General features: G+C 40.8%; 2 protein-coding genes across 4 annotated transcripts; one reads left to right on the forward strand and one right to left on the reverse strand.

Annotated features, from left to right (window-relative positions):
- Positions 1 to 17,031: 17,031 nt before the first annotated feature.
- ALDH1A2 (aldehyde dehydrogenase 1 family member A2) lies at positions 17,032 to 120,521 on the reverse strand. Of its 2 annotated transcripts, XM_010969452.2 has the most exons (13): positions 120,136 to 120,515; positions 80,424 to 80,528; positions 80,104 to 80,244; positions 77,152 to 77,281; positions 66,576 to 66,637; positions 64,467 to 64,595; positions 64,228 to 64,341; positions 30,459 to 30,561; positions 27,933 to 28,117; positions 26,600 to 26,764; positions 25,768 to 25,925; positions 25,383 to 25,457; positions 17,032 to 18,861 (listed from the first exon to the last, which is right to left on the reverse strand). In XM_010969452.2, exons 1-13 carry the CDS (start codon positions 120,250 to 120,252, stop codon positions 18,789 to 18,791), a joined length of 1,557 nt encoding a protein of 518 aa, XP_010967754.1. In that variant the 5' UTR covers positions 120,253 to 120,515; the 3' UTR covers positions 17,032 to 18,788. The 2 variants fall into 2 exon arrangements, with proteins under 2 accessions (XP_010967754.1, XP_074222299.1); XM_074366198.1 differs by lacking the exons at positions 80,104 to 80,244; positions 80,424 to 80,528 and having other exon boundaries at positions 120,136 to 120,521.
- Positions 120,522 to 165,319: 44,798 nt separating this feature from the next.
- On the forward strand, positions 165,320 to 201,474 carry AQP9 (aquaporin 9). Of its 2 annotated transcripts, XM_010969453.3 has the most exons (6): positions 165,322 to 165,676; positions 186,982 to 187,108; positions 191,872 to 192,009; positions 193,393 to 193,511; positions 195,292 to 195,509; positions 200,453 to 201,474. In XM_010969453.3, the coding sequence occupies exons 1-6, from the start codon at positions 165,566 to 165,568 to the stop codon at positions 200,625 to 200,627; spliced, it is 888 nt and encodes a 295-aa protein (XP_010967755.1). In that variant the 5' UTR covers positions 165,322 to 165,565; the 3' UTR covers positions 200,628 to 201,474. The 2 variants fall into 2 exon arrangements, with proteins under 2 accessions (XP_045362257.1, XP_010967755.1); XM_045506301.2 differs by lacking the exon at positions 195,292 to 195,509 and having other exon boundaries at positions 165,320 to 165,676.
- Positions 201,475 to 288,358: the final 86,884 nt, after the last annotated feature.

A 288,358-nucleotide genomic window follows, 5' to 3' on the forward strand; every position in this document is an offset into this window, starting at 1 on the left:
CTGTTCTCAGATCCCCTCAGAGAGATGCTTATCTGGTGTGTCTGAGTTGGGGGTCGGGGGGAGCCTGGAAACCTATTTGCAGAGCCCCAACTAATTTTGATGCGAAGCTGGGCTTGGGATCCACTCCCATCCCCGCCTTTACCCAGTGGCAGCTCTGTCCAGGGACCTAAAATGTGTGTGGCAGTGCCCTGCAAGCTGGTGTTCTATAGTGAGAGCCACAGGAAAAGAAAATGTGTTTGCCACTCAGAGAGCCAGAGTTTGGTGTTCCTGGGCAGTCAACAGCCTCTTCATCTGTAAGTGATTTGTCACAGATTATTCCGGAGTTATTCTATTGTGCAAGAGAAGGGGAATGGCCAAAGTAAAACCACTCCTCAGCAGCCTCTGCTCTCACGAATTCTGAAGTATTTCTCAGATCAGGGTGGGAAGGACCCAGTCTTTCAAGCTAGACTGTCCTCTTCATCTGGTAGAGACCTGGTCTGTGCATCGAAAGGCAAGGGCCTTTTTCATGAGGTCAGCAGGAACTGGATACCTCAGCCTGTTGTCCAAGCTGTAGATCAGAGGCCTGACTGAGGGATAAACGTTCTGGGGAAGCCCCTTCAGAGTGAATGGGGGTGTAGCCCCCTTAGAACACCCAGTAAAGGCCAGACTCGTTCATTCTGAAAGTTGGGTCAGGCAGAAACATAGTGAGTTATTGGAAGATGACTCATGTCCAAGGCAGCAGGTGATCACTGGACACCAAACCATTTCCTTTAATATGAACTAGATATGTATAATAGACTTTAAAGAAAATTTTAAGTATTTGAATTATTTTGCCCACAAAAATGGGAAAAAATACTTTAAAAAAATCACTCCAGCTGATTGTACTATTTCCATCTAGGCAAAGAAAACAATTTAAGTTTGGAAAAAGTAGCTGAAATCTTTTTCTTTATTTTAGTAAAAAATTGGAATGAATAAAGATTTGTATTTCTTAGTTTGCTTTTTCTTAGTGCCTCTATTTCTCATTCTAAAATGAATTTCCCCAAAGGAAAGACAATTAACTAGGCAACAGCAGACAAAACTAGTGCTACTGAGAGAGAGAGAGAACCAAGAAGCGTTGAGTCCAAGCGTGCAGATTACCACTGGAAGCAGAGGTCATTTCAAAACCTCAACACGTTTTAAATGTTTTGCCCTTAACCCAGATACTTATTATCTCTAAGACTGTGTAGAGATGAATCCCAGAATCCACTATCAAGGCCCTTATCCAGTCCTGTGTTTACAGATGAGACACCAAAAGCCCAGATCAACTGTGCCCCATCTCATCACCTGCTCTGAAAACGTGAGCGGCTCTGAAAACTGGGATCATGAGAACACACCCAGGACACAGCCCTTCCTTTTTCAACCGTGAACTGTCAACCCTGGAACGAGGGATTAAGACCCTTGACCAAAGGCAACAGTCGTGCTGCTAACACCGGTTTCCTTAATTCCCGACAATTGACCCTGTCATTGCACATTCCTGTTTACAGGATCTGCAGGTCCTCCCCCTTCTCAAAAAGTCAGCAATGTTAAAAGGAGCCCTTTCCCGGTACTATGTTCATGTATCTGAAGGACCAGCACACGCTCCGCCTTTCTCTTTGGGAGATGTCAAGAAGGGTGCCGACGAGGATGCACTCCCTCTGACTAGCCACCACCTTGTGCTCACCTGGTCCCGTAGATCAGACCAGTTCCTCTGCAGCAGAGAACAGCTCATAACTCTACTGCTTCGCTCTGAGGAGACCCAGGGACTCTGGCAAAGAGCGGCTGCAACAAAGTGTATGCAGGCAATGTCTTGCATTTCTTCTTCCCTCCCTCCCTCCCCTCTTTCTTTCTTATAATTTACCCCAGTCCAGAAATCTGACACCTAGGGTGTATTGAATGGGTCCCACACCACATGTTAGGAGCAGGAGGCTTCCCTCACATTCCTCTTTACTTCACCCCATCTCGGGTATATTTGTACGTTGTCTGCCTACCACCAACAGCAGACCTTGCCATCTGAGTTTCTTTTCAGTTTCAGTGTCTTTCACTGCTAATTTGGTAATCATTCTGCTAACAGTGTACTTCCTATTTCCTTAAGGAAATAGGAGACTTATAAGCACATTTCCCCTCAAAGCTATTGGTATATCATCTTTCCTTTTCTTTCTGAGCAATTTATCTGTGATCATTGCTGTGGTGGACAGACATTATCTTCGTATCAGGGTCCCAGCCATGACAACAATGTATGAGTTCTTCATCAACCCTAAAGAGAAGTTCCTTCATGAACAAGCTCCTAAAAGATTTAATCTTGTTGATGGCACTCACTGGTCATTATTACAAACTTATCCGAGTTATTTCCTATGATGGAGATTTTTAAAAAAATCTTTTGGCATACACACAGAGATGTTCACTGACATCCCCTGGCTTCATCCACAAGCTCTGAAGTTAGGGGAGGGATGATGGAAGTAAGCCTGTGTATTGAGGAGTGTGCTCAGAAATTGCTAAAGACTCTCACACACTGGGAAAGAAAAATATGCCACTAACACTCTCCTGGCTGCATGTAAAAGATGGTAGATCCGTACCAAAATAACAAGAATGCTCAGATGCTACTGTGAGAACTCCATCACCCAGAGTGGTCCAGGAGCCAGTGGGAGTCTGAAAGCTGGCTAGACGGAGGAGCCCATGCTCCATCCATCACCTTCAAAGCAGCAGCCTGGGTGGGAGTGCTTCCCGGGTGGGCTCTGCCACAGGCGTTTCATTTGCATTTCTTTGTTGCACTGTTTGCATTTTGCACTTTACCACCTGTCAGCGCCCAAAGGTAGAAGTTCATTAAAATATACTCTGGGCTGCACAATCCTGCTGCTCACAGATAGGGTTTCCTTTGCCCACAGGACTCCTCCAGGCCCAGGTTTTACTTCAGGGAAGTCCAAGGCAGCCCTTTTTCTTCAAGACAAAGGAATTTGGTGCTCAGAAACTTCTCCTTTTGTTTTTCGAGCCCCATCCTCTTCTCATTTATATCAACAGTTCATGCCTCCTTGGACACCCCTATCCCACTTAAATAAGCCTGCCTTGATTAACTTTGTGGGTTAGAGAGAGTTAAGCACTTGGCTCTATTCACATCAAAGTCTAGGCGGACAGTGGGCCTGACCAGATGCAGTGAAACCAACCAGCACGTATCTGCAGACACACACCCCGCTTTTGGGAGCTGAGCGTCTTCATTCCCAGAGGCATCTTTCTGAAGGTGATGAGCAATGACTCCTACGTAAAGGACTATTTCTCTTTAATATTTCAGTGTCATCTCCAGCTACTTCTGGACCTATCGACAGTCTGTAGCCCATGAAAGGGGGCCCCTCACATGGTTCACAGAACGTTTGGATGAGTTTTTGACTTTCCTTAAAAGGTTGCTTGGCTGTTTAGCCACTTATTTGCACCCAAAACTAAGATACAAGTATAACAGTTAGAAATTATGACCACTATTTCCCAATGATACTACTGACCTTTAATAAATCTTGAATGAAAACATTTTTTATAGAAATGATAACGACATTTTCTTAAATAGACATCAGTACTCACATCCTGTCAATATTTGAAATGGTTCTGTTAGGAAATATCTACACAAATGTATATTCTCACAGAGGATGTTTTACCGCATCTCTGTCCCAACTTCGTAAAAACAACAAAAACAATATTCCAAATACTATTCATTGCTTATTTTTTAAAGGTTAATTTTAAAGTTGTCATTTAACTTAGTAAAACGTTAAACCCTCTCCAAAACTCCTTGGCAAACTACTGAAACTCTGAGTCTCCGTTCCCCACTCTGTAATTTGGGGATAATAACAATACCTGCCTCCCCGAATCTTAGGGACCAAATGAGATGGTAGGTGACAGTGCTTTGAAATACAAAAGTTAATTTTTAGTAACTTATTTCCTTGGAGCACTGACTGGGAACAAGAGAATCACCGTAAGCAAGATGCATTTTGCCTCTGCCCTCGAGCAAAATATTCACGTCAAGAGTTCGGCTTTTACTGGAGCTGCACTCTTCCTAAGGAAGCCTGGTGAGACGTGTGTAAAGAAAAGGACATTAACATTTTAAAGGCACAGGAATGAAGCTGAGCCTGAGTGTCTTCATGCCTTGGGGAATCTGATTTTGTATTAATAGAGCACTAATTCTTGGGAGCCAGAATCCGAACTGGGAATGTAACGCTTACTGCATCACTTGGACAAGCTGTTTAATCTCTGGTCTTCATTTCCTTCTCTGCAGAACAGCACTGGGCTACACGTGGACCTTCGCAGCCCCCACATGGGATGATTTTTGCTGCCCCATTGCAGGAAGGATGGTAATGACAGTAAAAGCTACATTACTGAGCTCTTTCTACATGCCAGGCACCAAGCTGTTCACATGTATTGTCTCACCTACCCATACAACAGCCCTTGGCAAGAACTACAATTATGTTTATATCAAGAAAAGAGGAAACTAAGGCAGGAGAGGTTAGATGACTTGGCTAACCTCAGGCAGAGTTAAGTGGTGGAGCCCAGTTTCACACGATGCAGTCCAGGTTCAGAGATGGAAGTGTTAACCATACTCCACGCTGAGATAAATTCTTATATACGTTAAATTTTCATTCACTTAACGTACCCACTTAAAACTAATCTATAAACACATTCTTAGAAGAAACGGAAACTTTCCTAGTAGAGTCAAAGGGCCGTCTGACAATTCTTCCATACTGACCCATGTTGGGCCCCTCCCTGGAGGCAACCACCGATAAACATTTGGTGTGACTCTTTCTCAGTCCTTTTCTAGATATTAATAAGAATACATGTGCACTACGGACACATACAGTACGCTTGTGTGTGGTTTAACCTACATGGTATCATGCTTTATGAATTGTTCTGCCATAAGGTTTCTTCACCTAATATTGTATTTAAAAACATACTATTTTCCCTCTTCCTGGCATGCAGAGTCAGTAAGTGTATTTATTTTACAGTAGAGCTACATGAAAGTATATTTAACCAATTCTGATGGCATCTCATCATTGTGAATCTGCAGTGCTGTGATTACTGTAAGAATGAGAATCTTTTCATATGCTAACTGAACTTACCTTTGTGGGGTTTTTTTTTTCCTATTATTCTTCTATTGAAGAATAGGTTTATTCTGTTCGCTTGTCTTTTTCTTATTGATTTCCAGGAGCTCTTTACATATTCTGGATACTGATAATTTGTCTGTTACACATATTGAAAATATTTTCTAGTTTGTTGGGTGTATACTTTGAATCTTCATAGCACTACAAACTATATGTTACTCTCACTGTGGTTTTATAGGAGAGGAACATGAGATGCAGAGAATAAGCATCTTGCCTCAAGTCACACATAAATTGCAGAGCCAGAATTTGAAGCCTACCTGTCTGATTCCAGACTCAGTTTTACTACCACTCTTGACTTTGTCTATTCTAACAGTCCCACTTGGTCAAATGCAAGGATTCTTATCATAGACAATGAATATAAACTCTATTATCCAACTAGTGAGTTCTCACCCATTTTCCACTAATGTTCTTTGGTTTGACAATGTGCAAGCAGGTCCAGGAAGTATAAATCAAACCACAAGCCCCTGGAAGGCAGGAGCCAAGTCTTGTACATGGTGATACACCAGGGACCCTATTGCAACGTATGGCATGAGGTGGTGCTGGGACTCCATGAGGTGAAAGGTTCTGTCTCTAGCAGGCAGAGTTCTACTTGCCTAGTGTTGCACCCATGGAAGGATTTATGTTCTTCAGTATCTATGGGAATGTCTTTCAACCAAAGCACTCCTATCCTGGACCCTGGGCTGAGAGCGTGTGACTAGATCTTGCCCTGTAATAGGTTCCCTCTTCCTGATCATTCACTGCTCCTCCTGGATTCCAGCAGAGCAGCTTTCAGTCCACTTGCCAGCCTGGTCACTAGAGGAGCCTTGGTCAAAATCAGGCTCTTAAGATCACAGAACACAAGAGAAGTGAACCTTGAAACCGTGCTTATCTTCAAGAGCCCCTCTTCCAGAACATGTCCCATCCACCTCCTTGCAAGGTCTGTTTAGAATTTCAGAGAAGTGGGCGCAGTCATCACTTCCATTTGTTGCCATCAATTTGTGGTCCCCGTCCCCTCCCTTTCTGAATCGGTCTTCAAGGCCCTGGCAGCACCTCACTATTTGGCTTACGCACACTTAGGATCTACCTCTGCTGGACAGATATTTTCCCCTTGAAGTTGATGCCATGTGTTTTGTGTTTTCTTTTGTTGCTTATACGTGCATTCTTTTTTCCCTAGAAGTTACTGTCCTGAAGGGAGTCAGTGTGAGGTTAAGAGTCTGGGCTTTGGATATGCTTCTGAATCTCCTAGCTGTGTGCCACTGGGCAAGTAAAAAATTCCTGATATATAGTTGGCTACATGATACCCGAAATTCATCCCTCTAAAATCTTTTTGGGAGCCGAGAGGTATTTAAAGAACTCAAATGTCACCGTCTCTACAAAATGTTCCCCCAAACTCACCCTATCTCCTGCTCAAACCAAAATTCATTACTTCCTTCGCCTTCCCATTGCAAATTCTCTTTTTCCTAGTACAGCACTTATGACATGATAGTGCTTTATTTCTCTGCCTCTTATATTAGGCTGTGAGCTTCAGATGACCAACTCTTCTCACTTCCTAGGTCTTCCTAGCACCTAGAATATGCCTGACACCAAGCATAAGGCAATCATTCTGCTGAAAGACAGAAGGAAAGGGGAAGTCAAGGGAAGTGGGGATGGGCTCTGGGGAGAGGAAGCACGTGTCAGTGAGCAGAAAGTGGAAACAGTAACAAATGGATGAGCTGGGTTGGAGGAGGAGATGAGTTGGGGGATGTGGTAATGGAGATGTGTGGCTGGGTAGAGGCTGGGGCTTGGGGTCCCATCACCTCTCCTGATGCTCCACCCCAAGGCCAGGAAGAAGATCGGACTCTAGTTCATACACAGCTGCTCCTGAGTTCCTCTCAAGGCTCATTGCTATCAGTGAAACAGGACTCACGGACCTCCCTCCCAGGGTAATGGTGAAACTGAAGTGGAACAATTCGATGAAGAAATTGCACAGACGAGAGGCTCCAGCATGTGCAGAGGAGGAAGCTGGCTCCGCGGGTGTGGAGTCAGCACACAGCTGGGACCAGAACCCAGGTGCCTGGACTGCTGGTCAAGGGCCCTCCCAACACATGGGGCTGCCCCATGGGAGCTCTAGAGTGAGGAGTGCTGGATTTTAAGTAACGCCAAGGAACTGTTTGTGTGCTTGCACACAAAGCCCAAGCTCAGGGCCAGCTCCAGGGCGCGCCAACTGGATGCTGAGAAACAGGAAACAACCAAGCTATGAAGTAAACTGATTCAAGTGTTGAAAAGATAATTTGTCCAAAAACAGACCCCTGGTGAAGCTTCACTGTGTTATTTATTAGCTAAGGGCAGGAGCATGTGGAAATGAAAGGTTGCTAGAACCATGACTGGAGATCCTTGAGGCCATTACTGACTCAAGCATCAGGAACGAAGGCTCTTTACTCTCTAGAATATCCAGCTCCTTTTCTGGGAAGATTTTTTTCAGATATGGAATCAGTCCACTTTGGGAAACAATTTCTGCATTTAAATTTTTGATACCACCAAAGACAGAGAGAGGAGGGAAGGAGGCCTGCCCACGGCGGAGCTCGTATCTTCTCAGGGGCCTGGAGAGATTCACTTTTTCACCTGGCCAGGCTTTCTTCTGAGGCAGCACCTGCTGGTCCCACAATCAGTCCTCCAGCAATCCTGAAACCCTGCCAGGTGTTTGGTTCTGAGAGCAGGAGACCCTTCCTGGCACAGTTTCATGCTGGTGGCAGAAGTCAGCCCTCCCGGCTGAGGGAGGACACACCACAGCCCTTCAGCCCTGGACTGCGGTGGCCTTCAGCAAGGCAATGACAACAGCAAGCAGAGGCCTAACAACACGCCGACCACAGACCCAAGAGCCCCGATACCAGCACTGCTGTCAGTTCCCAAACGCTCCATGAGAAGGGATGTTTTGATGTCTCTAAGCTTTAGTTCCCTCATTGGCAGGACAGGGACACTCTAGAGCAGACACCCCAAATGTCTGCCTTCAAGCCAGCTGTACCACAATCACTTGCGCTATATGTAGAAAGCACTGATGACATATTTGGAAAGATACCAAGAAACCAGTATCAGGTCTGCTTCTGGGAAGAGGGCTGGGGGGACAAGGGCAAGGCAGTGGCAGGAAGTCTTCCAATACACAAATACTTTTTTTTTTTTTTTTGATTTTTGAGTTTTGATCCTACAGCATTTAACTATTCAACAATAATTAAAATAATCCACATTTAAAATAAGATGAACCAAAAATATAGATTATTAGGCCCTACCTGAGTCCAGCTGCATCAAAATATCCAGAGAGGAAATCGGGCAGTGCTTTTAACTAATTCTCCAAAATGACTCTGAGGCCAAATTCAAGGACTCCTGTCCTCAAGGACGACTCTTCTCTTCCCACGAAGGACCCTATTTTACAGATAAAACTGAGTTCTGAGAAGGGTAGGGATGAGGCCAAGTCACACTGTTGCTTAGACAGAACGGTAAGTAAAATCTGGGTTTCCAGTGCCCAGGTCTTCAAACATGCTGTCCCTTACCTTCACCCACTGTGGCCCCCAGCATCTCCTCCCCTCCATTCCACTTCTCTGCTCAAGAAAGACTTTTCTTGCCTCAGATCCCTTGCCCTTCAAACTCTGCTTCCTTCAAGCTAGTCTGGTAAACTGAGTGATGATGTGTTTAGTGGGTACTAATGGGCTAACGCACTCTATTAAAAGACACTCATGAATTCTTCTGGAAACATTTGCAATCAGTGACTGTGTTTCACTTCTGTAAAGTAATATGGGGGATTTAGTCTAACATTTTTTCTAAAATTCTAACCCAGGAGGCAGGGGAGGGAAAAAAAAAAACAAAAATAAAAACCCACTGGACTTAATTCCCAAGACCTGGGTTGAAATGTTTACTGTGTGGAAGTCATCTCTCTTTTTGGCTCATTTTCTACATCCCTAAAATGAGGGCATTAGACTTAATAATCTCAAAAGTCCCCCTTAATGCTTAAAATTCTATTATATAATCCCTGCCTAAATCTGTCTTCTCTGTTCAAATCTTTTTTTTCAAACACAGGCACTGGAAAATATAGCTGTCCTTTTGGAAAACAGTTCTCAGTAACTGCATATTCTGTAGCTCTGAGTGCAAGTAGCATGATGGATTTAGCCATTTCAGGATTAGGTGGGTGGCAAAGGGGACCAGTCAGAGGAAATTTGGTCTTGATCATGAGAAAGAAGAATAGCTTGGGATTTACTAAAAGAAACTGAAACCAAACAAAAGTTAAAGATGGAAAATAGCCTATTAGAACTGGAGAAGACCCAGCACAGGACGCTGTGTGTCAGCACGGACATGCCTGATCTCTAGTGATTTCTACTCTGAGGGAGGAAAGCCAGGTAGATGTCTGAGAAAGGATGGTCAAGAAGAGACACTTTATTTTTCATTTTCTTGTAGGCCCCCCTGGACCAGCTGGGGTAAGGAGCCTTGATCTAAGGCTTCTCTCTTGCTAAAATGCAAGTATCCTAAGAGGCAATATTCTGTCTTATCAGCCACATACCCACCCAGAGTGTATACATTTATTAAATTTTTTTTATGAGCAGGGTTTTTTGATTGTGGTAAAATATATATAACATAAAATGTATTATTTTAACCATTTTAAGCTGTATAGTTCTGTGGCAATAAATATATTCATAATTGTGCAACTAATGCCACCATCCATCTCTAGAACTTTTTCATCCTTTCCAGTTGAAACTCTGAACCTGTTAAACAATAACCACCATTTCCTTCTCCTTCACCGCCAGCAGCCACTATTCTACTTTCCATCTCCATGGGCTTGACTATTCTGGCACCTGATGTAAGTGGAAACACACATTTATCCTTTTGCAACTGGCTTATTTCACTTAGCATCGTGTCTTTAAGGTTCATCCATGTTGTAGCAGGTGTCAGAACGCCGTTCCTTCTTAAGACTGAGTAACACTCCACTGTAAGCGTATAGCACGTTTTGTTTATCCATTCATAGACCCTTCCGTCTTTATGTGAATAATGCTGCTGTGAACATGGGTGTACAAATATCCATTCGAGTCCCTGTTACGATAGGTTCTGGGAGAGCGGCAAGACCAACTCTTCACCTCAGGGGTTTTCCCAGCCTCCTCCTGGAAGATGTCCCTCACCCTCACTGCTGTAGGTCTGCTCACACCCTGGCAGCCACCACAGCAGATGGAGCCCCACTCACCCACCCGTGAGCCACCCCCCGAGCTGTCCAACACCCCCAGGCTCTCCTTCCCGACCAGGGAGGGCCTGGCACAGCACAGCTCCGTGCCTCTGAGGAACATTTTCCTCACAAGTGTGGACCTTCCTGCCTCCTCCGCTGAGGACACAGATTCGTGACTCAAACTCACGTATAAGCTTATCTCCCAAAGTCTTAATGACATTCAAAATAGGAAAAAATTTAATTGAAGGGTATGGGAACCTCTCTCCTGGAGAAGGAATTTAAAGGTTACCAAAACATTTCTGAACAATGTGTTGAATAGACAAGACGAAAATTGTGGTTGAGTTTCCTGAAGAGAATTCCTGACAAGCTTATTTATTACAAAGCCCTTGATATCGCTGAGGGTAAGTGGAAAAGAAAAAAAAAAGAAAGACAAGTGGTGAGTGGAAAAAAAAAAAGCCAAGTGTTTCTAATATGGACGTGGCTTTGTGTATTAATTTGTTATCTTTGAGAAGGAAAAGAAAAAACAAAAAAAAGCCAATCAAAATCCTGGGTCATCACGTCCCAAGCCAAGCCCTTGGGATTGAGTTTCCAGGGTGGTTTTATTTTCCCTCGGTTTTTTAAGGTTATCAGTCCTTATTCTGGGCAAGCTTTGTAACCAGTTTGCAAGAATAACAGTTTCTTGTGGGAAGGAAACAGAATAAACAGGCTGCACAAGAATGCGCCCTGGGCATTTTTCAGGTTTGTTTTCTGTGGTCCTTCAGGCTTAGCTGATTTGATGTAGGCCCCTGCTTGGGAGAGGGTTCCTGTTTCCAACATCTGGGCCAGAGCTCCTCTGATGGGGCCCAGAGCTTGCCGGGCATCATACTGTGTAGCTTCAGGGACAGGAGAAGCCTTTTCAGAATGATGCCGTTCCAGAGGTGTTACCGTCCCCTTTCTGAGGCTCTCAGCTGAGCTTCAATTTAAATATTCAAACCAGACAAGTGGTTCCCTCCTGCCCCCAGAGGAGAAAAAAGCTACCATGTTTCCTGAGTTAAAGAACAATGATAACACCAGCAATAATATAATATTCTATTATTTTCCATTATTATATGTTTAATAGAATAATAACCCCCTCATGGCTAATGTTTATTCAGCACGTGGAAAAACCCTCTTCTAAGTTAACGCTGGCCTCCCTCACCCACGTGCCCCTTCTTCCTACCTGTTCTTTTAAACAAATGGGAGCCAGGACAGCATCTTCTGTGTTAAGAAATGTCTAGATCTCAATGACTCAGCAAAACTGACTGGGCCCAGACATGTGATTTTTAATGGTCATTATCCTGCCAACGTCCCAGGATTGACCAAGTCTCCTGGTTCCAACCCCACCATCTAAGGCCACTCTAATGCAGGCGTCCACCTGCCTGGCTTTTGCGTAGGAACCCAAAGCCATGATGTGCTAGACGACGGCCAAAGCAACAGGAGATTTACAGCTTCTATGGGACTATAGCGCTAGTGAACACTGACATTTATTCATTTTTATTAGTTGCTACCATTTTTTTTTTTTGAGGTCTTACAACGGGAACTATTAAGCACTTTACACGCATTTTTCTTGTTCCAATCTTAAGACAACTGTGTGAGGTAGGTAATCTTATCACCCCATTTTCCAGGTGAGGAAACTGGGAGTTCAGAAGGCTAAATGATTCTCCAAGGGCACGTACCTAAGTGAGGAGTGGAACACTTTAGAATTCTGCTCCTTTGTCCACTGCAGAAGCTCTTTGTTACTAACAAGCTTCCCTTTCCAGAATTAGTGTGTCAATTCTGAATTTAAAAGACTAGACACGTGACAGATGGACAATTGTCTACACACATACACACACACACACACACACACACACACACACACAAACACGCTCCTTGTCCCTAGCCCTTGCCTGACAAGCTCCCATCGCCACCTCCCCTTGGCATTTCTTTTAGCACACACAATTAGGGGCTGGGAGTGGACATTGCTCTAGGCTCTGAGAGTGTTTGGGGGCATTACACCGCCCTCTGGGCCACTAGAGAACATGAGCTAATTGTATTAACAAGTGGCATCTGGAATTTATTCAATTTTACATGAACCCTGTGTTGTTTATGAATGAACCCAACTTGGGAAATGGAGACTGGGATCCCAGCTGTTTAACAACCAGACTCTTCCCTTGGGTTTCCCAAGCTCTGGCAGACTCCAGAAACACTATGGGCTCATGTTCACCACTATCGGCGGCCCCGTGGAAGTCCTCAGAGTTCTTATTCTAGGTTACCAACCAAGAGGACCTGGGCAAAGGTCCTACATTAGCCTTCCATAAATTGGATGCATCTGCCTGGAACTGGAAAAAGCAAGGTCTTCCCAGGGTCCTGCAATCCCCATGTTTGTATCCAGAAGGGGTATGGGTTAGAGGGGTCTCTATTTCTTGCAGCTCAGGAGTTGGTGAACTTTTTATCCTGCTCAGAATGTAAAATATGAAGCCAGCTGCACATTTCTGAAAAACATACTGGGGAGACTGTCACTGGCAAAGCCCACTGGGGTCCCCGGGAAAAATAAGATGAAATCTAGATGACAAGATAAAGTCTACCATTAATCTCTTGCTATCTGAAATTGTCTGGGCTGTCTCCAAGAGGTTAGACAAATGGGGGTCACTCAGGGCTACGAAGTCAGGGCTGGAGCCTGAGGAAAGTTAAACGCATCTAAAGGCAGCTGGGGAGAAGTCCTGCTCCTCCACCCGGGGATGTGACGATTCCCAAACTGAGCAGGAAGCAGTTACAAAAGACGGACCAGCGCCCCTCAGCGCCCCTCGAGACTGAGGAGCAGGACAAGACAAAGAAGAGATTTGTCCCCGGCAAAGCCCACTAACAATTCCCAAGAAATAAAAATAGAGTCTGAGTAATAAAATTAAGTCTAACCTCTTTTCTTTTCCTTTGCGCTTAGTCTAGTTTCACTTGCTCACAGGGTGCTGTGTGCAGAAGCCTTGTACCTGGAGTTTCAGACCAGAGTTCCCGGAGCTAAAGGCCTGTGAGGACACCTCAGCTTCGAGGTCCGACGTGTGTCGACGCTGCACGGGCACCGCGGTCTGGCACGTGAGCCACGCACACGCGCCTGCGCCTGCACGTGAGCCGCGCGCCTGCGCCTGCCCGCGAGAGCCCCGCCCCTCCCCGGACACGAGCGTGGTAAGGCGGCCCCGCCCACGGCCTGCGCGGGAGAGCTGGACTCTAGAGCAGCAACATTGTAAACTGACTATACCTCAACTGAAAAAAAAAAAAAAAAAAAAAAAAGGATAAAGCTCTCCTTTGCTTCTAAACTAAAGTCAGTCTCATTTTATTGGCTCAAATGACACCGGGCAGGAAGATCCTCGTCGGGGACCAGCTTTGAAGGATAGGTAATAAAACGATGTTGTAAAAGGAATTAGTCAACTTGAGCCGACTTGATAAATAGCATGTATTTCATTTTATGAGAATTAGGACAGGGACCCGCTCTTGAGAAGCAAACCAAAAAAGCAGGGCCAAAAGACCTTGAAAACATTCGGAGGCATTCACGCTCCAGCAGGAACGGGGCCCGGGACATGCTGGTTTCAAGTTCCTCCTTGCTACATAAATGGCCAAAGGAAACATTATCCAAGAGTTTCACATCAAAGGCTAAATGGCAAACTGATCTTCCTTTAAATCTGGCCAATAACAGAGTGAGGATTAGACAACGTACATGTTTAGGAAGAGGGCTTCAAGTCGTTCCGGAGTGGACTTTTCCGTATTCTCATTCCCAGATGGTCTCCACTGGGGAGCAGTTGTTGTGTAAACCATTCAGGGTGGCACAGACAGTCCGGCCGGAGCCTGCGGGTCTTGTAATAACCCTGTAGGGGGTCTAAACAATGTGCTGAATACACAGAAGCAAAAGTTGGAGAACAGTCAGAGCTGCATTCACCGTCTTGCCCCCCACTGCCTTGAGGAATTCAGATGAGGTCTACCTCCAATTAAGGAGGCCTCCAGGAAACCCACAGGAAACTTGTCCTGGAGTGTCAGGGTCTATATGAGGGCCTGAGCGCTGGGTGAGAAATGATGGATTCTGAAGTCCCATGGACGGGTCAGCAAAGCAACTGAGAGGCATTTGGTTTGTACTTTTTGCAGTTGTTTAGAGCTGTGTGTGTGCAGTATGATGTCTCAAACTGAAGAGGTATCTCATCCACAATGTTGTTTAATCCTCAGGCAACATTGTGAGGTCAGCAGGGCAGGAATGATCTTCTGGATCCTACGGAGGAGGCGGCTACATGATTTACCCAAAGATACACAACTTGCAAATGGTCAATGAGGGGCTCCAAGTGAGGACTTCTGATCATTTCTCTGACCCTCTGATGCCACGTGCTTTTCGCTCTGCCATGTTGCTAACTGGCTATTTCTGTGTGCAAAGTTGTCACTCTGGATTACCACCCACGGGGACCTGGGAAAGGTTCTACATTATCCTTCCATAAACTGCATGTATGTGCCTGGCAAGGAGTCACAGTGAGATAGTAAAGAAAGCTACCAACTTTTGTCTGTGCGTTACCATATTGTATCGGGAGCTTCACAAGGGCAGGAGCCATTCCTGGCTCGCTCTGTAGCCCAGCACTTGTGCCAGTATCTGGGATAGTAAATGTCTACAGAGGAAGGGAAAGGGAGAGCATGGGAGGGAGGGAGGGAAGGAGGTTAATTTTTTAGGAGCACTGGTCTGCGGTGTTGGCTCTTCTCTCATGAAATATCAGAGACTCTGAAGAAGAGTGATAGGACTTTGAAGAATGTATATTTTCTGGCCCCATTCTGGATGCAGTAGTTTCCCATCTTTGTTTTATTTATTTTTTTACTCCCACTTTTAATTCATGTGATTTTGTTGTTTTCATTGTTCCTGTTATACTTTAAGCATTCTTGTGACCAACTAAATATTTCCAGAACATTAGTAGACCAAAAAACAAACAAACAAACAAAACCCCAAAAAACCCTAGAAAAACGAATAGCTATATAAATACATGTCAGTGGCAGTGAGCATTTCTGATCTGTTTGCACCCCTCCTCCTGCCAAGAATGCAGCCCAGGCAACACTAACAAATCCTGCAGGGAGATCTTCCCCAGCAGTCTTGCTACCTTTCCTCTTCACACCTTCCCGCATTCTACTCACTCTTTAACCCTTTTCCAGGGCCAGTTTCCTCCTCCCTGACCTCAGCCAACTAATCTAGCTCTAGTTTCTCCTAACTGAACGTGGCATGTACTACTTGTGAGCTCTGTGCGCTCTGAGATGGGCAGGAGCATGGGGCAGGCGTGGAGCCGTCTGGCTGACCCCCCGGCCCTCTGCAGTCTGACCAGTTTCCAGCGTGTGGTACCTGCTCTTGCTGGTCCGTCTCTTCACTATCACATAAGCATGCCCTGCCCTCACCTCTGTGCCTCTGTGCCGCTCATTCCTTTGAGCAGGAATGCCTTCTTCTTGCTCCCTTGCCTACTGAATTAAATTCCTTCCTCAAGCCCTGTTCAAAATCTCTTTGTCCTCTTTTCTTGGGTGCCCTCCTGTTTTAACTATACAGCCCAGTAGATTCCCTGTTTCTCTCTGTTCTTTAGTCCTTATATTACATTTTTGTCTTTTATTATCTAACATGTCATGAAAACAAATATTGTCAATGTGAATGCACTAAGGGTGCTTTGGAGGAAAAGTTACAATGGAAAGCTCAGGCGTTAACAGTTTAGATACCGTGATTACATAGTGCGGATGACAAGTGACCAAGGGTTGTCTCTGTGCTGCTTTCATTAATGACATCTGTAATGCCGTCTTCATTTTCCTTTATGTCAGGATCACAAAGGGAAGAGATCTGAGGGACTTCCTGCTCTGAAGAACTATCAAATTGTGTCTCTTATTCTGGATTCTGCTTTCTATAAGCTCTACCTGGCACCTGACACAGCACGTTTCTGTGATCACTGTGTCCATCTTGTTCTCTTTCCTTCCTGAGGACCCATGAGGTAGATGTGCAGAGAGCTTACAGCTCACCCCAGTGCCCAGGGAACAACATTCACCCATGCTCAATTTGTTCCTCCAAGGGACAAGACACTGGCAGTCAGAGCAGTGAATCCCAGTCCAGAGCAACATGTCTCTCCCCAAGTCTCACTTCCTTTGTGTCTAAGTCATCAGTTTTTGTTATTGCTTCACTTGACCAGGACTTGGGTGGGGAAGCAGAGGTGGAAGGGGGAGATGTGCAGGTCTAAGGAGTGGAAACCGCTCCCCAAAAGCACAACCCTGAGAACCCAGAGAAAGCAAACAAGCTCTGGCTGGTCGTACAGGCGCCACTTACAGCTTCCTTTCCACAGCTGCAAAAATATTGCATCAGGTTGTCAGTTTTTGACTTTGTTTCACTTTGGTAAATAAAAATAAAGCTCCTGCTAAATGCCATCAGCAAATGTGAGCTCTCATCACATGGGCCATGCTTGTGAGAACAAGGCTTCTCTACATTTTAGCTCTCACAGAGGCTACTGTGAATGAAAACTGTCACTTCATATGTTTCACACACAGTTATACTTGTTTGCCACACAGAACTGTATGCATACACGGGTTTTAAATAGTGTCAGAAAATAAGGGTCTTGTTTATCTCATTGTAAGAACACCCTCTAGACTCTGCTCAGTAACCAGAGACAACAACACACCTGAAAAACCCAGCAGCCAAGAGAAGGACCCAGATGGACTCAGCAGGACACAAAGACACTGATAAACACAGCCCAGTGATCCCAAGAGTACACAATATAAATGCTTTATTGCTAGCACAGGTTTCTTTTTAAGTAAATTAAAAGAAATAAATCTTCATTTTCACATTCTATATTGCAGTTTGAAGGTAACTAGCTGGTTAATGGGTATGTTCACTTGGACACAGGCTACAGGAGGAGAGCATGACATTCACATGAAAGAACTCAGAAACGTGGCATCTCTCAAGGCGTCCGGCCACTGTCGTTTGTCAGTTACAGCAAGTAGAGGTTTCTTTAGAACATCATGAACAGACGAGGGTTATAAATAGAAAACTGTTATGGTTAGAAAGCAGAAAACCATTAAATACAGAAGGCTACATATGTGCTGCCCATATTTCATATACTCTAGGTTATGTTTGGTACTTTTAAATAAATGATCTTCGTCTAGGTTAGAGAATGGACTGGATTTGGCAGCTGGAAAGAAGGGAAAAGGAAAGGAAGCTGGCACTGCCACATCGAATGGTGCCTTCACTGGAGAGCAGAAGAGGTGAGTGTGGCTGAGAGGAGAGGGGGCAGGAATGCTGTGTGGACGAGCCACGGGCGTGACACGGGGAGCTCTGAGGGAGCGTGGCAATCGTGGCACACTGGAACTCTGCAAATGGAGAAAGAAACCTCCGGGCCTGGCCAGGTTTTTCAAGGTTACTGCCAACAGATTAAGGGCATGATAGACCAAAGTAACACACATAGCACTGGGACTGGCAAGTGTTCTGTGCTGGGGACTGGGGAGCAGAAGAAGCTATCCATTCCAAGTGCAGAGATAATTCACATAAAAGGAATTGTTAGCCAGTACTGGAGACGGAATTATTTCTGCAAGGCACCCAGCATTACCTTTTTCCAAATTCTCGAGCCTACTCATATCATTTTTTTTGGTTGATTTTAAGATAAGCTTTGGGAAAGATCTTATCAACCCATGAAAAACAACCCACCCCCTGCCTTATTCCAGGATAACCAAGAAAGAATTAAATGTCCCCCCTCCGCCCACCACACAGGTACACACACAAGCACACTCTCCAAACCATGCCGTGAGCTCTGAGGCTGAGAACACCACGTTACGCTCCCTGGAGCTCCCTCCTCCTGATCTTTCACTCTGCTATTAGTGGATGTAAGAAAACCAGACCGGGCTGGGAATAGCCCCAGTTCTTACTCTTCAGTACATGTGCAGTGTACCAGCTCCTTGCATTTTCAGTCTGGTCTGGCTCTAACTAAAACCACTTCATGTTTTGCTTTGAAGAAATGGATAACATGAAACGGTAATTTGGCTGCAAAACCTTGGAAAATTGTTCCCGGCCCAAACATCTGCCCCAAATGAGCTCAGCTGAGATCTCTATGGAGGGGCAGGAGGGGTGGGTGAGCAGGGAGGGTCTGGGAGGGGAAATGAAGGCAGTGGAAAGGCTACCTTTCCTCAGGAGGAAAGTCCTTTGTGACAAAAGGCATCAAACAACACAGCTCCCTCACTCAGCCCCTCCCTCACCCAGAAGGAAATACTGGACGTGCCTGATACCACTCCTGGTGCCTTCATCCCACTTCCCCCGTATTTGGTAGCATCAAGGTGACCCCTCACGAGTGCCAAGAAACCACGCCCAGCTGGCTTGCTTTCGTTATGCATGACCGGCCTGGCCTACCTGTTGTCATTAAATCTTTAAATAAGGACTGAGTATCAACTTTGGATTCCTGAGAGCTAGGCCCCACAGGGAAAGCAGGGGGAGAGTGAGTCGTGCAGGCTGGCCGTCACCTTCCTTCTTGGCCATCTTAAGAGTTCTTCTGGGGGATCTTTACCGTCACAGTCTTCACTTCCGAGTACTCTCGCAAACCAAATTCTCCCCTGAAAAACAGGAACAGGCAGGATCAGGTACCAAGAGGCCCAGGCAGCCCAGCATGGGCTTCCCTCTTCAAAACCCCACGTTCTGCCACTGGGCGCCTGGGATGTGCCTGTGCTCTGAGCGCTCTCCCGGAGATCCAGTCTGCTTCAACTGAAAGGGAGCCGTGAGCCTCCCAGGCTAGGGTCCTCTTGGCTTGGTATTCTCAGCTCCTCCCTGATGGTCCTTAGGTTTAACAAGTGGAAACGAATACCCAGAGACCTACCAGGGAAGAGCACGAGTCGTCTGCGATGCCTCACAGACACAATCCTCCATAAACACTGTCTACAGCCCACAGCCAGGGCAGAGCCAGGGAGTCAAAACAACTGAAAAGAACTGGGAGGAGTGAGCAAGCTGTCCCCGGGACTTGCCTTTGGCCACTTCCCCTCCTGGCTTACGGCGCCCTCTGGGATTGGGGTCATGGACCAAGGGCTGTTAAAGCATTTACTGTGCTATTACTATGGGGCAGCACTGTGTTGGGTTGGGTGAAGGAGACTAAATAATTGGTCCCAGCCTCTGAGGGGCCTGCAGGTGGTTGAGCCTGAGAGGGTGAGGCTGGGAGCCAGGTCACATGTCTAGGTGGCCCCAGGAGATGCAGCCCCTCCAACTGCTGCTTTAAGGATTCTGGGGTGTGGCTACACCCTTGCTGCTACAATACCCCTTTTCTATCCCCCTCTTCTCTAGTTCCTCATCTTTACCTTTTTCTAATTGCCTTCCCCCCCTCTATTTCATTGTAATATCTTTTTCTCCTATTTTTTTGGTAAAATACTTGAACTTATTTCTTCTTTTTTTTTTAAAGTCATTCCTCTGTCAAGCGTTTCCTTGAGTTCTCAGCAGAAGGAGCCCCTCCTCCTCCTCTGTATCCAGAGCACCTGTACCCACCTCTACCTCTGACAGCACTGTTACCTTGGGAGGAGAGGGGCTGCTCGAGCAGCTGTCTCCCCCACTGAACTATATCTTACTGATCTTCCTTTCTTTCCTCCCCCAAACCTAGTGTGTGGCCTGTGGCATCAGGCGCAAGGAAGACGCTGGGTAACTGTGGGGGGAAGGATGGGGAGCGGGCTTCTTCCTATCCCCACCACCCCCGTCCACCCTGCTGACAGGCCGTCTCTGCCAGGGAAAACAGAAAACAAAAAACATTTGGAGATATATTTGAGATAAGAAAGGCTGTATTTTAAAAGTCTTATATAAAAGGTACGAAGTGACTGTAAGTGGGCTTTACAGTGAAGACCTGCTGTAGAAGATTCATCCTGCTCCATGGCCCACCATAAGGCTCCCTTCACTTTGCCAGCCGCTCCTCTGAGCACCAGGGGTGCCTGAGTTGACATTCCCCACCAAGGACATCAGGGGCTGGGGCAAGCGCGCTGCTCTGTCATCTGTACTGGCCACTCTGCTCACAGGAATGAGAAGAATAAACGGGACTGCCCCACTCAGTATATGGTTCCCTTGATGGCTCCATCCAGGCTGTCTCTTTATTACCAGCTCAGCTCTGGCTCTCACTGGACTTTTTCCTGCCCTTGGGCAATTGTGCATGTGTCTCTTCATCATGGACATCATCTGCCTCCTGTTTGAAGCATGGTTACTCCCTTCTTGTTCCCTTGCTTGTGCACGCACTTGGGACAAACCCTGAACTACCTTCCTCCCACTCAGACCTCAAACTAGGTTATGACGAATGTAATGAAGTCTACAGAGCCAGAAACCTTGTTTTCGAGTGTTACTGGCAGATCCCAAATCTCTGGGTGCTCAAAGCAACAGAAAATTCTGCTGGACTGGAGGTGCTCCTCTCTCAGGTCCCAGGCAGCCATCAGCTGCGTGGCCCACACAGCCCACTGTCAGACAGAGGAATGGACTCAAATCTGCCATAAAAGCCCATGGCCCGGGCCTCAAGGAAAGCCAGTGAGAGGCCCTAGGGCAGCACACAGAGCAGAATACTGGGGCTGGAGGCCAGCAGATGGGAGTGCTAACTCAACGTTGCATTAAATGGCTGTGTGACTCCAGCCGAGTCACCCTCATCTTCTTGGTGCCCAGGTGTCTCTCCGACATCAGTTCCCTTACCTCATTATACATATCACCCATGAAGCTTGCTTAAATTGTAGGTTCCTCACCAGACCCCACCAAAGATTCTGTTCCAGTTGGTCTAGGGAGGAGCCCAAGAGCCTGAGACGGGTGGTTCCTGGGCCCCTCCTCAGCAGCACTGCTGTAAGGTCTCTGAAAGCCCTGACGTTCAGATTCTTCAGCTATTTCTCCATCTCATTCCAGGGCTTTCTCTCAAATCCACTTAAATTTTTCCTAATCCAGTTAAATTCAGTGGCACATACAGGTCCATAGTTAAGAAGCCCACTACTGCACAAAAAGCATGTATGGTCACCTGCCAGGCTGGACCGTGTCAGGGCACAGTGCACTTAGAAGCCTGTATTCCTGCTGCTGGGCCAGACTGGTTACACTCCCAGAGGTGAACCAAGCTTGGCATACGTGGAGGTAAGACAAGACATTAGATTTTGGTCTCCCTCAGCCAGACGTTTTAGGAAGTCACTCAGACTCACCCATAAAATAAACAGAGTTTTCTGCTTAAGGTGTATATTTCCTGCCCTTTTCTTTGGCTTACAATAGCACTCTGCAAAGCATGGTCCCCAGACCACCTGCATCAGAATCATTCCAGATGCTTGTTAAAAATGCAAATCTTGGGCCCTAGGCCAGATCTACTAAATTACAATTTCTGAGCGTGGTCCCTGGAAAGTCAAGCTTAGCAAGGGCCCCTCCAGATTGCAAGTGACTTTCTGTGTACATGCATGCTGTGTGCGCACATGCGCGCACACACGCACACGCACTGTGTGCACACGTGCAGACTCACAGCATCTGAACAGTGCTTCTCGTCTTCAAAGCCAGTGTCCTTAGTTTTTTAAATGCTGGTTCATAGCTTTCGTTCTATCACCCAGATTTGTGGCACATATTTTACAGCCTGGGCTCTATGACCGCTCGTCTCAGGGGAGCTTAAATGAGAAGATAAAGGATGGGAGGACTGAGACAGATGGAACTAGCAGGACACGAACTGAGAGAAACGCAGTCCAAGTCTCGGGCCCTGGGAATGAGAGGCCAGCCCATCCGGCAACCTGCAGAGGGCAGCCCTCTCCACAGCTCTCTGTGGGGGAGCACACAGGGGCTCCAACAGCCCTCCTTGGAGCTTTTTTCCAGAAAGTGCTATTTCCCTTCTCTGTTCCTCTCGCAGGTGGGCACGAGGATGTCAGGGACCAAAGTGGCATGGAGCCTGCAGGCCGTGAGGTCAACAACTCTGTCCAGGTGGAAGGCTGGGTGGAGTTTCCAGGACAGAAGGAAGAGGAGGGGACCAGCACAAGGCAGGTTCTTTGATTTGAAGCATTTCCTATCACTCAAGGTCATTTAAGGGAGCGAAAACATGTTTGGGGGGCAAACAGGGACAAAAAAACCACATAATTTAACGAAATGAAGTGAGTCTCATCAAAGAGCATTGTTCCTTAGTTATTTTGCAACTGCACCAGGAAGGCCACATCACTAGCGTGCCTATGAGACAAGTCTCCAGGCTCCTGGGCCACTGTTCTGTGTGGTTCTGACAAAGCCAACTGTTTCCTGGACCTTCCTTCTAGACAAGGGCGATGCTTCTGAAAGAGAGAGATTGGACCTGGACAATGTCACAAGACTGAATCCTGGGAGGAGGCTTGTCCATGATGAGGGTCCACGCCAGCCTGGGATTAGAAACCATCAACCAGCGATTGTTTATTACAAGTATATTTTATGCCCATGGTGCACCCTGTTGATGACCTGTGACAGTCAATACGAGCAGCATTCCCAGAGCCAGTCTTGGCCCCACATTTCAGAGACTGAGAGAGCACAAACACAGGGGCAGGAAATGAAGTAAGTTGACTGCATCTTGAAAAGTGGAAGCAGAAAGTTAAGGCCATATGCAAGTTAAGAAGAGATAATAGAGTACATGAAGACTTTATAAAAGCTGAAAGAATACTAGTAACTTAGCAAACAGGATCCAGACTGGGTCTGGGCTCTGGCTGTAAAGCAAGTGGGAGGTACTGAAGGCCAGAAGCAAAGGCTTAAGCAAGAGCAGTTTGTCCCTGGCATCAACAGAAACAGAAAGTAAGTTGGTGATACTGGAATTTAGGAAAAATTCTGCCACATTTCCAAAGTAATACATTTATTAAGAAAAAGGAGGATCACCTACATAACAGTCATCTACTTGATCAGTGATGATGAGAGTAGCTCACATTTTCTGAAGGCTTGCCAGACACCTTGGTGGGTGTTTGGCATATCTGATTCTAACATTTATTCCTCACAGCAATCCTGTGGGGTAAGTACCATAATTACTCCCATTTTGTAGATGAGGAAATTGAGGCTTAGTGACATTAAGTAGTTCCTCCAAGGCTGCATAGGTATTAAACAGTAGAGCCAGGGTATGTATCTGAGCAGTGTGAGTCTAGAAACTCTACTCTTAGCCCCAAAGCTATACCTACTTCATGATTTAATGGGTCGGGGCTAGAAATTTCCAGCTACAGTATCTGAAGTATGTAAATCCTCAGTGCCAGTCTTTCGGGTTCACTGCACTTTCCCCCAAACACCGCACTTATTTCTCCCAATGCCTGTGCTCACTCTTCCCCCACTGCTACCCTGCTTTGGCCACCAACTCTGAGAAAATATTCCTCTTTCTTCATCTACTCAAATATTCTTCTCTTTTCAAGGCCAATTCAAATCCCTATAAAAGATCACATCTAAAGATTTCCTGGACTTCAGCTTACCACAGTCTCTATTACCCTGCATTCCTCTGCCACTTCACAGGTTTTTCTGGAATTCTTTTGATTCTCTCAATGTTGTGTATTTCATTTATCCAACAAGCACTTTAATGAGCTGTATCCTCCCCCAAAGACCAAGCATCGTGCTTTGTACAAAGTATATACTCAGTACTTGTCAGTTTAATTGTGTTCAAGAAAGGATGCATTCAGTAACGGCAAAGGGAATGGGCATGGAAAGTGTTTCCTCTTACGAGTCACAGGATTTAGAAAACGTGGACCAACTCCTTTGAAAGTAAGGGAAGGTGGAAGTTTTTTGGGTAAAGGGAGGTGTTAGCTCAGGAAGGTGTGGACTACAATTCATTCTTCGAAAGCCACTCAAAGAATCCATCTATATATGAAGCTGCAGATACAATCCTTCTAGTTTGCCTCTGCCACACTCCTATTTTCCAGGTCCTTAGCATCACAAGAGGACAGCCCAGCTCTGATCATGATCCAGAGGAGTCCTTACACCTGGTTTCCATGCTTCCTTGGCCAGATATCATGGGAACTAAGTGGATTTGAAGCCACTGCAATTTAGGTTCAAAGCTTAGATCTGCCAGTTACTAGCTGTGGGACTTGGGCAAGCTACTTAACCACTCTAACCCTTAGTTCCTCGTCTGAACCGTCTATGATACAAAGATAAGGGTACTTAGCCCATAGAATCACTATGAAAAACAAGTGAGCTCATGTTAGGTAAAAAGCCAGCATAAAGTTAACACAGGGCAGGCATTTGATTAATACCTATTGCTGTTATTGCAAAATCCTTCTAATGGGTCTTCATCCCATAATCGCTGCCAAAATATCCCTATACGCCAGGAACGTCGGTCTTAAAAACTCTGGTATCTCCTCAGCAACCACTCTGCCCTTTAAGGCCCTTGCGATTGGGTTTGAAGCAATGTTTCCACTTGCATCTTCAGCAAGTCCTCTCCATGCGTCCTACGCCCTAGTCCTGCAGCCCTGGACTCTGAGGTCTCATGCACAGGCAGTGGGCAGGTGACACAGTGAGTGAACTGGGTATGTGTAAAACCAGCAAGCACCAGTATTCAGTTCCCAGAAGCGGCAGGAGTCATGGGGAACAGGGTGAACTGCAGAGACAATTTTGCTATAGGGAATGAAAATAAACGAGAAATCTAGATTGCATGTAAAGCCCCCTCATTTCTGAATGTCAGGTAGAGATTTTAAATATTATGAGGCAAAAACCCCACAAAACATTTCTCTGGGCCAGATTTGTCCCTGCGCTGGCAGTTGGTGCCCTTTGTTTTAAACACAGAGAACTGTTTTGTGCCCAGATTATCCTGTATTTGCTGTACCTTCCTGCCTCTGCTCTTGCTACTCCCTCTGCCTGGAACGCCTGTTCCTAAGAAACTTAAATGTTATTTCCTTTGTGAAGTCTTCTGTGACCCCATTAGGCAAAATTAATTGATTTTTCCTCTGTACTTACAAGATATTTGACATACTTTTGTAATAGCACTTACTACATGGAATTACTGATACATTAATTTTTCTCCATTCCCACTTAAGGTAAGGGTATTGTGCTTTTATTCATCTTTGTAATGTGTGCTTTGCTTATAGACAAAATGTTGTTTGCTGAATGGATGAGAGTAAGAGAACTCAGTGCTGTTCTGCTATTCGCAGTCCCTACTTCTCTGCAGGCACCCACAACTTTGAACACTTACATTTCTCTCCCATTTCCAGACATCTTGAATCCCCCAAAGGGGCTCTGGGCATTTAAGGCATTGTAACAATTAATCCTGAAGGAAGAAAATATGGTACTGTTAGTGTGAATTCTATTTGCACAAAAATAATCCCATTGGTAAGATATTTCTTTTTAAAGTTTTATTTTTTAATTCCTTTTTCCCACATGAAAATTTTATAATTTGAGGTTTACTTTGATTCCCTGATCTAGCCAGTAGGAAGTGCCCCGTCTCAGGGTGAAGTCCTCCATCCCCATTCTTCCAGAGCATGTGTGTTTATTTCATGCTGGCTCTGGAGAATTACAAGGCCCCTCCACCCTCACGGAACGCGTTATGGCCAGAAAAACAAGGCCGACTCTGGTCTTACCAAACCGTCCCGGCTTGCATCGCAGAGGACACTGTGAGGGCCTTGTTGATGTCGTTAGTAAAGACAGCTGCTACAAGTCCAAAGTCTGAGTTATTGGCTCTTTCGATAACTTCATCCATAGTCTTAAACCTCAGAATCTCCTGAACGGGGCCAAAGATCTGCAGCAAAATAGGGTGACCCCACATGGTTGCTTTGCCAACCTTTCACCGTTTTTCCACATTTCAAGGCAAGTTTATTCTGCCTTCATTATTTAAATGATGTTTAAACTTTTTAGCAGCACATAACTGTAAAATAGCCCAAACTTCCCCGGAATAAGATTACATAAGAGTCTGCCCTTAGAGTTTAACGCATCCACTCCCCCACACTGACTGGAATTGCTGGATTCCACTGTGTGCTCTAAAACTGCATTCTCCCTGAGCCCCCAGGCACTGCTCCAGAGCTGAGAACTACTACTGCTCTGGATTGTTGGCTGATCTGCAACTGGTCCTCTCCTGCATCGGCGTAAGGATGCTTGGGTGCTTCCTCCTTCTCGGTGAACAGCCTAGTGACCCACGTCTGGTGGGGCTGAACTGCTGCCGGTGTATTACTGAGACCAGTGATGGGCTATGATGCTTCTGCTGGCTGACAATAACTGCACGTAAAGCACATCACCTGGCCTCCATCTAGCTTGCTTGCCTCTTTAACATTTTTCTTCAAACTGGGATTTCATAGCCATGTTTATGGCTATCGTACAATGTATATAAAATATACAGAGCTCATCCTCTAATACTGTCTACTAGAAATGCCCTAGAAGCCCTAGAAGATGTGGCTGTTGTTAAAATGTATGTGATACCTCCTCCTTGGCGATCCGCATGTCGTCGGTGACGTTGGAAAACACCGTGGGCTCGATGAAAAACCCCTTTCGGCCCAGCCCTTTGCCTCCGCACTCAAGCTTGGCACCCTCAGCCACACCACTCTGGATGAGTTCCAGGATCTTGTTGTACTGTTTCTTATCAATCTACAGAAGAAATTGCCTAATGACTCCAAGTAAAACCTTCTTTGAAAATGGAAATAAACATTTTCTCAAGAATTTCTCATTTGTGATTTTTTTCAAAGCTTCGTTATACTTAGTCAAATCATAGGGAACTGCTGCTAATTAACCATTTTTGACCTACAAAAGAGGGCAATTTTGTGTGGTTCCACCTAATACATCAAGGATCCCAGTAAATGCACTGCTCTGATGATACAGCCAGATCGTAAGTACCACTTCAAGATTTAAGCAATGGTTCTAAATGATGGAGATACTGTCTAATTGATCATTCACTGCCTATATAGGGAAAAATTAACCTTATAACCAAATGAACAGTTTAGCAAGTTGTACTGATACTAAAAAGATGAAAACAACGACAAGCTAACACACAGCCTCTGTACGTGGGGCTACACATCAGACCCTCTTGAGTATATTTTTATGGAACTACTGTTACACCTTCAGAGGAAAGGATTAAGTTTGAAGAGTGAAAGCTAGTGTCCTAGTTCATAAAACAAAGTCAGTCTTGCCCCCCCTTAAAAGTTACAGAGCTATCAATCAATTACTATGGTAAATAAAGTAAAAACCTACATTCACCTGAGTCTGTAGTGTATGAAGCATTCAGAAAAGAGAGAACAGTATGGGCAGAGGGGAAATCAGACAGCTCTTCATTCCTTCCACATTTACAAGCTACAAGTGGTCTCCCCAGAGTAGGTCAGGTTGGTGGAGAGAATCCTTGGCAGCTGGTAAAAGGATAAATGGCTTCTGGGAATGAGAGATACCTGCCCTCCTTGACTGCCATCTGTGGGGATATCTTGAATCCAGCGGTTAGGATGGGGACTGGGCTCTAGTGAAGAGCTGCCTTGCCACGCCTAGGTCTTTCTTGGAGCTGAGATACCCTAGCTTACCCACAAAGGTCCAGGTACCCTTAAGGCGATCCTACTCCCTTAGTTTTTCGGGACAGAACTGAGGGATGGGAAGAGAAGCCTACGTATAAGCAGTGCCTCACTGGCCATGTTTCCAGCCACGAAGCCGAGGAAGAAGGGCAAGGGGGCAGCAGAAAAAGGAAGACGGTGCTTTGTTGCGTCCCACTAGAGGGTCCGGTTTCTGTGCTCACCAGGGATTAAGTAAAGAAAGGAAATGTTTATGATTTCTCTACCTGGGGTCCCTGCTCGGTGGTGGGGTCGAAGGGACTACCCACTATGCGCCTCTTGGCTCGCTCTACGCTTCTTCTCACAAACTCTTCATAGATGGACTCCTCCACAAAGATGCGGGACCCTGCAGTGCAGCACTGGCCTTGGTTGAAGAACACACCCTGGTGAGCCTGCTCCACAGCATAATCCACTACAAGAGGAAAGAGTCATGCTCTCGAAACTGCTCCGCCTGCAGAGCGGCTGTCGGTGGGACCACCTCTCTCCCTCCCCAAAGCCTCGGGTGCAATGTCACGCTCACCACAGAGCATAACCGTGAGCAGCCTAGCAAAAAGCCCTGGACTGAGAACACAAGTTGGTTCTAGCTCTAACCAGACCCTGGTGTTATTTGCTATGTTAACTTCTTGAATCCCTTTCTTCTGTAAAAAGAGGGACCGGACCACGTCATCTATAACAGGAGTCTCAAACCCCAATATTCAAAGAGGCTGGGCAGATCATGTAGTGGTAGTAAAGCGATGTGACAGAGACTCAGAAGGAAAGCACTGCCTTTGGCTGTTGCTATGCATAAACCTAAGCCCAGGGTTGCCAGATTTCCAATTTTAAGAGAAAACAGAAATCAATATTTTGTGTAATATTTAGAACTAAGCACAGCTGTACCCTGCATTTGGCCTGTAGAGTGCGAATTTGTAACCCCTAATCTATAGACCTTGTAGCTACATGTTTGATTAGTATTTTGGTGAATTAAACTATAACAGCAATGGTCATCTTTGAAGACACTAGATTTCTTCTATATTTACATGGGATTGTATAATAGCATATGATAGCTCTCGTCTTCATCTCTAACATCATCTACTTCAAGACAGTATTAAAAATGGGGGGAGTGACACCTGCACCCCAATGTTCATAGCAGCACTATTTACAATAGCCAAAACATGGAAACAGCCTAAATGTCCATCAACAGGTGACTGGATAAAGTAGATGTGGTATATATTTATACAATGGAATACTACTCAGCCATAAAAACCGACAACATAATGCCATTTGCAGCAACATGGATGCTCCTGGAGAATGTCATTCTAAGTGAAGTAAGCCAGAAAGAGAAAGAAAAATACCATATGAGATCGCTCATATGTGGAATCTAAAAAACAAAAACAAAAACAAACAAACAAACAAAAACAAAGCGTAAATAAAGGACAGAAATAGACTCACAGACAGAGAATACAGACTTGTGGTTACCAGGGGGGTGGAGGGTGGGAAGGGATAGACTGGGATTTCAAAATTGTAGAATAGACTACACTGTATAGCACAGGGAAATATACACAAAATGTTATGATAACTCACAGAGAAAAAAATGTGACAATGAGTGTGTATATGTCCATGAATGACTGAAAAATTGTGCTGAACACTGGAATTTGACACAACATTGTAAAATGATTATAAATCAATAAAAAATGTTTAAAAAAATGGGGGGAGCATATAGCTCAGTGGTCGAGTGCATGCTTGGCATGTACAAGGTCCTGGGTTCAATTCTCAGTAGCTCTGTTAATAAATAAATAAAAATATTTTTTAAAAAAACAGTATTAATAATCTGGTGTCTGCTAGTTGCTAAATGACTAACTGACTGAATGAATCAATGTTCCGTCAGTGGGGTGCTTACACCTCAAAAAGGAATTTAGGTATAGAATTCTGATCCTCTTGACAACCACTATAAAGCTGGAGCTGAACTCTCTGCAAATTCCAAGCTGGGGCTGAAATCCAGGCAATTTACTTTGTTTTCTGATCTCTCTAGTGGTGAAACTGAGGAAACAGTGCTGCCTGGAAGGACGTGAAGAAGAAAAAGGATGACTGAAAGAGATTTTCTAATTTCATCCTCGGAAAGACCACACCTGTGCAGAGTGGACTAGAGAGCATCCTTCCTGGAGACGTGGGGATTTGTAGGCTACAGCTCCAAGCCTCCATGTAGTCCTACTGCTAGGGTGTAATCACCTTCAATTCAGGTCTGTTCACACAGAACTGACCACAGTGTGTTGTCATCCCGACTGAGAGCCATGGGAGCAACAGAAAGAGGTGGGGTGGCTAAACTGGGAAGGGGCTGTGGGTTTGGAACAATGTTGGCAGGGCTAGTGAACTAGAATTTTTTTTAATGATCTACAAAGCCACCAAGCATACATGAGAAGTTTCAGATTTCTTGAATCTAGGCAGAAAGGTTGTATTTCAGGTGTTCAGAGGCTTGGACCACTGCTCTTTCCACTACACAACACCCACCTAGCCTTCGCTTCCTCTACCCTATTTTACAAATCACAGAGTCAAAATGGCTTATTATGTCTAGAAAACAAACTCTGATTGTCAGTTGATAAGCAGTCTTTCCCAATGTTAAACTATTTTCTCCTTAGAAGGAAGGGTCAAGATTTTTCTCCTTGAAAGCCACTTAGCTTCAAAGGCCTCTTTCTTGGTGTTCTGTCAAAAGTGACAATACAAGAGACAGCACCGAAGGGCAGCACGCCAGGATGTCAGGAGATCTGTGGTTGACTTACAATCAGCATCTGCAAAGATAATATTGGGACTTTTCCCTCCAAGTTCCAGGGTTACTCGCTTCAAATTACTTCTTCCAGCTGCTTCTTGGATAAGCTTTCCAACCTGTAAGAAAGGAAATGGAGGGAGGTTTTGTACACCTTGCAGTTGAGACCGTTGGTGGCCAGAGACAGCTGTGGGCAGCAGTGTGGCCAGCTGTGGGACACAGCAGTCACGGAGCCTGCAGGGCAAAGCCGCCCACTGGACAACACAGGAATAACCCCTGAGGTCAACTTGTGTGGACAAGATGTAAGTCAGCTGCGATGCAGTTTAAAGTCTGTGCTGAAGTGAGTGGGAAGACTGATTTAGTTTCATGATGGAAGGAGCAAAAAAAGGGGGTTAAACAAGGAATCTTAATCACTGAAAGATTTCTCTAAAGACAACTGGCAAGCAAAATGTAACTAGAGATTTTCTACCACTGCACTGTGGCTTTCAGCTTTAGACTCTGGCCTCTAGAAAAAAAGCCAAATGGCTCCCCTTGAAAGACATGATATGTATAGAACAAACCCTTCACATGTCTCCAAAAATGCCAGGTATGGCTTTAATCACATGGTCCAAATATATACACTGATGTTATACCTTTGCCTCTGCCTCGGGCTATAGTGAAAGGATTCCAGAAAGCTGAGGATCTGTCTTTGTTTGTGCAATGCCCGTTTATCTAGAATCCAAACAAATAACAGGCTAAGTGTGAGGAAAGCATTTCCCACTGTGCAGACTCACACTGCCAGTAAAACTGAAAGTGTCAAGATGGCACCACCTAGAGCCCCTACTCAAGGAAGAATGCGTCGCCTCAGTGACTAGGGCTGCTGTCAGCTCCTTCAGAGTCACCTCAGCTGAAAAGAGCATCCATGCCCAAGGGGTGACCCTCCCACATCCACTGCCTGATGGTGGCACAGGTATAAAGGCCCTGCCCTTTCAGAACACGCGGCAGCTCTGAGGGACCATGTCTGTTCCACCATGCCTATGGGTGTGGCTGAGGCCATCAGGCCTGCGTGGCAGCTCAACTTCCCCCTGTGTGCACCCCCTTCAGCAGGGGACCCCTGATAAATAACCTGCCTGGCAAACTCCATCTCAGCGACGCCTCCCGGAGACCCTGACCTGTGGCAGGGTGCTGCTCTGCTGCGGGCAGAGGCCCCTCCAGGGAAAGTGCTGAGCCCCCATGCAGCCCCCACAGGCAGCCTGCCCTTGTTGAGATGAACAATGCTACTTGTGCCCGGAATCCTACTGAAAATAAAGTATTTTAAAAGCCGTGGGAAAAGAAATGCTACATACGCTTTGGACTCCTCTGGCTCCAGGCTGAGACCCTCGGGCAGGACTAACTCCTCAAGCCGGTAGAGCAGTGGTCAACAGAAAAGGCTCTGGAGCCTGAATGTTTTACTGATTATATCACTTAGTGACTGTTTGACCTTGGGAAAATTTTTATCTTCTCTGAACCTCTGTTCCCTCCTCTGTAAATGGAGCTAAAAGCAGTACCTACAACAGAATTTAGCTGTCCTGAGAACGAAGTGATTTGATAGCTGGCCCCCAGAACCCAGGCTGCACGCAGCGTGAGCCACGTGCAGGGGGAGAAGCCAGGGCCCCTCTTCTTCCAGGTCCTGCGTGGAGAAACGGAGCCGGCTGTAAGCTGGTTGTACTAGACCTTCCAAAGCAGGTCTCCTCCCATGACTCCCAAATTGTCTATGCACATCAATTACTTCAGGAAATCACTGGGGAAACTGTCTGACTTGCCACCAGTCTCCAATATTACTCATTAGCTGGATTAAAGGCTTTTATGTTTTTATTATTACTCTACCTCACAGCAAAAACTTTTAGGAAATACACTCTCATTCTGAGGAAATCTAACCTTGGGGAAAATATAGTGATGTCTCTGAAAGAGGTCAAATTAGAGTCTCTTAGATGCACAACACTGTTTCCACCAACGGGTTAAGAAGCACCAGCACCCGCCCATGGCCAGAGCGCCTTCCCTTACTCTCCAGCTTGAGTCTCTTCCACCTCCAGGTCAAGCCCCTAGGAAGATGGGCTAATAAAGGGCTGGTTCTCAGGCAAACCTGCTCTCTCTCCTTCAAGAAAATAGTATGCATACACAAAGGAAAGGAGAATCTGGCCCTTCATCCAGCAAGAGAAGAGTGGTCAGGTGAGGTTACGATGGAAGCCCGAGACCCCAGCAAGACGGAAGCCGCACGAGGGCAGCTGGGCAGCGGCACCGGGGCATCCCCGGGAGGCTGTGCGACTGCCCGTCCTTCCGAGCAGTTTTAGTGTGCTTTGCTCTCCCTGCCCTGAGGAATCCATGTTAACTGATGGGGACTCATCTTAAAGTCCAGGAAGATAAACAGACAAGTGCTTTCTCAAGGAAGACAATCACTGGAAGTCATGAACATTATTATTACATTTATTAAAAAACTGGCTTATTGTGTCATTCTGTATCAGACATTTACATGTATTTATGCATTTAAGCCTCTCAAAACCCCTACAAGGTATCATTTGAAAGAACAGCAATCCAAGAGTTAAAGTCAGTGGATGCTACCATGTCACCTGACTGGTTACTGGCAGAGCCTGCTGGACCCCGTGCAGGCAGACTCCAGGGCCTGAGTACAGGTCACTCCCTCCCCTCCCCTTAACCTCTTCCCAGCACTCTGCCTTCGTTTATATATTTACTGAGCACCCAGTGTGTGCCACATACCATCCAAACTCTAGCCTTGAACTCCAAGTTCATTTAAAAGTGAGCAAAAACAACATTTTTTAAGCACAAATAATGGCCACAATTCATCAGTTACAAAACTTATGCTCTGCCTTCAGATTGACATTTGAAAAACAAGCAAAAGCAATGAGAAATTATGGATTTTACACATAGTAAGACACTGAATAAATGTTTGGAGTTGGTAGAGAGACTGCTGGCCCGCTGGCATTACATTTCTGTTAGCCCTACTCCCTGACTTTCATCAAAGTGCTCTGTGGGCTGGTATCTGCTGCACTAGGAATGTTGTCCAATGATTAGTATTTTCATGGCTACAGTAACCATACAAAAATCTTGCTCAGTCTACGGTCATAAGAGAATAATACCTCAGAATAATTTTTCCTGCATCAATGCTTTGCCAGCCTTTCCTTAGAAACCAAATTTGTGCTAAACACTGCAAGGCAAGTCTCAGATGAATAATGCTTTTCCTTTTCATCTTTGGAAGAAAGCCAAGTTGCAGCCGAGCCTCACAAAAGAACTGGCTGTTAGGTTACAGGAGAACCACTTCTATCTGAATCTGCCTCAGGACAGGATACCCTGAAAACCCCCAGTTTTTCACCAATTCCCCTTCATTCAACACGTATTCCCAGTTCTCCTCCTATGTGCCAGGTGCAAAGCTGGCCACAGTTCCTTACCAACAACGAATTCACAGATAAGAGGATTCCCATGTATACCTAACAGGTGTTCAGTAAGTGCAGAAAATCCTGGGCCTGATTCACTATTAGATCTGAACAGTGAAGTGATGGTTGTGCAGCACTTTCTGGGTTATTTCCTAGAGTCAGGATCCTCTACGCTTTACCCAGAAAGGTGAGCTGGGATGCAGCAACCTTCACTAATTACGGGATTGGGCATCATACACCTCCCCTATCATGACACTCTCAGTTTCCAGGTCAGACTCTCTCTGGAGAATACACTACTACTCATGAACTCTCCCTGCAAGTGGAATGAGGGTAAGTGACCCTGAAGGGAGGCACTCCTCGCTGTCATTACCATGAGGAGGAAATAGACAAGAGGAAGAACAGACGCCACTCCAAAGCAGGGGATTCTCCACAGGAAAGAGGAATGTTCAAAAACAAGAAGCTCACATGAGAGCTGACTCTTACAAAATATGACAGGTCCTGCGCAAACCAACCTAAAATATTACTTGCTCAAATCACATGCAAAGGTTTCCAAAGTTAAAAATCTATGAGGCAGGAAAGTCTCGGAAAGAACAAAACACAGACATCAAAGGCCTGGGATGAACTGGCCATCTAAGACAGAAAAGCAGTAAGCAGGACTCCACAGGGACGTGTGTGTGCTGCACCAGGCACATTTACACACGGCCAGAAGGCGGGAGCACACAGTGAGATGAGTAGGGCTGCCAGGACGCACAGGTCTCCTGAGTGGTTAAAGCCAAGTCAACAGGGATGGGCTTCATAACACTAAAGCCCTACTCTGATAAACAGGCAACCTGTGAGATGAAACACAGAAATATGCAGTTTGAGAAACTGCATCCTGTATGTGAATACATATTAAATAGAATTAAGAAAGGCATAGAGACCAAATTTTGAGTTCATCATTATCTGTTTTTTTCCCCAAATCAGGAAAGCTTTCACAATATACTCTTATTACACATCCTGTCCTATCTCTGACAACCTAGTTAACTATAACCATAACCAGGTTCATGGACTACAATTTAGCCCATAGGAGTGAGAAGACCTAGTTACTACAAGCTCTGGCTTGGCTCCTAACTTTGATTTGGGGAAGCCACTTAACCTCTGTGGGACTCAGTTTCTTCATCTGATGAAGAAGATGCACGCCAAGCCATCTGCCCCTTAGTACTCCACTTAGCTGGAGGAGTTAAAAAAGACTCAGGGCCCTGGGATCCCTGCTCGCTCTGAGAGTCCATCCACAATTCTTCTGGATGTTTCTTGTCTTACTGAGCAGAACTAGCTTTTCAGAGGCACCACAGCTGCACTGAATGGTGGAAAAACCTGATCGTTTTAGTTTCCCACAGCTCATTACGGAAGAGTAAGTGATGGCGCTCCTATCATGTGCCGTCTTAACTTGATGCTCCCTGCAGTCTCTCAGCTGTATCCGTGCACCCCAAACAGGCAAGGGCGGGGAACCGCGGGCTCGCCCACACATAATGGAACTGGGCTAATTCTCAGCAGGAATGCTGGCACAGATCAACTCTGACTCCCATCCTCATTCTGCCTAGTCTTCAAGATTGATATCAGGAGTATCCCTGGAAGAGCCACAATGCACCAGAATCGTGCTCTCAGCACTGCGGCAGGGTAGGAAATGCAATTTGGAGCTTCGAATGGAAAATAATTTGTTTCACAGGACAAAAAGACTGTGGAAGGCTTTCTATGCCCTCTTTATCCAAGGCTTTTGCTCCCTGAATCAAGTTTCTAAAGTTGGGTAAAATTTTTCTTTTTATTCATTAATTACCCATATGTCTAGGACGGGCTTCTTCTCAGAGATACTTCTTTTTCTTGTTTAGTTAATTACACATATTAGGGTGGATTTCTTCTCACAGATATGCCACCTTTTTTTTAAAATGGAAAAATCTCTAGGAGAGAGTTCAATAAACTGGTTGAAGATGCCTGCTTTCTGCAATATATTTTCATTTCTTAAAACCCAAAGAGATTGATTCTATGCTTCTTCCCTCTTCTCCTTTATAGATTTTTATTCTGCTACTGGTTCTGACTATGACAGAAATAGAAATGCTTCAAATATGTATAATTGGGTATTTCTTGTCTTTCTGAAATATCCAGAAATAACAGACAAAATCAATCTGTTCAGTTGCACCAGAAAGTTAACCAGACCAAGGCATGTAAGTAGTTAACCTAAGTGGTGGCAGCCAATTTCAAAACTTTATTCTGAAATTCAGGTGAAAACCAGTGCTGCCGCTAACTGCGTTTCCAGCCCCTCTTCTTACATTCGCACCGCCACACACTCATCCCTTTAGCACATGAAACCACCTGCCCTTCCTGGAATATCACTGTGCCTTTATATTGGCTATTTCCTCTGCCTGAAATGCCTTTCCTCTCCCTGCCTACTCATTTTTCCCGCTCTACCTCTGCCTTAGTCTCTGAGAAGCTAGCTTTGTGGATCCACCCTCCCTACAGGCTTTGGTGTTCCCCCTTCTCTGATCCCACATAACTCATCCTGTTCTTGTTTAATAGCTGTCTTCCTTACTAGACTGACTGACTAGACTGACTAGTCCCCCTTACAGAGGGACTCCTGTATACATACACACACACACACACTCTCACACACACAGATTTTCAGCAACATTTGATGAGTTAATGGGCCAGAACGTGACAGCTGCTCTTGAGATCTCTGGAAATCAGAGAATATTAAGTCTTTCATGAAACAGAGGTGAGAGATTGGAACACAGAAGCCTATGTCCAAGGCTTTGTTTGCCACAACTAGCAGTATGATCTTGAACCTTCCTCTTCTTACTTATCTTTGGCTGAAATTTCTACATGTTTAATGAAGGGAATGGCTTCATGGTTCTAACACTGACTGCATGTCGAAGTTCCCAGAGCACTTAAAAACTTTTTCTATGCCTGGGCTCTACCTCCAGAGATTCTGATCATCTTCGTCTGGAGTGGAGCCCACAGGCATGGGTGTCTTAACATGCTGCCAGGGTAAAAAACCATGGGATTAAAGAACCTTTAGAGGGCATTTCTCTCACACTGTCACTAACCTTTCATTGTTGGCTCTGCTTTCCAATTGTTTATTATCATTTTTTGGGCACCTTCTATGCCACTTGTTCTCACAAACATTATTTCATCCTCATGACAATCCAGTGAGGCAAGAATTATTTCGGAGTTGAAAAAAAAATATGACTCAGGTCAAGAAATGACTTGCTGACAGGCACCCACTGAGCGGCAGAGCCAGGGCTGGACTCAGATTGCTCACACCAAGCCCAGGGCTCTCTTCACTCCACTACGGGTGCTCTCTGTGGTTCCTGCTTCTCTTTTCCAGATGTTTTCCTGGGATTAGATGCCCTCTGCTATGAGCAGAATTCTGCTGGCTAAACACACTATCCACAACTAACGTGCATTCTAGATCAACTGTCCTGTACACTTAGCCTCCTTCTGTTACATAAAGCCTCTTAAGACCTGTTCAAACTCAGTCTGAACTCTGAGGAGAGAAATCTACTGCAGACTAAATCAAGGAGTCTCAGGTAGCAGGCAGAAGCTACAGCATGTTCTTTCTTTTGCTTCAGTATTCAAGTTTTTATTTAAGTACTAGAGAGGAAAAGGAAGAAAGTTAGTAATTTACAACCTGCATATCCAAAGGTTTTGACACAACAAACTGGTATTTTTGATTCAAATGCTGGGATAGTTCACTAATGGACTCATATAACCTGAGAAAGAGTCTCATAAGCTGTTTTTAAAGAATAACTAAAACTGTAGCAGGCCACTTCCCACCCCCGCTACATAGAGGGGTGAGGCTACCCAGAGGGGAGAGCTGACCAGATTCATTACTCAAGCAGCAGAGAGGTTGTCTGTATCATATAAGATGACATTCATCTCACGTAGGAAATGAAAGGAGAACCCCGGCTGCGTAAATTAGAATCAGTGATAATACAGCTGTTAGCTACAAACATTTGTTTGGCACGAATCAATCTGGACTCTCCTGTAGTTTGCTTTGATGGTCTCTCTCCTATCCTGTTGACTGATGATGAAATCATGGTTTGTTCATCTAACTGAATAAAGAAAACATCATACCAAGCAAAACGCAAACTGTTTTCCTGAACTTTATTGAGGTTGTTTATTGACTCTGTGTTTATAAGAGCCCTTTTATATTCACTTATTAAATATTTACACTTATTACTTATGTATTTAGCTGCATAAGGAGAAATTAATCCTATCTTTAATCTGAGTAACTCTGTTTGCTTTTTAAAGGCCTTTTGCTGAAGTAAAATGGAAAAAGGCCACTTCAAATAAGCTTCTTGTTGCTGCTGCTCCAGACATTTTGTGATGCACCAACAGGTCCCCCTTCTAGGGTAATCGTAACAGAAGCCACAGTCAAATCCATATTCAAGTGACATGTACCCTCTGGCAGACTCTCTACAATTTCCCAAGTAGCCTACAAATCTAACAGAGGGTAGATGGATAAAGACGTAAAAAACTACAGCTGTAAAGGGGTCTCGGGATTTACGTGGTCACTAGACTTGCTGTGACAGTTCTCTACCTGCCACCATTAATGTGATCATAACAAGCTGACTTTCGTATTCTAGTCAAATGCTTCTTCCTCAGGATCCTCCATTACCTGTCAATGATATCATTCCAGAGAAGAAACTAGAAGATCCTCCAGAGACCACAGGATTGGTTTCCCTCTAAGTGCAGGGAGGGGGAGGGCTAGAGGGAAAGATGGGAGAGGGATTACAAAGAGGCAGTAGGAAACGTCTGAGGGTGATGACCATGTGCACTGCGTGAACTGTGGTGATGGTTTCACAGGTGAATAAATTTGTCAAGACTTACCAAATTGTACACTTCAAATATGTGAAATTTACTGTATATTAGTTATACTTCAACAAAGCTGTTTAATAAAGATATATTAAGCAAAAAATTATTTTATTAGAGTAATTATGCCATACAACTCTTTGTTGTCCTCTGTGGACTGTTGATGGGGAAACGATACTGAATTGACATGACTATTTAGATGATGACTTAATAGTTTTAATTAAAGTCAAATGCATTAGAATAAATTAATTAAACTTAAAATAAATAAAGACTGAAAGGGAAAGAGAACAAGTGAAGAGGGAAAAAAGTAAAGGAAACCAAAAAGTGGTGAAAATAAAGAATAGATTAGAGACCAATAAAAGAAATTATTGCAAGTAAAAGGATGGCAATATTTGAGATTATGAATCTGAATAAGAAAAAAAAAAGCATCATACTCATAGAAGCTGACCAGTTCTCATTTATCTGTACAGATGGTGGAACAAAATCACTGTGCTAAGAACTCACCAGGTAGATAAGGAAGGGTGATCATTTTTGGCAGAAGAAACAGCATGTGCAAAGTCAGAACAGTGAAAGGCGTGTCCCATTGGGGGGTTGCAAGAGCAGCCTGGTAAGGCTAGAGAGCATGGAAGGTGCAGGGGTCAGGTCAACCTGTTACCTAAGGAGTTTAAATATCCAGGTAGAGATGTCCACTCTACACTTACAAATGCAGCAAGTATGGAGCTCAAAAGAGAGGTTCATAGCTATAAATGTGCTATTTCAGGGAAATATCCTAAATGGAATTTCTAGATGAAATACTACATTGACTGACTCATTTGATTATTTTCACGTTGGTAAATAATTTAACAGACCAATTAGGTAACTACAGGCAATAAATGTTTTAAACTGATGGCCTTATATGGAAGGAGGAGAGCTCGAGTGAGAAATGGTTAATTTCCATGTTCAGAAACCAATAATTATGACTGAAATAAAACTTGGATCTTCTCTTAGGAATATTGCTTTTATGGAGATAAGGGCTAAATCAACCAAAATTCCTTAAGAAGAAAATCTTATCAGCTAAGCCTAGAAGGTGAAGTTTTCTACAAATCCATCAGCTGATTCCTCTAGCTCCTGTGAGCAACCTACGCAGAGGGGCCCACAATAATCCTGGGGCATAATGTCGCCACACTGGAGCTTTGCCAAACCTACAAAATCCCCTGGGGAACAGGCGTGGAGCACAGGAGAAACAGAAGACAAGGAGGATTAAGTTTGTGAAGAACTCAGGTCATTTTACCAAGAATCAGTTCCATGTTCTGTAGGACAGGTGAACCCAAGTTCCTTCATTCATAAAATAAGGAGTGACTTAAGGGCATCTTTCCCAGTACCTGGAACACAGGAGAGACTCAAAATGCTTCTTGGATGAACAAGGAATCTTAGTTCTAAGATTATCAAAGTCATCTTTCTTTTGCCCATTACTGCCCTTCTGTGATCTCTGATGGCTCCAGTGTGGGAGCAACAGGGATGAGGGAAAATGTCATTAATTACAAACAGACAGAAAAGGGGCATAGGAATAGCTATGCTTCTTGTTTATGAAGTATAGCTTATGGAAATAAGTCTTAGCAATTTACCGTGACACTGTATGAGTTACAGCTTCTTTCTGAGGAATATAATCAGAGAAGAACTCTTCTCACATGGAAACTAGATCTCCTGCCTTCAGTCAGCTGTTTTCCCAGATCGCCAAAACTGTACAGTTTTGTAGTATGCATGCACTTTTAGAAATATTTGCAAATGTCTAATAAAATACTCGCATTTTTTGTTTGTTTGTTTTGTTGTTGAATAACTGACGTGTACAGGGGTGGCTATGGACCAAACACTTGCTCTGCTAAACAAACTGTGAACTCATTTTTTTCTCTTCCGGTACTTAGGATGGACACTATCGCTGGAATGAAACTACAGACATGGCAGACCATGTAGCAGCACCTGTCAGCTCACACAAATGCTTTATTTTAGCACCGAGTAACAAACTCACAACTGTAGATTTTTCTTCAAATGGGCCTGGGAACATGTTCTAGTGTTATGACCCAGCAATTCAAATTATGTGTAAACTAGTGATTTGTGAATGTTAATGAACATAAATAAGAATCACTAGGAAAATTAATTAAAATAAGAATTCCTGGAGCCCAGTTGCAACTGTTCTAATTTAGAAGATCTTGGGTGGTGCTCAGGAATCTGCATTTAAACAAGTCACTCCTGTCCCCCCTGCTCCACCTCCTCCGTTACTGGAGGAAAGGCAGAAGTACTACTGAAAACACTCCTAACTACGTGACGCTGGCAAACAATGGTAACTACGTTATACTATGCTGCAAAGACATTTCTCCCTACACCAGAGTTCTATTCTGGCAAACTTTGGTTGAAAGAGTGGCCACTGATCTAGCCTATGCAGAATCATAAGTGAGTTCCTTAACAGGTACCAAGAGACTTCTTACAGCACTACTCCCTAAATGGAGTACACTACTCCACTTAAAAAAAAAAAAATTCAAAATCAATTTATTTGAGCAAGCACCCAGGCAATCTTCCAAAAAATTAAAATAGAACAGCAAAAACAAACCAAAAAAAACATTTATTAGAAGACAAAACATTTTGTAAAATATTTATAAAAATCATAGAACAAACAAAAGGAAAGTAAAACTTCCAGAAAAAAGCAGGAATTCATTTTTGACAGATAACATTCTTTGCAAATGGATTCAACTAGAATCAATCAGATGCAACTAATATTTACTGAATTTTTACAGTGGCAGGCAAAAGGACTAGAACTTTCAAATACACTGTCTTGATTAATCCACAAATAAACACGTAAGGAGTGCTTCGTAACACCTCTTAATAGATGAAGAAATGAGAGATCAGAAGGACAAAATAATTTGCCAAAGATCTCACTGCACGAGAGCTGGGATTTGATCCAAGGTCGCTTGAATCCAGCCCTCCTCTATAATACACCACATTTTCCTGAGCATATATTGTTATATAAATCTTCATTTTAAAATAAATAGAAAACAATGACATCTAATATTTACCGACAGCTTACTAAGAGCCAGGCCCTGTGTTAAACCCTTTAAATATCCTAAATTATTTCATCCTCATAATCCATGAATTAGGTACAATCATCTATCTGCAGACAGGAATCTGAGGTGGGAAAGGTCAAATATTAACATGTACCATGAACAAATCCACACCATCATTGTAGAGATTTAAATTATGTCTACTTTTCTGATATGGATCTGATATATTTAATCTCGATTGCCTTTAGTATGATTTGAAGATTATGTTTGGAATTTCTTATTGAAAAAGTGATATTTTCCTCTAATTATTTTAGAGGCAAAGTGTGGTGTTGTGACGAAGCATTCTTTCAAGCTTTCATTTTAGCAAAGCCATGAGGAGTACTTTATTTTTCTTTAAGAGACTCTAAATAAAGGATTGAAAGAAAGAAACTCAAGCTGAACTACATCAAAGCTCTAAACTCCCTTAACGAATGTAAAATTCCATAAGGAGGTCTTTGCTGATCATTAGATTGATCAGATTGATTATTAACCCTTCAGCTCAGTTATTACCTTTGCTTTTCATAAATCACTGGTTAGTTTTGTAGGTGGAAATTAACTTAGCCTGACACAGGTGAGAGTAATATAATCTGAGAATTAGAAAGATAATTTATGGAAAGTGGCTATGGGGAAAAACCTAATATTTTACTTAACTTTTACACACTTCTGTGCCCCATAAATATAAAAATACTTCCACTGAAACACTGGAAGTATGTTTAGCGGCCACTGAGCATCTGGGGCCCAGCACTGGCTCACTCTACTAAGTGTTCGGAGCACAAGGAAACCAGACACACACTAACTCCTCAACAAGCCCATCTGCCGTGATTTAGACTCTAAGGGCTGTTTTTTACCCCCCTATTTCTATCAGGCTTTTCACTTCTAGAAGAGATTTTTAGGGATACACAATGAATTAGTACAAAATCTGCAGCTCCGTAATATAAATGCCTGTTAAAAGCAGAGCCGCCTAACATGCAAAAAACAAAAATAGCATTAGTTATTGAGAGACAACAGTGGAACTTAACGTCCCATTTTACATTCTGCAAAACATGTGTCGAGCTTTTTGAAAGTGCTGGTCCTTAATATCGGGCACAGCAAATGATTCTGAGAATTGAATTATACCAGTATTTGTTGATTATCTGCCAATATCAAGCAACATGTTACTCACAAAGGTCTCCACAGCAGGAGTTCCTTTCCTCCAAGTCCTTTTTGTACTTTTGTTCCCATACCATACCACTATAATCTCATTTTCTCCAAAGAGAAAAGGAAGATAGACTTACATTTTCCTCATTTGTGAATATTAACAACTGTGGAATTAAGACGTAGAATTATCTTTTTCTTACATAGTGTTATCTTTGAGTGAAGTAGCCTTTCATTTCAATTTAAATATCTCAAACTAATGATGTTTCTCCCTAATGCACAGATAGACACATTTGAAAACCATGTTGAGCAAAAGAATTTTAGGTCTAGCCTTGATCTCAGAAAGCATCTTCAAACTCAGGAAATTTTAAGTAAAATGGTACAGAATTATTCTTTTCTTCCTCCATGCTCCCATACACACCACAATACATTAGATACATTTTCAAAGACTATCACTGGGTTAGACAGAATTGCACAATTTCTCTAAGGTCTAACAGAGTACTTGACATTTAGCAAGTGCTCAATAAATGCTTCCAGAGTGGACAAGATAGCTTAGGTTTAAAATTTTAAGTCCTGTGCCAGAAAGTATCTGATGAAAGCCATATAATATATCAAACAAGATTTAAAGAGGCAATTAAAAAGTAAGTCTTAGAAAAAAAGGAAATAAACTGAGTTAGAATAGTGTCTATGACCTTTCAGAATCAGACACTTTTGACCATGCTTTGAACAAAATATGTTCCACTGAGACTACCCTTCCTACGTACCCCCTCTGATATGGCATTCCTGATTTTAATGGTTCCCTCCTCTTATGATACCATGTCTGGCCCCTTAGCCAGCGAGGCAGCATAGCACTGTGATCTGAAGTATAAGCTCTGGATAGGATTCTCAGACCCACAGCTTACTAGCACATGGCCATGGGCAAGTAATTTATCCTCTTCTAGTCACACTTTGCTCATCTATGTCTCCCAGAGCTGCTGGAAAGATGTAGTGAGATGATACATGCAAAGCACTCAGCAGGTACCTGGACATCGTAAGTGCTCAATCGAAGTTGGCTATTAATATCTATAATTTTAAGTCATCAATACTTCTTAAAAATCATCTATTTAAACAGCTTTATTGAAATATAATTCACATACCATAAAATCTACCTTTTGAAACGTACAACTCAATTTTAGGACATTCAGACAGTTGTGCAATCATCACAATGATCACTACCATTGAATTCCTGAATATTTCATCACCCCCAAAGAAACTCTACATCCATTAGTAGTCATTCTCCCTTCCTTCCAGCCCCTGGAAACCAATAACCTACTTTCGGTTTATACATTTGCCTATTCTTGACATTTCATACAAATAGGATCACACAATATGTGGCTTTTTGTGACTGGCTTCTTTCATTTAGCATGTTTTTGAGGTTCACCCATGTCATAGCATGTATTGGTACTTCCTTCTTTTTGTGACTGAATAATATTCCATTTTATGGATATGGATATACTACATTTTGTTTATCAACTCATCATTTTATGGACATTTGGACTGTTTCCACTTTTCAAAAATTAGGAATAACATTTCTGTATGTTTCTATATTGTTTTAGATTTTGTCAAATGCTTTTTTCTGTGTCTATGGAAATGACTGTGTGGTTTTGTCCTTTATTCTATCAATATGGAATATTACATTGACAGATTTTTTGGATATTAAACCAATCTTGCATTCCTGGATAAATTCCACTTGGTCCTGGTATAAAATCCTTTAAGTCACTGATTCCTGTTTGCTAGTATTTTATTGAGGATTCTTGTGTCCATATTCATAAAGGACATTGGTGTTTAGCTTTCATATGATGCCTTTGTCTGAAAGGTCTTCTACACTCTGGTCTCAATTTTTTAACTGAGAATTATTTTCAATGGTTTGATCTGCAGAATATTACTTTCTAGTCCATCTGCCCGCCAGCCTTTCTCCCTAACCCCTTCCTAATCCCTAATCTACTCCGCTAAGACTTTCTGTATTCTCCAGCCTCTAGCTGCTGACTAATGCTCCTACTTCTCAATTTACTCCACTTATCCATATCCTACAAGACCTATATCAAACCCTTTTTCCTCTTAAAGCTTGACAGACTATCCAACCCACAGAGCTCTCAGCTTTTTCAGGATGCTAATGACATATTACAAACTAACATCTGCTTATTGCCTACAACTTACAAACTCATTTTTCATTTGATTCTCACAACCCTGAGAAATGTGTGCCAATGTATTAAGCCAATTTTGTACAGAATTAAGTGGTCCATAATTATACAGCTAAAAGTAAAAGATATTGAACCCTAAGCTATTGGTGGCATTTTAAAGAAAGAAAGTGTTCCATTGATACAAAACCTTCTAGCTCTGAGATTAAGCTTTTATTTCTCAAATTTAGTCTCTCCTCCTTTGTGTACATAACAAATATTTATAATGCATGCTGACTATACATCAGATGCCTACTTTGGGTAGTGAGAAGAATCACTAAAGGGTAGGCTACAAAGAGAATGCAACCCCTACAAATCTACATACATGATCAGAAACTGTTACCTAAAATTAAAGCTAAAAAATCAACACTAAGCTGATAAGCAAATTACCTTATCCAAAGAGATTAGAAATTAGTGATTTATGGGATTAAAGTACTTCTAAAATATTATATACCAAACAACCAGGACTTTCTAAATCCAAACATCATTAGGGTTGTATTCTTAAGACTCTAGTTACATCAACAGAAGTATATAAATTTGTAATCTCATTGAATATAACATATCCAATTTGAGGCAATAATAAACTATGAGAATAGGTAAGTGCCTGAAACCTACCTTTATCAAAGGCAATTTAGAATGCCAATGGCCACTATGGGGAACTTCTGAAATCCCCAAACTTACATTTCTTAAAACTGAACTGGACATAGCTCTAAAATTTTACAAACTGAATAGAACACTTAATTTTTATTGGTGTTTTGAGGTTTCCAAACATTATCAGGAGCCTAAAATTGCCTCTCTGCAAAATAAGATTTTAAGATTAATTGACACAAACAATCAAAGAACAATAAAATAGGAGGAGTGGCCACGATGGCAGAGTGTGAAGACCTGAACTCACCTCCTCCCGTGGGCACCCCAAAATTACAACTATTTACAGAGTAACTATCAGTGAAAATGACCTGAAGACTAGCAGAAAAGATCTTCTACAACTAAAGATATAAAGAAGGAATCACAATGAGATGGATAGGAGAGGCGGAGATGCAATATAGTCAGTATTCATACTCTTGGATAGGTGACTCACAAACAGAGGATCATTAAATTGCAGAGATGCTCCCTGAGAAGCCGGAAGTCTGAGCCCCATATCAGGCTTCCCAGCCCAGCGGCTCTGCACCACGAAGACACGCTCCTAGAACATTTAGCTTTGAAGGCAGCAGGGCTTACTTTCAGGATACCCAGAGAACTGTGGGGAACAGAGACTCCACTCTCAAAGGGCAGATACAACACATGTTCTGGGACCTGATACAGAAGTAGTAATTTGAAAGAAGCCTGGGTCATACCCACCTACTGATCTTAGAGAACCTCCTTGAGAGGCAGGAGGCAGTTGGGACTCACCCTAGGGACACAGATACTGGTAGCAGCCATTTTGGTGAGTGCATTCTAACATAAGGACACTGCTGCTGGCAAATGCCACTTTGTAATTCTTGCTCTAGCTTATTAGCGCCAAGACCTGGCCCTGCCCACTAGCCAGTCGGCACCAGTCCTGGAACACCCCAGGTCAAGCAGCTAGTGGAACAGGGACACAGTCCCGCCCACTAGCAGGGCTGCTGCCAAAGAACATCCTGAACTCCCAGTTGCTCTTGGACTGGCCCTGCCCAGTCACCAGCCCCAGGAACCCCAGGTCCTGCAGCCAGAGACCCCAGGACCTGGCTCTACCCACCAGTGGGCTGGCACTAGCCCTGACCCAGCCTCACTTGCCAGTGGGTGGGCATCACCCTGAGATCCCCTGGGCCCCAGTCCTGTCCAGCACTGGTCAGGACCCAGACCACCTACCAGCAGGCCAACACTAGCTCCAAGACTCCTTGCCCTGCAGCTAGCCACCCCAGGATGCAGTTCCAGCCACCAGAGGGCCAACACTAGCCCCAAGACCCCTGTAGCTCTGTAACTAGGTGCTTTGTGACCCATCCCTGCCCGCCAATGGGTCAGCACCAGGACCAGGACTCCCAGACCCTATGCAGCCACCTGTGCCAGGACCTGACCCTGTCCACCAGAAGAGAGCAGCCTCCATACAGGTCAGCACCTAGCAATCAAGTGGGCTGGGGACAGCCATGTCTACAAGTAGGTCCACAGTAGTCAGCCTGCCACAGTGGAAGGGCCCACAAAGCACACATAGAGGGCCCCTAGTAGAGACAGCTCTGGTGAACAAAGGAGAGTGTGCTGCTGGGTCCCATAGGACGTCTCCTACATAAGGCCACTTCTCTAAGACCAGGAAACATAACCAATATCCCAAATACATAAAGTAAAAACAGGAAATTAGGCAAAATGAGGTGACAAAGGTACATGTTCCAAACGAAAGAAAAAGATAAAATGTCAGAAGAACTAAGTGAACTGGAGGTAAGCAATCTACCCAACAAAGAATTCAAAGTAATAATCATAAAGATGCTAAGAGAACTTGAGAGACGAGCAGATGAACACAATGAGAATTTTAACAGTTACAAATATAAAGAAGATACAAACAGAGCTGAAGAATATGACAACTAAAATTAAAAAATACACAGGAAGGCATCAATAGTACATTGGATGATACAGAGGAACAGATCAGTGAACTAGAAAACAGAGTAGGGGGAGTCACTCAAGCTGAACAAAAAAAAGAAGAAAGGATTTTTTAAAATAAGGACAGTTTAAGAAACCTCTGAGACAACATCAAGCATACTAACGTTCACATCATAGGAGTCCCAGAAGAAGAGAGAGAGCAAAAGAGGCAGAGAACATATTTGAAGACATAATAGCTGAAAACTTCCCTAACCTGGGAAAGGGAACAGATACCCAGGTCCAGGAATCACACAGAGTCCCAAATGATATCAGCCCAAAGAGGAACACACCAAGGCACACTGTAATTAAAATGGCAAAAATTAAATATAAAGACAATATTAAAAACAGCAAAGGAAAAGCAACTAGTGACATACAAGAGAACTCCCATAAGACTATGAACTGACTTTTTAGCAGAAATTCTGCAGGCCAGAAGGGAGTGACACAATATATTTAAAATGATGAAAAGAAAAAACCTACAACCAAGAATACTCTCCCCAGCAAGACTACCTTTCAGATTTGAATGAGAGATTATGAGTTTTACAGACAAGCAAAAGCTAAAAGAGTTCACTGTCATGAAAAACCTCAAAAGAAATGTTGAAGAAACTTCTCTAAGCAGAAAAGAAAATGCTACAACTAGAAATATGAAAATCACAAAAGGGAAAATCTCATGGGTAAAGGCAAATATACAATAGAGAGAGTAACCTAAATCACCCACTTATAAAGCTAGTAGGAAGGTTAAAAGATAAACGTAGTAAATCATCTATATCCACAACAAGCAGTTACGGGTTCCACAAAATAAACTTATCAGCCTGGTTTCTCTGACTTACATCTGCTAGTTCATATGCTTGCTGGCAGAGGGTAGGCTCAGCATTGGATGAAAACTGCTAACTGGGAAAATTCTGAAAGATCTCTAGAATTAAAGCTGGGGGACCAGCTTACTAACCTGTATGATCAGGCTTGGGCTATTGCTAGGCCACTTCATTGGGCTTTTCCAAAGCGTGTTGATCAGAACAAAATTCAAGCCTGCATACAAAAATCTGATGAACCTGTTCATAATTATTATAATCAACTTCAGATTCTTAAGGAAAATTCTGGTCTTCCTTCAAATGTGGATTCCACTTGGGGAGTTTTTTATTTTATGTTTATTTATGGGTTGAACTGGGACCTTCCTCTTCTAGTACAAAGGACCGGGGTAGAATGGGAAACTATGCCCACTCCAGATTTAGTTACTCTGGCAAACCAGCCTTCTCGCACTCTAGAGGAGTCACATAAAAGGATAGTGACTAAAATTCTCAATCTTCAACTCCAGCGAATGAAGGCCCCTCAATGAAACCAAAACCCTCTTAGTTTCTGCTATGTTTGCAAAAAGCCAGGATATTGGAAAAAAGATAGCTACAAATTCAAGCACTTTGGGGGCCTTCAGTCCTTTAACTAGTCCTTTAACATCATCCTTCCAATTTCCAATCAAGTGGCTCTGAGGAACTATGGGGGTTCTTCCCAATCCAACCTCTTAATCATCTTAGAGAAGTATTTTTCCAGATTGGGGATGAATCTTCTCCAGCCCTAACTGGTATCAGAGCCACATTTCTGGTGTTCAACTCCACTACTATAAAGCAGCCCCTGCCTCAGAGTGCTAAAACATTTCAAACAGTGGGGATCTGTAATGAACCTTGAGAGGTTCCTGTCTCTGAACTTATTTCCTTTTGTTTAGACCCTTTGCAAGACACACACCCCTTTCTCCTTAGTTCCTCTGCCCCTGTTCATTTTTAGCTGAGACTTCTTAAGAGAAGCATCATGCCAGAATTTCTTTCTCCCAAAAGAGGGGAAAAATTCAAGAAACTGACAGTAGTCATCAAAGCAGCCAAATAGGTGAATTAAACGACACTTGACATACATCTTTTGTTGGCTTCTTCTCTGATGGTACTAGAGCTGATTCTGGAAATGGAAACACTGATCATTTGTTCCTTTTGAATCATCTGCCACCTCCTCATAGGCAAAATGTCCAACTGATGTTGGCAAAATTCCCAGTGCACCTGCCATCAAGTTTCAAATAGATCCCTTAAAACCTCTCCCCAGAATTAATCAGTATCCTGCAAGTAAAGAAGCCCTTCAAGGCACAAAGCCCATAATAAAAGATTACAAGGTTCAAGGCCTCATTATCCCTTGTAGTAGGCCCTGCAATACTCCTATTTTTACTGGTGAGAAAACCAAGGGCCAAGGGTGGAGGTCTGTCCAGGGCCTCTGAGCAATAAACAACATTATTATCCCTCAACACCCCACGTTCCTAAACTTCATATGCTACTAACATCCATTCCCACCGGAAGTAAATTATTTACTGTAACCAACAACAGCCAAACCTCTGTCATGGTCCAAAGGGATATTTCCCCAAATGATAACTGAAAAACTGGTTGAAGAAGCCCAACACAACTGACATCAGAGGAGGAAAACCAAGATTGGAGATTCAACAACTGTTGGTTTGATAAAAAGAGAAAGCTCTGGTTTGGACCAAATAACAACTCAGTCCTAGACTAGACTCTAAAATCCCCACTCCTCAGCACCGCACAAGCATTAAGCCATTGGTCTACTGACAGAATGACAGCATTCATGACTCAGTACTGGGGGGAACATTCAGAAGGCTGCAAGCAGTGCCTCCCTCACTTAGCCCACCTGTCTGAAGTACAACCCAGGAAGCCTGCTTGTACTGCTTCCAGGCATTTCAAACTGCCTAATGACCATTCAAGGTCTGGCAAATGGATTTCATATAACTTCCTCCGACACATGAATAAAAATATAATTTAGTCCTGGTCTATATGTTTTCACACTGGACTGAAGCCATCTCTTGCATACAGGCTACTGCCTCTTCTATGGCTAAAGTCCCTTTGAAAAAGATTATCCCTACCAGGAGAGACCAATGTAGAACATGGTGCTTTCACTGAATTCATGAAATAAGATCAGAGTTTAGAAAGGCTGAGGGGACTAAAATGTAAAGGACTTAGTATCAAGAGGGAGAAAAACCAGTCCAGAAATCTGGTGGGGGTCCTACTGAGTCTTTGGCTGATGGCCAGTTGGATATACATATGGTGAGACTTCACAAGCCTGGATGAAGAACAAAGACTAGGTAATCTGTATGCTGAACAGTCCCCAGAGCTCATACAGGGCTGGGGACATGAGCGTTCTGACCAGCCAGAATGGAAACACCTACTTGAACACTAAGAACATTCAGTAGAAACTCCAGAAGGATCCCAATTTAATAATCTTAGTTTAGTAGCTTAGTAAAAGATAAATGAGTCCTTAACAAAGCTTAAAATTAAGTGTCGAAAGGGTCAAGTTGTACTGCAACTGACTTAACCACCTGCAGAAAAAAAAGCCCAGCACTCTTTAAAGAAACAAAATCACGTGTTCAATAATGTAATGGTCATAATGTTCAGAGTCCTTTCAAAAATTAATAGACATGGAAAAAGCAAGTATGTATATATATATACACACACACATATTTGAAAAATAATGGACAAAGTTTTCCAAATTTGATGAAAACATACTATAAACTCACAGATCCAAGAATTTCCAATGAACTTCAAATGGAAAAACAACAACAAAAAACTACACAGAAGCACATCATAATCAAATTGTTGAAAACCAGTAAAAAGAAATATTTTTAAAGGAGCCAGAGAAAAAAAAACCATTATGTTCAATAAAACAAAGGTAAGAATGATTGCTAACTTCTTATCAGAAACAGTGCAAGTCAAAAAAAACCAGAATATCTTTAAAGTGTTGAAAGTAAAAGAAAACTAAGTAAAATCTGTTGAATCAGAATTTTATATTCAGAAGAAAAGTCAATAAAAAGAAAACAAAGACACTTTCAGACATATAGAAATTGAGAGAATTTGTCACAAACAGACCTGCACTATAAGAAATGTTAAAGATCTTTGTACAGAAGGAAAATTATATCAGAAAGAAACCGACTCAAAGAACAGGACAGTCAAAAATGGCAAATATGTGAGGAAAAAATAATTGTTTTCTCATTTTAAAAAACTTTCAGGAAGGTAGTTGAATTTTTAAAACAAAATGCATAGAAATGTACTATGTATATAACATACATAATAGTGAATTATAAAACAACAACACACAAAGGATGGGATGAGAAATACAATTCTGATGTACAATTGTTACATTTTATATGAAGAAATGCAATACTTTTAAATGGTAAGCTGTGATTAAGATATACACTGTAATTACTAAAGCAAGCACTTAAAAATAATCCAAATAAATAATCCAAAATAAAAGACAAAATGGAGTACCCAATTCATCCAAAATAAGGCAGAAAAAGAGGGAAAAAGGAACAAAAAACAGATGGGAGAAGTAGAAAACAAAAATCAAGATGGGAGATTCAAACCAACCATATTAATAATTTATTAAATACTGAACAAACTGCCCACAACCCTGACCGAAAAAAAAAAAGGCACGAGAATACATATTATATTATTCCACTTGTCTGAACTAATAGAATAAGAAAAATTAATAAAAAGGATCAGTGATTGCCTGGGGCCGGCAGTTTTAGAGGCATGAGAAATCTTTTCAGGATACAGAAATACTCTATATCTTGATTTGGATAACGGTTACATGAGTGTATACATTTGGTACTTAAATGAGTGCATTTTATTGTATGTAAATTATACTTCAATAAAGTTTTTTAAAAGTTGAAAAAAAATTTTTAAGTGGGCAGGCTGGACAAAGCATTTATGGTCTTACTGATTCATTTTTGTCTGGCCTGAAAAATTAGGTTGTCCTTTCAATATAACTTTCCAATACACAATATTGTGGCTTAAAAAAAAAAAGCGCTCTGTTTTTAAACTAAGATATCCTTTGAAGAAAAAGTTAAACCCCTGGAAATTAATTTATCAAGAAAAGTCTAAGACCTAAATGATGACATCAGGGACGAACATTATAAGACAAATAAATTAATAGATTTATATCATGTTTCTAGAGAAGCCAATCCTGCAGAGAATGCAGTTACCCCCAATTTAATATAGACAGGTAATGTAACGCCAATCAAAATGCCAATGAGAGTTTTGAGGAGGAAGGCAAGGTACTTAGGAAATCAATTTAAAATTTTATCTGAAAGAATGGGCAAGAATAGCCAAAGGGTTTTGGAAAAAAACAGTAAGAGGGTATCTTGCCTACCATATTACAACACATCTTTTAAAATCCAATAATTAAAGCAATCTGGTACTAGTGAAAAAACTGACGAGTGATGTCACCAAGTTGGCAACTTTGCTCCCCTTCACAAGAACAACTATTAAAGAATAAGACATCAGTGAGAGAATCCTAGAACACAAGGATAAGCCTAAACCACCATCCGTACCACGGAAACCCAGAAAGATGCCATTAGAAGGGTTAAGAAAAGTGACCACATTGTCCTTCCCCAAGGCCAGTGCAGCACCACGTGAAGAGATTTCTCCTGAGTCTCTGGTTCCTCCAGTGGGAAAAGAGAATCCAGCATTATGGGTTGATTTGTGGGAGCCCCTACTCTGATCTGGCACCATGGGAATAGCAGGGGAATCTGCAGGGCTCAACCACTGGGAATTTGACTACGACAGAGAAGTGGGTAGGGGCTTGCAATACACAGATCTTGGCAGACCGATCATACCTGCAGTCCCCAAGCAGTAATCCCAATCAGTGGTTTTGCTCATCTGCAGAACCAAACTGGGCACATGCTGACCAGAGAACACAGAGGGGTGCAGATCTGCCTGGTTCAGCTCCTCAAAGACTTTTGCCAGCCCTTGAGCCCGGTTTCCGCATGCCCAGACAAGGAGCTGAATCATGGCACCATCCATTTTAGGGCATCCTCCAACCCCATCTGACTAGAAAGGCTGATAACAACTCCTGCAAGCCGTGTGGCCCAGTACTGTCTGAGCCCAGAGCTGGGCAGGCAGAGCTGACTGCCCCTGGAGCAAAGCCAGTACAGGACATGGAGTGCTCCCATTCTATGCACAAGCAGGGGGATTACTTCATAGTTAAGTCTGAGGGCAGCTCCCAGCCCCTACCAACTGAAGAGGCTGTCTGGGAAACAGAACAGTCTAGAGTGTCCCCCTACTCCTACCCAGGCAAAGGCCCCCACACCCACCCTACTGGGGAGTGTGTCTTCTGGCATCCCATCTGACCAGAAGGGCTGGTGACAACTCCTTAAAGCTGTGTGTCCCAGCAGCACTCAAGATGAGAGGTGGGCAGGCAGAGCTGATAGTTTTCAGGGTAAAACCAGTGGCCCTGTTCAGTCAAGGAACTTGGGGTGCAGGTTGGCTTGAGTTATGACAACAAACAAAGAGCTTTACTGGCTTTCGAGTTGCTTTTCCAGCTGTGCTTTGGCAGAAAATCCAGTTTGCAGCCTCATGCATTGCTGAACACAGACTTTAGCCTGTCGACCGGGGAATCTAACCAGAGCACATGGGAAGCTGCACGGTCCATTCAACAGCCCTACCTGTGCTTGAACAGAGAACACAGCCTGTGACTTCCCCCTTCTATAGAGACAAATCGGTGGCCTCATCTGACCAGGGAATTCAGTGCACACTCTGGACTAATTTGGTTGCCCAAAGAATGAGCTGCACAGGCCCTGGGGGCCTGTCCTGCTGTCCTAATTCATATCTGCATCTACTATGAAGACAATACCCAGTCCTAACCATCTAGGAAGCCAGACCAGAGAGTCCAGGCAACTGCAGAGCCCAGTCTACAGCCTCACTTACGCAGGGAACCAAGCTAACAGTAGCACACCCCCTATCTCCATTCTCAGAGCTCAGATAGTTGCCTCACCCCAAAAATAAACCATAATAGCAGGCCATGTCTGCCTAAGGACATTACCAGCAGACACACCCAGAAACCCAAACTGAGCAGACTGGTAAAGAACTGTCTCTGCCAAAGCAAACAGAATGTCTGGAAGAGGAGCCCAATTAATCAGATGCCCAGATACCAATGTAAGGAACCAACAATCATGAAAAATCATGTAAATATTACACCAACAAAGAAAACTAATAAACCTCCAATACTTGACTCTTAAAAAAAATGGGTATCTATGAACTGCCAAAGAATTCAGAATAATCCTAAGTAAGTTTAGTGAACTAAAAGAAAATACAAATAACAAAATTAAGAAAACAATGCACGAACAAAGCAAGAGGTTTGCAAGGGTGCAAGGAGACAGCAATTGTAAAAAAAATAAACAGAAATCTTAGAGTTGAAAAATATAACAACTGAATTGAAGAATTCAATAGAGTTTTGAAAGCAGACTCATCCATGCAGGAGAAAGAATCAGCAATATGGAGGATAGGACACTGGAAAACACCCAATCAAGAGGAAAAAAAAGAAAAGAAAAAGAGTGAAGAAAGTCTATAGGAATTATGGGACACAGTGAAAAGAAACAATGTTTGCATTATGGAAATTTAAGAAGAAGAGAAAGAGAAAGGAAGTGAAAGTATATTTAAAGCAACAACAGCTAAAAACTTCCCAAACATGAGGAGAAAAACAGATAACCAGATTCACGAGGCCCAAAGGTTACCAAATAATATGAAACCAAATAGAGCTATACTGAGACATATTATAATTAAATGACCAAAAGTAAAAGACAAAAAAAAAAAAAGGATCTTAAGAGTAGCAAGAAAAAGAAAAAAATTACATACAAGGGAACCCTCATAAGACTACTTAAGGATTTTTCAACAGAAACTTTTCAGGCCAGGAGTGAATGGGACAATGTATTCAAAATAATGAAAGAAAACAATTCTCTCTATACTCAGTGAAGCTGTCCTAAGAAACCGCAAGAAAAATCCTGTAGTAAATATACAAAATAACATGATAAAGGAGTCAAAGCAGACTGGTTTCAAAAGACATCAAAACACAATAAAAGATATTAGGATAAGAAACAAGGAACAACAGATCAACAAAACTACCAGAAACAACAAATGGCAATAGTAAATCCTTACCTATCAATAATTACTTTAAATGTAAATAAATTAAACTCTTCAGCTAAAAGACGTACAAAGACTGAATAGATTAAAAAAAAAAAAAAACCCCAAAACACCAAGATCCAATAATAAGCTACCTACAAGAGACTCACTTTAGCCTTAAAAACACATACAGACTGAGGGTGAAAGGATGGAAAAAGACATTTCAAACAAGTGGTAACCAAAAAAAAAAAAAAAAAAAAAAAAAAAAAAAAAGCAGGGGTAGCCATACTTATATACAAAGCAAAAACTAAGAGCTAAAAGGAAAAATAGATGGTAATATACAGATAACTGTATATTACAGTTATAAAATAAATAGTATAAATAAACAGTAACTGTTAGGGACTTTAATAACACACTTTCAAAAATGGACAGATCATCCAGACAGAGAATCAGTAAGGAAACAGCAGATTTGAACACTATAAACCAAAGTTACCTAACTGACACATACAGAATATTCTATCCAAAAACAGATTACATATTCTTCTCATGTGCACATGAAACATTTTCTAGAATAGGCCATCTGTAGGCTACAAAACAAGAGGACTGAAATCATACCAAGTATCTTCTCTGATCATAATGTCATAAATTAGAAATCAGTTATAGAAAGAAAAGTGGAAAATTCATGAACACATGAAATTACACAATGGAATTTAAACACAATGGAAATTAAACAACCCTCTCCTGAATGACCAATGGATTAAGAAAGAAATTATAGGAGAAATTTAAAAGTTTCTTACAACAAATGGAAATGGAAACACAACATACCAGAACTCATGAGATGCAACAAAAGCACTTCTAACAGGACATTCACAGCAATAAACATCTACATTAAAAAGCAAGGAAAATCCCAAATAAACCTAACTCTATGCTTCAGAGAACTAGAAAAAGAAAAAAAAAACCTGAGCCCAAAGTTAGCAAAAGAAAGGAAATCATAAAGATTAGAGAAGAAATAAATGAAATAAAGAATAGAAAAACAGCGAAAAGATTAACCAAAATAAGAGCTAATTCTCTAAAAGTATAAATAAAATTGACAAATCTTTAGCTAAACAAGGAAAAAAGAGAAAGGACCCAAATCAATACAATTATAAATGAAAAAGGAAAATATTACAAGAGATACCACAGAAATTCAAAGAATCACAAGAGGCTATTATGAACAACTATTTACCAACACACTGGACAACCAAGAAGAAATTTTAAAAATTCTTAGAAACATTTAACTTACCAAGACTGAATCAGGAAGAAACAGAAAATCTGAATAGAGTAATTACTAATAAGTAAACAGAATTAATAATAAAAAAAAAATCTCCCAGTGAAGAAAATACCAGGATCAGATGGCTTTACTGATGGATTTTACCAAAGATGTAAAGAAGAATTAACATCAATCCTCAAATTCCTCCAAAAACCTGAAGAAACACTCACAAACTTATTTCATAAGGCCAGCATTATTCTGACATCAAAACCTGAAAAGGATATTACTAGAAAAGAAAACAACAGAACAATATCCCTGTTGAATATAGATACAAAATTCTCAATTAAACACTAGCAAAACAAAGTCAGCAGCACACCAAAAAAGATTACTCATCATGATAAAGCAGGATTTATCCCTGGAATGCAAGGATAATTCAATGTACACAAATCAAAGCTATCAATCATCACATTAATAGAATGAAAGAAAAGAATCAAATAATCACCTCAATAGATGCAGAAAAAGCATTTGACAAAATTCAACATCCATTCATGATAAAAACTCTTAACAACTTAGGCACAGAAGAAATATATCTCAACATAATAAAGGTCATTTATGACAAGCCCACAGCTATCATCATACTCAATGGTGAAAGGTTGAAAGATTTCCTGTAAGATTAGTAACAATATGAGGGTGACCACTCTCACCACTCTTACTCAACATAGTACTGGAACTCTTAGGTAGAGTAATCAGGCAAGAAAAAGAAATTAAAGGTATCATAATTGGAAAAAAAAAAAAAGGAAGAAAAACTGTCTCTATTTGAAGAAGACATGATTTCATATACAGAAAATCCTAAAGACTCAACCAAAAAGTTGTTAGATCTAATCAATAAACTCAGTAAAGTTGCAGGATACAAAATTAATACAAAACTCAGTAGCATTGCTGCACACTAATAACAAATTCACTGAAAAAGAAATATAGAACTAGATTCCATTCACAATAGAATCACAAACAATAAAACACTTAGGAATAAATTTAACTCTAAATATCTCTACTCTGAAAACTACAAGATACTGATGAGAGAAATCAAAAAAGATAAATAAATGAAAAGGTATCCCATGTTCAAGGATTAAAAGAATTAACATTGTTAAAATGTTAACACTATAAAAAGCCATCTATAGATTCAATGCAATCTCTATCAAACTTCCAAAGACATCTTTTACAGAAGAAAAACACTCCTAAAATGTATATAAAAGTCAAAAGACCCCACATATTCAAAGAAATTCTGAGAAAGAATAAAGCATGAGGCATCACACTTCCTGATTTCAAACTATACCATAAAGCTATGGTCTTCAAAACAGTATGATACTGGCATAAAAACAGATAAACAGACTAGTGGGAACAGAATAGAGAACCCATAAATAAACTCAAGCATATACAGTCAACTAATATTTGACAAAGGAACCAAGAATACTCAATGGATAAAAGATAGTCTCTTCAATAAATGGTGCTGGATAACTGGATATTCACATGTAAAAGAATTAAAATGATCCATAATTTACACCATTCACAAAAGTTAATTCAAACGAATTAAAGACTTTAATGTAAGACCTGAAACCATGAAAATTTTAGAAGAACACATAGAAATAAAGTTCCTTGACATGGGTCTTGGCAATGATTTTTTGGAAATGACACTTAAAGCACAAGCAATAAAATAAAACCTAAACAAACAGAACAACATCAAACTAAAAAGCTTCTGCAAGCGAAAGAAATCATCAACAAAGTGAAAAGAAAACCTACAGGATGGGAAAAAATATTTGCAAACCATACATCTGAAAAGTGGTTGATATCCAAAACATATAAGGAATTCATACAATTCAAAAGGAAAAAACCAACCCAACTGAAAAATTTATCACTGAAAAATGGGAAAAGGACCTGAATAGACATTTGTCCAAAGAATATATACAATAGGCAACAGGTACATAAAAAAAGATGCTCAACATCACTAGTCATTAGGAAAATGCAATTTAAAATCACAAAGAGATATCACCCCACACCTGTTAGAAAGCTCACCATCAAATAAAACAAGAGATAACAAAGGCTAGCATGGCTGTGGAGAAAAGGGACCCCTCGTGCTCTGCTGATGAGACTATAAATCATATAGCCACTATGCAAAACAATATAGAAGATCCTCAAAAAATTAAAAACAGAACCATGATATGATCCAGCAATCCAAATTCTGGGAATATAGCCAAAGGAAACAAAAATACTAACTCAAAAAGAAATCTGCATCCCATGTTCACAGCAGCATTTTATTTTTATTTTTAACTTTTTTACGATAGCCAAGACATGGAAACAACATAAGTGTCCATGACAGATGAATGGATAAAAAACAAGTGTGTATATACACACAATAGAATATTATTCAGTCATTAAAAATGAGGAAATCCTAACCAGATTATACTGTATAGCACAGGGAAATATATACAAGATCTTATGGTAGCTCACAGCGAAAAAAAATGTGACAATGAATATATGTATGTTCATGTATAACTGAAAAATTGTGCTCTACACTGGAATTTGACACAACATTGTAAAATGACTGTAACTCAATCAACAAAATGTTAAAAATAGAAAAAAATGAGGAAATCCTATCATTTGCAACTACAAGGATGGACGATGAAGGCATATGCTAAGTGAAATTAGTTAGGCAGAAAGATAAATATTCTATGATCTCATTTACACATGGAATATTTTTTAGAACATCCAACAAATTCATAGAAAAAGAGTTTAGACTTGTGGTTACCAGAGGTGGAGAGGGTAGGATAAGAGGAAGGAGCATAGGAGGAAAGTGGGCAAAGGTACAGACTTCCAGTTATAAGATAAATGAGTACTAGGTATGTGATGTACAATATGATGTCTAGTGCTACTCTATGAGATATATATACACACACACACACACATATATATATATACTGTGGTGATCATTTCACAATATATGTAAGTCAAACCATCGTGGTGTATCTCTTAAACTTATTCAGTGATGTATGTCAATTATTTCTCAATAAAACTGGGGTGGGGGAGGATAGACAAAATACTGAGTCCTAAAACAGAAACATGTATATATACAGAAATTTATCATATAATGTGGACGTTGTATTCAAGTGAGCTGCAAAAGGGTGAACTGTTTAACAAAGGGTGTAGAAGTAACTGAACACTCACTTATTAAAAAAGTAAACTTAGGCCTCACCTTTCATTATACATGAAAATAAGTTCCAATGGGATTAAAGATCTCAACAAAAACAAAACTAAAAAGATACCAAAATAAAAAGCTAAGGACCATTTGTATAATCTTGAAGGAGTTTCTTTAAAGATGACAGAAAACTCAGAAGCCATTAAGAGAAAGACTGAGAGCTATAACTACAAACAAATTCAAAGCTTGTACATGACAACTGAGAATATCTGCAAATTCTACAAGAGAAAGAAGATGAACATATTTAATACATATAGAGATCTTATAAATGAAATCATCACTCTAATGCATTCTTGGTAATAGGCAAGTTAAAGTATAAGTATCCTTTTACTTTGCAATTTCACTTCTAAAACATAGCCAACAGGATATCTTATATGTATATGCATGTGTGTGTGTGTACACACACAAAATTTGTCTTGAGTCTCCAAGGACTTTTATTTTAGTACTCTATATAATAGGAAAAAATTTTTTTAAATCTGGTGTATATTAATGAGGATTAATTGAACTATTTTACATTGATACAAGAGTATTCTACTCAGTTATTAAAAAGAATGAAGAAGATCTATAGGTTCTGACATACAAGGTGTTATACCTCATTTTATACATTATGACCTCATTTTTACTAAAACAAATTATACAGCAGAAGCCTCTTAACTCAATCAGGAGCAGTGGTTGCTTAACTGAAAAAACATTAAAGCAGGGAAAGATACTTTTAAATATTTCCTTTTCATTTAAAAAAATATGTACAATAATTCTCCTATCTTTGGATATAGGACCCCAAATTTTAATTATGAGTCCACCTGTCCTTTCTGATTAAACCATATCCCTAAAATACTGTTTAAGATTTCTGGTTGATTTTTTTAAAGCGGAGTGAGGATTTTAAAGCACTTGCAAAGCAATCTAAATACACACTCCAACTAGATTTGTATTTTCCCCCAATCTTTCACAATTGTCTTGCCCACGCCTAGATTACTGCAGTTGTTCTTAGCATGAGCCCTTAGCAAAACTTTTCAAAGCATTAGACTTAGATAGGAAGAATAATTCCCTTTTATACATTTTGGTTTAAACATTTCATTAAAATTGCAAAATTACTATAACAAACAGAATAAAAGGTTTAGAAACAAACAAGATTACTCTTGACAAACGTAAGACTCAATAATCTCTAACTGTAAATTAACACTTAGGTTTATTAGTCAATCTCTTATGAAATTTTTCAACATGAGTCAGTTTAACCAAGTACCATTAACTGATATAATCAAGACCCTAGACCAGTGCTGTCCAATATGGGAGTTACCAGCCACTCATGGCTATAGAACACTTGAAAAGTGGCTAGTCTGAATTGAGATGTGATGTAAATGTAAAAAAATTCCAGATTTCTAAGACTTCATACTGAAGAGAATGCAAAACACTGTGACAATGATTTTTAATACTGATCATAAGTTAAAGTGATAATATTTTGGAAATACCAGATTAAATAAAATATATTTTTTAAATTAATTTCACTTTAAAAAAATTTTAATGTTGTTAATAGTACATTTTAAATTACAAATGCTGTTTTCATTTTATTTCTATTAGGTAGCACGGTTCTAGGCCTGCAAACATCCTTTGTTCAACGGTGATGCCATGAAGTTCTACTTGAAACAATCAATCCCTCTTTTTTATCATCTCTGTTATCTGAATCCAAGACATTCTGTAGTAATATTTTAAAAGAAATCCCTCTAAGGAGACTCATGATTCTATGTCAGGAGTCAATAAACTATGGCCCCTTGGCCAAATTTAGCCTACTGACTATTTTAGTACCATCTGTGAGCAAAGAACAGCTTTCGTATTTTTAAATGGTTTAAAAAACTCTGTACAAAGTGGGTACAGAGGGAACATACCTCAACTTAACAAAGGCCATGATACTGCAAAGTTGCAGGATACAAAATTAATATACAGAAGTCTGTTGCATTTCTATATACTAACAATGAACCATCAGAAAAAGAAATTAAAGAAACAACTGCATTTACAATCACATCAAAAAGAATAAAATACCTAATAAACCTAACCAAGGAGATAAAAGACCTGAATTCGGAAAACTATAAGACAGTGATGAAAGAAATTGAAGATGACACAAATGGATGGAAAGATAGATTGTATTCATGGATTGGAAGAATTAATATTGTTAAAATGACCATACTACCAAGGGAATTTACAAAGTCAGTGCAATTCATATCAAAATACCAATGGCATTTTTCACAGAACAAGAACAAATAATTTTAAAATTTGTATGGAAACACAAAAGACCCCACAGAGCCAAAACAATCTTAAGAAAGAAGAACAGAGCTGGAGGTAGCATGTTCCCTGACTTCAGACTATACTACAAAGCCACCATCATCAAAACAGTATGATACTGGCACAAAAACAGGTAGATCAATGCAACAGAGCAGACAACCCAGAAATAAACCCATACATTTATGGTCAATTAATCTATGACAAAGGAGGTAAGAATATACAATGGGGAAAAGACAGTCTGTTTAATAAGTGGTGGTGGAAAAACTGGACAGCTACATGTAAAAGAATAAAACTAGAACATTTTCTCACCCCCACATAAAAAAACAAACTCAAAATGAATTAAAGTCCTAAATGTAAGACCAGAAACCATAAAACTCCTAGAAGAAAATATAGGCAGGACACTCTTTGACATAAATCATAGTAATTTGGAGGGGGGGGGTGTCTCCCAAGGCAAAGAAAACAAAAACAAAAATAAACAAATGGGGCTTAATTAAGCTTAAAAGCTTTTGCACAGCAAAGGAAACCATCAACAAAATGAAAAGACAATCGACTGAATGGGAGAAAATATTTGTAAATTATGTGACCAATAAAGGATTAATACCCAAAATATATAAACAGCTCATATAACTCAATATCAAAAAATACAACAACCTGATTAAAAAATGAGTGGAAGACTTGAATAGACATTTTCCCAAAGAAAACACACAGGTGGCCAACAGATGCATGAAAAATGCTCAACATTGCTAATTATCAGAGAAATGGAAATCAAAATCACAATGAGTTATCACCTCATACTGTCAGAATAGCTACTGTCAAAAGGACCACAAATAATAAATGTTGGACAGGATGTGGAGAAAAGAGAACCCTCATACACTGCTGCTGGGAGTGTAAATTGGTGCAGCCACCTTGGAAAACAGTATGAAGGTTCCTCAAAAAATCAAAAATGGAAATACCATATGATCCAGCAATTCCACCCCTGGGTACATATCCAAAGAAAATGAAAACGCTAATTTGAAAAGATACATGCACCCCAATGTTCACAGCAGCATAATTTACAATACACAAGGTAAGGAAGCAATCTAAGTGTGTTCATCAATAGATGAATGCATAAAGAATATGTGATATATACACACAATAGAATATTATGCAGCAATAAAACATGAAGTTTTCCCATTTGCAACAACATAGATGGACCTGGAGGGTATTATGTTTAGTGAAACGAGCCAGAAAGAGAAAAACTAAATACTTTGTGTTATCACTTATATATGGAATCTAAAAAATAAAACAAACTAATGAATATAACAAAAAAGAAATGGTTCGTGGGCATAGTTAGCTGCAAATTGCACCTACAGGATTTGGTGATATAATGAGAAGAGAAAGCTGTGTTTCCATTTTAATCTCTATCAGGGATTAATTTAGATTTCTAGCTTCTTAATTTGCTTCTGCCATTATTGTTCTTGATTCAAGAAAGTGTTCAGAACCCCAGCTTCAGGACAGTCTCTTCTAGGAGAGTGAGTTTGTTTTTGCCTCTGATATGTGTTCCTTTTATTTTAAAATATAATAGGGTTTTGTTTGTTTTCCTGGGACAGGGTTTACAAAATGGCATACAAAAAGGCTCAGAGATTTGTGGCATCAAATGGTCAATGTACACCTTGACTTTGACATTCATCAGTGTTCTAGCTATGATACCAACACTACCCTTTGAGACCTTGGGTACTCACTACTCTTCTAGTGCTCAGCCTATGGGTAACATTTCCAATTTTCTCTTAAACCCTCTACTCATTTACAGGACTCTTCGTCAAGCCATGGTTTCTCAGGCACCTACCTCAGTAGACCCTGTGAACGCAATCTTGTCTATGCCAACGTGAGAAGCTATTGCTGCCCCGGCCGTTGGCCCGTATCCTGGCAAAATATTGATGACTCCCGGTGGAAAGCCAGCCTAACAAAACAGAATTGGAGGAAACGTGGCTTGTGAAAGCTGATGAAGCACGTTAAATCGGATATGCTCCAGTAGGCCCCAACCGTGAAGGGAGTGGGAGACCCCCTGAAGTTGGCTTCACTTACCTCCTTGATGAGGGCTCCCATGTAGAGTGCGCTGAGTGGTGTTTGTTCTGCTGGCTTAATAACTACTGTATTGCCACAGCACAGAGCTGGAGCAATTTTCCAGGCAAACATCAGCAGGGGGAAGTTCCACTGAAAGTGAAAAACTCAGGGTTGATAGATGGAAAAATATTTCTCTATTACTTTGTTTTCAACCTGTGACTTCTCAGATTTCTCAGACTTGTCCTCAACATAAATCTTGTCCCACCACAGAGTATAGATGTTTGGATTTTTTAAATTACTTCATTAAGAATAGAATAGAATCGACCATGAAAATCTCTCCTTTTCTCTCTGGTTAGCAAATTACTATTTCCCAGCTACCCACCAAAAGAAATCTCATGGTGAAAAGGGAGTCTGTTTTTCTTTGTTTTGTTTAGGTTTTTCATTGTTGTTATTTTATATGTTTTTAAAATTAGACTTTGGTTCCAGTAAATTCTGTGCATGGAAATTTTTTGTTGCATTTGTGATTTTTAAACCAGGATATCAGACTGGTATGAAAGCTCTTCAGTGTGGAAGAACTAGAAGTCAGTGTATACTTAAAGGTAGTACCTTTTCTTTACGTACAAACATACATGTGTTGTCACGAGACACATGATTACAAAAATAAAGTGCATATCTACTGATGAGTACACAAAAATTTTAGTTGGCCTTCTTGCCATTGCAAAAAAATATATGTGAGTATCTGAATTGGGGCCTAAAATGGTTTAAATGGATTTTAAAAGGATATTAAGCTTGTATTGTCATAAGTGCAGGCATGAGCCTTAGTACTATCAGGTGTCGTTGATAATTTCATTAAGACAGAAAACAGAAATACTGGTCCCCTGGCTTCAGCCCCCGACCACAGTGTGTTTCTGCCTGAAGCGTCTCAGCTGCCATCCTTGAAAGATTCTCACTGGCCCTGGCAAGCTTGCAAAAATATACAAGTGTCTTGCCTTCACCAAACACCCAATTTCTTTTCCCCTTAGTTGTTTATAAACTTGGGAGTCCACAGCGATGTTTTAATTCCATCTACAGTATATAAATCTTGGAGCGCAGTAACTGAGCTGGAGCTGGCTGACAAGCGGCTCTTGTCCTGTCAGTGAAAGCTGCAGCTCCCAGAGTCTGGAGAAGGGCAAGAAGAGCAGGTTTGAGTTCCTGCCATTAAGGTGACAGACCTCATCCCCACTCTGATCCAACTGGGATTTCCTCAGGTGGTTTAGGAGCAGAAGAACTTAAACCAAACCTCTCATCTTCCCTTTTCATTCTCTAATAAATTTCACGGTAACCCAGAGCTTGTAGATCATTAAATATAAATGACTACTTCTCAAAAATCTCTGGCTCCCAAAACCAAAGATTAGCTTGAATTATTCTCCTGTATTTTGAGAAGAGAAAACTTCTTGTCCATACTGTAATTCAAATTGAGCCTCCCCTGAAGTCCCTGCCAGAACGATTAGCTAGTACTGTTGGAAGACTCGATGATGTTTTGTGTAGTGCCAAGGCTGTGTATGAGACAGAGGAAAAAGACAATGTTTAATGTTCCAATCCAAACACTAAGCACCACATCTATTTCCCTTTACAAGACACATAACAGCCCGGCATGGTTTCAATTATGACTGTGACGTTAATTGTACTGCTGTGTCTTCTGTAGAGTCTTCTATCTAGATTTTTGTGAAAAGAAACAGTGGGAAAGAATGGGATTAAAAGACCATATAAAACAATATGCCTGGAAAAATGGTGAGTCACAGTTTTAAAAAATAAACAAGCAAATATAACAAAGCATTAATTTTCCATAAGCAGATTGGACATCCATAACCAAGGGCAGGTTATTAATACACTGGGCTTTGCTTTGCTTATTTTAATCATGAGAATTCCATGACTTGAGAACTCAACTCCTGGTAACAGAGCTGAAACCCTATTAACCTGTTCAAATAAGCATTTGCAGGGAGGCTGTTAAAGATATGTCAACAACATGAGCTCAGGGCTTTTTTTCCCCCAGTAATGGAAAACACACATCGCTGAGGTCCATGTTTTATGTATCCTTAAGAGAACTGGTTCAAGAGAAAATAAATACAAGGCGTGAGGAGATACACTTACCGGGATGATCTGTCCACACACTCCAATGGGTTCGTGTCTTGTAAAGGTAAAATAGTCTCCATCTGAAAGAAATGAGCATGTCACTATCAGAGAGTTCAGACAAGAAGAAAAAAATGCAGAAGGAGAACGTGCATGGCAGCAAAAAGCAGAAATAAAGTTGAAAAAAAACTTTATTTTCTTCATGGTTCCTACTCAGCCATGTATGAAAGCTTGTAGGAGAGCTATCACTTGGCAACGGGTTTCTCCAGATATGGTTCCCAGACACCTGAACAGAGTACTGATGAGAGGACCTCGTTTATGATATCAGATGCAGTCCTGCGGTGGAGGGCGAGGCAGGGATGGGACCCAGGAAACCAGGAAGTACTAAATTTTACTTTAAATATTAAAGCGATACTTACATGTAGCACAGTTAACTGAGTTAAAAACTGAGATACCTCAAAATTTTAAACAGCTTTCTGAAGTACTAAAAAAGGAAGTAAGTAAAATGCTATTGGGTACACTGAAAATGCTAGGTGACTGGAAAAGGTGAGGAACAGAAGTAAGACCTATTTCATAACTTAATCCCAGTGTCCAAGTACACTTCCAGGCACTGGGAGAACCCAGGCATGTTTAGGCCTATTTCAAGAAGGCAAAAGTCTACTTCAAAGAAGATTCCATCAATAACCCAAAGCCTCCACCCTCAAGCTAGCCATGGAAATGAAGATGATTTAATAACCTTATGTTCCTTATAGGAGCAACAGGCAATTGGAATAAATACCTAAGAAATCCAAACCTAATTCATTTTTAGGAAAGTACCATTATGTTTACCTGGATTATTTTAGGTGGCTAACTGAACTAACTGAAGAACGTCTAGTTTTTAGCAGACAGCTTTTCGTTTCTGGTACTGGGTCTTTGTTTTTCCCTCAAGTGCCAACCCTTTGATCACTTCACTGGTATTTGTTTTCTCTCTCAAAAGCCGTTCCACAGGGAAAGTGCAGACTCTTTAGTTAATACTCAAGAAGAGCATTACAATTAGGGGTGGGGATCGAAGTGGGCACAGAAGTAACAGCCATCTGTTGCTGATGCATCTTTTCAAAGAACTTTTTCCCCACATACAGTAGTGTGCTTTTATCCCCTCTCTCTTAAGAAAAAAAATGAGATCATATTATCCATTGTCTTCTATACTTTGTTTTTTTCCCCCTCTTTTTTTCCATATAAAGCTTACACATTTTTCGAACTACTGAGTATTATTCCACTGGCTCAATAAATAACAGTACTACTGTAAACTGTCCTGAGGGACACACAAACTGCCTTCAGTTCAGGGTATTATAAATAATGCTGTAACACTATCATTTTATATATCTCTACATATCTGTGGAATTTCATGGTCAAAGTATATAGGCATTTCACATTTGGATAAACATTGCCAAATCAACCTTCAGGAAAATCACACAACTCATAATTCCAACAACATGATTTTTTTCCTACCCTTTAACACTAGAGTTTTTCAATCATTTTAATTTTAGTCAGCCTTACAGGTGAAAACTGGCAACGTGTTTTGATCTCTTTAATGATATACAGGTTTAATATTTTTCATGTTTACTGGCTGTTTAAAATTTTTTCCTCAGGTTTATATCCTTTCCCATTTTTCTACCTGGGTTATTCTTTTTAGCCATTTAGCAAACTCTATGTATATTAAGGAAATTAGGCCTTTGTCATGTGTATAAGTAAAGTTTTTCCCTAATCAGCTACTTGTCTCCCAACTTTGTTTCATGTATATTACTTTAAATGGAAGAATTTAGGAAGTAGGTAGTGCTCAGAAACTGCAGGAAGGAAATTATTTTAGAATGTATCTCCACTACCACAAGAAAACAGCCAGAATGTGGAAACTGTCAATAGAGGGACAAGAAGTTTGAGTAATATTTTAAAATTCAAATTAACTCTTAGGTTTGTATACAGACAACTCAAGAATTTTTATAGATGTCTTTCCTTACAATAGTGCAAATTGCTACCCTTCTTCAATTTATAAATCTCTGTAAAGTTTATTTTCCTATTAATACTTTTTAATGTTTCACATTTTTCCCAGAAGATACAAATGCGATATTAGGCTTCTTCTTGGAAAAGTTTTTTTCATGGGGAGCAAAACTGCTCATCAATTACAAAGGAGCTTCATTTGGAAGGAAATTCTTCCCAAGTAAACTCTGCAATTTGGCTAAGGTGATGGATTCAAGCATTAACCACAGACAACAGAACCAGAATGTAACATTAGGATGGAGTGCAAATGAGCTGAGAGAAAAATGGGAATATGAGCTGAAGAAACAACACAGGTATTTGAGCAGCACGTGTGGGAAACTGCAATGGTTCAGAGAAAGTTCACAGGGCACTGGCGCAAGCACAGCATGGTAATTCGTAAAGCATTTCCCCCTACGCTCTAAATACTGACGAATTCAGTTGTATGACTTATGTAATTCTGAAAGTTACTTAAGAAATGAAACGGAGAAGAAAAAATGTGGGAAAATCTTAAAAAGTTAACTTCAAGAACTGAACTCCACTCCATAATTGTATCTCAAGAGAACTGAGTTATGGGGAATGAAAATTTTCTTGGATAAACTGTTCAAAGACTTGACATTTAGCCAAAGGCTGGCACAAAAAGGAACTGAAGAATCTTCCATCTAAGTTCCTCTAAGCAGTAAATAAAGAAATAAAGGGTATTTTGGTGCTTGAACTCTTCCTAAAAGAGCACTGAGTGAAAGAGATAGAGAGGGTCCCAGACCTTGAGCTCAGTAGTATCGCTCACTCTATTACTTACTTATAATAATATTATTATATTACTTACTTATAATAATAGCTTACTCTCTTACTTACAATTTCTTAAATTAACTCACCTTTAAAAAAAATCTGTAACAGATAGCTATTTGTTAGCCTCACCTTAAGGAAAATCTATGAAATAACAGATTTCCTGAACTAGCAATATTATCTTCTAATATTCTTCAAACTGAATAATTAAAATAAAACATGCTTACTATTTAACGTGTAGAATCAACTTGCATGTACCAGTGCCACATGTATGCCGTATTGTGCTTCTCAAATTTAAATGTGTACACTAAGCACCTGGAGATCTTGTTAAAATGCAGATTCTGAATCCTTAAATCTAGGGTAGGACCTAAGAGTTTGCATTTCTACAAGCTCCCAGGGTGATGTGGGCCTGGTGCTTCTGATCCACAGACCACACTCCAATAGCACGGTTCAGAGGGATCAAGCAGGTAAAGGGGAGTCCACGGGCATCAAGATGACCTACAGTTGCTGAGTTCTATTTATTTACTTTTTGCCTGGAAGGAGTCTGAAGTGTAGGAGAATCTAAACAAAGTGTTTAAACACTTTTAAAATAGTAAAATAAGAACAAAAACATATATACATCTACAGAACCTTACAAAATATTTTCACATTCTTGCCTTGTTACGTGCACACCACCACTATGGAAAATTAGGGCAAGTGTTATTATCACAATTTTATAACTAGAGAAAATATGGCACAGAGATTTTTAAGTCTACAAAGATAAACTGGTTAAGTTGTGGCTCCTACACTTGAATCTGGGTCACCAGATCTCAAGTTCATTTCCTTTAGAAACATATTAAAGGCTCTTTTGTGAATAAGGTGTTGGCGTTAGATGGATATCATGAACTACAGAATCAGAGTATAAGGTCAATGAGTGCAAATAGCAAAAAAAAGACAACCCTTTTGTGAAGAGTGAAGATGACCCTTTGAGGATGTGGGATGTGGACACAGAGAACTCACAGAGTCTCCTGTATCTTAAGTTATAAAGAGAACACAACGGAGCAGCCCTCCCCTCAGGCGGGGGAGCCCAGGGCTGAGTGCCTCTCCTCCCCTAGGATAAGTCGACTCCAACAGGCGGCCAAGTGTTACTTCTCTCTCTTTCCTCCATCCTTAAGATGATATACAACGAGCACTCCTCTCTGCCTAGAAGAAAAATTACAGCCCATTTTCCCATCTTTTATGTTAATAATGTTCTCCAGACATGGCAAGATGATTTAAAAGGCTGTTCTCTTCATTTCTGCAGCTTTGTGCCATAAAGCACGTGAGCTTGACATAGGAAAAAATCTCCAACCAAACTCAAATACTCTATTTTAGGCTACAATGATCTTAGGTCTTCTTATCAAACACAAGGCATTACAGAGAGAGCGCACACTCAGCAACGAAGGACCACATTTGATGAAAATGCCAAATAAATGTTCTGAATATCACATTCTGAGCCAACAAGTCAGAATACAACTATGGTGGAGTAAACTAAAGAAGAGATGAGACACCAAAACACAAATATTTAAATCACATGTGTAGGACTTTTTACCTCTCAGCCTCTTTTCCATTTCACTCAAGAAAGTAAAAAATAGAGAGTAACAGATACTACTCTTAAAAGGGGGTTATTTTAAGGCACATCCAGACACAACTTCTCTGATGTGTTTTTACCTGAGTGATTACAGCCTTATGAAGAATATAAAACTCTTACAACTAAAATCTTTATTTTACTATGAACTTGGTTGAGCTATGGATCAAATTTTACTGAGTATGTACAGATTGAGCCATTTATAGAATTTTACTAAAAAGAAGCTTTGTCCCTAGAGCTGAGTAACAGAAAAATCTCTTCCGTATTTGTGAACGTTGAGCCACAGTTCTATGTCCTCTGATGGGGGCTCATGAAATGACACAGAAGAGACAGTAATTACTTGGTTAATCAGGACAGTTTAATTATTTGGATTATTCCTTCGGGGTAAACATTACTTCCTAAAGCAGATTTTATAGTTGCTTAAAAAATATTTTTGGCAGAATTATTATTCTCATACGAACATCTGGCATTGACACAACCTATACACAAGCTAGAAACCATATGATAAGGTAATATGTATAGTCAATAAAGTCAGAAAAATCTGAACTGTGCCAGAAATTGAGGGGAAATTTATCAAATTTGGATCTCAAGAAATGGCTCCCAATTACAATACTAAGAGTATTTCAAGAACTGTAGCAAATTTTACATACCTGGTAACAGTAAAAATGAGTTTATTTAATAGCATCAGAATCTATAGCATCAGTGAATGGATGGCCATCTTCAAATCTCCAACCTGTGTACAAAATTACCTTTCAAGGAGCTAGTAACCCTTTTGGTGACCCTGGATATTAAACAATTAGACCAACTACATGTTCAACTAGTCCATTATGTCCTCTAGCAGATTCCTATGTATTCTGAGACTGAACAGACCTTACTGAACATTTTACAGCTATACTGACAAACTCTGTAAATGCCCACACCAACACTGGAGACTCTGTATTATATACAGTGGTGTTAACATTATTCCTCCCATGAGTCTGTTGGTAGCCTCTCAGAAGTTGAATTGCATGTTTGAGTCAGTTATGAAGATATCTTAGCTCTACCACTCCTCCATTACACCATCCTAAAAAAAAAAAAAGTCACTTCATCTCTCTGGACCTCAGTTTCTTTGTCTGAAAAATGAGGAGACTGGCCTTAGGGATCCCCGACGTCTTCTTCAGCCTTAATCTCTTGAAGAGGTTACATGTGAAGCAGACCATGTGATCTCCTGTCACCATCAATTCAGGTAACTCCAACTACCCTGGGGTTCTTCTTAGGTGGGCAGAGCAAACAGCTCCTTATTCTCATTCTAAGTGAACAATAAATAAGACCTCACCATATGCGTCCTCTGTTGATAACACTACATTAGATCGAGCTGTTGAAGGCAAAACCTTAGTTAGGATCTGAGACAATTTCTGTACATTTTTAGCCTATTCTTTAGTTTAACAGGTAAAACTGGAAGGGGGTGAAGTGGATAAATAATTACAGATGGCCTGGGTAGTTTTTTCTAACTTTTCCTATATGCTAATGAATCATAAGGCCATTTTTATGTCAGAATTCATCTTAAAGCATGTACTACATTTTCTCTGCTTATATATCAAAAAATAAAATCAGCACTTGTTACAAAGAAAAATCATAAGTAATACAAATCAATTAACCTCCGTTCCTTCTTCAGTAAACTGAAAACAAGCTTTGTTCCTTCCTCTATCACAAGGAGTTTGTGGACATGAGAGGAGCAGAGAATTGGGATATAGATTTAAAATAATCAAAATGGGGAAAATAATACTTCCCCTAGAGCGCTGCTATGAGATTAGAGATAATATAATGGGCACAGAGAAAGCGTACAATAAATCATAGCGATGATTGTTATTTATCATCGTCATTAGGAGATGCTGTAGCAGAAGGGTCAAGCATAGGATTTATGGTCAGAAAGAACGGCTCCTCTGAGTACCACAGCAGGAAATAACAGACACGTTGCACAGGGAAGAACATCAGACCCCTGTGAATCAAAGTGATATTTCATGATTCTGCGATAACACCCAACTGTGGGCCTTGAGTGGGATGCAATGGACAGGGATAGGAGAATCTCTCAATTCAGAGGGAGAAACGGCTGTTTGGGGGACAGCTCCAAAGTGGTCGTGTCACAACTCTTTCCTTCTCCTCCCAAATATTCTAGAGGGAAGCCACTCCTCGGGGGGAGGGGGAAAAGTACATACTTGCTCTCTCCAATTGATTATCCACTATGTAATCAAAGTCTCTTTCTAAAATGCAATTTTGATCAAGGCATTCATTTACTTAAAATAATCCAGTGACTCACCATTACTGTGGAATAAAACTTGTAGCATGGTTTCCCCAGGCCCAGAGCTCCCTGTCTTCTAAACCTGGATATACTTTCAGGTCCATCAGCACATGGTACTCTCCTCCCTCCATGCTTCGCACAGGCTATTACCACCGCTGGTGATGGCCCTGTCTCCATCTCCACTTACCTGCCCTTCAGGTATCATCTGGTACATCCCACTTCCTTCTCCAGGAAGCCTTAATACTGGGTGAGATGCCCTTGCTATGGAGAACCAGCGAACTTCATGCTTCCATATCTGAATAAGCCACACTGCGTTACACTTCCCTGTCTACTTGTTTGTTTTCCTTACTATTCTACAAGCATCTTATTTACTCACCTTTGTATCCCTAGTGCTTAACCAAGGACATGAAACAGCAGGTGCTCTAAACAAAAAAAAATCTGCTGAATGAATGAATATACGGAGGAATGAGTGAATGACTGAGAGACTGAGGATGACACCTGGTAGAGCAGGTGAAGGAAGAGCTCTTCTCATGACAAGGCAGACTCCGCAGGCTTCCTAAGTGGAAAGGAGTCCAAGAGACAAGAGCTTAATTCTTCCCACTCTTTCTGGTTTTTATCCTTTAGTGTTAGAGATACTAAGCTGGATGAACCATGGAGTTATAACTCAATGTAACAAAGCAGTTTTATATTTTAAAATTAAAAAAAAAAACAACACTTCCAGGTTTATTTTTATGGGTGACTAGACAGAACTGTGCTTTTCATCCATGTACTTCCTCTAGGAGCAATGGCTCAGCATTCACTAACTCAGTGTCCACGCCAATTTTACAGAGCATAACTACAATGAATAATGAGAATCCACTGGATGTTAATCTAAAAATCTGCAGAGGGTTAAATGCTTCATCAGGGTGACTGGTGTCTTCCCTTTCCTGCCTTGCTGAACAGGTCTCCACAAGGGGGTCAACAATGGCTTGGGCAGAAAGAGACTTGGGCTTGAATCTCAGGTCTGCCACTTACTCGCATGTGACCTTGTTCAAGACACTAAACCCTTGGTGTTTCATTTTCTTACCTGTAAAATGGGTACAATACCTTTTAAAATCTAACTTGTCACACAGGATCACACACAGAATCACATAAATCTTATATGTGAACAAACATTTTATACTCTCAAGTGTTATGCAAATATAAAGTATATTATTCCTTTATGTTATAATTTCAAACAAATTAGAGTGTTTCACAGGGAAATGCATGTAACATAATAAAGATCCCATGATTAAAGACTAACAACCTTCTTATATTCCAGATTTCATTGGAAAAATGAATACAGACAAAAATACAAAGACAAGACAAAAATGAATACAGACAAGAATACTGACAAAAATCAAACTGATATTAAAATACGAAGTTACAAATGACAAAGCACAAGTAGATTGAACAAATTTGAGAATAAGTAAGTGAATAATAATGACCCTCCCTTTCCCTGATCTTCCACTCTGATCCCCCTGGTTGAGCCAGCTAGATTCCCTAAGCACTAAAGTAGCCAGAGGGGCTGTGAGATGAATTCTCAACAGCCTACAGGCATGCCCAAATGTATCTAAAACTGGAACAGAGAGGAAAGCTGCCAAGTTCACGTTTATCTCCATCCTTCCTTTACCTGCTTCAGGGACCACAAGGAAAGCTCTCCCACCCCAGACCCCCAGCTTCGTAGGAGCTCTGCCTACAGCTCTGACTCCCTGGAGAGTCACTCACCCTGGTATCCTTCTAAATGCACTTTAGGAAAAATCAGGGAAACAAAAATTACTTAGCATTTAAGAGAATTCCTCATTTTTTTTTTTCCCTTGGCTGGACACCAGTTTACGAGCAAAGGTGGGAGAGACTACTGTGAAAGCCCTGTATTTCTAACTCCTAGGTCAACATCCTCAAAATCTCCAAAGAGCATGAGATGAAAAGCTTATGGAAGCTTATGGATCAACCACCTCTCCGGCCAAAGTAACAGCAAAGTGTCAAACAGTATCAGAAATTCCAATAAACCTTTATCTAATCAATCAAGGTCTTCTCTCCTAAGGAGGCAAACGAAAACCAAGACACTGTTGAGCTGAATAGAAATTTATGTGTACAGTCTTTTGTTTCACCTTATTTCTCAGATATCTGTACATTATTTGAAAAGATGTTTAAATACCTGAAACATATTTGTTGTCTTAACAGTGAAATGGCAGGTGCGGTGGGGAGCAAAAGAACCAGGGCCTTTGATTCTGGTAACTTCCTTTCTACACTGAAACAGGAGAGGCCAACCTAAAAAGGTTGACACATGTCCTGTTTTTTTGGTTTTTTTTTACATTTTTTTATTGAGTAATAGTTATTTTACAATGTTGTGTCACACATGTCCTGTTTCTGACAAAGGTTTTAACTCCCAGGCTTATACTAAATAACAGCTCTGCTCACTGAGGCCACTCCCCAATCCTACACACGAGGCCGGAGAACAGCAGCTCTGTGATACCCCAGAGCCAGGACTGAACTAAGACTCTGACATTCCCTAAGAGCAATTATCTCCATCTTTCTGAGTCTGCTGAGCATGGGAACCCTCTGGATGGCAGAGAAGAGTCCCTATAACCAGACAACCATTTTCTAAAGACTAACATTCCACATGTCGCCATCACTCACGGAGATGATTTTAAAATAGTCCTTTGGAGTCTCACTTCTGTCCCTTCTCCACTCTGACTTCTTTTCTTCTTGCCTAAATGAGGCATCACAATGGCCACCTGGTCAGTGCTGGTCTCCGAAGCCTCTCCTCACTACTCAAGGCAGAGAACCAGCAGCACAGACGTCACCTGGCAGCTGGGTAAGAATGCAGAAACTCGGGCCCCACCCTCGATCTGCACTTGAAGATTCCAAGTGATATGCGTGTGCGTTAAAGTTCGAGAAGCACTGCTCTAAGCCATCCACACTATCAACCAACCATCCGCTTTTCTGGCAAACCAATCCTCCTCAGCCTCGGAAGGCCCGAACTGGGCATTCCGTAGTTCCCAGCAGCACTTTCCACTCTTCCTCACGAGCGCACAGAAAGCAAGCTGTTTTCCAGAGAACATGGGTAGAGTACCTGGCACACTCACAAACATGTATTTTCTTTCTCTCTATCTATTCACCACTGCCAATGTCCTCATATCTCTTTCAGGTGGCCCCTGTCCTGTCATAGTACCTCTTCTTCCCAGGATCCTCTAGTGAAGACACACACCAGGCACTGATGTCAAAGTTTTGACTCAACAATTTATTTGGTGGTGAATCAGGAAAACTAACGTCTCTAGCCCTCGGCTTTCTCCTCTGTCATTGAGGATGTTAATAACGGTGCCTGCCCTCGGGGCTGCTGTGAAGGCACTGCATTTGGCATTAGCTACAGCTAGCGTTCATGCTCAGCTCCAGACCTTTCCACTGACCTTGTGTGGATACTTCCCCTTTTCTTTCAAGGGCTACAGCACTGACAGGCCAAGCCACACGACTTAGCACATAAGTGTAACTCTCCTGTGGAGATCTTTGTTTTGTGTTACTGGTTTTGTCTCCTAACCTGGATCTTAAAAGAAAAAAAAAGTGTCAGTGTAACTTCCCCACACTCAACGCCTCTCCACACCCCTAACCCAGCACAGTGCTGAGCACTTTGTAGCTGACAATCGCATACCTGCTCGTCAGCTGACTGGCGTACTGATGTAAGTGTCCTGCCCCCGCACCTATATGTGAACTGTCTACATACTGAAATAGGGATATTTTTAGAATTAGTGGCATATTCTGTCTCATTGGTTGTTTAGTTCAAGCTGTTGCAACTGTGCTCAGATCTGTATTCCATGTGACTGCTATCTGTGTTTGGTGGTGGAACTGTGTTTCTGATGGAGCCTCAGTTTCTCTTTTCAATGTACTTGGATTTCACATACCTACAGGAATGGTCATCCCATGAATTTTATCAGCCCAGCCTGCATAATACCGAAGGGTTTTGATGACGCCTTGCAAATCCACATAGAAAGCTTGCAGGAACGGTTTGCCACCATTTAGGGATTCCATGGTCTGTAGGAAAAGAAATGGAGAGAACGTTCCAGTGATACACTAAATAATTTCCGGAGCAGAAGGCAAAAGGAGAAGTGAGAATACAAATGGATCAGAATAATGATGCATACCTGGTCAACTCTGATTTCCCAAATGAAAAGAGTTTTAGTACCACTCATTTAGTTTAGTTTCCAGTAAAAACCACAACGAATATATATGTGCATGTTCTTGTGTCTGTGTTTCCAGTAACCACCATCCCAAAATATAAACACAACTGGTGATAAAGAAGTGTTCTGCTTGTCAGACCAGCTTCTGTTATATTAATGATCAGAGCTGTATGGGGATTTTTTGGAGTCTACACCAGTAATCTGAATCTATAAAGAGGAGCAGGGACATGGGCTTTTATGCAATTGATGAGAATATAAAATGTTCTCCACAGCTGCCAAGACCCCTGCTGAGAAATGGAATAGCCACAGTGCACAGTGAGTTTATTTATTACCAGCACATAAACAAGGTCTCCTCTCGGGAAGCTCGTACTGTAACAACTTGAGGGCTGGTTTTTTGTAAATATTTATGTTAACGACCATTATCTATTAAGAATGAAGTATCTGGTCCATTTAATAAAAATAGAGTTAGACTTATTAAGCAGTTTAAGATTACAAACATTATTATTTTAACGACATGTTCCTAAATAGGGTAACAGAAAGAATTATAAAAGAACACAATAAAATGAGAAAAGAGAATTTTGACTTGAGAAATATTGAAGGTGCTACAAATTTAACAAATAAAATAAATAAAAACCTATGTTTGTAACCGCATGTCCTTCTCTTCAAAGACATTTTATAACACACATTGGTATGAAAAGTATTTGAGCGACAAAATTAAAACTGAAATATTCTCCATTCAATGACATGAAAATACTGTTACTTACTCTGACTTTATCCACTTACTATGTGTATAAGATGGGACTCTATTTATAATATCATGTGACCTATCACTGTGTATTGGCTCACCATTACAGGGAATCAAATTATTTCCCAGTTCTTTTCAGATTAAATAGTCTAAAAAGTTTAAACTAGTATAAATATACGTCCATGAGATGAGTGTTACATTCTCCACGCAGGTGGCCCAGAGCCAAGGTGTAGGCAGCACAGACTGAAGTGCAGTCAATAACCAGAACCTGGGCTACCTAAATGGTTCATCCCTATGAGCTGTTGACACCAGTGAAACTCACCTTAGAGTCGCCAGCCCGAGGTTTATTTTCAACTGTGTTTACCTGGGTACAGCAGTAACTTCAGTTTTCTGGTCAGAAGCTCCCCTGTATTCCAGAGGATACTCATTAAAACTCACCCTTCTCGTGGCATGACTTGAGAATGTTTAAAAGTAGGGGAAAAGGACTTGACCACAGTGAGACATATGTCAGAAAATGGATGGCATCTGAATTTCATGACATGAAAATGTAACTACAGAAATGAACTACATCATTATCTAGTAAATACTGCTAATCTAATGTTGCAAATATTGTACAGATTTAACTCAATTAAACAGACACTTACAGACCATCAACATGCCCCAATCACCACTTATGTACCAGGAACTGTGCTAGCATTACAAAAAAAAAAAAAAAAAAAAAAAAAGGAGCAAAATACAGTTTTCACTCTCAAAGAAATCATAATCCAGTGAAGAGACAGCATATAGACCAGTATTCCCCCAAGGTATTCCGAAGAATTCTATTTCGCACAATATTGATAGGTTAGCCAGAAAAATAGTGTTGCGGTTCCAAAAGGCTTGAGAAATACTGAGTAGGGCTTTTCAGAGTCTTTAATATGCTCAATGTCTTGTGAATCTCTAAGGAGTTACTTCACCATGAAACACTTTTTCCCAATATGTATAAACACCTCATTGGAAACAGTATTCTTTGAAATACCAAACTAGAAAATGTTTTTATAGGTAAGTTAATGTTATATATGGCAAGAGTTCCAAACCACCTCCATTAATGATTCATTTTGGTTCCCACACTATAAACAGATCCCCAGGGGGGTTGGAGGAGGGAGAGCCATGGTAGAAAAGACACTGAGGAAGGGCCCAAACCGTCCCTTCCCAAAGCAAACCCAACAGCGTCCTGCTTTCCCAACCAGAGAGCAGGACACAGCATCCATGGCTTGAATGCCCTGACTGAACAAAGATGCCCTAGGTCGTAGTTGATCAACTGCTGGTCATGCAGGTGAAGATCCCTGGTTTCTACAAAGTTTGTATTCTCTGAGAAACTGACTTCTACTTTAAAAACAGCAGCAGCGACAACAAACCACTATGAGAGCAGAAGCTCCTTACATGAGAAAATGATCATAATGCTCATTCTGCTAACTAGTTGTAGAAAGTGACAGAAGAACAAAGGGAGCAGAAGTATGCGGGAAGTCCACGCCATGCCCTCTGCTTCTGAAGGCTTCTCTTTAGTCAAGAGGGCTAACTCTGGAGAGGTAAAACTGGTCCTGCTTGCTTGCCAAAAGAGTCATTTGGTATTGGTTTCCTGCAAGCAGCATGATGAGTCTCCTGTTGCTTGACTGTGTTTGTTTTGTTTTGTTTGCTGAGGATGGGAGGAAGGGGGACAAGGAAAGCAGGAAGGTCCTTTCCAGTCATGGGAAGCTATGGTTTTGTCCTTCAAAATTCAGCAAGAAGAGACACTCAGCTGGTCCTCCACTTCCCCATGTGACCCCAAAAGCCAAACCCCGTAGCTTGTTCCCCAGGCTTGCTTCACCTCATATTTTCAGAAAGCCTGAGGAATCTAGATTTCAATGGAATGGTAAGCTAGGGGTAAAGACTCGATGTTTTGTCAGGCTACTTACTGCAAGGACTGCCCTGTCTCGTTCCACCAGGTCTGCAAGCTTATCCAACAGACGTCCTCTTTCTGAAGCGTCCATCCTTCTCCACACTGAACCAAGAGAGAAAGCCAGGCGGGCTGCCTGCACTGCTTTGTCTATGTCTGCCTGTTAGAGAGGAAGAGGCACAAGTGAAGAGAGGCAATGCTGCAAATAAAGCAAGAACCACTTGCTTTCACAAAAAGTGACTAATGACATCAGTGGTGATGTCTGGAGAGCATGTTTAGTGCTTTGCTGTCTCAAGGTACTTATCTCATAGGGAACTTTTTTTTCTAAGACGGACGTACCTTGTCTGCTTCTTGAACTTCACACACCTGCTCTCCTGTGGCTGGATTATAGACAGGGAACACTCTGCCGCTCTCTGAGTTCTGCCACTCGTTGTTAATAAAGATCTAAGGGAGCAGACAACAGAATGGGGTCCGTGAGACAAGTGCAGGAAGCCAGCCAGTGGTGGAGTGTTACACGGAAGCACCATGGTAGTAATACTTTCTCTATCTGCTTGCTGGTATACATATAGTTAAAGTACGGAATTTGAAGAGGTACGAGACCGTTGATTATTGTGCAGTCCAGCCTCACCTCCAATTCAGGAATTTCCTTTATGGTATTTTTACCTCAATATCATCCAGAGATTAAATATAATTCTTATCTTTACTGAACCTGTCAACTAGTGAGAGAGCCAAACAAGGAAGGGAGGACAGAGAGTCTCACATATATATAAACCATACACTGAGGGTAAGAAAGTATTAGAGTCCAACCCCTGACCAATATCTCAAAAAAGTAAATCGTGGATCAAACGGACAATCATCAGGCCTTGGATACTAGTTTCTCTGTCAGAGGCATAAGTGACCTCACAGGGAAACCTGAAGTGTGCTGGAATAAGCATTTGTCTAATTTACAGTCAGATTCCAAACTGAGCAACGACTGACCAAACCAACTGGTGCGTTAAACAAGTTACATGTGTAAATCCAAGTCAGATTTCTTTCCTTTTGCTGGAGAGGCTCTCTGGCTCAGCAAAGGGAAAAGGCCTATAACTTTCAAACTGGTCTCTCTAGAACTTCGTGAGAGCCTTGGTTTCTTTATACAGGAAATGAAGATTATATTAAAATGGCAAGGAGAATAATGGCTTAAGAAATTATTCAAGTCAACTTCTCAGAAGATTTGTAAGATATGGTTTAAAGGAGGAGGGAAAATATAGACAAAGACATTTTTAAAAATTTTATTGAGAAACCCAAACTAATATTTTTGGACAATGAAAGCTCAAAGCATACACAAAGATATTTTACTCTATAAAATTTATGGCACAACCACAAAAATTTCTAAACTTATGAGTCAGTCAGTTTAGAACAAACACAATGATAAACTGGTTTGCTACTGCCTGGCATTTGAATAATCACAGACAAGGTTAAGTGAGTGTAGATCTGCAATTTTAAATATTAAGTTCCAGATTATTTCAAAGCTTTGCTTTTTCCTTGATTTAATAATACAGTGAGCCTGGGCTGAAGGAGTCTTTTCCTGAAGGCTTTTTAAGATAAGGGGAAAAATTACCTTACCTCTGTAAAAGCACTTAATACAAAGGTATTGAGCACAAATATGATGACCTTGAAATTGCACGTTTTACAGTTTTTCATATGTCGTTTGTTAACATAACGTATTCATTTGTATAATGTATTCATTAAATGTGTAGGTATTTCTAGACACAGGAGAGATAAAGATGACTAAGAGTTCTAGCCCTCCAAGTTGAACAGTCTCCAGTAGTTCATTAAATACTTACAACAACCCTAATGACAGGATTTTATTATCTCTACTGAAGATGAAAAAATTGAGGGAGGTTAGAAGTCCAAAGAAGCAGGTTCTCACCATGGCTCTGACGCAGGCTGCTGCTCTTTCCACCACACCATGGCTTCCAGAATTGCTCAGCCCAAAGAAACACAACTGTGCCCAACCCTAAGTTAAGATCTGTAATTCTTGGAGTCCCGGTCTAGTTCTCTTTTCATTCAACTTAACAAATTTCCTAACAATTCACAGCTCTTCAAATCTGCATACTATTTGGAAACACAATAAACCTCCAAGGTGACAAATGGGGAAAAAATTAAGAGGTTAATTTCATTAAAGATTCACTTCTAGCTGTACACCAGAAATTGACACATTGTAACTGACTATACATTAATTAAAAAAAATTCACTTCTAGAGTATTACCAGGTTTAAGGGAGAATGGGTCTTGCCAATATTCCTTACTCCTTTTATTGACTATTTGACTAGAACTTCTTCACCCCTGGAACATAATCAGATCCAATTTAAGTTTATAGGCTTCTTTGTTGAACATTTATAACTATATGTAAGGATTGATATTTCACGACTTTTATTGTATCTTGGAGGTCTTTCAAAGATCAGAGAAAAATTACTTATTTTTAATAGGATAAAATTAATTCTTTTATTGCTATCATTTAGGTCCAGTGATCATTTTATTAATCTAAAATACAAGTAAGCCAGAAAGAGAAAGAAAAATACCATATGATATCACTTATATGTGGAACCTAAAAAAAAAAAAAAGACAAATGAACTTATTTACAAAACAGAAACAGAGTCAAAGACATAGAAAACAAACTTATGGTTACCAGCGGGGGAAGAGGGTGGGAAAGGATAAATTGGGAGTTCAAGATTTGCAGATACTAACTAATATATATAAAATAGATAAACAACAAGTTTATATTGTATAGCACAGGGAACTATATTCAATATCTTATAATAACTTATGGTGAAAAAGAATATGAAAACGAATATATGTATGTTCCTATATGACTGAAGTATTGTTCTGTACACCAGAAATTGACACAACATTGTAAACTGACTGTACTTCAATTAAAAAAAAAAATATATATATATATATACACATTATGGTACTATATAGAAGTTTGGAAAAAATACACTTAAATAGTCTTCTCTATCTATATGTTAAGTTCAATAAAATTTTTACCTTAAAAACATATTTCACTGATGTCTTATTGCCCTGGGATATGAAACTCACATTCCTTGATATCGATACATTTAGTTGCCCACCATAATCTATCCTTACACCCTGCACCAGCCTTTGATCTTTCTGGAAGATTCTTGATTTTGTTTAGTTCAGGGCAGGTCCTACTGACAGGCTAGTATAAGTTACAGATCCCTTTTCAATAATTTTTTTATTGAAGTATAGTTGATTTTATAATCTTTTCTAATATATAAAATATTTCAGGTTACAAAGGAAACAAATCATTTTGAAATACAGTTATCAAAAACAAATTTGTAGAATAGTAATATATGTATGCCTTTATTAACACATCAAATAAGAAGATTATAAACTTAAAATAAAGGCATTAAAATTGTTTAAATTTTTAACAGATCTATCCAGTGTGAAGGTTATTGTTGCTTGGCATAAATAAGAACATTAAATTATGGGGCTGCCTTTGGCTCACCTCCTTCCGTGTGTTGATCAGAAAACAAGCAAAATAGAGAATGCAGGAAAGCAATGTAACTATAACTGTATCGTGGTATGAAAATATTTGTGATTTCTAATGGTGATAAAGTGAAAATACACTATCACTATTGTGGTTTTTTGCCTACTTACATAAATGAAAGAAGTAAGATTTTAGTTAGAGAGTATTGAAAAATAAAGATATAATGTTATCCAATCCCCCCAAAATAATAAAATAAAATAAAGTACATTATCAGATCTTAGTGATCGTTTCCTGTATCTTGAAACACTTTGCTACTTCATCATTAGGAATTATTTCATCATCACTCATCAATTATTTCTAAGTATGCTTTTTAAAAAACCTAAAATAAAAAGGAAACAAAAATTACGGAACTGTTCAGAAATAAATGAATACATCACCATTATTTCATTATCTTTTGGTTTTGTTATTATATTGCCCAAAGTAATGCATCATCTCTCAAAAGAGTATAAAAGAATGGTGGAGACACCATCTCTGTCATCTTCTTTTTAGCTTTTACCGAACATAATTAAGAATTCAGAATTTTTCATTTCTGTCCATAATGAGAAAGAGAAGAAAATTAACAGAGAAAGACATTTCACAATTGTTAGATGAGTCAGAGATGAAGGCAAAGAGACAGAAACATCAGAGAGTCTACTGATGAGGGTGACACTGACTATATAAGCAAAATCTTGGACTATGAGTCTTTAGGATAAATAAATACATTTTCTCTAACAAGAATCAAAGAGCAAACAAGACGCTTAAAAACACAAAAAGGAAATATGACCCAGTTAGTCATTCAATAAGGACTTAATCATTTAGTATTTTGCAACAAGAACTCTGGACCATCTTGTTTTGATAAAAGAATATGTTAACAATTAATTTATCTTTTATATTTGTGGGAAAAATTTTACTTGATATGATTCACAAATGGACAAATACTGAAGACAGGTGTACACACAAAAGGTTATGATTGGAAGGATAGATATTAGGTGGAAATAAAAAATTTCATTGGATTGATCAATCTAATTTACATTTATAAAACTAAAAATGAAAATGTTTTTGTAGTTTACAACAAAAAGATGGCCATGCTCTCTTCTACAAAATTATGAGCCTTCAAATTTTTCAATAGTATTACATAATGATAATGCAAATATGAGGAACCAAAAGTAAAAATAAGTAACAATAAGAGATGTGCTTAAAAGTAACCTATTAGGGATGTGCTTAGAATTTCCAATCACTATTTATAACATAAACATTTCCAGGTTCAAACATGATAACTCATGAGCAGATAACTGCATTCAAAGGCCATGGCTCATTTCATGTACATATACCTCCAACACCCAGAAAATACGGAAGAAAATTTTGGTTTGTTATTTTAAAATTCTTGTTTTGTTGTTTTCACTATCTCTTTACTTTTACTTCTTTAAATTTTTCAAAAAACAACTTAAAGTTTTAAAGCTATATAATCTCCACTGGGCCCAGATGGTAAATGTGATGACTATTTTTCCTGGTATGCTGAAGGTTAAAATATATGATATTTTTATTGCATTACTATTTTCATAGACCTAGCCTTATGACGCTTAAAAAACTTATACTGACAACTCTGTTGGCACACAAGAAAGCAAGTACCTCCAAACTACCTGAAAGTTTTCAGCTTCTCTGAGCAATTTTGAAAGTTTTGAATGCTGTCTAATGTGATCCTCTCTAACCAGGCCTCCTTGAAGAAACAGTTTACCTCAGGGCTGTAGCAGGGAAAGCACAAGATGATCCTGGAATATTGTGGTGCCAGAAATCAAGTACATGCTCAAAAATTGACAGCGATATATCAAAAGAACACAGGAGCCAACGTGAAGGGGCTCCCAATGGGAGCAATACTGGGATAATTTGAGCAGCAAAATAAATAATGGTAGTAATAGATTATTACCTTAAGAACAAAACAGGCATCCAAAAGTCCATAATAATACACATTTTTAATATATAAATAAATAAATGGCAGATAAGGAAAAGCTCTTAACAGCAGAATTCAAACTAATAGTTGTTTGACTACTGACAAGGAATGACAATTAGATTATCATCATTTGTCAAACAGCACGATAATAACTGCTTCAGGCAAATATTGTCAGTGGATGGTAAAATTAGTAGGTAAAAGTATAATGAAAAATTGGATGTTTATGTAATCTCAAAGTATCTCCCCTTAAGATTCTTATTAATTACAAAGAGGAAAAAGGTAACTTCACACTGGAGAAACCTGGCAGACAGCACCTTAATCAAGTGACTAAAGTTCACATCACCAGTAATGGACAAACTGATCTTTACTAACACTTTGTCTGCTTGTCCTACTGACAATTAGACAGCTGTGCTGCAGTCTGCCACTTTGGTGGCAGATTTGTCAATACACCCCTTAGTTCTATCATTTTTTTGGTTTTTTTTTTTAACATTTTTTATTGATTTATAATCATTTTACAATGTTGTGTCAAATTCCAGTGTAGAGCACAATTTTTCAGTTATACATGAACATATATATATTCATTGTCACATTTTTTTCTCTGTGAGCTACGATAAGATCTTGTGTATATTTCCCTGTGCTTCATTTTTATATTTATAAATTTTAGTTTACTTTATTAGTGAATTTTAGTGTAACTATTAGATTCTCTGATAAAATAAAACTATTTACCAATATGAAGTGACCTCCTTTATTACTAAAAAAAGCTTTGTGTCTTAAAGACTATTTTGTTTAATATGCATAAAGCCACCTAAGCTTTTCTTTAGTATTTCCTGACACATTTTTTCCCATCCTATTACTTTCAATTATGACTTTACCATTTTGATGTGTCTCTTTAAATGCTTTACAGCTATATTTTTTCATTCAATATGAAAATCCCTGTCCTTTAACTGGCAAGTTTAATACAATTGTATTTATTGTCATCATATTTTGTGTTAAATTATGTCTTTTGTGATATTTGGACTTAGTGCTATTTGTCTTGTTTTATTTGACTTCCTGTTTTCTCCTTTCTTGCCTCTTTTTAAAACTTAATTAACGTTTGTTCATTTTACAATTTAATTTCCCTCTTTTATTAGTTTGGAAGTTGTATACAGTCTTTCTATTCTTTCATTGGTTATCCATGATATTTTATCACTCATATTTAACAAAGTAAAGTCTAAAGTTAATATATACTTAAAATTCCTCCCAAATAATTACAAAGGACTTAAAACACAAAATTTAATTGCTCTTTTCCAGGGGTTTCTTTGTTATAAAATTATTATTTAATACAGAAAATGATTTCTAATATAGAAGATTTCTTGATTTTTATTTTATTTCTTAGAATTACATTTAGTAAAGATTTATTGGGGGTAAAGTCTCATATCTGAACATAAATTTACTACACCCTCATGCTCAAAAGATACACCTAGAAAGTTATACAATTCTAGCGAGACAATTATTTTCTCACAGAACTTTGAGGATATTATTCCAGTATTTTCTCTCCTGCAATGGTGTTTACAAAATATCTCTGCTGCAAGTCTCTGATGATCATTATTTTGTTGATGATTCACCTTTTGTATCTGGTTGCTTTTCAGATCTTGTCTTTGTCTCGGTATTTTGAGTTTCATCACAATATGTTTACGTATCAATTTCTTTTTTATCTTGATAGTTAAGCATTGTGCTTGCTGCATTTGTGAATTTTGTCTTTTAAGTTCTAGAATGTTCTTTATTATTCTTTAGGTTTTCTCTTTTTTTGTTTTTTTTTGGGGGGGGTGATAAGATTTATTTATTTACTTGCTTATTTATTTTAATGGAGGTATTGGGGATTGAACCCAGGACCTCATGCATGCTAAGTACGCCCTCTACCACTGAGCTGTACCCTTCCCCTTAGAATATTCTTAATGATTATCACCATTTCCCTGAATATCATTCTTTCTATTCTCTGCTCTGGAACTCTGAGTGTTATACCTTTTTAGCCCATCATCAATGTCTTTTAACCACTCATTTTTCATCTCTTTTAAAAAATATTTTATGTAAATATAGCTTTGTTGCTTTTGTAAATGTGCGACAGACTCTTCTGAACAATTCAAACTATACAGGAAAGGAAAGAAAAGGTTACAAAATCACCTCAAATTTCATCATCCAGAAATAATTAAGTTCACATCTTCATGACCATCCTTCTAGACATGTTTCTAGGCCCACAAACATATATGTATATAATTCCACAAAACAAGATAAACTTTACATGAGCTTTAGAACTTGCTTTTTAAAAAATTAACAATATACTGTGGATATTTTTAATGATTTCTTTGGGTTCCAATATGTATTTTATGCACATAAATATATAGGTGTGTGTGTGCACGTGTGGATATGCGTGCATGGGTGTATGTAAATTTATTCAATCAGCCCTCTATTGACAGACATTTGTTTCTATTCTACTCCTTTTTCTCTGTGTTGCAGTTGAATAATTTCTTCAGATCTATCATCCAGTTCCCTTTACTTGGCTCTAATCTGGTAATTTCAATGTTTATATTTTTATGTCTAAAAATTCTGATTTGTTCTTTTTCAAATCTGCCTGGTCATTCTGTCTTGGCTTTTAAAATTAAAGTTTTAGGTTCACAGAAAACAGCACAGAGAGATCCCACATACCCCCTATTCCCCTCCTCAGTTTCTTCTACTTTTAATATCTTGCATTAGTGTTGTACATTTGTTACAACTGATGGACAAGTATTGATAAAGTCCATAGTTTATATTAGGCTTCACTCTTTGTGTTGTACAGTTCTATAGGTTTTGAAAAATGCATAATGTCATGTATCCACCATGACTTAACACAGAATACTTTCTTCACTGCCCAAAATATCCTGTGTTCCACTATTTATCCTTCCCTCTTCCCCCTAAACCCTGACAAATACTGATATTTTTACTGTCTCCTTCACTTTGCCTTTCCCAGAATGTCATATCGCTGGAATCACATAGTAGGTAGCCTTTTCAGACTGGCTGCTTTCACTCAGCAATTTGTACTTAAGGTTCTTCCATGTTTTTTCATGGCTTATTAGCTCATTTTTCGGTTAATGCTGAATAACATTCAATTTATGGATGTACCCCAGTTGGTTTATCCATTCACTTTTAAAAGACATCTTGGTTGCTTCCAGTTTGGAGGATTCATGAATAAAGTTGTTATTAACAGCTGTGTGCAGGTTTTTGTGTGAACATAAATTTTCAATTCATTTGAGTAAATGCCTAGGAGAGTGATTGCTGGATTACATGGAAAGACTAGTCTTAGCTCTGCAAGAAACCGCCAAACTGTCTTCCAAAGTTGAGTTACCATTTTGAATTCCCACCAGCAATGCATGAGAGCTCTTGTTGCTTCACATCCTTGTCAGCATTTGGCATTTTCAGGTTTTCTCTTTTGCTATGTTTTGTTTTGTTTTTTATTTTAGCCGTTCTAATAGGTGTGCAGAGGCATCTTGTTTTCGTCTGAAATTCTCCAATGACATACGGTGTTGAGAATTTTTTATATGCTTATTTGCTGGCTGTGTATTTTCTCTGATGAGGTGTCTTAGATCTTTTGCCTGTTGTTTGAGTTGTTTTCTTAGTGTTGAATTTTAAGAGTTCTTTGTATATTTTGGATACAAGTTCTTCATTGGACATGTGTCTTGTAAATATTTTCTCTCAGTTTGTGGCTTGTCTTTTCATTCACTTTTGCAGATCAGAAGTTTTTTGTTTTAAGGAAGTCCAATATACCAATTTCTCCTTTCATGGTTCATGTTTTTCGTGTTGTATATAAAAATTCACTGCCAAACCCAAGATCATCTGTATTTTCTCCTATGCTACTATTCTATCTTCAAGAAGTTTTATAGTTTTGTGTTTTACATTAAGCCTATGATCCATTTTGAGTTAATTTTTGTGAAAGGTGTAAGGTTGGTGTCCAGATTCATTTTTTTGCATGTGGATGTCTCTTTGTTTGAGCACCATGTTGAAAGGACTATCCTTTCTCAATGATTGCCTTTACTCCTTTGTCAAAGATCAGTTGACTGTATTTGTCTGCATTTATTTCTGAGCTCTCTACTCTATTCCATTGAACTCTCCATCTGTTCTTTCGCCAATAGCACGCTGTCTTGATTATCGTAGCTTCACAGGAAGTCTTGAAGTTGGGTACTGTCAGTCCTACGGCTTTTCTCTTCTTCAATATTACTGGCTCTTCTGCCCTTCGATATAAACCTTAGAATTTGTTTGTTGCTACCTACAAAATAATTTATCAGGATTGTTACTGGGATTGCATTGAATCTACAGATCCAGTTGGAAAGAACTGACATTTCAATAATATTGAGTCTTTCTATCCATGGGATGTATCTCCATTTATCTAGATCTCTTTCGATTAATTTCATCAGAGTTCTATATTCTTTTTCATAAATATCTTGTACATATTTTGTTAGATTCGTACCTAAGTATTTCTCTTTTGTGGGACTGTACGTGGCATAGTGTTCCTTATTTCAAATTCCAATTGTTCAACTGGTGTGTAAGAAAGCAAATGACTTCTGTATTTTAACCATGTGTCATGCAACCTTGCTATAATTACTTATAAGTTCTAGAGGTTTTTTTGTTTTTCTGGGGTTTGGGGAGTCAATTCTAGGGATTTTTCAACATATAAATCATGTCATGAGCAAAGACAGTTTTATTTCTTCCTTCTCAATCTGTATACCTTTTAGTTCTTTTTCTCATTTAGTTCTTTTTCTGTATTATCTAGGACTTCTAGTACAATGTTGAACAGGAATTCAACATTGAAGAAAGAATATTTTGCTTTGTTCCCAATCATAGAGGGAAAGCATCTAGTTCCTCACCATTAGGTATGATATTAGCTATAGGTTTTATACAGATCTTCTTCATCAAGTTGAGGAAGTTTCCTTGTATTCCTAGTTTGCTGAGAGTTTTTACATGAATGGGTGTTGGATTTTGTCAAGTGCTAATTTCTGTACATACACATATTATCACATGATTTTTCTTCATTAGCCTGTGGATGTGACAGGTTACAATAATTGATTTTTGAATGTTGAACCAGTCCTGTATACTTGGACTAAACCCCACTTGGTTGTGGTATATAATACTTTTCACACATTGTTAGATTTTATCTGCTAATATTTTTGAGGGTTTTGCATTAATGTTAATGAGAGAGATCAATCTGTAGTTTTCCCTTCCTGTAGGAAACTGTTCTTTCTGGTAGGAACTGTTCTTTCTAATTTTGTTTTCTGGAAGAGATTGTAGAAAATCGGTGTGTTTGATAGAAGTCACTACTGAAACTATCTGAACTGGTGCATTTTTTATTGAGGAGATTATTCATTACTGATTCAATTTCTTAAACAGATACAGGTCTATCCAGGCTTCGCCAATGTGAGTCTCCATCCTCAGCTCCCACCATCAACTATTCCTTCCTTCTAGGTCTCTTAGGTCGGCCTCAGGAGAAGGGCTTTTGATTGGGTTCCAGTACATCTTTTCAAGCCAGTCTTCAGATGTAAATTAAATGCTCTTAGGTCCAAACATTTGGAACCAGGAAGCAGAAGGTCATGCAGTACAGTTTGAGGCCATTTAAGGGCCAAGTCCTGGGTCAGGATAACTTACGTTCAAAAGAATTGTGAAGGAGCTGGCAAGAAGTGATGACTATCTTAAGACTGGGTACCAATTTAGTAGGTGTTGGGATTTTATATGTGATGTCTTTGGTTTTGGAGTCAGGGTAATACTGGTCTCAAAGCATGAGCTGGGAAGCATTCTGTCTTCTTCAGTTTTCTAGAAGAGTTTGTGTGTAGAAGTGGCATTATTTCTTCCTTAACTATTTGGTAGAATTCACTAGTAAAGGTATCTGGGCCTAGAGTTTTCTTTGTGAGAAAGTTTTTTAGCAACAAATTCAATTTCTTCAATAAAATAAAAGGCTATTCAAATTACCTATTTCTCCTTGGGTGAGTTTTGGCAGACTGTGTCTTTTAAGAAATGTGTCCATTAGTTATCATATTTGTGGGCATAGAGTTGCTCATAATATTCCTTTGTTATTCTTTTAATGTCCATGATGGCTTCTCCCTGTTTCTGATACTAGCAATTTGTGTCTTCTTTCTTTTTCTCTTTGTTAGCCAGGCTAGATGTTTATCAATTTTATTGATCTTTTCAAAGAAACAGCCTATGGTTTCATTGATTTTCTCTATTGTTTTCCTGTCTTTCATTTCATTGATTTCTGCTATAATTTACTATTTTTTATTCTTCTTGATTTAGGTTCATATTACTCTTCTTTTTCTAGTTTCCTAAGGTAGAAGCTTAGACTATCTCTTACCTTCTAACATATGTACTCAATGCTATAAATTTCCCTGTATACTTTTTTTTTAATTGAAGTATAGTCAGTTTACAATGTGTCAATTTCTGGTATACAGCATAGTATTTCAGTTGTATATGTATACATACATATAATCCTTTTCATATTCTTTTTCATTATAGGTTACTACAAGATACTGAATACTGAACATAGTTCCCTGTGCTATACAGACGAAATTTTTTTTTATCTATTTTATATATAGTAGTTAGTATCTGCAAATCTCGAGCTCCCAATTTATCCCTTCATGCCCCTTTTCCCCCTGGCAACCATAAGTTTGTTTACTACATCTGTGAGTCTGTTTCTGTTTTGTAGGTGAGTTCATTAGTGTCTTCTTTTTTCTTTCTTTTTTTTTTTTTTAGATTTCCCCATATTAGTGATATCATATGGTATTTTTCTTTCTCTTTCTGGCTTACTTCACTTAGAATGACAATCCTCAGATCCAGCCATGTTGCTGCAAGTGGCATTATTTTATTCTTTTTTATGGCTAAGTAGTATTCCATTGTATAAATATATACCACAGCTTCTTTATCCAGTCATCTGATGGTGGACATTTAGGTTGTTTCCATGTCTTGGCTATTGTAAACAGTGCTGCTATGAACATTGGGGTACATGTTATCTCTTCAATAAATTTCCTTCTAAATACTGCTTTCACTGCATCCCACAAATTTTGATAAGTTGTATTTTCATTTAGTTCAAAATATTTTAAATTTCTCTTAAGACTTATTCCTTGATCCATGTGTTATTTAGAAATGTGTTGCTCAAGCTCCAAATATTTTGGGATTTTCCACGTTATCTTTCTATTGTTAATTTATGGTTTAATTCCATTGTGTTCTGAGAGTGTATTTTTGGTAAAAATTCTACTCTTTGAATTTTGTCAAAGTGTATTTTATGGCCCAGAATGTGGTCTAACTTGATGAATGCTCCATGTGAACCTGATAATAATGTATATTATATGCTGTTGTTGGGTGGAGGTTTAGCTTAACTATTCCTAGAGCATTTGCTTCTAGAGAAAACCCAGCTTTTGCATTTTCCCTCAGCTCCTTGATCCGTTTTCAGATCACTGTTCTTTTAATTAAGCAATACATTAAAAGTAATATATGCAAGGATAGCTGCTCCTACTATTTCTATTTAATACTGTAATATTATCAGATATTTTTAGGCAAAAAGGTTAAAAATAAGTAATGTTGTCATTATTTTCAGACATCTTGATTGTGTAGAAATTCCTAAAAAAAATCTACCAAAAAATTGCTAGAAGTATAATTTAAGTATAATTTATCAAAGTCCCAGGATACAAGATCAATACATTATCAACAAATTAATGGAAAATGAAGTTTAAGTACATATATTTATACACACACACTAATTCATACAAGATCTAGCTCCACTGTAACAGAAGGACCCTTTAGAGTATATAGTTTACTTTAATGTCAGAAGTATAAATCATGGGCAGCAACTATTAATCTTTTAATTTATATAAATTAAAAATAATAATCTAGAAGAGTCTAAAAAGGAGTTACGGCTCTTAGTTGCAATGCAACCACTTCATAAAATTGAGGGAGCTACAAAACTCTCTCACCCCTCCTCTGTGAAACAGGTTTGAGAGAAGAAAACCAGTGTGAGTTGAAACTAAGAGGGAAAGGAATTATTGAACAGAAATTTGTTTCACAGAAAAACTGCAAAATGCTTATTAAAGGCCTATTCTAAACACGGAGTTTTTTGTAGGTACTACTGAAAATCTACAGAAGACATGTACTCTGCTGTCCTGGAGCTTATAATCATGTTTCAAAGACAAGATTACTTTCAGGAAAGTTAAATAACGTAAGACACTCTATGATTTAGTACCAAGATGAGTGGTAGAGATAAGCACCACAGGAGTTCGCTTCGGAGAAGGGTGACACCAGTGTGGGCTGACATGTTAAAAGAACACTTGAGGGAAACAAGAAATAATGAGGGAGTGTGACCTGGGGCAGGGAAAGGATAAGGCAGAAGAAAGAAACCCTATCCCTAATAAAATTATTCAGCTGGCCTGATCAGCCCCTCTTCCTTGACTTCAGCTCCTCTCAAAGATTATCTGATACCCGGGTTGAAGGAGTGTGATGGAGAAGGAAGAGAGCCAAGTTTAGCTTCTCTCCTTCCCTCCCCGGACTCTACCAGTAGCTCCAGCACTTGAGCGACCCCTGGGGTCTCAGCACTGGCCTCTACCACAGCACTGTCTTCAGAGTAAGCAGCGTGCCTTCAGGCAAGCAGGGCCAAAAATAATCATGAAAATCCATAGAGTCAGAGAAAACAGGTCAGAAATTCATAAAGCTAGTTAAATAGAGTCATATGAAGAAGGAAGACATGAAAAAAGAGAAGAATTTTAAAAATATGTTATAAATTAATCACATTTAGGAAGAGTAGCAACTAAAAGGAGTGAAAAACACTGTACAGGAAACATGGAGAGGAGACTTTTAGAAGATAATGGAAAATGAATATTGAAAATAGAGTTAGAAAAGAAGTATTTATTTTAAAAAATATAGTTCTGTTTAAATACAAGAGGCTGAGAAAAACAAGCCTTACCGACTTCATATTGAGAAACAATGAATTGAGAGAGGAAGCAAGGATACAGGGAGGTGGGGGTGGAGGGGAAGGAGAGGGTACGACAGGGAGAACCAACAGAGGTGGAACTCATCTGCCAGGAAAACTCAGACATGCAATATTTTGAACTATTCAATGCTGAGTGACTAGCTTTCTTTTCTTTTCTTTTTTTGCACCATGGAACTACTGTTAGAAAAAGCATTAAAGCAAGACCAACTAGAAAACACACACAGTCTGCGGCATGAGAACAATTCGGTAGCCATATACTTGTGTCTTCAGAATCATGCTATTTGCACCCAGATACCATGCTCGTGGTGCTGGTCAGTCTCTGCATTTTGCTAGTATCCCACACAATGGAGAAGGAATTATACTGTAGGGGAAGTGTGGTATTCCTTGGGTAGCACAATCCAGATATTCATAAGTATGTGTACTTGGGCCAAAACGTTCTCAGAAGCCATGAAAAGAAACACAGAAATAAAGACAAGGAGTCCCTGGCAATCAGTAGGGACTTTTTTGTTTAAAGAAGTCGAGTCTAAACACAGCTCAACTCATGAGGCTATTTCTCTTAAAATATGGGTTTCCATGCTCCCTTCCTATTAAACACCCTCCCTTTCCTTCTTCCCTTCCTTTCCCTCTCCTTCAACAATTTTTATTGAGTGCCTACTCCCTTCTAGACATTGTGCTCACTAGTGTCTCCTTAGATTTCTATATTTTCTTTCTTTCCCAGGCTGAGAAAATTGTCTTTCAGGCTAAATATATCTGCATGTAGAGGGCTAAAGGGGTTCCTATACCAGTCATCCCAAAAGACAAAGGCCACTGCTTCCACGTAGAGCACCAAAACATAGCCAAATAATTTCTTTAGGAAAAAACAAATGACTCTCATCACTGATTTGCTTGTAGAAAACAGACTTGGCTAAAATAAACTCAATATGTGTAATCAGGGTACCTACTTTCTCTACTGTTCCATGATTCCCATTTCTGAGAATCTGTTTTAGGAAAAATAGTAAGAAAGTCAACTGGTCTGACCAGCCTTATCAGAGCCACCTTGAATTACAGCATTTGTTACTGTGTTACATGTTGAAGCAACTTGACATTAAAGCCACAAACACACCAATGTCAGTTGTGACATTTTCTCAAATTGGAAGAAACTACACTTGCCATCAGTGATGTGGCAGAAGGCAATGGGAGTTGCTACTGGTAATGGTTAATGTTCATTTCTTCCTGTTCCACTTTCTATAAACAAGGTAATGCCTATACAAGCTCATTACTGTAAACTGAGCACATTTAAATTGGCAGTAAAACCAGAGTATTTACTCTAGTGCACATATAAAGTGCCTCATCCAATGTTTTGGAAATGTTTCAAGTTTTGAAACCAAGCAGCTGGCAGCTTTACAAGCCAAACCTTACACTTAAATCACTCACTCTGGAAAGTTTTTTGGTGTCCTGTGTCAGGTAGTACCATTCAGCAGACATTCATTCCTCACCCCTTGGATTCTTTTGCAATAAATTTGCATTCACGGGGCTCTTATAACTGTTCCAGCACCACAGACTCCAATGGCTGTTGATTAAATGTATATATCCTGTGCATTTAATCTGACTTTCATTATGGCCACTTCATAAAAATGCCACAGACTGGACAAGCGATGACACATAGCAAGAACCTGGAATCCCTGCAAAGCCTCAGATTAGGTTTTTTTTTTCTCCTTCTTTATTAATAGTGACCATTTTGTGGCCTAGCTCTAAATCAGCAAAAGTATTTGACAGCAAATGTTCCTATCTATGGATTATATATAACCCGTCCTAAACACCAGATGAAAAAGGGATAACCCCAGGAAAGGAAGGGCTAGCTTCCATGTAAATCATGTTACAAATTGGACAACACCCAGAGAGTTCATTGTTCAGCCTCAATTGTGAAGGCCATTCCCATTTACTATTCCCCTAGAATCGATGTTAATTAAGGCAGACTGAGGCCATAAATCAGCCTGGGAGTTTACAATGTAATTCAGCATTAAGCATATATATTTAAATTAAAAGTAACTGATTAACCAGTAGAGTTTTTCCAGAAGTGGCTGAGGCCATTTCTTTATATGAAGACATGTCACCTTTCATTTTTGTGAAGAGGAGAAATGAAAGAAATATTATCTTCTAAGAAGGTGAATTAAGGCTAGTGACTCACAACACTAGTTACTGGGAGGAAGGGAGGAGCTGTAAAGGGAGGGAAAGAAGAAAAACAAAGGACAATCTTGGTGAAAGGGGAGGTGGTTAGCATCTTTGTTCTATCTCCCTTAAAGTTATTAATTTTTCCATTATTCACAATCATTTATTATGCACCTACTATATGGCAAGCACTGAGGATACAGAAATAAATAAAATCAGCCTCTACCCTTGAAATAAATGCTCAGCTCTGTAGTCGGGAAGACCAACAAAGGAACAGCTCCCATAATATGATGTGGAAACAACATTCAAAAGTATTTACTAAATACCTACGATGAATATGCGTCAAGGACTATATAGTTTACATTCTAATTTTATAAAACATTAGACAAGTAATTTGTGTGCCTCAGATAAATCCAACCAAAGAACCACACCCGCCTGACAGAAGCCAAGAGAACGTCCTTCTGAGGAGGGGACTTGGGCTTCAGAGAAAGCACCACGTCTCTGAACCCACAGGTGGAAAGACAGGATTGTTTTATGAGTAAGTCCTTCTCCAAGGGCTGTGCTAACAGAGCACATCTATCCACACAGGCTCAACTACACCATGCAGACCAAAGCAACCTGCAGAGAGGTCACCCAGGAGAGGAATTCGTTTTAATCCAAAGTACACGGATAACACACATTCAATAAATAATTCAGATTATTAACATTATTAGGTACCTCCCATTTACTTAACATTTAATCTTTATAACGAATATTTCATTTAATCTATATAACGAATCTGTGACGTAGGTATTTCCCTGCAAGATGACTAAACTAAAGTTTATGTTACAAGTGCAAGTTTATACTGCAAATAACTTACACGGCAAAAATGTGAACCTAGGTCTTCTGACGCTGCATACAGAGCTTTTTCATTCCTCTCAAAGTTACTGGTTGCTACCCACCTTCTCTGCTAAACTATAACCTTAAGTTAAATATCTGTGTTCAGTTAGGCCAAAGACAGGAGAAAGAACATAATTAGGAAATTTACTGTTGAGTCAGAATTGAAAACACAAATTGATCAAGAGAATAATAATGAAAGTAACATGAGAGTGCTTACTGTGTTCCAGGCACTGTTCCAGACACGTCACATGTATTAACTCAATTAACCCTTAAAAATTCTGACATACAGTAGGCCCTGTCACCATCCCTGTTTCATAGATGAGGAAGGAAGTGGAAGCTCAGAGAGGTACAGGAACTGGCCATGGCGAGGAATGCAGTGGCGCTGGGATCCAAAACAGCACAGTCTGGTACCTTGGTGTTTGTAACAGACTAGTGCCCTGGTGCAATTTTCTTGTTGCTGCAAAACTGACAAGTGGCCAAGTGAACTGTTTCAAAATAAATTAATTAAACACGTTTCTTCCTAAGGGGCAGTTTCCTTCATAATCTGGTCTCAACCGATCTTTCTAGTCTCACCACTGGCCATTCATCGCCAAGTATCTAAGTTGCAATAACATCTACAGCACAATACCATTTATGTAAATTAAAAACAGACACAAAAACAACACCATTTTCCCATCAAGGATATATCTGTATCTGGGGGGTGGGAAGGGACAGATTGGGATTTCAAAATGTAGAACAAACAAACAAGATTATACTGTATAGCACAGGGAAATATATACAAGATCTTGTCATAGCTCACAGCGAACAAAAAAATGTGACGATGAATATATATATGTTCATGTATAACTGAAAAATTGTGCTCTACACTGGAATTTGACACAACATTGTAAAATGACTATTACTCAATAAAAAAAAAATGTTAAAAAATAAAGGATGTATCTGTATCTTAACACAGACTGGTGTGGGTGCCTGTGGGGAAACCAATGTGTGGACCAGTGTCTTACAGTGTGCCACAAAATGAGGAGATTAGTCATTTAAAATTCGTGGATCTAAGTTCCTCCTTATGACTACCTAGACTAAAACCAGACCAGTTTCCAAATATGCTATGAATTTTTATCAGGATCTTTGAACACAATGTTCTTCCTTTCATTCTTTACCTGACAAAGCATCAGGATCTTTCATCCTTCAAAACTCAGTTCAAATACAATCCCTCGGTAAAGCCTTCCCAAATCCCTTTAGACAGAGCTAACTGTTGGCCCTCTGACTTCTGCCTAGTATCACACTGTCCTGTAATACTTCACCTCTGTCCCCCACTAGACTGTTTGCTCCTTAAGGACAAATACTATGTCACGATGTCATCTTCATTTTTGTATCTCCAGTACCTAGAAAAGGAACAGTGAAGAAGCTGTTGCTCCATAAACGTTTGATATGTATTTGTGTTACATGAGAAGCAAGTTCTTTCTTCAAACAAAAAGAAAAACAATATATATTTTGAATTCCAGGAGTCAAGGTTCTTGGAATGCTACAATCATCTATCTGGGGAAGCTGGCCCCTCAATCTACCCTGAATAGCATCTCACTAATACCATGCTTCTTACTCTTCCTTATTTGAATTGAGGTTAAGACAGTTTTCACCCAGATTATGATTCTGGATACCAGTGTGATCACCAAGACAATGGAGTTATTTACTTAACCTAAAAAAGGCTGCCGTACCACAGTACTCTGCCAAAAACCATTAGAATGAAGGTGGTTCAAAAGGAACTACTTTTCTCTGGGGCACTGGACCAGAACACTGGAATTTTCTTCAGTGACCTGAAACATGTGAAGCCGATCTGGAACTGCAGTCTCCTCCTTCAACCACTACCAGTTATGTAGTGTGGCCACTTTATAGTTGATTATTTAAGCTGACTATGCCTAGGAGCTTATTTATACAAAGATACTACCTTACCAGTTTTATTTCCTTCCAAAGGGAAATAAAGAGGAGGAGATGAAGCACTTGTGTTCTGTTCTTGGTTTCACACTAAATGTTCAGCAAGTCTCCCACCTTCCCCAACCCTCGGTTTCGTCCATGAGAATACTGCACTTGGCAACCAAAGATAGGCTCGTGGATGGCATCTGTGATACAAATCTTCTGTCCAGCTCCTTAACAGACACTGATAATTGATCATGACACTCTGCACTTGAACTTTTGACTACTTTTCAACATGGCACTTTAGAAAGCTACTACCAATTAAATGAAAGATGTCATCTTAGTCTAAGGACTTCCTAGTTCTAATGCTCTGCATATCTGAGGTCCTGGATATAGAACACATGTCACCACCAGTGCGCACTCAATAAGAGAGTTTATCAGAGTTTCTGTGACGTTGTAGGTTTGTCTTGCTCCTTTTCTAAGTGCATGTTGATGTTTCATAACTATTTGAATAATGTATCTTCACGCCCATGGCAGAGTCCATTCTCTGGGGTCAAAAGTTATTGCCTTCTTTTCCAATTATGTATAGTACTTGAACATGCAACTAGTATGCTAGAAAGATACCATTTGAAAAAGTGAAATTTAGCTGGAAAAGAGTCCTATAACAAACATTTAAAAACCTACGCAAAGTTATCACTAAGAACAACAGGAAACGGCCCACCTCCCCGCCAAAACTGGTCTTAGTTTCATATTGTGAAAATATGCAGTATGCCGAGCTCATACTTTTAACAAATAAGTCTTATTAAAACAATAAAACACTATTTTAAAATGCACTAACAAATAAATATCTTATTTCTTGATCTAAATATAGTAGATGCCGCTTTGGTTAGGAAGAGATACATTCAGAGAGCTGGAAAGGGCCGTAGATATAATCTATGCAAATGGAAAGCGTTAGATAAACAAACTTGTGAAAAGAAGTCCAATGACTTGCCCAAGGTCACACAGCCCATTAGTGGCTGAAAAGGGACTGGAACCCCACATCCTGATTCCCATCCCAGGGCTTTTTCTAAATTTAAATTTTGTTGACGTTTCTCTAGAAAGCAGATTTCATAAATAAAAGCATCTCTCACAATGTCTTTTAAAAATTATTCAGCACAAGGAATTTTGCTTGAGTCCTTTTTTTCTTCAGCACAATCAACACAAGTGACAGCAAAATAATTTTTCATTTCCTTTCTCGACAGCAAAATGTGTTGGGAAAACAGCGGTGATTTACATTCCCAATGGATCCCACTCAGAGGTGAGGTTCCAGGACATTTTCTGCCTTCTCCTCACAGGTAGAAGCAGGAACTTCTGCCAGAGGATGGCAGCCATACTATTGTGATCATTAGGTAGAAAATGATTTCCTAGGTGTATTAAAGAACAATTTTGCACTCTTACAACCACAGGCTGGTATCTGAGGGTACAGGAAAGGGACTTCAAAACCAATCCCTCTCCTAATGACTTCTTACAGAAGGGCTGGTTTTTGAATGAGCAGAAGCGCAAGGGAATGGCCAACCCTGATTGATTTAGGAGCTGGTTACAAATACGCTGAAATAAAGTGATTCCTTCGTCATATGTTCCTTTCTCTAGAATCTAGGTATCAATGCAGGCATCAATTGCAGTTTTTATGAAACCATCACAGCCGTCAGGCTCACAGTTACCCACCAAAGGGAATTAAAATTAAAATTCGTAATGGCATTTTATTAGGGAAACACCACACAGGCATTTGGGGAAAAAACCTGTAAGTACAATTTCCTTCTGTAACTATCTCATAGCATCCTAGAATTCTGGGCACCTGGTCAGGAAATGTCATCTATTTCCCCATCTCAGAAACTGTATTCCCTTCCTGGTGGAACGCTTTTAAGAACTCTAACAAGGACAGTCCTCCACTACAACAAAGGCCTTCTGCCAAACAGAAGTGTTCCTTCCCAAACCTGAAAGGAACAGATATCTCATAACATCTGAGAGAGGTACCCTGAGATATGAATAGAGTATTTGGTTGTGTTTTGACTTAGTAAAGATCACAAAGGTGGGTTTTTGAAAGCCAATTCATGATGACTGGGCTGGTTTATACATTTTTTTTTCCTAAAGACACTATTAGGATAAAGTAGCATGCAAGTCTGTTCTCCTCAAGACAAGTGTAGAGACTGAAGTTGCATAATTATTCAATAGTGATGGTTAAATGCCATAAGGGTCATGTCTATGTATGTAAAACAAAGTAGGAAATTCACTGAGGACTGAGGTGATTAGTCTTGCATGTATTTATCTTCCTCATAGAATAAACCCAGAATGGAAGTACTAGAGTTGAAAGACCTCCATTTACATATCAGTCTGCCTTTTACCACTTGTGTAATATTAAGCCATCTTTAAGACAGATTCTCAAACTCTTTGAGCCTTGTCTCCTTTTCTGTAAAAAAGAAATAAAGCCTATTCCTTTCAGGGCTGTTGTACAATTATGTAATAACATAAAATGTAAATGTGTCTAAGGCTTTGCTGGTTAAAATGAAAGTTTCTCCCTTTTCTAAGTTCCTTGAAGGAAGGTCCCACCTTCATTCGGTTTCCCCCACATTCTAACACAGCACTTAACATGCAGTCATTATTCAAAAGATAAAATAAATCATGCTATACTGGGGAAACAAGCAAAGGTGGGCAAAAGGAATTCGGATTGGCTGTCAACAGGTATCTGATTCATCTAAGTCGCTTTAAGTAATTTTATATATCTCAGCAGTTACTCGGGTAAAAATTCAAAACAGAGAAGCTTATCCATGTAAGCCAAGCCACATCACTTGGCCATTTCTGCAGCAGGAAGGCAATCGAGGACAATCAGGCTTGCCACACTGTCAGCCCACAGCAGAGTGGCCGTGACAATACAGAGAGGCCATGAATTTTCTAATTGGAGAATCTAAACCCCTGAGGGGTTCTCAAAGCAGCAGGCATTAATAGGTGTTAGGTGTAAATAATTTCCTACCCTCAATGAATCTTTGACATAAAGCTGCCATGTTTTATTTCAGTAATAAAATGTTTTGTTTTTTTAATAGTAAATGCTTCAAATGATTTGTATTAAATCCTGCAGTAGATTATGCCTTGGAGAGCTGAATTTTCCCCAGCTTGCCACTAAACTGCTTTTGGCTCATCAAAGGAGAGTACCAGATAGCAAATCAATAACCACACTGATCTATTTATAGGAAAAAGTTCAATTACTTTTAATTAAGCAGGGGAAAGAAGCAGTCTGAGGACTTGTCATGTTAGTTATCTCCTTTTACATGACTGCTCCATTGTTTCCACTGATGTACTTTAAAGAGATTTACAGACAACAAAGGACAGCACTATCATTTATTTAAATTTCATTATCATTTATTTAACTTATCATTAAATTTCTATTGTTACAAGAAAAACTGTATTGATGATCACCTCTGTATGCTACCTTGCAAAGCTGGTAGCCTTTGAATATTATAATCAAAGGTAATAAAGATATTTTTAACTTTAATGAAAAAAATCCCCACCTATTTTACTTCTAATTAAGAGGCTACTTATATAAAGTAAAATGACAAAGCAAATGTTCAAATCATTTATGGGGCAGGGGAGAAGCTTCCTGTTGAAATACCTAGGTGGGTAGTTAGAGCAAAAGTGGATCCGCTGCCTTCCAGCCTTCGCTCTGCTTCACGCCAGAACATCTGGCTAAAGAGTGAAGAAACACCCAAATGGCACTGTATAGGAAAACACCATAGATGACTGATTGCATTTTCTGTTTTAAAGTCAATGTTTTGATATTATAGAGACACAGCCTTTGTTCAATAGGTGTAATCTTTTACTGGCAAAAAGCATGGTTTTACAAAGCCTGCTGTGACAAGGACTAGTTTATCAATCTTAACTTTAAATCAATTAACAGATTTACATAATGGACCCAATATCGTATGCCTGAACCTGACTTATCCTGAGTTCTAGGCTGAAAGGCAGGATAAAAGAAAAGCCTTTATTAGAAAAGACTGCAAACTAGACTTTCAAAGTATACAGATAGCACAAGGTCAAAGAAATAAGAAGCCTCTAGTGAAACTTTTAAACAGCTTTAAAATATTAATTTAACATGATTGTGCTAGAGTATTTTAAAATAAATGTCTACCCAACATATTACACTAACATGCAATGATTAAACAAATTGTGTTAATGTTGTAAACAGAAATAAGTTAGGACATTAGCAGTTAGGTAACAAAGATAAATCCAACTTCTCACATACCCATATAACCTCAAAGTCTGTTTCTGAAAGTGAAAGGACATTGATGAGAGCACAGAGACAAAAGGTCATGTTCCCCAGAGGACAGTTCAGTTTGGTCAACCTTCAGAAGACAAGGCTGGATCCAAATGAACTGGAAGGTGAAGTGGGGGCTGCCTTCCCTCCCAAAATGAGGCTGCTGTGATCATTTAGATTAAAGGGCTCCAAGGTAATTCCAGGGACCTGTGATTCAGATTAGGGCAGACCAGGTGTTCTAGCTGATTCAGGATCCCAAGGGTTATGGCAGGAGATCTCTACCATAGACCTAATCTGTCTAATTTTCCCAGCCCTCCTCAGTCATGCCACCAGGTTTGACAAGCACCTATGCTGAAACTCATGGAGGTCTCTCTGGTCTTCTTTAGCTATAAAAATGGACAAAGGTGTCCTAAGATAAAATTCTGCCTTCCTATTGCTCTTAAACTATTTATTTATGGATCAAATTTCTGTGTGTATGAAGATTACTAAATGGTGTGACCTAGGTGTGTGATTTAATCTTACTGTGGCTCAATTTTCTCATTTTTAACAGAGATTAGAAAACCACCTTATCCAGTGATTGTAAGGATCAAATAAGGTATTGGGTTACTGAAAAGCCTGGTGTAGTACACACTCAAACTTTTAACTGATTCTGATTCTGAATGTAAACCATCAAATTCGAGCAATTTATTAGTGCTCTTAAAAAGGCAGTCACTCCTTGTTTGGTGTTTGTTTATTCATTCATATATTCTCTCTATTGCTAGCAAGTAAGACCCCTTTGCCAAACCATGAGAGACACACAGGGCAAAATGAAGGGAGAAGAAGGTAAAGATGAAGGCCATCCAACACATCGAATGGTCTTTTTGAATTTCTGACTGAGACCCTTCTCCGACTCAGCCATGAAGACAGGCTAATGCAGGTGGGGTCAAACACACGAGGGTGGCCTCGTCCTCAGAGGGCCTGAGCAGTGGTGTGGGAAATACACATGAAGAAGAAACTTCAGGAAGGGCTTTAAGGACCTCCTGTCAGTCTTGAGAAAGCAGAATGTGACTTCTTTTTGTCTTCTGCTTGGAAACAAATGTTCCTTTGCCTATCTTCCCTAGGTTTAATTAGTCTTCTGTCTTTCTCAGAATTCACCCTGTTCATTTGCAAATGGAAGACATCAGAAAGGTTAGCGAGTGTGGGTGTGGGTGTTGGGGGGTGAAGGAGGCTGAAGTGTTTATTTTCAAAGCCACGGGGGTCCCCATTTGAAAAAGCACCCAGCTTATCTCAATGTTTTTGTTTGTATGATTTTGAATTAAAAGGCTGGAACAATTCATTTAGGAGATTAGGCTGTCTTACAATGGGCCTAGATGCCCTGTTTACTCACAAACTAGTAATACTAGGGATTAAAAAAAAGTCTTTCTACTACACACCTTTTTATTATTCAAGTACAACAATTTTAAAGGATTCCTTTGGTCTTTGATTTTATTGCCAATTAATTTTACATTAAAATAATGTTTATTTGCTGGTCACAGATAAAACATAAACCATGTGTGTAACAGTTTAGGGTTGCCAGTTTTAGCAAATAAAAATACAGGACGCCTAGTTAAATATAAATTTCAGAAAAACAATGAATTAAATTTCAGTATATGTATGTCCCAAATCACTGGCAAATCATGAGGCATACTTATATTTTAGAAGTATTCATTATTTAACTAAAATTTAAATTTAACTAGACACCCTATATTTTTATCTGCACCCCTCTGAGGTTTTCATGGATGTTGCACACTTTCCAAGGATGCCAAAGATGAGAACTGGAAGTCCATTTTATTATTATATTTAAACTTGCTCCCTGCAGCTTTGAAGTAATTCATAACTCAGAATAATAATCCCCAGTTAATAAACAGATATACTGATACCTTAGGAAATCAAGTGAATTTTAATCAGAGGATGAGACCTACTTCTAACCACCAAAGCCCATTCCATTTATGATTATTTTTCTCATTCAGAAAAAGTGAAACATAAAAGGGACAACTGGTATCTTCAGTAGAATTACGTTAATGTCACAAACTACTACATTTAAAGGACAACATAATCTTTCATTTAAGTTACAAAGTAAACATCCTATGCAAAGAAGGGCTGAAATACCACAGTGCATATCCTGAGACTGAAGAGGCCTTTGAACCAATAAATGAGTGATTTCTCCACAGGAGACTAAGCATTTGCCTGTGACAGTAAACAAAAAACAAGCTGAATTCTGTGTTGAAAAACCATGTTAATTTATCTGTTGACATAAATAGTTAAATGAAGAGAGGGATTATTGAATTCTTTCTTTCAATTAAAATTAGCATTTTTGTCCTTGACTTAAACCCTTGCAAATACTTTCAAACATAATTATACCTATTTCATACTTAAATGATTAAATGCTTCCTCTTTGCTCTTGGCCATTACAAATATACAGAAGGGTATACGTGATGCCTTCCCTACCGCAGGAAGTGGATTGTAATATTTGTAGTAATTCATTCCTAAAACCCTGAGTTAATAAAATGTGATGAACTAATGGGCCTAATTGTGCATAGTTTACAGCTTATAGAGTCAATTTCATTACCTTAAAGTCACATCTAATATTTAGGAAGAAACTTTCTTTTGGAGACCTCAAATCACCTTAATTTTTCTTTTCCTTTCATTCTTTCTTTCTTCTTCTTTTTTTTTAAATAGGTACCATCCCAGAAAAGGAAAAATAAAAAGGAAAGGAGACATCAAATGAGAATCTCAAATTAATCTTCAAATATTTGGTCAAGAAAGCCCTGCCTTCCATTTGCATAAAATATTAGAAAAATCTTGCTAGGACTTGATTTTGAAATAAACCTCATGTTCTAGGTAAGACTTGCTAAGAAATGCCACTGAAAGCTGCCTCTTGACCCGGAATTCCTCTATAAGAAAAACTAACCATAACTACATGTGAGACCTATATGAGAAACTGCTGGAATGTCAACTTCATTTGCAGTGGCCCATATGGCCTGATCACTCTCTCTGGCATGATAAATCACTGGCAGAATCCTTACCTTCCTACGTTTGATCTCTGCTCAGCAAGATGTGGTTTTGATGTGAAGAACTCCAGATCTCCTGGGTCAGAGACAAATAGCAGTGGCACTGACCTGCAAAGTGCTAAGTCTCTATTAGACTCAAGTGAAAAGCTGTAAGCTCCTGACAAGTTCCCTCTCCACAGAGCTTCCCTGACCCGCCGTGGTTTTCATGAGCTTAGGTCGACAGAGAAGCTGCTGAAATGGTCTAGAAGAAAAGTGCCAACAAACCTTTTCTTTCTACCACTATTATCAAGTATTAAAATCAGTGATCCCTAAGATTAAAGGAGGAATTCTCTTGGGAGTCACTGCTCTAATTTCTAGTACTCTAAGTGTTCAGTGAACACAAAAATTTTTACTTCCAGTGGATCTTTATGACACCGCTAAACATTCATTTATATAAGGAGAATCATTAACAGATTTCCGTGGACTGCTTTTTGTTAATTTTAAGTCTACCTTTGGGAAAATATTTTTTAAGAACATTATTCTGAGTGAAAATTAGGGGTACCAGAAAGACTGTAACTAGATATACAAACAAGTTTGGTATTTCCCTCCGGACCTCAAGCCTAGGTTGGGACCCAGGAAATTAAAGAGTTCTGAAGAATCAGGGTGAGGTAAAGAATCTTAGAGCTATTCTAATTCAGCTGTTTTCATAAGTACTAGGTGGGTTAATAAACAAGCATTTCATTCCGTCCTATCAATTTGTAAGTAATAAAAATGATGCTCAGGGAATTTAAATAACTCACTCAGTATCACAAAGCATTTTCATATCCCAAGAGCCTCGTATAAAAGGAAGTACTCAATGAGTGATTGAGTAATTTGTTCATTCGTTAGTTCAGTGAGTATTTATTGTGTGCCTCCATGTACAAGGGACAGCTAGATGAGCATACATCCATGGCAGAGCTGGGACTGTGACATAGGTCTTCGAGTGCCCAGTCTGCTGCCTTGCTCACCACTGCACAATGCACCCTGAGGGGCTTCTATTTCAAAGGAAGGAGTAAGTGAGTGGGAGTGGAGGAGGGGAGTTTTCCATCCTAAAGCGCGGGGGGCGGGGGGGAGGAGAATATGCACACATATGAAAAGAAAGACAGCTATTCATTTCAAAACACTTTACCCTGCAATTCACTTTCTAGTCTTGGCACTCTATTAGTAACTCTACAAATGGAATCAGGCAATATTATTTTCTAGTATTCATCCATTTACTCATTTATTCAAACACAAAGATGTGTGGGCCACATTTTGTGCCAAAGGTGACATGATACCAGCTTTCATGAAAATTCAAATCCAGGAAGGTAAGTAGCCTAGGCATTAAGCAGTATTGGATTCCTTGATGTGACATTATCAAACACACGAGTTATTTATGCAGTAATAATAAAAATAAAGATTTGAAATAAATCTCCCCAAAAACCATGTGAAAGGTTTCTCACAAGAGAGTTGGTGTGTTCAGAAGTCATTTGTGACTATTATTATTTACAGCAGAATCATTCCAAAAATTGTAAGACAAAAAGTGATGTGAAATTTTAGTTGGCTGAAATGATGAGGAGTTCCAACAAAGTAAAAATTGTGCTATCATGTTAACAGCTGCGTTATTTCAATAGCTGTCCCGACTACACCACTCACAATTAGAGACATTCATAAATAAGCCCCTCATTAGCTCTCTGAAGAACTAAGGTACTGACTTTGCTAGAATTCGTTAAAAGCAGAAGCTTGGGGTTTTTTTTTTGTTTTGTTTTGTTTTGTTTTTTTTAGCTAAATGTCGTTTATGTACCCATATTTGCACATAAGCGTCTATACTAAATGTTGAGCAATAATCTCTTTCCTTAATTTGGATCATCCAGAGTTCCAGAAATCACTCTATTTGTGTACTTCTTTTCTAAGCTTTCTCTTTTTCTCTGTTGGAATTCCTGGTAATGATACCAGAATGTGGGCAAACCTCATTAGTCTCCCTGCTGTTTACAAGGCAGGATTTATGCTCAATGTGCTGAACACAATGACACACATCACTAAATGGCCACAACTACCACCCAGGCTCTAATCTGAGAAATTTTTCACCCACTACAAATACCTAACAGCATGGAGAAACATGGAAGAGCAATTACAGTCAACACGTGTCGTCTTTTAAGAGTACCCCTATAAATACCCATTTGTAAAGGTTAATTTAATGCAACCCAGGCTGTTATCTGGAATAGTATATGTCACCAATTGAATCCATTAAGTAATTACTAAATTCTCAAGAGGGCTCACAGAAGTCAAATGTGGTTATTCCAGGTTCGTTGCTTCTGAGCTCCCTAAGGACCATTTAAGCCAACAGCTGGAAGAGCTGACTACAGAGGTTCCCAGGCATAACTAACCATTTTACGAAAACAGGTAAATGAGTCTAACGAAAGACTGAGGGTCATCAAGACCTGCCTGAGAGAAACACTCAGGGAAGCAGACGAGAAGCATAAGTGCGTAAAAACTTAAAAGGAGATGGAAAAGGTGAGAAGAAGGGATTCTGACTCGGGAGCAGAGGAGAAAGAGAAATGAGTTCTCTCTAAAAGTGAAGACAGAAATCTGGAGACTAGAAGATCTGGCTTAAAGGAGACAACCTGCCAACAGTTCCTTAGGTCTGGATTTTTGAGCCATTTACAATGAAACATTAATTGTGCATCCCAATCACCATCACCCTCTGTCACCGAAATTCTGTTAAAGTTTGGATATTGCACATATTTCTGGGGACCACTCTATTCCTCTATTTCATCCCTGCTGAAGTTACATGTACTAGATGGATCTAACAGTAGTTAAGCCTTAGTGAGAAAGGGTTGTTTATAAAATTTAGGCAAGATGGAACACATCTACCCAACTCTTTCTGGCAAGTGCCCCTCCCACATTTATAGTGAAGTAACACAAAATGATGGCCTTTGTGGGGAGAGGAAGCATCAGAAAGAATGTGAAACATATTTGCTTTCAATAATCTCATACATCCTCACTCCCAAGTGAATCTGAATAACCATAACAAAGAAAGCACTTTCTGAATGAAAAACAAACAAGCAGGTGTCATTAAGGGCCATGTGTGGCTACCCAACCAGTGAGAATCCAAAAATACAGTTCTTTCCCACAGCCCAAAGAATCACACCTTCCCAGCTGATTCATACCTAAAGTGCTGATTATATCAACTTTCTTTTTTGAACGCACACTCTCATCTTTATGTCAGGTTGAATTGTTGCTAAGGATAGCTACAATAATACCAACTGGACTTAAGGCAGGATTTGTAGCCAGGAGAACTGGATTTGGCATTATCCTGTAAAACGCTCAGCAGAGCTTTAGGCTAATAGTTCAAATTGTACCGTCTCTGTTGTGGTTTTTGTATTCCTGTTGTTATGAGCAAGGAAGGAGAAGGATTACTTGAGTTCTGGAATTGCCACCAACTAGCTATTGATCCTGGAAAAATTATTTAACTTTAATATGCCTGATTTTCTCACTTATCAAATGGGGATATTAATATAATATTCACATCACAGGACTTCCACAATTATTAAAAGTTATCATATATGAAAAGAACTCTGGAAACTGTAGTATTAATAACAAAGGATAACATGTTAATAATTAAAGTAGTACTACTAATAAAAGGATAATTAATTGCTGTTAGTAGCTATTAACAATAATAAAATATAACAAGTATTCACTCAACACACACTTCCTGAGCATTTACACTGTGAGACACTGAGCTAGATGCTACAGAAATATCAAGATGAATGAGAGTTTATAATCCAGTACAGTTTTGGAGTAGAAGATTAAACAGGAAAATATAACACAAGGCAAAAACTGCACACTTTAGGAGTAGTGCAAACAAGTAACAAGGGCGTTGAGAGAATATGTTCATCCTAAAAAATAAGTGTGGGGCCAACTCTGTCAGGTATTACATAAGCAACATGAACAGAAGGGCTGGATTCACTTTTAAGGCTGGAGAATTTCATTCTTCAGTAGCCTCTTTAGAATCAGAGGCACACATACACAGATCAAGTAACTTATGAAATCCAAACACAAGGGTGAATGTACAACACCAACTTTGAGTTTAAAACACAATGAGTTCAAACACTAATAAAATACAAAGTAATGTTATTTTCAAGCCTGGTGCTAAGGAATAATTTAAATTCTCTAAACTAACAGGATGAGGCACAGTACTGTATTAGTCAAGAAAAAGGTCTGTCTTTACTAGAAGTTCTTTTTCAGATTATATTTATTGTCACCTCTTGATTTTTCTCCAGTCCTATAAAAGAGTACACAGTGAAGAATTCTGGACCTCCTAATCTTATTCCAAAATTGCATAAAATACAATTTTGAAAAATTCTTTACACATTAATATCATTTGACTTTCCCACACATTATATTATTTGTCCTTAAAATTTGTGTCATTATATATAAACAAATACCAATTATAGGTGGATTAAGACACAAGCACAAAAGGTGAAATTTTGAATAGTAAAAATCAACTTTCAGAAGACTATATAGAAGGATATCTTGAAAAACTTGGAATAATAGCAGATTTCTTAAACAAGACACTAAAAGCACTAAACACAAAGGAAAAAAGAAAAATTCCCCTCCATTTCCATTTAAAACTACATGACAGTTATGCCAAAAAAGAAAAAGAAAAAGAAAAGGTACAAGAGGGATGAAAATGAAAATGTTCATACAATAAACAACTATCAAAGGATCATAAGCCTAAATATATAAAAGTTGCTACAAATCAATAAAAACAACCACACACACAAAGAGAAATAAGCAAATGATAGACTACTCAGTTCACAAAGGAGGAAAGCCAAACGACCAATAACCATATGAAAAGCCGTTCGACCTTACAAGAAATCAATGAAATGCAAATTAAAACAGCAATGGGATAACATTTCACACTCATCAGGTTGGCAAAATTTACTAAGTAGGAGAACTCCAAGTATAAGTAAGGATATAGAGCAATGGGGACTTTGACATACTGCTGGTGGCAGAGGACAGAAATTTGGCAGTTGCTAATTAAGTTGCAGACACATTCATGAGCCAACAATATCACTGTAAGTGTATATCCTAGAAGGCCTCTCACCCAGGCAGATAAGGAGATATGCTCAAGGATGTTTAATGCAGCATTACTGTAATAGCAGAATATTGGAAGTATCTTAAATGTCCATAGTAGAATGAATTAAAAATTGTGGTATAGTCAAAGAACAAAATATTATGCAATCAAGACAATGAATGAATTGCAGGTTCATCCAACAACATGGATAAATCTTGAAAATACTATGCTAAGCAAACAAAGCAAATTGCAGAAGGATACGTATGGCATGGTACCATTTATATAAAAAGATTTAGCACATGAGATAATAGCATGTATTATTTATGAATACATACACCAATAGAAAAGATAAATGCAAAATGCCTCTGAGGAAGGAAGGGGAGAAAGAGAAGGGAATGGGAGAAATTCACAGAGGGAGCCTCAACATATTTCTTTAAAAAAAATTAGAAGCACATATTGCAAATGGTTAAGAACAAACAAATCTGGGTGTATGTACACATTTGTTATATTGTCTATACTCTTTGGTATGACTGAAATATTTGATTTCCTCTCAAGGATGTCGAAAAATACAGTGTGCTGTTGAGCTGCTGAGGCTGAAACATCTCTATCTTCTGAATCCTCATTTGCTTTAAGTGAATTCACGTCAAGCATTTAGTATTTTCTATCATGCACCACAGTTACTATGTGCATGTCTTCCTCCCACACCCAAGTGGGAATCCTCTTCCAGCCTTGAACTTCAGGGCAGGGCACACATCTATGTATCTTTTCATGCCAGACAGTGACTAACAATGGACACAGAGGACTTAATAATCATCAGATGAATAAACAAATGAATGAATTCAGGGAAGCAAAAAGGATAGCTCTGATTGAAGTTAAAAATAAAAGTGACCCCAAGATAATACAATTCAATAACCTTCCCCATGAAAATCAAGCCTTAGTGGTATGCTGGTATCAAGCTCTGAAACACAGATAAGGCAGAATTCACTGGTTTCAGGTTCAAACAGTCTAACAGTAATTTTCTGATCTCCTCTAAAAAAGGACTCAGTGAGGGAGTCCAATTTTCACACCTAGGGAAATCAGACTTTAAGTTATCCTCTGTAGATCATAAATTTTGTCTTCCCAGGCACGGTCTTCATATTTACCTTCTTCCTTTCAACCTTAAACCCTCCATCATTACACACACTTTGGCCCATAGATTAAGCGTGTGTCAGTGATGGGGAGTGGGGGAGAAGAGAAATAGGTGATTTTTGCCTGTTAGTGGGTTTACTAAATTCACAATATTTTACCAGATCCACTTAGCTGGAGGTAGGTTCCATAATTACTGTGGGAAAAGTCATATCCTTACTGTGGGAAAACTGAGTCAAAAAATGGTACTATTATACCATTTTTTTCTTTTACTTTTTTTTTTGGTGGGGGGAGGTAATTAGGTCTACTTATTTTTTTTTAGACGAGGTACTGGGTATTGAACCCGGACCTTGTGCATGCTAAGCATGCACTCTACCACTTGAGCTATACCCTCCCCCTATTATAGCATTTTTTGACTCAGTTTAATTTTTTAAAAATTCCTAGAAGTGACCTGGGGCAAAATACCCTAAGAGTCACTAGACTTGAAATCCAAAGACTTAAGCTAGACAAATGAAAATTATGTATGAGAAAATATATAAAAATAAAATCTTCAATTATTTTGAATTTTCCCCCATAGCTTATAATCAATATTGGAAAGTGTTTTAGTACCCACAATATCTTAAATTCTGTCTAAATGAGGTGTTTCCAGTCTCAACCGGACAACAGGTTTTATCTTTCTAGAGATCTAGGGATAAAGAAACTGCTACTTGGGCTCTCCAAAGGTCAGACTGTGGTGAGGAAAGGAAATAGAGCAGATAACTACTTCTGGAGGTAACAGAGCTGAACTAGAGTAAAAGGAAAGCTTCCTTCTATAATAGGAATTAGAATGTTCACTCACAGACATTCTAATTTTTAACCACATTCTACAGAAGTCAATAAACCCCCATGTTTAGCCCCAGGGAAGTTTTGTTGAGAGCCCAGCAAAAGTCTAGATGGTGAAAGCACCCAATTATTATTCCAACTGGAATTTTCAAAGGCTGGAAGTGTTTTCAAATCATGTGACACAATAGAGGCTTGCTGTAAGTAAATTCAGTAAGATTTAAAGGGAAACCATTTAAACATAACTCCATCATCCTACAGACAGAGAAACTAGCAACAGAGAAATGCCAGAGATAAGAAATTCCCAGTTTGGGTAATCTCATATATCTGAAAGGTAAACTGTAATAAAGCTCAAAGATATGTCTGAAAAGGCAATTAAAAATTAACCAAGGTGACATTATGGCAATCACTTCTATGTGCATTGATTCAGTGTTTGAGAGGAAACGACTGGCTTTGAAATTACCTGTCACGGTGAATAAAGAAATTAAAGAAATGCTAGGAGGACTTTCAAAATTGTCGCTGTGTGGTGCTCTTACTTTTTGGATGGTGAAGTGCCCCCAAATTGGGCACTCAAGACCACTAAAATTCTCTTCAGTTTTAAATTATGTAAAGTAAGATACCTTCCTACTTCTGAAAGATATGGACCTTCTGAAAATGTCCTCTCATGCTGTCATAATTCCCAGATCTATGCACCAGTGACGTGGCAACATCCTTGTCCAAACTACTTAAAATTCCAGAAATGGCTCTTTGCCATCTGTCATTTAGGCCCAGCCAACTGGGTATACTGAAGCATATTAATGCAGAATTTTGGCACAAGTGTCAGATATCTAATTTGACTGTTAAAATACTGGCTGGAAAGTTGTTTGATTTAGTGACTTTTAGCAAAGACAAGTCCTTGGTAGGGAAACCTCCAAGGGATCTCATCTGATGAAAATCAAATGTAAACATGTTATAAGGATACCACAGCTACCAAGAATATTAAACTCTTATGACTAATTAAAATAATAAACAATGGCCTGTTTAAGAAAACTTTATTGATTACACAATTCTGATCTTTCTTAAAATGGGCACCCATTAATTTGAAACGACAAATGTAATCATCATTTTACAAAAATGAAATGAAACCAGCCCTTGGCTGACTGTCATTATATGCTGCTTACTTTCACACCCTTGCTCATTTAGTCCAGACAACAACCACGTAAGGTAGGTACTCTTATCTCAACTTTGACAGATGTAGAGACTGACACTACAGAAATTCCCTGAGAGGAGACACCATCCACACCTCGTTTACTGCTGCATCTCCAGAATTCGGAACCATACCTGGCTCTGTGTGGTTAATAAACGTTAACTGCCTGCATAGGCAACAAGTACATATCTGACCAAGATTTGAACAAAGGCCTATTTTAACTCAGATCCTTTCTTTTTCTAAGTCAAGGGCTTGTAAACGCTTTATAAAATATGGGTCATATGGTCCTGCTGTAACTACCTGATTCTGCCACTATAGTCCAAAAACAGCCACAGACAATATGTAAGGAATGGATGTGGCTGTGTTCCAATAAAACTTTATTTGCAAAATCAGGCAGTCTATGGTTTGCTGACCCCTACAAGCCGTCACTAAGATAACTAAAAAGATAAAAATATACATCAGTATTTGCACTTCATTATCCAACTGAGGAAGACTTGAAAGAGAACTATGCATGTTGCTATCTGAAAGGTTTTTGGCTTAGTTGTGGTTTTATCATCACACTAACCATCACTGAATGCAACAAAGAACTTATTATGCATGACTGGCTTCTCTTAAGCTGGGCCACAAAAAAATCAGACCTCATAGAACGGGCTCCTCAGAGAATCTTCTACCCTCCAATAGAAAAACTGTAATTCCTCATCTTAAAGAAACAAAGGACAAAAGCGTGTCAGCAAATGATGACTATATACGATTCCTACATATATAGCGGAAAGCATCAGGTAGGACCCCAGGAGAATTACTCAATTCAAATCCTAGAATGAAGCTGTTTAGCTTTCCTGGGTTAAACAAAGATGACAGAAGCATCAAAAAGCTGTACAATTATGAAAAAATACATTTTTGAAAACCTGAGTTCCCCTATGAACATGGAGTTTGATTAATAACTTATGATCAAGCATACAATCTTGATTAGAGGTTTGGAAGCAACTAAACCTGTGCCATGTTTTAAAAAATAATTCCTGAGATGGGCAAGAATCTTGCCCCAGACCTAAAAAAAAAGGTCTCATAGAAACATCAAGTATGGTAATTTAAAGTTAGGGAATCAGAAGCCACAAAAGGTAGAATCTTCTTAAGAGAAGCAGACAAGTTCATATTCTCTCCATGTTTGCAACAGAAGCAACACACAAAAAATAAAGATTTAAACTCTCTCTCTTAAAAAGAAATACATGACTGCTAGTAACAGCAAAGCGTCTAGTAAGGAAAGCTCTATCAATTTTTTAAAACTTACGACCACGGTTTTCCTTATCAGTTATTCCTACTTCCTACTCTCCTTCAATGGTTTTGCAAGGATCAAATAAGATATTTATGAAAGTGCTAGGTAAGTCATTAGGCCCTATAAACAACATAAATGGCATTATAAGTATTAACATTACTGTTATTATTACATTGATCAACTGAACTACTGCCACGCTGATAACCAATTTTTGGCACTCAGTCTTTTTAATAAGACCCTAAACTCCTAGAAGTCGAATATTTCCATAGCCCAAACAGTGTAATGGAAAGCACTGTTGTTAGGAACACTGCCTCTTAAATATCATTTGAGCTGAATTGAAACTGATCCCAGAAAACAGCAGATGTTCAATAAAAGGTTGTTAAATGAATAAATAAAAGAATAAATAGTAGTTACCCAATGCACATTAGCTCCAATTTTCAGTTGATTGCCTTCTTTTTTTTCTCTTCTAGTTTAGTGGGTCAGTCCTCCATAACTCCCTCCCTCTGTTATAGCTCCCCACAGTCTCAAATACTGGAGGAAAACAGACCCCTTTATGTTACTATTACAGGCATAAATTCTCACTGAAAAAGTGATAAACAGAGAGACAGCACAGCGCTAATGTGTGTGTGCAGGGGGAGGTGAGGCAGAGAGAAACTGGTGGAGCCAGAAGAGGTGATAGAGACAATAGAGAAGGTAGGGGTGGGAAAAAGCGGGTGGGATAAAGGGGGTGGGATTCCCTTCTGGGAATCTGGAAGAGATCTCCCCTGTACTTAGGGGCAGTCAATAAAGTGTAAGCCTTGATATCACAATGTGTGTACTCCTATAACGTATTCCGATATACAAAAATTTAAAAACCAGACTGATAAAACAGGAACAACTCAAAATCTTTAATTCATAAAATTATAGCTAAAAGCAGTCACACTCCCATGTTAACTGGGAAGCAGTCTTCTTAGGATACAAGGAAGAGAGAGTACATTCTCCCAGACCCAAAGTGGTCCCCTCGCTGCTTCATCTTGGTGGAGTTATCAGTCTTTCTTGACTAGTACAGTTTCCAGGTTTTTTTTAAAAAAAAAAACATATTTCTTTAAAAAGAATCCATGTTAAAACTTGGGGTCTAGCTTCCTGTAATAGGAAAATAAAAATAGACATATTCCAAACATGGTATTGCCATTTCATTGATCATTAGTCCTAAATGGGTGTTGGAACTTTAGAGAGGCAGGCTCATTTTAAAAATTAAATGTAATGTAAAAACCACGAATTTAGCCCTTTCAGCTTCCTCGGGGAGTGAACTTTACTTTTGGAGCATTTTCACTGGACCTCTGACAGACAAAAATAGTAACTTTTATTTTTAATGATCTCCCCCACTCCCCTTTTATTAAAAAAAAAGTAAAATACTTTTAAAAGAAAGAGAACGGTGGAAAAATACAGAAAAATACAAGATTCTAAGTGCAAAGTTTTCTAAATGCATGCTACTTGAAACTCTCAAAATATCACCACTTACATATAAGTAGTGACTTTACCCGGGTCCCCAAATCGTATTTTAAAATCCTAACATTATAAATCCTTCACTAAAGATGCATTCGTTTAACACAACAAAAATTATTGAGGATCTATCTGTTTGTCTTGTACCATTTTCTGACACAACTATTGTATTTCTTTCCTATGTGTTATTCAACGAGCCCTCTAGCAAAATAATATTTTAGCCATGACACTTTTAAAAATTCCTAATGAGTGTAGTATCACGGTTCTAAAGGACTAACTGTCCATTCTACCTTGCACATTCTTCTGCTTAAAATTGTTAATATAATCTCCCTCACTTCTGATCATAAGTGAATTTTGGGAAAACTCTCCATTAATCTTATTTTCCTTTCAAGTGAAAATCACTACCCATTACCCTCGGCTCCCAAAAGAGCAACTTCTGCTCTTCGTGTAAAGAAGTTGCTTGCCCATGCCGCCTGTCTCAGAAAATTTAGAAGTCTCACTAAAGAGCTGAGGAGGAAAGCTGCTGGGAATGTTCACAGATACCTTATTTTACAAGGTTTTGTGAAAAGAGCTTGCCTTTAGATTAGTATTACTCAGTGTTTATGAGGGTTGTTTGTCAAGCCTAAAATAAGGTGCCTCCTCCCCACAAATTAAAGAATCAAGTTACAATCCATTATTTCATTTCTGATTGTTTTTCTTTGTAATAAGTGGGAAAGTGGATACTGGATAAAAGTCTCCCCTGAGCTAAAGGACTCCACATTAAAGGCTTCAATTAGCTATAAATCAGTTGTCTTTCCTACTGGGGGAGAACAAGAGAAAAGAGAGGGGGGGGGTTGTCAGAGAAAAAGAGAACTGGAAGAGCTTCCAAATTAAATTCCGAGATACCTACTGCATACCTAAAACCCCTTTCAAAGGGGCTATGAGGAAAACCCAACCTAAAGTAAGACTAAAAATCAAGCCCTCTCAAATCTGAGGTCTACTCTCACACGCAGATCTTGCATCCTAAGACCTTTAAAGAGAGCCTGAGGAGGTTAGGGGCCCGCATAAAGCAAAACTCTTGAGCTGCATGCTTTCCCTGCTTGTTTCTAAACTCCGAAAAGTGCCACACATTGGCACCATTGTTATGCAAACAATGCCTAAATGGTTGTAACCATTAACGACCTCTCATTAAAATGGCTTTCAAAAATTTGTCACACCATCTAAAAAAGCTAACAGGTACATTAAAACCATCTAAATTGGCATTCAAAACTCGAGTCACCCTGATTTCGGTCCTAAAACTCAGCGAGTAAAATTTCAATGTTCTGTCGGGTTTTCAAAAAATTTCTCATTCAACCATTAAGCCAGAACCAAACAATTTATTTCTCGACAAGATTTAGTTTATCTTGTAATAAGCACAATGGAAAACAACTTTAACCATATTGTGTATGCGCAGTGCATGTTTAAGTAATTGGGAGATGTTTGTTGTAGAAATAAACTGAAAGGAATAGAAAAATCAAACAAGACAACTGCAAAGGAACTCCAAGAAACATTACTTTAAATTGCATCTATTTCTCCCCCCAACCCAATGCCATAATATAATCCCCCTTTGCGTGTAATTAATACACTTCTTTCTACGTCAAATTTGTGGAAAGGAAGTGAATTCTCTTTACATCAAGGTAGCGAATGCATATTCCTTTTTACGTTGTGGTGCAACAAAAAATTCCTACTTGGCCACCCCAACATTCGTTATAAAAAATAATTTTTTTCAGTTCAAAAGCGAACCCGTTAATTTGCACAGATTTAAAGACCTCTCGAGTTTTCCAGGAAAACTGCCACTGCCTACAAAATTCTAATGAAACGCTGACATTGGGTCTCCTGCACTCAGCGGCCAGGTTTCCACGAAGCGTGCACAGGCGGCCAGACCGCTGCGTGCCTGGACGATCCGACGCGAACGCCGCTCGCTGCGCACCGTGCGGGCCGCCGAGGACCCGAGCCGGGCCGGCGGCCCAGGAGAAGAGACGGCCAGGCTGCGAGGCCAGCCTGGCGAGGGACCCCTCCTCCCCCTTTGACGGGCCCAAGCGGGGCCGACGCCTTCCCCGCAGCAGTCGGGACCCGGAGAGTCGGACCACAAGGCAGCGGCAGATGCGGTTTGGGAGGGAGCCGTTGACGGCGACCCTCAGCGCCGCGCGGCAGGTTGGGGCGAGTCCCCGACGAGTCCGAAGACCTGGCGGGACTTCAGAAGCCCCAACCCCACGGACGGGGTGTCCCTCTGCTGCGCGGGGACGACAGGCTGGCCCGGAAGACCCTGGCCTCCGACTCTGTCACGCCGCCAGAGCTTTACCCCTACCAGACCACGGAGAGGAAGGAAGGTTCTAGAAAGTCTCCGTGGACTGCAGGCCCTCGCGACGCCTTACCTTGGTGTACTTGATCTCCAGGTTGGGCGTGGGCGACGGCAGGAGGTGCAGGGACGCCATGAGGGCGGCGGGGTCAGCCTTCACCTCGCCGGGCATCTCAATCTCACTGGAAGTCATGGAGGCGGGCGGAGGTCTCGCTCGCCCGCGGCGTGGGCTGTGCGGGCTGTGCGCGCGGTCCGCGGGCCGGGGGCGCGCTCGCCTGTATATAGGCAGGTGTCAAGCTGGGGCTCTTCTTATTGGACGTGAAGGCCGAGGCGCGGGGGGCTGGTCCATCCTACCTAGGACGCCCCGGCGCGGCCCCGATTTACATAAAGCCCGCCGCCTGCGCCGCGCGGCCGGGACGCTCGGGGCCCATGGTCAAGTGCGCCCGGCGCTTCTCCCCACCCTCCGGCCGCGGGGACCAGCCCACGCCCACGCCGCCGCCGCTGTCCTCGACGGCGGGAGCGCAAACCTGAGCCGCGACCGCTCGCGGCTCAGCCGGCGGTACTGGCCTCTCTCTGAAGCGGGCAGTGTCGGCGGGAGGCACACCTTGGCCGATGTCGGGCGCAGGTCGTGGCCCCGGAAGCCTGGCCGGCGGGGACGGGCGGGGTACCCAAGCGGCCCGGCACTGATTAGGCCCCGAGAGTGGGACGCGGTGTCGGCGGGAGAAGCCCCGGGCGCTGAGGGGGCCGGACCGAGAATGGGGCGAGTGACGCTGTAGCGGGAGCGGAGATCCCCTTCGGCACGGGGCCCGCGGAAGCCCGGCTCCCCCTCTCTCCCGAGGACCCGCGGGGCGCCCTCCGCTTTCCTTCTCCGGGCAGGATCGCCGGGCCCTCGGCGGCGACCCCTCCCCACGCACACCCACTCCCCGAAACCGGGCCCAATATGCGCGATAGCCACAGGGTCAGGGACCGGTAGTGATGAGCGAGAGTCCCTCGCCCCACACTTAAAATGAGGATCCCCGGGAGCGGGTCGACGCCGCGCGTCCCTCGCCAGGACTCTCCCGCCCAGCTGCTGCCCTCTGCTGGCCGGGACGGCTCCGGGCGGTCTGGGCTGCGCCGGGAGGATGGGGCCTTGGTCCTCATTCGCTCCAGAGTTGCAAGTTGCATTGGCCCCTCTGGTCTTTCTCGGATCCCTCTTTCCAACCCTTACTCTCTTCGCCCCCAAACACATAGTTTTGCTTTTCTGTTATTCTTCACGCTAACATCTATCATCCTGCCAGACACAGGGCTTTTCACTTAACTGCCCCTTTGTGGTTGAACTCCCATAACTATACCCTGCTAAATTAAGCGTTTCCGTAGCTCCAACAGGTTTTCTTCTTGTTTGTGAGACTCTAGAGGTCAGCATATAGGTCTACATCAAGAACACAGAGACCCCATGTCAGAATGGGCTTTGGGCTCAGTAGGCTAAATCTGAGGTCCAGCTTAAAAAGACCTTTATAGATCACTTCGCCTCCTCACTCCCAATGTAAACCTGGCAGTGGGCTACCGATTCCTACCTTAATTGCCGTTTTCCGAGTCCTTTTCTTCGGATGTTAAGTGTCAGCCAGAAAAGACCCTGCCTTAGATAATTTTAGTAATTAGAACTGTCTAATGCTTAGTGTTTGGATGCTAAACACCAGTGGAAATAAACAAAAATATTTCATTTTAGTATTAGGTCTGAAGAAATAACGTCCAGCCTCTCAGAACCCAGAGTGTCTACACAAGGTTACCAGAGTGCATTGTTTTTGTGGAAAAACTATGAACCTTAGCTTAGGCAGTTGTGAGATTTCAATTCACAGGGGATCTTTATGTCCCCAAATTGTGTCTTAATAGAAATATATGTTCATGAGATATAGAATTTCATTAAAATCTTACAGGGTTATAGATACAATTAAGAAATTAAAAAGTAAGGTTAGTTGAGGAGAAAGGGAGAAGTTAGCAGCAAGGGAAATCAGTGATGCTTGTGGAACAACTCGGCAAACATATTCTGAGTGCCTCCCAATACAAGGCACAATGCTAGAGACTGGGCTGCAAACAACAGAGAGCTCTTGCCACTAGTGAGCTTAAATCCTTCCCTACAGAGAGGTGGATCACTGACTATGAGAGTTGTGGGGAAAAGTAATGAAAGAGCAACAACAACATGACCTGGGTGCCCCACCAAGGAAGAGGCCAGCTCTCTGGGGACACTGACTTTCGAGCTGAGCCTTAAAGGAGAGATCAGGCTTCAACAATGAAGAGAAGGACAGTATAGGCAGAAGAGTCCACAAGAGCAAAGGTGTAGAGAATGCTTTTTAGGGGACATCAGTGGTGCTGGGGAAGCAGCAGAGGAGGCTGGCAAGGCAGTTGTCTCAAGCTTGTAAAGACTTTGATCTTGAGACGCTGAGAAGGAGAAGTCATCAAAAGATTCCGAGGCAGAGAAAAGGGAAATCTGTATAAACTGAATTGATAAATGAATATTGTCAGGAAAGACTATCACAAACCAGAAACCATTGATTTATATTCTTCTCGAAGCATAAGACAAGGGTGTTCACCTTTGACTCACCCCTGGTGTGCTAACTACAGTTCCATCACCATGGCTGGAAGAAACAGGATGATGGAATTATTAGCATTTGTTACACAGTGAGGAAGAGCAATAAAGAGACTCCCTTCTTGTTTAGGCAGGAAAAAGAGGGTCTCTTGGCTTCTTCTCCTAAACATCTCCAAAAGGTCTAGTACAGTGACAGATGACAGACTAGTCTGAATCGTTCCCTAATGGCTTCCTTTGTGTAAGACTCACTCTCCAACTGGACAGTGAAGTGTGTTGAAGTGTGTTGTCAGCGCAGGAACTGTGTTGTCTATTCCTCTTGCACCTTCCTCAATTCCTAAAACAGTGTGGAGCACATAGTACCTATTTAATAAGAATTTTTGTTGAGTGGTTTGAGCAAAAAGCAAAATATATTCTCTATAGTGCTGTTGACCGCTTCAATGGCAAATGAAGCTAACTTTCCTATGCTCTCTGATTAAGGAATATTTCCTCTTCCTGATCTTAAGTTTTGGTTTGCTTTTCCCCATCTTTTACTCCAACCTTGTCTGTTCATAGATTTCTAAGAATTTTTTTTCTTTGTATAATCATCCTCTTTCCTCCAATCTTCAGTTCATGATTATGGCCATTTTTTGTCCAAACTCTTTAATTCGAGATGGGAAACAAGATTTAGCAGAAAAGAACAGTGAATTATAACTACTTCTTCAGTTTTCTCGGTTTCTATGAGTAGAATTTATTCTGCTGTTAACTTACTTTGAAAGCTGCCTTGACATCTCTTCTCTCACGTTCTTATTCTTTCCTCCTCTTCTCTTTCTTTTATTAACTTGTTTTATTGTCCTCTCATTTCTTCCATAGAGTTCACAATGGTTAAAGTGGCAATCTTTAACTATCTTCAGATTTCTAACATTTTGAATTTCAGTCTTTTCCTTGATTTTGTTAAACATTTTTCCCACCCTTATAATGTTTCTTTCTCTCACCCTCCCCCATCTGTAATTATTTATTGTTTAGGATACATCTTGCTTAAAACCCCCTGCACAAGGGAACGTAAGCTACAACATGCTCTATTTATTTCCTTGTGAAAACAATTTATTAGGCCTGGTGGAGCCAATATCCTGGAGTTGTAGAGGAGAAAAATAAATTCTTGCCTCATATTTCCTCACCTAAAGAGTAGAATGCAAAGTTGTAATTTTCAGGCATCAGCTTTATGTGAAGCTTGACTTTAAGGTATGAAACCATAGCAATTTAGGCTTCTTTTCAGATTACTGTTAAGGGGGAGGGGGAAGTACTTTTTTAAACCAAGAAACATCTTTTAGAAATCAACGAGGGGAATTAAGTGAAGCAAAAAGATTCCTTCCAATGAAGGAATCTTTCTGGTGTTGACAATAACTGAATGTCCAGCTTGAACTTCAGACTTCCATGTTCAGGGGCTATTTCAGCCTCAAGTGGTCCTGCTTAATTGCCTTCCTGTTCCCATCACTAACCATGATGACAGCCTACCTTTTCTAACAGATAACACTTGCGTTTTAATTTATCTGCAAAAATAAATCACACATTATAGCATTTCCTTCTTCTGGGTTAATTGAATCAGTTCCTTAAATGTCTCTAAGTCTAATGATTTGAAAGGGGCACAGTGTTTGAAATATTTAAAAAATTAGGGCCCTTGGGTTGTATGCAGAATGATCTCAGAGCTTATTTCAGATATGTGTTTCCTAATGATCTCATTCATCTCAAACGGGTTATGCTCAGCTACTTTATTTGAAATGTTTCCTGAAAACTCTAACAGGAAAGATTAATGCAAGGTATATTTATAGAGAAATGGTATTTAATATCTTAACAAGAGCTTATAAAGAGCTTTACATATTTTTATCCAGAAATGCTTAATGAAGTATTTTGGACCCATTATGAAAAATTCTATAAAATAAATTCACTTATATTTTTTGTTTAATGGGAATATTAACTTTTTATTTGGGATCTAAACACTCACTTAATTATCCTTGTCCTTCCAATATCTAGAAGAAAAGAGGCTAAGATCGTGGCGTTTATTAACCATAAAAATTCTCTTCATATTGAGTCCCTCATGCCTGATGTGGCCTCTGGTCACTATATACTATGAAAAAGGCTATTTATAGTTGCAGGGAGTAGATTCCTAATTGGTTATGACTCCAAAAGTCATGTTTTGATAAAAAACAAAAACAAAAACAAAAACCCACAATTCCTTCCTTTTAAAATATGTCCTCCACTTTTTTGAGAACCTCAGGAGACTATTTTAAAAGTGGAAACTAGAGTCCTCTTTGTTGTAAAGCCCAGTTCCACCTCACATGTGTTTTAGAGGCTTTAATTTGGGTGTAGAGATGAGCTCAATGCTCTATCAATAATCACACTTAACAGGCATGGGGAGAAAGTAAAATTCCTGCTATGCAGCCATTTCTAACGTGCCTGAGGAGAAAGGCACTAGCTCCCTCTGCAGTTGATGGTATGTATGTGCATGTGAATATTGTTATTTAGAAAGTAATAGCTTGGAGTCAATGTACATATTTTATCTGATATTGATGGGAAATCTTTAGATGTTACAGTTTTAATTAGAATTACTTAGGGGAGATGATCGTGTGGTTTGTGTCCTTTCTCCTGTTTACGTGGTGTATCACGTTGGTTGATCTGCATATGTTGAACCATCCTTGTGTCCCTGGGATGAATCCAGCTTGATCATTGTATATGATCTTTTTTACATGCTGTTGGATTCTGTTTGCTAATATTTTGTTGAAGATTTTTGCATCTATGTTCATCAGTGATATTGGCCTGTAATAGTCTTTTTTTCAGTAGTGTCTTTGTCTGGTTTTGGTATCAGAGTGATGGTGGCTTCATAGAGTGAGTTTGGGAGTACTCCCTCCTTTTCAATCTTTTAGAAGAGTCTGAGAAGGACTGATATGAGTTCTACTTTGTATGTTTGGTAAAATTCCCCAGTGAAGCCATCTGGTCCTGGACTTTTGTTTGCAGGCAGGTTTTTTGTTGCTAACTCTATTTCATTTCTAGTGACCGGTCTGTTCAAGTGGTCTATTTCTTCTTGATTCAGTCTTGGTGGACTGTATGTTTCCAGAAACTTGTCTATTTCTTCTGGGTTGTCCAATTTGTTTCCATATAGTTGTTCATAGTATTCTCTTATAGTATTTTTTATTTCTGTGGTATTGGTTGTAATTTCTCCTGAATTACTTTAGAGGGAAAAAAAATCAACGAGATCCAGACAAATTTTACCCTGCAGTCAGTTTAGGAGAGGGACTTTCATTAAAAACCCTTGTGACTTTTAAGAAAAGAGTGATGGGGTTCATTAGCCAAATTTACCATAAAAGATGCAATACTTGGAACCCTATAGTCCCACTCACATGGTAGTTATGAGCAGGCAATAGCCCAGAGAAAGTCACATGTGTATGTCTCAGACTGGAAGCAACTATCATCGTGGGTGAGGAAGAGTTACTAACAGGCAAGCCCCAGAATCTTTTTCCTCGCCCAGATAAGCACTTGGCATGTAACAAAGTGAAGTTTGCTTTTCTGTTTTCCTTTTGTATTCATTAGTTTACATTTTTCTTTTTACTTTTAAAATTCTTCATGTGTACACATAACTCTTAACTGTCACTACTTACTTTAGAACTCTCTTGTTCTCAAACATAAGCTTCTTCTCCAAGTCCTCCTGCCCTTACACAGTCATTCAGCCAAAGGGTCTTTGGGCATAAGGAAATCTTACAGGAACTTGGATGATATTTGGGGCAGGGATCCGTGTTCATGTGCACTAGTGAATGAGGCTAGATGAACAGTCATTGTTCCACTTTACATGCTGGAATGAGCCACTGAAAAAATAATGAGGAGCACTTTAGATGTCTTGACAACAGAAGGAGAATGCCAGCCTCTTTCTTCTCAACCACATAGTTCAGTCTGAGAGGCACAGGGCGAGAATGGGAAGTATTCAGAGCCAGGACACAGGCATCTAGTGTGGACATCCAAGCCCAGACAACAAAGGAGGGTCTTTTGCTTCAAGCGTACATATTCACCCTTTCAGAGCATCTGTGACTCACTGACGGCATTGTCAAGCCTGGATTTTTTTTTTTCTCCCTCTATCAATCAACTAGCTTCAACTGAACAAATATTCACTGACAATACATTATGAGCCAAGCACTTACATATAGTCTGTGGGGAACCAAAAAGAAGTGTGTGGAATGACAGTAACTGCATATGTGAAATAATTCAAGGGCCATATGAGACAGGAAAGAAGTCAGCATATACAATGCAGAATGAGAGTGAAGGAGTATAATGCCAGAAAGGAGGCGACCTGTTCACCAATACTTTTGGTGGGGCTTTCCATGGGCCCTGTACTCTTCCAGTTGCCATGGGGGACATAAGACACAGGAGATAAAGCTAACATTTTCCAAAACATGCCCAACAAAGAACTCCTTTGACATTTTTTGGTGTAAAGGTAACTCATGGTATCCAAAAGCAAAAGTTTGGACTTGGGATTTCTTCCCACTTCCCAAATCCTAGTTACACGTTCTCAAGTAAAAGAGCTTTTGGTACAGACCTCGCCCGAAGAGAAGATGGACAGGGACTAAGGGCAGCTTAGTTTTCCCCGTGTAGGAACAAAAGAGAGCTTACATACTTGCCATGGATTGATATAGCCCCTTCACTCCTGCTATTACACTCATGGAATAGTCTAATGGTTTTTAACCCGAGTTCTAATTATAATCATTTAGGGAACTTTTAAAAACATGGATGCCAGGTCCCACTTCCAGAGATTTCCTTAGTCCCAAGGCATTTCACTGGGCCCAAGGCATTGTGAAGCACTGGTGACCCACAGAAGGTTAACTCTGTGGGGTTACTTGGGTCCACTCTGCAGCCTCTGGATAGGGAAAGTCAATTCCACGCTGCCCACTTCGTAGTGCTCTTTGATTTGCTATTTTTAATTTACTATTTGAAAAACACATCAAGCCTCAAATGGATTGACCTTTCTGCTAATGTATTTCACCTAAATTAACGGAGGCAATTAACTAATTTATATTGGAATTGTGCACTTTCCAGTTCACATTTATCAACTCTTAAATGCTTGATCTGGTGTTGCAGTTTAAATTTTTTATTATTACCCTTTAAATCTGAAGAAATGTCTTACATCTAATTAGCCAAACTTACATATTCAATTAATAGATTCATTACAGGCTAATGAATATGGAGGCAGCACCAGGGCAACATCTGCTTGCCAGTTGGAAAGATTCAAACTTATCTGCTATGAAAAAAGAAGAATCTGGTATATAACTAAAACAGCTCGAGCCTTCAGTTTTAACATTTCTGTGTACTATAATGCTCTTAAGGGGTTTTATGGGCCTGCTAACCTGAAAAAACAGTATGTGGCCCAGAGATAGCAGCCTTTTCAGAGAAATATGGAAATCAGAATTGCAAAAGAAATATACATCTGAAGACACTTTTCAATATGAAAATGTACAGGTCCAGATTGTCATCTCAAATTATTGAGTTTTTCTAACCTGAGGTTTTCATTAAAAATGCTTAAGATAACAAACTCAGTGAGAAAATTAATATTGCAAATTAAAGAAAACTTTAATTTACTCTAATATACTTTAGGATCATTCTAAATTCATGTGACTTTATGTATTTTAAGATATGGCCAGACATTACTTTGGGAACTAGATGTTCCAGTAGTCAATCAGATTTGGAATCTAGATAATTCAGAGATCTAAAATTTATTTCCATAATATTTTCAGTTATTAAAATTCTGGCTTTTTATTTCTCTGGCTATGAAGATACAGTCATTTTAAGTAACTATGAAAAATCCTTCCGTTTCAGGAAAGGTGGGTGAGAGGTAGAATTCACTTGAATTAGAGGTGGCAAGACTATGAGGAAAATAATAAGAAATCACTTCCAAAGCATGTGGTCTCTTCCACATCAAAGCAAGAATTAAACAAGTGATTTTGGACCTACGTCTGAAGGTAAGACTATTTCAGGACATGTGTATGCTACTCTGTTGGGGCCTTAAAAGCCTTTTTTCCCCTTCCATTTTACTTACATTCAGGATGGCACTTGGATTATTAAAAGACCGTATTTCTTACTTCCAATTATACAAGCTCAAAGTCCCAATATCCTTGCTAGATATCAAGTGCACATTAATCAGATATTCTAAAAATGAATTATTACACTACTTGTATGTCTAATAGTGATGGCTTCTTACGTACCTAGTGCTGACAAGCCTCCCCAGGAGTGTGAAAAATAAAACCATAAGGTCGAGTCATATCTCAAGAAATGCACAACTTGAGTTTCATAAGGAAAATCTTCATAACTGACAACAAATATACAAGATTGAACACGTTTTAAGTGTGGTTTACCCTCTTCAGTACCTGAAAAATGGTGCCAATATGACTAACTCTTGTTCACACTCTTCTCAGTAGATGTTAAGGAGCACAAAAAAAGAGGGTTAGTGGGGAGGCACCTCATGTGCTTAGAGGGACTGGAAGGAGACCACATAAGCTACACCTGAGTAAGAGGAATGTCAGCCCTGGTACTCAACTGTAGGGGGCCCTGCAGTTACACATACACAAAATGAAAATTCAGTGAAGACTATCTGGGTACCTCTGTCATTCAGGATCTGACTCTCAGTGCTGGTCACCCTGAACATCCACGGTCACAATTAACCCCATCCAGGTCTTCAAGGAAGTGCTCTTCCTCATCTCTCGTCCTGTGTCTGAAAACAAAAGATAACATTGAAATGCTGGCAGATGAGTCTACTAAGTGGCTGTCATCATCAGAGTGCAGGCAGGATATGAGCAGGGCCAGCACGGAGATGAGAGAGAAGACAAATGAAGTAATTTATCAGATCCTTCCTCTGAGATAGCATGAAGGTAGCAGATTCTTCAAAAGCGGAAGTATTGTCTCCCAAGACTGCCAAGTGTCCATTTTCTTGCTCCTCTTTGTGTTCCAACTGGTGGTTTTTTAACACGGTAGGTAATCTTAACAGTTCTCTGTATTAACTGAGGGATATTTTACAACATTAAATAATTTATAATACGCTAACACTTTGTGTGTATGTAGGTCCAGACATAACATGCAGTAAGTGTGATATTGATTCTTGGCAACTAGATGGACATGAATATCTAGAATCTCTAATAGTTTATAAAAATTTATAAAAATATTTTATGAGATATAATTATATTTTTAAAAACTGAGTAATTTTATTAAGTTTGATACTCAATTTTCATTTCTATTTTGCCGTTTAACTTTAATACAAATTTTAAATATTTTAGAAAAATAATTTTTTTGAAAATGTATATAAGAAATACTTTAATGTTTCTATTTTTATCAATTAACATTTCTGATGAACTGTATTCAGATTTTTTACACTTCAAATATAAATCCTTTTAAAAAGAAACTTAAATTATTACTGTCAATATCACTGAATTATATGAAAATCTTGGTTATAACAATATAATGATTATGATGAAATAAAGGCAAAGCTCTATTTTGTGGAATAAACATATAATTTATGTGTCATACATGTCTTTATCTTATTACTTACACAAACATTACTGGTGCATCAGCAGAGCACTAAGACATACACAATAATAATGAGATTCAGTATCTTGATATTTTGCTGACTTTCAGTCAAATAAAAGGTATAGCTTTACATATGTAAACATTTTGCCATCATGAAGATCTATTTGTTAAAGCAGTAGATAACCTTCCATGTAAGAATTTATAGGTCTAGTTAAAAATTACAAAATATGAATATGTATGGTGTCTGGGTCTCCATTTGTCCTCTTTATCTGGACTCCACAAATATTAGAGGTGGGCCCAGATGCAGGGAGATGCTTTTCTCTGTGGGCTTAAGAGATCGCTGTTTCTTTATGTCCTGATGCCCTGGGACTTTCCAGAGACACTCGGTTTGTTTGCACTGCTTTCTTTTGTTGACTGTCCTGTGATAAATTCTCCTGCATATTTCTATAGTTTTCTCTGAAAAGGCATGTAAAGTATTTCCAGAAACGTTGTTTTAATTTGAGCTCAATATGTTAGTTGGCTCTTCACTTTAAAGTGGTTTTCACGTATTGTTAACAGGTTGAGTCAGTGTTGTTGGGGTTTTCTCTATCTTGGAATAATTTTTTGTTTGGTTACCTTCTGTTTGGTTACCAGTATGGAAAAGGCACTGGATCTGGATTCAGGAAACCCCAATTCTAGTCCTGACTATTCCCTTATTCACTGTATTGAGCCACTGAGATGCCCCCTACTTCCTCCAGTAGAAAATGTCCATTCTAATGTGACTGTATCCTCATGAGAAAGTGCCCAAGTTTGTATTAGGAGAGCTGAATCATCATTTTTTTAACTACAAAAGGAAAACAATTCCAACTTTTTATGTATGTTACAAAGCTATTCTCAAAACTGTGGAATAGAGTTAGGGTGCAGTTGAGCTAAACAAATTATTTAAGTTAAATGTGATCATTTCATCTTCATAATCCAACAAAAACAAGTACAGCACACTCTTAGCAACTGAGGACCAGAGATGTGCAGGAAGCATCGTCTCATGTCAAGGAGCGCTGCGCTCGGCCAGCAGGGAGCAGAGTTGTAGCATTGTGTGTGTGCAGCGCTCGCAGGTGTGCAGCACTCTGGGGGTCAGAAGAGGAAGTGGTCATGTCTCCATGGGAACCAGAAGGATGGCATTTGAGCTGTACCTACAGCATAGGAGGGCACCTAGGCAAGACTGGCATGCTGGCAGGAAGGATGGAGCAAAATGTGGGAAAGAAAAGTGTGACACACCTGTAAAGGCATGCTTAGGGCAGAGCTTGGATGATAAGCTAAGAGACTGATTTAGCAGAATGTCTGTCTCATCTTGTTACTCTGGGATATCATGTGCGGAAGGTGGTAACAAGTCCTAGAGAAGTGTGATGTGTAAATTATTGCCATTCAACATTGTAAACAGCCAGGCAAAAGCAGAAAAATGTCCAAAAGGGCTAGGCGTGAATCAAAGGATTCCCAGGTATGAGAGAAATTCCTAGAGCCATTGGCAGAGGAGGCAAAAAGAAAAAAAGAAAAAGAAAGGGCTGTGAGATGCCTGAAGGTGCAGCTAAGAAAGAGGTAAGATTTCACTCCCATGGCCGCTGGCTACCACACCTCCTCAGGCACAGACTGGTCTGTTAACCCTTTCCTCACCGAGTTCTGTATCTCCTATCTCACTATCATTCCCTTGTCCTGCTCCTCCTCTCCACCTCTAGAGCTACCGATTTGGCCCTGGTCTGCCCCACCTCTGGAATAGTATAGGTAGCTCTGCATGATGACAATGAACTTCAGTTAAAGGTACGTGATACCAGATGAGTTCCCGTGGCCTGTGGGAAGCCGGAGTGCTCTGAGCCACTAGTGGGAGAAGAGGCTTTCTGGACTATTGTAATATAATTCTGTCCTCACTGCTTCTCACTTGTACCACCACCCTTCATGCTTCAGAGAGAGTGCCTTTCAACATCTTAAACATGACCCTGCTGCTCTTCTCCATAGTGGCTTCCCATTGCCCACAGGATGAAGCCCAAACTCCTTGATGAGAGCTGTGACTTCAGAGGGTTAATCATATAACCATGTGTTAGAGAAGAGAACATTCATAGGACCATTTAATCAAACCCCACAAGGGAATTGGACATCATCTAGTCCACGTTTTTAATAAACTCTCCTCATTACTTGTGATTGTAAGAAATTCCTAGGTTCCTCCCAGGCCTGCTGGATCAGTCTCCCAAGGAAGGGCCCAGAGTCTGCGTGATTAACAACTTGAGCTCCCCCAGAGCATTCTCATGTTCAGATGGTTTGTGGACCTGAGGAAGAAACACAAGTCCAAAGAGGCACACTGGTTGCAGAAGTCCAGAAAATGAGAGCCAGGACCAGAATGGAGGGCAGCTGTAAATGGGATGACAGACCTCATAATAATGTCACCAGGGTGTCCATGCCAGAGCCCAACCTGAAGTCCATAGTGGGGCTCCTGGGGGTAAGTGATCCCTGCAGGGAGCCTCCCTCTCACCCCCGTCAGCCCTGTGGGGCCACAGCAGCAACAGTTCTAGGGCAGTGGGAGGGCAAGAGAGTGAAAAATCCTGGGCTGTGTTCCTGCTGAGGAACAAGGCAGAACATGGGGTACTTTCAGCCCCAGCTTCTAGTCATCCAGAGACAGCTGAAGACAAGCAAGATTTGCCTGAGGGCAAAACTGTGAGCAGAGTAGAATTTGCTGCTGGTGTTTCCAGGCTTCCCTTTTTGCTTTCTTCCCCTCTTGTTGGTATCCTCACCCCTTCATCCCCCCAGGGTGTCCTTGTTCTCAGCTCTTTCCTCTCTCACTGCATAGAAATGCCTTTGTTGTCATCACCCACACTTTGATGGAGACAGTGTGTTGCCTTGACCAGGATTTTGTGCTATCCAGCTTTCTCTCTCTCTGTCTTTCACTCATAAATGCAAGCCTTAAAAAAGTGAAGTATTTCAGGCAATAGTAGAAATAGAAAAAAAAGAAAAACATTTGCAATAAAAGGTCAAGGGAACCACCTTGCCCTCAAAATGAGAATCTCCCAAAGTTTGCCTTAAAGTTTGTTCAGTCATTCAACTCACATTTAATGAGTGAGGACCTTGTGTTATGAACTATGATAAATATTTGACATCCAGTAGAGAACAAGGAAAATATGGGGGAAAGAAAAGAACAACAACAATGAAAGAACAAGGCTTGGTCCTTTTCTTTGAGTTGCTCACAGTCCGTTGAGGGTAAAAATTCAACCAGATAACACTGTAAGACAGGTGTGCGCATACCATGAATAGAAGCCTAGGGAAGAGAATAGTTAACCTTCTTTGAGTGGGACAAGAAAGCTTTACAGAGATGCTCCTTGAATGTGGACTTGAAGCATAAGGAGATTTTCACTAGGGAGTTAACAGGGAGAAGGAAGGACATTCCAAGCATAGGGAGCAGTACCTATAAGGGTTCAGAGGCATGGAAGTTTGTCATGGTCAAAGGAAAAATCTAAGCAAAAGAGCTCAGTATGGAAAGTGTAGAGTGAGTGGCAAGGAATAGAAGGAAATTATGCTGGAAAGGTAGGTCGGAGGCTAAGGGTCAGGTAAGTCATGTGGCAGATTGTAGTTTTCAAAGATGACCTCATGAATACATATCCCGTCCAGCAGGATCTTACATTCCACCACCAGGAGGCAGGGTCTCTGTTCCCTCTCCATGAACCTGGGCTGCCTCTGTAACCTCCCTGACCAATAGGACATGGCAGGAGTGATGTTGCATGATTCCCAAGGCTGGGTCATGAAAGACAACGTGGCTTCTGCCCAGTGTACTTCCTCCTCCTCCTCCTTCCCCACCTCCTCTCCCTCTCCTCCTGCCTCTCTCCCTTTGTCTCTGGGCCCCTGTCTTCTAAAGTCAGCATGTTGTGAGGAAGGCCAGGTCAAATGGAAAGGCTGGTGTGGGTGTTCTGGCCCCAGAGGAGCCCCAGCCAGCATCAAGCATCAAACATGAGATGAACAGGCCTGCGGGTGATTTTGGCCAGTGAGTCTCTTTGCAGGCCCCCAGACCTCACCCGAGCAGTAAGAAACCATCCCTGCTGTGTTCTGCTTGGATTTCTACCCGTAGGGACTAGGAGAGACAATAAATGATTGTTATTGTTTTAAGCCACTAGGTTTTAGTGTAATTTCTGTATAGCAGTAGATAATGCATACAGTCATGCCAAGGAGTTGTACTCCTTCTTAAAAACACCAGGGAACCAATGAAGTTGTTTTCATCAGGGAAGTGGCAAAGGGATAGCAAATTCAAAAGACGGCCCTGGTGGCCGTAAGGAAATAGGATGGTGGGGGAATTTTGGTTTAGAGGCTGGGAAAACAAGGTTCTGCCAGTTATCCAGGCTGGGGGGAATGGTAGGGCAGGAGAGTATCTGTGAGTTTTTAAGGAAAACTTTTAATTTTAGCCTGATTTAGAAACTCTCTTGCTTCTATGTACCCAAAGGTGAGAGTCAGTAAGGACAGCAAAATGCTTGATCTGATTGTCTCCCATCCTCCCCAGGCGTGGCCTTTTCCTCCGCTCCCTTATAACCAGATCCTGGCTCTTAGAGTCTGTTTTCTTGGTGCCCTCATCCTTCCCTAATGCTGTCCCCTGGCTAACAGCACACACCTCCCAGTTGGTATCTTCTCCTTGCCTTCTCTCCGAGTATGAAGGTGATGATGCCGGTCTTATAACCGAGAGTTTCTGTTGCCTCCAGCTCACCAGCATCTGGGGGCTTGTAGGAGGCATGGGAGGACATGTTTGAGGGGAAGGGGATCTCGGCTGTTGAGGAGGTAGGTCCTGGCCTTTTAACATGGATGAGCGAAATCATAATCACGAGACTTATATGACTTACACTATTGAGTACGAGTTCGACACCAAAGATGATTGTAAATACTGGAAAAAGCAACATGTTCATTAATACAAATGGTTTGGTTGTATAGTGTTAATGATATGTTATCATTAGAGCAAGACTTAATGAGACAGGAGGGAAAGGGACAGGGCACAGACACTCAAGGAGTGACAGCAACCAAAATGGTGGAGGATTCACCTTCTGGTTGGCCTTGAGGATTAAGAGGTTTGACTTCTAATAGACCTTGAGCTTCATTATATGCTCATTGTAATAGTGTGATCAAATAACATGCCCTCAGGCACCAAGACGGCCCCAAGGCTAACCGCAAAAGGCCAAAGAATGGGCGGTGGCCCAGTCCCTGGGAATCCCAGCCTCTTCCCCAGGGCAGTTGGGTTGATCCCACCTGTAGGCATCTCAAACTACTGAGACCATAAAAAGTGACACCACCACGCCTAGAGGCCTTTGTGCTCTCTCTCCCCTTTTGAGACGGCCAGCACTCTGTCTATGGAGTGTGTGCCTACTTTTATTTTAACCTGAGCACCCAATTCCCACACCTCTCTCCTTGCCTTTCTCTTGCCTTACACTCTATGCAGTATGCATCTCTCTAAATAAATCTACCTTTACTCAACAGTGGCTCGCACTTGAAATCTTTCCTGAGCGAAGCCAAGGTCCCACACTTGGCGGGGCACGTCCCAGAGGCTCAACCGAGACCTGGGACTCGGCCTCCTCATTCCCCACATCCATTTCCCTAAATCATTAACTGTTGCCCAGTATATACGGTTAGAGTGTAAAAGTCTGAGATATTTAGGAAAGCAACGTAGACCAAAAATAAAGTGAATTAAAACTTTTCCTTCACTTCACTTATGCTTCATTTTGCCCATGAAATATTAGACTCATCTCTAGATTTATCTAGGAGTAGTTGGCAGTAATATCATATACGTACTGTCATGCATTTTTATTCATTTTAGTGAGATTTTTAAGTCAAGTTTTTCAGAATTTATTGAGCAATTTCTTTTTATCAGGATCTTTCATATTCATTATCTTACTCAATCCTCAGATAAGTTCACGAAGTAGTGTTTTACCTCTATTTTACACTTCAGAAAACTTTTCTGAATCTAAGTTAATTGACAGGCTCAGGGTTAAAAGCTTGCAGTGGTAAGGCAGGGCCTTGGGGTAGGCATTTTGACTTTCAAATTCAGGATTCTTTTCACTGTGGGCTAGAAAGTTTGGAGGACTCAGGCCGTTTTTTGTTTGTTTGTTTGTTTGTTTGTTTATAACAGCAGTAATCGAAGGTAAACTGTGTTTATTGGTTATAATCATATAATTTGTTTTTATCCATGCAGTGACAAACTGACAAGTGATACTCACAGGGTTGGCTGGATGCTCAGAGCTTAGCTGTTAAGCCTTTTCATCTGAGGCAGTTTTCACCAGCCCCGTGTGAACATCTGCCCCAGCCTCTAAATCATTCACTATTCACATTGTCAGAATCTGGCAGGCAGTCATGGTCCTTAAAAATTCAGATTCTGGAGCCAACTATCTGGATTCAGATCCTAGCTTGACCTCTGGTGAGTTCTGTGACCTTTGGCAATTGTTCAACCTCCCTGTGCCTCAGTTCTTTCACCTTTGAAATAGAGATAATAACAGCGTCTATGTTGAGGGTTTGTTTTTAGGATTAAATGTGTTAATATAGATGAAGTACTCAAAACATTGCCTGGAACATAGTAAATGCTATGTACACATTAGACATTATTATTATCATTATCATTAATATTATTATTATCACAATTCCAGAAACCTTAAGGCAATCAATAAATAATTATGAAATCAGTGTTACAGTTTAACAGCACCCATTTATGTGGATATGTGTGTGTGGATATGTATATAGCTGTTTTTTGGTTTTTTTTTTTTTCTTTCACAGTCTAATTTTCCAACCAAGGCTTAAGGGTTCCCATTATCTAGTACTTGAAAAATCTCTTTCTTCAATCATGGTAACTTAACAAAATAAGTGATGCCTTGTTGTTAATTTGCTAGACCTGCCATAGCAAATTACCACAGAGTGAGGGGCTTAAACAACAGAAATTTATTTATTTTCTCACAGTTCTGGAGGCTGGAAATTCCAGATCAGGGTGTCTGTTTCAACTCAACCACCTCCTTTAAAGGTCTTGTCTCCAAACATGGCTACATTCTGAGGGAAGTGGGTTAGGTGCAACACTTTAATTTGTGGGGAACATAATATAGCCCTTAACCTGACTATTCAGGTTATATTGACATGTTTACTGGGCAGCAGTTGTTGTTCCTCACTAGAATTATGTAAATCCCGGTAATTTCACAAGGTTATTGTCCCAGATAGTAGTGACACAGAGCAGAACCCTGTGAGATCCTCCCTGGTCCAGATGCTTTTGGTGTCCCCATTTCTTGTTTGAAATAAATAGGCTTCATTCAGCCTCCCTGGCCTTCCCGGAGTTCCAAAGAGAAGATTCAAACAGTTGCTAATCAGGGAAGGGAGGGAGTGCAGAGACAAGGAAGGTACAGTCAAGAAACAATAGTGCAGCCTTGGGGCAGGGTCCTGGTTCCTCCTCAAGGAATACGCATAACAATATCTTTGAGTTCTTCCGCAGGAACTAAGGCCCCCACCCAGGTGGAGGATGGCAATTTCAGGCTGAGCACAAGATTCCTGGAACACTGCCCTGTTACCTCACCTCCAACCAATCAGAAGAAAGTCACATACCCTGCTGCCCTCACTCCAAATTTTGCCTATAAAAACTTCCCCCCGAAAACCATTGAGGAGTTTGGGCGTTTTGAGCACAAGCCACCTGTTCTCTTTTCTTGGCCCTGCAATAAACCTTTCTCTGCTCCAAACTCTCTGAAACAAATGCTTCAGTTTGTTTGGCTTCCCTGTGTGTTGGGCACACAAACTTTTATTCGGTAATAGTAGGAGACATGCATAGACACTTGTTTGAAAATATGGTAGCTTGTAAAATCCTCTTGGACTTTCAGCTGGATTGCCGAGTTCTATGCAAATGTATGTTAAAAAAAAAAAAAAAAGCCACCCCTGAGATTCCCCTGTGCAACTTACCAGGTGCTGCTATGCATACATACAACACAGAACCCTGTGGGACCCAGAAACTGGATCTGCCAGAAAATGCCATGGTTGATCAGAACATATTCTGTGCATTTACTTCAAAAGTTTTTGATAAACTTGAAAATAAGGTTAAAATTTGAAAATAGCTATAACTTGGCTTTTTCAAGGCAGTCAATAGAAGACCTGAGCATAAAGAAAAGAAGGGAGAATGGAAGGAAGAGCTAAGAACATCCTGGCACCAGAACAAGGAAATGCCAGGTTCACAACCTATGTGTCAATCAGCCCTGGGAGGTATCAGAATGTCTACATGAAGGGACAAGCTCCTGCAATGGGCTTAATCAAATAGCTCGAATCATCCTGTTACTCAGCCTTTGGTCCATGTGACAACATTTGGGGCTTGACGCTTCTTGGTAAAACAGTAGGGCAGGCCACTGGGCAGCAGGCTGCCACTAGTTATTAGTTGCTGATGACTTAAGCTAACAAAAGGAAGTTATTACTGGTTGTTGATAAATTCATTCAAAGGGTAACATACCAGGAGAAAGAGTTCCAGTGCTGGAATTTTTCCCTATGCAGCAGTGGCCTATGTTTAGCTGAGGGGGCAAGATGGAGTCATTAACACTGAGCTTCTCTACATTGATTATGACAGATACAACAGGACTGCAGATCCTGACACCTTCAGGCTTGCAGCTGTACTATTATTTTGACTTACAAATCAAGTCCATCTTCTTGTGACCTCATCTTTTCTCCACTGCATAAAATTCAGAAGCACCCTCTGTAGACCTGCCCCAAGGTGGAGGTAGCTAGGTCACACGTTGCTTGGCCCCTAGCCATGTTTTACCCCTATTGCAGGGATTATCTCACTAGACCATCACTAACACCCGAGGGTGGTGTGACCAGGGCAACGAGAATGGAGTCAGTACAGTTCAACACCCACAATCTTCAGAATTATCTTGTCTGAGTTCCTGTGTGTTCCCCAGAATTCACTGACTTCATACATTCTTGTTCTTTCTCTCCTAAAGTTCATTCCCCTTTTGATCAATAATTCTCAATGTTTCCTCACCTTTTATTTCTTTCTAATGTTTTATCCTCTTATAAAAAGAAATGAACCTCTGAATTTTTTCATACCTCTCTTTTCTGTCTCCCCATTGTAAGAGAATGACCAATTTAATTTATCTGGCTAAAGCATGTTAAAATTATCGATAAGATCATGAAGCAGCTTTGATGTAACTGAAAGAGCTGTGGATTTAGAAGTACAGGATCTGACTTTGCTTCCTACTTCTTCTGCTTACCGACTCTGGGAGTCCAAGTCAGTTTTTTAATCTCTCTGAACCTCTGCATCCTCATGTATAAAATAGGGAAAAGAATACCTCTTTCAGGATTATACTGTCAATTATGGAAGGTACAGTTTATAAAAGGGTTAAACTTAGCACAGGGCCTTCCTTATAGAAAGTACATGATATATTTCAGTTAAACTCAAATATTTTGTACTACTAATTAAAAACATTTTTTTATAGTGGAAATTTTCAAACATATACAAAAGGAGAGGAAGAATTCTAACAAACCCCAACATACCCATTTTTCCACTGCTCAACTTATGTAAACAGTTTGCCAAACTCATTTTACCTTTCTCTCAACACTTTTTGTTCCTGGATCTTTTAAAGCAAATCCTAGACATTATGTTATGTCACATGTAAATACTTTAGTATGCATCTCTAATCTATCACCATAACATTATTATACCTAACAGAATTAAGAGTGATTCCTTAATATCTACAACTGAGTTGATATGAAAATGTTGATTATTTTAAAGGGTCTTTTTTTTTTTTTTAACAATTTGTTGAAATAAGGATTCAAACAAGGCCCATATGTTGCATTTATTATGTCTCTTAAGTTTCTTTGTTTTAAAAGAGTCCCTAACCCTTTGTATGTGGTTTTATTTGTTTTGGGGTTTTTCTGCTTGTTTGTTTTGTTTTGTTTTTTTACTTTATGGCATCGATTTGTTAAAAGCAAACATGTTATTAGTGTCATGGAATGGTTCATTTTCTGGATTCAGCTGTTGTTCTGGATTCATGGTGTAATTTAACTTGCTCCCCTATCTCCTACATTTCCTATAAATTGGTGTTTGAACCTAAGGCTTGGTTACATTCATGACAAATTTTAGAGTGGTGCTAGAGTTAAGGATCTTTTGAGGATGACTAATGATGTATTTTTAACTATTTCAAAGTCAGTCTCAGAAATCTTTCTCTGCCACAAACCCAGGCACATTGTGATCTTGGTGGTAGCTCCATTCAATTGACTACAGAATCCTTTCACTGACAGTGCCATTGGATGCGGCTGTATTATTTCATTTTTGTTTGTTTTCCCTTTGTGTGTGTGTTTTTTAAAGGCTATAATCAGTGTTGTTTTGAAAACTATGATGCCCCTAACTCTAGAGAATCAACTATTTTTTAAGTCACTCACCACTGATTTCATATATGTAGATACTTAGTTAGAATTAGTGTTGAGTCAAGTATATTTAAAACAATGAGTCATTGTCCCAAACAGAATACAATAGGAATTATTCAGAAGACAATAATCATCTTCTCTGTGGTCATGCCTTAAATTAAAGATAACTGAAGTTTTTGATTCTGGATAACTCAGAATCGCAAAATACCTCTTGCCAAATTATCTAGATATTCTTTTGAAATGTTGAGTCAGTTCCCCTCGAGTAGTTTCACAAATAAGTATTTATTCTACCACTACTTTGAAAAGGTCAAGTTTGAGAGATGCTACAGACATACCAAGATAAGACATAGCACCTGCCCTCGAGGACTAAGTTCGGTAGGGAAGATAGTGAATACATGAAAAGCTTTTTAGTAAGGTATGTGACAGAATAGTGGCAAGAACAAAGCACTAGAAGTTTAGCTTAGAATAATTCTTGAAAAGTTTTTGGTGGCATTTGAGATGAACCTTGAAAATTTGGTAGAGCTTTTTTGGTTCTTGAAATATGGGGAAGGGTGGCTTTGGCAGGAATGGATAAATAAAAAGCCACCTAAAATCCCAGGCTTGAAATCACTGGATATAGTTTGCCTCTAGTTAAAGACATGAGATGGGATATGTCCATCCTTCCTCCTTCCCTTCCCTTCCCTTCCTTCTTAATTCAGAAGGTAAGAGAAAACAATTAAAGGAAGATGGCATACAGTGGTATCAAGAAGTCAAAAGTCAAAAGAAACAGTTTTACTAAGAAGGGGAGCAGCATTATTCACAGCAGCCAAAAAGTGGAAACAATTCAAATGTCCATCAACTAATGAATGAATAAACACATTTGGTAAATCCATACAGTGGAATATTATTCAACCATAAAAAGGAATGAAGGACTGTTACATATTACAATATGGATGAACCTTGAAGACATTATGCTAAGAAAAATAAGCCAGTCACAAAGGACTACATATATGATTCTGTTTATATAGAATGTCCAAAATAGACAAATCCCTAGAGAGAGAAAGTGTATTAGTGTTGCCTAGGACTGGGAGAGGGGAAGGTGGGTGAATTGCGGGATGACAACTAATGAGGGTGGGGTTTCTTTGGAGGTAATGAAGTGTTCTAAAATGAATTGTAATGATCAGTGCACAATTCTGTGAGTATATTAAAAGCCATTGGTTCATATACTTTGGATGGATGGATTATAACTCAATCCAGCTGTTTAAGAAAAAAACAATGATGAAGGGAGTAGTCCATAGTATCAGTTTTTACAGGAAGGTCAAGGAGGATGAATACTGAGAAAGGGCTATAGGATTTAATGATTCACTGGTGACCTTTGAAAAGGGAATTTCTTTTCTGCAATTGTGGGAGCAGAAGTGAGTGGGTGGGGAGGAAGTGGAGGCAGAGCAGTCTTTTAAGAAGTTTGGCTATGAAGGATAAGGCCATAGGACATCTTCCAACTTCCCCCTACTCAGTCCCACTTTTATTAAAAAAAACCTTCTCATTAACATCAACTGTTTCTGAGGAAAATCATTCTTTGGGGTTAGGGTTGACTCTCAACCTGAGCTCACTTTCCACTCTGAGTCCCAGAATTTTGCCTGATGTATTGTGTTTTCGCAGTTGAATCATGAAGAAACATCAGAGACACTCTTGAAGGTGAACAAGATGGGAGGACTTGCTCTGCCACATATGAAGATTTATTATAAAGCTACAGTAATTGAGTTAGTGTGATATTTGTTCAGGGATAAAGAAACAAACTTCTGGAACGACTATGAAGCTCAGAAGCAGATCTACGTGAGGACTGACATTGGAGGTGCAGAGCAATGACAAAAAAGAAAGATTTTTTAAACAAATGGGGCCAAAACAACTGCCAAATGAGGAAAAATGGTATCAGACTCCTGCCCCATAACAGACAGAAAAATAAATAGCTAACGATTAAAAATCAAATGCAAAAAGCAAAATTAGTAATCTCTAAGATTATGAAAAGAATATCTTCATGACCTCAGGAGTTGTGAAGGATTTCTCAAATAAGATATAAAAAAAACTGTAAAGGGAAAATTGCTAAATTGAACCCCATTTAAAGCTAAGAATTTTTAATCATTAATTTTGCATTTAAAATTTTGTATTTTTTCTCAAAGAAGGCAACCACATTGTATATCTGCAAGGACCACAAAGCCTGGATCCACAACTAGTCCTTTCAAACAACACCTCCTCTGTTTCCCAAGCAAACTTTATTCCCAAAGATGGTATTCTAGATACAGGCTTTTTCTATTTACTGCTTAATCTTTAGGTTTGTGATAATGTCATTGAACTAGTTCTCTTCCTCAACCCAAGAAGTGTATCATAATCTCTTTGTTACAAAGGCTTCTATTCCTTTTGATTTGTTCATTAATACAATCACCCATCATTTTGTGGAATAAGCCAGATCTCAAACCACAGTTGTAACTGACAGAGCTAACAAAACCACAGCCAACTCGAGATCACTTAAACCTACAAACTGAGATTTCAAGAGGCTAGGCCATCCACCACTACATCTCTTGGTCCTAGTAACTGGCCAAACACAAAAGGGCTTCTCTGGCTCTTCCTAACTAAGCCTGGCAAAAAACTCATATATCAGTGTTCTGTAGCCCAGGTAGAACTGACCCAGCCATCTTTCTAGTTTAAAGTCATGGTTACTAACCTCACCAATAAACCAAGTGAAGGCAAAATTATTCTTCAAACCAATGCCTAAAACACCTGTAATCTGAAGCTCCGCCTATTTTGAGGTAAAATTTCCCTGGGGCTATAAGACATATTTCCCAATAATTTAATTCCTATTCCAGCCAGGCTGAAATGAAACTTAATCTGTTCAGGCCAAAGTTATGCCTACCTGGATCACATTAAGGTCCACCATAAAGGACCACGTACCAAATACAAGTATTAAGGCTGTGTTGGCCCTCTCCAGTTATAAACAGCCACAGAGCTGTAAAAACTTGCCAACAGCTGAATTCCCTCAAACTGGCAAAGGTGAAAAAACTATGTGCCTTCAAACGTGAACGTCTTAAAGTGTCTCATGTGCACACCCCTCAAAGTTTCAACTACCACATGATATTTTAGACTCCATATTGTCAGTCCTTGTTTATTTTTTTAAGATTTCTAGCCAAGCTGGAAACCAGGGATTTTAAGAGGCCAAGTTTAGAACCACTTGAGAAAGAAAACACAGGAGTTTTATAGACAGATATACATTTTTTTAAATTTAGCTTTTTGATGAACTGGGGAACATAGTTTCAATTTGCAGCCACAAAAGTGTCTTAATATGAATGGAATGGCCCCAAACTGTAGGTCTCCCCTTTGCTGGAAGAGTCCATCCAGTGTCCATTCATGAACTCAACACATGAAAATGGACCACAGTGCCCCCTACTCCACATTTAATCTCTGAAAAAGACTCCAGATGGGGACTTACCAAGCAGCTATTTCCCCCAGACTCACCAGTAAGATGTCTCTTCTCACTCAGTAGGAAGTGCATAAGGTGATGGGGAGATGCCAAGATGGTTCTCAAGCAAACAATCTTTCACGGAGACATGAGGGAAAAGTGGAGGTGATGTGCTTTGAAGATGAAGGAAGGGGCCAGGAGCCAAGGACTGTAGGTGGCCTCTAGATGCAGGAAAAGGCAAGAAAACAGACTGTCCTCTGGAGACTCCGGAAGAAGCTATTAAATTAATTAAATAAGGAGGCCATTAGACTGAGGTGGCTCTAATGCCATGGGAGCCAATATCAGCAACCCCAAACCTGAGCCTGTAAACACCTCAAGGTTGTGAAGAGAAACCTAAGGACAACCAATCATAAATAGCCAACTAGGTTTAAAGCTGTAACCAATCAAATAATCTCCTTTCTTTGCTTCTGCTTTGTCTCTATACAGGTTTCTCCCCAGCTCCTGTCATCAGAGTGCTTTGAACCACTTCTGCTTTGACACTGCTTATTTGAATCGATTTTTGTTCAAATAAATTCTTAAAATTTTAATATGCCTCCATTTATCTTTTAACAGAATACAGGTCTGCAGACACCTTGATTCTAGCCCAAGAAGATATATTTTGGACTTCTGACCTAATAACTTTGTGTTGTTGTTTATAGTTGTTTAATTACTGTAACTGATGACTACTACGTTTGTGGTCATTGGTTATAGTAGGTGGGGGAAGTGCGTGCACACATGCCCCAACAGGGCCTGTCCTGGCCAGAGGCAAGCGCTACTTCTCCGGACGCCTGCTGAGTGCCCCAGCTTAGCAACATTCCCTGTAGCAACGAGTCCTGCAGTCCTCCCACCTCTGCTGAAGGCTCCACAGCCGTGTGTACGGAACATCTGCTGCTCCGGCTTTTGCTCAGCTTTTACGAAGGCTACTGACTTCTTGCTACAGGTTACTGCCTACAAACTGGTGAGTATTAGTGAGAATTCTCAGGCCTGGGGGTGGCGGCACACCCCATGTCATGTGTCTACAGACCTGTGTATGGATGAACACCTATATTATACACATAGTATATATACATATTATATATATACATATGCATACCCAGACCTGTGTATGAATGTGCACCTGTATAAAAGATACATTATCCACATATATCAGCAGCACGTCTTCCCTGATATGATGCACTAAAAAGAACACAACATCACTTCTCTGGCATTCTTACCAAAAATGCATAATCTCAGTTTAAGCTGAGAGAATATTAGGCTAACCCAAGTTGAGAGACACTACAAAATAACTAACTACATCTCTTCAAAAGGGCAGACAGGAAAGGGGGTATAGAAAAATGAGCCATTGGAAATAGCATCACAGAGGAAACTAAGGTCTTAGAGGAAAGACAATTTGTAGTTAGAGCCAAGAGAAGAAGCAAATAGAAAAGGAGAGGGAGAAAGGACGCTAATACCAGTCAGTGTTCTAAAGGGAATCTTATACGACATCCAGGTGCTTTGGCCAAGACCATCCCCAGCTGATGGGAAGAAGCAAAGGTAGACTGCATGTATTTCTAACTCACTATAAATAAACAACACATTCCATCTGTACTATAGGTAAAATAATCCCCACTTTAAACTTTTTAAAATTGTGCCTTTTCCTCATCCTTTATGGGCAGGGGGGCAGAAATCTGAAAAATACCTTTTAGGCTTTTAAATATCAGAGGTTGAAATAAAGATAAGTGTTTTTTTAGTTGAATACTTTTACAAATTCTTGCCCATCAGACTTTTTCTTTCTTTATATAAGTCACATGATGGATCATATTTCAGAAGAGCTATTGTTGGATGGTGGAGAAAGGACCAGAATAAAAGACACAGTGTATCTGTGGAGTAAAGAATTGTTTTCTGGGGAAAGATGGAAGAGATAAAAGGAACTGTTCATTCATAAGCTCCTCTAGGCATTTTGAAGAATGTGAAAGAAACGTTTGTCCTTAGAATATTTACTCATCCTCAGCTAGAGGATGAGTCAAAATAATACATAATTATGGTATTGGTCAACAATGAGTCTAAGGCTTCATAAAGGAAAACATCGTAGATGATAAATGGCATGGAAGATAGTCTTTGATAAAAAGGGTGGAAATTACAATGGTGGAGAGGAGTGAGTCAGGAGGTTATTCTTGGCAGTGAACAGTGTGAACAGTGGTAGAGATGAGAATAATAATGCATTCTCAGAGGAATGACTAGAGTGTCCCGGCTGGAGAACATTGGGAATGTTATTAGAGAGATCAATTGGGACCCATTGGCCAATGGCCCTGAATGCTGGGCTCAGAGAGTACATTGATCTGATGGGTAAGAAGAAATACTTATAAATTTATGCAGGAGATAGCACAATGAGAATGATGTTTTAGAAGTAATTGTCTACGTTGTTAAAGAGGCCAGTTAAGACGGCATATTTGTTAGATATTTCTCCGAAGAAGACATACAGGTGGCTGGCCAACAGGCACATGAAAAGATACTCAACATCACTAATTTTTTGAGAAACACAAATCAAAACTACAACGAGGTCTCACCTCACACTGGTCAGAATGGCCATCATCAAAAAGTCTACAAATAATAAATGCTAGAGAGGGTGTGGAGAAAAAGGAACCCTCCTACACTGTTGGTGGGAATGCAAGTTGGTGCAGCCACTATGGAGAATAGTATGGAGGTTCCTTAAAAAACTAAAAATAGAGTTACCATATGATTCAGCAATCCCACTCCTGGGCATATATCTGGAGAAAACCCCAATTTGAAAAGATACACGCACGCCAATGTTCATAGCAGTACTATTTACAATAGCCAACACGTGGAAACAACTTAAATGTCCATCGACAGATGATTGGATAAAGAAATTGTGAGATATATATATACATATATACATATATGCTGGAATTATAAAGTAGAATGGAATATATATATAGAATAGAATACTACTCAGCCATAAAAAGGAATGAAATAATACTACTTTCAGCAACATGGATGGACTTAGAGATTCATACTAAGTGAAGTAAGTCAGACAGAGAAACATAAATACATGACATCACTTATATGTGGTGTCTAATAAAATGACACAAATGAACTTATTTACAAAGCAAAAAGAGACTCATAGACAGAAAACAAACTTATGGTTACCAGGGGGAAGGAGGAGAGAGGGATAAATTGGGAGTTTGGGATTGGCAGATACAAACTACTGTGTACAGAATAGATAAACAACAAGGTCCTACTGTATAGCACAGGGAAATATATTCAATGGGTTGTAGTAACCTGTAATGAAAAAGAATATATATGTGTGTGTGTGTGCGCGTGCGCGCGCGCGCGCATACATATAAAACTGAATCACTATGCTGTATACCAGAAACTAATACAACATTGTAAAATCAACTATACTTCAATTTCTAAAATGTAAAAAAAAAAAAAAAAAAAAAGAATCTGTAAGTCCATAATGATACCATAAAGAGAAAGAGAAAACAGGGGAAACTTGGCTTTACAAAAATTTGTCAACCAATAAATGCAAGAGGAATTAAAAAAAAAATCCAGCATATCTGGGGCATTAACTCCGTGCTGGATTGAATAATAGTCCCTTAAAGATGTGGGTATTCTAATCCCTGGAATCTGTGAATGTTACCTCATATAGCAAAAGGGATTTTGCAAATGTGATTAAGTTAAAAGTCTTGAGAAGCAGAGAGTACCCAGGATTACCTGAATGGGCCCAATGTAATCACAAGTCTTTATAAGAGGGAGGCAGAAGATCAGAGTGACTAGTAGGAGACAGGACAACTGAAGCAAGAGGTTAGAGTGAAGCAAGGAAGGGACCACAAGTTACAGAATGCATGTGGCCGCTAGAAACTAAAAAACGCCAGAACACAGGAGCTTCTAGAAAGAATGCAGCCCTGCTAACACTTTGATTTCAGACTTCTGACTTCCTGAGTTGTTAAGAAAATAAATTTGTGTTGTTTTAAGCCACTAAATTTTTGGTAATTTGTTTCAGTGATAAATGAAAATGGATACAACTCCTTTTGAGAGACTGATAAAAATTATTTTTTTAACATAGAAAAAGGCATGTTTGCACACCAGTATTTTTAAAAAATAATTTCAGGGGATTTACAGACTCATTAAAGTTCATCTACAGACCTTCTCAGGGGTGTTTGTTTCCCAGGTTTAAAGCTCTGGAGTTCACATGTTATTTCAGTACTTCATACACACAATGAAAATGTTTAGGGCTGTCAGTGAGATACGAAAAGATAATGCAGATGTTAAGAGACACTATGGTGGAAGGCTAAATGTGCAGTTTAAGGTCAGGTACACATCAAAGGTGACTCCGAGACTGCAAACCTGGCAGACCTAGAGAAGAGATATGTCAACAAGAAATGGAGATGGTGGGAAGACAAGAAGGTTGTCCGGGAAAAGATAGAGGGTAAAGCCCATGAAATAGAGCCTGCCAGGGCCAGAATCAAAGTTCCCAGTTCATCTCAGGACTCGGGATCTTCAAGGGGAACACTTGCGTTTGCAGAAAACCCAGAAGCCAGACTTGAGCTGGGGAGCAGCCAATGACAGAGTCTTTGTGGACTGTTACCTCAGCCGGTATTGACTAGAGCTGGAAGAGGGAGGTGGAAGCCAGAGGTGGGTGTGAGGACAGTGCCCTTGACCTGTGGGCACCAAGTCCTCTAATCAATATGATGGATTGACTCATACCAAAGGGTCTAGACTAGGACCAATCCTGCCCCTAAAAAGAGGGGAATTTAGGAACCCTAGGTCTAGAATTTATTAACTCTAGGATTAGTAATTCGGTCTTCAGTCAGAGGGTATTCGGACAGAAAGGTTCAGTTAATTGGTTCCTGTTAGGAGTAAGGAATCCTGCACGGGCACCAAAATAATAACAGTGATGGCAACAACAGGAGGAAAACTAATAAAGCAAATGCAGGACAGCTAGTGCCAAAGGGTACAAGCAGGGCTGTCCCAAGAAATTCCCGGCATCTGGTTCGAACTGATTACGGACAGTAGGTCCATGTCCTTATTTTGGGAATCTATAAGAAGATGCCCCTACAATATTCAGACAACTTAAGGAAAGGGCAAAGCTGAATTTTCTGAGGGAGTCAATAAAGCACTGTGGAGAAAAGCATGGGTACTGGAACCGAGAAGCCCTCGGTTCAAATCAGAGCTCTCTCATTGCTGTCCATTCCAGGGAAATGTCCTCATACCAGGAAGCCCAGTTCCACATCTTTAGAACTGCAAAGAATACATTCCTTTAGAAGCATGTTGCCAGTGTTACATGTGGTAATATTCGTACCCGCACTGCCTGACACGTTAAAAAGTGCTGGGTAAGTGGTGGCTGTTGTCACTGGGATCAGGCAGCTGCTAAGTTGTGTAAGCTGAAGAAGATATATATGCAAGTATGACTATGCTATTTAATCTAATCTGTTCCTGCATCAAATTAAGAAGGTGTTACTCTGAAACCATAACCCACTCATTTGCATTGTGTAACATCTGAGGTCATTGTGCTCTCAGAAAAGAAAGTTGATGCTTGGAATCGAGAAAAAGTACAGACCAAGAGCAGTGACAAGTATTGTGTGCCTACCATGTGCCATATGGATGGTGTTGTATAAAATAATTCACCTATACCTCAGAACAGTGGTCTGAAGTATGAGCTATTATAATGCCCTTTCTGCAAGTGAGGAAACTGAGGTGCAAAGCAGTTAATAACTTGCCCAAGGCTCCACAGCTATTAAGTGGTGAAGAAAAAATAGAAACCCAAGCTCTCTGACTCCAGGGCCTGCGAGTTCAACCCACACTGAACTCTCTCTCAAGAGAACGAATGGTCTCCAGCACTACTGATGGAGTCATGATTGATGGACACAATGGTCTCGTTCCTCCCAGGGACAGATCTCTGTAGTAGAAATAGGTACATCATCAATCAGGTTACCTTCTGAATCCCCTCCAAGACAAAGTGATGGGGATGGGGTTGTGAGGCTTTTGGTTGGAGAAGGATTCCAGCTGCTGGACTAGATGTGGGAATGAGCATGGTCAGTGCCAAGACTTAGTTGAAGGACAGAAGCCAGAAGCGAAAATCAGGCTGAGAATCAGGGACCATCTAAGGAAACACCGGTCCCAAAGCAGATGGACTGAAAGGTCAAAACTGAAAAGGTTGAGGACAAAGGAGTATGGAAAGGAGCCAACAAGATGAGGATCAGTAGAATCTGGAGCCCAGAGAGAGGATCCTTGAGTGTGAAATGAGAAGCAAATCCTTCCTTGGGCACCAGCCTAGGGGTGGAAGGAGCAGTTGTGGAGGCAGCCACTTCCTTCTGTTCTGATCCATGTTTTCCAAGCTTTCAAGATTTGGCTTCTGTGAAGATTTTATTACTGAAGAGGTGTGTGTTTATCAGCCAAGAGGAGTAGGACAGTTATTTTTCACATTGTAAATTAACAAACAGGCTTCTCATTTATTAGTGAGCATCTAGTGAATTCAATAACTTGAGTCAGCCTTCCAGGGCTGAGTCACATCTGAGTGACACAATGAAATTAAGTTTTAGATGTGTAAAGCTGAAGACAACATCCTGGGTCTCAATTGATTCCATTCAAACGACAATCTCCTTTCATAAGACAGTTAGTCAGCCTCTCTCTTTGACATCCTTTTAGCAGCAAAAAGTTCTGAAATTTCCATACACTAAGAGTTCACTGAGTTCAACCATTCATACATTTACCAAATTTACCAACTATCTGTGTGGTTTCCTAATTGGACTGAGATCATCATGAAGGCCTAGGCTGCTTTTCATTCATCTTCACATGCCTGGGACCTAGCACAGTCTACTCAAAAGCACTTGCATACTCAGAAAGCGTTTGTTGAACTGAATCGATGTGGATAAGAACAACATATTATACTAGAGACAATACGGGCAACATGCTCAGTAAGTTTTCAGATGGTAGATTAAACACTTTCAAGATATCACTTTACCTTTTCCCATGTGCCAAATTTAATACGTATTCTAAAATTACAGATTAAATTCTCATTTGATACATGTAATTGACTGCCATTTTGTTTCAAATCAATTTTAAAGTTTACCCTCATGTCCTTTAGTAGCACACCAAATTTCATCAGTCAAACCCTTTGATATCATAGAAAAAAACCAAAAACTAAAGTGACCTTGCTTCATTTGGTCAACACACATTCACTTATCAAATTCTCTCTGAGCAAATATTTGAATAAACAGATGTTCTTTATCTTTGTACCCAGAAGGTCAATGAACTGAAATCATAGAGGACATGACAGTCTTGGAATTAAAAATCCTCCCAGCAAGCACACATTAGCCATAACTACATTCAATTCAGATCAAAGGGAGTTGACTTCAAATTCTTTCTCTTCTGCTTACATGATCATTAATTGATTGGTTACCCTTATCAATTCAGTTGTTAAAGCACCTCAGCTATTTGGAGATTTGATCAATTTTTTTAGAGATTAATCTGCAAAAGATCTATATGAGTAGCCACTGTCATAGTCTCCAAATTCTTTGTATTAAACCAGAAGATGTTTAGAGGTGTTTTGAGAGCATACTTCCATTGAAAAATATGGCATTTCAAAACACACTGTGAACTCACCACTAAGGACAAAACTTTTGTTCCCATTGGTATATTCTGCAGTGAATTTCTAGACAATGGTCTATTTGAAACTATATGATTTTGTTTTAAAATTTCTGGATTCCCTGTGATGTATTTTTCACCAGTTAGCAAGTTAAATTTTTAAAAATTGTAATAATAATAGAACTCTTGGTGCATTCAGGAGGTGAAGGAAATGTACCTTGCATGTGTGCATGTTTCTCACAGGAGTCTCCTAGAAGTCTATAGAGAGTCCCAGGGTGTTCTTTAGGTTAGGATGCCATGCCTTCTCTAAGGAAAAGGTAAGGATCACCCTTGACTTAATCCCTTTACTGAGAAGTGGATCAGTGACCACTGTTGACTCTCCTCATTGTGTAGTTAGGAGAAGACGGCTACCTTGGAAAGAGTTTTAAAAACAGATTTTTTGGGTGTCCTCTGTGCTCAGTGGAGCAATTGGAATTGTAACTTGTAGAGTAACTTCCAGAAGGAAAGCCTTCTGATCTAGCACTTTTATAGACATGCCTGGCACTATAACCAACCAAGAGAACAAGAGGTAATTCCCAGATTCTTGGGATTGTATGAAAGGCACGCTGGACTGCTGTACAGAACTCGTAGGTCTTTGGGGTTCTTCCCTGGAAGAGCTCAAAAAGCAGGCAGTCAACTCCTATTCCAACTGCTGAGAGGTTTGGGAGGGCCCTCAATGTCCTTCTCGGGATGATGTGTCCAGTATCTTCCTGGTAGGGGAATGCATGAGCTTTCAGGGGAATGGACATCCTTGGGGGACTTGTGACCCCTCATCCTGATCCCCAACCAGATGGACAATTTAGGCTCTTGAAATATTAAATTTGCAGTTAAATACTAGCTGCCCCATACACAGTTGCTGTTGCTAATGTACTATCAGCAGGGCACAGGCTTTTGTTTTTTTGCAGTTCTGGAGACAGGTTTGTACAAGATCACCCCTGGCTGGTATGATCAGCTCTGTGTAATTTGGAGGTGCAATGGCTGAGGCTGCGGAGTTTGTCCAGGGACCAAGCCCTCCACTCAGCCTTCCTCACAGAGAGCTGAAACTCCACCAAAGGAATCTTTTCCCAGTTGTAGTGTATTCACTCTACGAAGTAGCATACTCATAAAGAAATCAGGAAAGGCTGAATAAAAATCTATCCATGAGGCAAAGTCTCCTTTTATTTGTGACAAAATGGGATTTCTCCACTGTATCTGAGCTATGGTAGGTGGTACACAGGGTCCAGAGTCCAAAGGTTCAGATTTGAATCCTCACCCTCCCACTAACTGCAGGGTTTTGGACAGGTCGCTGCTTTGTCTTGGGCTTCAGCTTTCTCAAATGAAAGTGAGGGATCCTAATGTTCATTGACAGATGAATGGATAAAGATGTGGTATGTATATATACACACATATATATATTATATATATATAGTATTACTTAGCCATACTCAGAATGAAATAATGCCATTTGCAGCAACATGGATGGACCCAGAGATTATAATACAAAGCTGAGTAAGTCAGACAGAGAAAGACAACTATCATATGATCACTTGTATGCGGAAGCTAAAAAAATGATACAAATAAACTTATTTACAAAACAGAAAAAAGACTCAGACACAGAAAACAAACTAATGGTTACTAAAGAGAAAAGGGGGAGGGAGGGGTAATTGGGAGTTTGGGATTAACAGATACACATTATTATGTATAAAATAGATAAAAAAAAAACAAGGACCTACTATATAGCACAGGAAACTATATTAAATATCTTGCAATAGCCTATAGTGGAAAGGAAAAAATATATATGTGCATGTACATATGTATAAAACGGAATCACTTTGCTGTACACCTGAAACATTATAAATCAACTATACTTCAATAAAAAAAAGAACATACATATTGAAATTAAACATGAAAGAAAGGAAAAATAAAATCAATGTTCTCTTCACTCCCTAACTCAACATGTTTATTCAAAGATTATGTGCCATGGGCACACCAACTACTGGGTATCTAACAGTCAGCGTAGTTTCTAATCCTCTAAACATTCACTGTGTAGTACAAGAGACAAGGAAGAAACAAGAAATTGCAATTTATATCTGCCCCTTTTACTTTACGTAATTGTTTTGAGGTAAAAATAGATAATTTATGCAAATGCTTCATAAGCTGTGAAAAGCTATAAAAAAAAAAACCCCCAGCTTTCTGCCCATACTGATTGTCCATATTTACTTTCATATTCACTCCAAAAATTGTAATTCTATGATGATAATTTTATTGTGAGATGATTTGTGTGCTTGATAAAGATTTATAGATTTCCTTAATTCATGAAAATGAGGTACATTAAAAGAAGGTGATATTTCCAAGGCAGAATATTTGACAGGACCACTTTGAAGTGGCTCTGTACGCGCTCTCTTATTCTTTCCGAAAGCCTTATCCATTCACCTCTCCTTAACTGCCAAGACACACCATTCCTTCCCTCACTCCTGAAGCCCCTTGATCAGGGTCATATATGGGTCGAGTCTCAGGACACAGAGGGAGGGATAGGATGGAGGGTCTGTCGTGCATGTTACTGGTAAATTTTGACTAATCTGAACATTTGAAAGTTTGTTTCTTGGATCATGTGAAAAATGTCCTTATAACCATGGTAACTGAGTGACAATGGCTACATCAGAATGTCACGTAAAGGAGGGTATTTCTGAAGAAGAAGAGCCAGTGGGAAATTTGAATTTCATAGCACATACTATAAGCTAGACACACTCCAGTACATTAACATTAGAATTAATTTTGAAAACTGTTTCCAAGTTTGATTTTAGTTTGAGATTTTCAGAGCATCTCATACCATGAAAAAATTTTGAGAAAGCTTCTTTATGACAAATGTTTACTGTGCTAAGCACTTTAAGCCATACCAAGAAATACAAGGCATAGTTCTTATTTTTGAAGAGTTCATCATCTATTTGGAGTGGAAAAAAAAAAACATGTATGCCTACATATAGAGCACACGCAGACAGGAAGAGATAAGAAGCTGTACGTAATTGATGGTTAAGTAAGTCACACCATGAATAGGATGGGTATTCAACTGAGAGATTTCACTGTTCAATGGAATTGAGAGGCAAGTAATCATAAATGAGTTACAAAGTGGGCATGGCCTTTGGAATATGATGTAAGTAGGGTTTGGATGGGAATAGAGGTGGAGGAAGGGCGTTTGAGGTGAACAGATACAGCACAAGGGAGAAATGAGCAAGGCATCTTGTGGAACCTATATGGGTCCTTCCAGAAGAAATGGAGTATTTTCTTCTGGGGGGACATTGACACACATTTTTGGGCAGGTCTGGAAGAGCCAGGTTTGTGGAAGGCCTTGAATATCAGTCTAGGGATTGAATGTCACCCTGTAGAGAATGAGGAATCACTGAGTTTTAGGACAACTAAATCATGCTTTAAATAGATTTCTCTCTCAAAGATACATAGGGCGAGTCAGTGAGCAGAGGCAGGCAAGGAGCTCAGTTTTTCTGTTAATTTTCAACATTGTTTTACTTTGTCTCCTAATAAAACAAGTGCAATAAAAATTTATGACACAATGAACACCTGTGACCCCACCTCCCAGTTTATGACGAGCAACAGGACCATTACCTTCCTGTCCCCTGCCTGGTCTCTCAAATCCCTTCCTTCTCCCACCCCCCCGGGACATAACTTCTATCCTGAGCTTTATGTTTGCCATCCCTTTGCATTTCTTCATAGATTTACGACCTACACTTGGTCCCTAAAAATATGTTGAACAATTCTGTAGGTTTTTTCCTTAATGTAAAATGAATCATTCTTCACAAATTATTCTGCCACATGCATTTTTGGGTCAACATGATATTTCTCAGATTAACTTATGTCATTTTCTTGTAACTGTATTTCATTAATTTCAACTGCTTTATGATAGCCCATTGTAAAAATTTACTCAGTCCATTTATCCATTTAACTACTGATTAGCATCTGGGTTGTTTCGTTATTTCACTATTAGAAATAGTGCTGCTAGGAGTCTTCCTGTACATTTCTCCAGGTACACTTATGCAGTCGTTTTCCCAGGGTGTATTTCTAGGTGTGCAATTGCTCCGTCATTGGGTACTCACACGTTCAAATGTATTAGATAATATCAAACTGGGTGTGGTTTCATAATGGGTTGTATCACACTGCCAGCAGGAATACACTGGTGCTGCAGTGGTTCTAAATCCTGGCCTACCCCGGATACTGTAAATATTTTTTGTTTTTGCCAATCTGGTATGAATTGTTATCTCATTGGGGTTTTAATTTGCATTTGTTCAATTACTAACAAAGCAGAGCATATGTGAGGTCCACAGGGCAGGCAGTCAGGAAGGCAAGACAGATGAAAAGTGAGGGAGTTCAAGAAGAAGCTGGAAACTACAGGAGTCTACCAGGACAGACTGACACCTGCTAAAACCTATCAGCTCTGGTTGCCCCTGACCTCAATGGTTTGGACGTCCTGGGACACTTCATTGTGGTTTGAAGCTCGGACACTTCATTGTGGAGTTGAATGCACACACACACACACACACCCCTAGTGCAGGAGTCGGTGAAGCCAAAGGAGGATCCAGGGAAAGGTGGAGTGAGTGCAATCTGGCAGCTGCCTCCCACCAACAAGGTGAGCCAACAGACAAGCTACAACATGTTTGAGCTACAAAATGACTACTCCTTTAATTCTGTCCTCCATGTCCTGTGCAAGAATTTCTCTGGAGGCTCCACCCTAAGCAGAAATATGCAGAAAGGGAATTCTGGGAGATGTGTTCAGCTTAGCCATGTTGACACAGTGCAAAGACACTCCACAGACAATACAGCATAATATAAACATAAGTTAAGCAAAACCTTCCAATAATACAAGAATTTCATAAAATCATTATCATAACAGAAGATTTGAACATACTTTTCTCAGAGTTTGATAGGTTAAGTGTGTTAGACAGAATCCTAAGTTGGTCCCCAAGTTTTCCACCCCCACGCGTATACCCTCTCTATAACCCACACCCCTTGAGCATGGGCCAGGCTTGTGAATATGACAGGCTATCACTCCTGTGATTATATTACGTGGTTGAAAGTATTTTGCAACTATAATTAGATCCCTAATCAGCTGATTCTGAGCTAAGTAAAAGGGAGGTTATCCTTGGTGTGTTTGATTTAATTAACCCTTAAAATGGACTGGACCCTTCCCAAACTGAGAAATTTAGAAGTTTGAGAGGGCCTCTGGAGAGGATCATATGGCAAGGACCCTAAGGCAACCTCTAAGGGCTGAGAGTAGTTCCCAAATAAAGGCTTGCAACACAATGCAAGCATTCTTTCAAACAAAAGGAAAAGAATTCTGTCAACAACCTTAGGTGCCTAGAAGTGGCTCTTTCCCAACATCCTGATTTCATTTAGCCTTGTGAGATTTGAGCAGAGGAACCATCTATGTCGTCTTGGCCCATGGAATATGTGAGAGAATAAATTTGTGTTGTATTAAGATGCTAGGTTTGTAGTAATTTGTAATGCAACAACAGAAAACTAATATAATTAAATAAATGAAGTAACACTCTTAAATAAGCATTTATTTTGATTATATGAATATATGTTTGTGCAATGCAAAGAAAACTTTTTTCAAAAGTTTGCATAATATTAAAAACTCTGATTAAGTATTAGGCCACAAAGACATTTACAATACATCCTACAAATTTGAAATCTTATAGAACACATTCTCTGAATATTCTACAATAAATAAAGCTAAATACCAATAATGAAACTTCCTTGGATACTACGTTAAGAAAATCACACTGAAACATATGTATTTGATCTAAGGGAAATCAAACAGAAATGACAGATTTTCTAAGAATTAACAATAATTAAATCCAATATACCAAAATACGTTGATCCAAATAAAGCATTTCTCAGAGAAAATTTACATCCTTAATTACTTCTTCCAGGAATAATTTAAATTAATTAATTAATCAGTAAACCCAAGAATAAAAGAAAGAACAAAAAGATAAACTAAGTTCGGGGAACTATATTAGGAAAAATAAGACACTAGTTGATTTTCAATGAAACAAAATTGTAAATGACAAAACCAAGGCTTGGTTCTTCAAAAATAACAATGAAAGAGATTTACCTCTGGTAACAGACCAAGGAGAAAAGAGAGGAAAATATAAATAAATAATGTTTGAAGTGAAAAGAGATGCTTTAAAACTGTATGCTACATCAGTATTGCCAATTTAAAAAATCTACAATAAATAAAAGAACTTCTAGAAAAGCATAACTGACCAAAATTTACTTAAGATATATAAGCAACAATAACTACAGTAGATATTAAAACCTTCTCAAAGATCCACTAACCAAAGGAGAGCTTGGCTTATATTTCTATATAAATGGAACCCATCAGTTTTTAAGAAACACAATCTTGGTTTTTTAAACTGTTCCATAAGATAGAGAAATATGGAAAACTTTCCAGTTTTTTTGTTCATGAATAGTATTAGTCCGATATCAAGGTCTGGCAAATAAAACACAAATCAGCTACCTATAATTTTACTTGTGAGTATCCAAGCCAAAAAAAATCAAAACCTAAATATTGGAAAATTCAGTCTAGCAGTATATGTATATGTGTATCATGACCAAATAGTTGTCTTTTCAAGAACACAAGACTAGTTCAACCGCAGAACATTTAAAATATAATATAATTAACTAATGACATAAAAAGTAACAGAAGAATTTTTTGAAATGCAATATCGTCATTAAATATTCAAAAGACATCTGATGAACTCCAACACACAGTCCTGTTTTTAAAATAACATTGCTTAAATTTTTAGAAAAGTCTTAGCCTGATAAACAGGAAACTTAATGAGTGGCTCACTAAAGGCATTGTCTTTAAACTCAGGAAAAATACAAGGATGCTGGTTTTCATTATTATAATTAAGTATTTTTGTAATGATTTCTGCCTATATAATAAATCAAGAAAATGAAATAAACAGAAGTGTTAAAAAGAGAGTAAATGATGATTATTTATAGTTCATATTATATGCTATCTAAAAAAATTTAAGATAACCAAACAATTTAGGGCTCTTTAATAGTAAAATTAACATAAATCTCAAACTGGCTTTAAAGATATTAAACATGACTGGTTTACATAACTGCAAGATGGTTCAGTGATGTGATCAAGGACTCAGGTATATTCTGCCTTCATATCCTCATCTCTGTGTCAGCTTAATTAGAAGACTAGTTCTTCCCAAGGTTACAAGATGGGTGTTTATAACAGTTGAGGCTATAAGCTTCCTTGTTCATGTCCGGGTATGACAGAGAACTTGGTTCTTACAGCTTTCAGAGAATTGTGGAATTCCTTTCCAAAGCCCCAAAAGTTTCTTCTCAAATTTCACTAACCCAAATTAAACCACATTATTATTCCTGAACCAGGCATGGTTTCAAGGTTGGAAAAATGATTCTGATAGGCTTAGGCTAATTTGTTTTACCCTTAAACTTCAAACCTGTGTTTACCCTTAATCAGTGTCTCACCCAAAGCTCACAGCTGCATAGAAAAGAAGATAGATACCCAAATGAAAATCTGGTCCTGTTAGAAAGAAAGTTTAATCGATGCCAAATAGGCAACTAACAATGTTCACTGCAATGTCAACTAGAAATGTATTTGAAACTATAAGAAAGTTCATTAGGTTGGACAGATAGAAGATACACATGCAGAAATTGCTTGTAATGGTCAGTAGAAAATAGAATAAAAAAGGAGATCTCATCCCAACTCCAAAAATAAAGGCAACTAGGTATCAACTGCCTATAAACTTAAGAATTCGCAAGACCCAGTGAAGGAAACAATGTAACTTTACTTGAGAACATTAAAAAGACTTGAATTAATGAAGAGATGGGAATTCTATTTTCGAAGGGAAAATTCAATATTACAACTTTATCCACAAAGTTAATGCTTTTTCATTAATTATAGTTGGGAGGATATGAAACTTTAAAAATGATTGAAAAATTCCCCTAGCTAATAAAAATATTTGAGAATAAGAATGAGGATGTAGCCAATCTTTTTAATTTTAGTAATTCTACTAGGTGTACAGTGGTAGCTCACTGTGGTTTTTTTTTTTTTTAACATTTTTTATTGATTTATAATCATTTTACAATGTTGTGTCAAATTCCAGTGTTCAGCACAATTTTTCAGTCATACATGGACATATACACACTCATTGTCACATTTTTTTCTCTGAGCTACCATAACATTTTGTGTATATTTCCCTGTGCTATACAGTATAATCTTGTTTATCTATTCTACAATTTTGAAATCCCAGCCTATCCCTTCCCACCCTCCTCCCCCCTGGCAACCACAAGTCTGTATTCTCTGTCTATGAGTCTATTTCTGTCCTGTATTTACTCTTTGTTTTTGTTTGTTTGTTTTTTAGATTCCACATATGAGTGATCTCATATGGTATTTTTCTTTCTCTTTCTGGCTTACTTCGCTTAGAATGACAACACCCAGCATTGTGTAGGATGTGGAGAAGACTAAACATACATACTCTCAGTAGAAATGTAAAATGGAACAATCTCTTAGGTATGTAGTTTGTCTGTTTCTAAGAAGTTAAATACACTCATACCATATGAATCAGCCAGTTCACTCCTTGGTATTTACCCGAGAGAAATAAAAGCATTTGCCCTTAAAAAGACTTCTACACAACTGTTTACACAGCTTTATTTATAACAACCAAAACTAGAAATAACCCAAATGTTCATCAACAGGTGAATGGATAATCAAAATGCTGTATAGAAATACTACTCGTCAATGAAAAGGAATAAATTACTGATAGATAAAACAAAAAAACCCCAAAAAACAAACAAAAAAAAAGAATGAGGATCTAGCTACTCAACCAGGACATCAAAAAGTATAGCAGGACTAGAGTAATAACTAAAATCATAACTTTACTTCTGGGAATGTTTTATACAAGAGAGATGAAATTTCAAACCAAATAATGTTGAAAAACTTGTCAAAATATTTGGTGAATAAATTAGAGTGCTCCCTTACAGTATACATCATAATATATTCTTAAAAAGTTAAAAATTTAAGTGTAAAGAGTAAAATCACAAAAATACTGAAATATATGTGTGTGTGTGTATATATATATATATATATATATATATATATATATGACAAAGTTTAATATTTTTGTAACTTGGAGATAGAGCAGGTCTTCTTTTAGTAGGAATACCAAATTTGGTAACCATACAGAAAAATGTTTATAGACCCGAGTATATAGATTTTTCTGAACTTCTGTATGGCAGTCACACAACATCATTGTAAGTTAAAGATACATGATCAGCTCGAAAATGATTTGCCACAGACAACAGATAAAAGATTTAAATTCTTATGCTGTAAGGAGTGACGAAAAACTAATAAATAAAAAACAAAACTGATGAAAAATGGGTAGAGGACATAAGTTAAAAATGTATAAGAGAATAAATACAAATAGCTCACACATGAAAGATGCTCAACCCCACCATCAGTCAAAGAAATGCATACAAAAACAATATTACCTTTTAACGGTTACAGTGGGAAGAGATTTTGAAAGGCTTTACATTAACCAATATGAAAGGGAATGGGAGAAATAGGTACATTTAAAACACTTTTTATAAAGTGCATATTCTTCAACCAGTAATTCAACTTTTAGGCAGTTGTGCGAAGAGGTAGACAAGTATATACTAAGGGTGTCCATTTAATAGAGGGAAATTGGCAAAAACCAACTATCTATCAAAAGGAAGCTGTTTAAATTATAGCACATTTTTATAATTGAATATTACACAGTCATTAAAAAGATGAGTTACACATTGGCATAAAAGATGAACAGAATATTTTAAGAGAAAACACATTAGTATGTATAATGTAGTCCAGTTTTAGAAAATAAAAAAGGTATTACAGCCAACAAATGCATTTATTTTCCCAGTGGATTGGAAGAAAAGATCATCAGCTAAGCAGGAGGTTTGGGACAGGGAACTGGACGGGCATGAAGAGGTATATTGCTAATGCACAGATGAAATCGTGTATGGCATCTGAATTATCAGGTATACTTGCAAGATTCCTGAGCTCCATCCCTGATCTACCAAATCATAGTCTGTGAAGTTAGGCGATCCGAATGCACCCTGAAGTCTGGAACCTTTGAAATGAAAGGTTAACTAAGGATATGGGGCCATTGCTGATGCTAGATTACAATTATGTTTAGGGTCAATCAATGCATTTATATAATTTTTTTCCAGCAGTATTCAACAGTGTGGGAAGAGAGCATTTGAGAAAAATCGATGACTGGATATACTTGGAGTTGGACCTTGGCATTGTAGGTGTAGAAAAAAGTCAATGGGTCAGTGGAACCAGACATGCTGGTAGGTGCATCATTAACCTGGGTGATGGTGAGGTAAGAACTGGGTGGAGAGGGAGGAGTTGAGGGGCTGGAATTTATAAGGAGGATTCGAAGCAGATCTGTGAAATCAGACAGTGGATAAAATGTGAGAACTGGAAGTTTTAGTCAGTGAGATGTGTCTTGGCATGAAAGATTTTGAGAAAGGAGATGGTGACAGAGTCCCAACAGTGGCCATCAAAAGGATTTCTGAACTAGAACAGGGATAAAGTTGGCTGAAGTAGAAGTGGTTGGGGAAGTGAGGTCAGAATGCGAGATAGTTATCCTTACGAACATCAGACTTGTTAAACCCCATGATGGAGGAAAAAATGGTTACTCAAGGCAAAAGCAGATAGAAAAGAGAATGTTGAGGTCAGGGAGGGACAGAGTCAGGGAGAAATGAAAGAGCTGGGTGGGTTAGCTCCAGAGATTCAACATGGCACTGTATCTAGGTAAGCACAATTTTAGAACTGTTGGTGGCAGGATGAATCAGTATGTTTGCAATGCACAGTGACCTCTAGGATGTCCATGTGGTGATAGCTGGAATTTTGGTTCGATACTTTGCACATGCTTCTATTTACTATACGATGTCTTCACTTGGAGGTCATAATTCCTTAGAAGTAGAGATCTATCTTCCTTATTTTTGAGTCTCCACCGCTTAATGCTGTGCCTGACATACAGTAAATACTCAATAAAAGATTTTTTCTGGATGAATAAATGAAGAAAACTAAGCAGCTCTATATTTCTGATAGGAACTTTGGTGTGAGGGTGCTTTGCACAGGGGAGCATGAGCAAGTTAGTTTGACAATGAACTCACGGTGAAGGAGGTGAAAAGTGTAACTGTCCTCTGAAGGCAGAGTGAAAAAATTATAAAGATTTCGTTCTCCTCCACCTAGGCCTGAAATGATCAGTATCACAAGCTCAGCCTCTGCTTTCTTCAAATTTTCTTTTAGATAACCTCATCTTTTTAAAAAATTCCAATTTAATGTAATTTTAGGTAACCTCATCTTTATTTGCGGCTTCTGCTATCACCACACAGACCTTCCCCCTAATACAGACCCATATCGTTTCCTACTTGACACAGTCTCTCAGAGGCACCAGAGAGCCCCTGAGCCTGCACAAGTAGGATTCATGACCTTCCCTGGTGGTCCTGGTCCTCTCCTGGGGTTTAGCACCTCCTTCCCCAATGGCTGTAGCCATCAGACGTGAATTTCTTTTCCTTATCCTTCATAGCCAATCCAGCAAGTCCTTCCAATTTTAAGATACAAAGAACTCTTGAATCTTTCCATTTCTCTCCATTGTCAAAGCCACAACCTAGTCCTGGAATTCTGTATTACGCACCCCACCCCCCCAACAATGAGTCTACTTATGCTCACTTTAGGCCCCTCCAGTCCCCTCTCCACCTCACAGCTAGGACGATCTATTCAAAACTCAAACCTGGTGATGCCCTGTTAAAGTTAAAACACTTTAGTGACCTATTATTACTCTTAACCCTAAACATGATTTACAAAGCTCAGTATAGTCTGGCTTCTGCCCATGGCTCCAGCTTCAATTTGCACTGTGCTCCTGTGCTGTCTCTGGAAGCCAGTCACAGCGGGTTTCTTTCGTCCATGGATAGGCACCATACTGTTCCATCCCCACCCTCCGCCCCAAGACCTTCTTCACCTCAAGTAGTTAACCTCTACACTTCCTTCTGATCTCAGCTCAGACATGACCTCCCAGGAGAAGCCACCAGAGATCTGTGGCAAGATGAAATCCCCCTCTTACATTTACTCATAAAAATATGTCCTCCATCTTCATAGCATACATCTCTGCTGTGATTCCATATTTCTGTGTGCATGATTATTTCACTCGTGTCTGTCTCCCTCACGAGACTCTAAGCTCTGTAAGGGGCAAGAGCCCCAGGTGATTTGCTAAGTGCAGTGCTTGGCACATAATGAGTATGCCATAAATACTTGTAAGGTGAGTGAACAGAGAGACCAAAGAACACACTTGTGTGGCATTAGGTGTAGTCACAACAATGAAGTCCTGTTCCTCTGGTCCATCCACTGGGACTTGGGGATAGTGTGGTCCTAAATGACTCTCCTAGACAGTGGTATCCACGAGGTCTTAACCAGGAGTTAGAGTCAGAATGCTGCATTCTTATCTTGGCTCTGCAATGACGTGTCCTCAGGCAAGTTATAATCTCTTTAGGCCTAAACTCTGGGTTTCACCCACAGATTAGGTGTGTCTTCTGCCCTTGAACTCTTCTCCAGACCCCTCCTTCTCTTCCAGCCTGCCTCCTCAGCTGGGACTGACTGTGGGCCTCCTGCAAAGATAAGGCAGGGCCTGAAAGAGAGACAGATTTTCTGTGGGAGGGCTGGGAGGAAGCACACAGTGTGAGCGCTAATTCCATGGGACTGCCTTGGTATTCAGAAGCAACTGCTGGATTCTATTTCTTCCAACAAAACTAGTTTCAAAAAACAATTGAAGGCTTGAATATCTGACATGACCAGAAGCTAGTCCTGGACACGGTTTGTTGCCTGCAAGGATGTTAATTCATCAAACTTAAAAGATATAACCTAGAAGCCTTGTTCAGGTATATTTACCCCCTTTCTTGTTTAATTGGGGTGGCATGTACTCAGATTAATCTCTTTCTGGTTCAGCGATCTCCAAGCAGTGTAGACTTTCAAGCTGTTATTGTTTATTTGCAATTCATTTTGCTTAAATATTTCATGATAAATGAAGGAGAGTAACCTGGTTTTCAAACTGCAGTGCTTCTTAAGTTAGCTTATCGATCCTTCTGGTTCTGGATCCCAAACTATCCTTAGTAGATGAAGTATGGCTACAGTAACTGAGGAGGAGATCCCATCCTGTCCTACAGACTTGCATGTGAAACTTGCAGTGGTCTCTCCGTGAGTTAATTTCATCTCTAGAGCAAATGCAGTGATTCTTAACACCCTCAGGGAGGTGTCATTAAATTACTGAAATGTTATCGGAAGAAAACAAGAGTGACTAATCTTGCAGAACAACATTTCTATATTTTCTTCATGTTCTCCAATTTGCAAGAAATCTTCAGAAGAGAGCTTACACTGGATATATACATATATACCTGATTTGACAATTCCAAGCAACACCACAACCACCCACTTCCGAACAGGGGAAAAAAAAATCAGAAGCTTGCAATTGTGCAACATGTAAATCTCTTCTGGCCTGGAGCCCATCGCTGTGGTTTGGCAACACAACCAACACATCTCTTTTCTCATCTCTTGAAAAAAAAAACTCAACAGAGGGAAAAAATACCTTGAGAATAAAGGTAATGATTAATCCATCGGGTACAAAAAGGATTGTTTTTGGGATTTCAGGTTCTAGCTCACCGTTTCAAATAAACAGCAGTGAACAGGGAATGACAATTTCACCAAAAGAGGATTAAGCCGCAGGCTCTAATTGGGGCAGGATTTGAACGGCCAGAGAATCTCGCTAGGCATCTCCAGGAATCTGCGAGCAGCTGTCAAAACTTCCATTTCATGTGTCAGTGAAGTAGGAACCAGAAGAAGCAGGTATTGGTGAAAAGAGCGGTCCTTGGAGAAGCCCCAGGATGCAGTCTGAGACAAGACAAAGGAAGAAAAGCTGGAAGCAGAGACTGGTTTTGAAGAGCAGCTTAGCAAAAGAAATGCTCTCCGAGTTCTTGGGCACATTTATAATGATTGTAAGTATTTTCTGATTTCCTGAATTCTGACCCAACAATGCCTCGTTTGTAACCTTGTTGGTGGTAAAGGGTTTTGTCTTGGTTCCTTTTCTTTAAGTTCATCATTGGACTCATCTCTTCCAGGAAACAGCAAGTTCCTTCCAGATTGTTTGGCTACTCAGTGGCCAAAACTTTAGGTTTCCATGTACTCCATTTATCTACAAAAGTGGATGGGAGTGGAAGAGGGGGCATGAAGCATTTTCTTCATTTCAGAGTTTACTCAGGCTATAAGATGACTGTATGAGTGAATTCAGCGGTTAGAAATTTCTCTCGTTGGTTCGTTGATTGATCTCCTGCTTGTTTCCCACAGACACTGAGGTGGTTCAGTCACTTGAAGTACTGACAGTCCAGAAATATGGATGCCGAGAAACAGCTTATTATCACAATTGCTTGGCAAAGATTGTGTTGTCAGATCACTTGATTTTTACTAAATTAGAAATTGTACTAATTTATTAGGTAGAAATAGTGTACTGTGCAAAGGTCCAGTTTTATATCATTTTTTTTCTATTTAACTCAAGCTAATCTCTGAAGAGTTTTAATTAGACAGTTACAAAAACCTTCCAGAGATAAAGGAAGGATGGATTCTAAGAACCTCTCGAGGATTTTGTCCAGAGATTTGTACAGCTATTAAGAAAAGACTGGAAAGTTTGCTCAAGTGGCATGGGGTCTAAGCTTTCATCCTATTGCATATTCCAGCATTCTCTGGATCCTGAAGTTTTAGCTGGAGTCAAACAATTTGTGAGCAGAAAATTAAATGTGTAATCATCTTCATGGGAAGCAACTACTGCTTTTAACCAGCTTTAAACAAGTAACAACAAAAACCTGCTCAAAAATTCCCTACTCCATGTTCGAATAATTCCATCCTTCTTAAGATTGCCCATAAACTTTGTACATTAAAAGTGCTTTGGTAATGTGCAGCATGGTGACTATAGTTAGTAATATTGTAACGCACACTTGAAAATTGCTAACAGAGTATATCTTAAAAGTTCTCATTACACCAAAAAAGGTGTAACTGTGTATGGTGATGGATATTAACCAGACTTATTCTGGTGTTCCTTTCACTATATAAACAAATATTGAATCATTGTTAATTCTAATTATACCTCAATTTAAAAAACAAAAAAGGTCTTTGCTTTGAGTGAATACGTAATAATTTAGGAGAATAAGCCAAGACTGAGAAGTGAACGTGAACTCAAAAAATGGAACTAGTGTAAAAAGAGAGAGCGTAGTAAATTTTCTAGTCTCTGAAGGCTTCTTTTTACCTGATTCATCCAAGTATTTTCAACTGTTACGGATAATTTCTCACATTCTCTCTTGACCATCCTCACTGCTCACCTATGTGACTTAGGCAGGGGCAGGGCAGGGGGTGGGGAAGGGCGTTGGGAGGAAAAGAGAGAGAAACATCCAAGATTCTTCTGATTCTAGTCACTGCTTACTGGAAAATCGCCCTCAGGGAGACAGAAACCCTGGAGTCATGTTGACAATTTGGTGCCCAAGGGGAAAGTGGTTATTACCACAGCCTCACTTCATCTTCATGGTGACCTGTGGTACAGACAAGTGAAGCCAATTCAGTTACAGTTCTGAGTGCTCTGCAATAATATAGAGGAGGAAGTGAACTAAACATCTATGTATTTTGTAACCCTCCCCAAATTAAAGCCCTTTTTATTTCTTAACAAGGACCTATTTCATAATCCCATCCTGTTTAAGTTGAGTAAATGAAAGTAGCTTTTAGCCATTCACTATTCTACTCATGCAAAGAATACTGTGCCTTCCATTACTATTCAAAGCAGGAACTAAAGAAATACTGTATGTTGAAAAATTAAGCTTTGTATCTTTTCTGGCTAAAGCCAATTATTTCCTGAAAGGTTTGATTTCTGTCTACTCGTATATTTTCTAAAGCGAACCCTGATGAAATCTTTAATTGTGATTTTTCATCTTCAATTTTGTTGAGGCTTGTGGGGATGTGTAAACAAGAAATTTCTGCAGAAACACAAATTTTTAACTAATAAGTTTACATGGTTTTGCTCAAAGATTATCCAAAGTAATTGTTTCTGCTTTATTAGAAAATGTGCATTTTGCCTTGCTTTCTCTAGTAAAAAGCTTTGCACGTTGATAAGGCATGGAGCAAAGGGAGCACTAAAAAGCTGGCAGGATGTGCAGGACTCACAGGTCCTTCAAATTTGTGAGGTTGGCTTCCCCCAGACACTGGGAGTCTGATGCCGGTTCCCCCGCTCCTCTCAAAAACTGCTCTTAATTAAGGAAAGCGTCTCAACCTCATTTCACTGCGGTGCAAATGACTGATAAGGGCTACAGGTAAGCATTAAGGGAAGAGAAGGTCCATAAAATTTTTTTTGTAGAGTAAGACTAAACACACCAATAATTAAATCCTAAGCTAAAGAGCTCGCTCCAAGTTGGCCTTTTAGACATAGGGATAGGCAGGCCTTTTTGCCTTTGCTAGTGCCAGGGAGAAGGCTTGCAATGCGTCTTCCCCATCACAGAGAAGAGGTTTAGAAGCATTGAGCTGCCGAGGTAGGGAGTATGTATGAAGTACCGCCCATTTGTTAGCTTCTTTACATATATTTGTTTAATCCTTACAGTGGCTGCATTAGGAAGGCTTTATTATCACTCATAAACAGTTGGAGAAATGAGGGCTCAAAGAGATGAAGTGACTGGCCAAAACCAGGAAAGCAGCGGACTGGGATTCCTTCTAATCCTAGAGCCTACGCTTTCCACATACTTCTCACCCATTGCTGGAATTCCTCTGGCCAGTCCTTGATAGACAGTAAATCAGACTCTGCTTTAACATTTCCATAGACGAGAGCCCCAAGTTATCTCTGATTCACTTGTGGGCATGTGAGTCTAATCGGTGAGCATCTGATGAGACCAACCATCAGTTGTGTCCCTAAGCAGAAAAGACTGCTCACCTCACGGGGACATGTGTGCGGTGAAAGCAGAGAACAGGAGATTTCTCAGCCCTCTGCATGTGGGCCCATGGTGTCTGGGTTTCAAAGTGCACATTGAATATACACTCCTTGTAAAATTCCTGACATAGGAGGCTCATTATATGCTGGCTCCCTCACCCCTCGATCCTTCCCCTCTTTTACCTGAGAGTACTTGAAAACAGCTGCTTTGTTCCCTCCTGGGCATCGTGCCCACGCCTTTCCCTGGCATCGACTACCAAACTCTGTCCCTACATAAATGGGACCCCATCGATGTGTGTTGAATTAATAATTCCTTTTTTGGGCTGAACTTCTCAAGATCTCTTGTCATTTCTCTCAGGAGCTGTGTTCATGCCTCACCATTCCGTGTACCCTCTTTGCTTTCCAAACATTTCGGGATTCTTTCATACAGAGCTCATACTCTTGAAGACGCTGAGGCAAACAGCCCAGCAAGCAACCATATTTCCTCTTGTGGTGGAAGGGCATCCTTCCCGGCTGGACTTTTGAGTGGATAGCATCTACTTGTGTATTGGGAAAGACCTTACCTTCTTTTCTCACTCTATCAAGCTTGTACATTAGACACCTACCTTTTGGCATATCTAAGAATGAAATAATGCAGATACTTTTGCTAAAAGTAATACCTTTTATCTGTGCCCTGAAGGGAAATAGAAAGGGCAGAGCCCTGGGACACAGGATATGGAGGTCAGAGGGGAGTGGGCAGTGCAAGAGGGAGGGAGGAGGCGGGATGGGCAGAGAAATTTCAGACCCCACGGTGTTTCCCATTTCTGATCTGCCTTCCTCCATGACTTCGTGACCAAACTTCTCTCCTTGCCAGAGTCACCAAGTTCACGTCCTCTGTTCTGGGCGGGTTCTCAGATATGCTGGCTATAGAAGTTGTAGGGCTTTTAAATGATTATTACAAAGTGTGCTCAGATATTGGAATAGGTCTGTTCCATCTTAGGGAGCTTTTGAAATAAAAGAATATATGGTCAGCATTTAGAGTGAAATAGGAAAGTTCTTAAAATTAGCCAGTTCTTAAAATAAGTCTGCTTTGCAGGGTGTCATTCAGGACATTCTGGTCCACTACATTATTTAGAATTCCCAGGGACTCACAGGACAGCGATGAGGTAGGAGTGAGGCTGGTGCAGTCACTTGCCCTTGGAATCAGCGTGGAGCCCAGCTGTCCTGCCTTATGCACTGGTCTTGGGTTCCCACTGTGCTTTACCTCTAAGAGGCATACAGTTTTTTTTCACCTGGACTCTTATTTTTATAACTCTTCTTGGGGCGGGGGGGGGGGAGACAGACAGACAGACAGAAAGGTGATCAACTTCATTTTGCCAGACGGGAAAATATTTACCATAGCTAAGAGGTTCACCCAAGGTCACCCATCCCATGAATGCATGAGTAAGGCTTGATATCTTAACTCTAGTCATTCCTAATAAACCATTATTTAATGAGAATTGACTCCTTTCATGTGAAAGCCAAAGAGAACTTTAGTAATTTTATAGCCTAAAATACATTAGATAGTAGAGTGTCAGAAGATTATTATATAGAACATTGGAAAAGAATCTGAAAAAATGTGTGTATATATATATATATATATATATATATATAACTGAATTGCTTTGCTGTACACCTCAAACTAATATTGTAGATCAACTACACGTCAATAAAAAGTAAGAATTTTTTAAAAAGATTACTGTATCGAACAGGCATGATCATGACAAGAAAATTTTATAGACCTATTAGCATAAAGTTTTTGGACCTCTTCACCACCTACAAAGACATTCAAACCTCTTGTAACACCAGGACTCTGAAGGAACTCAGCCATCTCTCCATGGCTTTAGTGAACACTTTGCCCATGCACAGTACTGTGTTTCCCCCCAGGACTTCTATTTGCTGGATCCTCCATGAGAACAATCTGTGGCCCAGAGCAAAGGACCTGCAGGGAAGTGGCCCTTAAGAGGCCCCACAGCTCTTCTCTCTTGCTTTTCTGGCTCGGCAGCCCCCTGCCCTCTGTTTTCTCTCTGCTTGGTTCTTGCTTATGGCTTTGCAAAGTCGCGCCCCACTGCAGGCCTGGGATGTCCAGGACTCAGTGTCCCGTGGAACTAAGAGCTGTCAGTGTGCTGACAGATGACTGACTAGGAGCCTCTGCTGGCCTCCAATGGCTTGTCTGCTGCAGCCAGGAAGGGATCCTCCACCCTCAGGCCCTCACATACTGGCTTTGGAATGAAGTGGTCCCTATTGTTTGATTCCTGCATCTTTCAGATGAGGAAACGAGAGACCCAGTCGCTTGCTCAGAGAATTCTGTCAGATGCTCTTTCTACCACAGCAGAACATCAAACAGAACATCCACAGCCAACCCTACCTGCTTCTTTTATTTACTTATTATTTCTGTCCTGTACTCTGCCTTGCATGGATCTGTACTTCCGCACGTGGGTGTTCTGTCACTTGAAGAATGTCCAAGGTTCTAAATCTGAGATGTGGAAGAGCCAAATACAAGGTCCCACATGGGCTTCTACCCTGTGCCTTCAACAGGGTGTCAAGGGGCTTGAGGTGAGAGAACACAGGTACGTGATGAGGCCAAAAGCTGAGTTAACACTCACTTTAATTCTGAAAAAAATCTAACGGGATATGGGGATTGTTCTTATTTTACAGATGAGGAAATTAAGGCTTAGTGCGGTGGAGCTCCTGACCCACAGGGAAATGTGTGGTGAAGCTGGATTAGAATCCATCCTCTCTGGTTTCTCTTCACTCTTGTGCATGCTTTTGAATGTTTACCACTGCCGCCCGTGACAAGCTACATTAGTTTGCTGTGTTTTGCAAACTCACATACATGGCTTCATAGCTTGTATTCCTTCTACAATTTGAGATTTATCTACTTGGGGATGTGTAGGTGTAGGTAATTCATTTTAATTGTCGTGTAGTTGGGCAGGTTTATATATCCATTCCCCTCGTGAACTGTTATGCTGTTTGCAGTTTGTCACAGTTATCAATGCTGCTGCTGTGAACATCCTGTACACATCTCCTGGTATATGTGTTCCTGAGTTCCTCTCGAGTACATGCTTGGAAGTGGGTTTGGTGGCCCTAGGATGTGTATCTTCACCTTTATGTGCTTTGTAACATTGCTCTCCAAAGCGGTTTCAAATTTACACTACTAGCAGCAACATGAGTTCCCATTTTCACACACTCACCAACCCTTGATACTATCCAACTCGTATATTTTTGCTCATGTGATATAAGGGAAATTCACCAGCAATTTTAACGAATTCCTAGTGCAGTCGACCTTTTCATGTTTACCGAACCTTAGGATTGTCTCTTCTGGAAATTGCCTCCTCATAGCCTCTGCATATTTTGGTTTGGTTTTGTTTTTCTGCTTTCTCTTATTGGTTAAAGGATGTTGATATTTATTTAAAATCCAGACATTAAAGATATTTTGTGTTTTCTAATTATAATTCAATATTTTGCTTTTCATATTTAGGTGTTTAAATTATTAGAATTTATGTTGGAATTTATGTTGGCGTCTGGTGTAAGTGTCTCTTTATCTGGAAGGACAGCCAATCGTTCCAGTACCATTTTTGACCGGTGTGTCCTGTCTCTACTGAGTGTGATGCCATCTCTATTATGCACTAGTTCACATTTAAATGTAGTTGTATATCTAGATTGTATTTAGTTCCATTGATCTCTCTGTCCAAATGCCACATATTTTTGTTATAATTGCTTTCTAAATAATTTTTGTTATCTGGTATGTTTCTTCCTTTGTTTTTGTTTTTGTTTTCAATATTGCCTTGGCTATTTTTAGCCTATTATTCTTCCACATGAATTTTATGATCCATTTATCAAGTTCCATAAATACCCTGTAGAGATTTTTAACTGGAATTGCATTGAATTTATAGTATCCTGGATAGAATTGACATTTTAAAATACTGAATCTTCTCACCCATGAAGAGTTTTTCATTCATATGTTTGCTTTTTATACTTCTTTCCAAAGTTTTGTAATTTACTTGGCATCAGTCATATGTATTTTTGTTTGATATATTTCTAGCTGTCTTATGGTTATTATCACTATTGTGAATAGTACCTTTTTTAAAATTATACTTTCTGATTGGTTATTACTAGGGTTTAGGAACAATACTGATTTTTGTTATATTGATCTTGCATTCAGGAAACTTGGTAATTATCTTATTAATTCAAGTAAGTTTATAGATTATCTTGGATATTCTGTATAGATCAAGGCTGTCAAATCTGATGACCACTAGCCATATGTGGCTACTTAAGTTGAAGTTAAACTTAAATAAAATAATAATTTAGTTCCTCAGTCTTCCTAGTTCCATTTCACACACTCAAGAGCCACATTATGACTATTGATTACTGTACTGGACAGCACATAAACAGAGCTTTTCTCTCATTGAAAAATGTTCTACTGGATTGTGCTGACAGAGATAATTTTTTCTTTCCAGTCCTTAAACATTTAATTTCTTCTTATTGTCTTATTATAGTAGTTAAAACCTCTCGTACAGTGTTGTTAGAAGCTATAATGGAGGCATTCTTGTTCTAGTCCCAGCTTTTTAAAATCTGCTTCTCATGGTTTATCATTAAACATGAAAGTTTCTAGAGGTTTTTTGGTAGACATTCTTGACTTGAGAAAGGAAATTCCTGTCTATTCCTCATTTACTAAAACTCTCATTAGGAATGATTGTTGAATTAAAAAAAAATCTTTCTACATCTATTGCGATGAGCATATGGGTTTTTTAAAAAATCTGTTGATAAAGAAAATTATATTGATAAATATTTTTAGTATTAAATCATCTTTACACTCCTGAGATTAATTCCCACCTAATCATCCAGCATTTAGTTGGCAATGTTTTATTAAGTTGCAATTTTTATTATGTTGTCCTTACCCAGTTTTATTACCAAGGTTATATTAGCTTCTTGAAATGAATTGGAATTATTTTTCCTCTTTTTATATTTTCTGGAACATCTTGTATAAAATAAGGATTATGTGTTCCTTGAAGATTACTTAGCTTGTGAATTGAAAAAGAGAGAGACATGTCTGAGAGAAAATTTCTCTAAAACTGTGTCTAATTTAGATTTTCTATTCTTAATTCCGTTTTTGGCAGTTTGGTTCCTCTCTTCCAGTCCCTCCCCTACCCCATCCCACCAGGGAACTGTACTTCATTTCTGTTTTCAAATGTAGTTTTTCAAAATCGTTAATACTTTCAAAATTAATACAGTGTAAGTAATCATTTTGAAATGATTTTTCATAGTATTTGCTTATGACTTTTAAAAATCTCTGCTGTACCTATGATGATGTCCTTTGTTTAATTCTTTTTTTATATATAAACTTTTGTTATTGAATTATAGTCATTTTACAATGTTGTGTCAAATTCCAGTGTAGAGCACAATTTTTCAGTTATACGTGAACATACATATATTCATTGTCTCATTTTTTTTCGCTGTGAGCCACCACAAGATCCTGTATATATTTCCCTGTGCTACACATACAATCTTGTTTATCTATTCTACATTTTGAAATCCCAGTCCCTTCCCACCCCACCCCAACCGCAGTCCCCCTGGCAACTTTGTTTAATTTTTAATGTGGTTTCTTTGTTTCCCACTTAGCAGTTTCTGCTTTGACCTTTCTTATGTTCTCCTATGGAGCTGATCAGCTTTCTTTAGTTCTCCCCTTTCTTTGCTTGCTCTCTCTATTTTTTAAGCATTCACCCTTAAATTAAAAAAAAAAAAAGTATTCTTGCATTAACAAAGTAAAGTGAATCAACATCTCTTTCCTTCTGAACAACACAAAAACCTTCTAAAAATCTACCAATCTACCTTATGCCATTATTATCTAAAATCCTACCCTCATTATTCTCATTATTGGTGTTTTTAAGAGTGAACACTTACTTAAATTTACTGTCATTTACCAGCTTATTTGCTAATCATTGCTACATTCATCTGTTACTTTCTTTCAGGTGTAATCTCTTTGGGTAGTAAAACTTTCTTTAGGACATTTTTCACGAAGGGTGTGTGAGGGATACATTTTCTCAGTCTTTCTTTGCCTGTGTCTTTCAAAGTTCAGTGATGAATTAGCTGACAGATTTTAGGTTGATGACTGGTTTTGCTTAGCATTTTGCAGGTGTCATCCCAGTGTCTCTGCTGTTGCTGTTGACAAGTCTGTTGTTGGTCTAATTTTTGTCCTTAATAATCTGCATTTCTCTGGCTACTACTATGAGTTTCTATCTCTTTTTTTCCTCTGAGATTTCACTAAACTATGACTTGAGTGAATTTATTTTCTTTGTAGTAGTACTCAGGGTTCATCTTTAATTTAAAGATTTGCAATTTTCAGCAATTCTGAAAAATTCTCAGCTTTATCACCTTACCTCTCCACCAGATTCTCTATTTTCTTCTTTTAGAACTCCTATTATATTTGTACATATGCTCAATCCCAATCTCTCCACGTTGAATTTTGTGTCATGTTCTCAAATCTGTCCTTTGATGCACTAATTCCCTATTCAGTTATCTCTAGTGTCTTATTTAATACATTCATTAAGTCCTCAGTTACATCAACATGTTTTCATTTCTAGAAGTTCTGTTTGGTTCTTGTCCTTACCTGCCTTTCTTTTCCCTTCCCTTGCTTTTTTAATCCGTTTAACTCACTAAAGCCTAATACATTTATGGTATTTTAGTTCCATCATCTCGAATTTTGGAGGAGCTACTCATCCTGCTTATTTTATCTACTGACTCATTCACAAAGGATCATTTCCATGAGTGTTTTGTGAATTTGCATTGTAAACCCTGCAGGAAGGCTTATTACTCAGTGCGGGAACGCCACATGGCCTCCCCTGGGGAGTCGCTTTTCTTCTAGAACAGGTTTGCACTTGCTTCTGCCAGGTCGCCCAGTACATCACTACCAGCGACGGTTACTGTGAAGTGGAGAGCTGAATAAAGCCTGATGAACGTGGGTGCTGTGGTGAGGGGCACTCACTCTAAAGAACCACTCTCTGCTTCCTTTCTCCCACGTGGGATGCATGACCATGAGTGACTAGGAAACCCCATGCCTTCTCCAAATGAGGCTGGTTCTCTCAAGTCCTTAGAGCCTGAGTCAGTATCAGCTGAAGAAGGATTGTCCCGCAGGCTTCCCCTTATCAGCAATGAGCCTGAAGGGCCAGACTAACTTGGGAAATTTTAGAGTTCCAAAGGGCCTGGGGAGAAAAGTCTGTTCCGAGTCACTGATCTGAGGGCGGCAGACTCACAAAGCCAAATTTAATTCTGCCAAACGTAGCCCTGCTTGTGATCTCTGAGTTTTAATTTTGACCCGGAAAACTTGCTATTTTAATTACTTTCAAAGGGGAAATACTTTTGTTTTCTCCTTTCCAGAAGTGGGGTTGGTTAGTTTTTCTTTAGTGACAAAGTTTGTTGCAACATGTTCTCATTACTTAACAAGAAAGGAGAACACGGGACGAGAGCAGAAGTTGGCTCCTCCTTACTCATCAGCCTTGTGATGTACGTGCGGCATAAAGTGAAGGATGTGAGGAAGGGAAGCCTCAGAGAAGTGAGAGAACAACCCACCATCCAAATGCTAAAAGAGCCCTGCAGTGACTCCATGCGTCTAGTGGGCACCTTATTTCATGTCTGAGGTAGGATTGCTGCCCTCACTGACCCTGCCAAGCAAAGCAAATTCTTTAAGAGAAAACATGCCGGCAGAATGTTCACCACCAGCCTTCTCGACCATCTTGATAGACTGGCTGACATGCTCTAAGATACAGGCCTGGAATGGTCAGTAATGACCAAAAAGGACCTGAGGGCTTAGTCCCTCCTATCCTCGAATCAGCCCACATGGCTTAGACTCTGAAAATTTCGTAGAAGGAAACCTCTCCCCAAAACCTGAGCCTCTATCAACCAGTGATTGGTTAAGGAAATCGGGGTGCATCTCCACAATGGACTTGTGCATCCATTAAAGATAATGAGGCCGATCTTTGTATGCTGATGTAGAAATAATCACTAAGCTATTCAAATGAAAAAGCAGGCAGAAAACTGTATGTATAAAATACTCCTATCTGCAAAAATACACACACACACGTGTATTTTTTAACAGAATATACCAGAAAGTATTGATAGTAATTACTTATGGAAAATAAAAAATAAAGTCTGGGGTGGGAAGGACACAAATTCTTATATTTTATCATATACATCCTTTGTAACTGAAAATTCTTTACATGTTCATGCATATTTTCTTCACCCCGCTGAGCTCACTCAGTGGAATTTATCCCTTCCGAGTGTTTTAGGGAGTTGCTCGAAATGTGTTCTGAAGAACACTAGTTTCACAAATTGCAAACAAGAATTATGTGAAAGAAAATATGCTGTCCTTCCCAAATATGCTTTGGAAACACTACATTAAAATAAGTTAAGCAGTTTTCTCAACTGCAGGAATTATCAGAGCCTTTAATCTTCACTGTAAATCTCTAAAAGGAGACTAAATTATATAGTTGTCCCACAAATCCCTTTTTTTGAGGAGTACCCCATGGAACTCCTATACTTTGGGAACTGCAGGCCCTGGAATGAACGTAAGAAACAAATCAGTGACCCAAACTCCCCCGTCTTCAAGGATCTTCCAGATTTGAGAGTGATCTGAGGTTCACCTGACATGGCTGGGCCACTCTGAATACAGAGAGAACTGTCCTCACCAACCCCCCATCCACATCCAGCACACTCAGCCCCACAGTTATCCTAGTATGAACACGCCCACCTTAGTAAATAATTAATTCGTTTCTTATTCTGGCCCTGGGATCATGATCAAGCTCTTGTCCCAGCTACCATTGTTTTGGGTGAGTTGAGGGATGTGAGTACCTGGTGCAGGTCAGAAAAGGAGAGTACTGTTCTTTCCAGCCTAGTGGAAACAGTACTGTTTAGTCACCTCTCATTTCTGAGGCCTGCGTTGGCACCTGGTACGCTTTTTCACTTGGAGAGCAGCGCTGTTGGCCATTTGCCCATTCACCTCGTTCTCAAATCTCAGATGCCTCTCTTTTTATGAGTCTGCGTTAACATCATCTCTTTTGAAGTACAGCTGGTTCTCGAGAGGTGATGGATCGCGTCCTGATGTTATCTCAGGCCACATGCCGCCCGATGCTTCATCTTTAACCAGAGAGTCCAGGTTTCAGTCTTGGTTCTTTGGGAGTATTTCTGTTATGACTGAGAAAGTTTTATTTTCCAATTTTGAAAGTAACTGACTGGAAAGCCGCACATAAATAGGCATTCTGTCCAAATAAAGAAACCACGTGGCCCCACCGAGACAGTAGCAGTAGTCACAGGAGAAGCACAGCACCAGGAATCAGGGAACCTGGCTCCAGTCAGAATCTGCCACTTACTAGCTGTATGATTTTTTTGTTAAGCCATCCAGTCTTTCACTTTTTAAATGGGGATTAAGTGTCAGGAAGAATGACGGAAGTAACACATGTGAGAGTGCCTCGTCTATGGGACACACACTGTAAATACCTGCTCAGTCAACCACCCAGCAGTCAAAATTATGTGCAATCCAACCTGGGCCTTATCACATGCTACTGCCCACGTGAATGTGAGGAATTCTACTGACCTCTCAACCTCTCTAAGAGGACCTGACTCGGGGTCGCTGTGAGGATTCCTGGGCTAATGTCTGGAAAGGGCTCAGCTCAGAGACAGCACTCAATAGACAGCACTTGACATTGTTGTTGCTATTACTATTATCAGCACATGTTCCAATGGTCAAAGTCGCACGGGCTAAATAGGTTTGTAGACAGGTGGAGTAGGATGTGGGACTTGTGGCTGCACACACCTGTAGCACCGGCCGGAGGGCCACAGTCTGCAGAGACCCATGTACTGACAGATGGGGGTTTGTTCTCCTTCCTCCCCAGTTACAAAAAACAAAATGCTTACAGGGGGAGGAGAGCCTTTAGCAAGTCCCCAAATGACTTTCTTCTTAAGACTGGGACTGTGTTTTGTGGTCTATTCCTACCTCCTTTGACGAAGTTTTGCCCTTTGTTAGCCCTTCATTCGAAGGCAGCCAGAGAGCCTTCCTCCAGGAACTGAGAGGCTGTCGTGCATCTCAGTCCGGGTGTGTTATCATAACCTCAGTATTTGTGGGGCCAGGAAGTCATTGGCACCAAAATCTAAAAGGATTTTTCTTCCCAGGACTTAAGATGGGGGTCAATGGCCCCAAAGCTAACTAAGATCAGGCAGGTAAAATATCTGAGTGAAGCAGGCGTGGTGGGGTTAAGGAGGAAGTGGACAGTGTTACGCCCTGTCTTAGGGGGCATCTGCCGCACAGATTCTCTCCACTGTGGCTGAACAGGACTGGGGTAAAGCTTTATCAGAGTTTCCAGTTCTTCAAGAATGGACAGAAATCCAGAGTTCCATGTATAACTTTCCTATTTTTAAATACTGACAACAATTTCTAAAATTAAAAAAAAAATCACCATGTGGGCCAAACAAACCATATCTTTGAGGCCATCCTATTTACAGGCTGTCCCCAGCCATGGACCACCAGCGTGTGACTCTGCCCTGAAGGTGTCCTTAACCATATTCTACAAAGACAAAATATTCTCATCAAAAAAGAGAGACTGTGATGGTCCGAGCCTTCTATTTGATATCTTCTGTTTCCAGGAGGCCTGGCTATTAGAAATCTAACTCCTACATGCCAGATTGCAGCCCTTCTCTTTTCTCACCTGGCAAAAGTGGTTGAGGCAATAGTGCGAACACCATTTTATTTCTGGAAATATCAGAAGAGAAATCTTGATCTCATATCATCTCAATCAAGTCCCTCTTGAGGTCAATCTCTTATACACTCATATGCACATATTAATATATTTCAGATTTAATAGTATTATGTCCAGTGATTGAGTAAATTTGGATACTAATGAAATAACTCAAGAATTTGGGGAGACTTAAATGTCAAAACAGACTTACCATAGGACTCAGCAATCCCACTCCTGGGCATATATCTGGAGGGAACTCTAATTCAAAAAGATACATGCACCCCAATGTTCACAGCAGCACTATATACAATAGCCAAGACATGGAAATAATCTAAATGTCCATCAACAGATGATTGAATAAAGAAGTTTTGGTATATTTTTACAATGGAATACTACTCAGCTATAAAAAAGGACAATGTCATTTGCAGCAACATGGATGGACTTGGAGATTGTCATTTCTAAGTGAAGCCAGAAATAGACAGAAAAAAATACCGTATGATGTCACTCATATGTGGACTCTAAAAAAAAAAAAGACACAAATGAACTTACTTATAAAACAGAAACAGACTCACAGACATAGAAAAAAAACTTGTGGTTACCAGTGGGTAAAGGGGGTGGGAAGAAATAAATTGGAGGTTCTAGATTTGCGGATACTAACTATTATATATAAAATAGATAAGCAATAAGTTTTTACTGTATAGCACAGGGAATGATATTCAATATCTTATAGTAACCTATAATGAAAAAGAATATGAAAAGGAATATATATATATGTATATGTATGACTAAAACATGCTGTACACCAGAAATTGACACAACATTGTAAACTGACTATACTTCAAATTTAAAAAAAAAAAAAGAAAAAATGGGCATAGAGCTTGAACATTTTTCCAAAGAAAACAGTCAGATGGTCAGCAGATACATGAAAAGATGTTCAACAACAAGAATCGTCAGGGAAATGCAAATCAAAACCACAATGAGATGTCACCTCACACCTGTCAGAATGCTATCATCAAATAAACAATAACAAGTGTTGATAGGGATGTGGAGAAAAGGTGGGAATGTAAATTTGTGCAGCCACTATGGAAAACAATATGGAGGTTTCTCAAAAAAATAAAAATTGAAGTTCATATAATTCAACAATTCCACTCCTGGGAATTTATTTGAAGAAAACAAAAACACTAATTTGAAAAGTTATATGCACCCCTATGTTCACTGCAGCATTATTTATAATAGCCAAGATATGCAAGCAATCCAAGAGTCCATCAACAGATGAATGGATAAAGAAAATGTGTGTGTGTGTGTGTGTGTGTGTGTGTATACACATACAATAGAATATTACTCAGCTATAAAGAAGGGTAAAATCTTATCATTTGTGATGACATGAATGAACCTAGAGGGTATTATGCTAAGTGAAATAAGTCAGACAGAGAAAGACAAAACTGTATGATTTCACTTGTATGTGGAATCTCAAATTAAAATAAATAAACAAACGTAACAAAACAGAAACAGACTCATAGATATAGAGAACAAACAGGTGATTGCCAAAGTGTGTGTGTGGGAGGTGGGTGGAGGGATGAGTGAAATTGATGAGGGAGATTAAGAGGGACAAACTTCCGGTTACAAAACACGTGAGTCACTGGGTCAGCATGGAAAACATAGTAATATTGTAATAAGTTTGAACTATGACAGATGCTAACTAGACTTGGGGTGATCATTTTGTAATGTATAAAAATAATGAATCACTGTGTTGTGCACCTGAAACTAACATGGTATTGTCGGTCAATCATACCTCAATAAATAAATATGTGATTTTTAAAAATTACTGGGGAGAAATAACCCAAAATATTTATCATGTCTGTTTGTGGGTAAAGGCATTGTGTTTTATTATTTTCTTTATATTTTTATGTATTCTTTATATTCTCTCTAAGGAGCCTGTACAGGATTTTTAGTCTTAACAAACATTTTTAAAGGCTCAAAAAAAAATAAGGGAGGATTGTGCCCATTCCTGGGCTCTGTGTTTTAAGAGGAATGCTGACAACCTAGAGCTTATCCAAGTGAGACTCACTGGGAATCTGAGGAGCCCCAGGGGTTAGAGATGAAGGGACAGAAACGAACTCAGGGAGGACTCTTTGCTCCCTCCACTTACTGGAATGCCTGGTGTGTGAAACAGCCTTCTTCTCTGTGGTCCCAAGAGTAAGCCAGGAGTTAATGGACAGAAGTTAGGATGGAAAGAAGACTCCAGCTTCAGATAAGAAAGGACTCCTCAACCACTGGGACACCAAAACTATACAGAACAAGCTGCCTGATGTGGTAATGAGCCCCCTATTCCTAAAGGTAACCAACACAGGCCAGGTTAATGCCCATTTTGGATGTTGTAGTTTGTCTGCTACTGAGTTCGGAACAATGTAGTGCCAAGGCTGCAAGGTGGCATGATGCAGAGTCCAGAGTGCTAACCATTATACCATGGAACCTCTCTTAAGGTAGCATGACGGAGGGTTTAGGAATGCAGGCTCTGGAGGCCACACAGTGCTCACCCTGGGAACCCAGCCAAGCCACACAGAGAGGCCATTTGTAGGTGTGTTGGCCAGCGCCCCATCTGAGGCATCAGCCGACAGCTGGCATCAGCCACTAGACATGTGACTGTGTGAGCCTTCAGATAATTCCAGTCCTCCAACTTTTAAACCATCATATTTGATACTAAATGGAGCAGAGATAAGATGCTCTACCAAGCCTTGCCCACATGACAGATTCACAAGCAAAATAAACGTTACCATTTTAAACCACTAAGTTGGAGGGGAGTTAGTTACATAGCACTGAATAACTGGAACACAATGTTTATATGACATTCTGAATTGCCATTGATCTTCAAGGCCATGGACAGCTGCTGAGTCAAGTAGAAGGTGGTGCTACTTGCAGAAAGGGGATCAGGTGGCTTAGGCTAATGAAAAAAGAGAAGGCTTGGTGAAAATATTGGGAAGATATGAATAAGAGATGAATAAGAACTTTGCGGGGCACAGTGAAGACTAGATCTGTAGCTTTGTAATACCTCCCCTCTGCTACACGATTCTGTGATTTTTCTAACTCTCCTGGAGAAGGCAGGTGCTGGATTCTGGCACGAAGGTGGAAGAGACCGTGGAGGCCTGTGGATGGCATGCATAGGAGGAGTGGGTGGTGGACTTGGGAAACACAACACCCAAGGAAACAGACTAGAACAGAACAGACTAGCATATTATTGCCTATTGGTATGGAAAGGAATCTTAGAGATTGCTTTCTAGATAAGGAAACCAAGATCAGGCACTTGGAAAACAATTAAGTACTGTTCGTTCAGTACGGACAGTACAACTGAACGTCAGAGAAAAGAGGTTAGGCTTAGCAGGAAGAATGTGAAAGGGTGATGGGTCCTAAAAAGATTTCTAAATGGGGGTTCCAGAAAAATTGAGACAGGATGGATATGATAATTGGCTGTTCTTGTGTCTACGGAGGGGAACCGTATGGCAGTTCTTATAGGTCAGAGCAGGGAATCATGTTGGAAATTCTATCAGTAATACCATGAAGGGTCGTGCTCTCATTTTTAAGGAAAAAAATTACACTGCGCACACAGAAGAAGGAAACCAGAGTGGCTGGCCAATTCCCTAGCAATCAGACCATGATACATTAGAATATCCAAGATCTGCTTCTCTAGTGCAGTGAATGCAGGTGGGAGGAGGCAGGCAAGGAAGGACATTGGTCGGCAGTTACCTGTCTTCCTCATTGCTTTTCAGGCTATAATAAATGTATTTAAAAATTAGGAAGCAAGGATGTCAATATGGGCTGAAATCATCTGAGTAGCAATTTATGACTAGGGTAACTCAGGTCCTCACCTTGTTCGTTTCTCCTCCTGTTCCTTTCCTGCAGTGCACAGCATCAGTTATCCTCCCTAGACAAGAACAGAAAAGCAAGTTCAGCGTCTATGGTGGGAGAAGAGAATATTAGTCTTAACGAAGTTTGACAGGGCAGAAGCCTTGCCAGGTCCACTCGGCCATTCAAAGCTTTTATGCCTCCTGTAGACTATCCCAAGTGCATGCACATCACACCATAGAAGAGGGAAGAAGCTTATCTGTAAAGTATTCCTGTCTCAGGATAGGCCTGTGTCTGAATGTGTCTCTTCCTATGCTCGCGGTGTGGAAAGGAGTTGTCTAAATCAGGTCATCTCAGCCGTCAGGAATGTTCTTTTCCTCTTTTCAGAAGATGCTACCAAAATGTTGGTTAGCTTGGAAGTTGTGCCCAGGGCATTTAATTGGCTTTAAATTAAAAAGAAAGAAAGACACCAAGGTGCTTTTAATTCTGTTATTATAATAGACAGGGATCCTATAAAAAATAAAATGTCAAGTCTAGGTGAAACTGGTAGGCTATGAAATGGACCCAGGAGATTTTTTTGTTTCTTTGTATTTTGAAAGGAGAAAAGGGAACATGTTCCTGCTGCAACTTTATTTAGCATTCACTGTAGGGTCTGGAGCCAAGCCTGTGAACAACGTCAAGACAGCCTTGTGTGTGAGATATGCAGCCCCGGCGCTACCCTCCAGATGTCCAGTCCTCTCACCTGTCCCTGCTGTCTAGTGGTAGAACTAAGTCAGTATATCTTAGGATCAGGGACTAAACAGGATGTTAAAAAATCATCTAGGTAATTTCTCTGCCTTCAGGGAGGAGTAAACCAAAACCATTCCACATGTATTAAATATCCCTTGTTTGTAAATTGTATTTCTCTGAAGGGCCTCACAAATGGGCCCCAGGGGAGCTATTTAGAACTAATTCATCACTGTCAGGAAATTGTTTCTGTGCAACCTGCCATATTTCACATTCAGACTTCCCTTCTCATTCTTTTGTGAAGAGATGCAGTATCTGGTTATTATCTTCCTGGTAAGAAGTCTTCATGTTTGTCATCTCTTTTTCCTGGAATACATTTGTTTCTGAAACCTTTCCTCACAGGCCCTTAACTAATTATTCACTTGATGCCAAGCCCTAACCTCCAGTTGGCTCCTCTTGAGTTATGAAACCTAAACTGGAATATGTATTCTAGAAAAAGATTGACCACTGCACATCTAAGAGCAACGATCTAATGATCCTGTAGCCCAGAACTTATTCCACCAGGACCACAGTGGCTCTTTAAGCATGATGTGAGGATGGCTGATGGTCATTTGTTGTCCTGTTGTTTTCCTACCAAATTTGTATGCGACTGTTTCATCTTTCCCAATAACCCCTCCTCGCCAAATCTTTCTTTTTTTCTCTCTTTCTTTTTCCCTTTCCCTCCCTGCTTCGCACCTTCCCTCCCTTCCATCCTTCCTTCCTTCCCTCCCTTTCTTTCACTCTCTCTTTCTCCCTCCCTCCCTGCCCCCTTCCTTCCTTCCTTTCTGAGTTAAAATTGACATATAACATTATATTAGTCTCAGTTTTGCAACATAATGATTTGATATTTATGTATATTGTGAAATGATTACCAACCACAATAAATCTAGTTAACATCTGTCACCATACACTGTTAAAGATTTTTTTCTTGAGATGAGAACTTTTATGATTTACTCTCTTAGCAACTTTCAGACATGCTATACAGTATTACTGACTATAGCCACCATGCTGAACGTGGCATCCCCATGACTTATTTATTTTATAACTGGAAGTTTGTACCTTTTGACTCCCTTCACTTATTTCACCCACCCCCTAACTCCACCAATCTGTTCTCTATCTGTGAGCTTGGCTTTTTGTTTTTCATTTTTAGATTCCATATATAAGTGAAATTATATGGTATTTGTCTTTCTCTATCTGACTTATTTTAGTATAATGCTCTCAAGGTCCATTCATGTTGTTGCAAATGGCAAGAGTTAATTTTAATTCTTTTTTATGGTCAAATAATATTCCACTGTGTATGTATGTGGTGTGTTTGTTTGTTTATTTATTTATTTATATTTATCACATTTTCTTACCAAATGCTTCTCTAATGGGCCATGATTAAATGGTTTTAACTGGTTATTCAATATATATGACATATTTTTTTAAAATTAGGAAATATATGGTGCTATGGTCTAAATGTTTGTAGTTCCCCTGCCCCTTGGTTCATTGAATTTGTTGAAAACCTAATGCCCAAGGTGACAGTATTAGGAAGTGGGGCCTTTGGTTAGAAATTGTCCTGAGGGCAGAGCCATTATGAGTAAGGTTAGTAGAGCCCTTATGAAAGACGTCCCAGAGAGCTAGTTCAGCCCTTCCACTGTATGAGAGCACAGAGAGAAGTCTACAGCCTGGAAGAGGACCCTCATCTGACCATGCTGGCCCTGATCTTGGACTTCCAGCCTCCAAAACTGTGAAAAATAAATTTCTGTTGTTTATAAGCCACCTAGTCTGTGGTATTTCGTTATAGCAGCCCAAATGGACTAAGACAGTTGGTAAAGAGAAAAGGATACATAATGAAAAGTTCTTTCTCAGTACCTGTCCCAGCCACCTACTTTCCTCACACAGTGTCCAATCCTATTTCATGGAGATATCCCATGCATATAAAAAGAAATACCTATAGTGTGTCTTTAATACAATTGGCAGTCTGCTTTAAAATTGCTCTGCATCGCTTTTAAATTTAATAATAAACCCTGGGGGTCTTTTCACTTTGGGACACACAGATCTCCCTCATTCTATTTTATGACTGCATAGCATTCTGCTGGTAGATGCACCATATTATGTTTATTCCAAACATTTCTGAATGCTGACTGCATTCTCCAAAAGAGCCTCCATCAGCTGGAGACTTTCGGAGGCTCACGATGATACTTCGCCTTCCTTGTGCAAAGGTTTGTGGAGTGCCTGCAGCCTTGTGCCTGGTGCCGCAGGGAACGCAAGAAGCGGTGGGTTTGGCAGCCTCTGCTCTCGGGAAAATACAGCCTCGTCAGGGAGAAGAGACCTTCTGTCCCCCTGTAGTCTTTTGCTTTCTGGCATTTTAGCCTCTACTGGCCTTTTACAAGGTAAAAATGGCCCTCCCACTTTCTGGGTGTGCATACAATTGTTCTGAGCCCATCTGGCTTATACTGAGAGCCCTTAGAGCAGCAATTGCAAACTCAAATGCCTGCAGGGGCCAGGAAGAAGACTTAAACGCGCAAGTGAAGTGAGCCAGCTAGGAGGACTCAAACTCTGTTTAAAGGGAGCAACCTATGGCCACTCTGTCCCAGGAAATTATTTTCCTACGCGTTGCTGAATTTTCTAATTGACTGAAAGGAACCAATAGGCAAAAGGTATGTGGGATCTTCCTGTGATATTTCTTACAACTGCATGTAAATTTACAATTATCTCAAATTTAAAAAAAAAAATTAAAATAAAAGCCAGAGGTCTGGATCATTGTGTGAAATTACCCGTACAAAATTCCAACACTGTGCAGGCCTAACGAAACTCATCGGGAAGCCAGGCGAGCCCTAGGACCACCACTTTGCTATCTGTGCGTAGCTAGAGGGTTATAATTCGATTTGTGTGAAGCCTGTGGCAGCCCAATACGTGAGTTTGCTTGAAATATACTTCTTGTTACTCTGACTTTTCGCTGTCTTTGGTTGTGGCCGTCTGCACTCACTTGCCAAGTTTCCTCTCATCCCAGGTCCTTGGATGTGGCTCTGTTGCCCAGGCTGTCCTCAGTCGAGGACATTTTGGAGGAATCGTCACTATCATTATTGGATTTCCAATGGCAGTTGCGATGGCCATTTATGTGACTGGAGGTGTCTCTGGTAAGTAGTAAAACTAATAGTAGCTGCTGTTAGCTCAGCCATTCCAACGTGCTGGCACAGTGCTGGGTGCTTTACATTAGTTTTTAGATCCCAACAGTCCTGCAAGAATATGTATTTAATTCTATTTTTCATAGACAACAAAATTTAAATGGCCAGCAAATGGTGACTTGAGCAAAGGCAACATTTAGCAAGAGACAGAGATGGGCGTTAGCATTTAGAACTGACTGCTTCCTAAATCTGGCCACTGAATCCTACAATTCCTCTGTGAATACAATCTTTTACTAGCTCTGCCCCACGCTGAACAGCCCAGTGTAGATCACTACAACAGAGGCAAGTCCCCAGACTTCTCTCTACAGCAATGAGAGAGAGTCTAGGTCACTTGCAAAACGGCTGGTGCTTTCATGGAGGTGCAGACCTAGTCCTGAAGGGCTTGGTCCAATCCTGCCCTGAGGGGTGGGCTAATTAGGAGCCATTCTCAAGGTTCTGAAAAGCAAAATGAAATGACGTTTAATTCGGCCTGGGAACCTAGGAAGGGACTGTGGAAATGATCCAGTTCCCAAAGGCTTGTAGAATCTTCAGCAGCCTTGTCAGGGGGCTCAGAACACCAAGGCAAGACTGCTGGTAATAAGGGAAGAAAGGTAACCCCTGCATGCTGGGCTCTGTGCTGGGTGCCATACAGGCTTTATCTCCTCTCTCCTCTCCAGCTGCAGGCTGAGGAGGCAGGCATTATTGTCCACTCTACAGAGAAAACTTGAGCTCCAAGGGATTGAGTAAAATTGCTGGAAGTCCTAGAGCTGGTAAAGAGGCAGATTAAAGACCTGACCCAGGTCTACATGACAGCGAAGCACAGGTCTCCATTATCCCACAATGGTCTATCATGGGAAGGGCAGGGCAGGCAGGGCCTTTGGGCAGAGTGGTCCAGCTGGAGAATCCTGCAGTTGAGCTGCCAGGCCTGGAGATAAATACTCCCTTTGGAGCACTAAACAGTGCCCCAAACAGACCCTCTCAGAGCCTCTGTGGTCTGGGCAGGGGAACAGTCATCTGCTGGCTGGCAGCCTTTCCATTTCACAGGCAGACTCAGATCCTGGTGTAATCTGGCTTACAGAGTCCTGTACGTGCAGTTTTTTTTGGCATGAGCAGTGTTTCTGTTCAAACTCTTGCCGAACCTTTGCTGTGAACCCAGCACTGTACTGCCTACCTAAGGCACAGGAATAACCAAGGGACCACCCTGAACGTGCCAAGGCTTTAATTACAGTGCAGGCCTTGACACCAGACACGGAACACACTCCTGGCTTCGAATAAGCAGGTAGGATGCTCCAATGTCTCCCCCTACATGCTCCCAACTGCATCCACACAAGTGTGGTTTCCACAAACCATGCAATATAAATGTAGGGATATTCTCAGCTATTTTTTCTTTTTTTTTAGGTGGAAATGTGGTTTTGCAGTATTTCACCTGCATAAAACCCTGAATTGAATGTCATCAAATATTTACTTAGGGTAAATTGGTCCCAGACTCTACCAACGTAGCTAACACCCTTCGCCACCACTGCTGACAATGTCTGTTTGCATCCACTGGTATATCTGGAGTTGCCACAGGAGGAAAAGGGGCAGGGGCCAGCAGGAAGGAGGAGAGGGAGTGACGGATGGTGTGGAGTCTTCCCATCTGGCCTTTAGCCTGGGGTTAAGCCCCTGTGCTCAGAGGGGTGCGGGCTAGAACTGACGGGACCGTTTTCACTAGAGGTTATTTCCGGGCGCAGCTCTGGAGCTGTCCAAACTGTTTATGAGAGACTGTGAGATCTCAAAGTACAGGTAGAGCAGTATCTGAGCTTGGCTGATAAAAGGTAGCATTGAGTTGGAAAGGAGGATTATTTCCCCATCTCTATTAGTTATATCCAGGCTCCCTGAGAACTGGGGGGGACATGCACAGACAACACACTGGCCCACCAATGACATCCACGCAGACTCAGTATTGGCTTCAGCAGCCTCAGAAATAGGAGAGGAAGACTACATGGTGGGAGGTGACTTTCTTAAGGTGGCTGCAGCTAACACATTGGTTTGTGGGCACATGTGAGGCCCTCTTTGAGAATTCCAAAAATAACCAATGTATATTGGGCATAAACATAAATGGGATCCCACTTTGTGGTCCAGACTGGTAAGGTCAGCTGACATCTGGTTTTGGAATATAAAACATCACCTTACTGCAAGGCAGTTACCGCACCCTGCTCCCTTGAGAATATGCCAGTAGTCTGGCAATCCAATCTGGCCAATCAGAACTCATAACGCCCTAATTACGCACCATCCCCCGAGAAGTGTTTACATTGCTTACTTGTCCCTATACTATGGCGGTTGTTTTTGATATAGCATTTTATAAGCAGTAAAAATTCATTGAAAAAAGCAAAAAAGCTTTGCTTAATGACAAATGAAATATTATCTCTATCACAGATTTATCTGTGGGTGGTGGGGAGGAGGGGACCCATCTAAGACAGAACCTTGGAAAAGTTCGGCCTGCTCATGTAAGACTTTCATCTCAGGCCTCGTGGGCTCCATCTACACCCCCTGGGCTCTTCATGGGAATAATCTGATCATCACAACCTTGGCAGGGCCAAGATTTGAGAGTGGCCCTCTCTGACTCTAGCACCCATGTTCTTTCCACTACACTGCTCTGCTCTGTCCTTTGGGTAAGCTGAGTGATCACTCACCTCTGCAAGGAGAAACTTCCCTCATTGCTTCGCGGAGCACCCTCCCAGACACACCCTCTCTGACCCCCAAACAACTTTCCTTCTGTAGATCTTTGCAGTCTGAGCTATCTGAATAAAGGACTCTATTTACTTCCCCAACTTTCATATCTTGAATACCTACTAAGTGCCTTGCAGCATGTGAAGGTCAAGGTGAGTAACAAACAGCTCCTGTCTCTGGGTGCTTTTGAGAGGCTAAAAGCATAAGCCTAACTACAGCAAGTTTTATTTTGGAAGAAGAGCGTGTTAAACCATAAATCCCCCATTGGTGGGCTCATCTGAGAGGAAGTATTTTTGATTGGAGTTGATTTTTTATGTCCCCTTGTCTTTTCACAATGGGTCCCTCCAGGCTGGCTGGGTGGCAGCTACCCTCCAGCCAGCCTCTGGGAGAAGAGGAACAGGGCTGACTTCAGGAACTTCCCACTGCCCTTGCGCTCCCCTCTCTTAACCCCTGTTTCCAGCTTTCCTAGTAAGGTGTACTCCTGCCAGTCTCCAGAACTGTGACCCTCTTGGATATAAAAGTAAGACAAAACAGTAGACATGTCTGTAAGGCTTTAGGAAGTCATCTGTGCTTTGATATATTGGCATTTTCTTGTTTATATTAGCCCCCCCAGTGGCAGAGACTGGTGAAGAAAGGACCCTCATGGTTTAGCCAGCAGCCAGAACCCCTCCCACATTGGCTTAGAGACTCAGGAAAAGCATGGCTTTCTTCACGGCGGAGGCTGAGGGTGGAGGCTTCCAAAAGCAGTGGAAGCGGGGTTCAAATGGCAAAGTATCACCATCACCATCACTCCTTTGTTCACACTGTTTCCCACAAGCCACAGGCCCACATTTCAGTGTGGCCACATTGCCAGAGACACTCATGCCCTCCCCCCCAAGACGTGGTCCATACTCTTCACATAAGTAAGTACGCTTTGCACCTAGGAAGCAAGCCCACGTGCTCAGAGATGATTTTTGAAATTCTTTTTTACTTTCTGGCCCTCTAAGGCAGAGAAACTTTTATAAACTGAAAGAGGTATAACCTAGAACACAGGCCCTAGAGTTCAAATAAACCTGGACTTGAATCCTAGACCTAACACTCATTAGCCATGTGGCCTTAAGACATTACTTCTGTGCCTCAGTTTCCTCACCGATTAGCTAGAGTAGTACCTGTCTCACTGGGTTCTTAGGGGGACCAAGCACATGTCATACCCCTGTGACAGCATCTCGCAAGTGTTCAGTAAGTGTTGTTGCTACCAGTGAAGCCAGCGGGGGATATCAGGGACCCACCCCAGAGCAGGCCCTCTCTCTGGTCTTGCAGAGACATGAGAATCAAGGAGGCTGACGTCTCAAGTCAGAGCTGAGGTTGGAGTGAATGGAATGCTGCTCCATTTCTGTGTGTGAGATACACATCCTTTACCCAGAGGGACTGCAGAGAATCCACCCAGACGCTGTGACCACCCCAGAGTAAACTGAGCCCCTTACCTCAGTGAGAGGCACAGACCGTGGAGGAGGGGCCGTTTCCCCTTAAAGAGACGTCTCTTTTTAGTTCTAACCTTGCTTCTGTGACCTCTGGATGTGGACTCAGGAATTACTAGATGTGTAAGTATGTTCCCTTAACAATATACTGAAGTTAACAGTTTACATCAGTCTCTTTGGGGTTATTGCTTTATAGATAGGCATAACCCAGTAGATAGATGGATGGATGGTAGGTAGATAGAAAGAAAGAAAGACAGATAGACAGCAAGAAAGAAAAATAGAAAGAAAATGAACCACTTGAGTACAAGTTTCTTTCTATATTTGACTTCCCTTTCAGAAAGCTGAACTTCCTAAACAATGTCTAATGATGCCATGAGGGTGGTAAGATCCCCTTCCTCTCCACTCAACACACACACACACACACACACACACACACACCCGCGTCTCCTAACATACAGTCCCCTGTTTAGAAGATTGAGTTCTGTCTGAGGTCTCCAGATAAGGTTTTCCTCACAATAATTCTCTCTGGCCTACCCTCTGACTTTCCTAATCACCTTCTCTTCCTTGCAGGTGGACACGTCAACCCAGCCGTGTCTTTCGCAATGTGTCTTTTTGGACGGATGAAGTGGGTCAAATTCCCTTTTTATGTGGGCGCCCAGCTCTTAGGAGCCTTTGCAGGGTCCGCAGTCCTCTTTGGCATTTACTATGGTGAGTAGAGCCCCTGAGTCCAGATATTAGGGAGAGCTGTGCGTTAAGTTGAAAATCAGGATTACTTGGTTGGAAGAGATGAGATAAGCCAGGAACAGGAAGCGTTCTACACTTTAAAGGCAGTTCTAAGAGTCCTAAGTTCTAAATAACGGGGCCAACATTATCATTAGGGCAAATTCATGAAGCCCCTTAATGAAAATGGTCACGACTTAAATGCAGAGCAGAACTTAAAGGAAGTCTATCTTTAGACCCAACCAGCACTACAGTGAGCAATGCCGGAATAAGCAACAGGCCAGTGGCTTCTCCAGGGCTTTCCCTGATTTGGCCGGGAGAGGAGCCATGGACTGGCGGGAAAGGGTCTGATGAGTAAGTATTTAGAGAGGGAACCTGGAACAAAGTCTTTGAAGGGAGGGAGTACAGAGAGAAATGGGCTGGGTAGGGAACATCTCTCTCCCGTCCAATAGCCAGGGCTTCCTTTCTGCAACAGCCCTGGGGGAACCACAGTACTGATCATCGAAGACCCAGACTTTAGTTCCAGGTGAACCGAGTATGTAGCTGTGTATGTCGTCTGACCTTAATGGTCGCAGTTTCCTCCTCTGGAAAATGAAAGAATTGAACTAGATGACTTCTGAGGCCCTTCACACTAAAAAATCTTGGGGGTCCATAAAATCAACTGTAAAGTAGTTCCTTCTCTCCAACCCAAGGCAAGTTTCAATATTGTATGTCTCTCACACTGAAGCTCTTAGGAACTAGACTTTATGAGCCAAGCCTAAGAGAGATACATTGTGGAAAGGGACCTCTTCCCATAGCATGTTCTAAGAAACAAGAGTGTAGAAAGAGTAAATAGGAATTCAAGACCAGATCAGAAGCCCAGAGAGCTGGCTGCTGTGGCAGGAGAGGCCTGGGAGCGGCGCTGGCAGTGCCAGGGACTGCTCTGTCCCTTGCTCCAAGGGCATCTTCACTGTACCTGACACCCTCAAATTCTGGACTATCATTAGGAGTTATGGAGACCCCACTGGGTATCATGAATTCTGCCTAGAGTAGGTCCAAGCTTCACTTTGGCTTCAGGTCAATCTTGAAAATTCCAAGATTTTCCCCCAGAGAAAACTGGATCCCGGGATCCACTGAGTGGGGATTTGGCTAGAGTTTGGAGTGAACCATCAAGGGTAGCCGGGGCTTTCTTTCCCTGACCCGCCGTGCTGGGATTTCTCTGGACGTCCCTAAAACAACCATACTGCGAAGTGAAGAGAGGCAAATGATGTGGATCTGCCAAGCGGAACCTGCATGTCTGCCTGCAGTTAGTTGTTCATCACAGGACCTGGCTGAGGCCCCTCTCACCCCTGCCCAGAGGACACTAATGTGCCAGGGCTCTGTCTTCCGTAGATGCATTTATGTCTTTTGCTGGTGGAAAACTGCTCATCGTGGGAGAAAATGCAACAGCTCACATTTTTGCAACATACCCAGCTCCGTATCTGTCTCTGGCAAATGCATTCGCAGAACAAGTAAGTGCACATTCAGCAAAGACTTAGCTTTGGTGAAAAGACATAATCTAATGAGGGGGATGTATATGAACATCATAGGCCTATCAGAAAAGAAAGGCTATGTTTCCAAAGTCAGAGGTCCCTAAGCGTAAGCCAAGCTTTGTTGACCAATTCTTGCCCTTGCCAAAGTTGACACCACTAAGTCTCCTGCCTCCTCTTTAATATATACACCGTTTCACATCAGTTGAGGTTCAGAGAGAAGTGGATGACTGGACACTTCAACCCCTGTAGGGGCATTAGGGTTTGCTTCACTCTAACTGTCTCTTTTGTGCACGTGATCTAAAACATGGACGCCTCAAGAAAAGACATTTTTATCTTAGTTCAAGAACTGTGAAGTGTGGTAGTTGAGAGAGTATCACGGGTTGTCCGTGTCTCCCCATGTGCACAGTTTTATCCAGACTCTCCAGGCAGCTAGAAGTGTCTCTGCCTTATTGACATTTAAACAAGCTGCATCCAAGCACCTGTGGTATAGCCAACAGCACAACTCTTCTGGTCTAAAATCAGTTGCCTGATTCTTATCCTGATTCTTCTGCTTATGAGCTGTGTGCCCTTGGTCAAGTTTCTTAACCGCTATCCACATTTCCTTGTCTGTAAACTGGCAATAAATAGAATTTATCTCATGGATTCTTGTGAAGTTCTAACGAGAGAAAGTATGTGACGTCCCTGGCACATAATAAGCACTTGGACAATAGTAGCTGTCATTTAGCTGTTAAAGTTAAATGATCACTTGGAAATTTTAGAAAACAGAGAGTGGGGCAAACACCTGCTACACTGCACCACTTCAGAACACCGCTGTTATTGTTTGCAAAATCTCTTACAACTTGCATTTTATGCGTGTTTTCAAATATAAAATGTAATGCACATATAATTTTTAACTGAATATCATATGAATTTTTAAATGTTGCTGCCATATCGTTTTTATATTTACTGCTTTTAATGGCTATATAACTGACCACAGAATGGGCACCCTGTAATATAGTTAGCCTTTTCCCTGTGGATGTGGACTCCAGTTTTCCAGTACTATAAATAATGCTTCATTATTTATTTGCATATTTGTTTTAAGATTTTTCCCCATATTTTAGATTATTTCCATGGTATGGTTCTCACATATCCAACTGGGTCAAATTAAGTAAATAATAATTTTTTAATGCATGTTGCTAAATTACTGTTGAACTGCCTTTACAAAGTGTAGTATGAGTTTAGTTCAACTAGGGAAGCCTGAAAGAACCGGCATCACTTCCCTAACATTTGGTATTAGTTGCATTTTATTTTTCATTACAAATCAGTTTTGCCCACTTACTTGTTTCTTAAGTCTATTTTTCTTTCATGAATTTTTTTTTCATTTCTTTTGCCCATTTACCTATTGATGCCTCACATTATTTTTCTCACCAGTTTGAGGGAGGCCCTTGGTTCATTTTTCCAGCCAGCAGCTTGCTTTCTGTTTGGCTGGGTAGTAGCTTAGCACGAGATTGCAGTAAAGACAGCAGTCTCCTGAGTGAACTCTCTGGATCCACACGCGACTGCCACTGGCAGTGCCCCCTTGGGCAGGTAACTAATCTGTGGCGGAGAATGATATTAGCACTCACGTCTAGCACAGCTGTGACAAGAAGTGTCTGGCAGAGTGCTCACCCGTGCAGGTTACTTATTCCTATGTCTGTTTTTAACAAGAGGGGATGAGTTTTGAGGTGGGCAAGTGGGAGCAAGCTAAGCTAACCCCCTTGTACATTTTCTCCCTCCCCAGGTAGCATCCACCATGTTCCTCATCATTGTTGTCTTTGCCATTTTTGACTCGAGAAACTTGGGAGTCCCCAGAGGTCTAGAGCCCATTGCTGTTGGCCTCCTGATTGCTGTCCTTACTTCCTCTCTGGGGATGAACAGTGGCAACGCCATGAACCCGGCTCGAGACCTGGGTCCCAGGCTTTTCACTGCTTTGGCAGGATGGGGGTTTGAGGTCTTCACGTAAGTAACAATGGTCAAAGAGAAAGGAGAAAGTTTCATGCTGTGCCTCACTGGGGGAAGCTGTGCTTCAACCTGGGGGTCCAAGGGAGGACAGATGGGAGGGTGGAGGTTAAATGCATTCTCATCATAAGTGTGGAATATTTCATTGGTGATACAGGGTGTGTGTGTATGTGTGTGGAAGAGAGAGAGAGAAGGGGGAGGGGGACAAAGAGACAGGCACAGAAACAGTCAGAGACAGAGACAGAGGCAAAGAGAGACAGAGAGAGACAAAGAGACAGAGAAAGACAGAGAGTCTCTCAAAAAATTCAAAAGACACAGATTTGTCCTATATAATAATAATTTCTCCATTGGTACATGGGTTTTATGTGAGTATTTTAGTTGTATGGCATGTCTGATATTCACTTTGTGACAAAGTTAGGGGCAGAATTGACATCCTCTGGTACCACTCCAGGGCCCTTCCTAATGAACCATGCTAGCTTTGCTTCATTCATCCACTCGGCAGGTCCTCCTTGAGTGCTATCTATGCTGTGGCCACTGTGCTAGGCAAGGAAATTTCAAATTCAGCTAAGACGCTGGCCCTGAACAAGGTAACAAGCGTTTCGGCAACCCCTGAAACACAGTGCTGAGGGAACACAGACGAGGGAGTGACCAGCTCTGCCTGCATCAGTTAAGGAAGGCACCACTGAAGAACTGAGCGCCGAGCTGGTTCTTGAAGTTTAAAAAGTCCTGGCAGAAAGACATAAAAGAGAGTCTGGCTGTGCACAGGAAATGGCAAGACCGTGGGCTTGCTACCTCAGAATGTGCTGAGGAAATAGGCCAACTGCTGGTACCAAGCTCCCAGGACAAACTTTCCCCAGCAATTCCTTCCCACTTTCTCCCCATAAAGACATGCTGGCCGGTCCCCATCCACTCATCACATCTCTCTGTGGGAAAGGGACTCCTCGTGGTTCCCCAGGAAACAGGGCTCTAACACGGAGAACGAGAAGTAGTAAATATACATGTGAGCTAATTTTAGTTTAATGTCTGCTGTGAGAACAAAACGCTGGAGCATCCCTAATGCTGACCTGCATATATAGTCGCACTCAAGGGATGAGTTTATTTAAGTGAGAGTTTGGGTTGCCTTCACCAGCATGAAACACGAGTAACTGAAATCACTGACACCATTCTGATCACCAGCACAGATGGCGCTACAGCTGCTGGAACATGAGCGTCGCGAAGACAGGGGCCTGGACGGTGCTTCACTGCTGTGTCCGCAGTGGCTAGGACAGGGCTTGGCACACAGAAAGCTCTCAATGAAAGCTATTGAACAAAAGAATGGGTAAATGCTGTGTGCCACACATGTCCTAGGAGATCATGGATACAAAGAGAATCAAGTAAAATACAATGAATTTTCTATAGCAGTGGTTCTTAGGCAGAGGTGATTTTGCCCACAGGTGCATTCGGCAATGCCTGATTACACTTTCGGTTGTCACCCTGGGGAGGGTGGGGGCAGAAGTTGTCGCCAGCATCTTGTGGGCAGAGGCCAGTAGAGGGACACTGCTAAGCATCTTACAGAACCCAGGACAGATTCCCCGAGCAGAGAATTATTCAGGCCAAAACGTTAAGAGTGCCACAGCTGAGAAGCTCTGCTCCAGAATGATCACTCCTGGAACATGAAAAGGTTGAACAGAATGTCCCCAAAAGGAAGGATCCTTTGTGTTCTTCCAAAGAGCATCAAAAACATATGTTAAAGACCTTCTTATTTCCAAAGCTCAGACTTAGCCCATGAATCTCCTTTAATCCCAACTTCCTGAGGTTCACTCCAGGAGACCACTGCCCCAGCCACCAAGTCACCTCTGTGAGCTTCACACAGACCCCTAGAACAAAGCTGCCCCACAGTGACCTGCCCTCGCTTTGAGCCCTGCTTGGTGATTCACCCAAAGCTTTAGGAGTGATGGTGGTTCTGAAACAGGTAGAGATCTTGCCTATTCTCTTTTTGTTTTGCTCAGTTTACAGTAGGAGACCAGGTCTGCGGGAGAATGATGACATCACGTAATGCCAGACTCCTAGCATCACGTCCCTTGTGAGCATCTGGGTCTTTCCCCCTCGTTCACTCATCCATGAAGCTACTTGATCTCTGGTCCAAGGCCCTGTGCTAAAAAGGCCCTCACTGTCGCTGCCCATCACACTTTATTTAATGTTCTGTTTCTGAAGAGTGAACTCAGGCTCTGACACAAGTAGAAGCTGTCATGTGCCATTAAAAAGACATGACTAATGAACTCCAGGAGTTGAGAGAAGGTTTGCATCTCCAAATTTAAGAATAAGGGGGTGAAAGCAGGGGCATTTTGTAGTATTTGGACGTGCTTAAATGGGGGCAGAGAGGATATTTCAGGCAGAGAGGACTTTATATCCAAAGACAAAATGTTAAAATAACACACGAACTGGCTGGAAGGGTGCATGAAGAAGGTTGGAAGGGCAATTGTTTCAGATCACAGAGCACCTAGACTCCTAGAAGGAGAATTTTGGGGTTTTCCTACTGTCTTTTCTTAGTTTATGGGGAGCAGCAAAGGATTTAGGCCAGAAGACTGACATGTTTAGAACTTTGATTTAGGAAAATTAATTTGACATCATTATATAAAATGGATTAAAAGAAGCAGAGGGGGTAGAAATCAATTAGGAAAGAACTAGGCTGGCTGACAGTCCTCAACCAGAAAGTTCCTATAAAAACTTTTGAGGGGTAATAGGACTCCAGAGTGTCCCTAGAGTGTCCCATCCTTTCAGGGTCCTACATCCGAGGTAAGCATCCCAGGAGGTATCTTGGTTTGGATCCACACCTGAGGTCTCAGGTAAAACCCAGACTGCCTTATTCTTGGACCCTCACTTGTCCCTGCTTGGCACGCAGTGAGGATGACATGGGAAGCTGGGCCCCAGAGGGCCTGACAAGGGCCAGACAGACCCTGGCTGACTCTTGCTTTTCTCTTAAGTATTAGGATGTTTCCTAAGCAAGTTGTCTTCACTAATTCACATTGAAGTGTTAATAACTTAATGGATGAAGCATCTCAGGGGTACTGTTAATTTTTAAAATAGTTTAACCAAAAGAATGAGTCCCTGGTGATGGTACCTCAAGCAATTAACACAGACATTTTCCTGGCACCCCCCTCCCCAAATCATAGCATGCAAATGACCTCGTTTACCTTTAAGACTGGGCCAGGCAGGGAACCACATCTGAGCTCCTCCACTTAAGACTTATGACCCTGGCACAGTATATTCAACTCTGTTGGAAGGTAGAGGGTCCAGCCAGTGAAAGGACATGTGTGCTGGCAGGCATCTTGAACCCTAATCTGTTAAAGGACAGTGAGAGATTTGTTTCAACTAGTGATGGAAGAAAGGAAGGACCACGTAAGTTGGCTTACACTTGCTTCATGTGCTTACCTGAAGAGTAGGCACCTAGTTCTTTGAAGCCCAGGTGCCTCTCAGAAAATTCCACCTGGATTTGGAGGCGTGGGAAAGGGCGCTGTGAGAACCGCTGAGCGCAGCATTCTCTCCCATGCAGTAAGAGTGACATCTGGTGGCCGCTGTGCTCAATCTCAGTGCTCTCCCCTGGAGCCTGCATTTATGGTCTAAGATTTATAACCTTATTGTGAGTCCGCATTGATGATCCAAGGTTTATGATCTAAGAGAGTACTCGGATGATCCGAGTGGAAGGGACCGCCTTTTAGTGGAAGAATGAAGCTCAGAGGTGGGGAGACTTGCCCAAAGACCTTCTGGACCGTCCTGAGATTAAAACTAGGTCTCATGAATTCTAGGACAGCCCCTTGCTTTGTGCTTATTTCCTTTATTATACGCTGTAATCAAAATTGTATATAAACAAAAGGTCCATGGAACATGTGTATAGTTAGCAAGCGTAACAAGAAAATAAGCAGCGCGGATCCTTCCCCCAACAGAGCACTGTAGCTGCAGAGCTGTGTGCTCCTCTTTCCTGTCTCCTCCGCATTATCCTGAATTTTTTTGTTCATTGTTCCCCCACTTTTGAAAAGTTTGTATCTCAAATGTACATACCCTTAAATAATATATTATATAGTTTTACTTGCTTCTAAGCACTCATGGTCCTTCCTACGGAGTTACTTAAATGGATTTTCTGTCCCCAAAAAAGATGGTGACAATTCACAGGGGCACCTGCTTCCGCCCAGAACTGTACCTCCAATACAATGTACTGACACTGAGGATTTTTGGAGGGGAGAGGGAATCACTGAATGAAAGTCCTTATCAGAGAGTAAGTTTAAGTAAGCTGTGACCTCAAAGTATAAGTAGTGAATTAAATTATACTTAGTAGGTAATTCAGATAGCCACTTTTGATTTAAGTTCATTCACTCATTGGCAAATGTTTTCTGATTAATTTGTAATTGCCCCCATACACCACTGATGTCCAGGAATCTCTCCACATATCCCTTTCATCCATAATCCCCAGGACTCATTATTTCAGGGTGAGGGAAAGGCCATTCCTGAATAATCAACCTGAATCTTCCCTGGGTGCCCTCAGTTTTGACCATAGGTCCAGGGACTGTTTTCTTAAAAGAAAATAAGTGGTACATTTCTCTCACAGGTACTAATAGGCAATGGGACAGATCATCTGAAATCAGGTATAATGGAAAATCTAGGATGATGGTTGCCAAGCTACAGTTAGAGCCCTTATACTATTGCTGATTTTTTTTAATTGAAGTATAGTTAACTTACAATGTTGTATTAGTTTCAGGTGTATAGCAAAGTGATTCAATTATACATATACATATATTCTTTTTCAGATTCTTTTCCATTGTAAGCAAACACAAGATATTGAATATAGTTCCATGTGCTGTACAGGTCCTAGCTCTTGCTGATAAGACTAGGTGGTTAGTTGAATAACTAGCATTAATACCCAGAGGAAGGCCAAGTGGTGTATCACTAATTTCTTTGTTTGCTTTCAGAGCTGGGAACAACTTCTGGTGGATTCCCGTGGTGGGCCCTTTTGTTGGAGCTGCCATTGGAGGCCTCATCTACGTTGTTTTCATTGAAATCCACCAGCCAGACCCTAAGGCAGACTTGGAGGCAGAACAACCAGAGGACAAACCAGAGAAACACGAGCTTGACGCGGTCATGTAATGGCGTGCTTGGCTCTGGGTTTACAGCTGGCTGCCGGTACCGCTTTACGTTTCACACAGCACGTTGTCTAATTTAATTGTCACAGTGATTGTCCAGGGTAAGTACTATGCTGCTCACCTTTCAGATAAGGAAACAAAATCCCAGGGAAGTTAAGTGAGTTGCCTAATACCACATGGAAAATGGAACATCATCCAATGCATCCTGTACCTTCTGGAAGATCAGTAGCTGGATGAGAACCTTGGCCAGCCCCTCCTGGCTGGCCATGACTGGCAGCTGCCAGAACATGTACGCCTTCTGGGCATCATCCATCCAGATCCTAAGTTATCAAGAACTTCCTTATTTTATTCCCACTGTTGCTGAAACACTAACAAAGGAAAGAGGAAGCCACTGGGTCATATTTTTCATCTGCTGAAGAACATTATCAGAAGGCTTCCCTTCCTAGGCCACCCTTAGCCTTGCTAAGTCTTGATCTTCCTTCCCTGCCAATCCCAGACATTTCACCTTCCAGGAATTTCCTCTTGGCCAGGCTCCTCCCTGCCACTTTGGTCAAAAGAGTCTGTGATTTACAAGCACCAGAGAAATTGCTCTCCATCGAGTAGAGGCGCCTTCAGTCAAACTGCTACAAAGCTCACAATGCCCAGAGGTATCCAGTTTCTCAACTACTTTGTGATGATAACAGAACAACAAAAAGCAAATGTGACATGTCCCCTGGGGCCTATGTTCTCTAATCTACTGACAAATGGAATTATTTTTTCTTGCTCTGAAACTACTTAGTATTTCCTATTTGAAATAAATTTGGGGTGGATTTTTTTTTTGGTGTTTTTATAAATATTAAGACTGCTCAGTACACTCGGTTCAGAGGTCGTTTGTCCTGTTTACAATTTAACAGGCCCTGGGAAGCTTTTTTTAAAAAAATACTAACGCTCAGTTGGGCATTGGTAAATGTCTCAGGTGATTCTAATAGGCAACCAGCGTTGAGAACACTGCCTTGTTAAAACTACGTGGGTCTAAGGTCTCCCTGAGAACCATGTCGAGTGGTGGCCAGGTAATTCCTGGTAGGATTCTTGGTCTTGGGGTCCTCAGGGATTAGACAGCAGTGGCTCTCAGCAGGGGACTGCTTGCTCCTTCCCACTCCCACCCACGATCCCTGCAAGGGGATGCCTGGCAGTATCTGGGGAGGGGCACTTTTGGTTGTCACAGCTGGGGTGGGAATGTTACTGGCATCAAGTGGGTAGAAGCCAGAGGCGCTGCTAAACATCCTGCCACGCACAGGACAGCCAGCCCTCCCCCACGATAAAGAAACATTCATTCCCAAATGTCTAGATTGCAGAGGTGAAGAGACCCTAGATTCGAGAAAAGGCAAGGAGGAGTTAGAGAAATCCTTTGCAACAATGTGAAATCCTGCGCCCTGATCCAAATTCTGCCAAAAACAGAGATGCTAGATGAGTCAGGACCAGAGCCTCCTACTTATCAGAGGAAGAGGCAACCCAAAATTAGAGTTCTCAGGTTGAATTGTGGAATCTATGATCCATGCAGGTGCTCCTTAAACACCACTTGGTGGTTGATGACTAGGATTACAAACAGGAAATGTTCTTACAGAAATCAACCCCAGGAAGGTTTTTTTAAGTGAAAAAAATAAAAGGAGTCCTTTTGTTCCAAGTACTTACACTCAACTCCTCCCCCAGTTTACAGTGGGTTTGCCTAGGCCAGGCTCTTACCCAAGAGAACGTCTATGAGGTTGAATGATCTGTGTCAGAAGTCAGCTAGAGTCAAATACCTATTTTTAAAAATAGATTCTTTAGGAGCTAGAATTGAAACATCTCACCTCCTCTCTTCCTTGTCAACCACAAAACTTAAGCATTTATTTTAATGTCAAAGATAGAATTTCTCTGATTTCCCAATCAGTTGAGATCTCAGAGCATGTCAAAGGTTGTAGGATCTTTCTAACCATTAAAAGCCAGAGTTGATACTCAGCTGTTGAACAGAATAACTGGAGTAAAAATGTCACATTTAAAAGTCCAATCCTTAAGATATAAGATATTATTTCTTTTAAATTGCTTACACATACACACAGGCACACACTTTCTTTACTTAAAGAAAGTGTTTTGTTGCTCAAATATATCACACATAAAAATAATTATCAATAATTTCTTAATATCATCAAATATCTGGTTATAGTTAACATTTCCACTGAGACTGTCCTTCAACTCTGGTGAATAACAACATGGAATCTGTAAAGACTGAAGACAGGTGATTTACTCTGATGTCTAATTGCTTAGGAGAACACTGGGGCTTTGTAGCACAAGCTTACCTCAGCTCTGTATCCTTCTATCAGAGTCTTCTGTAAGATTTTCACAAAATATTTTTATTTTTATACCAAGAGGAAAATGCATTTGCCTACTATTACTAAAAGCAGCTATCTGCCAGGAGTGAAATTATTTTTAGGCAAGGAGGAAGTCTTGAATTTACCTGAATTGTGGAAAAAATCTTTAGTATCTACTATTACATCAAAAAATGCACACTCTGTAAAATGCTTACAAAACTAAAACACACCATAAAAAGAAATCCAAATATTTAACATCCTTGCAGCCCTCTGTGAGGGCTGATTAGGTACAAAACTAAAATTCCTAAGCTGCTCTAACCTCTAGTAGCAGTGGTTGTTTCAGACTTCCTATTTATTGCTTGTTTGTCTATATATTTTGCCCAAAGACTTCAGGCTTTTGGAAAGAAACGCTGACAAAAAGTGGCACAGTACTTCCCAACTTTTGCATACAGGAAATCACCTCTACTAAAGGAAGTTTTGATGGCCGATATCACCTGGTGATATTCTGAGAATCAGATTGTAATTTAATAGATAATACATTGATAGCCAAAAAGACCTCCATGGATAGAGGAGGAAAGAGGACCACACACTGCCAATCCAGGAGCCTGTTCTCAGCCTGGGACCAAGGGCAGGAATAGCTGTTCTGGTGCTGAACCATTTACCTTTGGAACAAGGCCTTGAAAGGAATCCATGCAATCACAGGTTGGAGGCTGTATGGCCAGCGCTTGAGAGGTCAGGCTCTAGATTAAAATTCTGACCCACCGCTGAATAGCTGTGTGGCCCTCTAAACCTCGGCATCTTTATCCATAAAGTGGGAACAATACTGAGGTGGGAAGCCCCATAAAAAGACCGGCAGGACCCCCGCAGGACCACTACTCTCCTGCCAGCACCATCTGGTTTCCTGGCCCAGAGGCTCTGTCTCACTTTTTGCCTCTGAAACAGCTTACTTACCCCTAAAATTCTATTGGTTCCCTGAGCTCACTCCTGATTGGTTATTTCTTTCCCTCCTGATTGGTCCATTTCTACAAAGCTTATTTCTAATTAGTCAACTTTTGTTATACTTTATTTGCATATGATGTTGCAAAGTGTAAACTGGCAGCCTATAAAAGCCTGTGTAAACCTACAGACAGGGTCCAGAGCTTGGACTGTTAACTCCTCTGGGCCCACTGGCGTAATAAACCTGAGTTCTCCAACTCTCCAAGTGCCGCTTGGTCTCTCTCCTGGATCCAGATTGCTGGCACAACTGAGCTGTAACACCAAGCTGTAACACATTTTTTCTGCAACAATACTACCACTTGCTTTCTCTGTGTTGTTGAAAATATAAAGAAAATGCCTGTGACCAATTCAACACAGAGACCGGAATTTACTTTCCTCTTCATAAGTGTCAGCTAATTCTATTATGATTTCACATTTACAAATTCAGCTGTATATCTGCTTTGCTAACATTAAAAAAAAAAATTGATGAGGAAAAATCTCCAGGTGTGTAAATTTGCTGACACTTAAACAATCCAAGTCACATGACTGACTTAGCCTTGACAGTTCTCATCATATACTGAGGTGGAAAGAATCTGCACAGGGCCATGCTTAGTTCATGAATTACAGCCTAGCTTCAATAAAGAAACTAACCAAATTACTTAGTTGCCTAATGGAGCTACCAAACTAATCTAAAAATCTATCAAGCAATAAAAATGACTTACAGATTTAATGCAATTCCAATCAAAATTTTTCAGCATGTATTTTTTGTAGAAATTGACAAGCTGATTCTTTTTTTTTTTTTTTTTGACAAGCTGGTTCTAAAATGTATATGCAAGAGCAAAGGAACTAGAAGAGTCAAACAAACTGAAAGAAAAGAGGAATACAGTTGGAGGATTTAAGTATCTAATTTTAAGACTTCCTATAAAGCCATGGTAGTCAGGACAGTATTTCTATTGGAGGGACAAACAGATTAATGGAGCAGAATAGAGAATTCAGACTTTGACCCACACTCATAGGGTAAACTGATTTTCAATAAAGGAGCCCATGCAGTCCTATAGAGAAAGAAAACTGGTACTCAACAGCTAGAAAAAAAAGGAAACCTTGACTCCTACTTCAGGGTAACTCAATATACAAAAAAATAGTTCAAGATGTTTCATAGGCTTCAGCATGAAAGCTAAATCTATAAAGCGTCTGGAGAAAAACATGGGAGGATATATTGCCATCTTAATAGAAGTAGAAAAATCATGTGACAAAAATGCAAAACACTTTTATTATAAAAACATTCAACAAATTAGTAATAAAGGAACTTCTTTAACCAGATAAAAGGCATCTACAGAAAACACACCTCAACATTACGCTTAACAGTGAAAGACTGAGATCTTCCCCCCCAGATCAGGAACAAGACAGGGAGGTCCACTCTGGTCCTTTTATTCAACATTTTACTGGAGGTCGTAGCCAGGGGAATTAGGCAAAAAAAAAAAAAAAAAAGAAAAAGAAAAAAAAAAAAGAGTAAAAGACATGTAGATTGGAAAACAGGAAGTAAAACGTAAAACTACCTCTACTTTGAGATGACAGGATCTTTCATGTAGGAAATCCTAAGGATTTCACAAGATATACCACCAGATATAATAAATGAGTTCAGCAAGTTTGCAGGATAGAAGATTAAAAAAATCAGTTTTATATCTGTACAGTAGCAATAAACCATCCGAGAATGAAATTACAAAAACAATTCCGTTTACAACAGTATCAAAAAGAATAACATTTACAAAGACATTTAACAAAAGAAGGGCAAGACTTGCATGCTTAGAACTACACAACATGGCTGTGGGAGGGGAGTGTGACTACAGGAGACAGGATGTGTTGGGGGGCAGTGTCACAGCATCAGAAGGACGGGGTCCCCCACCCCACCCCGTTAGCTGCAAAGGTGGAGAAGCAGCTCGGGAGCCAAGGAGTGAGGTGGGTTCTAGAAGCTAGGAAAGTCAAGAACATGGATTCTCCCCTGGAGCACCCAGGGAGGAACACAAACCTGACAACACCTCGATTTCGGTGAATCAGTATGGGATTCATGAGCTACAGAACTGTAAGGTAACAAAATTCTGTTGTTTTAAGCCACTAGTTTGGTGCTAATTTATAACAGAACCTGAAGAAAACGAATGCAGATGGTTAACACTCCCAAACCCTCCCAAAACAATCTTGAAAAAGAACAAAGTTGGAGGACTCACAATTCACAATTTTACAACTTAGTACAAAGTGGCAGTCATCAAGACAGTGCGGATAAGGATAGACATTTAACAGTGAAGTAGAATTGAGAGTCCAGAAATAAGTCTTCACATTCAGAATCAAATGATTTTCAGGGTGGGCAGGGTCCTGGGTTCAATCCCCAGTATCTCCATTAAATAAATAATTAAATAGACTTAATTACTACCACCCCACCCCCCAAATTTAAAAAAAGAAAAAGCATGGCTGTGTCCCAATGAAACTTAAAAAAAAAAAAGAATCAAATGATTTTCAACAAGAATGCCTAGACAATTTAATGGGGAAAAGAATCGTCTTTTCAAGAAACGGTGCTGAAACGACTGAATATTCTGCATATCCCACACACAAAAGAATGAATGTGGATCTATACCTTATAAGATACACAAAAATTAATTCATAATTTATCAAAACCTCTAAATGTAAGAGCCAAAACTACAAAACTCTTAAAAGAAAACAGACATAAAACTTTATGACCTTGGATGAGACAAATGGTTTATACCAAAAGCATAAACAACCACAACAGAAATAGATAATCTGGACTTCATAGGAATTAACTTTTGTGTTTCAAGGATACAGTTGAGAAAGTGAAAAGACAGTCTACAGAATGGGTGAAAATAGTTGCAACCACATACCTGATAAGCAACTTTTATCCATAGTGTATTTTAAAAAACTACCATAGCTCCCTAATAAAAGGACAAATAAACTAATTTTAAATGGGCAAAGGACTTACATGTATGTTCCTCTGAAGAAGATATATAAATGGTCAATTAGCACATAGAAAGATGCTCAAAATAATTAGCCATTAGGAGATGCAAATGCAAAACAATGAGACGCTACCTACTTAAATGGCTATAATAAAAAAGATGGATCATAACAAGAGTTGGCGAGGAGGTACAGAAATCAGATTCTTCATATATTTCTGGGAGGAATAGGGCATGGTACAGTTGCTTTGGGAAATAGTCCTTAATACTTATGTGGATTAACCATAAGATCCAGGACTATATTCAAAAGAACTGAAAATATATGTCCACACAAAAACTCGAATATGACTATTCATAGAAGGGAAATCCATAGTGGCCAAAATGCAACCCAAATGTCCATCATCTGATGGATGGATAAATACAATGTGGTATCTCCATACAATGGAACATTATTTAACAATAAAAAGGAATGAAGTACTGATACATGCTACAATATGGATGAACCTTGAAAACAATTTGCTAAGTGAGAGAAACCAGACACAAAAAGCCACATATAGAATGATTCTATTCATATGAAACGTCCAGCATAGGCAAATCCATAGAGACAGGAAGTAGATTTTCAGCCCCAGGTTGACAGGGGCTGGGGGAGAGGAAATAGGGAGTGACTGCTAATAGTTACCAGGTTTCTTTTGGAGGTGCTGAAAATGTTCTGCAATTAGATGTACCATTCTGTGAATAATTTTAAAACTACTAAATTATACACTTTACAAGAGTGAATTTTATAGTATGTGAGTCATTTCTCAATGAAAAAGAACGTTATGACCATTTGAAGAGCAATCTGGAAGTACTTAGCGATACTAAATATGTGTATCCCTATGATTCGGCAGTCTCATTCATGTCTCTACACTTCTGATAATCAGGTGCAGAGGGGCATGTACATGGGGATGTTTATTGTGTTGTTTTGACAGCAAGATTTCAGAAACAAGCTGGAAGCCCATCACTAGGGAAATAGATAAATAATATGTGGTGGATATGTACTATCAAACTCCACGTAGCTGTTAGCAACAATGAGCCAGATGGACATCCACACTATAAATATAGAAACAGTGTTGAGTTAAAAAAATAAAAAGAAACAGAACAAGACCTATAGCAAGCACCATTTATGCAAATTGAAAACACATAAATACAATATATTCTTCAATGATACGTGCAAATGCAAGCATATAGCATCTTAGAACAGCTACCAGTGGTAGGAGGGGAGACTGAGAGTAAAGACTTAGGAGGAGGGGAGAAATAATAAAATGAAGAAAGAAGCAAAGTCAAAGACATGCAAATGTTGATAATATGCCATGACTGGAAAGTATAAATAACTCAGCTCTCTGCCCTTGAGGTCCAAAGAGAGAAAGGAGGAAGGGGGCAGGGCAGGGGGACAGGAGGGCACAAAGAAGCTAGCTCACATACACCCCAGAATTTTAACAGAGATTTTCACCAGGAGGTGGGATTGTGATGGAGTTTATTTCTCCATCTCTTTAAAAAATTTTTTGAAAATATTTTTTAGTTTTAAAAGATTTTAAAATGTCAAATTCTTAAATGGCTTTTAAGGGACACCTAAGGGCACCTTGCTAGTACAGACAGCCAGAGAATTATAACCAGTACCATTCCCTTGGGTCATTAAAGTGGATTAAAAATGACTGCCCCATGAAGTGTAACCCATCACTGCCTCTCTCTATTCTTATCAGATCTGTCCTAGCCTTAAATTGACATTTTGAGTACTCAGAAAGTCACCAATGACCTAGATCCCACCCAGCTGTAGTCAAATATTGTCATCCTGCTGAAAGAAAGGCATCTGATAAGATTTCTGACTAGCCTTACAATGAGGTCATCTCACAAAAGACTCAGAAATGATGAAAAAGAAGGGCTCTTTTTAATTCAGGATTTAATTCAGGACAAGCTGGAAGAAGTGGATGGGATGAGCATGTGTCAGGAATTCTGGAGGATAGCTAAGTTCCTTGCTTGGCTCCCTGCCGGGGCAGGACAATAACCCTCCGAGCCGGGCCACCTGATAGTACTCACACAGTCAACTCAAACCCAGGATCTGGTACCACCAACTTTGGAGGTGGGTCTGTACTTTCTGGTCTCTCACTATGTTGGCCTGGTGCCTGGTTCTATGACTTGGTAGCCGGGTTCTTGCGTCTGCAATCCTATTTCATTTCCCTTCCTGGTGCCTTAGCTCCCCCATGACTAGGATGCACTCCTGCTTCTCCAAGTCTGCTCCCTAACCCTAGATCCCATGACTTCCTAATGTTGCCTGGTTTCCTTCCCCATTCTGCAAGACCTAAAGGACCTCCGAGTCTGGCCTCACCCACTCCTGGCGATGAAAGACCTATGCAAAAAGACAGAACAAAGGTGTGGTCCCAGAGGGTCTGTCTGACGGCGGCCGGAGCCCCAAATATGTTGAGCTACGCAAATCTGGGGCCGAAAAAATGTTCCGGTTGGGCACGGGGATGGCGGACACATTTTAATCAATATTTTGAGCAAGAAGAACAAAAAAGAGATAGGCCCATAGCCTTAGGCAGATGGTTAATGTTAACAGATGGCAGATAGAAGACAGTACTATTTTTATTTTTATTACATTCTTCAACACAGTGCCAAAAGACTAGGGATAGGCATGTGTTATTCAAATTTTCAGACAAGTGAGAAGAAAGAGGTCAGTTTTAGAAACTACAGATTGAGCAACTTATCATGACAATAATAAAACGGTAAGAGTAATGAAACCCAGCACGTGGTGAGTTAGTATATGCCAAGCATGGTGCTGTCTATAGTCCACACATTACCTCATTTTAATCATTACATCAAACCTACGAAGAAAGTGTTCTTATCCTCATTTTACGGATGAAGAAACTGATGCACAGAGAAGGTGGGAAACTTGCCTTAGTTCACAGTAAAAATAGCCAAGATTTCAACCCAGGTATGTTTGACAGCAAAACTTGTGCTCTTCAAATTCTGAAAGAGATTGCTCATGACTGTGCAGGAAGTAAAGGTGTTCATTAGGAGCCCACATGAGTGGATTAATAACCAGTCATGTCAGACTAAATTTAAGCCACATTATTGGACAGTTTTACCCAGAAAGTTCAGGAAAAGGCTAGAGACCAAATATTCCTTGACTTAGGCAAAGCACGTTGTCTGCAACGCCACTGTGAACCAAAAAAGAAGAAAAGCAGCTTGGTGAACAACAGAATAAATAGACTCATAGCTGGAGTGATTACTTCCGGAAAGCACTGCCCGGTCAGTGGAACAAACCTACTCAGCAGAAGGACTGTAGTATCCTGCCAAGAGACCCTGAATCTCCCCATCCTATTCAATCATTTTGTCAAAGACTTGCATAAAATATGTATGGCATGCGTTAACTTGCAGAGGACATGAGTGATAATTATTACATTGGAGAGCAGATTTGAATAGATCTTTTTAGCTGGAATGACCATTTCCTAAAAGTGTTGTTCAATTAATGTATCTACACCTACTCAGAAGGAAATCCTTGGTGTCCTGAAAATAGATTGAATTTGCCTGGTCCTATTCATCTATTTTATCAAAGATTCTGATAATATATGTATGATATATTTGTCAAGTTACAGAGGACACAAGAGATAATTACTATATAAGATGACAGAACTGAATTTTTTTCTAAAAATCTCATCAAGCTGGAATGATGAATCACAACAGACAATATGAAAATTACCAAGAAACACTACCCCACCCCCTGGAAAAAACCCGAAGTCCTTTATTTAGGTCCATAACATCACTTAGGAAGACGTTGGAGGGAAGGTACCAAACAGCCACTCAGATACAAATGCCAGGGATTCACAGTTGGCCACACGTTGGCTCTGATGATGCAGTTGCCAAATATAAATTAAATCCAGGACAGTGTTAACAGTGTCAGGATAAACAGAGGCTCTATTCATTCTTCCCTCAGCACTAGACATACCAATGGTGTTTCTGGGAATATTTTTTGAATGGGTTGTTTCAAGTTATCTATTGCTGCCTAACAAGTCACACAAACTTAGTGGCTCAAAAAAAGTTTATTCTTACCTCTCATGATTCTCTGTGCTGATTGGGTTCAGATGTGTGGTTCTTCTGTTGATTTTGCTTAGAATCTCTCTTGCAGTGGCAGTCAGACAGTAGCCAGGGCTGGAGTACTCTGGACCTGAGTCCTCCATGGCCAGGACATCCAAGATGGGTGACGTCACAGAGCTGTCACCTCAGCTCTCCTCCACGTGGCATCTCATCCCCTGGGACCTTTCCTTGCCAGAAGGGTAGCCAAAGGTCTTACATGGAGGCCAGCTCCAAGAGCACAAAGGTAAAAGTTGTTGGTCTTTCTTAAGTCTTAGTACCAAAACTGGCACAGCCACTCCTGCCCATTCTCTGGAGGCCAAAGGGCAGCCAAACCCCAGTATGAGAGGGACTACCGAGGATGAATACCAGGAGGTATCATTCATTGGAGGCCATCTTTGGGGTCCATCAGTGAAGGACAACCAGGTTTATAATGAACCTTGTTCTAAAATTCACGTATAACACGAAAGATGAATAAAGTTGGGGATTTTAGCATAGACATAATGTTCATTTTTTAAGTTCACAACAGTTGTTTTCAAATTCTTGAAAGACTGTGTACAAAACAGGGCTTAGATCTGTAGAGCTCCAGGAACAAAATTAGGACTAGACGTAGGTTTTAACTCAATTGCTACGTACCCACTTTGCAGGGATATGGAGAGAAGTTTCTGTCAGAGCAGGAAGCCACACTAGTAGCCTCTAAGGCCCCTTTCACCTCTCAGAAGCTAAGCCTCTAATTACACCCCTCGTCCTGTTAATTATTAGTCCTATCTCAGCGAGGTTTTAAATTGGAGAAGCTGGATGAGGGAATAAAAAGATTTCTGGACTAGCTTATAGTCTTAGTTCTGCCAACAGTCATCTGCTGCTATGTGACTTTGAGTCACTCAGCGTCCCTGGACCTCAATTTCTTCATCTGGAAAAAGAAGGGGTTGCATTCGAACTTCTCTCCCAGCACAAAGTAAGGATAATAAATGGAATCTTTGATAGGGTTACTTAAGAATGAAATGGAAATTAAAGATACAAAATACATTAGGTAGTGCCTGGCCTATTGTCAGTCCTTAATAAATATTAGTTCTCATTATTTCCATGATTATCAGTATGTTTTCTGATTCTGTAATCCCCATGTATGTAACAGAATCTTGAGTTGCTTTAGACCTTCACTTCTTTGTCTCTGCTTAATGGTGATCAAAAAGTGACTCACGATCATTCCTAGTCTGTCTCCTCACCAAGTAACCAGAAATCCACCATTCCCTCGTACAGGGCAAGCCCTCCATAGGCAATTGAATTAAATCTTTAAGTGGCTTGGGAGGCAAATGTGTTCTCTTGCTCCATGGCCAGCAGAGGGAGCCAAAGAAAAGGAACAAATCCATTTTCAGATTAGGTACCAAACACGGGGAAGACAGAGGGGCAGAGCCTTTCAAAGTCTCCTCTTTTACCCGACCCCGTCCTCATTTTAAACATTGTGAAACTCAAGTCAAGACAGGAAAAGGGGTTTCCCAAGTTTACCAACTAATAAGTACTTAAGTCCTCAGAAAAACAAGCCTGTGTTCTCAGTCCTAATTCTTGGGTCTTTGACCCATAGTCCTTTATTATGTGTTTCTACGTTCCTTTATTGTTCTTCAAGGACATCAGCTGTAGATTACTGCAAACTAACATTCTCTTTGGTCTCTGACAGTATAGGCTTTGAATACTGGCTCTGTTCCTTGTCAACTGTGTGACCATGGATAAATCACACAGCCTCTCCAAGATTCAGAATCATATATTGAGATATTGAGAATGGCTATAAGAGTTGTTGGGAGGAGTAAATAAAATGATGTAAAGGAAAATGCCTTGTGGCATTTTACACCTTGAATGCACAAGGTGCCTTCCTAGATATAAATACCTATTTTTGTCAAAAGAAATTATTTTATCTAAATGAATTGAAACTGGATAATGTAGGTCTCAAACTCAGATGCTTGCCTGGATAGGCAACAGGGACTTCCAGGGATTGTAGCAAATCCCAAGTTCATCGCCATGGGAGACAATCAACCTTTATGAGGAGGAAATTCAAGCCCAGTGTTGCCAGATCTTCCAATATGTCAAGAGAAATTGGAAATTTGGGTTTCTATGTGTAAATTTCTGATTTTTTAAAAATACTGTACAGACCAAATAAAATCCAGGCCAACAGCTCGTTATGCCTGCTTTGAAAGTTAATTTTAGAGCTCCATATGCAGACATGCAACATACTAGAACTGAGGAACTTGGTCCAGTAAATTCAGGAGAAGAAATGATGTCTCTCATTTGGAGGGAATGTGCTAGTAACACGCACCCACAGGGTTGTTTTTCCGAGAACCTTACTCAGTAAATACATCAAACCCCTGGTGATTATCTTGTAATCTCCGTATATCCTCCAGCTTTTCTTGATGTCTTTAGCTTTTCTGCCCACTCCATGCCCGATGCCATTTAAGTTGCCACAGTCTTCCTGGTTGACTACAAATTATACATTCCACACTGATACATTTTTTTTTCTTTACAAGGTAGAAAATAACATTTAACAATTTTATATATAACATTCATTTTTATTTAACAGCTACTTTCACTAGATATTCATTGAAAAGAGGTTCACTGTAAGCAACAAGTAGGTGGGGGAGAAGGGTTGAGCGTCTGGAATTTTTAATATCAAACGTCCAGTACACATTAAAAATATGAATCATTTTGTTCCAGTCAATGAAGAAAAATGAACTGTGGGCACATCAGAGTAGGAAAGAGAAAATGCCACATTAAATGAAAATGAACAAAAGGAGGGGGGCGGTATGAACTAGCTGAACAGTTCAATCCAAACTTCTTAAAGATCTTTGAGTTGTTTTCATTTCCTTATCTGGACAAGCTTAAGCCCTGTGGCTTTTGCTCGATTCCCATAGAACACCTCCACCACTACCTCCCTTCCTTTGGGGCAGAGGGGGGCTGGCTGGGAAATGGGTTTATTTTTCCTTGGTTCACCATCTTGTAAATGTTCGTGGGCAAATTCAGCCTGGTGGTTTTATGTATAGGTTGGTGTGTTTCAGGCTACCTTTTGGAGATTGTAGGAAGATACTGCCCTGTATATGGCCTTTTGTTTAGAACTGAGGATTCCAATTAGCATGGCCCAGATATGATTATGTTGACTTGGACAATATCACAATCACATCTAAAAAAATGGCAGCAATTCCACACAATCTAATATGTAGTTCAAATTCACATTTCTACAACTGTGCTCAATTCTTGCACTGATTGTTGTTTTTAGCCTTTCAGCCTTCAGTGTTTCAAAATAGTGAACACCAACAAACTTTTGGTCAACTAATCTTCAACAAAGGAGGCAAGAATATACAATGGAATAAAGACAGTCTCTTCAGCAAATGGTGTTGGGTAAACTGGACAGCAGCATGTAAAGCAATGAAGCTAGAACAGTCCCTTATACCATACACAAAAATAAACTCAAAATTGATCAAAGACTTAAACATGAGACAAGATACAATAAACCTCCTAGAAGAAAATATAGGCAAAACATTATCTGACATACATCTCAAAAATGTCTCCTAGAACAGTCTACTCAAGCAATAGAAATAAAAGCAAGAATAAACAAATGGGACCTAATTAAACTTACAAGCTTCTGCACAGCAAAGGAAACCGTAAGTAAAACAAAAAGGCAACCACAGAATGGGAGAAAATTTTTGCAAATGAAACCGACAAAGGCTTGATCTCTAGAATATATAAGCAGCTCATTATGACTTAATAAGAAAGAAACAAACAACCCAATCCAAAAATGAGCAAAAGACCTAAACAAGCAATTCTCCAAGGAAGACATACAAATGATCAATCGGCACATGAAAAAATGCTCAATATCACTAATTATCAGAGAAATGCAAATCAAAACTATAAGGAGGTATCACCTCACACCAGTCAGAATGGCAATCATTCAAAAATCCACAAATGAAAAATGCCGGAGAGGCTGTGGAGAAAAGGGAACCCTCCTACACTGCTGGTGGGAATGCAGTTTGGTGCAGCCCCTGTGGAAAACAGTATGGAGATTCCTCAAAAGACTAGGAATAGACTTACCATATGACCCAGGAATCCTGCTCCTGGGCATATATCCAGAAGAAACCCTACTTCAAAAAAACACCTGCACACCAATGTTCATAGCAGCACTATTTACAATAGCCAAGACATGGAGACAGCCTAAATGTCCATCAACAGATGACTGGATAAAGAAGAGGTGGTATATTTATACAAAGGAATACTATTCAGCCATAAAAACCAACAACATAATGCCATTTGCAGCAACATGGATGCTCCTGGAGAATGTCATTGTAAGTGAAGTAAGCCAGAAAGAGAAAGAAAAATACCATATGAGATCGCTCAAATGTGGAATCTAAAAAACAAACAAACAAAACAGAAACAGACTCATAGACACAGAATACAAACTTGTGGTTGCCAAGTGGGTGGGGGGTGGAAAGAGATAGACTGGGATTTCAAAATGTAGACTAGATAAACAAGATTATACTGTATAGCACAGGGAAATATATACAAGATCTTATGGTAGCTCACAGAGAAAAAAATGTGACAATGAATGTTTTTACGTTCATGTATAACTGAAAAATTGTACTCTACACTGGAATTTGACACAACATTGTAAAATGATTATAAATCCATAAAAAATAAAAAAAATAGTGAACAGTGCTTCTCTCTCTCTCTTTTCTTTGTTTAAATTTATTTACATTGACTTTTTGAGGAGTCCAGTTATTTTGTAGAATGTTTCACACATGCTGGACAAGGCGGACTGTTTCCTCATGGTGTGGTTCAACATCCTCTTCTATCCCTACATTTCCTGTACTCTGAAAGTTAGGTCTTGCAACTTGATCAGATTCAGGTTAGACATCTCTGGGAAGATGTTTCTTATACAGTTTTGTGTTCTTTATGTTGCATCACACCAAGAGCCACATAATAATACCAGGCTATCCCAGTATCTGTGAGGTTAAGTTTGGTCCCTTAGTTAAAGTGGTCATGGCCAGATCTCTCTGGAGTAAAGTTACATTTTCTTCTCCTTCATCATTAATAATCTGTGAGTTGAAATTTTGATGCCATATGAATAAACCTGTAATCCAACTATTTTAGCATCCATAGAGTTCATCCTTATGTTGGGCTTGCAAGGGCTGCCTCGTTTTATCCTTACTTCTGTATTTATTACCTGGCACTTTTCTGGAAAAATGAGCCTCCCTTTTATTCTTTCTTTTCTCTCTTTCTTCTCTCTGTCTTCTCCCTCTCTGTCTCTCTCTCCCTCTCTCTGTCTCTGTCTCTATCTCCCCGAACCCTTTCCTTCTCCCTGACCTTCATATTACTACGGTCTCAGGAATTTCATATATATTTAAATGTATTATAATCAGTTACATTCTTTATTCTTTTTGATGTCCAAATGGTTTCAAATCTGGCGGGAGGGAGCCCCTTTAGGATGGATTCTGTATCCTTTTTATAGGAACACACTGGTTTTTAACTTCCTCTTTAATGTCTATAAAATATTTCTGACTCATTTCATATTTGTCTTCCCCAGAAATGGATTCAGCCATTCTCCAAGGAATTCTGTTTATTTTTAATGGAAAATGATGTTCACATCAAGATCAGGGAAGCAGGTGTGCTCATTGCAACTAAGTCTATTACTTGTAAACCTTTTCAAGTGGGCAAGGCTAAGACAATAGAAACAAACAAATAATCCAGAACTCATGTATTTAAATTTAATATAAAAGTTAAAAAAACCTTTTATTTTCTATTTTAATCTTTTTCTCTTAAAATCTTAATTCCTAATACTATTACAATATCTACTTATGTGCTTTTCTCTACAATATTTACATATAGTTTCAAAATTATAATCCTAACGTTACTAATAACCAATAAACATACTAAAACTTTAGTTGCCATTGAATTCTGTTGTTATTCTTAGAATAGATTCCACTAAGGGAATCTAGTCAGCCAGAGTTCTGATACCAAATTTTACTTGAATCAATTATTTTCTCTGTGTAGTTATTTTATCAATATGACATATAGCTACATTCATTTGGTTTTTTTTTTATTGTACTCCAATTTATGGTTTGCTTCTTCCCATTCTTGTATTTAATTTTGCAGGTATATAAAATACTCATCTCCTCCCATATTCATTCCCTCCACCCCAGTCCCACCCGTATCCCATACAGATTTTATTAGTTTCTGGTTTATCCTTCCTGTATTTGTTTTTGCAACACACACCCCCGCCACACACATTTTCCCTTCTTTCTAGAGAAAGGATATCCTGCTATACACGTTTTTGTACGTTGGTTCTTTCATTTAACAACCTATCCTAAAAGTTACTCCAAATCCATTCATAAAGATCTTCCTCACTATTTTTTCATGTATTGCTAGGAATTTTCAAAGGCATATTTACAAACTGAGACTTCAGGAAACAAGAACCAGTAAGTACTCGGCACTATAATGGAAGATTTTTAAGTTGGGAAGACTTAGAGATCAAGTGAACCCATTTCTCCACTTTACGGCTGTGGCAACTGAGGCTCAGAGGGGCAAAATGACCTACCCCACGTAGCAGATGCTGGGCTGGGCTGCCCATACATCCCTTCAGGACTGAAGAACTAATCCCCGCTGCCAGGAATGCTGCCCGCTGAGAGCCCGCTGCTGGCACTCCTTATTGGGAGTGCCCTGCTGTGGAAAGAGCTGCCTCAACAGAGACCCCACTCCTCTCCAAGATAAACCCGCATGCAAAGACAAGCTGAGTGGGGGGAATAAAGCCCCGTCCCCTTGTCCCAGCTCAGGGCAACTCTGAAGGACCACCCCAGCGCCAGGGCTCTCATGGTGCAGGCTAAGCCCTTGTGACTGTCTCCCAGCCCAGCTTCTCCTCTGACCAGTCCTGCGTCCTCCCTCTCCAGGCTTTCATCCCAAGGGCATGCCCTAGTAAACCCCCTACCCACTGATCTCCACCTCAGGGTCCACATCTTAGGGAACCCAGCCGGAGACACTCAAAGTCATCCAGTTATGACTAGAATCAAAACTGGACACCATATTCCTGACAATAAACCTACTACACTTCACTGTATCATATCACCTTCGAGTTCTTTATCAATTTACTTAACTGGTGCCACTAGTCAAAACTTCTGGGGCAAAAGAACCTCTATCTTTAGAGTTACTTGCCATCAAAGATACTACTTTATTTTTGCTTTATTTAAAACACGATGTAGTTTTGATTCGCATTTCTCTAATAGTTAGCGATGCTGGGCATCTTTTCATGGGCCTGTGATCATTTGTCTGTCTTCTTTGGAGAAATGTCTATTTAGGTCTTCTGTCCATTTTTTAATTGGATTGTTTGGTTTTTTTTTTTTTTGACATTGAGCTGTATAAGCTGTTTGTATATTTTGGAAATTAAGTCCTTGTTGGTACCATTGTTTGCACATATTTTCTCCTATTTTGTAGGTTGCCTTTTTGTTTTGTTTATAGTTTCCTTTGCTGTGCAGAAGCTATTGAGTTTAATTACGTCTCATTTGTTTATTTTTGTTTTTGTTTCCATTACTTTAGGAGATGGATCCAAAAAATTATTGCTGTGATTTATGTCAGAGTGTTCTGCCTGTGTTTTCCTCTAGGAGTTTTATAGTATCCAGTCTTACATTTAGGTGTTTAATCCATTCTGAGTTTATTTTTGTGTGTGGTGTTAGAGACTGTTCTAATTTCAGTCTTTTGCATGTAGTTGTCCAGTTTCCCCAGCACCAACTGTCGAAGGGACTGTCTTTTCTCCATTGTATACTCTTGCCTCCTTTGTCATAGATTGACCATCAGTGTGTGCATTTATTTCTGGGATTGGATTTCTGTCCTATTCCATTGATCTATGTGTCTGTTTTTGTGCCAGTACCATGTTGTTTTCATTATTGTAGCTTGCAGTATAGTCTGAAGTCAGGGAGCATGATTCTTCCAGCTCCGTTTTTCTCTCTAAAGATTGTTTTGGCTGTTTGGGTTCTTTTATGATTCTGTACAAATTTTAAAACTTTTTGTTCCAGTTCTGTGAAAAATGGCATAGGTAATTTGATAGGGATTACACTGGGTCTGTAGATTTCCTTGGGTAGTATGGCCATTTTAACAATATGGATGCTTTCAACGCAAGATCATGGTATATCTTTCCATCTGTTTGTGTGGTCTTCAATTTCTTCCATCAGACTCTTAAAGTTTTCCGAGTACAGGTCTTTTTTTCTCCTTAGATAGGTTTATTCCTTGGTATTTTATTCTTTTTGATGCAATGGTAAATGGGATTGGCCCCTTAATTTCTCTTTCTGATATTTCATTGTTAGTGTATAGAAATGCAAGATTTCTGAATATTAATGTTGTATCCTGCAACTTTACCAAATTCATTGATGAGCTCTGGTAACTTTCTGGTAGCACTGTCAGGACTTTCTGTGTAGTGTATCACGTCTTCTGCAAACAGTGACCGTTTTACATCTTCCCTTCCAGTTTGGGTGACATTTATTTCCTTTTCTTATCTGACTGCTGTGGCTAGGACTTCCAACACTATGTTGAATAAATGTTGTGAGAGTGGGCATCCTTGTCTTGTTCCTGATCTTAGAAGAAATGCTTTCAGCGTTTCATCATTGAGTACGATGCTGGCTGTAGGTTTGTCATATATGGCCTTTATTATGTTGAGGTATGTTCTCTCTATGCCCACTTTATGGAGAGTTTTTAATCATTCAAACAGAGCTTGAATTTTATTAAAAGCTTTTCCTGCATCTATTGAGATGATCATATGGTTTTTATTCTTCAGTTTGTTAATGCAGTGTACCTCATTGATTGACTTCCAGATATTGAAACATCCTTGCCTCCCTGGGATAAACCTCACCTGATCATGGTGTATGATCCCTTGAATGCATTGTTGGAATCGACTTGCTAGTATTTTGTTGAGGATTTTTGCATCTATGTTCATCAGTGATATTGGCCTGTAATTATCTTTTTTTGTGATACCTTTGTTTGATTTTGGTATCAGGTTGATGGTGGCCTCATGGAATGAGTTTGGAAGTGTTCCTTCCCCTGCAATTTTTTTGGAACAGTTTTGAAAGGATAGATGATAACTCTAAATGTTTGGTAGAATTCACCTGTGAACCCATCTGGTCCTGAACTTTTGTTTGTTGGGAGTTCTTTAATTACTAACTTAATTTCAGTACTGGTAATTCAGTTCGTAATTTATATTTATTTCTGGTTCAGTCTTGGGAGATTGTGGCTTTCTAACAATTTGTCTGTTTCTTCTACATTGTCCATTTTATTGGCATATAGTTGCTCATAGTAGTCTCTTATGATCCTTTGTACTTCTATGGTGTCAGTTGTAACTTCTCCTTTTTCATTTTCTATTTTACTGATTTCGGTCCTCTCCCTTTTTTTTTTCTTGATGAGTCTGGCTAATGCGTAATCGATTTTGTTTATCTTTTCAAAGGGCCAGCTTTTAGTTTTATTGATCTTTTCTATGGTTTTTTTAGTCTCTATTTCATTTATTTCTGCTCTGATCTTTATGATTTCTTTTCTACTAATTTTGGATACCACTTCACACTGGAGAGAATGGCCATCATCAAAAAGTCAATTAATAATAAATGCCAGACAGAGTATGGAGAAAAGGGAACCCTTCTACACTGTTGGTGGGAATGTAAATTGGTACAGTCACTATGGAGAACAGTATGGAGGTTCATTTAAAAACTAAAATTAGAGTTACTGTATGATTCAGCAATCCCAATCCTGGGCATATATTCAGAAAAGATGAGAACTCTAATTTGAAAAGGTACCTGCATCACAATGTTCTTAGCAGCACTATTTACAATAGCCAAGACAAGGAAATAACCTAAATGCCCACTGACAGATGAATGGATAAAAAAAGGTGCGCACACACACACACACACACAGGAATATTACTTAGCCATAAAAAATAATGAAATAATACAATTTGCAGCAACATGTATGGACATAAAAGATTATCATACTAAGTTAAGTAAGTCAGGCAGAGAAAGACAAATATCATATATCACTTAAATGTGGAATCCAAAAAAATGATACAAATGATACAAGTTACAATATAGAAATAGACTCACAGAAATAGAAAATAAACTTATAGTTACCAAAGGGGAATGGGGGAGGGATAAACTAGGAATTTGGGATTAACAGATACACACCACTATATATAAAATAGATAAGCAACAAGGTCCTACTGTATAGCACAGGAAACTATATTCAATACTTTATAATAACTTATAATGGATAGGAATCTGAAAAAGAATATATATGTATATGTATAACTGAATCACTTTGCTATATACCTGAAACATTGTAAATCAACTATACTTCAATTAAAAAAAACTAATTTAGAAAAACTATAAAAACATACATTATATTAAAATGTTCCAGTTTCCAAAGACAAATGGAAATGATAAATTAGAGCATAATCTTGATTCTTTTTTAAGTAGGACCATGGTTAGTTTCAAATAGAAAAACACACATTAATGCATTTAAGGCAAATCTTTCAAATTTAGTATATAGGACAATGGATTCAAGTATAAGATACAAACAGAATAAGTTACACACAGAATGTGTGTTTCCAGAAGATACCACACCTAATGCTTTTGCTATAAGTAGTGCAATAGAAATACTAACATTTTCAAAAAGCAAGTTAGAAAACGATGAGACAGCATGACCTTGTTTTTGTGCAAACTTTTGTGCCTACTTTGAGAATTTTCTATCAGAGACATAAAGAAAATTTGAAAATAAGGGACCCAACATGTAACAAATACGATTATAGTGGCTCATTGTGAAACTGACTTCTAACTGAAAATAATCTAATTTTCACAGCTATGCAGCATTTAGAACATATAATATTATATTTTTAAAAAATAAACTTGGGTAGAATTTGTAGACTGAGTATTCAGTTAGGCATCTGTATATGCTTAGACATTAGCATCACTGCCTATACTATTATCCATAAAAAGATCGGTTATCTACCAGGTTAGAAAAAGCACTGAGAGTTTGAAAGAGGACTTGATTCTTGGACAGAAAATGAGAAAAAAACTTGTCTCTGCAAGGTGGGTGTTAAGACAAACTGGAATAATATAAAACTACTTCACTGTGTTAATTGTAAAGACGTAACTTGTATAAGATAAAATGTAAATAGATTAATGAAGCCTTAACATTAAGCTGTGTTAATTCAAGGAGGCAGCACAACTCTATGCACACTCCATGATTTTAAAAATATTTCCTTAAAGGACATTTCCACCCCTCCCTTACAATACTGCTTGGCATCGCTGAGGGAGACATAATATTGGCCAGATACGAGATTTATTCCACTGTCTCACTGCTTAAGTTCTTAGGGTTTAATTTAAACTAACTTGAAAGCAAAAGCATCTCAGAGTAGCACTAACTTTAAAACTCGAATGAAGGTAAGAGTTAAAGAACTTAACAGAGAAATTCATAAACCTTAGAAGCAGCTTATAGAAACTAGAAACAAAATCATATTTTGCAATAGATTTTAGGTTATAGCTACATAGGCAATGTGAAAGAACAAACTGAACCACTTATCCTAGGATGAGGAAAACTTAGAGATTAAAGCAGTCAAATATGATATTCAAAAGCTCAAAATACATTTTAAAAATGAATACTATTCTGACCCCCCCTTCCCCTCCCCTCAAAACCACAACGTAACCCAGATATCAGCTAAGATCTCTGAACGCTTTACAGTATGGATAGGACTGGCCCCATTCCATGCTCTGTGGAAATTCAAATCTTTTCACAAGATTTCTGAAAATTCTCAAAGAGCTTATCCTCTTAAAAACAATTCTGGCTCTGGCTCCTGCTTTTAAAAGTGCTGTCTGGTATAGCAGTTACTCAATCAATATTTATTATTTGTTAGCCAAGCGCCTCTCCTTTCTTCTGGGAGTAAAGCCCGCTTGCTTTGGGGAAGCAACTTCCTTCCCTCACCCTTTTCCACACTGTAACATGGGATCCATATGAGAGTGGCTATCTTCTTGCATGTGGATATTTCAGCTGCGATGTTTGGCCCAGGGATGAACATATGTCCTGACCCGAGCCAATTAAAACCGCTTCCAGGGGGCTCTAAAAAATGAGAACTGAGAGACACAAGTCTTTTCCTCTTTGGTAGCAAAGCTCTGAGGATAAGAGCCTGGAAGCTGCTGTTAGCTTCACCCCCTGTTGGACAGAGAAGGTTTATCTGCACCGGGAAGAAATAAAGCCAGTGCACAATGATCAAGAGGGAGACCAGATGGCGTTTAGTCCCTGGACATCAGAGTCTCCGAGGCCAGCTCTACCTTCACCTTTTCCACAGTGTGAACTGGAAAACGACACAGTTGTCAGTGGAGCAAGCTAAATTACCTCCCCCAAAGATGGGGATGATGGTAAGCTGCAGTAACTGCCCTGCAAAAGGAATGTAGAATCAGAAAATAACACATTACCAGAACAAGTTGAAAACTGCACAACAGGCAAGGAGGAGGTATCCAATTAAGAATTTCTGCCGTGTTCCACAGTTCACCTGGGGGCTATTAAAAATGCAGAACACTTCCTCTTCCCCACTGGACCCCTGTCCTTTCCTCACCAGCAACGCATATGATTCCAAGAAAGGCCATGGTCTCTTCCAGAAGGGAATTGACTGGTTTCCTTGATATAACCTCCCAAGCCTACTTCTTTTGCTGTATATTTGTCAAGAAGGCTTCAAAAAGCTGGGAGGGCTTCTATTACCTATGCCCTACAGAGTGATGATCTCTGTCGGCAAAATGTCCTTAACTTGGTTGTCTGCCTGATCACGTTTCATCAAACAATCTCAACTGGAATTGCTGGCCCCAAAGCTCTGGGAAGTGGAGGTTTTATCTTGTATAAACTTTTGACACTGCTTTCTCTTTCTTTTTCTAGAAGGGGAAGAAAGGCTTAACCTATTCTTAAATATCAGAGATCTTAAGAAGACCTTTGTTTCAGTAGAATTAATTTCCAAAATCATTCTTTTGTTTGAATTCTAGGTAGAGTAACTTGCTGAAATGAGGGGCACAATATATGATTTACGACAGCAACATTCTCACTTCAACCCCTCCTTCCCCGCCATTTAGCATCCCAGTGGTGCTGTTCAAAAGAGGCCCCACCCAAAGCCTCCCCAAACTGGGGCTTATGAGTCCTTTCGGATGGAAGGTATTTTGGCCATCATACCAAGTTCTTCCTGGACAAAGACCACAACTCCAACTGGGTAGGTCACTTCTGGGGTCTAAATCATAGACATTTTCCCAGTGATAATAGCTCAAAATCCTCCAGGATTGACTCTTACTGCCCGCAAGGAGACCAGAAAGAAATGGAAAACACCACTTTAAACACCAAACACTAGATGATAATATTGATTTTCAAAACTTAAATTCCATGAGCTTCAATTTCTGCATCCATAAAAGGAAGAAACAGGATACTATCACACGGGTGTTTTGCTCAGGGAGTGCTGATTGAGTAAGCGAACCACTGAACTAGTTAATTTGCTGAACAGATGAGTCAGAGTTCTTGGTTACAAGCAGTACAAACTCAATCTGATTAACTAAAGCCCAAAGGGAATCTGGGCAAGACATCAGGATGCTCAGAGAACTGGCCAGAAACAGATGACCCAGCCCAGGAATGTGGGCTAGAATCCAGGCAGCAGGAAGACAGCCAAGGTCTTGCCACAGAAACAGTCCCTTAGGATGCAGGGCGGGCACCCCGCCCTCCGGACATCCCCCTGCCGCTGGGCCTTCCCTACGGTGCCACCCTACTCACTACTGCAACTCTCCTGTCAAAGCAAAATAAAATCCAAAAAAACAGAAATTGCATTTTATGTCTGGGATACAGTTCTGTATTTCTGGATCTCCTACCTTCACCATCCGACGTTTCAAAAATGTGTGAATGTGACTATGTGAAGAAATCACTGTAATTTTGAAACGGCCTTTTCTTCTACAGCCTGAGGAACGAATTTCAAGTTCAGCCTATGCCTGTGTACCTACTTCTGCCAAGGATTTGGGCCTTTTTACAAAATAAATCTCAATTCAACAAAATAATCAGGTAGACAGATGGATACACAGACAAGATAATTCAGTTCAGAAAAAAAAAATAGCTGAAAGAAGATATGTCTCAGGCATGTGACTTGAATAGATGAGGGCATTTGGACAATGAACTTATCTGAAAGCTACCTGGCACCCAAGACTTGGAGGAAAATGTGATAGATTCTGTAATTTTAATTTTCCTTTTCACGCCAGAATTTTATCCATAGAGACAAAACGTTTTCTGGCAATAATCTCATGCAAAAGGTTTTCATTTGGGTTTTATACAGGAGGTGTTACATGAGACAGTAGACAGAATCACCCGTTAACGGTTTCACAAGCACAGAAAGGCTTTTAAAATGAATAAATCTCATGTGAAATATTTTCTGAGGGCAAATTGTATCTCAGACATGTTCTGCCAGCCATGCTGGAGACGGGGCCCAGGTGCTTTGGCGCCTCCAGTGTAGTTCACCCCCAGATGCAGCCTAAAGAGTCTGGCGGTGCGCCCGGTGGGTCCTCCAACTGCACCCCCCTCCAATGCCAGATGTGTTAAAGCGAGGTTTCAGCACGGGCTTCACTCCCGTGGCTGGATGACCCAGTCTCCAACACGTCCCTGCAGCACTGCAGGTCCTCCACGGGGTTAGGCTTTGACTACAGGTGGGAGGGGACGGACCGGCATCTAGTTCTGGAAGGTTTAAAACCCGACATGTGCTCTCGCCCAGACAGCAGTATGGGTCTCAGTAGCAGGAGGGGTATCTGCTGATGGAAATGTTTCTTGTTTTCCTTTTTCTGGGAAAAGCCTAGCAGCTGCTCCAACTCAGGTACAGTCACAGAGCCCCCATTACCTGGGAGGCAGCCCTCCAGCAATGGGGATGCCTGTCAAAAACTAATGCCACAGGTGGGAATGACATCAGAAGCCAAGAGGTAAACCCTAAAATCGTTAGGTTACACAGAAGAGAGTTGGGGGAGGCCATTAGAACCTGAAAACAGCAGTGAATTTGAATGCCTATCAAAGCAACCAAAATGCTGGAAACCCCAACTTTATTCCAAAGAGAGATTTGAGACATGCTTTTTTTTTTTTCTTTCCACTTTAGGAAGAAATCAAGATGAAGACAAAAATAAAATTAGGTGAGTAAGATGAGGTGTGACATCAAAGTGGTTTTCCAGAAATGCATGCCACACGATCTGCGCAAGAGGGATGAATGTCTGTGCCTCTGTGCAAGGAGGGGCCATTCAGGTGAGGAATAGGAAAGAGGCCCGGACCAGCTCAGGAGAAGGAATGGAGGGGCCTGGATGGACATGACAGCGTTTTCCTTTCTGAGAAGGGCGTGTTTCCTCACCACTCCATTCTCCACTGACTGAGGTCTACCTCCTTGGGACCAGGCACGGACCTCATCACTCTGGGATGCCTCTCCGTTGCAGCATTCCTCCCCCACCTCAACCACCCCTGCCCAGGCCCCTCTGTGCTCCCAGAACTCTTCTCACACCTTCCATTCGGTGCAGTGAGAGGCTTCACATGAGTCACGCAAGCAGGTGGAAGAGATGACAGCAAAGTGTGTATGTCCCTCTCCTTTTTCTTTTTTTCGGTCAGGATGGAGTTGGGGGTGTTGGAGGAGATAATGGAAGGGGGAATTCTCCTCGCCATGGAACCAGATTGCTCCCAAGACTGGACCTGAAGGTAGCATTACTTTACTCATACCAGAGGATCTAGGTGGAAGGGGTGAGAGGAAATTTGGGGCCACCCCCCTACTCCCCACTTTTCCCTTATTCTACCTGTTTTCTCTGTGGCAACATGCCTGGGAGACAGGCTCTGGGTCCCATCCCCACTCACCACAGCACTCCCCACGCCACACCCAGTCTAGGCCTGGGGCTCTGTCCCTTGGGCAGCTTTCACCCAGTGTGGGGGAGGTGGAGACTGTGACGGGGTGGGGGGCTTTGGAGACGGCCTGGCAGGCATGAGGACCACAGGTGCAGAGAAAATCAGAGTTCCTGGGTATATTTTAGGAAAATTCAGTCCTGGGATCTAAATAGAGGGCAGAAGTCAGCCAGGGACGAGGCAGTAAGATCTGGAATCTTTGTCTTCAACTCGCAAGTGATGATGATGCCCCGGAGACGATCATTTGGATAACAGAGCACCGTGCACACACATGCACACAGAGTACCTGACTCTCATACAAACCTGATGACTTACATAAGGGCTGTCTCAATTTTACAGACCCAGAAACCCAGTCCTAGGAAGCTGAAATGACTTCCCCCAAAGAAAATGCAAAATACACAAGTGAGATTTGAGTCTTCTACTCCCACAAACTACGTTAATGACAAAATAACCCGTGAACTTTAGCAATTATTTCGGATGCTGAAGAATTAACAAAATAAGAAGAGGAGGAGAAAGAATATAAAAGAAAAAAAAAAGATTTACCTGTGTGAAAGCAATCTTGACTAAAACCCTGCTGTGAACTATAAGTGTGGAACTCACTGTGTTAATGGACATGATGAACCATGCCGGATTAATAAATTCCTTACAAGTTTCATTTGATCATTATAATCTAATAAGATCTGGACACTTATGATATTTCCACAAATTATGTACTTCATGGTGTTCGCTTACAATATTATTACTGTCTGAAGAGATTAAGGTAATTGATTATTGTGTAAAGCTACATGCACTCATAGTACTTCACGGGATGAGGTATAAAGCAAATATGAAGACACACCCTTTACTCCCAATTGACCCTGCATTTCAACTAGGGACTATAGTATTATATGAGATGAGTTGGTGTCTTTATAATTTGGCTTTAAGAATCAGTTCCCCAAACCCTCCTACACTGCTGGTGGGAATGAAGTTTGGTGCAGCCACTGCAGAAAACAGTATGGAGATTCCTCAAAAGACTAGGAATAGACTTACCATATGACCCAGAAACCCAGCTCCTGGGCATATATCCAGAAGGAAATCTACTTCAGGATGACACCTGCACCCAGTGTTCACAGCAGCACTATTTACAATAGCCAAGACATGGAAACAGCCTAAATGTCCATCAATGGATGACTGGATAAAGAAGAGGTGGTGTATTTATACAATGGAATACTACTCAGCCACAAAAACCGACAACATAACGCCATTTGCAGCAACATGGATGCTCCTAGAGAATGTTATTCTAAGTGAAGTAAGCCAGAAAGAGAAAGAAAAATACCATATGAGATCGCTCATATGTGGGATCTAAAAAAAAAAAAAAAAAAAAACCAAACACACAAACAAAGCATAAATACAAAACAGAAATAGACTCATAGACATAGAATACAAACTTGTGGTTGCCAATGGGGAGCGGGGTGGGAAGGGATAGACTGGGATCTCAAAATTTTAGAATAGATAAACAAGATTATACTGTATAGCACAGGGAAATATATACAAGATCTTATGGTAGCCCACAGAGAAAAAAATGTTGACAATGAATACATATACGTTCATGTATAACTGAAAAACTGTGCTCTACACTGGAACTTGATACAACATTGTAAAATGATTATAAATCAATAAAAAATGTTAAAAAAAAAAAAAAAGAATCAGTTCCTCAAAGTGAGGCTTTCAGCACATACATGCAAAGAGTGGGGCGGGATGGGGGGTTGGCCAGGACTTTATTTACACACACTGCCACCAGGTGGAGGCAGAGGGCCATGGGTTGTGAGCCCTGAAAGGGTAGTGGAGGATTTGGTAAAATTACAGATTGTAGTACTGGGTTCAAACTCTACAAATTTACAATCATAATTTTTCTATATCTTATTTAAACTAGATCTCTGGAGGGGTTTTACAAATGAAAAACAAATCTTTCCCTTCAATTTCTTAAGGTTCTTTTTCTCACAAATATCTTCCAAAGAATTGTTAGCTCCTCCTTATGTTGCTTTAATGTGAAACTCCCCAGATCTCTGAATTATGGTTTGTGAGAACTTCCAAAGCTCAGTCTTAGGCTATGACCTCTCTCCAAGCTTCTTCTGTCAGACAGAGTAAGAAAAACTAGTAAAGGGAATTTGGAGGGTGGTGGTATAAGGTGACAGAGGGTGACCAACTGTCCTGGTTTGCCCAAGACTGTCCCAGTTTTAGCACTGAAAGGCCTACACCCAGGAAAATTCCTTAGTCTCAAGGAAAGCAAAACATATACGTATAACTTCCCATTTCAGACTCTCTCTGCTTCAAGAGCTTCATTCCTTTTCATTAGGGAAAAAAAGGCAAATGCCTTGTCATTTGATGAACCTTATAAATCCCATGTATAGAAGCCCTCCTTTAAGAGTCTCTGCTGCCAGGTCGGGGGTGTGCTTCACAGCTCACACGGAGGCAGGATATGCAGCAGGCACACAAATGGGTGCGGTGAAGAGGTGACGCAGGGCGGGTGGGTCAGCCGTTGCAGGTAAATAGACAGGGCCTTTAAGACGTCTCTCGGTTCCTCACGCCAGACTCTGAGGCTAACCCTTGAGGCCTCTGCCCTGCCAGGTGGAAGGGAAGCAGGAAGGAAGTCAGCCCCAGCCGACAGAGGGTGCTGACCTGGAGCAAAGACCAGAGGCTCCAGGAAGGGATATATTTAGCTCAGCTCTGTTAATAGCTGACCCCCTTGGATCTCCTCAGGGACGTAGCAGGCAGAGTTCTCAACCGTGGAACTCAGACTGGAATAACGCGAACAGGTTTACAACTTGAAAAGAAGAACGCCTGTAAGGAAATGGCCTAAAAAAAGGACAACTCCATGGGGATTAGATGAATGTGTTAGTGTTATTTTGTGAATTGCTCTCCTGAGCAGTGTATCTTCATTGTATTCTTTTCCCATAAATGGTTCAGTCATAATCTAGCTTTCCTCTGGGACACGTGATCTTTGTCAAGATCGTGTTCTCGGTCACACAGCACTGACAAAGTCTGCTCTGCACATGTCACCTGTCAGCGCCCACTAATGAGGAAACCAACAGAATGTGGTCATGCTCTTAAAAACCGAGATCTGGTGAGCATTACCTCTAAGCCCTCCAGAGAACAGACCAGAGATGCTGACCCTGGAGGCAGGGTCACACGAGGGTGGCAGGGCCATCTTGCCCCGGGGCCAGGAGCAGGCACAGACAATGAACAAAGGCCACACAATGGCACAAACACTATGGGAACAACACATTTATTTGTTGAATCTGAGGCTAGGGAACTGAAGGCAGCTGAGAAATATGGTTGAGTTCCTAACTTGACAATGAATAAGCAGGCTCTAATTTACAACTGCATGGTGTGAGACTGCCATATGTTATGGAAATAGCTGTGGGTTCCTTTAAGAAAAGACACAGTGTGAAGACAAAGCTCTTTTGTACTATTGACTGAGCCTACTTTGATCTTCAGAGAATTAAAAACCACCTGGACAGAGTTGCCAGATAAAATATAGGACGCCCAGTTACATTTAAATATTATATAAACAATGAAAATATTCTGGTATGTCTCCAATACTGCATAGGACTCACTTACACTGCAAGTACTCACCATTGTTTACCTAAAGTTCAAATTTAGCTGGACATCCTGTATTTTTATTTGCTGAATCTGATAACCCTACAACTGGGAATAAAACGGAAGGGACTGTGAGACGGGGAGAGGACTGTCGTCACTAAGGCAAAGGAACAGGAAGCTCGCCCAGCATCAGTATCGCCCAAGAGAGAAGCCCAAACAGTGGGAGAGTCCGGGGGTGTGGAGAAGATATTACGTACACTTTCTCAGAAATCAGAGAATTGAGAAAACAGAGGGTGGGAAACTATCCAAAACTGACCCTGAAAAGTTCACAGAACTGAATAATAATAGCTAACATTTACTGGGTGTTTACTATGTGTTTTATAAGTATTAATTCATTTAAACCTCCAGTCACCTAAGGTAACTACTATTATTATTGCCATTTTATTGATGAGGGAACTGAAGCATAGAGGGGTTGGATCATTTGCCCAATGCTTTATGCCCAGCAGGGCCAGGACTAGGGTTTAAACACAAAGTCCAGCTCCAGAGCCCAAGCTCTTGAATTCAATGTGTTAGTCTGGATTCTCTACAAAACCGAGCCAAAGATACACATTTACTTGCTAGCCCTTCACCTGGGAATGCAATCCCAGGAAAGCAGGAATGAGGAAAAAGAGGGTAGGTAGGAAAAGGGAGAGAACAACTATAAGAGAAGGGGGTCTCAGACTGGCCACAAATCTGTAACAAGTACAGCTGATTGCTTTTCAGCCTCTTGACAAACCAACCAGGAGGCAGTAGGAGAACTGACCCACTGGCTCTCATTTCCACTGGTCAAACGTGCCCTCGGGATTTTAACTCTTCCTTCCTGTACTTCTTAGTTGCTCCAGCTGGCCTTTCCAGAGGCCACCAAGGAAGCCAGATTCATTGTAGCAGTAGCATCCAGATATGTGCACTTTGACCAGTAGCACATCCGTGCATTGCATGTTGGCCAGCAGTGTCTCAGGTCCCGCCTGGGGCACCAGCACGCACATGTGGATACTGGGTAGACCCACAGACTCTCAGGCCTCAGTGGGAACAGGGAATCCCTAGGGCAGGAAGTGAAAGGCAGGTGGCATGAAGAATGAGGCAGAGTCCTGCTGAATCATGCCTGTGAGTAACAAGAGGAACTGGAGCAGCTGCCAGTGAGGGCCTGGCCAGCCAAGCACGTGATGACAGAGACAGAACTCAGTAAGGACTGAAAGCTCTCCTCCGTGGCCTTGTAGAATGTTGGCTGGTGCCAAGTGATCTTCCTGGAGGGCCCCATTGGTAAATAGCAACCAGAGCATTGGGGGAGATGCATAATTGGACTGGGCACACTTTCCTACGCCAAGTCCACAGAACTGAATGCTAACGATGACTCTATAATACAGCAAAAAATGTACTGAGTTGTCCCTCCTGCCAGGCACTATTCTAAATGGTACATTTATGATTTTTACTTTAGTCCTCACCACAAGGTCATGAGGTTCCTTATGATTTTACAGACAAACATGCTAATACAGAAATGGTTAGCAACTTACCCAGCACCACAGCTGGTAAAAGGGGGAGCCAGGTTTTGAATCTGGGCCATGTGACCCTGGTGTCAGCTCACTTAACTATCAAAAGCCCACTAAAGGATCAGCAAACAAATGAAAAAGTCCTCACAAAATGTGAAAGTTTGAAACACCAGGAATAAAAAGATGATTCTAAAAGCTTCTGGGAAACAAATCACAACACAACAAGAATCAGAATGGTTATTAGTCTTCTTCACAGCAATACTAAAAGCAAGCAAACAGTGGAGCAATGGCTTCAGTTTTTGAAAGAAAATAAAATTTCAGTCTAGAGGTTTATTCCAGTCAAATTGTCAAGTATGAAAACAGAATAAAGACACTTTCAGACAGGTTTAGACTCAGAAAATTGACCTTAGAAAGTGACTAGAGGATGTACACCAGTCAGACAAAGAAGTAAACTAAGGAAGGGGAAGACATGGCATTCCAGAGACAGTAAATCCAACCTAGAAAAGCCATTAAGAGAAGACCTCAGGTTGATAACTGTGTGGCGGGACTACAGAGCCACCCATCCGCAGCAGAGCAGTAAGAGAAAGGGCTTCACAAAAGAGGGTCCAGGAAAAAAGTAGACCCAATAGGGAGGTTGATATGATATAAGAGATGATGAAGCAACTGGAAAGAAGATGTGATGAGGCAATTGTTAATTCAAAGAATGATAAAAGGCTAGGTAAGAAAGGACATGGAATCACAGTATTCCAATAGGTTCTGCAGTGAACACTATTTACGTTGGTATAATGATGCAAACATTAATTATTGATATAATTAAAAGCATGATAAAATTTAGGGGAGAGGATGAGGAAAGAGAGTGGAGGTACTAAATCTTCATCTCTAATAACATTTATAAATTAAATTTTTTTCTTTTTATTGTATCTATATGAATTGATGGATGTTAAGTAAACCTATTGTGGTAATCATTTCACAAGTGTATGTAAATCAAACCATAATGTTGTACACCTTAAACTTATACAGTGATGCATGTCAATTATTTCTCAATACAACTGGAGAAAAAAAAAACTCTAAAAACTGCAATTTATGCTATTATTTAAAATGTAAATTTAACTACCACAAAAAGCAAATAAAATTCCAAAGCAGTTACCTTTAGCAAAAGACTGGCAGCTGTTGTACAGGGTACTACTGTTTTGTATTACAAGCATTTTTAGCACTATTTGACTTCTAGATTATGTATATAGTTACTTAATTTTAACAAAAAGAAAACTTATTTTTAAAAGAGGCAAACCCATGAGAAGAATTCACACAATTAACACAGCTTCATGGATCTCCCTAGTTCTTTTCACAATTCTGCCCCTTGGCGCTTGGCCAGCTTCCTGAATTCCCATCCTTTGACATCTCACCTATGTCTCCTGTTTGGGCTCCTGCTTTGGCCTCGATTATCTGGTAACATCTGGTTCCCCATTCTGACATGCCCTGTTCACACAACGTCCCAGCTCACTTCCTGTCACTGACTTTGATATCCTTCTTGTCCTCCCCCACCCTTTCCCCCAGCTTAGAACACACGTGTCCTAGAAGTGTGGCTTTCATCAAACAATTATAGGAAATACAATCTGCTACGACCAACCAAATCACCTTGTGTCTTATGGTCCCTTTTCTGCAAAGGGAGACAATTGAATCGAGGTGATCTTTAATCTCCTTCTGTCTCTAACACTCTGTGATTTGTACCCTGATCATAAGGCAGAGCCATACAAAAATGATCACAAAGAAAGTGACATCTATTCTATGATTAAAGAAAATAACTCCCTGAAGAATCACACCGGGTTCTGTGCACTTTAGAAAGAAATTTGAAACTCTGTCCATGAACCCTAAAGCATCAGTGGTCCAGATCTGAATCAAGCCAGTTGACAATTTAAGAGGAGCGCAGACAGTTCCAAAGTCAGTGAACTCGTCATCTTGATCAAACTTCTTTTATGAACCGTTTTATGAGACAGATATTCAAATTCAGACTATCACAATGGCTCTGGTGACCTCTTAACACAAAGGAGGGAGTTCAGTTTTAAGTCCCCTCACCTCTTAGAGGGGAGAGAAAGAGAGAAGCTGGAGACAGACAAAGGCAGTCTTCCTTTCAAAAAGATGGGCCTGAGCGACAAGGAGCAGAGTAAGGGCCCAGAGGTGCACAGACTCCCTTAGTGAGGAGAAGCGGGGGATTCCACTGTAACAGGAAAAGATCTTTTCTTCCCCCTTCCTCCACAGTACAGAGCACCAGACTGTGTGGACTAATCCACCTGTGCTGGGCGGCACCCTGCCGGCCTGCAAGCCCCGGACTCACCCAGCCTCAAGACCAGAGGAAGAGCCCGAGTCAGTGACAGAGACATCAGTGGTTTAATGGATGGGGGATCTTCCATGTCCGAAGGAAAGGGGTCCTGGGGTGACACCCCTCGGTGGACGGTGGACGGCATACAGCAGCAGTCTTTGCTCCTGAAGGTTGGGGGTGGGGGGCGGTTACCAGTTATAGAGGGAACTGAAGTCAGGTTGGCTCATCGGTTACCAGGGAAACTGGCAGAGGAGCAGGCCCCTCATGGCCCGTGTGATAAACTATCACAGTCGAGATAGTTTTGATCTAAAGGTCAGAACAATCACTAGCTGGGGCCGGGGGCAAGTACATGGGCATTTACAGATTAGGCTCTGTGATTGGAGGGCAGGTCGGGCAGGTGAGAAGGGTGTAGGTGAAGCAGGGACTAGTCGAGTGGAGGCACAGAGAGCAAGAGAACAGCCATCTTGGGTGGCCTGGTCCTACAACTTGCCAGGTGGATCTCAGCACCAAAAGAGAAATCAAGGTGTGTACTTATAATTACTAACAGGGAAGACGTACGTGGCTGGTCATACCTTCTAGGGTCAGGGAGAAAATCCTAGGCATATGAGATCCCAGACCCCTTGTGTCACTAAATAGATTAGGCTTGAGGGAAACTTGCAGGTGTGTCCCAGCAAAATGCACTGGCATCCAGGGAGGCCAGTCCTTTGAAGTATTAATAATCTGTAAGTCTTTCACAAATAAAAGAAATTAAGCAAATATAGTATATCTTGAAGTAGTAACACACACACACACATGCACGCACATTCTGAGAAGCAGATGGTAAACAGAATACTAGAAGGAAAAAAATAAAAATCAACCTGAAAAATCCTCAACGATAAGGAGAAATCACCTAAGGATTCTCAGGCCTCTGCTAAAACTGAACTGATTTTTTTCAAGACAGATAACTCCATCCCTGCTAATGGACTTATTCTTGTGCTATGGCATTGGTTCCTAAACTAGAGCACATGGATATACAATAATAAAGGTATTCCTTGGAGAAGAAACGTTGTCAACCATGTATATATTCAGTACACAGTTACTGAACTAATAAAAATGTTTACCGACTTCCCAGTGTGCCCAGTATATCACTCAGTGCCTTACATTTTGGCCCATTTCATAACGACCCTGTGAAGTATGAACTATTAGTGGCCGCATTTTACAGATGAAGAAATGGGCAAAGCAAGGTTAGGGAACACACCTAATGGCTCAGTCCTTGATTGCACAGCTAGGGGGCATGTTCTGAACATGGTGCTGCTCGCTGGTCCCTCAGCAGTGGTGGGAGAGGTGACCTCATCCCTGTCTGGAATTAGACATGAATCTGAAACTTTCACAAAAAGTAGACAGGCATTTAAGGTCATCTAACAGGGTGAGCAGTTAAGAATAAAGCCTACTTGGTGTTAGACATGGGTTTTTTAAAATGTCTAAACACCACTGAAGAGGGTTCACCTCCCTGGCTTCCAGTGGAGGTTTAGAGGGTTTAATGGGTGACCTGGGCCCTGGGTGGGAAAATTGCTGCCAGATGCCTTTCAGAGAGACCCAATGAAAAAGTCCTGTTCAAAAGACTGCATTGTAAACCTGCTTGCAGATTTTCCAGTTTGAATAACAAGAGAAGCACAATCAAGAAGTTCCTTCATTTCCCTGGATCTAGAGGCCCCTATGCCTCAGTGAGGTTGTAAATGTCTACCTGGGGCTCATCTGTGTGCATGTCTGATGTGTGTGTGTGTGTGTGTGTGTGTGTGTGTGTGTCTGTGCGCGCGCGTGCAGTGGGGGTGGGGGTGGGGTGGGGTGACAGAGGAGTGGGAGGGTCAAAGAAATTCCCCAGAAGCCCAAAGATGTTATTGAAATCTTGTATTTTATCTTTAATATATGCTAATTTTAAATTCTTCCCCATAATGGCTCAGTTCTTGATTTAATTTTTAAAAATCCCTCCTGAAATGTTCAGTAAATATGACACTCTAGAGAGAGTCCCCGTAATTGTATAAAGCTTTGAGAACCCCAGTTCAAACCCACATCTGGTACTCCATGCACTTGTTCTTTAAATGAGAAGCAGGGCCAGTGGAGAGAGCACTGCGTGGGGAGTGAGGCTGCGTCCCACACACCCACAGTGGTGGGGAAGCTGAGGATGCTCTGGATGAGGCAACGAAAAAATGAATGAAGCAAGGAAGGAAGGAACAAATGAACAAAGGGGTGTGACTCTCTGTGGAATACTTGTTTCAAGGAGGCCTGCCCATGTCCCCTGTGACCTGTCTTGATTGCAGAAGATGAGCAGTTTTCACTGATACCCAAGGCACAAGCCAGACACAAGCACTCAAGACAGACTTTCAGGACAGACCCTGGAGATGCCAAAGGATGAATCTAGCAGGAATAATTAATCACCTGGGAAAAAAGAACCTGAACCTGAGAGACAAAGCAGCTGACAAGAGGGGAATTCTATGTGGAAAACTATTAGACATGGGTGTTAGACATCCCTACCATCTGTGGCAGGAGAATAAATCATGTTGCCAACAGCAATTTGTGGGTAAAGGAAGGTTACGGAGAATAGAACAGAGGAGCCAGAAACACAGAAGGGTCTCTCAGGAAGGGGACCTCCCAATCTGGGCTGGGACCTGCAACCCAGAGAGGGGGACACACCAGGTACCCTGAAGTCAGCTAAGGTGACCCAGCTCAAAACCTAATGATGAGAAGGCTTACAGAGGGCGAGGACAGAGGTCTCTTCTCTTGCATTGCTTGGTGACTGCCTGGCAAAGTGATACAAGAGAATGGGAAGTGTGGCCATTCAAATGCAACTATATGACAGCTAATTAATTATATGCCAATTTTTACCCCAGTACGGAATAATATTTGCGTTTTTGTGTGCTTCAAATGTGAAGGATGTAGCATTTCTACATCCTGCGTACTTCCAACATTAAATAAGAAACCATCTATAAAATCATGGAAAAGATTTGTAATCTGCCTTGATTCCTGGGCTAGAGTTTGATGTATGTGGACTTTAGTCCAAACACCTGGGAGAGCTGATGTGAAATATCCAGAATGGAAAAGTGCCTCCACAGAGATAGATAGTAGATTAGTAGATGCCCAGGACTGAGAAAGGGAGTTGAGGGAAATGGGGAGTGACTGATAATAGGTCTGGGGTTTCCTTATGGGGTGATGAAAACTAACTAAAGTGAGTTGTGGTGATGGCTGCACAACTTGGGGAACTCACTAGAAACCACTGGATTGTGCATATTAGGTTTGTGACTTGTACACGAATTAAATCTTGATAAAGCTATTAAAACAAAACAAGAAAACCCTGGGTCAGGGTCCTAACACTGTCACTTACTAGTTACATGCCCTCGAGAAAGCTACTTACACTTGCCTCAGTGTCCTCATCTGTAAAATGGGGATGATATGAAAGCACTGTCTCAAAAAAGGGATGTGAATTCTCAGTGCGATCACACATGTGGAGGACCTAGCACAATGTCCTGTATATGGTAGAGACACAATAAATGTCAGCTACCTGTCCATTTGTCCCAATATAAAAAAATAAATGAATTCACTTGAAAATCGAGGTTTGGGGTTAGATTGATAGCTCCCCGAACAGGGCCCTTAGACCTCCAGAGAGCCTAGAAAATAGTCCTTGGGCTTCCTCTCACTGTCTCCTGCCAGAAAATCTACTTGAAGTTGCACAGTTCCCAGAGATCAGGCTGCCCCAGACTCCTAAAACCATCAGGTTTCTTTGCTTTAGGCCGGAGTTAGATGAACTCAGCATGATTCTTTGCAAATCGAAAGTTCACCTTGGCAATTATATTAAGCCTTTGGTTAATTATCTGATTATTACCTCTTAAATGCTGTTCATCTGGGGGACAAAAATCTTTCAAAACACAGGGCCCGTGGAGGAAACTAATGAAAGGACTTTTGGTGGTGAAAGGGTGGAAAACCACTGAACCAGGTTTCTCTGAGCTCCGTCAGATCTATTGTTTGTGTTGGGTTTTGGAGGAAGGGTGTTTGCCAGAGACAGAGAAGAAAGGCGTTTTGTGTATTACCTTGTGCTGGAACAGCAGCACACGTGACAGCTCGGAGCAGGAGAGCTCCGAGAAGAAATGGGGAAGAGAAGAGAGTTCTCTGCTCCTTCTCAACCACTAAGACTTAATTCTGGCTCCTTCTCAACCACTAAGACTTAATTCTGGCTGCAGGACCCAGGCATTTTGAAAGCCACTTCAAGGTCATCCAGCTCAGATTCCTGTCTCTAACTCATCTTTTGTGATACAGCCGAGGTCAAAGCCACCGTACCAGGCACCATTATTCCGGGACAAATGGGAGCTTGATGTGGGTTATTTCACCTCCTAAGTCAACTCTTACAAAGCACTGTGAGTCTCCCTTGGCATCTGCCAGGCTCAACAGCAGAGTTAGGTGCTAGAAGGAAGAATCACCTGGGACTGTGTTTCTGGGTGGATCTGATCCTGTTCAGGGTGCTCAGTGTCCGTCCCTGTAGGCAATGCACACAGCCCACTGGACATTGGCCCCTTCCCAGACTTGGGAGCGGCCCCTTAGCCTATGTGTCAGCTGGCGGAGAAAGACTTCCACCTCCAGAAGGTCAAATAAGAAAAGGGCTCACAGCTGTCTTCTGAGAGGCTTTCCAATGTGGCAGTTACTCACTTAAGGACTTGACCGTGGTCCATGGTCAAGTAGACACACAGAGAACAACTGACCGTGATCACATGATCAATGCATAAAGCCATTCTCCCCCTGAAGATAATCTGGGATGGAAACCCACTCAATGGCTATTGAAAGGGGTTTTGTGGCCCTAGATCAGGACAGAGAGAAGTCAGGCAGGTGAAAGGTGGCAATTGTTAAGACTGCCTGGGGCAGCTATCACCACTGCAGGGTCAGTTGACATAAAATAGTAGGTTGAGAAGCCTCAAAAGATGATGGTTAATGCTTCTGGTACCACCACCAACTAAGAGAGAGCTCAGAGGGACTTTGCCCACCTCCGTCGTAGGTCCTCTCCTTTTTCTTAGCTTCCATGGTGACTATGCCCTTGTGACTGACTGACATCAGCTGTCTTTAAATGCATTAAAATAGTCAGTCAAATTAATCAAAGCTCAGAGGCTTGGGTGTGAAGCTGTCTCTCTCAGAATCTGCCCATAAATGCTGGAGTCTAGTTGGACCCTCAAAGGACAACTACTTAACTCCCTATTCTTTGAGGGGGTCTCCCTGCAGCCTCTGAGCATTAATAATCACAGACTAACATTTACTGAGTGCCTACAATGTGCCAGGCACCATGCCCAGCACTTGGCGTATGCTAACTCATCCAGTCTTCATGAAAACCTCATGAGGGGGGTTCTATTACTATCCCAATTTACACATAAGAAACTTGAAGCACAGAGAGGTTAAGTAACTTGCCAAAGAACATGAGGCTCATAAGTGGAGGAGGCAGTATCTGAACTCTGGCCGTCCAGCTCCAACATCAATACCCTAATACAGTGTGTCACAAATACTGACAACAGTCACTGCTTGAAAGGTCTTCCCCAAGGAAAAGAAAATTAACTGGATTTCAGGGAAAACAAATGGAGTTTGCTGGAGATTGAAGAGTCTTGCTGAGTGTTGAATCTAGTCTTTATAAATAAGTAAATACGCAGTGGCTGGAAAGAGGAAGGAGGTGCAGGTAGGCGCCTTGCCCTGGGAGCGCCCTCCCTTCAGTGTGGCTTGGAGTCCCTGCTTTTGCAGTCACTCCTTTGATTTGTTGTCTTATTCATTCAGCAGACTTGTATTGGGCACATTTTAAGCAACAGACATGAGATGCCAAAGAAAGACAGAGAGTTGCTGCCCCAAAGGACTTCCCAGATATGGCGAGAGATTAATATTTGTTTCCATGTATACTATGTAGTTAACCTTGGGACCACCCCATGAAGTAAGCAAGGTGGGAACTGACCTGCCTATTTTATGACTGGGAATACTGAGGCACTGAGTAGCTAACTGCTCTGCCCCCATGTCTCTCATATCATGCCCACTAGAATTCCAAATGTAGCTCTATTTCAAATGTTCTGTCTTCTTGCATCCATGTATATAAATTACACATACATGGCCTATCTGTTAAGGAGGATTTCAATAGTCACCAATGAAATGAGAAAAAAATGAGGATGATGGAGCATTTTTTCATTAAACTAAATTTCTTCTATTTAAAGAACTACCCATCTATTCTAAAATTATGTTCTTCCTACTTTTGATATTAAAATGCCTTTTTATAAATATTGGTAGTTTTTTTTTTTCTTTTTAATGCACTTACATGCCCCCCCACCAAATTATTAGTAATTCTGATGTTTCCCAGATCGATTTGCTGGTCTTTGAACCATTGCCCTAAAATGGACACAATCCCTAAGAGAGACAGAAAGTCTATCCATCATCCAGAGGCCTAGATGAGCCTCCCACAAGCTGTTACCCAAGACCATGGCCTTGACTTGGGGGACAGGGACGCTTTGAGGAGGCTTGGATTGAGAAAAACAAAGAGCAGTAACAATATGCTGCAATCCCTTTACTCTGATTTACATAACACACGACTTTCCACAGCCATGGCAACTAGCCAAAAATGATAAGGCTGATTAATTCCACAAGTGCATTATTCACATGTCACCAAATATTGACTCTTACCAACCCCCTTCCCCCCGGCCATCTGCCCTGGTGTGTCAAATCAAAATAAATCAACAAACAAAAAATGGCAGGCAGATGATACCCCAGGGATGCAGAGCCAACTGCACAGTTCCCAGTACTAGGCTGAGTCCTGAGTGGCTGACTCATTTCTCCATCTCCCTTCTTCCCCAGTGACCAGGAGTGTGTAAGCACACGTGAATGCACACACACAAAGGTTTTAGATGGCAATGTTATGTATGTGAGGGGGAAAGGTTGGGGACAGCTGGGGTGAGAAAGACTCAAAAGATCCTAGGGAGTAATAACAACAGTAGACCACTTACTGAGTTCTTATAATATACCAGGCATATTAATGCCACCATAATATTTAATCCTCATCACAACTCCAAGATTTAGGAACTAATATTATCCCCATTTTAGAGACGAAAAAGTAAAACTCGTTTATATTAACCAACTTGTTCAAAGCCAAACATGTAGCATTTCAGGGTCCAAATTCAAAATTAATGCTTTTCATCTCTACATAAGCTAATTCACCTTCACTGCCTCCTGGATATGTTTTTTAAACTCTCTGGGCTTCCGTGTCTGCATCATGATAATGGGACAACTATGGTACCCAGTTTACAGGGCTGTTGTGAGAAACCAATGAGCTAATACATGTAATGTACTTATACTAGTTTTAGTACATTTGTGCTTGATGTGTATTTGCTGTTCTTATGATATTGTTACTTTTATTACACAGTATCATCTACCTTAGCTGGATGAAGGGAGTATCTCCAAAACAGATTTAACAAGGAAAAAGGATATATTTGGATGTATGAGCATTCTTGGGGATCTAGTGCCAAGAGAACTACATTTCTATTCCCAGGCAGAGAATAAGTCATTTTCTCTACACCTGCCCACGCCAAGTTGTACATTTTCACGCCCTGTAGATTTCTGAGTCTCCTGTTCTCTTCCCTTCCGTCTGTCACCTCTCTTCCGACAGCTCACTGGAGAGGCCACTCCTCCATCTTTCATAGCCCTCTCTCCAGAGTCCCAAGATGCTAGGGTGCACAGCCCCTCTGCGGTGGTTACAATGAATCGCCACATCGGTAGCTTGGTGGTGATGTGTGCCACACCTGCACAAACTCCCGCCGGAGTGTAGCGGATCAGCTCATCGCTCCATCCTATTTTTTTAAAGCAGTTTCCAGCATTTGCCCTCTCCACTGCTTTCCAGCAAACTATGGGAAAACCTCACAATTAATTGACTGTAACCTTCCTAACAGCTGCTACCCAACTCCATGCAGGGCTAGTGGTACACACTAAGAACTTTGCATTTTGTCTTACTTTTTGTGACTTGGAAAATGTAACCAACCACCCCTGCGAAAGTGAGTTATTTCATGAATTTTCTTTTCCAACATCTGAAACTGATGACTAAAGTCCCAGGCACCAGCTTGAGTGGGTCGGGAAAATGCTTCTTTCCCACATGACCTTCTTTCGCCGCTGACTGCGTTTGCAAAAGTAGCCCAAGGCCAGAGAACAGCTGTTTGCTGGTTCTCTAAAGAGCAAGTTGCAAATGGTGCATCACTGGCTTGCGCTTTTTTCCCCTTCTTTTAGGGAAGCATTTAAATGTGCTAAATGGAAGAGAAGAATCATAGGGTGTTAAAATGGAAAGTTTCTACTACTCACCAAGATATAACAGATGTGAGAGTAAAAAAGCAAAGTGTAAAGTTAAAAAAAAAAAAAACAAAAAACCCAGCACCAGCTCCGTAACTCCTTGTGCTGGATTGTTCCAGTGCCAACCTGTTTACACTGGGCACTACACTTTCCAGAAAACCTTACAGAGTGTTCTGGATTTGAATTTATCGCATGTGAATTTGGGAGGGATTTGGGATGTGGAATTGAAGCTGTCACCCTTACTCACTCGTGGTTGCTGTTGGTTAAGGGCAGTGAGAGACCAACGCAGAGGTGCCAATGGGTTCCAGTTCATTTTTACTTTTCTCTGCAGTGCGTCCAGCTCCCCTTTCCAGCCGCTGACCCCGCTGACCAGCAGTGACCCCAGACCCACCACAGGTGCTTAGCCATGAACTCTGAGGTAGCAACTAGGAAGAGCAGACAACCTTCCACGGGCTTCTGTACCTGCCCCCTTCATGCACCTGCTCCAGCAGCGGGAAGAGCCCAGCTCCCCGTTGTCCCTGAGAACTCTGACTCATCCACCTGTGCCAGGCCACGTCGTGACCTTTTCCTGACCCTTCAGCTCCTCTTTTCAAACCTATATTTCCCCTGTGCCTCCCACAACTGTGTATGCAGCAAATTCCTTATTCCCTAACACTCCTAAGGGTCTGTGTCCCTGGCTGGACCCTGACTGCTGTATCCCTGGGCCAGATCAAGGATAAAAAGGAGGCAGAGTGTGACACAAAAAGAATTGTCAAGCAGTTTCCTTGAGAGATGCAGCTGCGGCCTGTGTGGCCACCTCCTCTCACACCTCAAGCCTCATGACGGACCACCATGGGCCCCTCAGAGAACTTTGACACGTGCTCCAGCAGCTGAGATAGGAGAGCTGCCACCTAACATATGCCTCAAAAAGCTGCAGCACAGGGTCAAGGTGGCCGCACTGGGGTCCACGAGGTTGCCTGGAGTTTAGGGGGCTGTAGGGTTGTCCTGGGCCCTGACTGATAGGACTAGTGGAAGGGGCAGAGCAAGCCCGGCAGGAAGAAGCTGGTGGTGGACTCAGGATTCCCAGGGAGGAGGCATTACCAGCGACCACCAAGAATGGAGGTGCAGCCACCAGATCAAGGGATCTGTGGGGGCTCCAGTGATGAGAATGTTGGAGGAGCGTGAGAAGGCAGTTCATTGGAAAAACAGGGGTCAGTATCTGCTGACCTGGTGAGCCCTCATTTACCATTCCTTTCTCCCTCCTCTCTGACCCTAGAAAGATCACAAGTTGCCTAGCAAGCTAGAAAGGTGGTGGGGCAGACAAGGGGTAAAGATTTGCTATAAATGAAGTTCAGAGTTTCGGTTAACCTCTTGGAGTGGACACAGCTGAATTGAGACTATGTCTTGGGACTTAAAGTGACCATGTTAACTGAGAGTGAGCTGAAAATTATGAGTCTGCTGGAGTTTTTACCTAGGGGTGAAGAGAGTATTTCCATTTAATTTACCTTAATGTGGGAAAGGAAAACGGAGCTGTGGCTGCTCACAGCCAGAGGCCAGACGCTGTGAAAGCCAGTTACAAATGCTGAGGCAGGGAGGGTCCAGGCCCTGCAGACTCACTCTGAGCTGGTGGAGCCCTGGATGCCTCTGGTGAAGCCTCAAGGACAGGAGGGGCCCCAGAGGAGGCTGAGAGTGTGGGATTTGGGGGTCGCCCCTCTGCAAACAGAGCTTCCACTACTTTTTATATTGGAGTTCCAAATAAGTTCTCATTTGAAGGCAGGAATAGAATTCCACCACTTTAAACAGACCTTGAAACCTACTTTCTGTCAACCCCCCCTTAACCAATAGAGAAATGAAGGGGATAGAGAAGTGATCTGCTGAGGTACAAGCAGGACCTGAACCAGGGCTCTGACTCCCAACCCTAGACCTTCTCCCCACCACCCACAGCCCCAACCCCAGCACCCACATGGAAGTCTGCTAGGTGATTTCACATTTTTCAGTTCAAAAGCAAATGTAAGGGCACAGATGAGACCAAGGGTAGAAGACGAGATCAGCAAGCGCAGGGCCAAGCAGGAGGAAGGTCTTGGTGAGGAAATGAAAGACCCAGCTGCTGAGGAGCAAGCCCTGCCTGCAAATTGCTCTCGACCTCAGTGGTGCCCTGTCACCTGGCGGACATGTGACAAAGCAGATTCCTAGTCCCCAGGTCACCTGGGGCACAACCCTGAACCTGGATTTTAACAATCATCTCAGTGATTTAGTTGCCACGGCAGGTTTGGCTCCATGAGGTGGCTGCACACATCAGGCCCAGAATGCCCAGTGCACTGTGAAGGCAGCGTGCTGGCACTGGCCCTGGCTTCTCCCTCCCCACTGAGGCATGCTCTGGAGAAGTGCAAGGCAGTTCCTGCAGGCTGAGGGGTGACTGAGGTTTAAAGGAGTTTGAAAGGCTGATTTCTAGGCTGAGGAGTTACCACTGAGGGGCAGATGCTGAGGGAATCTGGGTTAATCTATGCAGGGACCATTCTAGAAACTGGCCTAGCAGACGCATGGTGTCTGGCTGCATGAAGGACAGCAGCTAGAATGGAGCCAGAGGCAAGAGCTGGCCCCAAGCTAGGCCTGGGAGCAGGGCTATAAAGCCTGGGACATGAGGAAAGGTCAGGATTCCAGGTGATAGGGGCCATTTTGAGGGAATGAGACACCAGAGAATGAGAAAAGGTGCTAAACTGAGAATCTTTGGATAGCTCTTCGGCCACAGACCCTTATGGAAAGGTTTTATGTTTCCATAACCAGCCTGAGTCCCAGAGCCTCTGAAAACATGTTACTCCTGTTCATCTACAATAGTTCTCACCCAGGGGTGATTTTGGCCCCCAGAGGACATTTGACAGCATCTGGAGACATCTGGTTACAATTGGGAGTTGGTGGGTGGGCATCCCACAACACATGGGCCCTCCCCACATGAAAGAACTACCCAGCCCAAAGGTGCCAGGCTGGAAAGGCACTGGTCTGTGTATGATGGAATCATTACAGGAACCCATTACAGGAATTCCATCTATGTATGATGGAATCATTACAGGAACCCAGTGTCCTTTGGGGAGACCCACATCTGAGACGCCCACGACATGGAGCCCTGGGGTAACTGCACACACACTGGAGTCCTCCCCTCTGGGGCACAGCCAGGCCTGGAACGGGGCGGGTGTGTGCAGATGTATGCTGACCACTATGTATCAGAGTAAGTTTTATTAAAAGACAAGATAAACAGCAACCCATTTTGTAACAGGCTAAGTAGATAGGTACTGAAGACTGTTGGCCTCACACCCCGATAGCCCCTTCTGCACCCGCATCTAGCCCTCACTCACCGTCCCTCAGCGACGGTTCTGCTGATGATCCCAGAGCGTGGAACAAGCGCCTTTGCATTTCCCGCCTCCACCTCAGCCACTAGGACGCTGCTCAGTTTCCAGGAGGCAAATCTGACATCTCTAGCAAACCAAGGGATCCAAGGCAAAGCTGGGGAGGGGGTGGGGGTTGGGGTCATTGCTCCTCTCAGAGGAGCCAGTTTACTTTCTTTGGGGGCTACTCATTTTGCAGATAGGGTGACTGCAACCCCACGCTGATCCTGGCGTATTTCCTACCTCTCAGCTATAGGTGTGGGCATCGTGTCCCCAGGACACTGCTCCGACTTGTCCAGGCTGCAGCACCCCACTTTCTCCCAATTCATCCTTACTGAGGCACTCAAAATTGTCCCCCCTCATATGCCAGGGCAGCTGGGTCCTCTGCCTCTCTCAGAGTGTACGGCCAAGTCCCTTAAAGGGCCTGGCAGGGAGCAGAGGGTGCGAGCTCAGAATTTGTGCTCTGTCTAGGCAGGGTGTTGCCAGATTTCTTTCCACACTGGAAAAAAACCTATTTAATATTTTGAGCTGTGACTGAGATGGCATTTATGACATATAGCAAAGCAGGAATTATCTTTAGGAGCAGAAAGACGAAGACATACTGTGGATCTGATAAGATAAAAGCAGCCGCAGATGAAAACATTTACAAAGGGAGACGACGGCTATCTGCCAGACGGGAGCAAGGAAACTCACCTGCTAAACTCAAAGGAATGAAAAGAAGTCAAACCAAATTCTGTGACGGGCTGCACACTAGCACCCCTCCTTTCCTGCAAGAAGAGTCAGTAAAGGGAGAGACTCTCATAGTCAAGATGAGTTTAAGTAAGTAGGTGCAGGTTAAAATCTACATAAGCTGGGAAGCATCATATATTTAAGGGATGGGTTCTCAAACTGCATCGTACAACAGTGTCACATAGGAGAGCTGTTAAAAATCCAGATTCTGGGCCCCACCCCCAGAGGTGCTGATTCAGTAGGTTTGAACTATGTCCCAGGAATCTGGATTTTGGACAAGTACTTCAGGTAATTCTGAAGCAGGATGTCCCTAAGAACCCTATGAGGTAAAATACTGCTATGACTCCCATTTCACACATGAGGACACTGAGGCACAAAGTCTGATAACTTGCCCAAGTTCACCGCCTAACTAGTGGCAGAGCCACCTCCCAAGAGATCTAGGGCTCAAGAGACAAGGAGTGAGGTGGTCTCGGTCCGGGTGGGGACTCCCCTCTCCACCCTGTCCTCTCAAGCAAGGAGCAGAGTTGCCCATTTCCAGAAATATCCAGCAATCTCAGAAGTGCTGGACCTCTGAATCCCTTAAGCTTTAAGCAGACAAATATGCTCGAGACAGGTGCAAACAGATAAACTCATGAATGAAAGAGACAGAGGAGGAGGAAGGGAGGGAAGGACCACATTAAAAAGAATCTTTCATTTCAAATTTGTGCTTCTCTAGAGCACTTTAAAGATTTACCAAAAAAAAAAAAAAGCTCTAAAACGTGTCGATGCCAAGGTCATTAAAATGCCATTCTCTACCATCAGCATACAGCCAGGAGAAGGGGCTGCAACTAAGATGTCAGGTTTTCAGAAAATAATATTAAATGAGCAAGTAGAGTTTCAAACCCCAGAATCACCGAATAGTCGAGCTGGATGTACCTCTGGGAATTAACTCAATTAATCTCTCTATTTTACAGATGAGAAAACTGAGTCTTGGGGAGGGGATGTGCCAAGGTGGGTCAGCAGCCCCAACCCCAAACCTCAGGGTTCTGACCCCCTAGTCTGATGCTCATTTTGCTCCACACTCTGCCCTCCGTGAACATTGAAAGGAAAGGAAGCCCTTAACATAAGTTTCCTCTAAACTCCGTCTTTAACAGACACGTACCCTTGGTTGGAACAGCAGCTGCAGGAAGAATGAGCAGAGGTGTGGGGATGTAGTCAGCAGCCGACTCAGCACGTGAGGGAGTCTCACACAGTCAAGGTGCCGAGAGGGCCCAGGTCTCCAGCTCCCTCACAGAATCACAAATGAAAGGGACAAGCGACTGAGGGGAGGAGACCCGGGGAAGCTCCCCAGGATGCTCCAGGAGGGGTGAGCACATACCTCCCCTCTCACTACCTTCCAGCCTCTGGTATCCAGGGACTCAACTAAAACATCCACATCTTGGAGACACAGGCTGCAGTGGCTAGAAGCAGAGGTGGGATTTTGGACAAGTGATTCACTTCCAGCTCAAAACCCTCACAGGAGCCCTTGACGAAGCACCGTAGGTCCACCATGGTCTGGCTGCAGGCTGTCCACCCAATCTTATTTTCTGCCACTGCCTTGATGAAAGCACACGTCCTAAACCTTGGATTATTCTGACCAACCAACAACCTGAGAAAAGCATCGGTGTCAGAGCGAGAGGCCAGCCCAGGGGCTGTCCTTGGCAGTGGAAGAGGAAGGATGTCCTGGGGACGGGGGACAGGTGAGGTTACAGGGAGCAGTCCTAAGACCAGAGGGGAAGGGTCGCAGGCCTAGGCAAGGAGTAACCCAAGGCTCCTGCACCTCTCCCAGCCCATTCCATCAGCACGCATCCCTGCACAAGTGACACCACCGTGCAGCCACGTCACCAGCAGAGGGGGCATGGTCCAGCCTGAGCTTCTGAGCTGCCAACCCTCCTGCAACCAGATCAGTCAAGCTCAGTGCCAGCAAGAATGGCACAGAACAAGATGGAGGGGTCCAAATTTCCTGTTTTCTCTCCACTAAGAGACTGTAGCCAGGATCATTATCACTGGCTGAGTAAGCCCTGAGACCATCACCAGAGCGGTGGTGAAGGATAACCCAGGATATGCTTCCTCCAGTGAAAGGTCAGACAGGTGAGCTTGCTTCCCACTCAAACTGGCAACACAGAGGTGACCCTGGGACTGAGGTTACAGACGCTCACTGGCTTTGGCTTTAACTTTGTTTAAACCAACTTGCAGAAAAGTAAAGGGGAAGATTCTCAAAGGGTTAGCCACGAAAATAATCCACTGGGTAACCCTCCACGCATCAGGCGTATCAAATTGTCTTCATTTTCTGAACAGAGCACGGGTGTGTGGCGACACCAGAAAGAATGATGGCCCTGCCAATCCGAGTAAGTCCCACAGAGCCTCTCAAGTTCCCCTCTTTCTGCGATTTATCTTGGTAATGAATTCTCTGCGCCTTTGACCTGCCAGTTCAGCTATCTTTCCCCATCTCTGACAAAAGCCTAGCTGTGGGGAAAGATAATATTTTCTTAATCAAATGAGCATCAGTGAAATCTATGGAACAGTTGCTAACATTTTTTAATGACCTGAATCCTTAGAAGTTTCTCTTAGGAGAAAGCCTTTGAATATGGTAAGAATATGAAGAAATAGTCTAGATTTATTCAACTCTTTTTTATTTTTTAAGCTTTAACAGTTGGCTGGAGGAAACCTTGAACTTTCTAGCCTTTTCTACAAAGACAATGGAAAGGGGGAATGTGAACAATTTTAAGGAAGATTTGATCAGTTTCCAGTTCCAGTTCGATTCAGTCTTAAGGCATGAGTACTTAGGGTTTTGAAAGACCTAGGTTAGAATCTGTTACTTAATCCCTCTCTGCTACAGTATCCAAGCTTATACAAAGGGAGTATCATGGTGCCGGCCTCAGAGAGATATGGAGAGGGTTACATAAAATAGTGACTGTAAACATTTAACACGGAGCCCAGCTCAGTAAATGTTAGTTTTCTTTCCTCTGTCAACCAAAGGATTATCTCAAATTTCCATTTGATTTGCCTTCATAGACATGGCTTCTAGACATTCTGAGTGTCACGGGGCAGCTCTAACAGTGAACAAATAGCCTCTCTGAGTAAATGCAGTCAGCACAACCTGTGTATTTGTTGCCTGGAAGGAGAAATTGGCTGGAGGATTACCATACTGTTTCCTGGAGTGGCCACCACGATTTGCCACAAACTGAGTGGCCTGAAAAAACAGACTGTTACTCTCATAGTTGCAGCAGAGCCCAGAAGTCCAAAATCAAGGAGTCGGCAGGGCGAGTTCCTTCTGGAGGGCTCGGAGGAGAACATATCCCATGTCTCTCCCAGATTCTGGTGGCTGCTGGCTCCTGGCATCCCCTGGCTGGTGGCTGTCCTCTAGCTTCTGTCTCCATCTTTTCATGGCCTTTTCCTTTGTCTCCTCTTTCTCTTACAAGGACACCAGGCATTGGATTTAGGGCCCTCCCTAAATTCAGGACGCTTTTATCTTGAGATCCTTAATGAATTACATCTGCCCAGACCCCATTTCCAAAAAAGTCCAAATTCATACCACTCATATTCACACTATTCAGCCCACTACAGTTACTTTATGTTCTTCAACTGCAATGTTTTTGCAATATATACAAATGTTGAATCATTTATGCTGTACACCTGAAACTAGGTGGTGGAAGTTCATCAATTCTTGATATGTTTGGAAAGTTGAGCCAACATAGTTTACTGAGAGATTGGGTAAGAGGTGTGCAAGAGAAAGAACAAAGGACCGTGTGGATGGCTCCCCAGAAGATAGCCCTGGAACCTGTGAATGTTACCTTGTATGGAAAAGAAAAAGGTCTTTGCAGATGTAATTAAGGAGTTACATGAGGAGGTCATACGCTGGATTACCTAGGTGGGCCCTGCATGCAATCACATGTAACCTCATAAGAAGGAGGGAGAGGGCTATCTGACACACAGAGGAGAAGTGATGTGAAGATGGAGCAGGCAGAGATCTGACAATGCTGGCCTTGAAGACTGGAGTGACACAGATACAAGCCGAGGAATGCCAGCAGCCACCAGAACCTGGAGGAGGCAAGGAAAGGATTCTTCCCTAGAGATGCCAGAGAAACCAACACTTTAATTCCAGCACAGTGATACTGATTTCAGACTTCTGGCCTCCAGCACCATGAGAGAATACAGTGACATTGTTCTGAGCTGCCCAGTTTGCGTTAATGTGTTACATCAGCCACAGAAAACTATGACAGACGCCCACAACAGTTTCCCTCCCCACACTAAACATTGACTGTTGTGTGATTGACACATGGCCTGACACAAGTATGTGAACTTGTAAAAACTGGATTTGTTTGGAGGGTGTTTGTGTTTCTGATCAATATTATTCAGGTTTGCTGTCTTTTTTGTGCCAGACTTGATATGTTACAGCCTTCCCACACTCTCATGTGCGTGCACACCTTGTTGGATGCCTCCGTCCGCTGCAGAACATTCTTCCTCCACCAGATACCCCTTTTTCATTTCTGTAGACACGGACATCTAGGTTGCTTCCAACTCACCACTGTCACACTATCACTTGAATAAAATTTTAAAATTTACTTCATCAAGAGGCAGAGAATTGCTGATGCAGTCTTTCCAGGACCAGGTGAAAAGAACAGATATTACAGTTGGACCAAAACTACAAGATGATAAACTGTCAGCTCTGTAAGTGTTTAAGTGAGTAACCATTATGAATGATTCTTGGCTTCCCTTGGCCTAGCCTTTCCTTGCAGGTCTGTCTGCCCTGGCCTTCCCTCTCCCCAAGAGATCCCAGGAAACTGAATGGCTTAACAATTCCAGCTGCTTTGCCTGACAAATTGGAATGGAAGTCAACAGCTGTTTTCCCTCCGGCATCCTCTGGGAAATCCACCCAACTACATGTTCCCAGCCTGCCCTTGATTTCAAAGCTATAACATTCAATACCAAGTGGCAAGCGCCATGTACAGGACATTAGTGTCGGGAAGCAGTTCCAGGGCTGGGATGGGCAGAGACAGCCCCTGGGAGGAAAAGAAGCTGAAGTGAGTTAGCTAGAAGAAACGAGGACAGGATGGTCTCAGGTGGCTCCAAGTGTATAAACAGTGATGCTAAACAATTGTGCTTCTACTGAATCAAGGAACGGACAAAATAGACCTGAGCTGATAAGAAATATCTGGCTCAGACGTTCAGAAGGAATTTTTAAACAAGTAAAATTAGAGGAAACAATCATGCAGGATCGAAGCTGGAGGATGTGGATTCAAGTAAGCTCTAAAGCAAAGCCTTTGCCTGGAAGGGACCCTAACAATCTATCTTAGCTCTGTCACTACTTTGCTTCAGAACCTGAGCTAAGCCCCTTTGCTTTGGTTTCCTCATCTGTCAAGAGGAGGCTTCAAAAGATGTGGCTGCACAAAATTAACTCAAAATGCATCATAGAACTAAATGTAAGAGCTAGAGGTATAAAACCTCAAGAAGAACACATAGGAGAAAATCTTTATGACTTTGAATTACACAAAGATTTCTTAGATATGACACCAAAAGCATGATCCATAAAAGATAAAAATTAATAAGTTGGATTTTTAAAAAATTAAATAATTTTGCTCTTTAAATACTATTAAGAAAATTAAAATATAAGCCAAAACTGATAAAGTTATATAAACAGTAATTTATGTAACTGATAAAGGCTTATATCCAAAATATGTGAAGAACTCTTAAAATTCAATAATGAGGCAAGATTTGAACAAATATTTCACCAAAGATAATGGCTAAGAAACATGCAAAAAGATGTTTAACAACATTATACATTAGGGAAATGTAAATTAAAACCATAATAATTTATCACCACACATTCATTAAAATGAGTGTAACCAAGAAATCTGATGATACCAAGTGTTCCCAAGGATGTGCAGAAATTGGAACATCCATACAGTCACTGCTGATAGGAATGTAAAACAGTTACAACCACTTTGGAAGAAAGTTTGGTGGTTTCTTAACAAGCTAAACACACACCTATGAAATAATACAGCAATTTCACTCCTAGGTATATACCCAAGAGAAATGAGCATATATGTCAACACAAAGACACATATGTGAACGCCCACAGCAGCGTTAGTCACCGTATCCCCACGTTGGCAACAATCCAAATGTCCATCCACTGGTGAATGGATGAGCAAAATATAGTCTATCCATACGATGGAACAGGAATTCAGCAATATCAGAGCAAAACCACTACAAGCAATAACATGGTTGAATCTCAAAAACATTCCTCAATGTGGGAGAACCAAACACAAATCACATATATGTGATTCCATTTATATGAAATTTCTAGTAAAGGCAAACTATTGATACAGAGAGTTGTGGATCACCTGGAGCTGTGGGTAGGAAAAGGAACTGAACATAAACAGTCACGACAGGATATGTGAGGGTGAAGGAAGTGGTAATGGCTTCAGAATTGTATAAATGTACTAAAAATCACCAGCTCTACTCTTACAACCAGCAAATTCCATGGGTTATAAATTATACCTCGGTAAAATGGGGGGGGGGTGGCAAATGGGAGACTCTCCACATCTCCAAGGTTTGCACAAATTTTGGTTTTTGTTCAATACACACCCACTTGTTCAACAATCTAGTTAGAAAATGCCTAAGAACAGTGAACCAGGAGGTGGTGGATTTGTGAAATTTTATACAAAAATCAGGGGTGGTCTGGGTTAAAACTATCTGGGTTAAAACTAAAGTAGGTGGCTTTGTCTCTTTTCTGTTATCTGTCCTCTCCTCCAGGTTCTGGTCACCTCATTTTACCCTTTCTGTTAACCCTTGTCCTCAAGTAGATGAGAATTAGACAGACTTGTGTTCAAATGAGCAAGTTCCTTAGACTCAGAAGAGAGTTTTTCTCAGTGAAGTGGGAATAATCAAACCAATCTCACATATAGGAGCTGTTAGCTGCCAGCTCCTCTCTCCTATGCTCCTGCCCCAAACCTCTGCCAGGAAAAGAGGGTGCTGTTAGCCACTGACACCCTGCTGAGGATGACTGCATCAAATTCCTTCTCTGCAGAGTTGAAGAAAGGCTGGTTTTGCACTGAAGGGAAGATGGGCCCCAGCCAACTTGCAGCCCTTCCTAAAACTCCCCAAATCTCCCTCTGGTCTCCTTGTTTGACTGCCCACCAAAGACTCTGGAAAGAAGCTAATTTTTGGCTGCCTGAAAACTGCACTTTCCCATCTTGAAGTGCCTTGCTGTCTGTCACATGGTCCCCATGAAGGTAATGCTATTGGTAATGACTAAGTCAGCAGACACCCAGAATGCTGAGGGCATAGCCACAGCCAGAGCTACTCAATGCTATGTGCTTTCGTGTTATTGTTATTGAGAATGCTGGTGTGGAGCAGAGCTGGGACAAGGGTGAGGCAAGAGGGGCTTCGGAAGCAACATTTAAGGAGGCACTCTCTCTCCGGGTCGGAAGCATAGGGTTGGCCCAGAGAGCGGCCTCCTTCGATGTTACACCTCCTTAGTTGCAGCCCTACTGGAGAGGGCTTGGCCCCAAGTCCATGTGCTGAAGTCACAGCACTCACCCTGCCACCCATTACATGTGTGACTTGGGGCACGTCTACGCCCCTACTCTTCCTGCCTGTTCTGGCTTCATGAGTCCAGGGCTACTTTACTCCTCTCCACATCAAAGCAAAACAATTATGGAAATATGCATTACCTCGATCTATTAGAACCCAGCTTAAATTTCCTGTCTTCACGGAAGCACTCCCTGGCCGTGTAAACCACCCTCTGTCATGTTCCATTAGCAACTTGTTCATTTTATTCACAGCGGTTATATTTATCGTAATTTTATTTTATTGCTTTATATCAGTCAAGATAGTCCAGATTATGGTGCAGTGATAAAAACCTCAAAATCTCAAGAGCTTAAAACAGCAAGGATTTATTCCTTCTCTCTTCACATGTCTGTCATGTCAGCCGGGAGGCTGTGCTCAGGGACCAGCTGATGGAGCAGCTACACACATATGGGGCACTTAGCTGGTCACTGTGCTGGAGGGAAACAGAGCTCCAGGGGGCCGTGCATTAACTGCTCAACCCGGTAGGGACACACATCACTTCCAGTCATGATTCATTGGCCAGAACTCGTCAATGTTCGCACCCACCCACCTGGGACCCCTGCCACTGCGCTCTAACATGTGCCTAAGAGCCAGAAGGGTTTGGTGAGCCGCTCTAATGACTCTGCATTATTTACGGGGTTTGGTCTGAATCCCCGGACCAGCGCGGCCCATGGGGGCAGGACCGTCTGTCCTGTTGACCGTGTTGTCCCCAACGCTGGCACTTAGCTGGTACTTAATAACAATCTATTGCCTGACTAAATGGTTCTGGTGGTTTAGGGTGGGGGCTGAGACTGTTGTTTAGACTAAGATCAGCTCCCAGCAAACTGCTCAGATCCTGGAGGACTCAGGGCCCCAGCCTTCCGTGTTCACCAGACCCTCCTAAATGGGGAAGAATAATTACTCTAACTGCTGTTTTTCCTCAATTTCTCCTGGAGTGTGTAACTGCAGAGGCCGATGAATAAGAACCTCTAAGCATCTGGGAGCATGGTCCAAAGTCTGAAACTTCTTTGTAATTTTATTCTTTTTCATCCTAAAAGTTCATGTGAAATTTATATTTTGTTCTATATTATAGTCATAGTCATAAAAAAGTTTTAAAATATTTTTTAGAAGTTTTAAAATATTTAAACTTAAATTAATATTTGAACTTAAATTAATATTTGAACTTAAATTAAGGCTTCGAGAATGTGTCATGCTTATCTCACAGCTTCAAGGTTCCCCTAATAGCCCACCTCCCCACACAACCCCAAGGTGGTTTGCCCCAAACCAGGAAACACAGCTCTAAGACTCCTTAGATGGTTGCTGGGGCCTTAAGGCTCAAGCTTAAAGCATGAAGAATAGACCCTGCATTTTGCTTTCTTTCTGTGGTGATGCTTCTTTTCTCATGGGAATAAAATTCCCCTTGCATTTGGGAATTTGCTGTTGTCTAATGAAACGAGGGAAAGTGTGGCATTAAAGGCTTCATTTTCTTTTCTTTTTTTTTATTTCTTAACTTTTGGTGGGGGCAGGTAATTAGGTTTATTTATTTTTCTTAGTGGAGGTACTGGGGATTGAACCTAGGACCCCATGCATGCTAAGCATGCATGCTACCACTGAGCTATACCACCACTCCCTCAAAGGCTTCATTTTCTTTCCCACAGGTTGATGGACTAAATTCTTCCAAACCCGTGTTTCTCATTTTTTTACGGTGACCCACACTAAGAAGGACACTTTATATCACTTCCCAGCTGCTGAGTGTTGACTGGTATTTTCTATAATATTCTATTCTGTGGGGTTTTTTTTTTTCTCTTTTTGTAATTGAGCAGGACCCTAGGGGCCTTCCTGGGACAGACCCTTCCCTCATCTCCTTTGCCATAGCTCCTCTCTGAGGTGCCTAGATCCCGGTATCTGATGCACATTTCCTGAGTTGTTTCACACATGCTAAAACCACCACCAAATGGAAGAAATTCACTACTTGATGATCATGAGCCCCTGACCTACAGGCACCTAAGGACTGGTGATGTTGACCGCCCTGTTACCCCAAATTCAACCAGTCAGAGAGTTGTGCATGAGCTGATCACAGACCCTGCGATCCTCCTCCCTCACCTGGCTTTTAAAAATGTTTTGCTGAAACCCTTTGGCGAGTTCAAGGGTTTAGAGCAGAAGCCACCTGTCCTCCTTGCTCAGCCCTGCAATTAACCTTTCTCTGCTCCAAACTCCGAGGTTTCGGTTTGTTTGGCCTCACTGTGCGTTGGGCATGCAAACTTGAGTTCATTAACATTTTGTGGCCCTCTAATTTGATTTTACTAATAGGTCACAGCCCAGAAATGTAAAAATCACAGCACTAAACCTTTCCAAGTCAACCTTCTGGAGGCTGATGTCCAGCACCTGGGCAGGTGAGGGAAAGGGACTCCGTCTCAGTGTGCACAGCATCAAGGGTGTTGAGATGCAGGAATTGGACTCCACAGGGCTGAGCCTCTCAAGAGAGCACCTGTGTCCTCTGCCTTCCGAACGCAGAGGTGGCCACCGGCCTCCTCCTCACTGTTCCTCGGGCTGCTCCTCCTTCCCCACAGGCAAACACCCTTACTCAGGGCTTCAATGGGAAATGTGGGTTCCAAGGAGATAAAGCAGTTTTTGACCTTGTACAAACGCACAAAGATGGACATGTGAGAACATTTATTTCAGCGTCATCTGTGATGCCCAAACCTGAAACATCCCAAACGGCCATCACTAGATGAACCACAGTGCAACCAAAGGATGACCATGTGCCCACTAAAAATAATGAGGTAGATATCTAAGTACAAAATATTTCCCGTGATACACCAAGTGTAAAAATCAACTGGCCCTATAGTTCACCAATATGCTTTAACGTTTCTTAGTTTAATTTTTGCATAGTAAAAATGTGGAAAAAATATACTCAAAATTGTTTACAGTAATCATGAGCAGGGGAATGATTATGGAAGACTTTTACATTTCCACAACCTTTGAACAGTTTGCCACAAGCATAATTTACTTTTGAAATGAGAAAAAAGCAATCATTTTCATTTTAAAAAAGTAAAACACGAAAAGAAGCTGTAAGGTGGCGGCGTGAGTGCCTTTGAAGTCACAATAGCAGCCCTTCAGCAGGTAAAGTGTGTTTTCAAGAGTCTGAGATAGAAACCATTTCTAGGAGTTCATGCTCCGAGGCAACATTTTCGCTCCAACATACAGAAATGTTAGATAAAATACAAATTGAGGAAATTTGTAAGTCATGGCAAAGCCCAGAAACTAGGTAAGTGTCGCCGTGCACCAGGAACAGAAGAAAACCCCCTATCTGGGAGCAGGACTGAGGTTAGGGTCTTCGAGGCAGGTTTTGGAAACAGACAGAAGTAGCTCCAGCAGGACCACAGGGTTGGCAGGGGGAGGGTGGGGACGGGTGATGTGGAGCTGCAGTGCAACGCTCACTGTTGGCAACTGGGCCTGGAGGCCAGCTCCCCAGCTGGTGAAAGGAAGCTGGAAAAAGCTGTCTGGTGTTTTTCGTTTGTTTCGGTTTTTTTAAAATCAGGAATTGTTACCCTGGCTGCATCTTAAAGTCACTTGGAGACTTTTTTAAAAAACGTCATTGTCCCTGAAATTCTGATTTAATTTTAAAATTCATCCTCTCTCTGTCTCTCTCTTCTACAAGTCTCCCTTGGAGAGCCTAGTACACATCCAGGTTTGAGGAGACCTCACTGAAACTCTGGGTCTACGTAGGGATTGGAAGATACAGACACAAAGTCCATCCAGGCACTGTACCAAGCAAGCAACCAAGTTTGGTGGTAAGATCTGGGATTTCCTGATTATGATCCCCAGAGGGGGCATTTCTAACAATCTACAAGGCCTGCTTTTGGACTGGAAGCCTTGGGGAGGAGCCTAACAGGGTCAGGGTGGGGTAAAGAGACGGAGAGATAAACGGGGAAGAAACGTCCATCCATACGTTAATGGGCGAATCCATGCCGTACGTGACATATTCACATAACAGAGTATTACGTAACCATGAAATTCAGTAACCCAGCGTTAACACTGTGCCTAGATGCATAACCCTGCAAAAACATAATGGCGAGTTATAAAAGCAACTTACAGCACGGCATGTTTTTTATAATACCATTTATTTAAATTTTGAACTCTAGGATACAACAAAAAAAATGTATATTGTTTTGTGACTAAATACATATACACTAAAGCTATAAAAATATTTATGAAAATCAACCATACCAATTTAAGGACTGTGATTACCATTGGAAACAGGAGAAGGGGCAGACAGGGAGTGATAAAGAGGAACAACCCTGGATGAACCTCAGGGCATCACACTGCGTGTAAGCAGCCAGTGTTTAAAGGGTCACATGGTTTATGATTCCATTTACGACATTCGTGGAAAGACAGAACTATAGTGATTAGAATGGATTAGCGGTTGCCAAATTTCTACATAATCAGAACACCCAAATAAGTTTGTATGGGAGCAAAATTTGCCACCCTAAATGATTCTTTGGCATGCAGATTATTTTGAGCTGAAAGCAATCCAGGCCCAAAAGACTTAGAAAGAAACCTTGACTTTCCCCCTAACTGCCTAAAAGAATTTAGATAGAGAGGCTGTTCCTCTCTATCACCAGAGATCTCTGCAAAGAATACGGGCTAATTGTGATGGGGAAACTCCACAGGTCCTAGAGATCAGAGCCCGCTCTGGGTCCCACTGTCTCTGTGTGGCCCAGCAAACATTTGTTTACCAAACATTTCCTTTCCAACTTCATGTGACTTGCCTTCCTCCCTTTTGAATTCCCAAGCCACTACTCTCAATATCCTCTTTTGCCTTTAGCTGAGAATAATATTTACAGCAAGAGCTTCGGCCGTTTTGATGAGTTACTCAGTTTTCCTGGGTCTCCCCCTTGTACATACGTTATTAAACTTTTGCTTGACTTTCTCCTGTTAATCTTTTTCATTCAACTTAATTCGTAGACCAGCCAGAAGAACCTAGAAGGGTAGAGGGAAATTTCTCCCTCTCTGACAATATTCTCAAGAAAAGAATTAAAATTTAATCAGTAGCTCTCTTCAAAAGAAGTGCTAAAATGATTTTAAAAGAAAAAATACACAAAAACGTGTCAATTTTAGTCTGAGCTACTCAGATTGATCTCATAAAGCATTTTAATTTGTTTCATCTAACTTTTGCTTCTGCCAGTCTTTGTTCTCACCCTAGTCTCCTCCTCTCTAAGTACAACTTCATACTGAATGACTTCTGTGACTTCCTTTCACTGTAACCAAGCAGGACCCTATGGGGCCTTCCTGGTGCAGCCCCCACCCCACCCGCACTCCACCCCTTGTCCTCTGCCTGCCTCTTCTTTGTAGAAGAGCTGTCCTCTCCCAGCCCTGAGTCACAAAAGCCTGGCCCAAGTATTAACGATTGAAAGAATGTAAGCATATAGTAACAACAAAAAATTGCAGTTGGGCCAGAAGAACTGGCAACAATCTAAACGGTAAACCAGCCATTTAGCTGTTACAGAATCTTTAGTTTCTCCCTGAAGGATGCAGATAACAATATCTGGTGCACATCCCTGAGTTGTCTTACAGATTCTAAAATCCCCACCAAGTGGAAGAAGTTAACTACGCGATGACCATGAGCATGTAGCCCCCAGACTGACTGGAGCCTGAGGACTGATAACGTTAACATCTGTAACACCACCCTGCTACCTCACCATCAACCAAAGAATTGTGCACGACCTCTTCACACACCTTGTGACTCCCCTTCCTCATCCTGCCCTTAAAAATTCTTCCCTGAAACCCACCGGAGAGTTTAACTTTTTAGAGCATTAGCTGCCCGCACTCTTTGTTCGGCACCTGAAATAGACACTGCAGTTTCCTTCACCGTAGCCCCTTTACTGCATGTGAGTGAGTGGACTTGTTTACTTTGGTAACATCACCCCACTTCTAGAGTGAGGGTTACTCTCACTAGAGTTAGAATGATCTTTCTTTAGAATGTAGTACTCTGCAAAATTCTTGGGTGAAAAACTTCTTCCATTGCATCTGCAGGGTTCTTGGCTGCAACAGAACTGACCCCAAAGGTCAGGGAAAACTAAGCCTGCACAGGGAAAGACATGGGCAAGAAAGCCCACCCAGGGACCCCTTGCCTCGCCACCAGAGAGGACTCAGCTTGAGATAGTACTACCTTTGGAACCATCACCCCCAGCTGGATTCCCACCGTGCCACAGCCATCATGAAGAATTTCTCAGCTGACGGAATGTCTTCTCTGTGCCATTCCATCACGATTGAAGGTTCTGGGTGTGGCCATCCAGTTGGCAGAGCCTGGGTCCCCAGTGCATTCTCTAGCTGCCAGGAGCTTCTTTAAAAGGAATCTGAGCCCCACACTCCAACAGCACTCAACGAAGGACTCTCATTTCATAGGAAGGGAATTCAACAGTGGGCAGCAAAACAAGCAAGAACTACTCTAATAGATTTCCACAGACTTCCCAGCATCCACATGCGCTCTTCTTCCCTGACTTAAATTCACCTCACAGGCTCCCCCTCCCCCTCCCTGTGCCCCGCCCCCATACTTCCACCCAAAGCAACTGCAACTTTCTTTTGCACAACCAAAAATATACTTGCCTTTGCCCAAAGGGACAACACAATTCTGACACCTTTGAAACTCTTGCTCCTCCTCTTCTCCACACAGCAACCAGGATGATCCTCCTAAAACCCAAAACAGATCCTGTCACTCCTCTGCTGAAAGCCCTCCAATGGCTCTCAGGTCCCTCACAGGAAAAGCCAAATCTTCACAATGGCCACCTAGACCTTACGTTAGTCCTCCCTCCCCACCTGCCTGACCCCATCTTCTATCACTCTCCCTCTCACTCTGCTCCAGCCGCCCAGCCTCCTCTGTGTTTCCCCTACACACCCAGCTTGTTTCCATCCTGGGGGCTCTGTTTACCTTTCCTTCCATCAGATAAACACATAACTTGCTCCCTGTACAGATAGTCTTCCCTGACTCCCCCTAAATTAAAGAGCACCACACCCCTCTTCCCCCACCCCATATCCTACTTAACTTTTCTTTATATAATCACAGCTGATGGTGTTCTGCGTGGCCATCGTTTATCATGCATCTCCGTCTGGAATATAAACACTACGCATCAGTGGTTTGTGTTTCCACTGCAATATCCGCAGAGCCTGAATGGGGGCCTGGTGGACAGCAGGTGCTCAGTAAACATTAGTTGCTACTCAAGTGGGAGGTGAAGTCATCTGCTAAGAATAAACAGTGGGAAGGAAAGTGAGGGTGTCTTCGACTGAGGAGGAGTGTGGATGGGGTTTGAGAAGGCTTCTCTGGTAAAGTGGAGACAGCTGACCAGGAAATGGAAAGGTTTGTCCCTACAGTGATGGAAGACACAGATGAAGGTGGAGATCAGGTGATGGGGCAAGGATCTGTGGTTGAGCAACTGTTTTTCTTTCAGCCCCACTCGGCAGCCTAGAGGTAGGTGCAGAGAAGCTGTGTTGCATTTATCCACCAATAGGGGATGACCATGCAGGTAGAGCAAAGGGGACAGGAGGCAAGGACCTTGAGATTCATTAGCAAGAGGGTATTAAAGGGAAAGGACTTTGGGCTTTAAGCTGATTCAGGAGAAAAGACAAGGAAGTGGTACAGAATATGCAGATGCCAGCAGGTGAGGGACGGCACTCTGTCCAGAGGAGGTTAATGAATGGAGCCATCTGGAGGATTGCTCCTAACGGGTGGAGAGCCAGGCCAGTAGTGAGAAGAGTGGGAGAATTAATGCACAGGAAGTGTGGGTCGGAGGTAGGGTAATTGAATCTGAGATCTTTAAGCAAATCAGTCTCGGGATATGTGTGTGGACAGGTTAATGGTAAGCAGATGTACAAGAGTGTGATCTTTGTAGATTTTCTGGACTCGTAAATCCTTCAGCTGCAAGAATATCTTTTCATTTTTCATTGTTGTCTAATGCATTATGACCTAGTTGAAATGATTAATTTCCCAATGACACTTAAAGATCCTTTTTATTGTTGAACTACTCAGGTATTACCATTTGAGAGGAACGATCGTAAAATATGGTGACTATAGTTGATAACACTCCATTGCATAGTTGAAGTTAAAATTTGCTAACAGAGTAGAAATTAAATGTTCTTGCAAAAAAAAAAAAGACAAATATGATGGGTGATGGGTGTGTTAATTCGCTGGATGATGGAGGAAATTCTTTTACAATGTACACATACAGCAAATCACCATGAGGTACACATTAAATATCTTAAAAGTTTATTATCAGTTTTACCTCCATGAAGCTGAAATTTAAAAAATACATGAGAGTATTTGAACAAAAAGTTTTATAGTAACCTTTAGTCTAATAATGCTCTGACTCCCAGGACAAAGACGAAACCTGACTCCTTTGAGTAGGACGATTGGCAGGGTATTGGGGAGCACTCTTGGATTGATAGAAAAACTGGAAAGATAAACTCAGAAAAGGGGCAGAAACCAGAGAGGCAAGACATCCCCCGTGGGGTCTGGATCTCCCCACAGTGGCTGCAGTGACCTTGTACTACCCACTAAGTTTCTGTTGCCTACAAAATCAGAGACAAGCCCATGAACATGGAATGCTAGGTCCTCCACCACCTGGTAGCAACTGACTTTTCCAGTGTCACCTCCTGTGGCTCTGAGCTCTCTCCTTCATGCATCTTGTCCCAGTGCAGTCTTCACTGATCCCCAAACACACCACAGCCCTTATGCCTCTGAGCCTTGGCACAGGGCTTCTTCCCATGACCTAGAATGCCCTTCTCTCTCCTGCTGCCTTTATCAAGCTGATGAACTCCTACACACACTTCAAAACCCTGCCAATATCACCTCTTGTATGAAGCCTTTCCCTAGGCTCCAGGTACATGGTATTCCCACAGTACGCAGGTAGTATCTCTAGGATAGGCCTGAGTGTGTTATTTTTCAAGGATCTGTTTTCAAGTCTGGACTGTTACCTAGCAGAGGGCAAAGTCAGTGTTTGATTAATCTTAGTTAATTAATTGGGTTACGCTAATTAACCTAAAAGGTAGAGCCTGTTATTTGCCCCAATGGAGAGTACAGTGTCTGGCACATTTGCATAGTTAATAAATAATTTAAGTAGTTAAATGAAGACTCAGAAAGCTGGCCAGTGTCTCATGATGCCACTTAAGGGATTCTTCTACTTTCATGCACGGTCCTCTGAAATGTGATCAATCTTTTCCTTAAACCTGGGAAGCCTTTGGGCAGACATTCTAATATTTCCTCTCCTCTACGTGAGGAAATGTCCTTATGCCTAGTGTAGCTTCCTCCTAATGTGTCGGAGGTGCCCCCTCTGTCCTGCTGGCCTCTCCGTTGGAGAGGGGAGGCCCAGCGAACGAGCGCCAGTCCTCCTTTGCTGCTCCCTCCCCGTGGGACCCGTCCCGCACTGTTTTGCTTTTTCTTCTTTTTTCCTTTTCTCCTACCAGATTTTTGGCGCCTTTGTCTTTCAAAGAGGGCGATGTTCTGTCGGCACTGGGCAGGTGCTCTGGTTGGCTGAGGGGTCCGTGGATGTGAGTTTTGGTGTATTTGTGGGAGAGGGTGAGCTACGAGGGTCCTTCTACTCCGCCATCTTGCTTCTCTCCCCTCCTAATGCGTTCTGCCCATGCTCTTGAATCCAAGCAGTGGACAGAGAACAGCTCATCACCATCACCACACAACAACTGAATTAGGTACCAAGGCAGGTAGGGAGGGCCGCACTGGCCAGCCTGTAGAAACTTCTCGAACAGTCGGCTGGAGGTACCGTAACAAAATTCCAGACTGGGCGGCTTAAACAACAGAAGTTTATTCTCTTACGGTTCTGGAGGCTGGAAGCTCCAGATCAAGGTGTCTCCAGGGCTGGTTTTCCCGGAGGCCGCTCCCTTTGGCCTGCAGACGGCGCCTTCACACTGCCTCTCCGTGTGGTTGTCCCTCCGCATGCGCGCCCTGGTGTCTCTCTGTGTGTCCTAGTCTCCTCCTCCTACAGGGATATGAGTCAGATTGGAGGGGCCAAACGTATCCAGTCTTATTTCAACTTAATTCCCTTTACATAGGCCTATCTCGAATACAGTCACATTCTGACGTTCCACAAGAGGGGATACAGTTCAACCCTTGACACCTTCCAAGGAAGCGTTCTGTCTCAGACAGTAAACTCAAAGAAAAGCTCACTTGTAGAAAGCCTCAGTACACCTTCCTAACTCATTCTTTCATCCACTTTTACTCCACCAATATTTAATGCAAGCCATTGATATAATGACACAGTCTATATGAAACCAACAGAGTGATCTTTCTAAGACGTATGTCTGATTATGTCTCCCTTCAGAACCTCCTGAATGGCTCCCAGTACCCTTAGCAAAATTCCCAAATCTTAGCATTGGTGTGCAAGATATCCCAGGATCTGGATTCTGCATACTTACACAGCCATAATTCCCTCACATGCCTTTTGCTCCAGCTAAGCCCCTTAAGTAGAGTGGTTCCTCAACTTAAGTTGAGCTAAGTTACTTCTAGCTGTGTGATCTCAGGCAAAAATGTATTGACTCAAAAAGTATTTCATTGTCCCCTCCTTTCTGGAGCTGTGCTAGACTCTGGGGCAGGTCACAAAACCCCATCCTCCAAGATCTCCTAATATGAAGGAAATGTTAGACAAGTAAACAAAAATTATAATCAATCAATAGGTGATAACAGTCTAGTTAGATGCAAAAATGTGGTCAGGACCTCAGAAGAGGATCTCCCTAAATTCACAGAGCATTAGTTTCTCTAGTGAAGTAATACGTCAATCTCTAAGATTAAACTAAGAAGAAGTCCAATTTATAACACAATCTATATGTTAAGGTATTGCTGAAATAAATCAGAAATATGGTTCCAGTTATTAAGAACAAGATAAGTGACACCTTACATGAGTAATGAAATGGGAATTGGTCACACGCCCACCAAAGGATGCAGAACCCTGAGTGGAAATTGAAAGCTCTCCATGCCAGCATGAATCCATCCCTGGAGTGTTTTTTAAATGTACACATGAAAAGTCATGTGGGACAACTCCTGTACAAGCCTCTCCACCAAAGCCCAAGGAAGTCTAATTCATTAATCACCTGAAACTAGCAGCTGTCCTCTACTGATATACTTTTAGTATCATGCAACGTGTAGTGAGAGCTATTTTATTTGTGTTTAAAACCACCAAGCACGTCTCTCAAGAAGTTACCAGGTCCAGGAAGTTGGCAAAGAACAATGAAGAAAGAACAAGAAAAAGTATTGTTAAACTGCGAGAGCAACACAGACTGAAAACCCTCCCTCTAAGGCCACTCAGAAATGCCAGGTGTAACACATGCCTCTTTGTTTTTAGTGCACAACTGACTTCACAACCCGAGTGATCCTAACGAAGAAAGAGCATAAAGGAAAAGCAGTAAGTGATGAGCTGACTGAGCAGCGACTCAACTAGGTGAGGTGATACTGATACCAGTTTCCAAGAAGTTTGGGTTTTAATGCCCACGTGGGAACAGGAAAGAAGTCCTTGAGTCCAAATGAGGTGGGAAGTGGGAAGAGGGCCTCCGCTTAAGGACAGGACTCTCAAAAAGGCGGCACCATTGGAGAAAGGCAGACGGACAATAAGTGGATGCCCTGGCAAACAGACAAGGAAGTGTGTCTTCACCCACATTCTGGGTAAGGAGGAACGGCAGTCCTGATAGGGCACTTAACGTACTGCCTCTCAGGTACAAGTTCGTCTTAGTCCCTGGTCTGTGATAATGGATTGGCTGCCTTAAGCATTTCTCCTTTACAGTAAAGCAGGATGCGATGCTTTGTCAGCAGAGGGCGCTGGAGGGACACTGCAGGAGGAAGGGGGCTTCTCTTCCCGGTTCCCCTGTGCTGGGTTTGCTTTTCCTCGCTCTTGTCCCATGTTGTGTCAGCAGTGTGGGTGTGCCGGTACACCCAGTGGTATTCTTCACAGCCTCTCGGTGACCTCAATGTCCCAGCCCAGGCCTGGAGACCACAAAGATACCATGTGCTCCGGGTTTCATGCCCACGATGGCATCCCAGGTCTCTGCGTGCACCCACATGACGGCCTTGACATCTGCGCCCCAGAGGGTTGCTTCCTGCCTGCGCAAGGTCTGTGCATCCACTGGAGTCTGCGCAGCCCAGAAAGCTTCTCTGCCTTCCTGTGAGCTTGACCACCCCTCACCAAGGAGACCTGCACCCTAGCCTGGGGGAGAGCTCTCTTTTCAAGTTTGTTTTTCCCGTCAGCATTCTCTTCATTCTTTTTGTATCTTTTTAGATGTCCTCTTATAGCTTAATAATTCCTTAAACTAACCTATTTAAATTACTGTGTGGTTTCTGTCTTCTGATAAGACCCAGACTAATACAACTGAGAAATCAAAATCCTTGGCCTATGCCTTATTAAGGTTCAAATTCACATTACCAAGCAGGAGCAAACGCACAAACATTGTGGAGGGCTGTTTCCTCACCTTAGTTTGCATGGCGTTCTCACAGAGAAAGCATGCTGAATGTGAATTCACGATCCAAAGTTTTAAAACTCACAAATAAGTAATCCATCGTGAGGAAGTGTGCCAAATATAATAGTTGTGGTCCTTAGAATTACAATAACTTCTGACAATTAAATAATCTTAAAAGAAAAAATTAAAAGTATGCTTGAAAGAAAATTGTAACTTAAAAGAAATTGTTTAAAATGTAAAGGGACTCAGCAACTGAATTAAAAGACAAAAATAGTAAGATCTTTGTTTTATTTCCTGATTTGAATGTTGTCCCACGGATATGTTCACTCTGTGAACATTTATATGGGTATCCTTTTATAATTATGCACTTTCCTGAGCGCATATTTTTTACATGTTTCTAAAATACGTGTGTTTATACATAATTTATAGGCCAAAGAAACTAGAAATATTTTAGAAATAAATCAGTAAAACACTATTATGTCAAAAGTTTGTGAATGTAGATAAAGCAGTACTTACAGAGAAAAAATTCATGACTTTAAATAATTATACCAATAAAGGAAAATAAATAAGCTAAGAAATTAAACAAAGACATTAGGCAAAGAAAATAGTAAATTTCAAAGAATGTAGAAGTTTAGGGAAAACATGCCTGAGAAATTGCAAGTATTAGCAGATCTTTTCAGTGTTAATTTGTGCTTGCCTTCATGACAGAAAGCCCATCTGTGCAAGTAGGGACACCTGAGCCTTGACATTGCTTTTGGGCTTTGGTTGATCTAGGCAAACTTGGACTTCAGGTTTGGTAGCCTCACAGAGTGAGGGGGAAAAAAAAAAAAGTAACTGCCCAGGGCGCATCCTGAACCTGGGTCCTCTAATAGAAAGCCCTTTTCCGTATCAAGCTGGTTTCGAAAGACTACACCCTCAGGGGAGGATAAACTATAAGTTCTGCCCTGAAGCCATCTGAGGGCACTAGTGAGGGCTGCCTTGTGCTGGCTGAAGTCAGCTGGTATGCAACTGACCCCCCTCAGTTCCTCCTTTTCCTCAAATTCTGGCCTGATGGTTCTTTATGATCTTATCATTTCTATAACACTTTTACTAGATTTTGAAATATGACTTAGGGAAAAAGTATATGTCTGTCTGTCTGCCTGCCTGCCTGTCAATCTATCCAGATAACATTTACCTGTATTTACCATGAGGAAAGGCTTGAATTACCTAGCCCAATGTTATCAGAAGCCAAATCTTTTTATGTGGTGAGAGTATAAAATCTTTCTAAAAAAAGAAAAAAAAATCCAAGAGTTACACATGCCAGCTTTAGGTTAAAAGTTACCTGTGGGATGGAAGGGAAGAAAAAGAAAGAGCGATGGGTCTTTACTTTTATTTGTAGTGTTTTGTATCTTCAAAAGAAAACAAAAGATCTGAAGCAAAGTTGCAGAATACGAACATCTATTAAGTCTGGCAGAAGCAGACATTGGTGTGTTACTTGCCCAATGTCCATTCTTTCATATTTACAAGCCCCAGTTTTGATGGGGTTGGTAATGCCACCTTTCCAAAGTTTCTTGTAGCCTGGAACGGCCATATGACATTGATCTGGCCAAAGAAGAGGGGGGCAAAAGTCCCAGGGAAGGGCTTTCTGATGCAATAAAACAAAATTAATAAGGTTCTGTGTATGGAGAAGGCCCTTTTCTGTCTTCTTCCTGCCTGGAATGGACAAGGTGACAGCAACCATCTGCACATCATGAGGAGGATCGAAGCCACTTAAGGTGGTGCTAAGAGTAGAGGCGAAGCCAGAGAGAAAGCTGGTCCTTGCAGGCCTCTCTAAGCTACCATATCAGCTTCGGAATCCCTACTCCCAAACTTCTTGTTACAACAGAAAAATTAACTTTCTAAACCCACTCTTTTTCATTTTGGGGGTTACAAGCCCCTGAAACCTAGCCCTGTATAGTACATTGGTCCATGGCTTTTATTAAATTATTTTATACATGTTGAAATGTCTCATGACTTTATTTTAATAAATTGTTTTAAAATGTAAAGAAGTAACAGAAAATATAGGAAAGTAGAAACAATTTTGCCAAGTGAGTTCAGCCTCTCTGTCCAGACTGGCTGAAGGGAGTTAATGGTTGTATCAATGTCATTCCTTTTGTTTCTAAGAAGTTTCCTGTACAGAATTGGTTCCTATTCTAGGTTTGAAGAAGAAATCAAAGGAGAGAGGTCTTCAATTCTGCTGTGTCAGATAATTTCTTCTCTGGTTCTGAACACCGGTAGGGATGAAAACAGTCTTCTTGTTTGCTCGATTCTACAGTTCCAGCTGGCAGAGCTAAGCCACTTTGACTGAAGTTATCGACATCACTTACTATGACACTGCTTGGTGGCCGGTGACCCTTAAACACTGTGTCATAAGGTGACTCGTTACGGAGTTTTGTTACTAAATAACAGGACATAACAGGGTAGTTTGGGCAGGAAGAGAATGTATGGGAAATAAGCTCAGTGACTGAAAAGGGGGCTGATGAAACCAAGGGGGGAAGTGTAGAAAGAGATAGTCTTCAAAGATTTGAGAGACGGGAACAGCTCAAAGGTCTTAGCAAATCATTGATTAAATGATTCCAATCATTTATCTCATCTTTGTGACACTCCAGTCCAAATTCAAATTCCCAAGTGTGTGCATGTGTGTGTGTGAGAGAGAGAGACAGAGAGAGAGAGACAGAGGCGGGGGGTGGGGGCATTTACTAGCTAAGCATAAGCCTGGGGCCTTCCTGTCTGCTACTGGGGTTTGGACTTGAAGCATGTGACAAACAGAGCATTTAGATTCTGACGGGAAGAGCACACCACGGATCTGCCATACTGCTGCACATGTGTGGAACATTGCTCTGAAAGTCATTTAGGCCACTGTGACAAAGGGGTCTGGATGCCAGGTAGCTAAAACAATGACCACCATCTGCTGTCATGATCTGTCTATTGTCAAAGTATATGTGCAGAAAGAAACTGGTTTATTTATCCTGGAGATCTCTTAACCACTACTTTCCTACAGTATTGAATTATACAAATACTGCTAGTGGAGAATCCTGCTTTTGCCGATAATTTTCAAAGCAAATTTCTGAACGTTCCTGTCAAATGAATGCATAGGTATTGTTATCAACTGAAAAGTATAACGCTCAAAGCATGGACTTGTCAGATACTAAAATGAGAAAAGAGCAGCCTTTCAACTTATTTTTAAGAAGACTTGGTCTTCTTAAACTATGGTCATGTCAGTAACTCATAGTCTTAGTGAATAAGGATAGTTAATATTACTATCAAAGTTAATATTACAACCCAAAGACCACTCCAAGGTAAAGTGTTACCTTGCAGTGTCATTTATTCAAACAAATATTTTAAATAAGTTAACAGGTGGACAATGACCCTCTATGTACAACAAGTTAGACTTACTTTTGAAAAAAACCTTGAAAATCTCCGAAAATTACTTTCTAGCAGTATTAATTTTCCCCATAATTTTGAAGTTAATTAAATGGCAATTTTGTTTTCCTTAGAACTTAGGTTGACATTTCTATTGACTTTTCATCTACCTTTTTTGGTGTGCAATTAAAGCCACTGAAGAACAAAGCAGAGCGTATTTAAATCTTCAGTTTGAAAAAACTGTTCTGGTTTGGATTTCAGAATATTGCACGAACACAATACATTTATCTACTCTTTCTCCAGAGACTACATTAAGATGAAACTTAAAAAAGAACAGAGTCAACAACAATGTAGAGAATCAGAAACGATCATGAGTGGATGAAAGATTTCAACACATGTACACAAGATGAAAAGCAGGTAGAGACTTTTACTTCTGGGAGCAGAGCGGGTTGAATATTCTGAAGCGTCCTGTCACTAAAAATTAAGTCCTGCGTAAATGACAACAAACACGGCTCCAGATGTGTTGCTGACATCACAAGAAAGTGAACAAAATTTCTCTAAAAGCCGAAGTCAATAAAAGAGGAACAGGAGGAAAGGAGAAGGACATTAAAAAGGGAGAAGGCAAAGCAGACAAAAAAAAAGTAAGTGAACGGGACCCAAAGGAGGGAGCAGCCACCTGCATGACGTGGCTTCACCCTCCAAACCGTCTATATGTTTGTAAAATCACTAAGCCATGGAATTTTGCATAATAAAAAGAACAGGATACACAGGAAAGCTGGGATTAGGAAAAACACTCTAAACCTGTATAGTCTCATAAAAAAAAATCACTGAAATATCATAATAAAAGTAAACAAATACATACGTAAGTGCTACTGCCAGTTTCATTTTCTAATAATAAATACAATAGCAGTAATCATAGACAAAACGTGTAGGTTTGTTTGCTGTAGTGAAATGTCACAGCTTTGGAGTCGAGGAGAAGAGGGAGAAGGAAGAGCAACGTCACTCTTAGGCTGAAATGCTGTGACACCAGTGGTGGAGGGTTACGGCTCATTGTTTCTCTTTCTTTTGCTCTGGCTTAGAATAGAAATCCTACCTTTGTTGTCTCCCAGATCTCTCCGTTCACAAAGAAGCTCCCCATGCGTCCAGACATGGGGTGCCATCCTGCTGCTCTGAGCACTGTCGCCATTAGCTCCAACCCCTTGCAAATGCTTCCCAACCCCAAGTAACACAGAGGATAACTGGGGTGCATCCACCTCTCCTTTTACTTTCTTCACAGTGTCATCTCTGATGGAATGCAGTGTGGCCTCCTTTGTTCCTTGAATATCACACATTCACTCGTTTCTTTTAAAACTATAACTCCAACCTTCCCTTCAATACTTCAAGGATTTTTGTTGTTGCTGTTCACCATTTGGATTCACATAACCAGAATGTTGACTTGCATTTGGAATGCTGTCTTAAATATTTAAATTAAAAAGAATACACAAGCTTTGGAGAACAGTGCAATGCACCCTTAAAGGATAGATGGATAAATCGTGGAAAGACGGACATTGAAATGTGTGTGTGTGTGTGTTGTAGACCTCCATGAAACACAGTGTTTAGCAGGGTGGCTTTTTTGTTTAATTCTGGCATTTGGCTCAAGCACAAGCAGAGTAAAAATGTGAAAAATCATGGATAGGCCAACACAACTTCTAGTTCTGGTGATTTTATTCTTTTGCATGTTTATCTTGAGTATATAAATTCACTCATCACAAACAAAACAGAAGAAACTGTAATGATGCTAAAGGCAAGACTGCTCCAGAGGCAAATGTTGGTAACAGTTCTGAAATCTGGAGACCAACCCTTTGGCCCACAGCAAAGTGAGTGAGCTAAATCTCAGATTGATCCATTATGATCATTACAGGGGGCTGAAGCATTCTTGGTGGCACCCCTGGGTCCTAGTTGCTATTAGGACCACAAACAAATGTCCAGTCTCTCTAGAAAAACCAAATTTAGGCTCTCAGGATTTCTATTTCTATAAGCCCATCTTCTTCATGAATATAGGGCATAAGTTTTAAACAAAAAAATCAACAAATCAAAGCCAGTGACATACGAGAGGACTGTACATCACAATTAGGTAGTGATTATTGTAGCAGTTCAACGGTAGTTTAATATCTGTGACTCAGTTCATGTAATTCACCACATAAATGATAAAAAGAGAGATACCGATCATATGAGCATCTCCATAGGTACAGAAAAAGCATTTGATAATTACTCTTAGCAAATCAGGAACAGAGGTAAACTTCCTTAATCTGATAAAGAATATCCCTATAAAAATCTATAGCAAATGCCCTACTTCATGGTGGAATATTAAAAGCATTCCCTTAGAGACAGGAAGTGAAACAAAGATGGCTTCTATCTTAATTTTTGTTCGCCACTGTATTGGTTCTAGTCAATGCAATAAGGCAAGAAAAGAAATCATAAGGATTGGAAAGAAAGAAATAATTCTACTTTATCGACAAATGATATAGTTATGTACATAAAACTCTAAAAACATCAAAAGATGATTTCAGAATTATTAAGTAAATTTAGCAATGTCATTGGATCCAAGATCCAAAACACTGCTCTTTTTATATGTCAGAATAAACAACTGGAATATGATAAATTGAAATGATCCCATTACACTAGCATCAAAAACTTCAAACCTTAAGGAAAATGCAAATTAAAAAGCACAGTATTATATGACTTCCCACTCAAAAGAATGGTTGTAACAAAAAGTCAGAGGATACAAGATGGTGCCAAAGATCTGGAGCAACGGTAACTCTTCTACGCTGCTGGTATGAGTGCGAATTAGGGTAACTCCTTTGGAAAACTGTTTGGCACTAACTAGCACAGCTGAACATATAGGTACTCTGTGATCTAGTTCTTCCACTTCTAGGCCTATATCAATAGAAATGTACACATAAGTTCATTTTAAAAAAGTATAATAATGCTTACTGTAGCACTTCCAAATGTCCAAATATTGGACAGACCTGAAGTGTCCATCAACATTAGACTGGATAAATAAAGTGTGGTATTTTCATATAGCAAAACACATTGCAGAAATAAGAAGGAATGACATATACATACATCAGCAACAGGGATAAATCTCACAAACATAATGTTGACCAGTAACAAAAAAGCCAGCTACAACGGCGAGCATACCGAATAGTGACATTCACAGTCAGCCTTTCGTATCTGCAGGGCCAGCTGTAGGAGACTTGAGCACCTGCTGATTATGGTTTCTATGCAGGTCCTGGAACCAACTGAGAGTCAACTGTATATGAAACTTAAAAAGAGGCTGAACTTATCCACAGTTTTAGAAGTTAGAAAAATCACCACATTTGGTAGAAAGTAGTAAGTAGGAGCCAGCAGGAGAGGACTTCCAGGTGGTGGTAAAGCTCTATTTCTAGAGCTAAGTGCTGGCTGCAGAGGTGTGTTCAGTTATCAAACTTCTCACTAAAGATTTCTGCACTTTTGAGTATAACTATATTTCACTTGAAAGTTCTCTAGAAAGAAAGAAAAGGTAGAGCCTAAAGAAATCAGGAGGTCAATGGGGATGATACAGGTAAACAGAAGGGAGGAAACAGTAATGCTTCCATCTTAAAAAGTGGGGAGTCAATAGATATTATTATTAATGGAACAGGTAATGTAGGCTTAACTAATTTGAAGATGCAAAGGTGATGAATCGAGAAACCAAGACTAGTATCAAAACTATAAAATGAGGGTGTGTGGGAGAAGGGGATGAAGTAATGGACTAAATCTTCATTTGTCATAGCAGGGGATGAATGGACAACGCCAAAACTAGATGAAGAATCTTAGTATCTTAAAACAACAACTATTTGTTATTTCTCATAATTCTGTGGATTTGCTGGGTAGTTCCTCCACTGATTTTGCTTGGGGTCACCCAGGGGCTATATTCCCCTGGAAAGACTGGCTGGGCTGGGCTGGACCGTCCAGTGCGAGGTGGCCTTCCTTGCACATCTGGCTGTTAATGCTGGCTGTCAGCTCCTACATGGCCACTCACTTCTGTAGGCTAGACTGGCTTCCCTAAGTGACGGTCTCAGGACAGCATTCCGAATGGCCAAAAGCAGAAGCTGCAAAGCCTATTAAAGAAAGGCTTAGCTTCAGATTTTGCAAAATATCACTTCTGCCTTACGTTATTGAACAAAAGATGTCCCAGGGCCAGCCTGGATTCGAGAGGTAGGGAAACAGACTCTGCCTCTTGATGGAAGGAGCTGCAAAGTCACGTTGTAAAGGGGTGAACATGACAGGAGGAGGAATCTGTGGGCACATTTATAATCTACTACCATCTGCCCTCTGTTCACAATTATTTACACGTCTGTCTCACACAGAAAAACAAAAACAAAGTTCAGATTGACTGTTTCTGGGAAGCAGAACAGGAGGTAAGGAAGAGGAGGGACATGGTTTGTTTGTTTGTTTGTTTGTTTAACTCTAAGCCCTACCATGTCATTCTTTTTAAACACATGCATGTTGTATAAAAATTAATATTTCTAATGTTATACAAGGTTTGATGCATATAAACCCCTTGCTTTGAACAGAACAACAGGGAAGGCAGCTTCTCCTACTCTCATTTAATAAATGCTGAACAGTATTTATTGAATATGGATTTTAAGAACTGTAAGATTATTAAACCACTGAGAAGCAATAGTCTTCAGTTTTGTCCTACCTACTAAGGAGTCCATCAAAAAATGTGATTGTATATATGAAAAGTGCTTCTTAAACTATAAATGTTTTATAACTCACCAGACATTATCCATTGCCACTGTTTCCATGTTGTGCCCAGCACTGTATGAAGCTGCGTGTAGGCCGCAAAAGGTCCAGAAAATCAGGTTCCTGCCAGCAAGGAACTAACAGTCCAGGTGACGAGAGAATGCAACACCCACAAACCAATTATGAGACACTGTGCTAGACCGTAAGGGTCCAAGCAGACAGGGACTTCATTCTCGTTCACTAGGTCTCATCAGGACCCCACATGTAATAAGATCTTGACAAACAGGTGTTAATGGAGGGATGGATCCATCACCTGGCAGCCCACAGTTCAGAGCCTGGACACAGTGCCGACTGGGGGTGCTGGGGGCGTCTAAGAGACAGTGATCACCTGCACCCTGATGTTCATAGCAGCACTATTTACAATAGCCAAAACATGGAAACAGCCTTAATGTCCATCAACAGATGACTGGATAAAGAAGAAGTGGTATAGTTATACAATGGAATACTACTCGGCCACAAAAACCGACAACATAATGCCATTTGCAGCAACATGGATGCTCCTGGAGAATGTCATTCTAAGTGAAGCAAGTCAGAAAGAGAAAGAAAAATGCCATATGAGATCACTCATATGTGGAATCTAAAAAACAAAAACAAAAACAAACAAACAAAAACAAAGCATAAATACAGGACAGAAACAGACTCACAGACAGAGAATACAGACTGGTGGTTACCGGGGGGTGGAGGGTGGGAAGGGATAGCCTGGGATTTCAAAATTGTAGAATAGATAAACAAGATTACACTGTATAGCACAGGGAAATATACACAAAATGTTATGATAACTCACAGAGAAAAAAATGTGACAATGAGTGTGTATATGTCGATGAATGACTGAAAAATTGTGCTGAACATTGGAATTTGACACATTGTAAAATGATTATAAATCAATAAAAAATGTTAAAAAAATAAATAAAACTATGCCTTAAAACACCTCTGAGTAATTCAAGCTGGACTTGCTCTTGTTTCGTCTGAACATGTCAGGTTTTACATGCTGGCACTAAGAATAACTTTGAAGGCAACCTTGCAGTTATTTTCAAACCGTTCAGGTCTCCCCCATCATCACAGCTACCTCATGAAGTGGTGTCAACATAAGAGGCTAACGATCAGAGTTCTTCCTTGCCGAGAACTAAAGTAGACTCATGAACTCAAGCAGGAAGCGATTATAGTGGATGCACGCTCGAGAGCTTGAAGAATCAACAGAAATATGTGTAAGAAAACCAACAGCAAGGAAAAATGAAAAACTAGCTTAAAACTAAAAGAAAACTTGATTTGAGGAATTAGAAATAATTCAAGGACCAGAGAGTATCAAGACACAAGCAACCAACAAAGTTATCCACAACACAAGACAAAACCACCTAAAATCTAAAGGGAAATATGAAAATGTATTATATTTATTATATATACATTATATATATATTGTATAGTGCCAATATATAAATTGTATATATGTATACAAACTCAGGGTTTGTTTTATATTATTGTTATTACATATGTACATAAAAGTTATGCTACCCTTTAGCAAGAGTCAAAAAACAAGGTTTGAAATGATAAAAAAAGATTAAAAACTTAAAAGCAGGGCTAAAGATAAAATATAAGTCTTTTACAGTAGGCAGCCAAAACACAGATAGATAAGAAATATGTCAGATAACATGAGACATGGAAAGAGTATCCATCATTCTAGGAGGCCTATTACCCAATTAATAGGTGTTACAAAAAAAAAAAAAGTAAAGAAATGGAGAGAAGGAATTTATTAAAAATAATAAAAAAATTCACCCAAAATGAAAATTTTAAGTCATCAGACAATGACTTTTGCCCAGTACAATAAAATTTCTGGTCCATCAACAGATGACTGGATAAAGATGTGATATAATTATGCAATGGAATACTATTCAGCCATATAAACCGACAATATAACGCCATTTGCAGCAACATGGATGTTCCTGGAGAATGTCATTCTAAGTGAAGTAAGCCAGAAAGAGAAAGAAAAATGCCATATGAGATCACTCATATGTGGAATCTAAAAAACAAAAACAAAAACAAACAAACAAAAACAAAGCATAAATACAGGACAGAAACAGACTCACAGACAGAGAATACAGACTGGTGGTTACCGGGGGGTGGAGGGTGGGAAGGGATAGCCTGGGATTTCAAAATGTAGAATAGATAAACAAGATTATACTGTATAGCACAGGGAAATACATACAAGATCTTGCGGTAGCTCACAGAGAAAAAAAATGTGACAATGAATATATGTGTGTTCATGTATAACTGAAAAATTGTGCTCTACACTGGAATTTGACACATTGTAAAATGACTGTAACTCAATTAAAAAAAGTGTAAGAAAATTTAAAAAAATAAAGTTAATATTCAAATAAAAAAAAATTTCTGGAAGATTTCCAACTAGACACACAAGACCAGGAATAAAGAAATGCAAAGAGCCTCCATGGTGTTGGGTAGGGGGGCAGAGTAGCTTCCTACAAAAGACAAGAAACATTCTGACACTGCACTCCTCACACGCAATACTTGATGTCAGAAAAGCTGGGGGGGAGTGAATTTTGAAGATAGAATTGTATACCCAGTCAAGCTGTTAACCAAATATGATCCATCTGAATAATTTTTAGACAAACAAAGCCTCAAAAAACTACTTCCTCCTTTCTTAAGAAGTTCCTTAGGGATGTACTCCAGAGAGAGAAGGATGCCGGGTGCAGGAAACAGGAAACCTAGGAAGGTTGTATGGAGAAATCTCAGGACAGCTGTTCAGAAGAGCGAGAGGTCCTAACTCAGGTCAGGGAGCCAGGACAGGAGAAAGACAGGAGCTCTGCAAGAATGGCTACGTCTGAAAGTGTTACCAGACTTGGGGCTCTGGGAAAGGCACATTCTTCTCTTTGCCAGAAAGGAAAGATGAAAGAGAGGGAGGGAGGAAGATTTGAAAAAGAAAGATAAAAGATGAGAAACGGCAAGAAGACCAGAGGCTATACAAGAAGGTCGTGATCCAGACACAAAGCAAATGAAAAGTGACAGTCAAGAAGGTCGTGATCCAGACACAAAGCAAATGAAAAGTGACACAGTTTTAAATAATCACTCGTCTGAAAGGAAAGAAAAACCATTGACCTTGATGCTGCAGCGTCTCTTCCCTCTCACGTAGCCCATAGATCCTGACACCGGGCCGTGGAGCAGTGCACAGAGCCCCAGGATGCTGCCCCTCCCTGCAGTGGGCAATACTTAAATAACCGTAATAATGCAAATGCCTTTTCTGTGCATTACAACTTTTAAAATCAAACCATAGAGAAAGCAGGGAAGCCTTTATTACAGCTGCAGAACTGAACGCAAATCTTAACGAACGTTGGTAACATAGAAGGAAAGTCTGGCTGGCAGAAGGGGCTCTAGGTCAGTTCAGTGAGTTAGCCGGCATCTCCACAAGAACAGAAGTGCCAAGGAGGAATCCAAAGCAATCACATCACTACAAAACACCAAAATCCTAAATTTGGTAAATTCAGCACATTTGCTATTCATCACATCGCATTTTAGAGAACTGGGCTACTTCTTAAAGGAGGTAAGTGATTAAAGAGAAAAGAGTGATACCTGAAGGGCAGAAGATACCGACTGAAGGTGACAGAGCAAAAATGAAAGGTTTTTAAATTAGAGGTATTGAAAGTTTGAAATATCAGCATTAGAGGAATTTTTAGAAAATAATATAACCATCCAACATCCAGAGGGAAAGAGGGAGGGGAAGTACCAGGCCCTGGGCCCTAAGTCCTCATCTGTCATAACAGGGAGTAGGCAGCATGTTCTAAAGGCAAGGAAATGAGGCAAGGGTGATATAAGCTTATTATTTTGAATTACAGAATAAGCCACAGAAGAGTGAAAAAGAGTGACAGCCAATGAAGTTTGCCTCCGGAGGATGGGGTGAGGGCTTGGGCGAGGCAGGCCAGGAGATGGAGCTTTTCAGTGTAAGACGGCTCTTGCAATTCTTCCTTTATATCCAGTGCATCAGCTGTGTCAGAAATATTTTCAGATGTCTACGTACGTGTGAGTGCGTTTTCCTTACAGGCATGGACCACACGTTAGCCATCTTTGTTTTCCTAGGTCTACCCTATTAGTTGGCTCGATAACCATAAAGTAACAACAGTAAAATCATCGATTTGCTGAGCGCCCACCCTCCCCCAAACACGTGCAAGTACCTCACCTAAATATGGTTATTCCTGACATAACCCTGCGAGGTAAATATTCTATCTTTCCAATAAGGAAATGGATGTAAAGGAGTCGAAAAAATAAATTCTCCAAGGATACACAGCTGGTTAATGGCAGAGTTTGAACCTAGGTTCTGAAAACCAGCAGGATTCGAACCTAGCCCGACTGCCTCTACAACGTTTTTTTTTTTTAAACGAAAGCAACATTTGAAGGAATTATTGTGAAAGAATAACTATGAATAAATGGATGCCTACAAAACTTAAAATGAATGTCAGTTACATTGTTCCACGCCTCAAAAAGTACCATTCTATCTTGCTACAAGCATCACCATCTAGATCCAAAAAGCTTTAGATTCATAAACATCTTGTGCCTGAAATAACTCGAAGAGTCTATTATGTGAAGCAACAAATAAGGTCTGGTGGAAGCCAGAGGGAAAATTTAGATTCTCAAAAGTAAGAGGAGACATTTTGTCCAGCAATAGAACAAATTGAAATAATCCAGGCTGAAGAAACACTGGGTAGGAAATACATATTGAATCAACCTCAACATTTTCAGCCCTCTGGACTTAAAATATTATTTTCATGCAAATTTTAATGGTTTAGGGATTAGGGCTTAATGCAAAATTAGTTTGCCTAAGTGGCTGTGTCTTTGAGCCCAAAGAAGGTCACACAGATGCAAGAGCATGCCCTGCCTCCGGAGCACAGCACGGGTCCCCGCGCCTTTTGGATCACTTACTCTATCCACAAAAAGGTGGCGTGCGCCCCTCTCCCTTGCATGTTATAACTGAATAAAGATGTGCGTTACGGCACATATACAGATACTGAGAACTTAAGGGAATGAAATAAACGTAGAAGTTCTACTTTTTCTTCTCACCCTCTTGTACAAGCCCAGCTACACCCGACTTGGGAGAACACCGGCCTTTGTGGGTTACCACGCACTGAGCAAGTAGCCATGGAGAAAAGGTTGTGTATAAAATAAAACAAAAATATTACAATTTGAGCCAGCATTTATTACGCACTTATCTGTGCCAGGTACTGTTCTAAGCAGTCTGTGTGTTTTAACTCATTTAATTCTTATAATGACTCTATGGGCAGGTTGCATTATTAACTCCCGTTTTACAAAAAACATGATTGATGCACTGAAAGATGAAGTATCTTTCCTGAGGTCACACAGCTGGTAAGTGCTGGATCCAGGCTGCCTTTTTTTTTTTTATATTATATTTTATTTTATTTTATTTTAATTTTATTTTATTTTTCTCCCCACCCACACATATATACTCCCATACCCTCAAAAATCCCTCTTCAGTGTGGCATATTTGGCACAATCGATGAACCAACATGGACATATTATTATCAACCAAAGTCCACAGTTTACATTAGGGTTCACTCTTGATGCTGTACATTCTATGGGCTTTGACAAATGAATAATGACATATAGCCACCACTGTAGTATCATGCAGAATAATTTCATTGCCCTAAAAATCCCATGTGCTCTGTCTATTCATTCCTTCCTTCCTCTCCCTACAGGCTGCCTTTTTAAAAAAATAAATCTTTTGCTTCAGAATAAGGTTTAATTTACAGGAAAGTTGCAAGGATAGTACAGAGTTCTCATAGATCATCATACAGCTTCCTTCGGGGCTAAATCAAATGTACCAGGGTACATTTGGCAAAACTAAGAAAACAACATTTGTACATTAACTAGACTCTAGGTCTTATCTGGATTTTACTAGTTTTCCCACAAATGCCCTCTTTCTGTTCCAGGATCAAATCCAGGGATCCCATCCAGAAGCGGTACCCCTTCTGATACTGTGCATCCGTCACAGTAGGATGTGTAGACAGGTACAGATATTGTGCCTGCACTTGCAGGCGACTGTCTTCTCCCTGATTCTGCACATCATCTTTCCTCTACGCATGTCTTTCTCTGTGTCCACATTTCCCCCTTTTATAAAGACACAGTCATATCGGATTAGAGCCCGACTAACGACCTCATCTTAACTCGATCGTCTACAAAGATCCTATTTCCCAAAAAAGGTCACATTAACAGGTACTGAAAGTGAGGACTCTGCATTTTGGCAGCCGGTGGGGGGTGGGGATGTCACAGTTCAATCCATAACCAGGCACATCTGAAATCAAGAGGGCAGGCCACCAGGAAGGGTAGGCTAGAGAGTCAGGCAAGCCTGAGCTGCTGTCTACAGGCAGAATACCTTCTATTTCAGGGAATCCTCAGCTCTGCTCTTAAGGCTTCCCATCTGATTTAATCAAGCTCACCCAGATTATCTAGGATAATCTTCCTTATTTAGAGTAAACTGATTACGGACTATAATCACATCTACAGAACACATTCACAACCACATCTAGATTAGTGTTTGAGTAACAAGTGACTACAGCCCAGCTTCACTGACACATAAAAGTGACCATCACACATTGTAATACATTTAGATTCATTTGCCAGAGTCGGCTTTCCAAAGGATGCTTTTTGAGGCCCTTCTGAAAATCCAAACCAACCCCAGAAAGTGCTGTAACCACGAGCATCACTAAGAAACCTTATGCATGTACTCACTGATGCCAGACATGCTCCCCATGCATTATCTCATTTAATCCTAGCAAGAGCCCCATGAGATAAGGGTGCCAGCCACACCTGACAGACAAGGAAAGAAAGACTGGTGGTGGCAGAAGCATGATTGGAACTGAGGCAGGTGTGTCTGGCTCCAAACCTTTGGGGCCCAAAACCTTCACCACGATGCTGCAATGCCTCCCTGACCCCAACTAAGTCTTTTCAAACATACGCAAGAAAAACTCCAGGGGGCAGTTTCAAGCATTTAAAAGTCATATGATTTTCACTTACCCAAAATAATTTCATTTTTAACTTCAGTGCATCAGGTATTTTTTTATGAGGACAAAATTCCCTTTGTCACTTTTTTGAATTCTTTTTATTCTAATAAAATACACATAAATTTTGATTCCTTAACCATCTTTAAGTGTACAGTTCTCCCTTTGTCTTTTGCAGTTAAATAGGTCTTCGGCAAAGCCCAGACACGCCTCTAGAGGTGGCTGGATTACTACTAAGGCTGTGATGACACCTTCCCTAAGAGCAGAAGGAAGAACCTGGAATAAGAAATGTTCATAGACCAAGGGCAATGGGCTTGGCAAGGTGAGTGGAGTGGGCAGGTGAGACAGGAGGTGGGGGAGGGCACAACCAGTGAAGGAATGACACCGCAGTGGAGGGCAGGACAGACTGGTTACCGGTGGAAGATTTGACTTCCAGTAGACCTTGAGCCTCAAGGCACACCCACAGGCACCATGACAGTTCTAGGCTGCCTGTAAAAGTCAAATAGTAGGTGGGGGTCGGGGGCGTCCAATTCCCCGGAAATCCCTGCTCCTTCCCCCAACTAATTGGAATAATCCTTCTACTCATTAGCATGTGAACCGAACCCACGAAAACTAACGACTTTGCACCTCCTGGTCTCTCTCTTTCTGAGGCAACCTGCACTTTGTCTATGGAGTGTGTGTCTACTTTTACTTTGAACTAAACACCCCAACACATTTTGGCCTCTCTCCCTCTTGCCTTCTGAGACAGCCTGCATTCTGCCTATGAAGTGTGTGTCTTCTAAGCTGTTTTCCCTTCCGAATGAGACAGACCCCACTCTGTCTATGGAGTGTGTATCTCCCTGAATAAACTTGCTTTCACTTCACTATGCCTTGCTCTTGAATTCATTCCTGCACGAGGCAAGAACCTATTCTCCAGCAACACAGGGTCCCCAGGGTTGTGCCTGCACTGATGGCATTTCCAGATGGCAGCTCTTAGCTGGGTGGCAGAGGTCATGAATGCAACAGGGCCTGTGCAAACCTCTACAACCTTTTGTCGAGGGGCAGTGTACTGTACAACTTTCCTTCCTGTCTTCCAAATCTTTAAATTACTGTCAAGTCCTCAAGTGAGGATCTTGATAATAAACTAAAAGAGAGCAGAAACCATCTTGGATTGCGTGTGGATTACCAGAATGGCAGTTATGGGAAAGCAGTCCCCTCCACCCTACCCTCTGCAGACAATGAAGGACTTACAGTCCTGAAACTTTATCATTAACCACCTGGTGACCCCCAGCAATGTCCAAGACCCAGGTGAGGTCACATTTTATATGTTTCACTACTTTAGACATGTTTTAACAGAAAGGGTTACAAGATGGTTTCCTTAAAATCACTGCAGAGACAGGAGGACAGAGTCGTGGGGCAGTGGAAGGAGCCTCCTTGGATGAGGGGCCCCCATTCATCCGCTCTCACCTGCTCACCTGCAGCCAGCTCACTTGCAGCTCTGCTCTGCAGATAAGAGCGTCAAAACCGGGTCAGACTTTCAGGATGGAACGAGGAATTCCACAACCCTGGCAATCTGTCCAGTCTCCTCCACGTGGCCCACACAACCTACCCCACCACACAGAGGAGATCTAATGCCTTGTCCTCCTTGGGGTCCACAATTACTGCTCAAATGCCACTGGGAACAACAGTGACCCAAAGCAACCCCAGACACCCGTGGGCATCTTCAGGAAATTCTCTCCAGCTTTCCAGTCAGAATGTGAGACCCATCTGAGATGAGGACTAGATGTCTCTCTCTTCTCCTATAGGAGCTCCCCTGGAGTCAAGGGTGTTACAATGTGAGGCTAATTACTGTAGCCTTTTAATATTCTCTTCTCCGAAGCCCTCCCGGGAAGGATAAAATAAAACACTGCATGGTAATAGGTGAAATGAACGGCGGACTGGGAACCTTCAGTAGCTGCGCGACCTTGGACAAAGCAGTTGACCCGGACTTGTGATCTCATTAACACGAGAGAGAGAGAGGGAAAAGGCCCCTTCCTCTCCCGTGCCAGGGTGAGGAGGCTCTGGCCGGAGCCGCGCTGTCAGCACACCCGAGGGGGCGGCGCTGCCTGTGGGGGAGACAGCGCCTGGCAGTTCTCCCTGACACACACCCCACAAGTTTCGTTCAGCTGACAGCCTCAATTTTATTTGCCCAATGACTTCTTCTGTTTTGTTTTCGTTGTGAACTATATCCTGTGCACAGAAGGGTGTAAAAAGCTTATGTACAGTTTAGAAGCTAACAACAACATGAACACCTGTGTATTTGTCACCGGCAAAGCCCATGAACAATTCCCAGGAAATAAAAATAGAGTCTGGGCAAGAAAATAAAAGCTAACCTTTTTTTCCTTTCCTTTGTGCTTAGCCTAGTTTCACTTGCTCAAAGGGTGTCGCCCGCAGAGGCCTTGCTCCCGACATTTCAGTCCAGTTCCTGGTACGAACCGGCTGCTGGCGGCCGCTCCGCTGAGGACCGAGCGCAGAAGCCCTGTGCGCCGCACGGCAGTCCAAGATGGCGCGCCGGCCGGGTGCAGGCGCTACTAGGGCACTGCCATCCGGAGCGTGAGCCGCGTGCCTGCGCCTGCGCCGTGAGACGCCCGCCCCTCCCCGCGGACGCAGGCCCCGTGAGGCGGCCCCGCCCACAGCCTGTCTAGGAGAGCGTGGACTCTAGGGCCAGAGCTCCCAGCTCTCCATTCTCTGATCAAAGAATAAAGCCTTCCTTTGCTTCTGAACCAAACTCACTGTCATTCTGTTGGCTCCAACGACCCCGGCAGGAGGATCCTTGCTGGTCGGTTACATATTCACCACTCAGGAATAGAAATAGACTCTTACCATGCCTTAAAAAGTCCAGCGTGCCTCCTCAAGACCACTTTCTCCTTCCTCTGCAGAGCTAACCTTACTAGCCTGATTTTTGTGTTAATGGTTCTCTCTTGCCTTTTCTTATCACCTGTGAATATGCCTCTAAAAAAAGACAAATTTTGTTTCTGACATTTATGTCAATGCAGTCATGCTGTGATGACTTCATCTGTGACTTGCTGCTTGTGCTCAGTTTTGTTCTTAAGATTCCTTTGTGTTATTGAGGGCAGCTGTGTGCGGTGTGTTCCTTTTCACAGCTGTATCACATTGTTTTCATATCCTGAGTCAAATATAACAGAATTTATGCATTCATTCTACTGTTGATGGGTATTTGGGTTGTTCCCAGTTTGGAGCCATTAAGATCAACCCAGCTATGACTGCCCTTGCATGTGTCTCCTGGCACACGTGTTTAAGAGCTTCTTCAGGTACGTGTGGAATTGCTGGGCCACAGAGTGTGGGTGTGCAGCTTTACTAGGCAATACTAGGTGAGGCTATCCTGTCTGTCAAAGTGGTTGTGCCGATTCATATTCCCACTAGCAGTTAGTAAGTTCCTTGCACACCCTCAACACTACCAATTACCACCTTGGTTGTTGTTTTTGTTAATTTGTTACTGTAACTTGGCTTCTCATTGTAGGTGGTAATCTTTTGATCTTCTGCATTAATTTAAGAATCTGCTGGTCATGTTCTATCAAAAAAAAAAAACCAACTTCCTACTGGAATTTCACTAAATCTATAGATCAAAAAGGGAGGAATTAACATTTTACATCTTTGTAATACTGTTTTTCTACTCAAAAATATGGTACACATGGTGTGTATCTGCATGGTTTTAGGACCAAGACTTTAGGACTAAAGTCCATCAGTAAAGTTTTAGAGCTCTATCTATAAAGACTTACATCTCTTATAAATTTATTACTAAGCATTTCATATTTTTATTGCTAGTATAAACTTTATCTTCTAAACTTACATTTTTCTAGTTGCCTCTGGTATATAGAAACGCAACTGATTTTTATATCAATTTTATATGCAGACATCTTGCTAAACTCTTATTAACCCTAATGATTCATATATAGATTATTTTGGAATTTCTACATCTGCAAATAGTGACAGTTTTGTTCCTTCCATTCCAATTCTTAGACTTTCCATTTCTTTCTCTTGGTTCACTACCCTAGCTATGCCCTCCTGTACAGAAGTGGGCGTCTCTATCTTATCCCTTGAACTTAAACTTATGATTCTTAATAATGATGTTTGCAGTAGGTTTTTAGGAGGTCCTTTTCCAAGTTAACAAATCTCTCTTCTATTCCTAGTTTGCTTTAATTGCATTCCAGAAGTTTTAAAGCATCATATTCAGTTCTATGTATTTTTAAATTTCCATTATGACATCTTCTTTGATCTATGAGCTTTTAAAGGTGACTTTCGTTTCCAAATGTAAGGTTTTGTTTCATTATATTTTTGTCATTGGTTTATAACTTAATTGCATTTGAAATTTATTCATAGGAAATTCCATGAGTGCTTAAAAAGAAGCAATAATCTCTGACTTGCAGAGTGCAGGGTTCTCCATATGCCCATTTTACCAGGTTTATTTAGCGTGTTCTTTAAATCTTCTATATCCTTACTGATTTTTATCTGTTTAGTCCATGAATTACTGAGAGAAGTGTGTTGTAATCTCCCACCAGCATAGTGGATCTGTCTGGCTTCCCTTGTAGTGCTGACATTTTGCTTGCTTTGTGTATTTTGAGGCTATGTGCACACATATAAATTTCATATATTAGAACAAAAATACATGCCTTATTGCTAATGTAAATAGTACCTCATATATGTCATCTATTATATATATATCTTACAAGTTTAGAATTATCATTTATTTTGGAGAAATTAAGCATTTTGCCATTATGTGGTGACTTTTTTATCACTCATAAAGCTATTTGCCTTAAAGTCTGCTTTTTTCTGCTATAAACGTATTTTTCCATCATTCTTTTGATTGGTAGTTGCCTATTGTATCTTCTCCTGCCCTTTAACTTCTGATACTTCTCCTTCCTTAAGTTTGAAAGTGTCTTGTGTAAACAGCATATGCCAGATTATATTTCTTTATCCAGGTTATCAATATTTGTCTTTTAGCTGAGGATTTCAGTCCTGTTGTATTTATAGGAATTACTACTGCATTTGAATTTATTTCTAACATCCTGCTATGTGGTTTATACTTGTGTCACTTTTTCTCTTCTCCCTCACCCCACTTCTTGGGAATTAAGCAAGTTTGCTTTGGTTTGTGTTACATCGTCTTGTTTGTTTAGAAGTCATCATATCCGTATCTTTCTGTGGTTTGCCCTAAAATTTTAAGATGCATTTTTAATAATTCTAAAATTAATATTTTAACTCCCTCTTGAAAAATTCAAGGTTTCTAAATTTTTTTTTTCAGATTCCAGTTATCTGCCCACCTAATCTAATGCTTGTTTTCTCTGGTATTTTACTTCTAATACTCTTTTTATTCCTGAAAATATAACATTTTTATTATGTTATTGCGTTAAGTTTAATTTTTTTTTTAATTTTTCTTAAAAAAAATTTTGGGGTTGGCTATTTATTTTTCTAGTGGAGGTGCTGGGGATTGAACCCAGGACATGGTGCATACTAGGTGTGCACTCTACCACTGAGCTATATGCCCTCCCCACAAGGCTAATTTATTTTTAGCCACACATTTATGATGTATCTGTTCACCATTCCGTCTCATATCTCTTATCTTTTAGACTACCTTTCTCTTACCTGGAGTTTATTACGTAGAATTCCATTCAGTGGGGATCTTCTGGTGGTAACTATCCATTAAACTGCTGTTTCTTACTTTTATTTGTAATATCTTTACTTTGTCTTCATTTTTTGAAAAAATCATTTGGCCGCATACAGAATTTTTGTTAAAAATTATTTTCTCTCAGCACGTTATACCCTTGGGCTTCTGTTGTAGGAGTCCGCACTAACCTCTAATTGCCATTCTTTTACAGAAGGTCCATCTTTCCTCTCTGACTGCTTTTAAGATCACCCTTTTCTTTATTCTGTAATTACTCTAATGTGTCTAGGAGTGTGTTTCTTTTTATCTACCCTCCTTCAGATTTGTTGAAGATTAGCGTCTTTCAAGAATTCTGGAGGATTCTCAGCCATTTTCTGTTGAAATTAAATCCCCTCCCCATATCTGACTGAAATCTTTCACTTTGTCCTCTTTTTTCTTTTTTGCCTTCCACCCCCATTTTAAAATTACTTCCAAATGTATACCCATGATAATGCCACTGCATCCATCTCCATTATTTACCTCTAATTATATCTAGTTGTCTGGTTACTCTATCCATTGAGGTTTTAATTTCAATTCGTATATTTTATTTTTCAAAAGTTATGTTTTTTTCCCCAATCTACTTGCTTCCTGATCAAGTTTTCCAGCTTTCCTCTTATATCTTTAAACATGTTTTGCACAGTTATTTTACATTCGGTGTTCAATAAATAACGTCTGACACTCTTGCTGATCTGTTTTGACAGTTTT

The sequence above is a fragment of the Camelus bactrianus genome, chromosome 6 (assembly GCF_048773025.1).
Source record: "Camelus bactrianus isolate YW-2024 breed Bactrian camel chromosome 6, ASM4877302v1, whole genome shotgun sequence".
Lineage (NCBI taxonomy): Eukaryota > Metazoa > Chordata > Mammalia > Artiodactyla > Camelidae > Camelus > Camelus bactrianus.

Excerpts from the sequence above, each read along its gene's own strand:
- ALDH1A2 (XM_010969452.2), bottom strand. The coding sequence starts at position 120,252 with ATGACTTCCAGTGAGATTGAGATGCCCGGCGAGGTGAAGGCTGACCCC. Across the intron at positions 64,342-64,466 it reads TGGGAGCCCTCATCAAGGAG|GCTGGCTTTCCACCGGGAGT; the intron begins GTAAGTGAAGCC and ends CTGTTTTGTTAG. Across the intron at positions 26,765-27,932 it reads CCACCGAGCAGGGACCCCAG|ATTGATAAGAAACAGTACAA; the intron begins GTAGAGAAATCA and ends TTTCTTCTGTAG.
- AQP9 (XM_010969453.3), top strand. The coding sequence starts at position 165,566 with ATGCAGTCTGAGACAAGACAAAGGAAGAAAAGCTGGAAGCAGAGACTG. Across the intron at positions 165,677-186,981 it reads TGGGCACATTTATAATGATT|GTCCTTGGATGTGGCTCTGT; the intron begins GTAAGTATTTTC and ends CTCTCATCCCAG. Across the intron at positions 192,010-193,392 it reads CCTCTTTGGCATTTACTATG|ATGCATTTATGTCTTTTGCT; the intron begins GTGAGTAGAGCC and ends TGTCTTCCGTAG.